This window comes from Muscardinus avellanarius (assembly GCF_963383645.1).
Source record: "Muscardinus avellanarius genome assembly, chromosome: 11".
In the NCBI taxonomy this organism is placed as follows: Eukaryota; Metazoa; Chordata; class Mammalia; order Rodentia; family Gliridae; genus Muscardinus; species Muscardinus avellanarius.
The window spans coordinates 91,978,452-92,264,715 of NC_137797.1; the positions used below are offsets into that span (position 1 = coordinate 91,978,452).

At 48.2% G+C, this 286,264-nt stretch overlaps 2 protein-coding genes across 6 annotated transcripts; both read left to right on the plus strand.

Annotated features, from left to right (window-relative positions):
• Positions 1-65,054: 65,054 nt before the first annotated feature.
• Positions 65,055-192,721, plus strand: MICAL3 (microtubule associated monooxygenase, calponin and LIM domain containing 3; the record flags this gene model as incomplete). 5 transcript variants are annotated; one of them, XM_080705673.1, is made up of 40 exons in its annotated part: positions 65,055-65,318; positions 65,961-66,168; positions 68,090-68,206; positions 68,604-68,705; positions 69,189-69,344; positions 70,571-70,671; positions 72,770-73,027; positions 74,052-74,167; positions 75,555-75,681; positions 77,050-77,146; positions 79,592-79,739; positions 82,287-82,483; positions 84,674-84,786; positions 84,882-84,944; positions 85,388-85,561; positions 87,070-87,153; positions 90,875-90,973; positions 92,740-92,796; positions 95,488-95,595; positions 98,080-98,187; positions 98,720-98,906; positions 103,949-104,037; positions 105,268-105,355; positions 131,968-132,163; positions 147,229-147,479; positions 149,250-149,339; positions 151,231-151,365; positions 152,585-152,647; positions 156,427-156,540; positions 158,161-158,304; positions 158,747-158,829; positions 161,089-162,925; positions 163,403-163,497; positions 167,916-167,966; positions 170,048-170,158; positions 171,333-171,426; positions 189,226-189,291; positions 192,160-192,259; positions 192,387-192,460; positions 192,537-192,721. In XM_080705673.1, 40 exons carry the CDS (start codon positions 65,055-65,057, stop codon positions 192,719-192,721), a joined length of 6,750 nt encoding a protein of 2,249 aa, XP_080561799.1. The 5 variants fall into 5 exon arrangements, with proteins under 5 accessions (XP_080561799.1, XP_080561800.1, XP_080561801.1 ...); XM_080705674.1 differs by lacking the exon at positions 167,916-167,966 and adding an exon at positions 177,511-177,561; XM_080705675.1 differs by lacking the exons at positions 95,488-95,595; positions 98,080-98,187; positions 149,250-149,339; positions 189,226-189,291 and adding an exon at positions 177,511-177,561.
• A 48,578-nt stretch (positions 192,722-241,299) lies between these two features.
• On the plus strand, positions 241,300-255,018 carry BID (BH3 interacting domain death agonist; the record flags this gene model as incomplete). The annotated part of the gene is made up of 6 exons (XM_080704946.1): positions 241,300-241,311; positions 245,553-245,766; positions 250,466-250,611; positions 252,097-252,335; positions 252,395-252,570; positions 254,933-255,018. 6 exons carry the CDS (start codon positions 241,300-241,302, stop codon positions 255,016-255,018), a joined length of 873 nt encoding a protein of 290 aa, XP_080561072.1.
• Between the last annotated feature and the right edge of the window lie 31,246 nt (positions 255,019-286,264).

Here is a 286,264-nt window from a genome sequence, read left to right on the forward strand (position 1 = left end):
GAGGGGTTAGGCCGGTGTTGGGGCCAGCGAGACCAGAATCGGGGCCTCCCATGAGGCAAGGCCGCTGCTTGAGCCAGTGAGGTCTGGATCAGTCCACCGGGTAGCCAGGCCACTACTGGGGCCGTCAAGAGTGGGCTCGGTACTTGCAACACGGCATGCACAGAGAAATATCGCAGAAAATAAAAATCAGATGCTTCCCCTAAGCAGCAAAAACTAGGAGGAAAGGGGCAACAGGAAGAGGTCGAGCTATAGAAAGGGCCCTATAGTGAAGCAACTAAGGTGACCAATCAGAGGGTATGGAATAGGGGAGGATGGAGCCTCTTTAAAAAACAGGAGGTACATAAACAAATGTATCAAAGTTAATCACCAAACAAGCATGGGATGGAGGGAGGGTGAGGGAATGGGATGGGGGCTGGATGAGGGCTAATTGGATGATGTGTGCTTGTATATCCTCTCAAGTCTTGTACTCCAATGTGATATATGATTACAATGCACCAATTAAAAAAAAAAAAAAGACATAGTCTCCCCATGTTGCCCAGGCTGATCTCAGATTCCTCTTCGCTAGTGATCTTCCTACCGTAGCCTTCTGGGTAGCTGGGACTATAGATGGTGCCACTGCCTGGCTCGTGTCTGTCTTCTTGATTCCAGCCATCTGAGTGGGCTTTTGTTTGTTTTTTTTGTGGAACTGGGAGTTGAACCCAGAGTGTTCTACCTCTGAACTAAACCCTAGCCCTATTTTATTTTTTGTTTTGAAAGAGAGTCTTGGTTAGTTGCTGACGGCCTCCTTAAATTACTGAGGGCTGGCCTGGAACCTGCAGTTCTCCTGTCTTGGCCTCCAAAAATACAGGAGTGCAGGCCTGCGCCACCACACTTGGCTCATCGTGGTTTTAAGCTGCATTTCCCTAATGATTGATGACGTTCACTATCTTTTCACGTGTTTATTGACCACCTAGGGATCTTTTCTAGAGAATATTCATATCCTTTGACCATTTAGGAAATCTGGCTACCTTTACCATTGAGTCGTTATATATTCCGGATAAAAATTCCTTGTCAGGTTTGCATATATTTCCTCCCTTTTGTGAGTTGCCCTTTTACTCTCTTGGTGGTGACCTTTATGCCTTGAAGCATATGAATTTTTAATTTTGGTGAACTCAGATTTGCCCTTGGAGCCGGGAGTGGTTATGCATGCTTATAATCCCAGCATTCGGGAGGCTGAGACTAGAGGATCTGTTTCAACAATAAAAAGACTAAAAAACAGGGCTGAGGGTGTAGTTTGGAGGTACAATGCCTTTCGGTTCCATCCCCAGTACTGCCCCCCCCAATAAATAAATAAATAAAATTGCCCTTGGTTCTTTAGTAAACACAGATTTACATGTCAGATTCTATGCTTTCAGTGTTTCTGTTATAGTCAGCAAATCTTGAGAACTGAGTAGCCTACAACAGTCTTATAACTCTTTAATACTTGGGACTTAATGTTTAGTGACTTTGTTTTAGCTTTCAAAACTTAAAATCCACTGGGCGTGATGGCGCATGCTTGTAATCCCCGCGCTTGGGAAGTGGAGACAGGAGGATTGCTCAGGTTCAGAGCCAGCCGTGCTGGCTTAAGATACCCTGTTTCCAAATAAAAATATAAAAAAATAGGTCTGGGAGTGTAGCCCAGAGGGCTCCCAGGAACCCCAGTACCACAAAGAAAGAAAGAAAGAAAGAAAGAAAGAAAGAAAGAAAGAAAGAAAGAAAGAAAGAAAGAACCCTTATAATCCTATGCAAGAAGAATTTAAATAACAATTTATTTTATTTTATTTTGCAGTACTGAGGATTGAACCCACGGGCATACTACCTTGGAGCTACACCCCAGCCCTATTTTTTATTCTTTATTTTAAAACAGGGTCTTACTAAGTTGCAGAGAACTTCACTAAGTAACTGAGGCTAGCCAGGAACCTGTGAGCCTCCTGTCTCAGCCTCCCAAGTACAAGCATTACAAGTGTGCACCACCATGTCCAGCTCAAGAGCTCTTTAAAACATTTTACTCACTGTACCTGATTATACAAAACAAAACAATATACCCAGGCATAAACAGATGCCTACTAAACACATTGAGTGGGGGCCAGACCTCTGGGAATTGCTGAGGCTGGATTCAAGGTATTTAGGTTGTTTATAAATACAGTGCAGGAAAATGAAGCTTTTACCATGAAGAAACTGTTTCAGTGAGGTGCAGCTGAGGTGCAGCTGCAGGTTCTTATTCTGAGCCATGTGTAGAAAACTATAGCCTGAACTCTTGCTGTAAGCTTAAACAATTTTATTATTACAAAGATGGAAAGATAGGACAGAGTTAACAAATCCCTATACCAGAGGTAGCATGGGGGGGGGTGACTTGAAAAGAAGTCACCCGGGGTTTTCTGGACCCAGGACATTTTATATCAAGTCTTCTGACCAGACTAGATCCGCCCTTTCTCCGGGGCAGGTATTTTGATGTGGGGATTCCTTCCTGTAGACCTGCCCTGTCTCCAGCACAGACCCCAAGTCTTTTGTTACCCCCCCCCCCCAAATGTGTTAGTTGATTATTGGAGTCTCAAATCTCTTGGAGGCTCTTGGCATTCCTCCACATCCTTGGGGAAGGTCGTTTATCTTTAAAATCTTCCTCTGTTCTCTTGCTAATTCCCCTCGGCCCCTGGAACTCTGCAGCCCTTTCCCTGAAGCTTCTGGCTTTCTGATACCTGTGTTATTGATACATTTTGAAACCATTTCCCAGTTACTGGTACAGAAACATTGCTGTGTCCCTTTGTAATCTTATCTCTCTCATGTTATCTAGTAGGATTTTCGGCCTAATTTACTTGAGTAAAACACATAGAATGTAATGGCAAGAAGAGCATCTGGATTATATGGACAGGTTTCCAGAATGAAAACCATAAACCATCCACTGTCCTAGTCCCTAGGAGCATGTTTTAGCCATCCGTGTAAACCATTGAACACACAGTAACGTTTGTTGTTGGCTGTTGTATTTGCGCCTCCTTTGAGCCAGGTAGCCTTTCAGTCCTGAGAGACCTCTGACCCACAGAGGAGGGATGAACCCAGGGCGTGCTCAAGGGAGGGAGTCTGTTTTTTGCATAGGATCCAGAATTCACGAGAAAGTGGGAATGTTTGTTTCTCCTTTTGGGGGACATACTTGGGATGATTCGTGAATGTGTTACTTTAGAGCCTCATTTGTTTTGTATCCAGAACTTTTAGCTCTTTATTAGGTATTTCCTTGTCTAAATTGGGGTACATGGATTGGTTGAATTTTTTTCTTTGTGTATAATGTGAACAGTGTATAAATCTGGGGAGTAGGGACAGTGGACCATGGAAACAAAAATACAGACGGGAAAGGAAACCCGAGTAAGGGAAAGTGGAAAATGTGAGTTGTCTTCCCAAATTTAAGAAAGTTGTGGCGACTTAGTAAACAAGAAGTGAAGCTTGGGCATGGTGGCGCATCCCTGTAATCACAGTACTTGGGAGGCTGAGACCGGAGGACCACAGGTGGGAGGCCAGCTTCAGCAACTTAGCAGGACCCTCTTTCAAAGAAAAAAGGGGAGAGGGCGGGCTAGGGGTGTAGCTCAGAGGCAGACTGCCTCTGAGTTCAGTCACCGGTACCACACGCACACACACACAAAACAAAAAACCACTACAAAAAAAAAAAAAATCCCAAAGTGGGTACTACTACTATCTCATGAGATTATTGTGAGGTTTAAATGAGATCTTACGTATAATGTACAAAAGAACATCTTACATAATAGTGCTCCTGAGCATAAGCACACAGGCAGCGTTAGCTCTGCTACTGTTGCTGTGGTAAAGCCACGAAGCGTTGTTATGACCAGGCTCTTAGAAAGGACGCGGTGATCAGGCGGGGCAGCGGTGCTGATGTAAAGCACAGGAGCAGTGCCCACAGCTGCCATGTATCGAGCACCTTCTGTGTTAGGCCCTGTGCCATAGGCTTTCCAGATGCTACTTCATTTAATTCTTGTAGCAGCATGCAGGGCATGTCTTGGCAGCCTTGAGGGATGTGCTCGAGGATGGCCTTCCTTGTTGGTTTTTACCTCAGGAGCCAAAGGAACAGAAAGTCATTTTTTGCCCTGAGCCCCTGAGTTCAGCTACCCTAAAAGCCAGGGTTCAGCGGGAGGTGCCATTTCCAGAACATGAGCCTTTTTCTGTGGGGTCTTTGGTGATGATCGGCTAGGAGGCGGCCCTCAGGGCCCAGGGTCCACACGGGGCAGATCCCACACTCATCGCCATCCTGGGGCGGGGCGTGAGGCTGGAGGCGGGGCTTGGGGCCACGAGCTTCACTCCCACCCAGCCTCGCTGTCACAGTGCAGGCTGTGTCTGGCCCCTCGGGATGGGTGCAGCCTGGGTGACCCGCCCGTGTCCTGGGGAAGGAGTGTGTGCCAGTTACATGTTCTCGAGACATAAGTCCCTTGTCAGAGATAGATGTGCAAGAATCGTGTCCCACCTGACGAGTTGTCTTTTCACCTTTTTGGCGGCATCCTTGGAAGCACAGCATTCCCTCTGGCACACCCTCCCTCACCTTATGGCGAGGCTTGGCAAGTGTTGGGATGCCGCAAGATGTGAGAGAAGAGGGCGCCAGCAAGCCCTCCCCACCCACACGCACACACTCCCTTTTCCTCCCTACGCTCAGCCAGTGGGCCAAGGGCGGTAACTCAGCCTGCAGTAGATTTAAGTAAAGACCCACACACTTGTCATCCCAATACTCGGGAGGCTAAAGCAGGAAGAGTGCAGGTTTGAGGCCAGCCTCAGCAACTTAGTGAGACCTTGTTTCAAAATAAAGAACGGCTAGGGGCATAGCTCGGAGGTAGAATAAGCCTGGTTCGATTCTTAGAAGGAAAAAGAAAAAAAAAAGATCAAAGACCCACAGTCAGTAGGTATGCAGTCAGGGCGACGCTCTGCCTGAAAGGACCTGGCTGTACAGCAGCCTGGCCTGGGCAGCCCAGGTGAGCCCGGGCACAGCGGGCTCAGGGCCCAGCATGGGGCTGCTGAGCAGCAGGTCTGTGGGCAGAGGCCTGAGCCGCCGAGCCAGCGCTGAGCGCACCGAGCCCTGTAGGTTGCTTTGGGTCAGGTTCTGCCAAAGACTACATATGCTGGCGGGTCAGGTTACAGTTGCTGTGGGAACTGTGACCTTTGAATTTCCTGGCTTATGCCTGGAATTTGGTTGCATAATACTACAACAACATGGATTTCTTCTCCCTCTTCTCTCTCCTTCCTGGCATTTAATTTTTTATCTCAGTGAATGAGAGCCATCGCTCTGCTGCTCCTCCTCTCATTGGGCAGGCAGTCTTACCTGCTTTCTTTCTGTTCTCCTAAAATGTGCCAGGCAGGAGACCTGCCCGGGGCCCTGGCTATGAAACTCTGGTCTCCAGGCCAGTTCCTGGGGTGGGGGGAAGCTGCTGTGGGGCTGCTTTAGTAGAGACTGCACTTTAGGGTGGAACCAGCTGTTCCCTGTTCTTCTCCAAGATACACCTTGCTGTTTCTATGTCTACACTTTTCTTTGCCCTGTTCTGCTGGTGGGAGCATCCTCCCGAGGTGGCTTCTAATTCTCCTCAGATTCGGTGTCCATTTGGAGGTCTACCGTCCCTGGAAAGCCTCTTGTTACCATCTCACCCTGAAATTATTTTCCTTTCTAATGACTTTGAACATTTCTTTTGGCATTAGATAGTATAATGTTTTTTTTCTTGTTGTTTCAGGCTTGCTTTTTTTTTTCTTAAGGATGGGATCGGGTGGTCTGTTTTTTCTTTTCCACAAACCATATTGGGTTTATAGTTGATGTGCCAAATTAAGCATGTATTTTGTTCCTTCCTAGAGATGGTCTTGCTGTATTGCCTAGACTGATCTTGAACTCTTGGGCACAGACTGTCCGCTGGCCTCAGCCTCCTGAGTAGCTGGAGGCTACTCCATGGTGCCTGGCAAATGTATGTTTTCTTAGTGTGTTTTGAGGAAGGCACTGGGTTTTGGAGATGTGAAGGAAAAAACAAGGTCCTTAACTCCAGCCCTTAAGATGCCTCACCTGCCTGCCAGTCTTCAGGGCTCTGGCCTTTGTTTCCAGGAGGGCCTGAGTCCCCTCTCACCTGGTGGTCTGTGCACACATGTGTTTCTTTCTGCCTCTAGCAAGCTCCTACTCACACTTGGCACCATCCTTCTGAGTCAGGCAGGATACATTTCCTTACCAAGGCCTTCCTCCCCACCTAAGCCAAGGGGGGCTTTCTGATGCTCTCCTGTTCTTCTTTTTAAGGCTCTTTTCACAGTATATAAGTATGGTCTTCCTCCCTCCCTCCTTCCCTCCCTCCCTCTCTCAGCCCCCTCTCCCTCCCTCCTCTCTCTCTCTCTCTCTCTCTCTCTCTCTCTCTCTCTCTCTCTCTCTCTCCTCTCTCTCTCTTTCTTTCTTTCTTTCTTTCTACTGGAGATTGAACCCAAAGCTGTTGGGGTGTTTTACCTCTGCGCTATATCTCCAGCCCTATTTTAGTTTTATTTTGAAACAGGGTCTTCCTAGGTTGCTGAAAACTTCCTCATGCTGCTGAGGCTGTCCTTGAACCTGAGATCCTCCTTTCTCAGCCTCCCAGGTGCTGGGATTGCAGGCTTGTGCCACCGTGCTCAGCTACGTGGACATTTTTATGCCAGTAGCTGTGTCTACCATTGTACTTCTATTTCTGGGACATGGGGCAGGGGCATTTTGTTTACATTCTGTGCTCTGACCCACCACAGTGCCTGGTCCCAGTGGACTCGAAGTGGGTGCTAAAGGAATGATCCTTACAGAAACATGGGTACTTTGCTCTAGGGGACAGGAAGAAGTGCAGAATTCAGTGACTCATCAAGATCAGGCAGATGTGGTTGGTGTGGAACATGTAGGCTTTGTGGGATCACCTGGTGTCCATCTTAAGATAAAACCTAGAAACTTATTGGATCTAGGTGAAGCATGCCATTCTCTTTTCTTTCCTTCCTTCTGACTTCTTCCCTCCCTTTTCTATTCCCTTTCTGGCTTGTCTCAGCAATGGTCTGAAGCAGCTTGGTCTGTGAGGAGGGCGAGGCCTCCTTTTCCTTCCGTGGAATTCTAGGCACTTGTTTTGGGACTTTTGGGATACTCACTTTTTCCTAAGCTCCCAGAGTCAGTTTCTGAGAAGCAGCCCATGCCAGGGCAGCGAGGAGTAGACAGCTGGTCTCCGCTTGGCCTCACGGCTAGTCGGCACAGGTTGTGTGCTTTTCCTAATCTTGTAAAGATGACTCAATATCTCAACCTTTCCTGTGTCCTGGGCATGCTATCTAGGACTTGCCTGCAAAAATGTGTCAGTAAAGAACCTGAGGGCCTAGTGAAATAATGTCTACGAAAGAGCCCTTTGAGCTGGTCAGAAAGAAAGAGGCTCTGTGTAGCCAGTGGCTAATTATTAATCAGACTTTCCTTTGGTCCACTCTGCCCTGGGTTTGCCTTCTGCTGCCTCTCGGCTGCCAGGATTCAACATACGGAAAGTAACTGGGCCCTCTCCCCCAGCCCGGCTGGCACAGTGGCGCAGACCATGGACAAACAGCATCCTGGCAGCTGCCCTAAGGGCTGGCGCTGGCCTCCTGGAGGGTGTGCGGTCCGGGCTCCTGGGCTCCTGAAGGACTCCTGACCCTGTCCTCCTCAGTCCACCTGTCTTCGCCACGCGGACGCCCGCTCTTCTCAGTCTGGCAAGATGGTGTTTGAGGTCATTTCTTCTCCTTCCCCCTCGTGTTGTTGGGTGGAGTTGACAGTGGATGCTAAGCTCCAAGTCCGTCTTTCTGTCTGTCCTCGAGTGAGTCCTTAGCTGTCCGTGGAGCCACACTTCCAGGGGTTTTCATCCCCACCCACTTCCCCTGGCCAAAGGTCCCTTGGGAGTTAATTCTGCAGTCAGAACTGTGTCCATTTTATTATGATGTCAGACCATCTTATTTGCTCTTAAATTTATTTTTCACTTTTTACAAAGCATCAGAGTTCAACATTAATGTCACATACCCTTTTTTTCAGTGCTGAGGATCAAACCAAGGGCCTTGTGCATGCTGGGCAAGCCAGTCTACCACTGAGCTGCCCCCAGCCCTATGCCTCTGTTTCACAGTAGGAAGATGTAGCCTCAGGAAGGCGAGGTGGTTGAGGATCCAGAGATAGGTCCCACATCTGCAGAAGCGTGGGACCTGAGTTCTTTGCAGAGTCGCACCTGGCTCTCATTCCCCTTGCTCCCTGAGAAGTGTGCCTGTTCAGTAGTGCTGGTCTAAACTTTGGGCCAGCGTCACGATCCTCTTGTCCCGTCCCCCCCCCCCCACACACACACACATAGTGTTTCCACAAAGGCAGGCCTCCATACTTGGGTTTGCTGCTCTGTTTCTCTTTTCTCATGTTAATTCTCTGTTCTCCTTCCTGTCCCCTTCTCTCTGCTGAACTTGGCTCTGCCCATCCTTAAGGATCTCTTCAGCTCTTCCTTCTGTGAAACTTTCTGGTTCTATTTACCTTTTTAAAATTTGTTTGTATGTATGTATATATGTATGTATGTATGTATATATGTATTTGTTTATTTTTGCAGTACTGGGGATGGAAGCCAGGAACATTGTACCTCCGAGCTACATCTCCAGCCCTATTTTTAGTCTTTTCATTTTTGAAACAGGGTCTCACTGAGTTGCGAAGGACCTCACTAAATAGCTGAGGCTGGCCGCGAACCTGGATCCTCCTGTCTCAGGCTGGGATTACAAGCGTGCGCCACCATACCTGGCTTCCAACAGGCATTCTGCTTTTCTTGCTATGTATGTAGATGCTGTTATGATTAATAGGAATTCATGAGAAAATGTTGAATTCATAGTAGCTTTTTGATTGTTAAGCATTATTTTCACCTAATGGGCTATAAGAAATAGCCTTCATTACATAAAAATAAGAAATTGCTGATGCAAAAAGGAGCCATGGCCATACCATTCACTTTGAATCTGTGTGCCATTCTGTCTTGACTGGCAGCCAGGCTGTGAGCCCTTGAATGTGGGATTTTTTATCTTGCCTTCCCTTTGCCTAAAAGAATGAAGTCTCTCGGAGTACTTGTACATGTCAGCACCCAGGAAATACTGCAGATTTGATTTAGCCCTTAGGTCTTATTTTCCCATTCTGCTCTAGTATTTTACCTTCTTCAAGTCTCTCTTGCCTTTCTTCCTTTGTGCCGTTTTTACAAATAGTCCCTAATCCCCAGGACTCCTCTCAGTGAGTTGCAGCCGGTTACTGAGTTCCAGCTGCACGGTCAGTGAGCATTGGGCTAGGCTGTGGGCAGATACATGATAATTGAAATAACTATTTACCAAGCATTTTCCCAGGCATTGTGGAGGGTGCTTATGCCAATAAATTCGACTGTAGACAAAATGAAAAAGAAAAGAAATGCATTTTTCATTACTTCTTGGAAACACCCTGTAAAGTGGTTACTGTGTTCATCGCCATTTACAGGTGAGTCAACCAAGATTGGACAGCTCGCTGTGAGGCAGAGCCAGGGTTCAGCCCACTTCTTCTTCCGAGCCGCACTCTCAATCAAGCCTTCTGGTGCCTGTACCTCCTGAGTACTGGCATGCCCCCTACCCCCCAGGGGAAATAGAAACAATGGCAAGCAATGCTGTTTGGATATGAATAAGTATTACATTGTTTGGAAGTGCAATGGAGCTCAGAGGTAGTGGGGTGTCCCGCTGGCTTCTGCAGTATGGCTGGAGACTAGGAAGAGCATTTGAATGTGGGAAGCAGCCTGCATGAGGCCCCGGGGAGAGAGTGCGTGTGGGCAGTGGGCTGGGATGGGGTGGGCGGCCAAGATGGGTACAAGGCTTCTCAGGGAAAGTGGAATGAGACTGGGTAACTAGAGTCAGAGGAGACCTACTGCAGCGGTGATGCGCAGATATGTGTGGTGTGGAAGCAGGACACCACAGGACAGGCCTTCTGCACGAGAGCAGATTCCTCATGGCAGAATGGTTGTCCCTCGCCCTCCTGTCTAGATCATACTTCTTAATTCCGCCCTTCCGTGTGCCCTTGGGACCCAGCGCCGCCTCCTTGGGTTCTGGTCCTGAGGTGGTTGATCACACCACCCTGGAGTGTGCTGAAGGGAACAATGTAGAATGAGGAGATAGGAAACCTGGATTTCACCCCTGGCTGGCGGCAGTGATCTAACCTTCAAACTGTTTTCTCTTCACCTGTAATTTGTAAACAGTTGTAACCACTCACAGAGTTGCTTATAGGTTAAGATGATAGCATATAGCAACACAGAGCTTGTTTAGTCTAGTGGTTCCAAACTTCCTGGGGTCGAGTATCAGCTGTATCACTTACTGTGTAACTTTGGGAAAATTACTTAACCTCTTGGTCTCCTTTTTGTTATCTGTTAAATCAGGGTGGTGTTTGCACCTCACAGTGAGAGTTGAGTAGACACATACACGCGCGCGCACATCTTGATGCTGGCACAGGGTGGTGACTGGTAGTTTATAGTTGGGGTTGTTACTGTCACTATCACAGTACTTGGTGTGGGGTACCACCGAGACCAGCCAGTTGTGTGGCAAGAACTGCCGGCATGTGGTAAGAAGCAGCTGCGCGGCCTGGCCCTTCGCTGTTGAACACAACTGCACCGTGAAAGCTCAGTGTGGCCAGTGGAGGTCTGGGATGGGAAGGCAAGCACCCCGAAACAAGTGGCACAGCTCACGGGCCTAAGGCGGGAGTGGGGCTCACCGCGAGGCAGGCGTATCCTGACCCTGGGCAGTCACTGTCTTCCCCCTCTCTGCCTTGCTGCAGGACACCATCTCCATGACGCCCCCACCTCCTCTGCCCCTTCCAAGCCCCGCCGCCTCTGAGTTTCGACACACTTCGAAACAGTGCAGTGCTGTTCTGTTTTTAAGAGATTTTAGATATATCAGAAATTCTTTAAAAAGTCAATCATTTTCTGATATAGAAGAACTTCTGCAGTTACATCCTTTCTCAGGCACATAAATAGTTATTTTATATATATATATATATACATATATATATATACATATATATACATATACATACATATATATATATATATATATATATATACACACACACACATACACAGGATGAGAGAGAGAACAGCTAGTATTTCTCCTGTGTCCAGGGACTCCCACTGCAATGGGTGGAGGGCTGCTGCCTGGGGACAGGTCAGCTGCTGAATCTGCCCAAGGACCCAGTTGCTAAGAGCCCCAACTCCCTGTTCTTGAACCAGCAGTGCTGTCTGTATCTTAGTTTATCTGTGCAGAGCAGTTCTTGTTTTTAGCAAAACTCCTATCACTGGACCGTGTCCTTTGTAGATGAAGTGAGAGCTGCTTTCTGAGGACTGGCTCATGCCAGAAGCCAGCTGGTTGTAAATTGCTACAGTCTTTTAAAGGAACAGCTTATTTGTGATCCTATTTGCATCACAGAACCTTGTTGTTGTGGGATCCTAGAGTGGCCCGTGACACAGGTGTGGGGGTGCGTGACGTGAGATTCAGGTCGTCTTTATGCTCACACAGGGTTAGAGTACTGTGGCGCTAATCCCTTGGACACCCCTCCCCCACAGACCTGTGCCACGTGCAGAGATGGCGGACAGACCCAGACACTCTCCTTAGTCTCAGAAGCAAACACTCATCATTGGGGGCCCTCTGGCGCCGGCAGGGGTGTCCTACATGGAGCAGTGTCCTCCACTAGCAGTTGCTTTGAAATGGCCCAAAGACTGGGCTTTGCGTATTTGGCCCCACCATTCACGATAAGAACGCCTCAGGAGGATGTGGTGGGGAGGGTGCCGAGGGACCAGTGACAGGAGGGTAGCAGCAGGCTGGCCCTCCTCCAGCTTGGCTCTTCTTGGATTTCCCACTGGAGCTGAGCAGGGAGGAGAGGCTGATGGTTTTGGCTATTGACCAGCTCCTTTCTTAATTCTCATAAGAACACTGAATCCCAGCTCCAGTAGTAATGCCATTTTGAGTACTCTGTTTATAATAGCCTGTGGTCCAGGGTTGGGGAGCAGGCAGGCCCCCCTCCCCTGCTGCTGGGAAAGACTTAGAAGGAAGCCTCTTGATACCTAGGTTGTTGCCATTGCATTAAGAAGCCCATGAAAGTCTCAGTATCATAAATGCAGTAGGGTGGGGACCGTGTTCTTAAATCTGTCCTTAGGACCTTGTGCCTCTTTGTGTCTGAGCTGGTTGCACAGTGGGTAAAGAGGGCACTTGTCTGAAGCCAGGGAGCATCTCGCCTGGAACCCCGGATCGTCTGGTGTTTTGTTTGGGTGTAGAATCGGGTGGGAGGTGGCAGAAGCCACTGTCCTGGCTCTCTGCGCCAGGGGCCGCAGTGGATGAAGGCTGGTGCACTCCCTTGCCAAAGCGTGTGTCAGAAGTTCTCCGCAGACCCCAGTCCCATCTCCTTGGTTCTCACGGAGAGGAGGCAGTGCCTGGTTTGGATCTTAAATGTCTTCCAAAGGCCCTATGTCGAAGGCTTGGTCAGCAGCTTGTGGCACCATGTGAGGTGGTAGAACGTTTAGAAGGCAGAACCTAATGGGGGAAAGTTAGGCCATTGGGGGCGCCCTAAGGGGATATCCAGACCCCAGCCCCTTCCTGCCTCTTTCTCTGCTTCCCTGCTGCTGTAATGGCCTCCTCTGCGCGTGCCCCTGAGGTTTGTTTTCTCAGGTGTTTGATCACAGTGACAGAAAGCTGACAAACACTCCGTGGCAGAGCAAGGAGTGGGCAGAGCAGGCGCATCACGTGTCAACAGCAGCCTGGCTGCTGCAGAGATGAGGAATGCCAGAGCCCCCCCCCCCCATTTGTGTAATACCCAGGAGAGCAAAATAATTGTCAGTAGGAATGGAGATGGCTGCCACCCTTAACAGTCCTGTTGTAAACAGAAAGGAGGGTTGTAAACAGAGGCAAGTCATTGATTATAGAAGTGTTTTTCTGCTTTTGTAGCACTGAGTAGAATATAAATAATAACTGAATCATGTTGACAGTTGATTTGTATATCCTGGATATCTAATCTGCTTTATAATGTCTTTGGAAATGGCTTATTCTCAGCAACTAAAACTACACCTGCCATAATTGGTGCTCGGAAGTTGTTACATGCTTTTCCCTTTTTAAATTACACTCCCCACCGCCGCAGTTCTAATCTGGCTTCCCTTCATCTCCAGTCCCAGTGATTGCCCAAGCTTCCAGGGCGTCGCCTGGCTGTAGTTCCATCTTCCTGGATAGCGTCCTCCTGGCTGTGTTCAGGCCGTACTGTTTGGAGGGCTCCTGTCCTCCTCCCTGGGTCGGCCTCCTCCTGCCTGAGAGAAGAGGCAACGCAGAGACGCCTGGCTGCCCAGCACCACTTCCCTGCCTCCTCCCTGCCCCTGCCTGTGCTGAGCTGAGCCCCGCGCCACCTGTGCTCTGTAGCTGTCCAGAGCGGGCTTCTTTTCTCTGCCTACTGGAATCCTGGCCCTGATGGTTTGGCAGACAATTTTAAGAAATGCTTACTTGTTTATTGTAGCATATACATTGTTTTTTTCCTTGACTGAGTCCTCAGTTTCTGCAGGAGGAACAGTGCCTTGCTTTTTGATTGCTTCTTTCAGCACTCGTCACAGTTTAAGCAGTCAGCAGACACTGGTTGACAGAGTGAGACCCACTCTGCTGTCTGCCTTACTGTGAATTCTTTCTTCTGTCGGTCCTATAAAAGCAGGTTGACTGGCTAGGAAAGGAACCCCCAAACTGTTTGCAAAGGTGATCTAGGGCGGTGTAGTTTCCTTTTGCTCTTTGGGGGAGGGGGATGAGGCAGGGAATGCTGGGTGCAGGCGGCTGCAGGGGTGAAGTGTGCGGATAACTCCGGCCTGGCTAGGGCAGGTGCAGCTGGCGGGCATGGGTCGGATGCAGGTCCTCCAGCCTGTCACTTGCCTCTTCCTGTCCCCCAGCGTCCCACCTCCACCCCGAGCCTGGGCCACCTCCTGCCTCACTGGAGGTGTTATCGCTTCTTCCAGGAGCACAGAGGCATCTGTGCCGGGAGGAAAGTGTGGGAGTTGGTGTGTATGTGCTGAGAATGTGGGCTTTGGCTTATCAGGAGCTCCACTGAGCTGTTCTGGCTTGGTGAGGACTGATAAGGAGCCCCAGTGGCAGACTCTGGGGGTCAGAGACCACATGCCCCAGAGTGCAGGAAGCAAAGCTGGGGTGAGAGGCGGGTGTGGAGACGGGAGTCTGGGTGTGGAAGAGGACCTGCGCCACTGACCTCCCGGCTCCCCAGGTGCCACCCCTCAGAGCGAGAATGGCCCTGGGTTATTTATTTCTTGCTTCTCGTAGGCCCCAGCAGAAAGGACATTTATGTGTTTGTGTTTGGGCTAACCTGATCTTCATTTTCCTTTTCAGTTCCTCAGATCAGAAGTTCTTGGATTATCCTCTTATACTCTCATACCTCCTACTTTATCCTGCTAACTTCCCCTCTACACTCTGGTTGTGACGAGACAACCCACACTGCCACGCCGCCGCCGCCTAGTCCCTGGATTCCTGCAGCACCCCTACTGGTTTCCCTGCTCCCGCCCTCCAACTCATGTAGAGGTACTGTCTCTGGTTACCCGGAGGGCCCCGTTGGCACTGGCTTGTGATATCATCCTTCCTGCTCCCCAGCACACTCCGACCAAAGCTGAAGCCCTCACGGGCCCTACGGTCTCACCCAATCTGAGCACACACTGTCTGCCCCCAGGCGATTGTGGAATGGACGGGATTTTTGTTTTGTTCCTTATTCTGTCCCCAGTGTCTGGCATCTAAGTAATGAACCAAAATGCTTGTTGACTTCATTAGTTTATTCTGCAACCATTACGTACTGGCTCTGGACACATGCGTGTACACCCACATGCACCCACATGCTTGTAAGACGGATTGCGCTGCCCCCCACCCCCTGAGGAGCAGCGATGGCTTGTGAGAGTCGCACCTCTGAGGGGGTGCCTGCAGTGGGGCGGGGGTGGGGGGAGAGCCAGCCGTGCTGTGCTGGAGCGCCCTCCTTCTCCACGTGGGGGAAGGGATGACTTAGCTGAAGCCATCCTGCCGTTCCTGTGCACCTCTTCTCTGCACTGTTCCCCACAAGGCCGAGGGGGAGCTACCAGCTTCCTTTGCTAAGTGGTCAGCAGGTATTAAATGCTTTCAGCAGACAGCGTACACTTGTGGGCAGGGAATGCTGCTGGATCTTGACTGCAGCGAACACATCCTAAGCATTTTCATCTTTGGGTTAGACGAATCCAGTTACTTTAACCTTGCCTTTTAAGGTTTGTTCCATCCAGTTAATCTTTTTTTTTTTTCTTCCCTCATACCCTTTCTAGGTTTTTCTCTTTTATTTATCTTGATTTCTTGACTTTTCTATCCCAGGATTCTGTCCCTGTGGGGGAGGGGATATTTATTTCCTTAAACTACCTATTTTTTTAAAATTTTTACTGTACTGGGGATGGAACCGTGAGTAGCATGCATGCCAGGCAATGCTTTATATTATCACTGAGCTATACTCTCAACATCAACCTACCCTGTTCTTTACTAGCAAAACAATTCCGCCCCCTCTCCAAACATAGGCAGTCATTACTGTCAATCACCCTGGTGTGACCTGCATTTAGAGCCATACCTAACAAGCCCCCATCTGGTGGTCCGTTCTGGCCCTGCTGGCAGCTGGGTGGTTCTGACTTGGTCCCTTCCACAAAAGGACAGCTGTACAGACGGTATAGATAACCCTGCCAAGGGTTGGGTTAAGAAGACAGTCTGTTCTAGCTTTAACAGGGAATGAGGATAAGGCTGAAGCCACTTAAGAAGGAAGACAACCAACCTGTGTCTCTCCTCCCTCCCCTCCCCTCCCCTCCCCTCCCCTCCCCTCCCCTCCCCCGATTTTAAGGAACAGAACACAACTAGCAATATGGCCTGAGAATCTTAAAGCGACCCTAGCAGGAGAGTGAGTCTTAGTTGGTGTTCCTTTTTTTTGGTCCCCAAATGCTAGGGGCCAGAAGTAGTTCAGATCTTGGATTTTCTGAGATTTTTGGAATATTTACACAGACTTTATATGCTCCAAAAGCTTTGAATTCTGGAACATTTCAATTTCAGGTTTTCAGAGTAGGGATGCTCAACCAGCATTAAATGATGAAGGAAATCTGTAGGTTTATGTCATCCAAGGTCTTCTCAGGAGTTTTTATCACCCTACCTTACCTGGATCAGTTTATCCTAAGGTTTTGGTTGTGGGTAATGTGGAATATTTAATGTCTTAGGACAAATCTTTCTTGTCCTGAACTCCCCCGGAATCACTCTGCTCCTTTCTAGTAGAAGGGCTTGCTCCTAAGAAAACTCTAGCCAAAGCTGTTTTCCCTAAGCAGGCACCATTTGATAAGCCGCTGCGTGGTCGTCTGTCCTGCCTCCACATGGACCATGTGCTGTTTGGAACCTCCCTTAGTAAATAAAGCTTTCTGCTGGGGCTGCTGCATGAGTTAGGATTCAGTTCGGTGAGACATTGCAAAATGTGGCTTAAACGTGGGAGAAACTTTTCTCTTTTATGTGAAAGAATCTAGAGAAGAAAAACCCAGTGTTATCTCCATGGTCATTCCTTCCTTCTAGAGAGGTGGGGATTCTGCCCTGGTTAGCCATAGCAGGGCAGTTGTGTGCACCACTCTACTGATTGACAGGTGAGAGCTTAACTTGACCTATCTCCTTGTTTCCAGTGTTAAAGTCTCCTCATGGTCAGACATGACTGCTAGAGCTTCTACCATCTTATTTCTGTCTCTAGGGAAAACACAATAGTCTGTTTTCTGTTGCAATAACAAAATATCAGACTGGGTAATTTATAAAGAAAAGAGGTTTATTTGGGCTATGATTCTGGAGGTTGGAAAGTTCAAGAGCATGGCGCGGGCATCTTTTCAGCATCTGGTGGGGGCCTTTTATGGTGGAAGATATTTTATGGCCAAAGTACTAGCTCTGGCCTCCTGCTCTTATGAAGCCACCAGTACCATCACGGAGGCCCCACCCTCATGACCTCATCAGCCTGACTGCTTCCCACAGGCCCTTCCTCCACATCCATTAGTATATGAATTTAGGGCTTTATGTTTCCAGTTTATAAGCTTGGGGTCACTAGTTGAAGCCATAGCAGGAAGCGACAAGGAGAAAGACAAAGGCTGCACTTCTGAGAGCTCCTCTTTAAAGGGGCCTTTCTGGAGGATTTGGCTGTAGAATGCCCCCCGACAAAGCTCAGATACTGGCAATAGAGAAATGTTTAGTTTAATCCTGAGGGTTCTGGTCTTGTGGATCAGTCCATAGATGGATTAATAGTCTGGGTGAATTTATTGGGTGGGGACATTGGCAGGTAGGCCCGACTGGAGGAGGTGGTCATGGGGGTGTGGTCGTGGCTGTGTCTGTCCATGGGCTCCCTCCCCTTCCTCCTGTTTCCGGCCTCTATGACCCAAGCGCAGCACCCCTCCATGTGACCTGCGCCAGTGCTGCCATTTTCGCTTTGGACCCAGCCCTATGGACTGAAGTCTGAGCCCCATTAAACCTTCCTTCCTCTAAATTTTGTGTGTTGGGTGTTTAGGTCATGGCAGTGAGGGTGCCAGTGGCACACCCACGTGCTTTTACTTACATCTCATTAGCCAGAACTTAGGAAACATGGTCACCACTAGCTTCCAGGAACGCCGGGAGATGTGCTTTTATAACTGAGCAAATGACTGGCTCTAATAAAATCTGGATGGTGTTGTTAAGAAAGAGCTCTTTGCTTAGTCAGTAAGCGCGTCTAACTTCTTCGCAGTAGTTGGTGTGTTTAACAAATACTTTCTGCTCCGTGGGAGTTGGCTTCTTCCCACCCTGGCTCTGTGGGTGTGGAGAGGGGCTGGGCGAATGCGTGGAGTGACAGCACAGGCCACTGGCCCCGCATCTCCATTTGCAGCTCGGTGGCAGGAGTCAGGTGGAAGCCCTGGCGAGGCCCTGTTGGTCCACAGGCAGCAGTGGTGGTTTGGACCTGGGGCCTGCCGTGCTGTGTCTCCAGGTCCTTGCCGTTCCTCTACATGCCGGAGCCGGTTCTCCTCAGTTGTCTTCATTCGTGGCACTCTTAGCTCCCTTGCTCAGTGGAGCGGTGAGGGCTGGGAGAGTGGGCTCTGTGTTGAGCACACAGCCTCCGAACACGGTGGGTTGAGCCAGTGCCAACAGTGCCAGCACAAGAAATCCGCGTGCGTGACGACGGCTCTCTTCTGTGCTTCTGTTTCAGCTGCACCTCCATTAGGATCGGGAAGTAGGAGGACACTCTCCAGAGTCCCTCTTCCTGCTCATTTCTTTCCTTTTGCACATAAACATCTACCGAAACATCATAAATGATCCAAGAGTTGGGTTTATAACTGAACATCTTAAATCCCTAAATTCTCCCTGGAACTCAGGCCCGAGGAAACCTTGTTCCTGTATTGGCTCAGTGAGGACCAGAGTCTCTCAGATCTCTTCCAGCTTGGGTCCTCTGTGACTCTGAGATATGACTGGGGGCTCCTTAGGTGTGATCTCTGCCTCCACCCCCACCCCCGCTCTGGGATTTGTCCAGGAAGCTGTCACTAACACACTGAGATGTGTAGCAAGCGGAGCATGCAGGAGGCTCACCAGAGGCAGCAGACGTTGCTTCCAGGAGCAGCTTGCAGAAGTGTTAATTTCTGAGAATTACATTAGCGTGTTATGGGGTGTTGGCAGTCGGGAGTCGGTGTGTGGGTGGGGGTGGGATTGGTTTGGGGGGCTGCACCCCCATCGTACAAGCTTTCTCAGGGCTGTGTCTGCCTAGGTTGCTTCAGTGCTGGTAGTCACGTCCTCCCCCAGCAGGAGGACAAAGGGAAGGTTCTCTGTAGAGACAGGGATGAGCAGGTGTGGATTTCACTGGAACAAAGGCTTAGAAAGGGTGTGGGGCGCAGTCTTCAGGCACCCGCCATGGAGAGTTTGGTGCTTTAATTCCTTGTGGCACCTGCTTTGCTTTCTTCCCCGAGTCAAGGAGAATTTGAAGGTGTGGGGCAGGGGAAAGGAGAAGGCAGAGATCATAGCTAATAACTACCATTTTTTGAGAACTTTCTGTGTGCTGGAGATTCCATGTGGATAGTCAGGTTGAGTGACATGATTAAAGTCACAGCTAATAAGTAGTTTAAAAGAAACATTTGAATCCAATCCATTTTTTCTTATCTCTCGCTCCCTCTTTCCCATCCTCCCTCCCACCCTCCCTCCTTTGCTTCCAGCTGGGGATAGAACCCAGGGCTTCAGACATGCCTGACTTAACCCCGTATTTCATATAAATATCATGCTCCTTCCCCAGAATGCTCCTTAAGTGACTCTTTTTCCCAAACACTGGATAGAGGATTTTCTAGTTTGTTCGATATTGTGATACTGAGATTCTCCACCCACACTTCCTTATATCCCTATGTTTCAGAGAACATTGCATCCAGATATCTGGCAGCTGAGATAGAGTACCTTCTGGGAGGTCTGGGGCTCAGAAGTCCCCCCACACCTGGCATCTGGGCTTTCCTGCTCGGTTGTTTCTGGTCTGTCCCAGGGAAGGGGACTCCCAGCTCACACAGAAGAAAGATTAAAAATGAAGAGGTCAGCCGGGTGTGGTGGCGCACGCTTGTAATCCCCACGCTTGGGAGGCGGAGACAGGAGGATCGCACAGGTCAAAGCCAGCCTCGCTGGCTTAAGAGACCCTGTTTCCAAATAAAAATATAAAATAGGTCTCGGAGCATAGCCTGGAGGTAGAAGGGTTTCCAGGAACCTCAGTACCACCAAAAAAAAAAAAAAGAAGAAGAAGAAGTAGTCAAGGATAACGTTAGTTCTTTGATATAAGCGAATCCTTAGGGTTGGTTTTGAGAGGTTCTTGGTGTTCAGTTTATTAGCTAGTTAATGCGTTTGTTTTTTTTCCTTCTGGTGTTTGGTTCAGTCCTTATGGATATAGAAGTTCAGGTCAACGCTTCTGTCTGCCTTTGGACCAGATCCAGGTGCCTAGAGACAGATGCCTTCCTTTGATTCCCAGAAACAGGAGGGAAGGCTTGCAGGGTTTGGAGTGAGCATGTTCACCTGCGGCTGAGGCTGCGAAACCTGTTGAATGAAGGTTTTGGATTTGATGTTGCCATTATTTCCTGATGGTAGGGGTCACAGGCAGAGGCCTCCTGGTCACTGTTGTCATTGACATTGTCTTTGCTGGTATCCACGGTGTGTCTGCCACCTGTCAGGCACTGCACACAGCGTTTTATAATCACTACCACTTTCCCCTGAGGTCATCTTTTGCCAGGAAAGGAAACTAAGAGAAGTTAAGAATTTTTCCAAAGTCAGAAAAAGACAGAGGAAAGAGACTTCCTCTGGCTAGGAAAGAGACAGAGTTGAAATTGAACTGTTTTTTGGGCCCAGGAGTTCTCTCTGCGACTTCACACACACATGGTTGTCTTGTACCTTGCATGGAAGTCCTTTAGTATGAGGTACGCTGCCTGGATTGTGCTCCTCGGCTCTCTGTGTGACACATCAACTTGCATGTGGATCTCTCTCCTCTGCTTCCTTGACTTAAGCAATAAGCCTTAAAAGCTCAAGATTCTGCACCCTCCCTCCCCGAGTGATGGTTGACGAGATTCTTCCTTATGCGTGAGTCTCCTCTTTCTGTTCTCACTCTTTCCTGTCCTCTCCATGGGATGTACCCAGTTTGGCTTATTAGTTCTGTCTCCTCAACTCCAAATGGAGAGCAAATTTTAAAAGATGAGGGAAATTCAAGGAGGAGGCCACCAGCTTACCTTGGGCCTTAGTTTGTTTTCTGCTGCTATAACAAAATGCCACCAGCGGTGTACTTTATGAACGCTTGATGTTTACCTGGCTTTGGTTCTGGAGGCAAGGGTCTCATGGTATGGCACCAGCATCCATGAGGGACGTTGTGCTGCAGTGTCATAGCAAGCTAGCACATGCCAGAGGGGAAATCAGCCCACACTTGTCCTCGGGAACCCACTCCTTCCGCCAGGGCATCAATCCATTCGTGAGGTGGCGCCCTCAAGGCACAGCCAGCTCTTGAAGGTCTTCCTTCTCAATACTTTAGAGTAGCAGTGAACTCTCAACCAAGGTTTTGCAGGTGACTTTCAGTCATAGCTCCTTGTTAATATATCCTGCTAGGCTGCCTCAGCACACCAGAGCGCCTCACATACTCCGGGGGTTGTAATCCGGATGCTGGGATTTCTTTGGTGATTTCTAAAGGAAATGAAGACAAGTTGTTGAAAGGGTTTGGAGAGAAGAGGATGGGGTGGGGGAGTCTGAGGGCACCTACCCCTACTCAGAGGAGCCTTCTAGGTGTTAGGGATTGGCCTGTAACAAAAGCTTCAGTCAAGTCCAATCCTGTCATTTTACGGAAAAGGAAGATGAATCTTTCCTCAAACCAGTGTCAGCTCCAGGGTTGTGTGACCCGTTAACCCACTGAGAGCCGGAACACGCTCCCATCCTCCATCAGCCCCCGGGGTTTCCATAGTCACGTAACACCTGGTTTCTAAGTGACTTCACTCCTGACGGGGCCTTAAGGAAACAGTAAAATTCAAATTTTCTAAAGGCAAGTCAACAAGTCTTTCTCTTTATCCCATAACAGAAAAGTGTTTGACTTCATGTCCCCTGTTAGCAATCCTTCATCCCCCACAGTCATGAATTTGGTCTTTGACCTTGAATACATCTGTGGCTTCTTTTTCAGCTTTAAGTTTTTTGTTTTCTTTTTTTCCAGTAGGGGCAATAAATCCTAGATGTATGTAATGGAGTATGACATGAGAGGAAGAGCATTGTAAAGGGGCCTCATCTCTCACACCCTTTAGGAACAAAGTGTTGTGTTTTTATAGTGCTCGTGGGCACTTTCCATTGCTGACCAACTCTACAGCAGTAAGGTTGACAGAGATCAGAGTATAATCTTTTCTTTTCTTTTCTTTTCTCTTTTTTTTGTGGAACTGGGGATGCAACCCAGGGTCCTTTTACCTCCGGACTGCACTCCCAGACCTATTTTTTAATATATATTTTATTTGGAAACAGGGTCTCTGAGCCAGCTTAGGCTGGCTTCGAACCTGCATGAACCTCCTGTTTCAGCCTCCTGAGCCCAGGGATTACAAGCGTGCGCCACCACGCCCGGCCTTATAGTCTTTGTTTTCTAAGAGTGAAAATGGATTGGGAGAGGTTACAAAGCTGATTAAGTGACAACACCCTGCTTCACGATCCCTGTCTCCTTATTCTGAGTCCAGCTCAGTGAAACATGATGTGTGTGCTGCTGGGTCGCTGGGGTGACCTTTCCCTACAGCCTGGGCATCGTCTCTTGTTGCTGAGGAGCTTGTTGGCAGTGCCGCTTTTCTGAGATATGGGGGAAGCAGTGCAGCCAGGAAGCTGGGCCACGTCACCACGTGGCCCAGTGGGAGTGACACTATCCTGGCCCTTCTCCTGGGAGACCTATCTTGGGAGCTGACCCAGGGTGGAGCTGACAGTGGGATTTCCTTTCTTGTTCCTTGTAGATGGTAAGGATTTAAAAATGTCTCTTGAAACATTCTTTGGCTTGTGGCTGGGTAAGTGCCAAAGTTCATGGCTTTCAACCTCTGAGCATTACCAAGTAGTGGAGTAGTTGGGGCTGGAAGACGTTCATCATAAGCAGTTCTCGTTTTGATCAACAAGCAAAAGCTCTTTCTTACCTTGAATTTATTCTCAGACCATCAGACTTTCTTCAAAGAGAGTTTAGGGCTCTTCGAAGAGAATGAAGTCTTACAATTCTTAGAATCTAAGTGGGGTGTTAGCTTTCTCTCACTGTGACAAAATACCTGAGGTAATCAACTCAAAGGAGGAAGGTGCATTTTGGCTCATGGTTTCAGAGGTTTGAGGCCATGGTCGCTTGGTCTTGTTGCTTTGGGCTTGTGGTAGAACAGTATATATCACAGCAGGAGCACGTGGCAGAGAGCCTGTTCCCTTCATGACAGCAAAAAAGCAGAGAAAAAGAGAGAGAGAGACAGACAGACAGCTGACTGGCTGCTGGGGGTTTAGTAGTCCCTTATAGGGCAGGCCCCAGTGACCTGACTTTTGCCCACTATTTCTCACCTCCTGAAAGTTCTTAGCGCCACCTGGAACACATGGGCCCTCGGGGACGTTCAAAGTCCAGACTCTAACAAGTGATGATACAGTGGAGCGGTGTTTGGATCTTAGAAGTAGACAGCTTGCCCTGAATGGTCTGTGCACCTGCACTTCTCCTTTGAGGGTCCAACCCCCTCCATCATGGATGCTGGTTCCTCCCTTCGGTGGCACCCCACACTGCACTTCTCCAAATTCCACTGAGTCCTCTAAAGACTCCGACTCACTCCGTCACCGTCTCTAGACCACCCTGTCCCAGGTTGACTTTTGAAGTACCTAGTGCCTCCCGCATCCTCGGAAGGCACATTGCCCAGGAGCTTGTTAGAAACGTAGCACGGCAGGCCCACCCTGATGGGCTGGGGCACCCATGGGTGTGCCGTGGAGCATTTGCTTGCACAGAAGTCTCAGGCTGTTTATCACCTTCTGTTATTGTCAACTCTTCCTGATACTGTCTTGGCACAGAGCAGGCATTAATCAATATCTGTATATTGACAGCTACCATTTACTAAAAAAAATTGCAAGAGCATCTGGAGAATTGAATGAGATGTGACAAGCATGCTTATGAAAGTGTGTTACAGAAGAGGCAAGACCGGGCATCAAGGGATAAGCCTGTAATCCTCGTACGTGGAGGACAGATAGGAGGATTGCAGGTTCGAGACTTAGCAAGACTTTCAGCAGGCTAGTGAGACCCTGCTTTAAAACAAAAATTCGAAAGGGCTGAGGAGTTCAGAGGTAGGCCCTTGGGTTCGATCCACAGTATCAAAAGGAAAAAAAGGAAAAAGAAAGGCAAGCCAAAGTCAGAGGATATACTTAAATAATTTGAGTCTACCAAACGAGGCAACAGTGCCTGGTAGTGAACACAGTCTGGCTGCTGTGAGGACCTGGAAGAGCTGGGGTGTGCCGGAAAGCGCACCATCGCCGCCACCTGCTACGGAACGCCCTGCCCCTCTCCCCTCAGTATCTATGCAGCACAAAACAAACTCCTGGAAGGTGAAATCCAGCTGAACAACCGTCCTGGCAGCTCTTGTGAGTTCAGCTAGAAAGTCAGCAAGGTTGTGGCCACGGAGTGGGAATGCTCTCCTCCTCTCTTTCAGTTCACCTCCAGGGACCTGCTTCCAGATGATGAGCAGGGGCGGGCAGAGCTAGGGCTGCTCTTGTGTGGCAGGGAGGGAGTGTGGACATGTCAGATTGCACAAAGGTTTCTTCCCAGTGGCAGGCAGTGGCGCCAGCATCTCGTAGATCTCGTGGAGCTCCTAAGTTGTTGTGCCTTTACTTTGGAGGACCAGAGGCTGAAGAACTTGGAGACCTTATAGTTGTTGTCTTAGATCTATACTGATGACTTTTTATGTGCCTTACTTTTTTTTTTTTTTATGCTAGGCATTAAATCCAGGGCCATTCCACCTCCTTGCTGTGCCCTGACCCCTTTTTATTTTGAAACAGGGGTCATTAAGTTGTCAAGGGCCTTGGAAAGTTACTGAGGCTGGCCTCAAACCTGTGATCTCTTGTTTCAGCCTCCCAAGTGCTGGTTTTAAAGGTGTGCCTCACCATGCTCAGCGTATGCTTTACTTTTCACTGTGTAACAACATGATGTCTGTCTGCAGAAGACATCTGTACGTGGCTGAACTCACAAGTGTATTTCAAGCTCTTTGAAGTTGAAAGTCGTTAAGTTAACCAGCTGTACGATCATTTCCTTTATCTTTATTTAAAAAAAATAGAGGGTATCCCATGTTTTATGCATGGGATCCAGTTTACTTACTGCATTTGATCTTGGTATAAGTCATGTTAAATCAGTCATGTTAACATTTTAACTTGAATGAATTGAGGCTTCCGGTTTTACAGTGACAGATCAGGCAGTGAAAAGCTAAGATATGAACAGAACTTAATGTCCAGTTCACAGTCTTGATTTCATGACAGCCATGTGTATAAACCCTGAGGTTTAGAGGAAAGAGGACCACATCTTGGAGTTTACAACAAGACAAGCACCTCAATCTTCCCCGAAGGGGCGTGAATTGCCCACACTTGTTTTTAACCCAAGGGTCTTCTACTGAGACCTCCAGGCCTCCTTTGCTTTGTATTTTATTTTGAGCCCGGGTCTTGCTAAGTTGCCCCAGCTGGCCTTGAACCTGTGATTCACCTGTCTTAGCCTTCTAAGTAGCTGGAATTACAGGTGTGTGTCGCCACGTCTGGTGATTTACCTGCTCTGTAAGGGCAGACGCTGTTCATCTTACTGGAGTAAGGCCAAGCTGGTTGGTGGGCCGCCTTGCTCCTTCAGGGTGAGTGGTGGCCTCAAGAACACAGGCTGCAGGATTTGCCTGAACAGTTTATGGGCCGGCTGGAGAGCAAAGAGGAGAAGCTGTGCCCATCCAGCCTCGCGGGGCAGCAGCTTTGCTCTGATCACAGCACATGGTTCATTTGCAGGATTTCTCGTCTGTAGTCATGCTCATATTTTCTCTGTGATTTTAAAATATCTCTTTCCTTCCAGTTCAAACTACTCAGTCCATTTCTCCCCTTCCTCCATACTGACTATTGAACCCAGGGTGCTCTACCCTGAACTATACTCCCAACCCTATTCTTTTATTTATTTTTATGTTTTTGGTGGTACTGGGGTTCCTGGAAACCCTTCTACCTCCGGGCTACACTCCCAGACCTATATTATATTTTTTATTTGGAAACAGGGTCTCTTAAGCCAGCAAGGCTGGCTTCAAATCAGCGCGATCCTCCTGTCTCTACCTCCCAAGTGTGGGGGATTACAAGCCTGCGCCACCACGCCCGGCCCTATTCTTTTATTTTGAAACAGGGTCTCATTAAGTTGCAGAGGTGCCACCACTGTGCCTGGCTAATCCATCCTCCATACTCTGTGTGTGTGTGTGTGTGTGTGTGTGTGTGTGTGTGTGTGTGTGTTGCTGGGGATTGAACCCAGGAGTTTTCTACTTCTGAGCTATACCCCCAGCCCTTTTTTATTTTTTGTGTTTTGAAACAGGGTCTTCCTAGGTTCCTGAGAGTCTCACTACTTTGCCGAGGCTGCCCTTGAACCTGTGATCTCTAGTCTTGGCCTCCAAGCCCTCAGATTCCAGGCATGCAGCACTGCAGTGCCCAGCTAGCCCATTCCATGCTCTTTAAAGTGTGAAGCAAAGCGAGTGTGAGCCTCGGGGAGGGGCTCACAGCCCTTAGCTCCTGCTCAGAGTCAGGATCCTGCCCCCAACCCGCAGCAGTGTGCTGAAGAGCAGAGGGAGGGGCCTTCCCTGGGGAAGAGGGCAGGAAAGACCAGAGGCTAAAAATAGACAGCTGGTAAGAACCTGCTCACTGCCCCCTCAGGTCACATGTGGTCCTCCTGTGATAACCGAGCTCAGAGTGGAGTGCATTTTGGAATGGAAAAGAGAAAAATAACTCCGACTTAATAAATATTACCACTAAGTATAAACTTTTACTAAATTTAGGTAAGAGGAGCTTTCCCCGAGCACCTCCTGGGTTTGGATGTGTGTCCCTGATCATTCTGGGGAGGCGTGTGTTTGTGAGTGTTGTGTGTCCACACGAGTGTGCAGTGTGTTTCTGCAGGTGTGTGGCACCTAAGGTGGTTCAGGTGTGCTACTTAGGACTCTGGGTAGGTATTCTCACAAAGGCTTTGCCTGAGAGATCTTCTGTACATATAAAGAAAGAAGTGTCCCGCTTCGCAGGCATGTCAATGGACGTGCACGGAATGGAAGCAGCTCCCGGGGTCATGTTTGCAGGACACAGAGCCTGGGTCAGGTCTTGCAGGGGAGGCAGAATGGTTGCAGAACAGAGGGTCAAGTGCAAGCCATCCCTGCTGTTCTGCTTAGGGCATGCTTGACAGGCAGCCTCATTCCCCTTCTTTTTGTTCTTTTAAGAAGCAGGAATGCTTCCGCACTGAGCCAAGGAAACTGAAGGTCTTCCATGCTTAAAGCAGAGGCAGGGGGACCTGCTCTGGTTAAAGGTAGCAAAAATCCCTTCTGTACTCCCTGGGAAGCCAGAGGGGACTCTAAGGAAGACTCCAGAAAGTACTTGAGATGCTACCTGCTTTAGGTGATTTGTACCTGTATGTCACATCTTTCTCCAAATATTTAATATCCTGTTTTTATTGGGGAGGGGTTCCTACCCTAATTTTCAGTGGTTTTGAATAACTTCATAAGATTATTGCTCTTCTGTCCCTCTGGTGTGCCTCCGCCTTTTCCTGTAACCTGAAAAAGTAGCTGTGCTCGCCAGCAGACTACCCCCAGCGCTGTTCCGCCTGCTGTGGCTTGCGGACGGACGATGGCCACTGTGCTGAGCCGTACTTACGCGCTCCTGCGGTGCTTGGCCTATGTGACTCATTCCATTCCTTTTATCTTGGTCAGCTAGCTAAATATAGCCCCTTCTTTCTCTCATCCCTTCTTTCTCCCATCTCTGGGCAGAAGAGATGCCTTGCCTGGGCTTTGATGTGGCGGGCTGGGCTGGCAGGGTTCTTGTTTGGGTGGGTGGGGAGAGCCTGGTGGAGGTGGAGGAGTACACTGTCACCAGTGATGTCCAAGTCTCAGGGAATAGCTTTCCAGAGAGGAGAAAGCAGTTCCTGGTGCCAGTCTTGCTGTTGTTTGGCTTGGAGGAAGCCTGTGTGTGGGTGAGCTGGGTCTTCTTAGTTTGGGCTCCTTTAGCAGGTGGCTGCCATCCTCACACAGATCCTGGGCAGGTGGGGGCTGGGTGCTCAGAGGGCCTGGAGCAGGTGTCAGCTCTGCCTGCTGCAGAACAAGCTGGCCAGGGGCCCGCCTTCATCCTGAGCCACAGTGAACTTCGCCCAAGATGCTCCCTTAGTCTGATTTTTATGTACATTAATGGAGGAGGGCAAAGCAAACAGGCGCTTGGATGGTTTTCAAACAGGCTGTTGGCTGGCCATCTTCCTACTCCGCTGTGGAGCTGAGCTGAGCAGAGCTGGGGAAGGAAACATGGAGACAGGTGGACCTTCCCTAACCGTAAAGATGCTCTTGGGAAAAGGTAAAAGCGCTGGGGAGAATCACAGTGTGAGAAGCAGTCAGCTCACAGGGTGTAGATTGAGTCTAGCCTGGAGTAAGTATTTGATCACATATTTATTGCCATAATCTTGATTTTGCACCCAAGTCTTGCCATTTGAAAAACAACAGGGTCCCAACTTGTAGCATGTTTGTCATTTATAGACAGTTAAGATCTTTGGTGTGGAGGAGTATTAGTGGAACAGCACAGTGATTTCTGAGTGACCATTAGGAGAACCTGCTCCTGCCCAAGCCTCTTCCGCCTGCACTGCTGAGGCAGGTCTTGTCCTGGGCCAACAATTTGAGGACTCAGCAGCCTGTGCTTCTCTTGACATGTTCAACTGCACTGTATTTACAGCTAAAATTGCAGCTTCTCGAGCCCTGCGGGTGTGGCTCAAGGCCCCGAGTTCCGTCCTATCACACGAGCCTGTGGCAGGCCTGTCTCTTGAAGCCTGGCCTCTTTGGCCTTTCGTGCCCAGCAGCTCGCTGCTCATTCTCAGGAGGGCTGTCCCACACTGTGGGGGCCCAACTGCGTGGAATGCTGCCCTTGTGCTGTTAGCAAGCGGAGGCTGGGTCGGCTCTGCTCTCCCTGCCTTTGACCTTATTGTTCGGGACTTAATGTAATAATATACTCCAACAGGCATTATGCTCCCACGTTAGCTTGGCTCTGCAGTTGTAAACAATATTTGCTCTGTAAGTTTTCTCCTTCACCCCTGTTCTCCTAGAACCCTGTGCCCTTAGCTGCTGCCACCCCCTCTCTCCTTGCATATTCTAACCTGGGCTAAACAGCTTCATTCATAGGATTGGCCAGTGTTTTCTGGGAGGAAAGTGCATAGAAAATAACTGAAACCCAAGACTCTCCAGCTATGGTGCATAAAGTAAAAATCGGTTGCTTCTGGTTAGACTTTAATGTCTGGATCAACCAGTCTTTCCCTTCTCTTCCCCACTGCTGTCTCTGCTTTGGAACCCTATTTGAAATTACACTGGCAGGCACATGCCTATGGGGACAAGTAACAACTTTCCTAAGACTGAATCTTTCCTTGGCTGGGAGCATGGGAAGATGCCTTGGTCACATCATGGGACAAAGACTTCCATTGTCAGTCGGGGTTGGGGGGAGGCCGCAGGTGTGGTCTGGATGGTCTGCTGCTTACACCAAAGGCAGTTCCGGTTCTCTCTCTCTCTCTCTCTCTCTCTCTCTCTCTCTCTCTCTCTCTCTCTCTCCCTCCCTCCCTCCCTCCCTCCCTCCCTCCCTCCCTCCCTCTCTCCCTCTCTCCCTCTCCCTCCCTCCCTCCCTCTGTGTGTGTGTGTGTGTGTGTGTATGTGTGTATGTGTGTTTTCCCCCAAAGAAAGGCTTTTCCCTCTGCTTTTCACAGTCTTCTATAGTTTAATACAAAACGAGGGTAAAAGGAGAACCATGCCTCACACCTGGCAGCCCTTTGTGATTCCACACACAGTGGTTGGTTTCAGAGACAGAACCTGCTCCACCTTCTCTGTGGTGATTGGTGGCTGATGATGTCACGGCATAAGATTCACACAGAATTTTTTTTCTCCACTTAAACAGGCCCCAGAGAGCAGCCGCAGAGCTCTTACTCTTGTTTCCTCTCCTTCACGCCATCAGCCGGGTTGGGGGAGGGGAGCCATTGCTTTGACTTATGCATGGAGCTGTCTCTGGCCCCTGGCCTGGGTGCTTCTCAGAGAAAGAGCCATTATATTTCAGGAAAATACATAGCACTTTTTTGCACTGAAGAGATTTTGGTCTGTCTGCTTTAGTTTCCTCCGTTAAGAGAGAGGCATTTTGAAGGAAGCCATATTCTGTTGGTCAAGAAAAGGTTAGGAAGAGGAGTTTACTTCAGGAGAATAAAGAATAATCAGAAACAGTTTACTTGGCTCCTTGCAGAATTTGGGGATTCTTTCTGCTGTTAGCCTTCTTCCACCATAGAGATAAACTTTAGCCACATAGTGAGAATTCTAGTGTGTGAATTAAAGAAATGGTACTGTTTCCCACTTACGGGCCTGAGGAGCAGAAGTTACTTGGGAGTTTACTATTGGGTGGACTCTGAGTTCTGCTTTCACTGTGGCATTTACCAGGCCTGCTATGGGGCAGAAGGACCAGTTGGGCTGCTGGTGACCTACAGGGCAGCCTGCCCTCAATCTCCCAGGTTGTGTTATGGTTGACATCAGGGGTTTGGATCATCTTCTACTGCCCAGCTGGATTGCTAGAATCATTAGACATTTGTCATCTGTATCTGCTCAGGTCATCTGCAAACCAATAGCACCACCCTAAACAAAGCTTTCTTTTTTATTAGAGGTCCGCTGGTCATTGTCTTCAGAAGCAGCAAGGTCTTGGAGCACCTGGAAACCTTTCTTCTTAGATTTTACACGTCGTCATTGCCAACTCACAGTCGTGAGTTGGCATTCAACCGTAACAGCCATTCCCAAGAGGCTTGGTGGGGAAAGCCACACCACTCTGATTAAGTGGAAGAGGCGAAGTATGGCTGACAGGCGACATCATTGGTGGGACAGAAGACTGGACAGGCGTCTCTCCCAACCCGCAGAGCAAACCTTGGTGGGACTGGGCTATATTTACTGCTCTGGGAGGACCCAGGACTTTGATTTGCTGGGCGAGAGGACGCTCTAAAGCTGGCCTGGCAACCACAGTCACTCAGTGCATGGCCTCCCATCGCCCACTTGGATTGAGCTTAATTCTGCCCTTCCCTGCAAGCGTGCAATCACTGGGCTATCTTTAGATATGTTGTGGTGTCGCTTCAACCCAGGAGAGACAGAACATTACAGTTGGTTTACATTTTCCTGCACAAAACACACATGCCCAAGATTAGACACATCTTTTTTTTTTTAATTCTGTGGACTCTTGCTCAGTTCTTTGGTTGAGAAACTCCTTTTGTTATTGTTGTTGCTGTAAGGTGGGGGAAGTGGAGATTTGCTGAATAGATGTGTCTGTAGGAGAGGAGGTCCATTTGAATGAAGAGAAGCCTCTGGTCACTCAGCTGATGGTGTCCTATGTCCCCACACTCGCCTTTTGCTTCCCCCATTCTCAGCCCTGGAGCTGCAGAGGGTCAGCAGGGTCAAGGGTTACAAACGCCTGCCCCTTGCCAGTGCTGAGATTCTGGTTTGATTGGTCTGGAGTGGAGCCTGATCAATGGCGTATTTTATTATTCTATGAAGGCCGATCAAATAGCTAATATCAGAGAATAGCAAAATGTAATTATTCCTCCTCCTCCTCCTCTTCCTCCTCCTCCTCCTTCTTCCCCTCCTCTTCCTCCTCCTCCTCCTTTGTGTGTATAGTAGTGAGGATTGAAAGCAGAGGCATTCTACCTCCAAACCACACCCCAGCCCTTTTGTTTTTGGGATGTTTGAAACAGGCTAGGTTGCTGGGAGTCTTGCTACCTTGCTGAGGCTGTCCTTAAACCCGTGGTCGTCCTGTCTCAGCCCTCCAAGTACTGGGATCACAAGTGTGCACCACCGTGCCTGGTTGGTACTGCCTGAATTTTATGAACAGTGACAACTGCTGCCTGATGCAGCATTTGAAGCTCAACTTGTCTTTACTTTTCCTCTTGTCATTTCCATCTTCTCCTGGGATCCCGTTTCCTGGGAAGAACCCCAAGTAGGATCTTCTGAGGGCTTTCCAGTCTGATGGGCTTCCTTCTAAGGTGCTTTTCTCCAGAAAAGCTCAAGATGATGGCCAGACACCACCATCATCTGCTGATTGGCAGGGTCCTTCTTCACCCCCAGGGATGACTGGGTTTCACCTTCGCAGACACTGGTACCTTTTGCTCACTTCTCTAATGAGAATGGCAGTTGATCTGTCTGTTGAAAAGATCATACCTTGGTACTTCCTTGCCCAGAGAGCTGGGCAGGAGCCGTCTGAGTCTATTAGGGCAAATACAGGCCAGAGAAAAGTGGTGTGGAGCAGCTTGAACTTCACTCAGTGCCCTCCAGGTAACCAAAACAAAGACTGGAATTGTAGGGTCCTTCAGCAACGATCAGGTACCTGCGGTAGGGGGAGATGTGCTCTACCTGGTCTGTTCATCCTGTGGCCTCTGAGAATAACTTGATGGCTTACTCATTTTTAGTAGGCAGGTGAAGGAGGAGCAGATTGACCCTTCTACCTGGGGTAGAAGGAATTTTAATTCCTCCCACCCTGACTGAATAGCTCTCAATGAACATTTGATGCCAGCCTGTCCTGCAAGGAAAGGCCTACAGCTATTCCTTTGAGAAAGTAATCTACAGGTCCAGATAATATTCTTTAACTGCCTTGGTTTTCTCTACCTAATTTCTGCTTGCTCCTTAGCCTAGATTCCCTTTCTGATCCCCTCTCAGTCTGCTATTGCTTCTGAGTTCACACATCCTCGGGCTTATGCTGCCTGTATGTCTTTCCTTGTGATTTTTTTTTCTCCCAGGCATGTCATATTCTTCCATAATTCCGCCACAAGACTTGACTGTTCCATGGAACCAGTCCTTCGCTGTCCTGTTGATTGTTGGGTTTGGTTTGGGTATCCTAAAGTTGGGTCCTGTGAATTTCACAACTTTAATCAGGTTCAGTTCTCTTTTTTATACTGCACAAATGCTTTTCACATACAAAAAGCCTTGTTTTTGGAGTTGTGTCCAATGCTCAGAAGGGGCAGATATTAAAGTGGCAGCTGATTGATACATTGAGAGTGCCAGGCCTTATCACTTCCCTGCCCAGCCTTGTGTCCTTGGCCTCAGAGTTATGAAGTCCAGAGCCTTCTCGGGCGATCTGCAGGCATGTTCTGACCCAGGAGAGTGCAGGACTTGCATGACTTACAGCGCTAGCTGGAGGAGGACCTGCAGTGAACACAGTACACACACGTGTGCCTGCTTGAGGAGGCTCAGACCACTAGTGTGTGCAGTGGTCCTGAGTGTCTGCTGTGCCCATCATGCCCTGAGTGGTGGCTCTTCTGGCTGTCTAGCAGAAGGTAGGCCATAGCGGATGGGACTGTTTGCTCAGGTGAGGAACCTGACAAGACAGGAGCCTGGCTTCCCAGGTTACTCTCCAGCCAGGAAAGGCTTTTCATTTCTAAGCTTGGAAAGAAATACCTGTCTCTTTGGGGATATGATCGAAGCCACCTCATAGAGTTGCCGAAAGTGACAGGTCTGCTCTTCATGTGACACACAGAGTTGAGTCCGAGCCCATGACCTGGCTGAATCCACTGTCTAGTGTATTCCAGTTCTCACGGGCGTCAGCCTGCCTCTGGCATCTGGCCTTCCCCAGGGGTGGCAGGAACGCATGGCCGCACCTCGTCCCATAGTGCCTGCGTGTGGCAGTCAGGGCACCCATTCTCCTGCGTGAGTGCTGCTCCTCGCAGGGATGGCCTGCTGGGTGGAGTGCAGGCTGGCTTTTAGACCCAGCCCCTACCACTAAGGCTTGCACTGCTGTGCATGATGGGAGGGGTGGGAACAAGGGCTCCACAGACGTGCTCCTCCTTTATTACTTTTGGCTAGAGGTGCTAAGTGTCCTTGCAGTTTCAGCTGGAGCCAGAAACACTCTTGGGTAGAAGAGTAGACTTACCTTCACAGTGAAAAGTACTTCAGCCACTGCCAAACGTCCATTTAGTCCTTTTAGATGTGGCTATCAAAACATCATCTTGGACCAAGGGACTCCTAATTCATCTCGACACTTAAATCTTTTGTCCGAAGTTGTATTTGACACCAGAGTACAGCACGGTTGCCTGCCAAGTTGAAGCTCTGTGAATACACAGAGGCCAGGCGCGGCCTCCCGCTCTGGTAAGGGCAGCTCGGCGAGGAGACACGCCAGCCCCACCAGGGCTCATCAGGCCTGTACTTGGAGCTGCGTTCCCAGCTGAGCCCTGCTGACCATGGCAGTGGTCAGACGGTGCCTGTCTGTTTGCATGAGCTCTCTGGGAAGGTACGCATTTGCATTTCATTTCTGACACTTTGGAGTTCTTTAGGAGAGAGTGGAATCATTTGAGTTTTAAAGTGAAGCACTCTTGGGTTTGAATGCTGTCCTCTTCAGTTTATTAACTGAACAAATCATTTACTTGTGACCTTTATTTTTCTCATTTCTGTAGTAAGAATCATGATAGTTCTTACAGGATCGTGTGGGGGTAACTTTATAAAGTGCTTGGCACATGCTCAACACAAAAGAAAGTTAAGTAGGCCGGGTGCGGTGGCGCACGCTTGTAATCCCGGCATTCAGGAGGATCGCGGTTCACGGCCAGCCTCAGCTACTTAGTGAGGCTCTTATCAACTCAGTGAGACCCTGTTTCAAAATAAAGAATAAAAAAGAGGGCAAGGGGTATAGCCCGGAGGTAGGATGTCCATGGGTCCCACCCCCAGTACCGCCAAAAAAAAAAAAAAAAAAAGAAAGAAAGTTAAGTAAATGGTACGAGCAACAAGTCAAGAACAGATCCCCTGTACCTCCTTCCAAAAAGCAGGAGTATTTGTGGAATCTTATACTGAGCTTGAAATACAGTTGCTACGAGCATTGGCAAGAGGAAGAAGAGAATGTGTGTGTGTTTGGTAAGTGATTTGTTGCTTCATTCAGATCTTGACTGTTTTAATGCTGGGAATGAGATAAAACAGAGTCCTGACTCCCAGGTACCCACACATCTGGGGAGACAACCATGTTAGCTGGCTACTAGAGAATAACTAAACTTTATAGGTGCTGTTATGGAAGTCAGTGTGGGATGCGGTGAGGTTAGCAATCTGTGGTAGCAATCTATCTTCATGTTTTTGGGGGAGGGTTGGTACTAGGAATTGAGGCCAGGGGCATTCTACTTCTGAGCTACACCCCTAGCCCTATTTTCTATTTTTATTTTGAAACAAAGTCTTGCTAGGTTGATGAGAATCTCACTACTTGCTAAGTCTGTCTGTCTTCCAACCCGCGATCCTCCTGCCTCAGCCTCTCAAATGCAAAGATTACAGGAGTGCGCCACCACGCCCAACTTGTTTGATTTTTTTTTTTTTTAATAAGTGTGGGACTGAAATAGGTGAGGGAAATCTAGAACTTTGACATTATCCAATTTAAAATTATGTCCTTGGAGGAAAGGACCTATATTAAAACAGTCAAGGAGTATATTTCGGGCGTACTTAAAAGAGATGACATAAAGAAGCAGAGGGGGGAAACACAGGGAATTTTTCATTTCATCAGATGCCATTGGTAGCTTGCTGCATGGCTTCGGGACAAGTGATTTCACTTCTCTCAGCTCCTGCATGCTCATCCTTCAAGAGGCCGCAGTAGCATCTGCCTCCCGTCTTCCTAGAATGATGGAGGAGCGAGTGGGATGATCTCCATGAAGGTACCTTGAGGAGCATGCGTTGTGGGGCGCATGCGGAGCCACCGGCACGGTGGACAGATGTCACTCTGCCCTTGTAGAGGGAGAGATGGCTTTAAGACGCAGCTAGAGAGCAAACCTGTGAAAGGACTCAGCCTGAATCCTTCCCATCCTTCACACTTCTGCGTTAGCTTACCTGCTCACAAAAGCTTCCCCGGCCAGCTTGTGTTAGGGCCTCTCCTGTTTTCCTGTCACCATGACCCGGCATATTTTGCAATTATAGTGTGATTCACTTATTTATTGTGTGGACTCAGTACCAGGAACAGGCACTCCGTTTTCATTCATCAATGTAAGTTTAATGCCAAGCACAGGGCCCAACAAAGACTGTGCACTGAATACGCAGTTCATGAACTGGAGGGCGGCAAGGCACGTTGGTCTTCTGTCGGAGGCACGTTTTGGAGATGCTGGGTGCACACGTCACTGGCGTGCCCCTGAGCAAAGGGTGCAGGGGAACGTGTGCGTCTGGGGACGGTGCTGCAGCACCAGAATACAAGTTCTAAATGCCACAGCTGGGATTCTTGGCACCTCTTTGGCCGCCCCCTCGTGCACCTTTGCAGACTCTACGCTCGGCTTGCGTTCAGGGCACACACTAAATTCATAACTCTGACCCTTCAAAAGGGGAGGCTCACTCCGGACAACAGAACTTGATTCCAGGGAGTTGTGAGCTGCCCAGGCAGGGAGCATGTATCATATTTGCTATTTATAAAGCACACAACCCTGGCTCTGGTCAGAAGCCGCACCCCATTGGGCTCCCAGCTGTCTGCCAGATCTTATGCCAAGCAGTGTGGTCCCGAGTTCTTCCTCTGTATGTGAGGCACAGGGTGGATTCCATCCACATGCCTCCTGGTGTCTCAGATTGCTGTACTCTCAGGACACAAAAGGTTCCCTTCCTCCCTCCCTCCCTCCCTTCCTCCCTTCTTCCCTTTCTTCCTTGTGCCGGGGATTCAACCCAGAGACATTTTACCTCCAAGCTACACCCCCAGCCCTCCCTTTTTGACATAGAGTCTCACTAAGCTGCTAAGGCTGACCTTGAACCTGCAGTCCTCTTGCCTCAGCCCCCCAAGTACTGGGAATTATAGACACATGCCACTACACCCAGTTTCTTTGCTTTCTATCTTTTTTTTCTTTTCTTTCTTTTTATTTCCTTTTACTGGAGATAGAGCCCAGGGACATTGTGAGCCACAGGTTGCTGAGAGTCTTGTAGCTTTCTAAGGCTGTCCTTGAACCTGTGATCCTTCTGTCCCAGCCTCCCAAGTATTGGGATTACAGGTGTGTGCCGCCATGCCTGGAGATCTTCCTGTCCTCTTTGAATTGGTAGTTTAACATATATTTTATAAATTGCACAAATCCTGGGTGCACAACTAGATTTTTTGCATATGTAACTACTAAGTGTGTCCAACAAGGTTCAGTCAGGGGATTGAGCCTGTGAATTTTGGGGGAAAGGAGGTACTATAGGAATTAGTTCTTACACAACTGTAGGATGAGTTGAGAAAGTGGGTCTCCAGAGGGGGAGGTTGGGAGGCCAGAGAGGAGTCCCTTTCTAGTCCCTGCAGCACCAGCATGGGTGGGCAAGTCAGGGTTTCCAGGGAAACCTGAGAAGCCAAGCACAGGTGTTGCTGAAGTAGAGACAGTGAAGGGAGCTCCCTAAGGGCTGCAGGGAGGGCTGCCTGGGGAGCTGTGGCCAGCAGATCCACAAGGCACGTTGTGGGGCAGCCGTGGGAAGGAACAGCTGCGTGCCCAGACGGGAGACAAGAAGGACAGGAGACGAGTGGATCCACACCTGTGTCTCTGTTCCTTCCCACACGCTCCCGCTCAGACCATCAGAGAGTAATGGCAGCTGCCTCAATTTCCCCTTCCAGACATGAGGGAAGTTCCCCTTTCTTGGCCAGTTCTAACTCAGAACTCCGTCTGGGGACCCTGGGAAACGGTGCCCAGCTTGATCAAATTGACATCTCGCCACTGTGTCCAGGTCGGGAACCGGAGTCCCCAGCCCTGCCGTGCCGACTGACGGCCTTCTCCTCCCCCAGCCCCAGTGCTGGGGATGGGACCGGGTTGTGTGCATGCTAGACATCGCCAGCACCTGACTGACTTCTGTACCATAGTTTTGAATTTTGTTTGTTCTTGATCTCCATATACCTGGAGTCGTGTGTGTGTGTGTGTGTGTGTGTGTGTGTGTGTGTGCGCGCGCGCGCACGCACACATCTCCCTCTCTCCCTCCCTTCTTTTGCTGTCCTTTAATCTGTGTGCCTGTATGTCACGGTACAGTGGGTCCTGTGTATCCGCGGTTTTGCCTGGGTTCTGCATGTGTCTGTACTGAAAACACACGGACTTTTTTTTCCTTGTTGTTGTTTACTAAACAATGAAGTACAAAAACTATTTGCATAGCATTTACACTGACTTGGGTTTTAGTAAGTTGGCTTTAAAGTACATGGGAGGATGTGTCTAAGTTATACGTAAATACTGTGCTGTTTGATATAAGGTACTTGAGCACCGTGGATTTTGGTATTGGAGGGAATCTCTGAGCCAGTTTCCTGTGGATATTGAGGGATGACTGTACATGTTTTGCTTTTTTGCTGCTGTATGATAGCAATCCATTTTACAACTATAACTGCAGCTTATTTATTGTTTGGCTTTGAGGGTCATTTGGGTTGTTTCGGTTTTGTAGTCTTAGGATAAAGCCAATTTGAACATTCTTGTGCTTGCCCTGTGGTCAGCGTAGACATTCATTTCTGTCAGATGTGTCCCTAAGAACGGACCTGCTGAGATTGTGGGGAGAAGTATGTTTAGTTTCAAGAAACACTGCCGAGGTCTTCCAGAGTAGCTGTCTAGCGGTGCTCTGGTGCCGCGGTCTCAGGTGTTCCCTCGCACTGCCTGCTCTGTTTGTCAGTCTGTAACTTCAGGCATTTTCATGAGGATTGACTTCCCTTTGTGGGTCTAACTGCCATTTTCCTGATGGCCCGTAAGTAGAACACCTGTCACTTTGCTTTTGGTTGTTTGAATGTGCTCTTGTGATGTGTCAGGTCAAATATTTTTGCCTGTTTTCCATTTAGTAACTTTTTTTTTCTTATTGGCTTGTGCAGTTTTCTAAATAAATGTTTATTACGTGAGACTTTTCTTGGTTACATTTAACACTTTAGTTTTAAAGAGCTATAGTCCTTCTGAAGCAGAGGGCAGATGAAGTTGCGAGCATATTATTAGAGGGAAACTTTGAAGAAAGTGTGATTATGTATTGTACCTTTTTCAGGGAATTAATACACTGGACATTGGAAGTTAACAAGCCAACTTACATACAGCTTTTAAAACACTCATGGACCAACTATTCCTGCTTTTAAAAAACACAATTTAGCCAGGTGTGGTGGCGCACGTTTATAATCCCAGTGGTTGGGAGGCTGAGACAGGAGGATCGCACAGGTTCAAAGCCAGCCTCAGCTGAGTGAGGCTCTCAGCTACATAGTGAGACCCTGTTTCCAAATAAAGTATAAAAAAGGTCTGGGAATATAGCCTGGAGGTAGAAAAGCCCCTGGCTTCCATCCCCAGTACCACAAGAAAAAAAAAAAAACCCACAATTTATCTAAAGAAATCCTAAGAGTACCAGTTACAGTTATTTGTTTTATCAGGATGGTGTTATTTCAGTGAATGAACATGTTTAGCAAAGGCTGGTGCATGTGCTGCATACGTAGCGTCACATTTGTAAAATGGTGTTTCTTAAATGCTGCTTGCACGTGTGAATCAGAACAGTCTTATTTCAGTGAATGAAGGCACTTACCATAGTAGGTACCCATAATGCACTGTGAATGTTCCAAAGCATGCCGACTGCTTTTCTCAAGGTAATCATTTCAGTAGATTAACACAATATGTGAAGGTACCTGTTAAAAAAAATACCCAGCCGGGTGTGCTGGCGCCACCACGCTTGTAATCCCCGCCCTTGGGAGGCAGAGACAGGAGGATTGTGCAGGTTCAAAGCCAGCCTCCCTGGCTTAAGAGACCCTTTTATTTATTTATTTATTTATTTATTTATTTATTTATTTATTTATTTGCAGTACTGGGGTTCCTGGATGCCCTTCTATCTCCGGGCTACACTCCCAGACCTATTTTATATATTTTTTATTTGGAAACAGAGTCTCTTAAACCAGCAAGGCTGGCTCTGAACCTGTGCGATCCTCCTGTCTCTGTCTCCCAAGCGCGAGGATTACAAGCGTGCGCCACCACGCCCAGCTAGAGATCCTGTTTTTAAATAAAAATATAAAATAGGTCTTGGAATGTAGCCCAGAGGTAGAAGGGCTTCCAGGAACCCTAATACCACCAAAAAAAAGGAAAAAAAAAAAAAGCACCATTTATCTTGAGTACTTCTAGTGTACACTCATAAACCACAGCTTCAGTAGCCGGGCATCAGTAGTACACAACTGTAATCTCAGATGCTTGGGAGGTTGATGCAAAAGATAAGTTTGATGATAGTTGTAAGATTTTTAAAGAGAAAGGCTGGGAATATAGCCCGGTGGTAGAATGCTTGCCTCGCATGCACTTGGCCCTGGGCTCAATCTCCAGTATTACAAGGAACAAAAAAACCCTTTAATTCATTCTGTAAAGATCTATGTGCCATGGGTCTGTCACACTGCTGCTGAAATAGCACCTCAACCAAAAGAAACTTCTCGTCGCCTAGGAATTTAAAATCTAGTGGTAGGTCCTGAGGGAGCAAAGAACCTATAGAGAGGGAAGAGAGAACTCATTTAGAGAAGGCCTTGGGGAGGTGGGCAGGGAAGCCCTGTTGGATGAGTGGGTGCATGTTTACCCTCTCTTGGCTCAGACAAGGTTTAAGGACGTTGACGGATGAGCAGAGGTTCCAAGATGTGCAGACATGGGCGGGGAAGGGTGTTGTGAGCTGTGACACCAAACGTGCAGGAGAGAGCGTGGTGTGGCCCAGGAGCAGCAGGCAGATGTGTCCATCCGGATCCCAGGGTGCGTCTAGCGATGCGGGGGTGGGGGGTAGAGGTGAGGTAGGGCTCATTTGTCCCGACTGGCAGCCAGGGAGCTTAGCCTGCAAGTAAAATTGTGTCCTTGGAAGTATGCAAACAAGGGGTGATATAGTTAAGAGATACAAATATGAATTGGAATTTCACTTGAGCAGGGTCTCCTTGTGACAGTCATGTGTCAACAGCCAGAGGTGGAAGCAGCCAGCTGTCAGCTGAGGGGTGAAAGGTGAGTGAACTGCAGTGTGTCGTACAAGGAATATTATAAAGCCATAAAGGAAGGGGTCACCAGCAAACACTATGCTGAGCGGAATGAACAGACACAGAAGCACAGATACTATACTCGACTTAGTAGGTACCTAGAAAAGGCAGATTCATAGGGACAGAAAGCAGAAGAGAGACTATCACGTGCCACAGGGACTGGGGAGATGCGACGCTGATGCTTAATGGGTAGGGAGTTGCTTCTGGGAATGAGGAAAAGCCCCGAAATGGTGATGGTCACACGGCATTGCAAATGGACTTGACGCCACTCAATGGCACACTTAAAATGATTAAAATGGTGACTTCTATGATGTGTGAGTGTTAACACAATGAGGAATCAAACCAAACACGCCTCGATGAGTTTACATTCAGGAGACTTGCAAGAATCCAGGAAGAAATAATAAAGCTGATGGCAGTGAGGTTAGAAAGGAGGGAAGTTACGAGTGAAGAAGCAGGAACGTGTCCCGTGCCGCCCGCTTCCCCGCAGGGTAGCATGGGACATGTCCCTCGCCGCTTCCCTTATGTCCGCAGGAAGCACAGAGGCAGGGCGGCCACACCTGGAGCTCTGGCCTGGGCGGGCGGGCGGAGCACCAGGGTTGCTTTAACATTCGCCAGAGTGACTCCGGCTGCTTCTCAGGATATTCATTCCCCATCAGGTCGAGCACTGGAGGCCCTGCGTCCTGGAGTGCCGGCAGCCGCTGTGCTGCGCAGGGGCTTTCTCGGGGAAGGGACTGGTTGTGTATTGGGAGATCAGCCTTTCGTCTTCCAGCCATTTCTTTCTTTCTTTCTTTTTTAAATTCTCCTGTCCCTTCTATTGCCTTTTCTGCTTGCTTGCTACATACAAAGACAAATTCAGAGCCAAGATAAGTCTCAGGACGACGTGAGACATCTGTGAAGCCCTCCAGCCTGTGGCCACATTCCGCTGTCAGGGGGAAGATGGCGCCTCTTTCGGGTTGAACTGACATGGGTTTGACCCCTTGGCTCTGGTGCCAAAGGTCAGTCATGGAGAGAGATCTGCGCAAGCGCTCAGACGTCGCTGGAGGAGCGCTGCCGGGAACACAGACGCGGGCTGAGGGGTGCCGCGTTTGCATCTGGGAAGCACTGTTCTTACCAGTAATTATTTTACAGAGCGGCAAGCCGGGCATGGTGACACATGTCTGTAGTCCCGGTGCTTGGGAGACCGAGACAGAAGGATTGCAGGTTTGAAGCCAACCTCAGCAACCTATAGTGAGGCCCTCTGCAATTTAGTGAGACCCTGTTTCAAAATAAAAAATAAAATAGGGCGGGGATATAGCACAGAGGTAAAATACCCGTGTTGGACCCTCGGTTCCCAAAAAAAAAAAGTAATAAAGTGTAAGTTTTCCAGGTCCCCAAGCCATGTTTAGTTAAGTGCTTTTCACGCAGAATCAAGATGGCTGTGGCTTCCTTTTTTTAATTTTTATTTATTTATTTTTTTTAAATCTGCACTGAGTTACCTTCATGTCGCTGAATTGGCAGCAGCAAGTGGATACTAACACCTATCTTCATGTCCATCAGCCTCTTCTGTTTTTCTTCTTTCTTTTCTTGGTGCTGGGGATTGAATCCAGGGGTACTCTGAGCTACTTTATTTTTCATTTTGAAACAGGGTCGCACTCTATTGCTGACGGCCTCTCTAACTTGCTGAGGCTGGCCTCCAATTTGTGATCCTCTTGTCTCAGCCTCCCAAGTACTGGTATCACAGGCATGTGCCGCCACACCTGGCTACCCATCAGCTTCTTAAGCCTTACTGTGAACTGTCATAGTTTTTAGATTTGAATTTATTAATTTCCTTGGGGTGATCACAGAAATGTTCTAAAACCAGGCTGTGGTGACTATTACAAAACTTGGTAGGTTTATGAAAATAACTGATTTGCACACTTAAGATGGTTGAATGGAATTATAAGTGACACCATTTATTACTTATTGGTGCCGAGGAGCAAACCCAGGGCCTCCCAGGTGCTAGGCAAGCACTCTATCAATGAACTACATTCCCCAACCCTTAAGTTATACTTTAGTAGAGTCCTGCCACGTGACACTCCTGGGGCAGCCAGAAGCCCTGCGCTTGGTCTTTAACAGCCTCTCGGCCACATCCTTCAGGAGTTCTGATGTCAGGAACTGGATGGCGCCTGTGGGCCCTCTCCCCTGGCATTGCCTAAGATGTTTGGCATTGAGCATGGTTGGAAAATTTACGAGGAATAAGTCAAGCTCATTTTTGTTCCTAGCCAGAGGGGATGAAGTGCAAAGCTCAGGCACTCTCTGATCCAGAGACCAGTGACCTAGTTTGCAGTTATTTGGACCCCATGGCATTCTCCCCCTTGCTGTTTGGCCAGATTTATTGCACTGTTAACACCCAGGTTACAGGTAAGCAGGGAATTTCAGTGAAACTAAAATCTCACAGTCAGGCCTTTCTCTAAGCAGGAGACGAGGCTTCACCCTGTGGTTGAGCAGTAATTGAGTCATCTGGGCACTCTTCAGCTTCTTTATACTCATTGGGCTGTTTCCCTAAATGACCGAGGTTATTGAAAACGACGTAACATTTTTTCTGCCTTTACCCCACTGCCCGTCTGTCCAGCTGGCACAAGTTCATGTCACTGTTCAATTGTTACAGACTTTTCTCAGAGAGCCATGGGCTCCTTGCTCCCCTGCCTTCACTCTGCGTTTCGCCTTGTCACACGGTGACATTGTCACTGTGGTAGTAGCGGGATCTGCGGCCCAAGAGGAGCAAGTGTGTTAGGTTTGCCCTGCAGGATGAAGGCGGGCAAGGCGGAGGGGCTAGCCTTCCACGCGCAAACTAGTCATTAGTATTTACTAAATCCTTGCTGCCTTCACACGGTGGTGGAGACGCTCTGAGGCTTCTGGTCAGATGTTTTGTGATATGTAGGGTCACTTAGTTAAGGCCCTGTGACAGCATCTGTGCTTATCATGTTTAGTATCTGGATCAAATATTTGAGTTGAACACAACGCCTTCACTATTTCTCTTTCTTTCTTTCTTTCTTTCTTTCTTTCTTTCTTTCTCTCTTTCTTTCTTTATTTTTTGGTGGTACAGGGGTTCCTGGAAGCCCTTCTACCTCCGGGCTACACTCCCAGACCTATTTTATATTTTGGAAACAGGGTGTCTTACGCCAGCACGGCTGGCTTCGAACCTGCGCGATCCTCCTGTCTCTGCCTCCCAAGCGCGGGGATTACAAGTGTGCGCCACCACGCCCGGCCTGCCTTCACTATTTCTAAAGGCGGTATATTTAATCTGTGCCTCAAAAGAGGCACGAGGGGAAGACATGCCCAGATCAGCTTGTTCATGCTTGGCATGTTGCGCTCCTGAGTTGTAGAACTGGGCCCCAGTGCAGAAGCTGTCAGGAGCTCACAAGGCAGTGGCATCCTTCGGTTGCCCTCCCTGGAGTGAGACTTGCCTAAACCACAGCTGGCGAGATGGTCACAGCCGTAAGTAACACTTTCTAATCTCCCCTAGGGAGCACTTGGGTTCTCTCAGATTTTAGATTTCAGTCCATGGAGCAAGCCAAAGCATTTACCTTCTGTGTACCAGAGCCAGCAGGTCAATTAGCAGTACTTCTATGCCTGTGGTAAATTAGACAAGGGTTTTGGAAAATCAAATGGTGGGCAAAGGACAACTTGTAACCCGAGACCGTGGCTGGAACATGAAGGGCACCTGAGGGCCCCTGGGCCCCTTAGCCTTCAGGTGTTGGCGTTTCAGGATGAGGTAGATGTGGATATACCCTCAGACCCTTTTGGTTCTATGCTGGCCAATCTTATTGGTGCCAAATTGAGTGGAGATTAATAAGTCTTCTGTAGCAAAACTTTGGTAGGTTGCTGGCCTTGAGCCCAGAAAACTTGGAATTTTGGAGGCCTAAGAGCCCATGTCAGTTGGTTTTTTGTAATTGATCTTTGAGAGAAAAGAAATTAGTCTGGCTGTACTTCACTACCCCTGTGGGCAAGGCAGGGGGTCATCTTTAGGGCCAGGAGGAGGTATAAGAAGGAAGAATTTGTGGGCCTTGGGCTTTCAAGACCTCACCAGAATGTAGTTTGGGGAATTTGCAGTATTTCCTTAGCGCAAGAAGAAGAGCTTGCCATCATTTTCTTAATGTTTCATTTCCAGACAGCTGGGTCTGTTTCCCACATAAGGAGTCAGGGGCACAGCCATGGGCGTGATCATTGTACTCCCAGTGCTACAGGAGTTAAGTGAGAGGGGAGGCCTCCAGAAGCCCCCTATCCAAAGGAGACTTCTGTTTCCCTGATCACGTTTTGCCTAAGTCTCGTAACCTTTCTTTTTTCTTTTTGGTACTGGGGATTGAACTCAGAGGTGTCTACCTTCAAACTATACCCCAGCCCTGTTTTATTCTTTATTTTGAAACAGGGTCTCACTAAGTCACTGAGGCTCACCTCAAACCTGTGATCTTCCTGTCTCAGCCTCCCAGGTGCACTGGAATTGCAGGTGTGTGCCACCACGGCCCATTCCCATAGCCTTTTTAGCTAATTTGGAAGGAAAGATGCGATCCCCTGAGTTTCATTAGGGTCAGTCGTCTAGCTAAATGATGTCTGCGAGAACAACTGAGATTTTTTTTCATGAAAATTTCTGAAACTGGCCAACTCCCTTTCCCTGCAGTAGCCAAGGAACCAAGACACACTCAGACAGTTTGCTGGTACATATGGGGTGGAGTTGGAGGGCGCACGTCTGCCTCCAGAGAACAATGGCCCTTTCTCTTCGTTAGCTGCCAGCCTCCCAAGCTGGCTTTGGTCTCGCCTTCCCCGAGTGTCACTCGGACTTGTCTTCTCTCCTTTCTTTACTGTATCCTTCTCCGAGAAGCCCGGGGGCTCTCTGGTAACCTGCCTCACCCTTTGGAGTTCAGAATCACAAAGTGAAAAAGGTAAATACCACCCTGGAATGTGGATTGAAGACAGTAGACCTTTAGATAACTAGGAACCATCCAAAGTTGCTGTGGGGACCTCAGCTCCGGCCGCCCCTCATCCTCTCACCCCTCAGTCAACAAGTTAGTGACCAGCTGTGATGCAGATGCCATGCCTCCTCTGTGGCATTAGATGTCCCGGCCCAGGTGGGCCCTGCATTTTCTTTGTCCTGGCACCTGCTATACTTAGTACCATCTTTTCTAACAGCATCAGTATCACGGGTAAGCATGAACATCAGCTCTTCCTGTTGACTAGAGCCCACGGAGCCAGCAGCTACAGGGGCCCGGACTCGGGTCCAGAGCATGTGGCCAGTGTGGAGAGAACACTGGCGGAGGGAGGGGTGACTAGCTCGCCCGGTGGTGAGGTGGAGTCATCTGGGTGGAGTCTGGGGTGGTGAGCCAGAGTCTCCAGTGTGCAGGGGAGGAGTGTGTGTGACTGGAAACACGGTTTGTGTTTGGAAGTGTAGGAAATAGGGCTGCTGCTGGATCTTGATGGACCTGTTGAATCTTGCTGAGGATTTGGATTATTGCTTTTCTTTTCTTTCTTTTCTTGGCACTAGGGGATTGAATCCAGGGACATTCTACCTCTAAGCTACATCTCCAGCCCTATTTTATCTTTATTTTGGAATAAAGTCCCACTAGGTTGATTAGAGTCTCACTATTTGCTAAAGCTGTCCCCAACCCTCTGGTCCTCCTGTATCAGTCTCCCAAGTACTGGGGTTACAAGCATGTGCCACCATGCCCAGCTTGGACTATTTCTTGAAGTCAGTAGAGGACTGAAATGAGGAATCAAAGTTGCTCTCAAAACAGAACAGTCTTGCCGGGCGTGGTGGCGCACGCTTGTAATCCCCGCGCTTGGGAGGCAGAGACAGGAGGATCGCGCTGGTTCGGAGCCAGCCTCGCTGGCTTAAGAGACTCTGTTTCCACATAAAAATGTTAAAAAATAGGTCTGGGAGTGTAGCCCGTGGGAGTGTATACCGGAGGTAGAAGGGCTTCCAGGAACCCCAGTACCACCAAAAACAAACAAACAAACAAACAAACAAACAAAAAAATAACAGAACAGTCTGAATCTAGAGGGGTGGAGCATGCATGAGATCCCAGTGCTTGGGAGGCTGAGACAAGGAAGACTTCAAGTTTGAGGCCAATGTATGGCAACTTAGACCCTGTTTCAAAATTTAAAATAGGGCTCGAGGTGTAGCTTAGAGGTAAAACATGCCCCTGGGTCAGTCCCCAGTACTAGGGAGGGAAGGAGGGAGGGCGGATGAGCTGATGGAGTCTCTGGCGTTCCCGTGGGTGATGGGTTGAAGGGATTAAGATTAGGGGCTGTTCTGAAAGTACAAGGTAGGAATCCTGGATGCTGTCACCAAAGTGATGGTGGGAGATGAACTTTATGAAGTAGAGATCCTAGAACGTTAGAGCCAGCAGATTAGAGAGGAGAGGAGAAAACTGAGAAGGGTCTGAGATGCCTGCTCATTTCTACTTGGTGGGTGGGTGGTGGTGGCCTTTGGCTGTGTGAAGGAGTATGAACTGGGGGAGAACAGAAGTGTTCACTTTGGGACTTTGTCAGTTTGGGGTGCCTGTGGGATGTCCAGATGGAGATGTTCAGTAGCATTGGTGTCTCAGGAGCAAGTCAGGGACATAAAATTTAGGGCCATCCAGTTTTATAAAAGAGAGCAGAGGAGGAAAGAACTGGAGGCATGTGGGAGGCGTGGGTATCGAGGAGGACGGGGCAGGTTCAGGAGGCTCTCAGAGCCCAGGAGGGAGTTTCCAGAAAGAGTTAAAGAGAAGAAAGAGATGAGGGCAGACTGAGCCAGTCTCAGAAAGCCGTCATTGGCCCCAGTGCAGTCATGGTGGAGACAGAGCCAGAGTGGAGAGGGAGTGAAGAGAGGGTCACAGCAGGGTCACCAGGTGAGAAGTGGCGCCAGCAAAAGAGACTTGGTAGAGGGCAGGTTCAAAAGCCCCGTGGTGGAAGCAGGAGGGAGCAGACAGAAGACCCAGGGGTGCCGGGTAAGAGCTATTACGCACACGTGTGTGTCTGCGGGGAGGGAGACTCACGTAAGAGGCTGGGGCAGGCGAGAGAAGCTGTTAGTGAGAAGAGGTTTCGAATACATGATGGGCCAGGGGTGGTGGCTCACACCAGTACGTGGGAGGCTGAGACGGGAGGATCACAGGCTGGAGTCTAGCCTCAGCCCTCAGCAACTTAGTGAGATCCTGCTTCAAAATAAAAAGGGCTGGGGGTGTATCTCAGAGGTGGATCCTCCTAGGTTCAACCACCAGTACTACAAAAACATGACATAAGCCAGGCGTGGTGGCGCACGCTTGTAATCCCAGCATTCGGGAGGCTGAGACTGGAGGATCGCAGTTCACGGCCAGCCTCAGCTACTTAGTGAGGCCCTCTGCAACTTAGTGAGACCCTGTTTCAAAATAAAGAATAAAAAATAGGGCAGGGGTTGTAGCTCGGAGGTTGAATGTCCCTGGGTTCCATCTCCAAGCCCAGAAAAAAAAAAGACGGACTTCCGGGAAGATGGCGACCGAGAAAAGTGGGGCTTAAGAGTCCCGCTAACAACCAATCTCCATTACCACAAAAAGAGCGCCTTTCATAGCCAGAAAACACCATCACCAGAAAAACAAAAAAACCACCAGGCTCCAGAGAGAAAGCGGACTGAGAACAGAGCTCAGGGCCACAGAGGAGACACACGCGCCCGAGGACGCGGCAGCAGCGCCATACTGCCGGCGGCAGCGGCGAACTCAGTGGACGGCTACAGCAAGCCGAGGTGAGCCGATGGGGAACAGCCAGGCGGGATCTTTCGGCGCAGACAGCATTTAAAGCTCCCAGTGGCTGAGCTCAGCACACGCTGCAGGGATTCAGAGTGGAAATCAAAACCAGAGAAGAAAAAATACGCCAGCCTCATGGCCGAGGGCGTGGCAGAGGCGCCATATTGCCACCGGCGGCGGCAGCAGCAGTGATTTCAACGAGTCCAGTACAGCTACATCTACGTACTCAAGAACAGTGAGTCAAATTGCGGGCCACAGAGGAGAAATCCCAGTATTGTGCCTCCTGGGACTTGACCCAGTGAGGGAGTGGTGGTGGCAGAGATATCACACCATAGGAGAGCGTGCAACCTGGCACCCCCCATAGGTTAAAGCAGCCTCTATCGACTCCCTGGGTCGGAGACTCTGTGATACAACCCAGTAAAGGAGTAGTAGGGTCTGAGATAATACAGACTCGAGATCCAGAGCACCTTAAGTGAAGCCATAGTGACCCAAGGGAAGAACCCAGAGAAGGCACAAACCTCCGAAATCATGGGAAAGAGGAATAACACTGAAGTAATGAATGTGCACAACCCCACAACATCAGAACCTGATAAAACAGAAAATCAGAGATTTCTAGAAGATCAAATCAGGAAAATAACTGTAGAAATAATAGAGGTGCTTCGAAAAGAACTCAGAGAGAGCCAAAAAGAGATAAAGGATGCAATTAATGAAGTAAAGGCCTCAATTCAAAGCACAAACAACCGATTAGACCACATGGAGAACAGAATCTCGCTCTTAGAAGATGATCATTCCAAAAATGAATGCATAGTTTCTAATCTAGAAAAAGATATCCAACAGCAGGAATCTGACATTGAAGAAATATGGGCCCATCTTAAGAGAGCTAACCTAAGAATAATTGGAATAGAGGAAGGAAAAGAAAGTGATACCAAAGGGATCAACAATCTCTTCAAGGAAGTAATAGCAGAAAATTTTCCAAATATAGAGCAAGAGGTTGATACACAGATCCAGGAAACTTATAGAACTCCCTTTAGACAGGATCCGAGAAGAGGATCCCCACGCCACATAATTGTCAAAATGACCAATGTGGAAGCCAAGCAGAGAATCTTAAAGGCAACAAAAACAAAGGGCCAAGTGACATTCAGAGGCAAGCCAATTAGAATCACTCCAGACTTCCCAAACCAAGTCATGAGAGCCAGAAGGGCTTGGAGTAACATATTCCAAACTCTGAAAGAAAACAACTTCCAGCCAAAAATTTCCTATCCAGCAAAACTTTCTATCAAATTAGATGGAAAAATAAGAAGCTTCCATGACAAACAGAAACTGAAGGAATTTATGTCTTCAAAACCAGCGCTAGAGAAAATACTCAAAGAGATTAAGTACAAAGAAGAAATAGGTAACACTCACCAGAACCAGAGAAACAAGAGTTTCCATCCAACAGACAACTAAGATTGGTTATCTGTGGAGATTCATTATTTATGTTAGTCTTTTACCTATCTCTAAATTGTATTGTTTGCCTTTATTGTTGTTAATTTTTAGGATTTCTAGTTGGAATATTAATATACCTTCAGATATAGCATTTGGAAATATTTTATCCAATTCTATTAGTAACTTTTAACTCTGTTCACATTGTCTTTGGATATACAATATTTTCTTTTATTTTTTAGGGAGTTTGTATATTCTTCTGTTGCCTGTGCCATTGAAATCATATCCAAGAAATCACTGCCAATTTCAATGTTGTGAGGTTTTATGACCCAGATTTTCTCCTAAAAGTTTATAGTCTTAAGATTTATATTTAGGTCTTTTATCTAGTTTGAGTTAATACTTGTATGTGGGATTAGGTAAGGTTCCAATTTTATTCTTTTCCATGTAATTATTATTTTTCAACAATATTTAGTTAAAAGATTATTATTTCCACCACCAAATCTTCATGGAAACCTTGTCAAAAATAACTTGACAATATAGGGAAGAAGTTAGCTCTAGGCTTGTATTTAACTCCAATGGTCTATATATCTGCCTTTAGAACAGTACTACACTGTTTCAATTATTGTAGCTTTATATGGTTTGAAATCAGAAAATATACATCTTCTAGCTTTGTTTTTGCTTCGAGATTGTTTTGGGTATCTAGAGTCCATATTCCATATCAGGATAGATTTTTTTCTGAAAAATAAATATATGATAGTTTCACCTAAAAAAAAGAAAAAAATATTCTCTGGTAAGAAAGAAAGCAAAAAGAAATATTGAAATGTTATCTTTAAGTCATCAAAAGCTTGGTATCAGACAAATGAAACTGTTATGTGAGATTATCATTTTTAATTTTGGATAAATTGCTATAATACTAGATGTCAACCACTAAGCCAAGCATGGGAGGGAGGGATGGGGAGAGAATGGGGTGGGGATCGGGTGGGGGCTGACTGGGCGATATGTGCATGTATGTCTACAAAAGTTTGTATCCCACTATGATGTATGAATACAGTGCACCAATAAAATAAAATTAAAAAAAAAAAGACACAAAACATGTATGATGGTTAGTGGTGATAGTTACACAAAATGTGTGTGTACTTACTGCCACTGAATTGTACATGAAAAAGTGATTACAATGTGGAAAAATATATGATTATAGATGGAGCCAGATGCCAAGGAGAGCAAAGGGGATGGGTGGTACATCCTCTGGCAGGTGGAGCCTTCTCTGAGGCAGCGGGAGAAGTAGGTGTGGAACCCGGAGAGCAGGAAGCCCCAGCCAACTTCCCCAGAAAGCGAAGGACCCATAATACTTCTCCACCATGCAGGAGGCAAGGACGTTTGCGAGGGCTGGTTGGGAATGGAGCAGGCGGTGGGAGCACGGGGCCAGCTTGGAGGAACCAGTAGGGATTCCGTGAAAGGACTGCTGGGCGAATGGAGGCCCCAGGTGTGGTTGGGGTGCAGGGGAGCCCTGTCAACGGGCACAGCTGTGACTTTCTCCAGCAGTGCAGAGAAGTCGTTTTAGTCCCATCCCCAGCCCACTTGGGAAGCTGGTGTTTCAAGCATCTGGCTTCCCCTTCCCCAGCCTCTAGGTGGCCTTATCGGAAGCTGGTGGATTGTGTGGGGCGCAGTAACCCTTTAGGTCCTTTTGTAATTCTACCTTGAGTGACCAAGTGTTGCTTGTTCAGACACCTGCGTTTATGACAGCTTCCAGGTTTTCTGACGCAGATTTTAAAAACACACACACAACAAAACCTGGAATTAGACACGTTATGGGTCCTTAACTTATCTCTCTGGAGAAGTGGGCCGGAGGCTGTCGTGTAGCATTTCATGACACTGATACCACCATTCTTTTCTAGAAACCAGTTTCTTTTTATAGGGGACAGTTATTCTGAAACTATTTGGCTGTTGAAACAAAGCTGCCTCCAGGTCTGGATCCTGTCCTGCCCCCCCCCCCTTTCCTGCAGGCAGAAATAGGGCCGAGCTGGTGTGGGGCCTGCTGGGCTGAGCCTGCACTAATCAGGGCCAGGGCAGGTAGTGGTCACGGGCAAAGGAAAGGTCTCTAGAGGACCGGAGGAACACCCTCCGCTCTGTGGACTCCCTCTCTCAGCCTGGCGGCACTTGCCCAAAGCACTCCATACCATTTCATTTGATATGACACTTGTTTCGTTGCCTCTTCGAATCCTGTCTGAATTCAGAGACCTGGGTAAGTTGCTAGTTACTGTGCACCTGCTGTGGGCCAGAAACTGTTCTAGGTGTATTATGATTCAACAGCAAACCAAATGGCAAAATCCTTAGCTGTGTTTTAGAGGGGAAGGCAGACAATAAAGTAATATGTATAGGATGTCAGTTTGCTGGAAGTACTTTGAAAAAGCGGAAAGAGAATAGGAGTTGTTTTTGTTGTTTGGTTTTGGGGATTGAACGCGGGGCCTCCCACGTGCCAGACACATCCTCTATGGCTGCGCTTTAACATCCACTCTAGAATAAGAAGTGCTCACATTTAGGCCCACACACCTCTTTGGATGGGGGAGGGTTTACCGGAGATTGTTCCCAGTGATATTCTGCCACTGAGCTACACCTGCAGCCCTTTTTGTTTTTTATTTTGAGACAGTGTCTCACTAAGTTGCCCAAGATGACCCCAAACTTGGGATCCTACTGCCTCAGCCTCCCAAGTAGCTAGGATTACAGGAATGCACCACTGTACATGGTTTTACGCCTTGTTTTTAACCTTTCCTTTCTCTGTGGCCACTACCTGCCCTGGACCTGGCTTATGCAGGTCGCCCCGCGGCCCGACACTGGCGCAGGCCCGTTCTGCCTGCAGGAAGGAGCTCGAGGTCGGCGCAGGAGGGGCCGGCTCCCAGTGGTACTAGAAGGCTTGCATCCCAGGAGGCAGCGTCTTTTTCTCTCTTCACTGCTGTATTATTTCTAGAGCCTAGGAGAATGCTGGGCACATAATAGATGCTCAGTGATATTTTTTAGAGTGATTGGTTCTGAGAAAGAGTGTTTTTAGACAAAAGGCACAGCAAAGGCCAAGGCGGGGTGTGTATGAGGAACAGTGGGGAGTGTGCTGGAGACGAGGGTTGGGCAGCAGTGGGCCCAGAGGAGAGTGTGAGGGTGTGGATCCCCGAGGGGCTCCCCGGAGTCCTGTGGGATGCTCAAAGTCAGAACTATTTTCATAGTGATACTGAGGTGCTGTTAGGTGCTCTTTGCACGCCTGTTTGCCCCGGGCATGTAATGGTGCTTTCTACGTGGTGTTTGGTGTGCAGAGGCAGAGGGAGAATCCAGCTGGTATCTTAAGCCGGCATTAAAGGATTTGCAAAAGTGTGAAGCAGTGCCACTCTTCTCACCAAGTTTCTGTTTTAGAAAATAATGGGTGGGAGGTTTTTTTTTTCATAAAAATATATGAATTATGTTAATATAGATTTTTTTTTGTGGTACTGGGTATGGAACCCAGGGGGATGCTACCTTCAAGCTACACCCCCAGCCCTAATTTTTTATTCTTTTATTTTGAAATAGGGTCTCACTGAATTGCAGAGGGCCTCACTAAGTAGTTGAGGCTGTTCGGAAACCGCAATGCTCCTGTCTCAGCCTCCCAAATGCTGGGATTGCAAGTGTGTACCACCATGTCCGGCTATTCTTTATTTTGAAACGAGGTCTCACTAAGTTGCAGAAGGCCTCACTAAGTAGCTGAGGCTGTCAGTGAACCACAATCCTCTAGTCTCAGCCTCCCAAGTACTGGGATTTCAAGCGTGTGCCACCACGCCTGGCTAGATTGTTATTTTTTTTTAAGTGAGTTAATAAGTACTGAAATTGTTTCCTCAGTTTTTAGTTTTACATATAATAAATGTTCATTGCTCTGTGAGCCCTCCATAACTTTTAAGTATGTGAAGGAGCCTGGAAAGCAACAAGTTTGTGAAACACCATTTTAGGTCTTTGTCTGCACTGAGGAAGTGTTTGCTTTGTCATTGACTGGGATGGAAAGTCCTGGATGAATCCCAGAACAACCTTGTGCTGCAGACAGGTTGAAGGAAATGAGATTGACTGGATTTGGTGATGAGGAGATCATCTGGAACCTGATGGATGTTTCTGTGAAGTAGTGGGGAGGAGCTGTAACAGTTGTGGATTCAAAAGAGAGTGAGAGGCAGCAAGGCATGGTGGTGTGCACCCGTAACCCCAGTACTTGGGAGGCTGAGACGGGAGGATTACAGATTTGAAACCAGCCTCAGCAATTTAGAGAGACCCTGGTTTAAAATAGGGCAAGGGGTGTAGTGTAGCCTGGAGGTTGAATGCCCCTGGGTTCTATCCCTAGACCCACCAAAAAAAAAAAAAAAAAAAAAATAGGATTAGAGGTCTGTATTTGGGCCAGCTGTGGTAGCTCAGATCCGCCTGTAATCTCAGTATGGGAGAATGGGGCCAGCTTCAGTGATCTAGACCCACCTTTCCTCCTTCCTTCCTTTTTTTTTTGGTTTTGTTTTGTTTTGTTATTGCACTGAGGATTGAACCCATGGGAGGTGTATCTCTGATCTACACCCCAGCCCTTCTCTCTCTCTCTCTCTCTCTCTCTCTCTCTCTCTCTCTCCTCTCACTAGGTTACTGAGAGTCTTGCTACTTACTGAAGCTGGCCTCAAACCTGCAATTCTTGTGTCTCAGCCTCCCAAGCACTGGAATTACAGGCATGTGCCATTACACCTAGCAAGACCCTGTTTCAAAATTTAAAAAGGGAAAGGAAAGGGATGGGGGTGTATATTGGAGGTAGAATGACTCTGGTCTTAATCCCAGGAAAGAAGAAACGAGGGGGAAAGGAAGGAAGGAAGGAAGGAGTGTGGTTGAGTATGAGGGGTGGGCTGGGGTACATAGGTCGAGGATGGCTTCAGGTTTTGGCACACAACGGTTGTTTGTTGTTCTAGGAAGAAGGCAGATGAGGTGAGCTTAAGCATAGCCACAGATTAACGATAGGAGTTTGTGAAAGAATGCCAAGAAAACGAAGAACTTAAGATGTCAAAAGAGAAATGGTAGAACAGAGGAAAATACAAAGGTAGCAAACATCTGGACAACTGTTGCATGAGAGTGGAACTGAGTTTGTTCTGGCTGCCATGAAGAGGCAAATTTTTCTTGGGGGCAAAAATCTATGAGCAGAAGATTTTAGTCTTCTACACAGAAATTCTAATATTTCAAGCTGCTCAAAACCGGGAAATACTACTTTGTAAGGTAGAGAGTTGCTAGTCATGGGGGCCGTTGCATGGGTGGTTGGAAGAGTCAACTGTGGGTGGCTGTTAAATGAGATAACTTTCGTGTGCTGCCTAGCCTTGACTGTGCTGTGTTTTGTGATAGTAGGCAGACGAGACAGAGAGAGAGAGAGAGAGAGAGAGAGAGCAGAGAGAGAGAGAGAGAAACCCCAGATTCTGTTCCGTGTCAGTCTCTTGCCAGTTGTGTGTTGGAAAGTATTCTGAAGCCTTAGCTGCAGGTTCTGTCTTGGGAAAGGGAGGTAATTAAGATGTTGCATCGTGACTCTATGAGACCTCGCATTTCTTCCAAAAGCTCTACAGTCATCTCTGTGGGTGTTGCTATCTCTTGGGACTGCTGGAGCCTCCGTGTCCTCTGAGCACCTCAGCTACAGCGGCCCTCCAGGTCTCCCTGCCAGCCAGCCAGCTTCCCGAGCCTGCGCACGTGAGGGGCCTTGGCAGCCTTTCATTAAGGAGGACTTCTTAGAGCACCTTCTGTGTGCCTGGAACTGAGTACGTAATGCCGAGCGCGACTGGAGCCTGGCCCTGCCCAGAACAGCTTTTGTTGGATTCTCCTTTGGTTGTGTTTGCCCACATCCTCGGTGAGATTTTTCTCCAGTCAGAGGCCTCTTCACAGCCGCGGAGCCTGATGGAAGCATACAGCTGCTCTGTCCGTCTGCAAGCTTGGAGTCAGGAAGGCTGAGGTTCACCTCCTGCCCTGCCTGGAGTGCCTACAGTGAGTGCAGGAGCACTAGGTGATTAGAAAGCGCTCTGTAATTGAACGTCACCTATGGGTGTTGCTGACGGCTGGGGTGCTAGAGCCTGCTAAGAATGCAGGTTGATAAGTCCTGTGTTAGTACTGTTTTAGTTGCTTAGGCTTTCACCAGCCAATGAGAAAGTCCTGTGAAAACAGACTGCTCTTACTTGCATTTGTGAGAGGGCTCCATTTCAAAGGAGCAGATGCAGTGATAAGTTGTGAGAAGAGAAAGAATCCTCTAGTGCCCGTCCTTGATAAATTTTCTTGGAACCGCCTATCCACTGAGCGAGGTGGCTCTTCCTCGCAGAGTGGTGGGCTCAGTACCTGCCCGTTTGCTCTTGGACCAGAAGACGCTGGGAGCGTGCACTCTGATGGGCTCTCATCTCCCAAGCTGTGTTCTCAAGTGGTGTTTCACAACGGCTAGAGTCTTGGGCTCCAAAGTAGGCAGATGTGGATCTCAAATGTGGCTTTGCTACCGCCTTTCGGCTTTGTGATCTTTCAACTACTTTAAGCTGCAGTTTCCCAGCTGCAAAGTGGAGCGGCTTCTCCTCTCGGCCTCGGTGAAGTTCACATAGGTATAGAGCTGAGACCGAGTAACTATCCAGTATCATCTTACCATCATGGAGGAGCCCTGTCTCCGCCACTCCAGTACTAGGGATTGAGCTCAGGGGTATTCTACCTCTGACCTAAGCCCCCAGCCCTTTTTTTTTTTTTTTTTTTTGAGCAGGGTCTTCCTAAGTTGGCGAGTCTGGCCTTGAACCTGCGATTTCCCTGTCTCAGCCTTCCAAGTGCTGAGATTATAGTCATGTGCCACCACACCGGGCTTTTATTTTAACACTTAAGTGTGACAGGGACTCACACAGATCTTATTCCTTTAGCTCCCCCTTCCCAGTGCCACCATATCACACCTTCTAGAACAGATAGAGGGGAGAGGAACAAAGAAAGTTATGGAATCTTTTTCTTTCCCTGGGAAAACCAAAACTGAGATCTACATCTGTTATGTAGAGTAGTTGTGTATTCACACAGAGGAGCACCTTTTGTTGCTGAGGTTTATTTATGGTTTTGTGGTTCTGAGGATTAGAACCAGGGGTATTCTACCTTTGAGCTATATCCCCCAGGCCTAGTTTGAAACAGAATCTCACTAAGTTGCTCAAACTCAGGGCAGTTTCATGTTTGCAGCCCTCCTGTGCTGAGCTCACGCCACGTACCACGTGGGTACTGAAATTGACTTACAAACTGTGAGAGGTAAATAGCAGTTCTGTGGTTACTCCGTGCATGGGACACTAAACATTTGATATCCACTACTAATTCCTGCAAAATCCTATGACTTGGTGGGTATTCTTTTTATTTTACAGGCAAGGAAACTGACCTTAATTACCTTATTCCTCCTGCCTCTGTATTCAGGGATTAAATCTAGGGCTTCACAGGTACTAAGCAAGCACTGTTCCACTGAACTAATTCCTAGCCCTTCTTATTTTATCTTGAGAACAGGGTCTGGCTAGATTACCCAGGCTGTTTTTGAACTTGCTACCCTCTGGCCTCAGCCTCCCTAGTGGCTGGGATCACAGGCGTGCGTGGTCTGGCTCTCCCGGGCCCTCGGGCCCTCGTGGCTAGCGCAGGCAGGCCACGGCCCCAGCCTCATGGCTGTGTGTTGGAGGCCGGCTTATGGCTCGGCCGTGTTGACGTGTTCTTGGGCACCAGAACCACAGCCGAGGGCAGTTCTGACCTACTTCATGTCTCAGTTGATTTTATGAAGAGATAGGTTGTTGACAGAGTAAAATAAAAACTTAGAAAAAATATAACCTGCCAGGTGTGGTGGCGCACGCTTGTAATCCCCCATGCTTGGGAGGCGGAGAAGGGAGGATCACGCAGGTTCGAAGCCAGCCGTGCTGGCTTAAGAGACCCTGTTTCCAAATAAAATAATATAAAATAGGTCTGGGAGTGTAGCCTGGAGGTAGAAGGGCTTCCAGGAACCCCAGCACCACGAGAGAGAGAGAGAGAGAGAGAGAGAGAGAGAGAGAGAGGGAGAGAGAGAGAGATAGATATATACTGGGGTTGAATCCAGGGAATTCTACCTCTGAGCTACATCTTCAGCCCTGTTTCCTTATATTTTGAAACATGGTCTCAGGCCCTTGCTGAAGCTAATCGTGAACCTGTGATCCTTCTGCCTCACTGTTCCAAGTACTGGAATTATAGTTGTACACCACCACACCTGGTGAAAGTATTACGTGTGTGTGTGTGTGTGTGTGTGTGTGTGTGTGTGTGTGTGTTACTGGGAATTGAAGCATGGGCATTTGCCTCTGAGCTACACCTCCAGCCCTGTGTTGTTGGGTTTTTTTTTGTTTTTGTTTTTTTTTGGTTTTTTTGTTTGTTTTTAGTTTTTGCAGTACTGGGAATGGAACCCAGGGGCATTCTACCTCTGAGCTACACCCCAGCCCTATTTTTTATTCTTTATTTTGAAACAGGGTCTCACTGAGTTGCATAGGGCCTCACTAAGTAGCTGAGGCTGTCCGTGAATCGCAATCCTCCTGTGTCAGCCTCCCAAATGTTGGGATTACAAGTGTGTGCCACCACGCCAGCTTCCAGACCTGTTTTTATTTTTATTTTTTATTTATTTATTTTTTTGGTGGTACTGGGGTTCCTGGAAGCCCTTCTACCTCCGGGCTACACTCCCAGACCTATTTTTACATTTTTATTTGGAAACAGGATCTCCTAAGCCAGCGCGCGCGGCTGGCTTCGAACCTGCGCGATCCTCCTGTCTCTGCCTCCCAAGCGGGGGGATTACAAGCATGCGCCACCACGCCCAGCCCTGTTTTTTATTTTGATAGGATCTTGCTAAATTGCCGAGACTGCCCCCTACGATACCCCTGTCTCAGCTTCCCACGTACTGGGGTTATAGGCATGGGCCACCATGTCTAGCTAAAGTATTTTTTTCTTGCTTAATTGCTTCTCACAGAACATCACCAACTACACAGGCAACTGTAGAGCTCTTAGGTAGCACATTAGAAATCTTCTCAATAACATCCGTTCAGTGCTCCTTCCCCTCTCCCTGGCCTCCCAGGCTCAGGCCGTGGGTTTCCACAGCACCATTCCTTCAAGGAGCTGCTGCGCTCATTCTTCCCTCATGGACTCCACAGAAACAGAATAGGTCTCCTGCAAGTAAGACTGTAACTACAGAGACCTGGTTCCTGCCCTAACGAGGCTCATAGCTAGTGAAGAGAGAGTCATTTAAGTAATGTCCTTGCAGAGTGGCAGGTGTGGATGAAGACTGCCACGGTGTGACTAAAGAGCAGATCATGTGGAAGTAGGGATGCAGGGCAGGGCCAGGGCGGGTTTTCATCTTTCTTCATGCTGCGTGGAAGTTTGATGCAGTAGCGTGGGAAGTCAAAAGATTGAGGGTGGGACATATACAGAAGCAAGAATACATGTGGATTCAGCACCCTTTCATAGACACACTGTGCACCAGGAAAGAAGGAAATGACCTCAATGTAATAAAAGCTCTCTATAAAAAACCCATAGCAAAGTCATACTCAACAGTGAAGACTGAAAGCTTTTCCTCCAGGGTCAGTAACATGGCAAGGCCACTTTGCCGCTCCTGGTCAACACACTGGAATTTTAGGCAGAGTAATTCCACAAGAAAAATATGTGACATCCACTTTAAAAATGGAAAAATGGCCGGGTGTGGTGGTGCACACTTGTAATCCCAGCATTTGGGAAGCTGAGACCGGAGGACTGCGGTTCGCAGAAAGCCCCAGCTACTTAGTGAGGCCCTCCGCAGCTTAGTGAGACCCTGTTTCAAAATAAAGAGTAAAAAAAAAAAAAAAAAAAATAGGACAGGGGGCAAGGGGTGTAACTCAGAGGTTAAATGCCCTGGGTTCTACCCCAAGACCCGCAAAAAACAAAACAATAAATAAATATATAAAGAAAAATGAAAAATGAAATTATCTCTGATGACATACTTTTTACTGCAGAAAATTCTAGAGATTTCTTCCCCCAAAAGCATTAGTGATAATACACGAATTAAGCAAAGTAGCAGGATACAAAGCTAACATACAAAAAATCAGTTGCGTTCCTATGCACTAACAGTGAACAGTCTAAAAACATTGCTAAAATAGTTTATCTACAGTAGCATCAAAATCAACAAAATACTTGGAAATTAATCAAGTAGGTGAGATGGTTTTACAATAAAAACTATGAAACATTACTGAAAGAATTTAAACACAAATAAATGAGGATATATTTGATGTTCATGGTTTAGAAGACTTAAGATGTCACTATTATCCAAAATAATCTAGAGATTCAGTGAAGTTCTTATCAAAATCCCAGTGAAGCTGTGCACAGTAGTGCACAACTGTAATCCCGGTACTTGGGAGGCTGAGACAAGAGGACTGCAGATTTGAGGCCATTCTCAGCAATTTAGTGAGACCTTGTTTCAAAACAAAAAGTAAAAAAGACTAGAGGTGTAGCTCAAAGGTAGAATGCCCCTGGGTTCTATCCTTAGCATTAAAAAAAAAAAATAGTGAAATTTTTTTCTAGAAATAGAAAAACCCATTTTATAATTCACATGGAATCTCAAGTGACCCTGGGAAGCCAAAACAATCTTTAAAACAGAGAGCTAAGCTGGAGGGTTCATGCATCCTGATTTCAAGACTAACTACAAAAATGTAGTAATCCAGACAGCATAGCACTGGTGTAAAGACAGAAAAATTAACAGATGGAATAGAATGGAGAGCCCAGAGCTATGCCCTCGCATATGCTCTCAAATGATTTTTCGACCAGGGTGCCAAGACCATTCAATGGGGAAAGGGCCTTTCAGCAAATGGTACTGGGAATACTGGATAGCCACATGTGAAATTTAATATACAAACATTAACTCAAGATGGATCAAAGGCCTAAATGTACTTAAACTATAAAACTTTCGAAGAACACACTGAACAAAAGTTTCCCAACATTTGAGTTTGGCAGTGATTTCTTGGATATGACATGAAAGACACCAGCAACAGAAGAAAAACTAGGCAAATTAGATTTAATGAAAAATTTCCATTTTTATGCGTCAAAAGACTGTCAGAAGCCGGGTGTGGTGGCGCACACTTGTAATCCCAGCATTCGGGAGGCTGAGACAGGAGGACCACAGTTCAAGGACAGCCTCGCTACTTAGTGAGGCCCTTTGCAACTTAGATGGAATAGACTCTGTTTCAAAATAAAGAATTAAAAAAAAAAAATAGGGCTGGTGGTGTAGCCTGGAGGTAGAGTGCCCTTGGGTTCCATCCCCAGGACCACTAAAGACTGCCAGAGACAAGGCAACCCATAGAATGTGAGAAAGTGGTTGCGAGTTATGCGTCAGTAAGGGGTTAATATCCAGAATTTATAGAGAACTTCTAAAGCTTTACAAGAACAGAAACAAGTCAGTTAAAAAAAATGGGTAAATGCTTGAGTAGACACTTCTCAGAAGAAGACATACAGATGTCCAATAAGCCCATGAAAGGCTGCTGAACAGACCTAATCTCTGTGGAAACGTGAATCATAAGCACAGTGGCACGCGCACGCTTGTCATGGCCAGTATGACCCACCTTGTGATGTGAGACTATAATGTACCAGGAAAAGCACAAAGAAAGGACAGTCAGAAACCACCTGACACCCTTCTGGCTAGCCACTATCAAGAAATAACACTAAAAATACAGAAAATAAGTACGGTGAAGATACAAGGCAGTTGGAAACTTTGTGCACTGTTGATGTGAATGTGAAATGGAACGGCCGATGTGGGAAAAATACACTTGGGGGTGTCCTCCCCAAATTAAAAAGAGAACGCTTTTATGATCCAAGCCATCTCCACCAAGCAAAATGGTTGGAATAGGAATTTTGTAGCATATGTATCTTATCACAGCATGGGGCGGGGGTTGTTTGGGGAAAGGCTATCCTTCTGTTCCTAGCGCGCTTCCTCGGCACAGAGACCCGTACCTGAGGTCTGTGCAAGCTACAGAGGAGGCCGGAGCCCGAGGCGGCAAGGGAGCCCAGCCTCCGGTGTCTCTGGTCAGTCAGCTCACTGCCCTGTGAAGCCAGTGTCCTCCCCCGCAGACAGTGGCAGCCCACTTGCCCATGTTGCAGAAGAATAGGTCAAGAGCTCTGGGCATTTGGGTGATTTTGGTCCTTGTTTCTGTGGCGAAACACGATGGAATCTCAGTCATCCAAAATGCAATTTTCATCTAAGTTTCCTCCTATCCGCATTCCAAAGCAAGCATGCTGATACACCTACTTCCAGGACCTATTTAGACGAGTCGCACCTCTCACTGAGTGGGCCAGGAAGAAGAGGCTTTGTGGAATCCTCTTGAAAGTTCAGAAATTTATATATTTACTTGCGTATTAATGGTGCAGGCAGGAGAGAAAATTAACTAAGCCTCACTCTGCTGTTTTATTCTTGAAGAATAATTCTTAATTTGTTCTTTTGTTTCTCTTTTCTTTTTCTATTTTTAAACACAGTTCTCTTCCCTAGCCCCACAAACAACCACCCACCTATTCTAAGAGCTAGAGATTGAGTGTTCTCATCACCAGCCATGAGTCAGGGCCGACCTCTCATTCTCATCGTAAATAGAAACATGAACCCTGTTCTTGCACGTTCTCCATCGGCCATCTGTCTCCCCGCCACTTCCCTCCACCGCCAAGGAATTTGCAGGGTGTCTGAGTCAGCAGTCAGCTGCCACGAGACAGAACATGCAGGGTACCGTCAGCCAGCCAGCAGGGATGCGTGGATGCGCTGAAGCTGGGCGTCGCCCGGGCACCTCCGGTTCCTCCTCTCCGCAGGCTCCTCGCTTCCTTGCCCCTTTATTTCCACACCTTGGCTTTTCTGCCGGAGGGATTTTTGGCACCTTCCTGAGGTTTCCTGGCTCCTAGGTTCCTGTGATTAGGAATGTTGATTTCCCAGGATACTGGGATGTGTGGCACACGGGTGGTCCAGGAGAGGCCAGGAGGAGCATGAGGTGGCTTTGACCTTCAGGAGTGAGGGAAACGGGATTGTAACAGGAATGGCCCTTCCCTGCCATTCTTCTCGGCTGTGAGTCAGAAGGCTGGGTAAGTCCTCTTGCAAATCAGACAGTCCCATTGTGGCAGAGCCACCGAATAGTGCGCTGTCTCTCAAGACTTGCCTTCCTCTGCGGCCATCTGGCTCACAGAGGAGGAAAAGCGAAGCAGCCCAGGGGAATCGGTCTCGTGTAGTCTTACGTCAGGTGCCTGTCGCATTGTTCCAGCAACCAACCTGCTGGTTTATCTGCTGTCATTAGCAGCCTGCAGGTCCTGCTCTTTAGCCTGGGCACCTAATATTGCTGGCCCCTTGGAAGAGGGTGCGCTGCAGGGCTCTGGGGGCTGGTGCTGAAACCTGTTCATTTGAAAGTGCTTCACACTTGCAGGGGGATTGGGAAAGTTATTAATGAAGTGTTTGTGCATGGAGAAATTGGATTTGGAGCTTCTCTGTCGTGGTGAGCAGTTGTTGGGAAGTGAATATTTATTCCAGAATGATCTATATCCAGTGATGGGAACGTCAGCCCACGGACGTAGAACTCTTCTTTGGAAAAAAAAAAAAATGCCCAAGATGCACTTTGAAGGAATCTATGAGCGTGAAGCCGGTGAAAGGATTTTAGAAATATGTGGTATGAACTGGGTGTGGTTTGCATACCTATAATCCCAGTACGTGGGATTACAGACAGGAGGGCCACAGGTTTGAGGCCAGCCTCAGCAAGACCCTGTTTCAAAATTAAAAATAAAATAGGGCTGTGGATGTAGCTCAGAGGTAGAATGCCCCTGGGTTTAATCCTAGTACCACCAAAAAAAAAAAAAAAAAAAAAAAAGGGAGGGAGGGAGGGAGGTGAGAGACCTTCAGTGTTAGACTCAGCAAAAATAGTTCTGAGAGCTCCAACTCCTGGCAAGAAGTAGAAGGTAGCTGCTATTCAGGAAGAAAAAAAAAAATCATTATTTTTCCTTGACCCAAGGTAGATCAGGCCAGGTGTGTTTAAAGCTTGCCAAAGGTTTCATTGTAACTCTGGTGGAGTTAAGGTTGATTGTGAACACCGGTAGGGTGTGCAGGGTCAGGATTGCACAATGCTCTCTGCTGGCCAAAGAGCAAGTAAAGATGCAGAGGTCTCCACGCAGAGCACGAGCTGAGGCCAGTGTAGTAAATGCTCTCTGGGCCTTTGTTTCCAGTGCATGGTTGTTACCTGCCACCTTTCTGCCTTTACATAAGCACAGGTGGAGTTTTCTACTCCAGCAAACCATCTTTGACTATCCGCCACTTTTTAAGATTAGTCTTGAGCTGGGTGTGGTGCATGCTTGTAATCCCAGTACTTTTAATCTCGGAAACTGAGACTGGAGGATTGAAGGCTCAAGGACAGCCTCAGCAATTAGTGAGACTCATCAACCTAGGACCCTGATTCAAAATTAAATTAAATTTAAAAAAGGCTAGGGCTATAGCTCGAGGTAGAATGCCTCTGAATTCAGTTTCATGTGTGTGTGTGTGTGTGTGTGTGTGTGTGTGTGTGTGTGTATAAAGATTAGTCTTGACTTGTTGAGAAGATAATGGATTGTTTTTAGTAACTGTAAAACATTTCTCTTACTACTTACTGCTACTTAAACCCTTGGATTGTTCCAATTCTCTGTATTTCTTTTATTTTCTTCCTTGCTTGTCACTGGGGATTGAACCCAGGGCCTCATGTGTGCTGGGCTGGTGCTTTACCACTGAGCTACCCCAGCCTCCTAGTTTCGTTTCTGGCTGGACTCTAGGCCACACAGATAGTGGGACAAGCATGTTTATTAGCAGTGTACTTCTTAATATCCAAAGCTGGATGGATGGGCTGCTGAGTAACACTTTTGAGGTGAGAGGCTGAGTCAGCATGTTATCCTCCGCCTCAGCCTCCCAGTCACTTGGGATTATAGGCTTACACCACCATGCCTGGCTTCCTGTGGCGCTTCATATAGCACATTGCAGTGCTGCGCTCTGGTGTCTGCCATGCACTGGGCGGCAAGATCCTTGAAAGCCAAAGCCGCCTCACTCATCTTTCTACCCCGATGTCATGGTCAGTGCCTGGAGCATTTCAGTGTACGCATGTTGAATGAATGTGTCATCACTTGGGGGCTGTTTCAGGAAGGAGTGAATTTATTGGAAAATGTAAATAAAGAAATACTGACCATTTCTTTCTCCTCTTTTTAGGTTAAGGTGACAGTGCCAGGTGGATCTGTAGTCATCCCACTGCCCCCTGTTTGGGGTGCCCAGAGTGGGGGAGCATGGAGGAGAGTAAGCATGAGACTGTGAACCAAGCTCATGCCCTCTTTGACCGGTTTGTTCAGGCCACCACCTGCAAAGGAACCCTCAAGTCCTTCCAAGAGCTCTGTGACCACTTGGAACTGAAGCCTAAGGACTACCGGTCCTTCTATCACAAGCTCAAATCCAAGCTGAACTATTGGAAAGCCAAAGCCCTCTGGGCAAAGTTGGACAAACGGGGCAGTCACAAAGACTACAAAAAGGGAAAAGCGTGCACGAACACCAAGGTAAGGGCCTTACTGCTCCCGGGCCTTGAGGTCCTGACATGAGGCTTTAACCAGGTGCCAATGAGAAGCATTGAGTAGAGATGGGCTGTCTGAGAACCAGGCAGATTCTAGCATTAGCCTATCCTAGGAAATTAAGATTATACCCTGTTAAAATTTTGTAGGTCCATTAACTATGTTCGTTTGACTATTCTTTAAAAATTTCCATTGGTGCATTGTAGTCATACATCTTAATAGGGTTAAGATGGTAGAGGCATACATGCACACATCACTCATTTAGCCCTTCCCCAATTTCCACCCCATCCCCCCCCTTCATGTTTGGCTTAGTGATTGACTTTGATGTGTTTGTGAATGTACATCATGTACATTAGAGAATAGCCTTACAGGCTTCCCCAGATGAAGATGTGCTGTGTTCACATGTTGCCCTGACAGTTCAGCCTTCCCCATCCACAGCAATACAAACTCTTTGGTTAAGCCATTGCAGGGTTATAGTATGATTCATATGAGTTCAAAGGTGTCTGGGTGGTGGGGGGGATAGGCCTTATTGGGGTCTTCCAGGAATAGTGGTTATGAAATCATGAAACTTTTTCTAGAAATGTGTTTCTCGAGGTGCAGCCCTTCCCCTAAAGCAGCTGTGTTTTCCAGTGTCTCATCATCGGAGCTGGGCCCTGTGGTCTCCGCACAGCCATTGACTTATCCTTATTGGGAGCCAAGGTGGTGGTTATTGAGAAGCGAGATGCCTTCTCCCGCAACAATGTCTTGCATCTCTGGCCTTTCACCATACATGATCTACGAGGTCTGGGTGCCAAGAAGTTCTATGGCAAGTTCTGTGCTGGAGCCATCGACCATATCAGTGAGTAAAACCATCTCTCCTGTAGGATTTTAGTCCTACTCCCGTACACTCATTTAGCAGACAGACAAGTAGATTAGCTGAGGAATTCCTGTTCGACAGCCCCCCTTGGTCCTAATCTGCCATGTAGCCAGCACACTCTGCTTGGAGGCAAAACCTGCCAGCAGTGGTTCTGTAACCTGGACTCTGAATTACAAACATGCCCTGTATGCAGGAGGAGTCCGGCTTGAGGATGTGTGAGTTGGGCCTTGTGGTATGTGGGCCAGGCGGCAGGAAACAGGTGCCATTTGGGGCCTCAGTCTTCTGGTGGGTTTGGTCTAGTGGGAAGAAATACACAGGCTGTGGCCCACTGCGGTGCGGTCTTCCATATGCTGTACTGATGTAAGAAGAAAGTGCTGTGGTGGGGTGCAGTCTACACTTAGGAAGCGGAGCCGTGGCTTGGCCATTATTGGCAAGTTGATAGTGGGTGATGCTCTTGACATCTGCGGCCAGACCAGCTCTTGCCATTTCTTGCATCTCTAAGCTCATTCTGGGGCTGTGCTCTTCTAAGGTAAATAAATATGTTATTGCAGTCAGTGGTTTGTTTTTATGACTGTAAAGGGCATATCTGAAAACCCAACTCAGAAAAGATAGTGTCTGCATTATGACATTGAAGTCTTTTTTAATTTTATTGATTATCATTAGTGATTCCAGGGAAACTTTATCAAAGAATCTTTGTTCTGAGCTCCTCCAGGTGTGTCCTGTAAATACATTTGAACCACTGGACCTTTTGTTCTTTGAAATGGTTGTGCCAGTTTATCAAACACAGGCTGAAATCTGCCACTTTCTCTGGCGGAGACAGGCAGAGGAAGTGCTCTGCCCATCTCCCAGGCCATAATTGCAAAGTATCTTGGAACCACATCTGTCTGCAAAATTAAAATGTATCCTAGCACGGGATTTCGGGAGTCTTTGGGGATGTGACTCAGAAGGGTGGTAGTTGTGGTAAGCTGAGGAAAATAACCATGACGACTTAGAGGAGGATTTGCAAGTCCTCTTAGAAGATTAGTCACCAGCTACAGGTAAATTTGACCTTGAGAGAAGACTGAGGGTCATCCATTCACTGGATTTGTCTCCCGGCTGGTATGTGTGGCAGGATTTTGAGGGGGGCTAAGATCAGGGCTTTCTGTCTTTGAAGGGGTCTGTGTGCCTAGTATTGCTGCAATGCTTGGACTAGATAGGGACTTGTTAGACATTAAATAAATGTGTAAATCTCTCCATGACAATGTGCAAGGTTTTTAATCATTTTAGGCCTTAGTTTCTACAACTGTAGACCAGTGGGGGATTAACTGATTTCTCTTACTTACCTGGTAAGAGTGTGTGAAGATCAGTGAGGTGACGAGGTGGAAAGGAGATGGTAGGGACTCCTGTGAAGTGACACGGCAGCTTTGCATCAAGCTTGGAAAGTGCACCCATGGGCGCACCTCGCCATGTCCTGTGGTAGGTGCTGTGTTCTATTGGGACTGTGGGTAATGCTGGAAAAGGTGCCTCTGGCTAGATCAGAGGAAGATAGAAAAGAGAGTCATCGGTTGGCCACAGTCCCATGCTGTCTTTGAGCTTTCAGCTGTCTGCACCCAAAGGTACAGATGGCTTTGAAAGTCTCCAGAGCATCTCCTCCACTGCTTTGTATTGCTCCTTAAGAAGGGAAGAAGAAAGGCTGGGGATGCAGCTCACTGGTAGAGCGCTGCTTAGCATACATGAGGTTCACTTCCCAGTACCGGGGGTGGGGGTCAGAGAACATTGTTTGGAAAATGTCTCCTACCACTCAGGCTTTGACAGCCTGATTTGACTGTGTATAGTTGGATGGGTGGAACCTGAGGAGCAACCACCGATGGATTCTCTCTTCTCTTTGTGATCTTGCAAACGCATAGTCTTTGTATTCACCCAGGTATCCGTCAACTCCAACTAATACTTTTGAAAGTAGCCTTGATCCTAGGCATCGAAATACATGTCAATGTAGAATTCCAAGGACTTGTCCAGCCTCCTGAGGACCAAGAAAATGAGCGTAAGTTGAATTGGGCAAATGAAGAAAGCATGAAGGGCACTGAATGGATAACAACAGATGAGATAAAAGGAGAAAACTAGAGGAATCTGCAAGTAGTTTTTATATTTAGTTAAAGGAACTTCTTTCTTTAGCCTTTGAGGACTTTTGGCTTAATAAGAAGGCCTTGATAAAGTATTATGGTATGTAGAATTATATCATCAGGCATTTGTATTATGGAAAACTATACGGTGGAGAAAGACCCTCTGTTAAGCCCTCTTTGTAGCTTATTTCTATCTGGTGTTTGTGCCCCATTCTTTTATACTGCTGTGTGTAGACTATATGCCTGGGTATCTAGTGATGGTCTTGGAGACAAAAATGTGGTCTTTGTGATTACCTTGTTTTTGCTTTTGTTCCACAGGGATAGGTTGGCGGGCACTGGTACACCCCAAAACTCATCCCGTGTCAGAGTATGAATTTGAAGTGATCATCGGTGGGGATGGCCGTAGGAACACCTTAGAAGGTACTGGCTTGTGCTCCTTTGCCTGGTTCACAGCAGAGTAGAGGCTGACCGTGTTCCCTGAGAATTTGTACATATGCTGCCTATTTTAATTGGGTGGCACCCCAGTCGTCCTAATAGGGCACTCTTGTAGGGTTATAAGAGATACTTAGAGGGCTTGGACTACAGGATTTAATCTACATACTGATAAACCAACACATCTACCCTTTTTTAAAATAGAGTCCCCAATACCAAGCAGTATTCTGATCAGTCAGATTTCAAGTTGTTAATGATGTGAGAGATTTTGACTTCACTCCTGAATTGTTGTATTCTTTGGTAGGTAAATAGCTTATTTTCAGAAGAAGCAGAGCTGCCTCGAAATTTCTCCATTGATTCTCATCACCCACATTTGCTAATGTCTTTATCAACACCTTCCTCCCAATCTGATGCGATTTTCCTCCTTCTGTAGCCAACTGTTGCCTCCTCTGAAAATGTGTTTCCCTCCAGGATTTCGTCGGAAAGAATTTCGTGGCAAATTGGCCATTGCCATTACAGCAAATTTTATTAACCGAAATACAACAGCAGAAGCCAAAGTGGAGGAGATCAGTGGTGTGGCTTTTATATTCAACCAAAAATTTTTCCAGGAACTACGAGAAGCCACAGGTTTGTGAAGATGCCTCCAAAGCCAAAAGGATAAAGCCTGAATAATACTCGTTACTGTGTTCCTGGGGCTCCGGGAAGGCAGGGCGGGTGGTCCTCAGTGCAGCTGCCATGCCACTGGACTCTCTGCTCTTTCTTTACTCTCATATTTTGTTCTCAACATGATCCTTCCATGCCATTGGTCTCCTGTGCTAGTATTAATCCCCAGCACAGTGACGTGGCTGCTCCGGGTTTCGGTTTTATTTATTTGCTTTAAAAATATTTATTTTACCTTCTACCAGCTTATCCCCAACCCCTCACCCCTATGTTGTGATGCAGAGTTACAGTGCTGGATGAGGCAAATTGCCAGTTGGTCGCTCTCTGGTCTTATCGAGAACATAACTTTAGGTATTAAGAATGTAGTCTTTTTTCTGAGTTCCAGTTTGAGCTTGAAAGCAAACCATGACCTAGATAGAAATAACATTATTGTATAATAGCTTTTGAATAAATTAACTTAGATATTCTGCTGTAACAAAAATACATCTTCATTCTCTGCTTTTTAGACTCGATTGCTTTTCATGACATCTTTTCATTTAGATGAATTAAATTCAAAAGTCAGTAGTTTATTCTCTGCTTCCAGACATTGATCCTTTTTTTTTTAAGTATCTAGGAGATTCCTCTAGCTTCTTTGATGACTATCAAAGAGGTTTAACCCATTAACTAACCCATACTCACTCATAGAGTTAGCTTCTTTTTTTGTTTTTGTTTTTCCCATCCTTAGATCTGTGTTTGCGGGGTACCGGAGATTGAAATCTGGGGCATTCTGCCTATGAGCTGTACCCCAACCCTTTTTTAAAGTGTTTTTTTTTTTGTTTTTTTTTTTTGAAACAGGGTCTCACTAAGTTGCCAAAGGCCTCATTAAGTTGCTGTGGCTGGCCTCAAATTTATGATTCTCCTGTCTCAGTCTCCCAAGAAATGGGATTATTGGGGTTCACCAACATACCCGGTTTTGTGTTTAGTTTTGATTTTTGTTCTCAGGATAACTTGATATTGAGTGAATTATAGAGTAATACAAAGGGAAATGATACTCTTATTTTCATGAACTTGACTGTGTAGGACATGAGAATGTGGGTCTGAACATCTTCCTGCCTGGAGTTTGACGACCTCGTCTCACAGACACAAGCACAGTCTTTCTGGCTGTCCTAATCTCAGCCAGCTTGTTTATTTACATATTTGTTTTCTGGGCACAGGTATTGATCTGGAGAACATTGTCTACTACAAAGATGACACGCACTATTTCGTTATGACAGCCAAAAAGCAGAGTCTACTGGACAAAGGGGTCATACTGCACGTGAGCATTGGATTCTTTCAAACCACCTTTAATTGTTGTTGTTGTTGTTGTCGTTGAACTACGTAATATGGTCACCAAGAGAAAAGAACTGTGTTAGCTAATGGGCTTTTCTTGCAAGGGAGTCAGAGCACTGAATGTATCTTCTGAAACCACTGATGTTTATTTTTTTTTTTTCCAAGTTTGTGAAAAAGCTTTTTCTTATAGAAAATTGTAAACATAAACCGAAGTAGGTGATAGTAAAATGAACTTGTGTGCCCCTCATCTGGCTTTAGCCATTCTCAACATGGTCAGTATTGTTTCAGTAAAACCCCAGTCCACGCCCCTCTCCTGCCATTGGATTCTTTCCGAGCGAGTGTTAGGCATTATTCTATGCAGACGGGTTTAGGCAACTTTATTTGTGGTTATAGTGAATTCCACATATGACTGTTATTGGTTGGTCAGTAGGTCTTCTTTTGGAAGGTGGATGATAGAGGGACAAGAGTTTGACCAGGAAGCAGCACTTGCTCTTTATGACAGCCTGACTGTGGCTCTGGTTTTACTGAAGACGTGGTTATCAGAGGTCCAGGCAGCAGTGACTGGGTCAGGGGTATTTAAGCCTCTTTCTGGCTGAACAAGGGCCTAATGTGTGTCCTTAGCTAGGCACAGCACAGTCTTTTTCCCATGTAGGCTTAGTCGGGCTCATTGGTCTGAATATGTGAATTATTGTTTCTGTGTGATGAGGGAGCTAGAAGCCAAGAGACACCAGAGGTGTTGATTCAGGCCCGTCCAGTTTCTACCAGCCTCACAACTGACTCTCAGGGAGGCCTTTGTTTTTGCAGGATGGTAATGAGTCAAGTCTCTTTAGCCTGAGTCACACTCTTGCCGTATCTGAGAGCAGCGTGGGGAGCAGGCTGATGGGCACGTGCTTCTGCACAGAGTCTCCTTTCCACCCGTGAACCTCATGTCTGTTTCTCAGCAAAGCCGTCTCGTTTGTATGCAGGGAGAGATGAGACAGAGCACTTTGTACAGTGCATTCTGTGAAAACAAAAGCAAGACGTATTTAGCTAGATGCTTTATAAAGTGGGTTTGTTCATTATCTGGGGCTGTTACATTGCTGTCAGTAAGAACTAGCCAGTCAAGCAGTTGGGATGCCTTGGGACCAAGACTTAAATCTTCCATCTGGGCAGCGCTGTGGCGATTAGTTGAAATTAGATAAGAACAATCTACAATGCCAAGACCTGGTTTACTTTTCCTCTTTATTTATTCTTTTAGAGGGCAAGGGCCATGCCTTCGGTGTGTGCTGCTTGTACTAAACCGATTGTGGCCACTTAAGGTTGAACAAACAGTATTCCAGGGCCAACCTGAGTGTTTGTGTTTTGGCCTCTGAAGGCTTGTAGCTGCAGCTGAAAGTGCCATCAGGGGCCCTTAGGAACTGTAGGCCCCACTTTAGGAGAGTAGAGACATACATGGCTCAGACACCGGAACCTCAGAAACCGGGAGCTTTGCAGAAGGTCCCTTCTTTGGGAACCCTTTTCTCCTTACCATTGTTTTTCTTGGTTCATTGGTTTCTATCAGAGCCTCACAGGCCCTTCTGTATGATTTTGAAAACCTCTTTGATTTCCAGTGTACTCCCTCCCTTCCTCCCGGGCTACTGTTGCTCCTACCGTCACACCTCTTTGGCTGTAAAGTTTTCAGGTTCTTCCTCTGGGTGTGATGAAGCTATACAAGGCTGAGGGTTTCATGTGGTCCCAGCTACCCAAAAGCTGCCCGCTATCCAGAAAAGAACATAAACTATAAAATGCTTTTTCGGTTTATAGTAATTTTTTTTTTTTTTTTTTTTGTTACTCTGAACAACTCCATGAGGTCAATTGGCCAGGAACAGAGGAGTCATGTCTTGCGCCAAGTAAATGGAAAGGCTGGGACTGTCTTAGGTAGTGATGCCTGTGCACTCTCAAACACCACTCCCAACCTTTTATTAGAAATCTCTATAAAAGACTTGGTTTTAGAATATGAAATCACTTCGGGGGTAGGAAAAGCTGTGAAGCTGGGCTACGTCTGGCACGTATCTGACGCTCATCCCTGCCTGGCCCTTTGCATCCTGTGCCTTCTCTCTGCACAGGACTATGCTGACACAGAACTCCTGCTTTCCCGGGAGAACGTGGACCAGGAGGCCCTGCTGAACTACGCCCGGGAGGCGGCCGACTTTTCCACCCAGCAGCAGCTTCCCTCTCTGGACTTCGCCATCAATCACTACGGGCAGCCCGACGTGGCCATGTTTGACTTCACTTGTATGTACGCCTCAGAGAACGCGGCCTTGGTACGGGAACAGAACGGACACCAGTTATTAGTGGCTCTGGTTGGGGACAGCCTCCTGGAGGTGAGTACTAGGGTGGCAGCACTTCGTAGTAGAGGCAGTAGTGAAGAGGCACCAGGAAGGAGGAGCAGGCCAGGATAGAACGGTTGAGGAGGAAACATCTATAGCGCAGGAAACGCCCTGCAAGAGTTAAACCAACAGAGAGAAAGCCAGGCCCCTGGGAATCCAGGCTTGCCAAGCATGGGTAGAAGTTCTGTAACTTGTGACGTGCCCTTCTACTAGTTAGAGAAATCCTGAGGCCAGAGAGTTGCCAGTACTACTGTCAACAGCAGACTTTATTTGTCCCTTAATGATTTCTTTTCTTTTCTTTTTTCTTTTTTTTTCTTCCTTTTTTTTTTTCCTGTACTGAGGATGGAACCTAGGAGCATTCTACCTCCGAGCTACACCTACAGCCCTATTTTTTATTCTTTATTTTGAAACAGGGTCTCACTGAGTTGCAAAGGGCCTCCCTATGTAGCTGAGGCTGGTTGTGAACCACAATCCTTATGTCTCAGCCTCCCAAATGCTGGAATTACAAATTTGCACCACCACGCCCAGCTTAGCTTTCCTCTATTAAAAGATAATTCATGCTGGGTGTGGTGGTGGCACATGCTTGTAATACTAATATTTGGGAGGCCGAGACAGGAGGATCACAGGTTCAAGGGCTGCCTCAGCAAGTAATAAGACTATCATCAACCTAGTGAGACCCTGTTTCTAGATAAAAACAAATGGGTCCAGGAACATAGCTTGGTGGTTGGATGATCCTGGGCTCAATCCCCAGTACTACAAAAAGAAAAAGAAAAAAAATTCATTAACCAGATGAGGGACTCATACCTGTAATTACCACTACTGGGGAGATGGAAGCAGGACAAGTTTGAGACCAGCCTGGGCAAGACCCTATCTCAAAGTAGAAAGATAGTGGAAAGGGCCACAGATTGTAACTCAGTAGTAGAGCATTTGCCTAGGCTATAAAAGGCCCAGGTTTCAATCTCCGCTATCCCTCTTTTCCCCAATTGTTTTAACTCTTTGTTTTATGTCTCCTTCCTAGCCTTTCTGGCCAATGGGAACAGGAATAGCCCGGGGCTTTCTAGCTGCTATGGACTCTGCCTGGATGGTACGAAGTTGGTCTCTAGGAACCAGCCCCTTGGAAGTCTTGGCAGAGAGGTAATGGGAAGAAATCATGGGTTTCTTCTAGGAGAAAAAGGGAAGAAGTAGCTTACCCCCCAGGCCCAGTACAAGGTCTTCCTTCTTTTCTCTTGCTTCTTTCCTTTTATTAAAGGTATTTTCGTGCTGTAATGCACCAATAAAAGTATTTTAAAAAGATATTTTCATTTTTAAGAGAGGAAAGACAACATATTTTATAAGTATCTGATTCTTTTATGACCATTACATAAATAAGGAAAATACCAAATTACTTTTAAAGGTTTCTCAAACTCCTAAGTGTACCGGGCATGATGGGTGAATGTTTGTAATCTCAGTACTTGGGAGGCTGGGACAGGAGGATCACAGTTTCAAGGCCAGCCTCAGCTACTTAGTGTGGCCCTCTGCAACTTAGTGAGACCTTGTTTCAAAATAAAGAATAAAAAATAGGGCTGAGGGTGTAGCTCAGAGCTAGAATGCCCCTGGGTTCAATCCCCTGTACCAAAAAAATATCTGAAACTTAGGGTTTTTTTTGCCCTATTTTTTATTCTTTATTTTGAAACAAGGTCTCACTAAGTTGCAGAGGGCCTCACTAAGTAGCTGAGGCTGGCTGTGAACCTATGATCATCCTTCTTGTCTCAGTTTCCCAAGTACTGGGATTACAAATGTGTGCCATCATACCTGACTTGAAGCAGATTTTTTTACAAATGAGCTCAAATATTTAGGATTTCCTTGCTGATAAAGAACCAGCACCTTAAGCCAGGTGTGATGGTACACACCTCTAATCATAGTACTTGGGAGACTGAGACAGAAGACTACAGATTCAAGGCCAGCTACAGCAAGACCTGGTATCAGAGTGAAAAATAATATAGGACCGGGCAGGGAGAGGCTCAGAGGTAGAGCGTGCTTGGGTCCAATCCCCAGGATCCCCCTCACCCGGCCACCACACATACAGAATCAGTGTCTTGACAAAGAGAGCTAGACAAAATTTCCTTGATGTAATTGGTAGTTGATGTCACTTTAATTCTGTTTCTTAAGACATTTTGGCAAAAATGATGGCAAGTTCTGTTCTCATCTGTTTTTCCTAAAGATTAGATATTGATGTGTGGAAAACAAAAACAAAACAGTAAGTTAGTTGCCTTTTAAATTGCACCAGACATTTGTCACTGCCCCACCACCATCCCTGCCCTTCTCCTTAGCTCTTAACTAGCCCAGTGCTGTGGAGTCAGAGGGTGGTGGCCTGGCAGGCTGGGGACAACATAGAGTTGGAGGAAACTTTGTCAATGATGAAGATGTATTGTATACATCAGATAATTTTGTTTACTGTCAAAACATTACACAGTATTACAGAAGGGTAGGGAGATTATGGTGCTTGGCAGTGCTCTGAGTACACAGTTGTATGTTATTGCAGGGAAAGCATTTACAGATTGCTGCCTCAGACCACCCCCGAGAATGTGAGCAAAAACTTCAGCCAGTACAGCATCGACCCTGTCACCAGGTATCCCAACATTAACGTCAACTTCCTCCGACCAAGCCAGGTAAGAGCCTTCTAGTCAGTTATTAACATGGGGGCCCCTGCCCAGGACCGATGAGAACTCTGATAGATCTAAATAGATGTAACTATGTTTGTTATCAATACCCTACACACTCTTAGTAATCTCATACCTATATACACTTTCAGTAATCCAGTCTACCAGAATTGGTGAGAATGAGTAGGATGCTTCATCAACATACTGGGCAGGGAGGCATAGAGTTGATGATTTACAGGAGATCACAAGTGACGGATCATGGTGGACCCAGGACTTCATCCTGAGCCTCCTAACTCAGATCACATACTGTCGAGGAGCGAGCACTGGTCCAGTGGTCAGTGTGAGTTCCACTTGAGTATTTGCCACTTAACACCTGTAACTCTCCTGGGCCATTTCACTGTCTCTGAGCCTCAAGTTTTCATGTGAGAAATGGAGAGAATAATCCCTCCCTACTCACAGGATCGTTGTGAAGGCAAATGAGATTGTTCACCTGGAAGAACTTCGAAAGGTAACATGCACTCTTTAAGTAGAAGCTATTGTTATTGTTAGCTAGTTGTTTTTTTTTTTTCCTGCGTGTGGTACTATTGAGTTGTTTCTCAGAATCACTAAACTGAGAATGACATCGTACAAGCATAGCAATCCCAAACAGTACAACTATTTTTAGAAAACAGCCTGTTTAACATTTTTGCCTCTGTTCTAGGGAAATTTCTTGCTCTTCTTCTATCTGAAATTTAGATGTTTGGGACTTCTGTGTGTGTGTAGTAAAGTGTCCTTAATTCTTCCATTAATGGACAGCTTTAATGGTCCAACAGAGACTACCAGGTGGACCTCAGTGGCTGAGTAGATAACTTTTAGCAAAACTTCTTACAGTTAACGATTAAAGGTTTTTTTTTGGTGGTACTGGGGTGGAACCCAGAGGCTTTCTACCTCCGGGCTATACTCCCAGACCTATTTTATATTTTATTTGGAAACAGGGTCTCACTAAGTTGCTGAGAGCCTCACTAAGTAGCTGAGGCTGGCTTCGAACCTGTGCCATCCTCCTGTCTCAGCCTCCCAAGTGCCGGGATTACAAGCATGCGCCACCACGCCCAGCAAAGATTAAAGATTTAAAGATTTAAAGTTCACTGTTATAATTTGTGTCTAAACTTTACCATGGGTTGGAGGTAATGCTCCCAGTGGTAGAGTGCATGCTTAGCATACACAAGGCGCTGGGTTCAACTCCCCCAGACCTCCTCCCCAAATAAGTAAGTAAATAAATAAATAAACTAACTAACTTTATCCAACCCACTTTCCCAGGTTTTGATCTAAGTCATTCTACTTCTGGGTAGAAGTTTGTTATGTGGAATTTGATTTTTCTTCTTAACTTTTTTCTGCCAGGTCCGCCATTTATATGATACTGGAGAAACAAAGGATATTCATCTGGAAATGGAGAACCTAGTCAATGCTCGAACTACCCCAAAGTTGACCCGCAATGGTGAGTTCTGCTAACGGCTCTTTGAAAGACAGGTAGCCCATTCAGAGAAGTCTGTATTCATCCACTGAGCCACAGCGTGTGCACAGTACTGTAAAAGGCAGTGGTTCTCAACCAAGGGTGGTTTGCCCTCCAGAGGACATTTGGTGGTATTTGGGGACATTTCTTGATTGTCATACTTGGGGGGAGGGGAGAAATTGCTACTAGCATCTATAGGATATAACTCGAGAATGTGCACAAAACCGGTCCCCAGAACAAAAATCACCTTGGTCCAAGGTGGTGTGAGAGTAGAGGAAGATTGGATATAGATGTCGGAGGAAGAGAGCGCGCGCGTGTGGGCCCAAGAGGGAGTATGCCTCCATACATACACTTCAGATTTGGGTGATAAACTTCAGAGAACATGTAACGACACTTTAGCGAAGGCCTGCAACATTGCCATTATACAGTGGTAAAGGGAAAGGTCATTCCGTATTTTATGTGTATTGCGGTCCCCTAAAGTTTTTTTTTTTTAAAGACACCTGATCAACTCTTCGTAAGATAGACTGGAGAAGGGAAAGCACCAGAAGCAGGGAGACGAGTTAGAAATATGTTACACAGAAGTACCTGTGGTACTTGCCACCTGTGGTAAATGCCAAACTCTGGTACTGGGCTGGGGATGGAGATGGGAGAAGGCAGTGGACCACAGTTAGAAGAGCTTAGGCTTTGGGCCAGATGCAGCTGGGTCCCAGGCCCAGCCTTGCTGTTTGCAGAGTGTGTGCATTGGGTGGATTAATTAGCATCTCTTAACCTCAGTTTCCTTGTACTGGAAATGAGTTACAATACTTCCCTCGGATTTTTGATCATGAGGATTCTGTGACATCTGTAGGGTGTTTACTGCAGTGCCTGGCAGTAGTGGGTAGTCAGAAACAGCAGCAACTTTATCGTTGCCATTATTAATTATGTGAGAGAGACTAAGGAAGCAAAATCAAAAGACATTGGCAGTTGATTGTCCTTAGGGACAAGAGATAGCTATTTGTGTTTAGTGCTATATCAGTCTAAAGAAGGAATTGGGAGATGAGAAGGTTTGAGTTCTTTTTTGGATATTTTTAGTTTGATGTGCTTTGGGGATATCAAGGTGGATATGTGGTCCAAGAGGCAATTAGAAACATTTTCATCTTTTTCCACTGAGATGTTATATTTGTCAGCTTTCTGTTGCTACGACAAAATACCTGAGATAAATAGACTTAAAAGAGGAAAGATTTATTTCAGCTCATGGTTTCAGAGGTTTCATCCATGGTCCTTGGGCTCCATTGTTTTGGGCCTGTGGCAAGGGGGAGCATGTTTTAGAGCGGTGCTGCTCACAGCCTGGTGGCCAGGAAGCAGAAATACTGAAGTAGTTGCCCAGTATGTATTGGATGGATGGATCTACACACTTAAGAAACAGCCGAATAATGTCTATAAGCCAAGAGATGGTACTGGGAGCATTTCTGTGTGTAAATCTCAGAACATTTCCACCGTGAAAGACTTAACCGGGATTTTTATAACACACAGTTTTTATCTTATGTTCACAAATCACTAAATGACTTAGTGCAAAGCTAAATATTTTCAGCAGCCTTAGGGAAGAGAACAGACTTTTTCTTGGACACAAGCAGGAATTCACAGATTCTCTTAAAAGGTGTGTCACCAGAGCTCTTCTAGGATAAGGCTGATCAGATTTTAGAAGAGATGTCAAAGAATGGGAAAACATCCAAGTTCGTGTTTTCCTCTTCAGTCTCTCAGGATGTAATCACCTGTTGAGTAGGCTGCCAAGCTGGGACTGGGGATTGTTGTGGTCTGGGGTCCGCAGCCCTATAACCGTGTCTTTCTCTAGAGAGTGCCTTCATGTGACAAATTGCTCGGTGCCTAGAGAGTGTGAGAGCAAAGCTTTGTTTGCTTTCAGTTTAATGTACTACTGGATACAATGGAACCTTTTCTAATCTAATCTTCCCAGTGGGGCTTTGGAGGAAAAGGCTTCCTTAGCCAAGCTACTCTCCAGGGAAACCCTAGCACTGTTGTAGGTGAAGTGACAGTTCAGTAGATGGCATTCTTCCCTCTGAGTCAGGATCTGGAGTGCTGAAGGGACACTGGGCTTTAGCATGAGCAGGTCATGTCATCAGTTGTGAGTTATCAGTGTGGTTAGGGGATGGACACTATCGCTTCTCGACCCTTTGGCTAAGATCAAGTGTAGGGGATGGACACTGACCTTGGAGTCTAGATAAGTTGGTACCTAGAATTCCACTATTATGACACGAGTTGCATATCCCTGCATACCAGTTGAGGGACCTTGTTCTTCATTGTTTTCTTTTAAAACATAGTACTGACTGTTACTTTGGTAATTTTTCCAACTGTGTATGTGTACTGTAAAGGGAACCCTGTATTAATGCTGCTAGGTAACCACATTTCCAATCGTAATTGTTTTTGTTGTTTTAGAGTCTGTAGCTCGTTCAAGCAAACTGCTGGGTTGGTGCCAAAGGCAGACAGATGGCTACGCAGGAGTAAATGTGACAGATCTCACCATGTCTTGGAAAAGTGGCCTGGCCCTGTGTGCAATTATTCACAGATATCGCCCTGATTTGATGTAAGTCTGACCAGCTCTTATATTTTATATCCACCCAGGGTCTCAGAGCACCCTGCTCTCAAGTACTCACGTTTTGTGCTTTTTCTTAGAATAAGGTACAAGTAAAATGCTTTCTCCAGAAGGCTGGGATTTAAATTTAGTTATATTTAAAACTCCATGTGTCAAGTATTATATTGCTCAACCCAGGAATGATTAGCTTAAGTTTTAAAAATCACAATACTCATAAGGTCAAAAACTGTTTTAACACCCACCTGGGCCTTTTAACTTCACACAAAGGAAAACTGTTTATTGGCCCTGAGTTGAACTCTTCGTTTTGGCCAGCTGTCTCTCAGATGCGATTGGTCACAAGGGAAACCTGGCTAGAGTACTTGGCTAGCTCAAGACAGATATGTCACTGCCAGAGAAACAGAAAACAATGAATACTTACCCGACTTGTGATGGTTCACTAGTATTCTCTTTGTTAAAAACTATATTTTTTTTGCAAACATACTATGTCAGGCTTATGAATCGCATATTGAGCTAACAAGTAAGTCACATCACCCCTTTTATCCATTCCTTACTCACCTGTATGCTGAATCGGTGCACAGGATGACCCCAGCTCAGCTGCAGTGACCAGCGCACTCAGGTTCCCTCCATAGGCACCTGTTACCATGGAAGCCAAACAAGATTCAGAAACAGAAGCAGAGCGTGTTGAGGTGTTCTTACTGCCCTTTCTCTTTTCTTTTCTTTCTTTTCTTTCTTTCTTTCTTTCTTTCTTTCTTTCTTTCTTTCTTTCTTTCTTTCTTTTTTTTTTATTGGTAATACTAGAGATTGAGCCCAGGGGAATTCTACCCCTAGACCTTTTTTATTTTGAAACAGTCTTACTAGGTTGCAGAGAGTCTTGATGTGTTGCTGAGGCTGGCCTCAAACCTGCAATTCTTCTTTCTTAGCCTCCAAAGTACTGGGATTAGAGGCGTGTCACCATGCTTGGCCTGCTTATGCTTTTTGTCATTAAGTCCACCTAAGGACCTGCTTTTTGTTTATTTTGTTTTAATGGTTGTTTAAGGAATCCTAAATGATATAGCCCTTATTTACATGATGGTTATAGGCTAATGAGGTAAGAGTAGTAAAAACAGCACAATGCAGATTTCGTAAGTGTGGGGGTGTGGAAAGCGTGGCTCATCAGCAGAGCACTTGCCACGCATGCAGCAGCCTTGGGCTCCGTCCCAGCACCAGAGACACCCTGGTCACTTAGCCGGAAATTGGTAAGGGTGAATGAAGATAGTGCGATTCACTCCCACTTACAAAAGGCAGTGGGGAAGGAGAGGAGAACATGACAAATGGCACACATATGCCCTAGAGAAAGGAGCAGGTGCCTTGTGCGGTGGCGCATGCCTGCAGCCCCAGCAGCTTGGGAGGCTGAGTCAGGAGGATTGCAAGTTCAAGGCCAGGCTAGACAACTTAGCGAGATCTTGTCTCAAAATCAAAATAAAAAGAGCTGGATGTAACTCAGTGGTAGAGTACTCTTGGATTCAATCCCCAGTACCACAAGAAGGAAGGAAGGAAGGAAGGAAGGAAGGAAGGAAGGAAGGAAATCAATGGGGCAGCCAACCACTTCTATTCCAAGGGGAGAGAACTTCTAAGAAAGGGAAGGATAAGGACAGGATTAGTTGAGGGATCTAACAGATAGGGTGGAGGGGCAAGTGTGGGCCCGAGGGCATACGTTACTGTCAGATCACACCAGAACCTGCCTGAGGGAGTTGCAGCAAACACAAAAGCAGAAAGTAGCTAATTTGGCACTCTCTGGACTACAGTGACTTCATTCAGGATGAGTGTCATAGTTTAACAGGCTTAATCTGCAGAGAAAAGGAATTGTTTAAAAATGGAAAAATTCCATGGGGTCAGTAGGTTAACATGAAATAAGGCCTGCCAGGTTAACCAAAAGCTAGTTAGAGAAGAACACTATCAGTCATTGTACTGAACAGTAAGACGCTTAAAACCCAGTGGGAAATGTTAATCAAATGCTTAGGACAACTCAGGAAATTTAGCAATGGGAAAATCTTTGTAGGAAAGTTTTGTTATTTCCCCACAGGAGAAAGCTAAATAGGATTTACTAGAGCTCATTTAGGACATTAGCAGCGGGTCAAGGACTAAAGGGCTTGGTGGGTGATGTCCCTGGCTATTAAGGAAATGTGATCCAGATAGGATTCTTATCACTGTTTGACTTTCGTTTAAGATGTATGGACACCGAGGTACAAGAGAATACATATTAAAGATAGTTCCTGTCCTGAGCTTACATTTTAGTAAATTTGTGTACTGGAAAAATGAGAGAAGTCTTTTCAACTGTATCCCTTTATTGGGTAGTTCTTCAGTCATTTTTTTTTTTTTTTCATGAGGATGCCTTGTATTTCCTTGGTCCAAGGAAGGAGAAGAGGCGAGGAAAACAGACCTGATCCTAGTGACGCCCTGCGGCCTCGGCTGTAGTCAGAGGACTGAGATACTTACTGTTCACTCCGGTTTGAGGACTCTTAGTCCGACTTGACCTCATCTTCCTTGTTCTATTCTCAGAGATTTTGATTCTTTGGACGAGCAGAATGTGGAGAAGAATAACCAGCTGGCCTTTGATATTGCTGAGAAGGAACTGGGCATCTCTCCCATCATGACAGGCAAAGACATGGCCTCGGTGGGGGAGCCTGACAAGCTGTCCATGGTGATGTACCTGACTCAGTTCTACGAGATGTTCAAGGACTCCCTCTCCTCCAGTGGTAAGGCCCTGGTGCGCGTGGCAGAGGGTCCTCCGTTCATCTTGCGGAACCGTTGCCCGGCATTGTCTTTCTTTCCTTCCAGCTGTGTCCTTTGCCAGGACAACACAGTGTCACCAAGCTCAGGCTTACTGTTTTTGCTGCTTGGCCATCAGCAAAAATCTGCGAAAGCTTGCTTTATTATTTTTCCCTTTTCTAGTAGTATATTCTTAGGCCCCTCCCCCTGCCCCAAACCGTTCTCAGTTAACCACGAAGTATGCAAAAACTCATTCCTGTCTGAACATTTTTTCCCTGAAAAATTTCTCCTGGCCTTCTCCTTTTTTTTTTTTTTTTTTTTAAACCAGTTTTTCGGAAGAAGCGGTTGATCTGCCAGGCATGGAGGCGCATGCCTGTAATCCCAGCACTTGGGAAGCTGACACAGTAGGATCACGGGTTTGCAACCAGCCTTAGCAACTTAGTGAGGCTGTCAGCAACTTAGAAATAAGACCCTGTTTCAAAGTAAAAATAAATATGACTGGGGGTGTAGCCTAGAAGAAGAATGCTCCTGGGTTCAATCCCCAATACTGCAAAAAAAGGAGGGGTGGGGTCCTGCTTTTGGCCTCTCTGTATAAGCTTCGTGACTCTTTGTGATTCCGCTTCCCTTTGTTCTGCTCTCCCAAGACTGTTCCCAGTGTCAGGAAGAACCACCGGATCCATATTCTTCTCTCATGTCTTGTGCACTCGGCTCCTCCGCATCATTCAGTGCTGTGGAATAACGTCCTCTTCCTTGAATTCTTCCTGCTCAGCTGCTGTGACCCTGTGTCTTACTAGGCCCATTCTTCTTCTCTAACTAGTCCCTCTCTGGCTCCTCTTTTTATTCCTACCTCTTGGGGTTTCCCCCAAATTTTTCCTTGGTCCTTAGCTTGCTGTCTCTGTCATGGTGCTACACAAAAATTCCTGTTGTCATTTTATTGTCCTATGGAGTAAATGTGGTATAATGCTGAAGAGTGTTGACCATGATGCCTGACCTGGTTTTATGGCCCAGAACTTTCACTTGCTTGGATTTGGGCAAGTTATGAAATTTCCCTATGCCTCCATTACCCCATAGGTAAGATGGGGATAATATACATAATTACAGTGTGATGTGCTACAAGGAACGTTTGGCAAATTGGAACTCTTAGTAAGTGCTAACAGTTTATCATTAGTTTTAATTACTAGTGGTACTAATAAAACATTTGTAGCTGGGCGTGGTGGTGCACACCTGTAATCCCAGTACTTGGGAGGCTGAGATAGTAGGATTGCAGGTTCAAGGACAGCCTCAGCAAGTAGTGAGACTCATTAACCTAGCAAGACCCTGTTTCAAAATTTAAAAAAAATTAATAAAATAGGGCTGAGGGTGTGGCTCAGAGGTAGAATGCCCATGGGTTCAATCCTCAGTACCACAATCAGTCAGTAAATTAAAAATATAAAGAAAATGTTGGAATCTACACTGTTTATGATACCCCTCCCAGTGTCTTTTAACCCATAATCCTTATAGAGAACTGTGGCTTTTCCTAATTATGTATGCAGTTCTTAAAAGAGAACTGTAACATGAGCACACCCGTTCAGGGGGAGCCCTTGTTAAGACTATGGCCCTGGTCACACAGTGTTCTGCCTCCCTCCCTCCCCTCCCCTTGGCCTGAAACTTCTGTCACAGAGGGGGAGCGTCAGCGCTTTGCCATAACTACCACAGACAGGTTCCGACTCTTTGTTTGTTTGTTTTTTGGTGGTACTGGGATTCCTGGAAGCCCTTCTACCTCCAGGCTACACTCCCAGACCTATTTTATAGTTTTATTTGGAAACAGGGTCTCTTAAGCCAGCGAGGCTGGCTTAGACCTGCGCGATCCTCCTGTCTCCGCCTCCCAAGCCGGGCGTGCGCCACTACGCCTGGCAGGTTCTGACTTTTGAGAAGCAAACGTGCAGGTTTTTGTAACTAAAAGTCTACTGGAAGAAAGAGACACTATTGTCTATGTGGGTGGAGGAGAAAGGGCTCAACATCTCGGCCCAAGTATGAGCTTCCTTTATGGTGTTTCCTTCCAAGTTCTGCCGGCTACATCCTCGCCGATGAGCTTCCAGAGGTTCTTTTCCACAGTCCCCTGCAGGAGAGAGTGCTTCTGCTCAGGACTTTGGGGCCCTTCAGGGCTCTCCTTGAACATTGCCGATTTCTGTCCCCAGACACTGTGGACCTGAATGCTGAGGAGAAAGCAGTCCTGATAGCCAGCACCAAGTCTCCCATTTCCTTCCTGAGCAAACTCGGGCAGACCATCTCTCGGAAGCGTTCTCCCAAGGTGCGTGCACGCGAGCTTCATTTTACTGACAGCTGGAGAGCTAATGGTACATGTGGTGACCAGAATAACACAGCGCCCCTCCTCTCTTGGTACAGGATAAAAAGGAAAAGGACTTGGATGGGGCTGGGAAGAGGAGAAAGACCAGTCAGTCGGAGGAGGTGAGGTTGGTTTATCTGAGGATTTGCTAGAATTATTACACTGAATTGCGCTTTTTTGGGTTAAATTCCTGGTTCCCAGGTGGATTTTGCTAGATCTCTGCATACTTATCCTTCATGAGAATTTCTGTGTGCAGATGCCCTTAGTTTTCTGGAAAGCAACCAGGAAACGAATATGCACGTGTGTGCTGAGGCCTTCTTACCACTCTGGAGTCACATAGGTGGCAGAGCACAGCAGCTTTTCTGGAATATGGAGACGCCAGCACAAGTCTGTGTACCCTCATAGTGCCCTTGTGCAGGGTCCTGCTGGCTGTTTGGAGATTTGTGCCTTGAAGAGAGCTGCTAAGCTCAACCCAAAGCTGCTGTGCACATCCTGACACACATTGAGGGAAGCGTGTCCGGAGGCTCCTGTAACAGTCTGCTTCTCGGTGATTTCTGTTGGGCAGGATGAAGCTCCTCGGGGCTACAGGGGCGAAAGGCCCACACTGGTGAGCACCCTGACAGACCGGAGGATGGATGTTGCCGTCGGGAACCAAAACAAAGTGAAGTACATGGCAACCCAGCTGCTGGCCAAATTTGAAGAGAACGCACCTGCACAGTCCACTGGTGTAAGGAGACAGGTAAGCCCATCTCCCACCTCGCTGTCCCAGACTGCCAAGTAGGACAGAAAGGAGCACTTTTCAGTCTTAGCAGGTAGCCTTGTCACAGAACCCAGGACTCATGGGCTCAACTAGGGTCTGGTTTTCCCATGACTAACCATGGCAGAGACAAGTGTCTCCTAAGCTCATTGTTGATGTTCAGGGCTGCGTTATAAACCTCAGCTCAGGTTTGAGGCAGCTGCGACCAACTCTAGCAGAGGGATCTAAAAATAAGTAAATAACTAAGTAAATATATACACATACGTATTTATATTCAGACAAGTTTATGCAGATACATACTTAAATTATAAAATAACTTCATGCTTATTAATGAAAGTGCTGAAAAGTAGAGTAAAGGTAATGAAAGTACCTATACTTCTGTTGATATTTTACAACATTTCTTTCTGGCTCTTTTTTCAGTGCATTCTTGTTTTCATAGTGGAGGTCATTTTTTAATATACATTTTTCCATTCTTCTGTTTTTCATTTAACCTTAAACACATTCCCACGTTGTTCAAAACACTCAGCAAGCACCTGCCAAATGTGTAGATACCATGCTCTTTGTAGCTGTCACTCTAGTATGTGATGTTTCCGTTATTTCCCATCTTTCATGATGAAAGAGAAGTGCACATTCTTGCAGTAAAGCTGCTTTTGTATGTTGCAGGTTCTCTTCCCTGATATTGCTGGGAACGTGAGCGCTTGGACACTAGGTGCACTCCCCTGAGTCATGCATTAGAGTGCTAAGCAGTATTTCCCTTGAGATATCCTTGTTGGGCTCATCTCCCTTGCTCATGTAAAAGTCAAGAGGAGGTGTGCTGAGATCTTGATGTTCTCACTGAAGATTTACTAGAAAACTCTCTGATGACCTTAAAGAGCGTCCGGAAGACGGCGTCCATCCTCCTTGTTCTCTTTTCACTCTTTCTTCATCTTCTCTGTACTCAGAAGCCATTGACCCAGTGGGCCAGGCCCTTGGCACTCATTTTGCTTGGACTCTGACCACAGCTAACTTCTCATCTTTGGTTATTAGTGCTTACCCTCCAACCTGTTTGTACTGTGGCTCACAGGAAGGATGGTAGTATTTGCTGGGAAACATTAGAGGTTGCCTGGAGGCGCTGGCATTCCTCTTCCCTCAGAAAGGATGGAGCACTCTCCCTGGCAGGAAGTTTGCCTTTAAGAGAAGGTTCTTTTCCTCATTTTGATGGGGGGGCAAAGATTTATTTTTCAAATCAGGATAAGTAGTTTAGACAGACAGCACTGAGTTTGGGAAGAGGATAATGAGACTCACAGCTTTTATTTCCCAGTTCTGCACTTTGCTTTGTAAGTGTAACTTTCTAAGAACTTTCTAAGAATTAGTTCTGCTGCCTCCCCCACTTACGATTGTGTGTCTTTTCCCCATGGGCACTCATTCTCTCTCTTCTCCTACCTTAATGGATGTTATTTTGTTTTGTCTCCATGTCCTGTCCCCACCCACCCTTGGCCTGTGTGTCACAGCCAACACAAGAGCGTGGGGTCAGCCAGCCGTCCTGCTGCCTGCCTGAGCAGGGTCGCCCTGCTTCCATCCCCCAGTGGAAACAGGTAAAGGAACTTCCAGGGACCAGACAGGGTCTGCTGCCCCAAGCCTTCCACCCTGTCCCGCTTCTGGGCCGGCCCATGGTCAGGCCTGCCCTGGGGAACCCTGGCTACAAGGGCACGAAGGCTCTTGCTCCTTCCAGCCAGACTCTGGGAAAACGTGTCACAGACAATGCTGATTTGATTCCATAATTAACTCCTTAGGATTTGCAAAACCAGTTGGAAGGGCAGACTGTTAGTTTGGCCTTAAAAGTAGCTGAAGTGATATGGTACTTTGTTAAGGTACCTTATTAACCTTTTGGCTTTTGCTATTATAACATTTGTTCAAGTTGGCTTTTCCTAGTGTGCCTTCTCGTCTCCACTGGAGGGAGAATTCTGCCTTCAACAAGCCTGAGAATTGAGGAAGTAGAGCCTTTCCCGTGAAATGGGGAAACATTACCCATAAAATTTGTCTTGAACAAATTTGTTTTATTTCAAACCCTGGGCAAATGTGTTCATGAATTTTGTTTACATTTGAAATAATTTTATAGGGTGTGGTGATTGATATACACCTGTAGTCCCAGCTACTGGAGAGGCTGAGGCAAGGGATCATTCAAACCCAGGAATTAAAGGCCTGCCTAGGCAATATCATAATGAAGCCTCTCAGTACAGAAAGGGAGTAAGTCACAACACCGGGTCTATAATAGAAAGCCTGTCAGAGGGATTGGAAGCTCTACTGCATTTTCTTCCATGTCACAGTTTAGCAGGTTCTTTTGAAAAGCCTGGATTAGCATTCTCGTAGTTTGATATCATGTAGGACTGGTACCATGTTGAGAGGTCAGATGTGCTGACCCTGGATTCCACTAGCATTGCCCACAGTTGGCCTCACTCGCCCCTTATCCTGTAGGGTAGCCTCTGTTGCTGGGAGGCACTGAGAAATGGTGAGCTGGACTTCATTTAATTTGTGTTCTGCTGGGAGTCGTGATGCACGCTTCTAATCCCAGTACTTGGGAAGCTGAGATGGGAAGATTGCAAGTTCACGGCCAGCCTCAGCTACTTAGTGAGGCCCTCTGCAACTTAGTGAGACTGTTTCAAAATAAAGAATCAAATAGGGCTGGGGGCCAAGTGTTGTTGCACACACTTGTAATCCCAGCATTTGGGAGGCTAAGACAGGAGGATCACGGTTCTCGCACAGCCTCAGCTACTTAGTGAGGTCCTCTGCAACTCAGTGAGACCCTATTTCAAAATAAAGAGTAAAATATTGGGCTTGGAGTGTAGCTCAGAAGTAGAATGCCCCTGGGTTCCATCCCCAGTACTGAGGGGAAAAAAATAGGGCTGGGGATGCATTTTAAAGGTAGAATACCTTTTGGATTCAACGAGTACACCATACACACACACACACACACACACACACACACACAAATTGTGTTCAGGGTTTGGATGTGATGGAACACATCTGTAATCTAGTATTTGGGATACTTAGAAGAGGATTGCATATTCAAATCTGTAAGTTGCTAAAGCTTAGCAGCTTAGGGTCTAAGACCCTATTTCAAAATAAATAAAAGGGCTAGGGGTATAACTTAGAAGGAAATCAATCACCCCTGGGTTTAATCCCCAGTTCTCTCCCCACAAATTACATTCATTCAGGGAAAATGTTCCCTTTCTAACCTTATAGTAGTATTCTACATGAAAGGTGTGGCCCATGAAGCTAAGATGGAATCTTGAGAGCAATGTCCAAACTCACAGCAGAAGTCAAACCTCTTTTTCTATGCCTAGAGGAGATCTTCTGAAAAAAATTCATCCAGAATTTATTTGTGTTTTATTTTTTATCCTTTTCCTTGAAGTCTCAATGGAAGGTAGGACTTGAAAGATAATCTTCAGTTGAGGATCTGTTGAGGGAGGACGTGAACTCTACGCTAGATTGTAACGGGAGGGAGGTCAGGAGTCACCTGCGCAAGTGTGGGTAGGCTGGGGCCTGCATGGTGCGTGCCTCCGTGGCCTTGGTAGGCTTCCTGGGAAGTGTGGGGCAGTGAGTGTGGCTGGAGGCGCCCAGCGGAGCCTCTGTCCTAACAGAGACCAGAGACGGATGCACTGAAGAGGCACCAGGAGCTTGGTTTTGTGGGGCTGCTTATGAGTTGCCAAGGAAGCCTGTAGCATTGTGCAGGGCTCTGCCTGGAGGCTGCTCTTCATCCAGCCTGTGCAGCTTGTCACTGGATTATTTATGGTCATGGTCAGTAAAGTAGAATGGTACTGGCAGGCCTTCTGGGCAGCAAGTTAGAACCCTTAAAGCCAAACATAAATCTTATGAGGTGAGCATCAGAGATTACAGTTAGAAAGAGCAGCTGGGTAGTGGTTAAGTGAGAAACCATAAGCACAGAGCACCCTGTCAGATTCTTGGGTGCTGCTGGCTGTGAGGAGGTGAGGACTGTGACCTTCCACAATGGTGGAGTACCACACCTCACAGCTTAATATGTGAAAATCATAATGGTCACTTGCAGTCTTCTCTCAATGCTAATTCACGAGTCTTGGCCCTCTTATCTCCCGAAAGCTAGAGGTGGTTGTGTGTCAGGTGCTACAGAGACCCAGGGACAGAGGAACTCAAGGCGCCGGGCACTGCTTCCGCCCTGCCCTGGTGGTCACCCTCTCTTCTGCCTTCAGGAACAGGGCTGACTGGCAGGAGCTCATTGAGACTCACTGTGTGTTTCTTTGGAAGTGGCTCCCACTGAGGTGGGAGGGTGTGGCAGGCATGGCGGCCATGGCTGAGTTGGCACGAGGACCAGTTTAGCTTAGGTCATGGTTTGGAAGAAGGGAAATGAACAGCTCTGCCTGCCAGTGACTTCTCGCCTCACCCTCCTGTGTAAACAGCATGGCTCTTTCCTCTCCACCCTTTCGCCTTCTGATCTCGGGCGCATCCCACAGGCAGACTCCCACACGAACAGGACTTGGTTTGGAAGTGGATTCTCCCGTGAGATGGGAACAGACGCTGAGGCTGTTTCCCCGCCTCCCGACTTCACAGCCTTCTACCCAGGTGCGCCCTTCTGAGGCCCCACGCAGCCCTCTGGGCAGAGGAAACGGAGTTACCTGGCAGGAATCAGAGAAGCTAAGGATAAAGTGTGAATGTTTCTCAAATACAGACGAGCTTTCTGAATCATTCTTTTACAAAGGAATTAATGGAGGGAGCAGGATGACGAAAAAGCCAGGAACGTACATATGGTCTTCAGTTAGTGAAATGCGCTCAGTTATTATACCTCGTTTCTTGTGCTGTCTTGGAGTTTCCCATAACTTTTGAGTGAGGCTTGAGGAGGGAGACACCGCTGGCATACGGTCACAGGCTGCTTTGTTGTTGGGGGGTGACCAAGCCTTTGAGAGGTAGTGTTAAATCCCCTGTCCGTCTGGACCCATCTGCCTTACTTCTATACTTATATATACCCCCCCCACACACACACACGCACACACACACAAGCACACAACTGCCCCCTGTAAAGCCGTTGACCCCTGGCATTCAGAAAGTGCTACACTGCAACTTCTAGCTGCATAGGTTACCTGCACCACCCGTGCCTCCCTGAAGGTGCCAGTCCCACCTGGAGGCCAAACAGACTGCATCAGCCACCCACTGGTTTGCTTCGAGGTTGGAGGCAGTAAGGTGCTCTTGGGATGCTTTGGCTACGCCCTCAGCCCTTCTGGGACCAGCCTTCCTGTGCCACTGTTTCAACAGTGTTCTCTCTGTTTCTGTCGGTTGATGTAAAAGCGACGGGGAAAGGAGCGTTCTCGGACCTGCCCAAAAAAAGTGATCACACTGTCTCCTCCCCCCACTCCTCCTGCCCGCCGGGCGCGGGGCAGCCAGAAGGTGATCATCTCTGCATGCTCGTGTTCTGTCCTCCTGCCTGCCCGTATAGAGAACCCACTCTTTTGCCCACTTTTTAAAGAGCAACTTGTGTTGATGCAGACTGCTACAAATGAGTCCTGACTGGACCTAGACAATGTGCTATACTTTCAAATCCAGAGCAATTTGATCACCATGGGAACGCAAATATGCAACCATGAACTAAAACGTAACCCAAATTTGTCAGAGACGTGAGGCCCAGAAGCCCTGACCACAGCAGCCATTTTTCTCTTGCTGTCCAATGCAGTATGGTTAAGATGGGGGTTCGGAAGCGTTATAGAGCCTCGGGTCATGAGTTTGCTTCCTTCTGGTTCTGAGAGCCTGCCTCTTGCTTGTTCAACTCCTTGTGACAAGCGGGTACCTTTCCCCATCCGCCCCACTCCCTCCAGGAAGGTCACTCGAGAACTGAGGCTTTATGGAAGAGTTAACCACAGACGTGGCCAGTAAAGATGCCAGCAAGTGTTTGTGGTGCGCACCCTTAGGTGAAGTGTATTCATAGAATGGCTTTGTCGACCTCTGTGGTTTATTCCCATAAAAAGAGGTGCTAATTTTTAAGTGCAGGATCTGTGGGAAGACATACTTTCAATTAAGGTGACCTGTTTAAAAGTGACCACTAGCCGAGCGTGGTGGCTCACGCTTGTAATCCCAGCATTCGGGAGGCTGAGACCAGAGGATCGCGGTTCGCGGATAGCCTCAGGTACTTAGTGAGGCTCTCCACAACTTAGTGAGACCCTGTTTCCAAATAAAGAATAAAAAAATTGGGTAGGGAGTATAGCTTGGAGGTCAAATTCCTCTGGGTTCCATCTCCAGACCCGCAAAAAAAAAAAAAAGTGACCACTAGTAATAGTCTGATTTTATAGACCTGACTTGCACCCATGGGTCTAAAAATGAGCTGTGCTGGGTTTAGCTGCTCAGTGCTTTACCTCTAAGTATGAGCTAACAGTTTTGAGTATTTACTCTGACCTGGCAGTATTCTACTTTCCTTTCATGTATTACCTCAGTCCTCACATTAACACTAGGAGTCAGGGACTGTTATTTATTTCTATTTTATAGATGGGGAGACGGAGGCCTTAGGGTAGAGAAGCCAAGTAATTTGCACAAAGCCACACAGCAAGTAATGTGTGCAGAATTGAATCCGGATTACATGATGAAAATCCTTAGTGACCGAGGGTGGTCTTTCCTGTTATCACCATTGCTCTGCTGCTGGTGTCCTCAGTTCAGCGGGGCAGGCCTGTGCCCGTCTCACGGGTTTCCAGGCCTCTCACGTACATGCTCCTGTCTCTGGGTTGAAATTCCTGTAGTCTTCATCCACTTCTCCCCGCAGTGAGTTGTGCCTCCTTCCGTGTTTCTGTTCAGGAGCATTCCCCCCTGCAGTCTCCTGGGCTGCTCCAGTCATCCTTGGCTCCAGCCAGTGTCCCTCTCCCTTACCAACCTGCTCTCCTTCTGAACCTTGCATCGAATGCCTCTGACCTCATGCCACCGTGTGAAAGAAGCGTTTGTTCACCTTTGTACTAACCGTAGTTCTCGATTTGTCCATGTCGCCAGCCTCGTGGGAGGACAGGTGGCGGAATGACTGGGATCTGACTAGATGGGATTGCGGGTGGGACCCGTAGGGACACAGGATGTGTGTTGGAATGAGTGTGGATTTCTACACTGAATTTCCCACTGCACCTAGTAGGTCCAAATAGAGTATTTGAATGCAGTTTAAGTTTCTACTTTGTTGTCAACAGACATACAGGGATCTTGATGCCGGCAGCCGTGGCAAGCAGAGCCCCCGCCATGAGAGGGTAAAAGAGCATGAACCCGTGGCATGGGATGCCGAGAGCCAACCGAATGGGGCACGCTGTGTGGTGGGGCAGGGGCATGGAGATAGTTCCTTCTCTCGCTTTTTGCACATTTGTCACTCAGCCAAGGCCCAGATTTTTTTTTTTTTTTTTTTTTTTTTTTGCTAACACTGTTGACCCATACAAAGAACATTCACTGCCGAGCAGTCGTCTGCCCAGCATTCAGACTGGATGCTAGTCCTAAGGGTTTGTGTTACTGTAAACGCCTCGGTGACTTCTCTGTCCACCTGTCTCCTTCTAAGACCATAGTACCTCTGCCTCCAACATAGATGCTAGTATTAGGAAGGCATCGAGTAACAGGGATAGCACCTCAGGAGAAGGGCTAGGGCAATAAGCCAGTGGCGTTGTCCAGTCATGGATCTCGAGTAGAAATACCAAGGGAGCCAGTGCTCTTTATCAGGGGGGAATTACTAAGTGTCAGGAGGATCAAGGGAGAAGGAAAGAAGCTTCAGCTAAGGGGAGCAGCGGTTGCAAATGGCCATCATACGGTTCACTCAGTAGTAGAGATGCCCAGTTGAAGAAGCCTGCTTGGAGTATTAAACTTTTTTTGTTCTTATTTCTACCCTCGGAGAAGATCTCTAAGCCAGGTGTGGTGACATATACCTGTAATCCCCGTACCCGGGAGGCTGAGACAGGATTGCAGGTTCACAGCCAGCCTCAGCAACTTAGTGAGGCTTTTTACATTTTAGTGAGAAACTATTTCAAAATAAAAAATAAAATAGGGTTGGGGGTTTAACTCAGAGTTATGCCCCTGGGTTCAATCCCCGATATCACCAAAAAGAGAAAGAGAGTATCTCCGGATAGGGATAATATCCAGTTCGAGTGCATCGTCTGTAGTTGTTAATTTTGTATATGCCCTTTCTATTATTTTTACCTCCTCTTCTGCCTTTGGTCTCTGATAAATGCAGATATGGCCAAGCAGGAAATCAGGTCGCTTCTCTGATGCAGTAGGAACCTAGCCATGGCGTTGTCTCGCTCTGCCCTCCCGCCAGCCTGCCAGCCAGCAGCCCTGTGCTGCCAAGGTGGGGTGCTGGACTAGGGAGCGGAGGTGGGGTGGAGGCGGAGGGCTGGCCGTGCTTTGCTCGGGCTTGTTGGGGCTGCCTTCTTCCACAGGCACGTGCATGCCCAACCTCTTCCTTCTTCCTGGACTGTCCTGCACTCCTCTCCAAAAGAGAAGTAGGCATTTTCACGGAGCAGGGCAGTGCCCTACATTTGGAAGAATACATATTTAATGAGGTTCTGATGGTTTTTAATAAAACAGCACCTAAAAGAAGAGGAAGAGAGGAAAGTATGTAAAGTAAAGAGAGAAAGAAGGTTGACCAGAGAAAGAATTTGGGGTCTGGGGCTGCAGTGGGGCATAGAGTTCCGGAGGCATTAGGAGTGTGGGATGTGGAGGTCGTTCTGGACTCCTCAGTGCGGGCCCCGTCTAGATGCTTGGGAGGGACACCGCCTGTGTCCTTTTCCCAGACTTCCCTCGACTGCTCACAGTCCTGCATGTGCGCTGCCCGCCTTCTACTTTGCTCCTCCACCAGCTCTGCCTGCTCCACCCCAGGGGCTGCTTGGCCCTCTTGTTCCCTTTGGTGGGTGGTACTCTTCCCCAGAGACCACCCCCACCTGGCTTCCCCTCATACATGTAGCCGACTCCACACTGAGTGCTGAGCTCGGGGCAGGGAGCTGGCTGAGCATCTGGAGCAGAGGCTAGTGAGACACCAGGTAACCGCCACGTTGTCAGTTACCCCCAGGATGCTGGGAAGTGGGAGCCCCTGGAGTAGGGGGTGCAGTAGAGCCTCCTGGAGCTGGGGGAGCAGAGGGCTTTTCCTTACCCTGACAGCACCTCTGTTCCTCCTTCTCTATAAGTACTTTCCCAAAACCTGCCGGGGAACTAGGCAGTTATTGTTGCTGAAGGTTTCAGCTCTCTCACTCTCTGTGGACTGGAATCCCCAGCAATCGGCCCATGTGACCTGGGCCCACTTTTGCACACATGTCGTGCATAGTCTGCAGAGGCCGTGGGGGGCATTGAGTCTCGTCTCCTGATCATTTCTTGGGGTTTGGCCAGCTCCTTGGCAAGCAGAGCTTCTCAAAGCATTAGCCACAGGAGGAAGAGATGCCCCGTTCTGCTCCTCATATTGAAGAAGTGAGCTGAGCCCGAGGTTGGCCGTCTCTCTTTCACTGTTTGTAAAGCCAAGGAGAGATGGGGTGGTGGCGGGACTTCTTTTTGCCTGGGAAAAATCACAACTCAAGCCAGCAAGAGGGCTCTCTCCAGGGGCCGAGGAGCATGCATGTTTGCAGTAGCACCTTGCCCACCGCCTCCTGCTGGCCGTGTTACCAGCATGGGACTGGTGGAGTGATGTTACCAACCCAAGAGAGAAGATGAGGCTTCCCCAGGTGGATGATAGCTCCGGGAGTGTATTCCAAAGTGAGCACCACTGTAAGCATTGTTGAAGTTCAAGTAGCAGGCACAGTGGGAGCAGATAGCAAGCCACGTGTGCTTCTGGGAGCAAAAACTGCTTCTTCACACGTGTTCTGTAGGTGCAGGTCTAGCATAGAAGGGTCTAAAACTGTCTTTCTTAACGTTTGAGGTGTGACTTTTAACATTTTCTTTGGTTTTTTTTTTTTTTTTTCTCCATCCTGTAGCCAGAGCCTGAACCTTCTCGTCGATTTTTTGTCGACCAATGGGAGCTTTCTCTTAGTCTCCGCTCCTCCAACCGCCCCGCCTCTCCCTCCTCAGACTCCCTCCGACAGGTAGCATGGCCTGGGATTGGCAAACTGTGTCCTCCGCAGCCTCTGCTCACTTCACGCGCACACGTGTGCCTGCCCAAGGGAGGGGCCGCCGTCTTAGCCCCAGCCTCCTTTGGAAGCTAAATGTGTGTTTATGTGGGAGGGCGGTAGCAGACACCTCGGTTACGGAGGCTGCTGCTTTCGCTGAGCTGTGCTTAACATGCCAAAGGCTGTCAGAGTAAGCCTACTTTGATCATATTTTAAGTGTATCCAGTAATGATGGAGCATTTTCGGCCATTAGCTTTTTCTTACTCCATGTTTTTGTAATCCTATGCACTATAAAATATGAACCATGTTGTAACCGACCCTCTCAAGTAGAGAATTGAGTGTGCGGTGTCCCGGGTGATTCCTGACATATGGTCATATGAGGAGCAAGCACCGCTCTTTCCGACAGTGGCACTGATCCAGCTAGAGAGGAATTTTTAGAGATTAGAGGGTCTTTTTTTGCCCTTTCTATTTTTGTTTCCTGTTCTTGAGCCGGGACCAGACTCCGCAGCGTACGTGTGGGAGCATATGCATGTGTGTGGCGTGCCGTGGTGTGAACCGAGTGATTGCTACACTTTGACTAGCTTTTAAGAGCAGAGAGAGGGAAACCATCTGCTTTCATGCCAGAAACAAACACAACTTGGGTCTTCACCTCTCTTGGGGGATGCTTATCACGGCTACCATGTCGCCGAGACTGAACGTGGCAAACGCCTTGCCCCACAGCATCCCCGACTGTAGCCGCTGAGGGTGATGGTTTCCGGTCAGGAGAGAGGGGCTTTGGCTGTGCAGACTGGGCCAGAGGCTGTGCAGCATCCTGGCCTCATGCTGGACATCTGGTCCACATTCTCACTTGTCTGCTGCATTATGAAAGCAACGCAACTTTGTAGACCCGCTCTGCTCTGCCTGGTGTCTGCCTGTTCCAGACCTAAGCTTCTCCAGTGCCCTTAATCTAAAGAAGGTTTAGATCTAAGAGCCACTTGTTTTCTCTTGAACACTAATAGACATAAACTGTGAAGTTATGGGCAGATGGCACCAATCTTTGGAAACCTCCTTATTTTTGAGTTGGAAAAGGTATAATTGATTCCTCAGTTCCAGTTAAGCCTCAGGCAAAGCCAAGGAGAAATAATTTTCTCATTTGTGCCTCTGTTGTTCCCGGATTTACACAGAGTTGGTTTGCTCCCCATCCTCAGCACACTTCTCTTTGTTCCTGCCCACTCCAGGACACGCCATGGCTCAGCCTGTGATTTTCTTACACATGACTTTATTGTTTGTCCATTCCAACCACTTCCTGAGAGGCTTGTTGACTTGTCCGCAGTAAGCGCTCCTGCCGTGTTCCCCCTCAGAGTTGGGCTCAGCCCCTTGATCTTTGTAGGGAGCCCCACATGGTTCACTAACGGAGCTCACACACCACGTGCCATGGCCATCTCCATGTGCGAGGTGACTTGAACGTCAAATCCTGGAGAACTGCCAGCAGCTCTCTGACTACGTTCCCAGGGCCAGGCTCCCAAGCCGAGCTGCCCTTGGTGTCAGCAGTGGTGTGAACAGTATGGCTTACGATGCAGACACAGTAGTTTTTTCCTGCCATTTCTTCAACATTGCCAGAAAAAAAGGACTGAATTTTCTTTTTCATTTACCTTTTTCAACCTAAAAATAATCCCTCCTGGTTCAAAACATGCCCTGACTTCCTGAGACTAATTGAGAAACTTGTCTGCACAGCTGTCGTATATGGTTAAGATGCCCCACCCAGTCTAGGAGGCTTCGGCCTCAACGCGCCTGGCTGGCTCACATGGGCCTCATTATGCTGCTCTCAACCCCCACCTGATATCAACAAGTGAAGTGGGCAGAGAAGGCTTCTTCAGGAATGTCTCCTGCACATAACGGGTACTATGGGTCAAGTGCTAATCCAGAGGAAAAAGATTATCACCAGTAACACCAGCGCTCTTGACATCTGTTACCCAAGTGGAGAGTCATTTGCAAGAATGAGCTTGACTTTTTTTCTAAATGAGGAAGCAGTCTGCCAGGCCTTCTTCCATACCTTGAAACCCTGGTCAGCCTGGCGCCCCCTGCCAGTGTGGCAATTCCTCTTGAATTCTTTGTATGTAATTTGAGTCACCAGGATATAGGCCCATCTTACTGTCATCGGTGTTTGTATCCCTCCTGCTTTTTACTTCTTCATCCCTTATGAACCGTATATCCCAAAAGACACAAAATACCAAGCTTTTCTCTGTGGAAGATCTTCTCTCCTGTGGCCACCGTTCCTGCCTCTGCTGCCCCGCCCTCTGGAGATGCTGACAGTGTTTTGCTCACCACCCAGTTTCCCTGCTTGTGGGCACTGTGTTGGCATGGTTTGTTGCTGCACCATGTAATCATTTTATACCTTTCAAATTTTTTTTGTCTTCTTACTTAATTTTTTCCCTTCTCATTTTCCCTCATTCTGGTCATTCTGTAATCTCCAACCAATAGAAGTATATAAAGATGTACACAGGCGGAGTGAGCTCATTGGCTGAGCAGATAGCCAATCAGCTTCAAAGGAAAGAGCAGCCCAAAACCCTTCTAGACAAGAAGGAGCTGGTAAGAGATACCCCAAGGGCACTGTTTCTAGTCATGACACCGATATGCCAAACAAACCTGGTTTGTTCTAAGGAGCTTAGTTAATTTGTATGTCTGAATTTTGATAACTTAATTTTTAGGCCTGCAATAGGTATTTAGTATGTTGTGTGGAAAAGTACCTGGTATCTCTAACAGCAGTCACTCTAGAGTTTAGGGGATGCATGCATATTTAACACTGAAAATGTATATGTTTATGCTGCTCAAACAGAATTCTGTCAGGATAATTTGGTGTGATTGTTATAAAATTCTGTAAATTTGATCCCTCATCAGAAGCAAATCTTGGTTGTTGGTGAGCACCAATTCAGACCCACCTGTCCCGAGGGCTCGGGAGGGGCTCGTGTGGACAGCCACTGTGAGAGGGCCACTGCTCTCTGGGAGAGCCCAAAGCAGAGCAGACATAGCCATTTACTAGGGTCAGCTTCACCTGGTGAGAGCTGTGCAGCTCCAGGAGGGGGCTGAGAGGCCCCACCCTGATGTGCTCCCCCACCCACAGGGCTCCATCAAGAAGGAGTTCCCACAGAACTTGGGGGGCAGCGACACCTGCTATTTCTGCCAGAAGCGGGTCTATGTGATGGAGAGGCTGAGTGCCGAGGGCAAGTTCTTCCACCGGAGCTGCTTCAAATGTGACTACTGCGCCACCACCCTGCGCCTCTCAGCCTACGCCTACGACATCGAGGACGGTGAGTCTGCGCCTCGGCCTGCGCCTAGACACAGAGCCCTGGCACCTCTGTCTGTTCGAGCTGGGAACACTAGGGCCCTCGCTACATTCTTCGTGTGTACAGTGTTCTTGTGCCTCTACTGTTTCCATCCACTTCCTTCCATTCCTTGTTTCTTCTCTGAGGACCCTTCTTATAATTTCCTGATGTCTCCAGGCCATCACAGCATTTCCCAGTGATGGTGGTAATGAAAATAGCATGCCTTTCCCTAAATCACGCCCTGACCTCACACCCGCCCACTCGCTTGCTTGCTTCAAGGTGGGCTTTTGAGATGGAGCCACTATAAGGACACACCTGCTGTCTTTTTGATAGAGGAGCCACAAGTCGGTAGAAGTCACGTGTCGTGTCGAAGGTTGGTGACAACAAATACAAACTACTCAGGAGGGGCTCCTGAGTCTAGGAGGCTAGGCCCCAGGGTTCTCAGGTTTCTGCGTCCTGAAGCTGACTGAGTGTGTCTGTTGAGGCCACCTACCTCTGGCAGCATTCTCTTCCCGCCCTGTGCCTGAGTGTGCAGAGCTGGTTCCCAGCGCCTGCTCTGATTTACTGTGTGTGCAAGGGCCAGCCTTCCGTGGCATTGGCTGTTTTTACGATAGGAAGACCCAGATCAAGTGGAAGGTAGAGAGTGTGCAGATCATGGAGTCTGACAGAGGTGGGCTCGCCACCTGCTGTCTCAAGACCCTGAAGATTAATGGACATAGGGGACCGAGGCTGCCTGAGCTCAGTGGGAGCAGATTTATTGGTTCAAAGTACTGAGGAGACCTAGATTAATAGGAGAGGAAGGTTGATCCTCATAAGGATGGCCAAAGTCATTGTTTCTTAACTAAAGAGATTACAAGTTGATGTCATTATGAGAGGGGGACCCATGTGATTATGCCAGTCACTCCAGTCATCCAGGCTGTCCTAATCATTAGTGAATAAGCAGGCAGCTGTGTCAGAAAGAGCAAGAAAGGAGCCCAGGTGATAGACAAGAGGGGCTGACTTATCATCATAGCGCTGCCCCTCGTTACATCAGTAAAGACCACTACCCAGTGGGGGAAGATTAAGACAGTTGTTAAAGGTAAGGAAAGTAAATGGCTGGGAATCAATTTTTCTATTCTACTTTTTCTATGTCCCTGCTTTCTGGATAACACCTTTGACTCCAAGGGTAGTGGTTGGCAGATGGAGCTCACCCAGCCTCTTGGAACTGTCCTTAGGTTGCCTTGGGATCTACCTGGAAAGAAGGTCCCTCAAGGCCCAGCCCACTGGTCTGTAGATAGTTTTGCCTGTGAATATGTGCTTACACTTGCTGCATTCTTTCGAGGAAACAGATGAAACGTAAAGGTACTTCCAGGAGCTTACAGTCACTTTTCTGTTGCTATAACAAAATACCTGAAATAATCAACTTATAAAAAGAAGAGATTTGTCTTATAATATTGGCGCTCCAGATGGTGACCAGTTGGCCCTCTTGCTTTGGGCCTATCACAGCAAGAGCACACAGTGAAGCAGAATTGCTCCCGTCATCAGCAAGAAGCCGAAACAGGAAACACTAAGAGGGATGGGCGTTCCACGATCCCTTTTAGGATCTCCCCACGGGCCCCACTTGGTAGAGCCTCCACCACCTCCCAGAAGCGCCACGCTTCTGGGAATCCAGGAAGGCCTCTGGGGACATTGAATCCAAACTGTAGGACATCGTGATAGGGACAGACATGGGTGAGCGTGAAGCAAGCAGACAGTGTAGTGTGACCAAGGCCGAGTCACGTGGCAGGCGGGAACCACAACTTTAAGTGAAGTTCAGAGCAGGGGGAAACGATGGTGTTGGAGAGTAGTTTGGAATGACTTAACCCACCTCGGTTGAGGCTCGAGAGAAGAGACCTGGATGTTGAGAGGCAAGAGACGGCCTTCCAGGCAAAAGGCCGGCAGGCCCCTATGGCAATGCGTGAGGCCAGCCCGCCGAGCACACTGCTCCAGACATGGAAGCAGGAGGACGGACGGTGAGTCTGCACTTGCTCCCCAAATCCTAACCCAGGTAGAATTTTCATTAGCATTGCCCCTCCAAAGTTACCTTTATCTGTCAGGGGACAAAAACTTCAGAGATACTAAAATTTTAGCCTGTTCTTCATACAAGTTATTGAGTGATTCAGAAATCTGAGGAAAAAATAAAGCCAGAGTAGAGGTAGGGCAGCCAGAGAAAAGAAATAATCCAGACATTGTGCAGGCCCTTTAACACAAAACACGGCATCCTGTCCGTGCATGACAGCCCATAAGGTAGCTGGTGTCTGTGTGTGTGTGTGTGTGTGTGTGTGTGTGTGTGTGTGTGTGTGTGTGTGTATAGTACTGAGGATCGAACCCAGGAGCATTCTACCTCCTGGCTACACCCCCAGCCCTATTTTTTACTCTTTATTTTTGAAATGGGATCACACTAAGTTACAGGGGGCCTCATAAAGTATCTGAAGCTGGCCCTGAACGTGTGATCCTCCTGCCTCAGCTTCCCAAGTACTGGGATTACAAGCATGGGCCACCATGCCCAGCATGCTGTTTTTATTGTAATTTTGCAAATTGAAAACCAAGTTCAGAGAAGTTATAGGTGGCTTGCTTATAGAGCCCTGGTTTGTACTAAATGACCTCTGAGTGTGTATTCCAGGTTGGAGATTCAGGGATTGGTTACCATGGGCCCTTTGTCAATTCCAACAAGATAAGCTGAGATTCATATACTTCAAAGAGATATCTGTGATTTGCCCTCCTTGATGTGGAATCCTTTTTAAAGCATACACTCTGCCCCCAAACAAGTTACTCTTTCCCCTACCAAACACTCATTTTTGATTGCTGCCAACTCCTAAGACCAGGACCCTAAAGTATGCCGAGTTTTTCCTTGTCACTGCGATGAGAGAAGTGAGGTTTGGGTCATACCTGTCCTGTAACGGCACCTGCTGAATCGTTAGTGAATGGGTAGATGCTCCGTTTACCTTGGTCCTGCCCCTAGGACCTGTGTGCTCCAGGGCCTTTTTTCTGTCGCTCCCCTATTTAATTATCAAGATTGCTTAATTTAGACCATTGACAATCAGCCGCTTGATTGAGTCAACCATAATCTGTAGTTGACTTTTAACATTAACCTGGCTGCCTTGGCCATTGAGGCACCATTGTAGTATAGTGGCTCCAAGTGCAGGTTCTGCAGCCTCTTCTGAGATGTGGAGCCTGCCTCTGAGGCTCACTGAGTGAGTCTGGAGCACAGCCTTTCTGTGCCTCAGCTGGGAAATGTGGATGGTAACCCTAATTACCTCATTGGGTTGTTTGGGGATTCAATGAGTTGATAGATATAAAGCGGTTAAAATAGTTTTTATTTTAACAACTGGGCATAGTGGCATATGCTTATATTATAGTCCCTGCTACTTGGGAGCCTTAGGCAGGAGGATCACAAGTTTGAAGCCAGCCTGAGCAATTTATCAAGTCCCTGTCTCAGAATGAAAACGTAAAAAGGGCTGAGGGTGTGGCTCAGTGGTAGAGTTCCCCTTGGTTCAATCTCCAATACCCAAAATAAAATGATCAAGGGAGAGTATTAAATTAAACTGGTTGGCAGCTAGAGGGGATTTCCCCACATCAGGAACCACCATCCAGACAGGCGGAGGAGCCTGCACAACCCCACCCTGTGGCCCCAAGACAGGTACCTCTGAGGTCAGGGAGTGACCAGGGGCAGCAGGGGTAACAGGAAAGGCTCAGGCTCTGTGCCCTGATCTCACAGCTGTGGGCCCTGTGCTCCACGCTAGCTTTGCAGTCAGAGGCACGTTACTCAGCAAGCCTTAGGTTTGATTTTCCTTTCTGTAAAACAGGATAATGGTGTCTCCCTTTTAGGACCCTAGTAAGAATTAAATGAGATGGCCAAGGGATGGGTATCATTAAACAGCAGCCCCATCTCCCTCTGGTTAAATGCCAGAAGCTGACCAAAATTTTGTTTGGGAAAACATAAAATACTATGAATATTGAAATCTGTAAGATTCCGTAAGAGATTTATTCAGCATTGCGTGGGGAATAGCCAGGGAAAGAAAAACAAGTCAGCTACTTTGAAGAAAAAGAAGAAAGATATGATCAGATGACCATGGAAAAAAGAACGCCAATTCACGTTTGTTTAACTCATACGTCCTCTTTAACTCTGGGCTCAGAAGAGGAGTGCTGTCTGCAAACGAGAACATGAAATGGGATGAGTCCTGTTCCCAGTTTCTGTAATAAGGAAGGCCAGCTGTCTAACACTCACAAGCTTTCTCTAAGTGAGAATAAAGGAAAAGGAAAGAATGGCCTGGAGTTTATTTCTAGCATCACTGTACTGGAAAAGACATGATCAGTGTTCTTCAAACTCTTTTAACCACACCCTTAGAAGGAAATACATGTTTTGTTAGGACCTAGTAAAGACACGTAGACATGGCTGAAAACTCTTAAGTAACATTTAACTCTGTGCCACGGTGCACTCTGGTTTTTACCCTATTCTCCTCTCTGTCCTCAGTCACTGCAGGATTTTGCTTGTTTACCGCTGATTCGTCCCCTGGCCAGTGGGCGGTGGAGAGGGCGGGGTCGAGTTGGGCAGAGGTGTCCGCTGCAGCATGAGCCTCAGCGCAGCCGCCCTGCAGCCCTCGCACCTCCTCCCTGCACTTGTATTCAGCTTTCCCAGAAATGCTGCTCCGGGCTTTCATGTGACCACGTCTTTGTTCTTCACACACTGCCACTTTGTTGCCGGCCCTGCCATGCAAGCCTCACTCTCTTGCTGTGGGCACTGATTGGGCACTGGCTCGATGGCCGTCACATAGCCAAAGGGAAGGACACACACACACACACACACACACACACACACACACACACACACTTCATGCACAGGGTAAGGAAGGTTGGGACCAAAGTTTAGGCCTGCAAGGGCTGGGATGAGAAGACAACGCATCCTGAGGCTGCAGGAGATGGACAGGAGCGTGCCGTGGCCAGCGTGTCGAGCTCAGAACTGCAGCGTCGCGCTCACCCCCTTTAACCCTGCTTCTTGCTGTCCACAGGTAAATTCTACTGTAAACCACACTACTGTTATCGACTCTCTGGTTACGCACAAAGGAAGAGGCCGGCAGTGGCTCCTCTGTCTGGAAAGGTAATGGCAGTCTTCTGTCAGTGGGAGAGAAGCAGCGGGTGCCACAGGGTGATTGAGGGTTGGGGTGGGGCTGCGGGGCCTGCCAGAAGGTGACTAGCCCCCGGAGGCTCGAGCGGCTGCTTGGGGGAGGGGAGCAGCCTTCAGGCAGTCTTGGGTTGCCACCTGTGCAAGACTTGAAGGATTATACTGATCCTCCCTCCTGCTCACTTCGCCTCTGTAAATAAGCTGCTTTCTGAGAGGAGGCTGTCCTGCCCTGCACTAAGAACAGCGTGTCTCTGACACAGGGGCCATGACGGGAAGAGGCACCTTAAGGAGTCCTTCCCGTTTCTTTAGCCCTGCCTTTGGGTGTTCAGGAGCAAGTGGAAGCCAGCCAGTCTGTCCTCCATACCAGAAAGGAACTCGGCCGTGAACTCTGCTCTGCCGCCCAGTCCCGTTAATGCCCTTGTTCTGCGAGTTACTTGTCTGGAGATCTCTCTTCTCTCCTCTCTCCCCTTCCCTCTCCTCCTCACCCTTCCCCTTCTTTTCATTCCCCTTCCCTTCTCTTCGCTTCCTTTTCTTTCCTGGCATGGCCCCTTAGTCCCCCGCTCGTGGACAGTGCCTGTCAGCACGCAGGCCGCTTCCTGCCCTTTGAGAGACCCTGTTGACCACAGGGGACCCATAGGGAAGGGTGCAGAGTTGGCCTTTGCATCCACAGGCTCCACATCCGTGAATTTAACCAACCATGGATGGAAACTAATCTGGGGGGGGGTGCTTTTGTTCTGACACAGGCAGACTCTTACTTTTTGTCACCAGTCCCTAAAAAATACAACTATTTACATCGTATTTGCATTGTATTCCGTACTGTATGTCATCTAGGGATGGTTCAAAGTGCATGGGAAGATTGTATAGGTTATATGCAAATAAGACATCCTTTCATATAAGAGGCTTTATTAGTCACAGATTTTATCGAAGACAGTCCTGGGACCGGTCCCCCAGGATGCCAAAGCATAGCCCGCAGAGCGCTGCTTGACCTATGAGGGTTGAGCTGGGGTCGCTGGCAGTGTGGGGGGGAAAGCTGCCTTTCAAGGAGTTTTGACCATGCAAAAGATGTCCTTGTTCCATCCAAGAGCGACTCACTGTGTGAGGACCACAGCTCTGGGTTGACAGAGGACGAGCTGATTGGTCATCATTGCCTCCTGAGGTTTGAGGGCTTTACTCAGTCACTCTTCTTTTTTCTTGTGGACTCTCCAGGAAGCCAAGGGACCCCTGCAGGATGGCCCCCCTGCCGACACAAACGGACGGGCCAGCACCGTTGCCAGCTCGGCGGAGAGAACCCCAGGTAGCCTCACTCCCTTGTTGGGCTGGGTGGTGCGTCACTCTCTCGGCCTCTGTGACAAGGCCAGGGGCATGAGCCAGCACCTCCAAGACAACATCTCTTCATTTGGGCACCAAGTGGCCCAAAACCCCTTGGACTCCTTTTTCATGTGCCAGCTGCTTGCATTCGGAGTCCCCTTTCTCTATGGCCTGTCGGAGGTGCTGGTGCAGATCCGAGGGGAGTTTCACTGGCAGGCTGTGAGCCAGTAGGGGCGCCGCCCAGCGAGCCACGCCACCCAGGTGCCGTATGTTGACTCAGGCTCAGAGCATGGTCACTGTAACCCATCCCACGTCCCTTCGACACGCCGGGGCACCAGCCCTCTCTAGGTGAGCAGGACTCCAGAAAGGGCCGCTGTGGCCACCGACCCAGGTGAGAGGCCAGAGCTGCCAGCCTCTGCGGAGGTCCCTTCTAGGTCTCCTTTGACAGAGCACGGAGTTGGGAGAACGGGGGCCCGTGGTCTGATTCTGCGTTCACTGAAACTTGAAATGTTTGCATCCTGTTCCCTAGTTCAATGTCTGGATAAGCTGTCATTGCTCCTCTGTTTTACCTGTAACCGTCACAGGACGTGCCCTGCCCTAACCTCTTTGGGGGGGCATTCGGGTTCCCAGTGAGGGTCCGGTCCTATGTGTTCCATTCTCGTTACACTTGCTACGTCAGTAGTTGACAGCACCATTCTACCTCTAAAAACATACCTGTTCTGGCCATTGAGGGGCAGGGCTGAGAGGGCTTGGTGCCAGGCCTGTGAGGAAGAGTTTTGCCTTTTTCCTTAAAGTGGCTCCCCTTAGCTCCTTTAAAACTGGCCTATGAGATGTGTCCATAATTCCAACTACTGAGAGGTCCTGAGGCCCAAGGCACAGCCCCAGCTTGTTGACATTGCAGGGGAGCCATATAGCTGAGTGGAGTCGGCAGGGCCCTGTTTGGTCTCAAGCAACCACTTACAAACTCATATACAAATCAAATATCATCAGCCAGTGCCAGAAACCATGTAAGAAGGAGGCAGTAGAATTTCCATGATGGCAAAGGAAGAATTATTATCTTAGCCTTCAAAAGAGAGGTCCCTAGAGTTGCTACTTTCTCATAGTAAAGAACTACTGTGAGCCTTGGGGTGCTTATTCTGGCCAAGGGGGAGCGTGCCCAGCGTCTGGGGCAACGTTTGGAGCCTGAGACACAGCCAACCCATCCAAGCCAGCTGAAGCGGGTTCCTGCCATGGCACGTGCTCTTATGCTCTGAGATGTTTGCCAAGTGCCTGCAGGTGGGACCAACATTTGATAGCCATATTTAAGCCAGGTAGGACTTCGAAACCTTGTATGGCTTTCAAATGCTTTGTGGTCTTCCTCCTGAGGTTCTGACAGCCCTGCGCCATCGGCACCCTCAGAGCACAGGAGGAGCTCCACTGGAATGCGCCTTTTGTCGAGTTGAGGGACCCACTTTTTTAGTCCAGGCCTTATTATAGCAGAGATGGGTTTTCCAAGGAATCTGTTTTGTTAAGCACTGTAAGAAACTAACCTTTCCCTGTGGGTACCAGAGACATTGGTTAGGAAGGATGAAACGCCATGAAGTTTGTCCTTCCTGAACAAGCTCATTGGCCTGCTTTCCCATCTTGTTCTGGTTCCCTTTCTGACTAATTGAAGGCATAATGGATTTCAGGTTTTTAGGAGTTCTAAAGAATTAAGGATTCTGCAGAAAAGGAAAGAATGTTCTACAAAACAAGGAGAAAAGATGAAAGTTGGCATTGTGGTTAGAGAACCAGAACAGCAAGAAAGAATGAGCCTCCAGGACATCTGAGGACCTGTGGTTCTTGGTCCTGAGCTAGGATGTGACTCGTCAGTTAGATGTAGTGTCCCAGAGGTACCCAGCCTGAACCCCTGCAGGGGGTGAGGCAGGCGCTGTCCCTGGTTAAGCTGACCTCAGGCAAGTGGAAGGCCGGACAGCTGAGGGTTGGCGGGCTTTGCTCTCTGCTGCTGGAGCCCAGGCTTTGGAAGCTTGAGCTCTGAGTCCTGAAGATGCTCCAAAAACCGCCGCTTTCCCTGGGACCCAGCTTCTCCTGGCTGCTACAGAAAAGGAGCACAGTCATGGACGGTATTTTGTAGTTATCATGAAATAGATTTCTTTTTCTCCTTTGATAGAGATTTCTTTGTTTAAATCCCAAACCAAAGCTTTGAGTACATAACTAGAATTTCTTTGGGAAAAGCTTCAGAAAAGCTCAGGTGTGCATCCCGGAGGGTGTGTCATATAGAGCGAGTGGTCACTGGCCCAGATCCCAGTGCGTCTCCTCTCCGCACCCTCAGCCCAAACTGGTGCTGAGTGAGTGCAGACTGACCTGTCATGACTGAACCGTCCTCCCCTGCACCTCGGCCCCAGGAGGGCAGCCTGCTGGGCAACGTTTGGCCCAGCTGCGCCTTTGCCCTGAGCCTCTTTTTGTTGTATTTCTTTCTTCTCCCTTGTGTCCTTTTCCCTTCTTCCAAAACAACTGCTGTTGCCAAAAAACAAAACCCCAACGTACCCCACCAGTTAAAAGAACCCGCTACAGGCCTGGTTTGAAGTGCTGTCTCTCTCTGGTAACCTAATCTGTAACTGCTGGTGTAATCTAGCATGCGGGGACACTGTTTACAGTATTTCTGTTTGTAATGTGCTTTTAATATAGTAATCCTTGTTCCTGTTTTCAAACCTGTAAATGCTTTATCTCCAACCTCCTAGACTCACTGCTATGGATTAGTGAACCTGGCACAGATTTTCTTGCCCTGGCTTCGTAGCACCTGCCCTGGCCTTAGGGAAAGCTTGGACAACGATAGGTAGAGAAAGAAAAACCTCGCATGGGCTTCCTTTCCCCTGGGACAGGAGGCCCTTAGGTACAAGTGTTTGGGATTCTTATTACCTAGAGAAAAGCCCATTTTATCTCCTATAGTGGACAGCCAGCAATCAAGTCAGGGGGCCATGGTGGCAGAGAGGGCAGAGAAGCATGTCTTTGTCTCTCAGGGTCTCCTGTCTGGGAACATTTGCACAGCTGACAGCAGAGAGCACACCAGCCGTGTCGGGCTGTGAAGAAGATTGTCCTACCTAGAGAAGCTCAGGTGCACAGGTGGCAGTGCCCGCTTCCTGTCCCCGACACCCCTGGCGCAGTAACCTTTGGGTTCCACAGTTTGGATCCTGAACGGTCCATTAGAACTGCAGGCATTGCCCACACCAGCCAGAAGAATATAGCAAGCTATACAGAAAATAAAATTCAACTCTGGGGCTAGGAAATCTTACAGCTTCCCAGGTCCTTTCCTTAGGCATTTTTGGAAAACCGAGCAGAGAATTCTGCAATACAGCCTTTGTCCCCCATCCTACTCCAAGTTATAGTTGAGCTGATGGTAATGTGTGAATGTTTATATATACATACATATCTATGCACACATATATATATGCAAATGTATATAGGTTTAGTTTCAATACATGGATAGATATTTATTTATATATTGTAACCTAAATAATAACAAAGCCACTACTGGAGCTTCTCATTCCTTGGTTCTGGAAACCACGGGACCTTTTACACTGGGAACCTCGACCCTTGTCAGGATTTGAGGGACCACAGCGGCCCGAGAGCAGAACACCTGTGGAGGCGGAGATTGGTGGGGTTGGGAGCTTCAGAAAATGAACACCACACTCCCCCCCCTCCCCCGATAATTGAATTAGGAGCAAATTAATAAGGCAGGAGTCCGTTGCCGGAGGGGGCCACAGAGAAACTAGGGCCCCCTCACCTCGTTTCCTGAGGGCCTTGACTGCTGGCTCCGAGGGGTAAGCTACTTCTGCCTTCTGCCATCTGTCCGTGTCGCCTGCACCTCCGGCTGCTCCTGCGGGACAGTGGAGCTCTGAGGCATCCTAAAAGGCCCACCCTGCCCTTGTGGCCTGGCAGGCGATTAAAGGGCCCATCCTGTTTCCCACAAGCCATTCACTTGGGCGGGGCAGGAAAAGAGGGCAGTGAGCAGGTTCCCGGCCAGGGCTCGAAGCAGCCGGAGCAGGGCGGATCCACTGTGCCACGGAACACGCCACCTGTCCACCCGCACCTCCCCTAAAGCTTTTATTTTTGCCCTTGTTTTTAACCTGTGCTGTTGTGAGTTTTTGGTGTGTTTCTTTGTGAGTTTTTTATTTAATTGTGTAACTTTGTTTTTGCTGTTACTGTGAAACCAAGGTGTTGTGCTTTTAAGTTTTTTTTTTTAACAAATGTTACATTCTTATTTAAGAGAATAAATTCCAAACAATCTTCAGGTTTCTGAGTTTTTCTTTTCCTTCCCTTTTTCCTGACTGGAGGGTGGGGAAGGGGAAACCCAGGCAGCGGGAGGGGGTCAGTGAAAGGACACAGAGGGCCGTGAGGACCAGGTTGTCGTCTACAAATAATCTAACAGTCCATTAACTCAAGGGCCCTGTTTAGGGAGTTGGTGTGTTGCAAGGTGTTTTTCTTTGCAGCAGCTGTCAGTAGAAGAGAGCGAGAAAGTGTCACCTGTGTCCCAGCTCAGCCAGCCAGATGAGGGCTCTGTAGGCCAGGCAGATGGAGGGCTAGACGTCCCACCGGCAGCCTGAGCTGCCATGGCAATGTCGAGCCGCCCACCTTCCTCCTGTTTCTGACTGTAGCTGGCCCCTGAGGGGAGCCAGGACCCGTTAGGCGCCCCTCTGCATCTCGAGGCTCTCTCCCGGCTGCCCTCAGGTGCAGTGACATGCTCCTGAAAACCCTGCAGCCCCTTGCTCTTTCCTCAGCTGGCATCTCTTCCACACTGTCTGCCGGGACCCGGACGCTGAGCTAGGATTCGTAGTTCTGTGTGGCCACTCTCTACCCTGGAGGGATGGCCTACATTAAGAAACAGCTTGTCGCCTTTTCCTGGCCTCAGCGGTGGCTGCTTCTGCCACGGCGGCATTCTCACCACCAAGAGCGCTGACCCAGCTAAGAGGCCTCGGTGGACAAAGCCATTCCCAGCCGATTCCAGCCCCACAGGGCTGTGGGAAACAGGGGTGTCCTGCTATTAAAAAGACCTCTCTTGCCAGGCGTGGTGGTTCACGCTTGTAATCCCAGTACTTGGGAGGCTGAGACAGGAGGAGGATCGCAGCTTCACAGCCTCATCAACATAGTGAGGCTCTCAGAAACTTTCCAAATAAATAAGATTGGGCTGGGCTTAGCTTAGAGGTAGAATGCCTCTAGGTTGAATCCCCAGTACCAAAAAAATTAAAAGGCCTCTCTGGCTTCTGTCTGTCTACCTTAGAGCAGCCCTGTGGGAACTGGAGGTGCATGGGGCCTCCCCCTGGAGTGGCGCAGCCTCTGGGCCTCCCAGATGTGCTGAATACTGCTCCCTGTTGTGGCACTGTCTGGGCTTCCATTTTAACTTCAGAGGGTTCTGATCAGATTCACCCCGGCAGAGCCCGAGGGCCTCTCTTGGTTCTCATTTCTGCTCCTCCGTGGGTCTGTAATCCTGTTCTCCTTTCTCTGAAATGGTCAGTGTCCTGGCGCCTGCAATAGAGAGAGGAGGGACGGGGTGGGGGATGCATCGGAAACAGTAAATGGGCCCAGAGGCAGGGATGAGGCTGGAGGCCCACATGTGCGTGGTCTTCTGAGCCTTTCTCCTGTGGCCGTCCCATCTCCCAGTCATAGCGAAGGAGGGCCAATGAACCCCTGCTGGTGCAGTTCCGTGCAGCCTGTGAAGAGTGTGGGAAAATATCCTGAGGAACTCAGGTGCTCTCTGAAACTTCTTGAAATCCTTTCCTTTTTCTCACCAATTCCCTGGCAATTTTCCTAATTAAGATGTTCCTAAGTAGGGGTGCTGTGGCTCAGACACAGGAGGACAAGCCGTGAAAATGGGCCACTCTATTTTCACACTGAAATGTAGGACAGGCGGATGCTGTGTAGGACCCAGGCCCCCAAGTGTCCCCGCCCCCCGGGGGTACAAATGGAGGAGAAAGGCCTGGGAAGGGCTTTTTAAAACATAATAGCTAGAGAGATTTCAGGCAGAATCCTCCTAAATTTCAGCCCCTTTCACAAAGCTCTGAAACCTTGTCAGGATTCCAGAACCTGGCCTCACCTTGCAGCTTATGCAGCCAGCAAGTGCCAACAAGTAGATCGTACACACCGTCCTAACGAACGAGGGGGAGGGCGTCCTGTCGGCCCTCCCGCCTAGGTGAGGTCATGGGGCGGCCGCTGCCTCGCTCCACCCCTTGGTGTTCCGCGTGTGTGTCGGCTGCCCACACCTCTTCCTTTACAATCGCTCCTGTCTCTTGGCTGCTTACGTTCTGGAGGGAGTAGGCTTGCACAGAAACACCTTCCATGCGCCTGGGAAGAGAGGCCAGCCTCCAGGCATCTGGCTCTGCAATTACTTCCGGGTTTCAGGAGGCGCACAAACACCGTCTCCCTTTTACTTCCTGTGGGCCAGCTTCCTCGCGGCTTTGCACAAGCAGTCTATAAACATCTTCTAGATGTGTCTTAGGTACTTTAATGGATCTCCAAGAGGGACATTGGCCAAGAGGTTGAGTCACTACCAACACTCCAACCCTAAGTCAAGGTGGCTGAACTCAGTCTTGCTGTCGGTTTCTCCCAACAGTGCGGTGTATGCACAGGTGTTCCCCAAATGTGAAGAAGGCTCACACCTGTCACAGAGGCCCATTATTGATACACAAGGGAAAGTTTTGGGGAAACTAACGCAGAAAGGGGGCATGCAGCCCCAGCTTTGTCTTGCTCCAGACTCTTTTGGGACTATGTTAGGATAATTACTTGAAGAATTTTACAGGTGGAGTTGGAATTTCTCTTGTCTGTTTGTTTTCTTCACCCCTGCTTTCTTCTATACTTAGCTGACTGTGCGTGTATATTAATCACATGAAACTGCCCCAAGTGTGACGACTAAGTCACTGACTTCCTTATTCTGTAATTCTCTAAATCCCAGAATTATTCCCACTTTATCAGTAATGTTTAGGAAGCCTCATCTGATCTCTTCTACATTCTCATGGGAATTGTTTGTCTCTAGTAATTATGTTAAGTCATCACTGTCACCAAAAGAACTTGAGGCCCTCATGCCCAGTGCCGCCCACTCCTCAGGCTCTGAAGCCCGTCATCTGCTAGGCTTGGACCATCCCCGCACCTTGTGCTACCGTGGCCCTAGCAGAACCCAGCTAAAAGGGTAAGGGCCCTGAGTTCTGGTGACAAGTGCGACTTAACACAAAAACAATGAGGGAAGAGGCGGGCGTGGTGGCGCACGCTTGTAATCCCAGCATTCGGGAGGCTGAGACCGGAGGATCACCGTTCATGGCCAGCCTCAGCTACTTAGGCCCTCTGCAACTTAGTGAGACCTTGTTTCAAAATAAAGTATAAAAAATAGGGGAGGGGTTGTAGCTTGGAGGTTGAATGTCCCTGGTTCCATCCCCAGACCCGCAAAAAAAAATGATGTAAGGACAGAGCCACCAGGCAAGAACAGGGCACCGGGGCTTTAGTGGGTCTTGGTCTTTCTCTGCAGACACATATCAAAGATGGTCTGTTTTCCCGGCAGAGGCAACTAAGTGTGTTCTCAGGCCTTCTCCTGCTCTTTCAAGGGTAAGAGAGCAGAATGCTGCAGCAGTGAATTCCACAGACAGGATCCTCTTGGCACTCGGCACCTGCTTAGAATTCAAACCTGAAAAGGGCAAGTATGATTAGGAAGGCTGTTACGGGGAACCTTAGAGAAAAGAGTTTGTCTAAGAAGCTGAACCATCGCAGTTCACAGACCAGGCTCAACCTGATAACCAAGGAGCAGCTGGCATCAATTATAACAGGATTATCATGGCTTATTTATTCTTGTTTTCCTGTTGTCTGGGACTAAGTCAGGATCTAGAAAGACCAGGTTAGAGACCAGCTCCGCGATTATTTTCCCACCATTTACCAACTTGTAACTAACATGACAGGTTCTTTTTTTAAAAGCAAACATTCTCTCCTAGAGTTTAGTCTGATGTGAATAATTAAACCATCTACTCGCCTTCCTCTTAGCTGGGCCCGCCTTTCTTGGGGAATTGGCACTGGCAGGGACACAGGAACGTTGGGATTCAGGGAGGAAGAAAGGTGCCCTGGGGTGATCCTGGCAAAAGTCTTCAGAGGCTCAAAGAAGCAGCCGGCACCAGGCACCTGGGGTGAGGGGATATTAATGTGGATATTAATCTTCCTGGTTTTGCTGTTGCCAAGAACCAACAGCCACCCCACCCCCATGCTGCAGCAAATACCCTGGCGAGGGGCTGTTTCCATGTGCATCCAAAGGAGCCCTTATTCCTTCTGAAGTATTAGCCTCAAAGATAAAACAGTGTGCCGAGCCCTGTTGTCTGGCCTGTGGTTAATGTTAGTTAGCATGCCACAGTAGCCCTTGTCATATTAATGCATAGAAAACCACATAGGATGCCAGGCATGGTGGCACATGCTTATACTTGGAAGGCTGAGACAGGAGGATCACACAGGTTCAAAGCCAGCCTCAGCTACTTAGGCTCTCAGCAAATTAGACCCTGTTTCAAAATAAAAATATAAAATAGGTCGGGGGTGTAGCCCAGAGGGAGGGAGGTTCCATCCCCAGGACCACAAAAAAGAAAAAAGAAAACCATGAAGGAAGGAAAAGGACAGCCATGGCAGCAGCAATAACTGATACACAGCACTTGGTGTATACCAGACGCCGTCTGCAAGCTTTATGTATACTGCTCATTTAGCCCTCGTGCTTCTGGAGATGGGGAAACAGAAGGTCACGATCAAAGCTACCTAACTAATAAAGGTAGAGTGGGGTGAGTCTGTGCCAAAGACAGTGCTGGTCACCCACTGTGCCGTACAGCTGTGCCATACAGCTGCCTTCATGCACTCTCTGAGGACACTCGGAGAGAGGAAGAACGCTATTTGTTTAGTGTTCCCTATTTAGGTTTCCGTAAATATGCATGGATGTCTGTATAAACCAGCAAGTGTGTGTTTAATTATGCCTAGAAAAGACATGTCTCCCAGTTTCTCTGGTGATGATCCCCAAGGCTAAGAACATGGTTTTGGAAATACAGGAGGGAAAGAGCAAAGGTCTGTAAAAGAGGAGGAAATAAAAGAGATTAATGAGGAGAATAGCCATGTGAACTTAGTATAAGTAATATGAAATGGACTGTCTCCATCTTCTCCACAGCAGCCCTCTTTGATCATCTCAAATAAAATCGAGCCGAAGTCCATATTATTAAGAGTAAGCCTGAGCCAGGTGCAGTGGTGCATACCTGTAATCCTAGCATCTCTGGAGGCTGAGAACAGGAAGATCACAAGTTCAAGGCCAGCCTGGGCAACTTAGTGAGACTTATGTCTCAAAATAAAATAAAGGCCGGATGTAGTTCGTGTAGTGTGTGCCTAGCATGTGTGAAGCCCTGAGTTTAGTCTGCCATGCTATCGCCCCTCCCCCCAAGCCAAAAAAGATAAGAGAACAGCTGGTGAGATTCATCTTTGGGTCTCCTTTAGTTCCTACTTTGGCCTCCCACACAGGACGGACCTGGACAGCACGAGGGGTGTGTAGGTTGCCACACGTGGCCTTGAAGGGGATGAGCAGATTCGCCTGTTGTAAGTGGGGTTGCGCCGGAGGTGGTGAGAAGTTCACATGTCTGATGTAGCCACATGCACTCATCAGCCAAACATCTCTGGGTGTCCTCTCCCTGAACAAGCCAAGAGCTGTCTGATCAGCATGGCAGTATTTCATTGGTCCTTCACAGTTTTCCTTACCATTATTCAGGGCATCCCATGTTGACAACAAAGGTGAGGATCTGAGAGCTCACTGCTCTGTGTTCTTAAAACACCCAGTCCCATCAAGCCACATTCAGAGTGTGATGGGTTGGTTGGCTGTAATGTAGTGTGCAGGCCTATAATCCCAGTACTTGGGAGGCTAAGACAGAAGAATCGAAGGTTCAGGGCCAGGCTTAGTGACTTAGCAATGTACCATTTCAAAATAAAAAATCAAGGCAGGCCTGGAGGCTGAGACAGGAGGATTGCAGGTTCATGGCCAGCCTCAGCAACTTAGTGAGACCCTCTGCAACTTAGTGAGACCCGTTCCAAAATAAAAGAATAAAATAAGGGGTGGGGGATAGCTTAGAGGTACAATGTCCCTGGCTTTTATCACCCGTACCACACACACACACACACAAAAAAAAACAAATAAAAGGGGATGTAGCTCAAAGGTTGACTGTCCCTGGGTTCAGTCCCCAGTAACAAAAAGAAAAAAAGACCAGAATCCAGCCAGGCAGGGCAACACATGCCTATAATCCCAAAGCTTGGGAGACTGAGGCAAGAGGATCGAGGCCAGTGTGCAGTAACTTAGCAAGACCGTGATGGGGAGTATAGCTCAGTGGTGAAGCGCCCTGGGTTCAGTCCCTAGTACCACACAAACAAAGGAACAGAATTCCTGGTGTTCTGTTCTTGTATCCCAGCGAGTTGTTCTGCATGTATAGAACATGCTCGCATTCTGTGTGACCACAGCCTCAGAGCGCTGAGCTGGATCTGAGCAGAACCAGCAGGGAGCTTGAAAACAGAGAGCACCAAAACTTCAGTTCTGCGCCTTGCCATCTTTGGTCAGGAGCTTTCTGAGCCATTTTCTCTATCTATAAAATTATAAAAGGAAGGTGAAATGGTACCTGGTCCTCTCTACCTGGTCAGATTAAGCTAAAATGTATGAAGCTTGTACTTAAAAGAATGACAGGAATATCAAATAGATTGTTATTGGTAAGGATTCCAGAAAATGGTGGATACTTGGAGACAGTAAATAAGTAGTTTCTACTGCCTGGCCCATGGTCTCCCTCACAGGTCTATGCCAGGTTCTGTGGGGTTAGGCAGGATGACCCAGGGGGATATATTCCTAACCAGCTAAGATCTGGGGAAACAGACCCGGCCAGAGAGTTGACCTGCAGTGCCTGCCAGCTCTTTTAAAGCACTATTAAATCGCTGCAAGCGCTTGGCTAAATTTGGCATTGCTTTTTCTTTGGCCTGCATGGATGAGATGTGAAGTCATCTATTAATTCCTTGACACCCTGGGGGCTTTTCACTATAGTAATGAAAGCATAAATAATCCTACATCGAGTTTACATTTGGCTAGATTTCCAGCCCCTGACCTGCAAGACCATGGTCGGCGTAAAAGTCTTAGGTAGAGTGAGGGTTACACAGGGTCCTAGTACCAGCCTGGTCTGTGCTGGCTGGATCCACAGCTCCACCCCACCCCTACCCCCAGAAGCCTGATGCTACCTCATGGCCCATTTGCAGGGGGGGGAGCCTGATTTCCACTTTGGGATGAACGGAGCAGAGAGCAGCAGTCACCTAGCTGCTGCTCATTCTGCAGCATTTTTCTTGGAAAAAGGAGCTCCAATCCCAGGCTGGCCCATCAGCCTGTATTCCCAGTGTCTGTCCTCTCACCCAGAGCCTCTCAGTCTCTAGGCACTAACAGTCCTTTTCCAGGCCAGTCTCGAATGACCAAACAGATGAGAAGTGTAACTGAGAGACATGTGTATCGGGTGATAGTTGTGGGTATTACTGGAGGCAGTTTTAGTCCCTTTCCAAAAATGTTTCAGAATGCTATTACATATGAGATGTTATATCTTTAAAGGGAAAAGAAAGGCATCAGAACTAACTTTCATTTAGAATGTGGGCTTGCTCTCCATTGACCCAAGATGTTGAAAATCACTTTCCTGGATCAGAGACTAAGCCCACGCTGGGTCCGTGCCGCTGGCCACGTGCGGGCTGCTGTGGAGTCAGCATTGGGCAGTCTGGACTGGCAGTACCAGAGGCCCTCTGCTCTAGGAGATGGGGGATTGGGATTTAAGTCTGGCCTCAGTTGCAGAGCGCTTGTTAGCATGCACGAGGCTTGAGCGTGTTGCCCTGCACTGACAAAAATAAAAATAAGCCCAACATCTTGGGAAAAGATTATCAGCTCAGGACCTCTTCTGCAGTTTGTGGTCCTTCTCTGCCCTCCTCCTCTTTTTTTTTTCTTTTCCCTTTTTCGTGTGTGTGTGTGCGTGCGTGCGTGTGTAGGTGTGGTACTGGGGGCTGAACCTAGGGGCACTTTAACATCGATTTACACCCCCAGCTTTACAGGCATGCACCGCCACACTTAGCTTTTCCTCCTCTTGTCCTTACTGGGTCAGGTCCTCCAGTATACAAACTCTCCCGGGAACCAGCCTGCTCTCCACCATGAAGTGAAGTAATGATTTAAGGGATTCGGTTCATTTGAGGACCTTGATGTTGAAGGTCTCTTAAGCTATTGGCATACTCGGAGTTTCTCCCTGGGCACTAAAGGAAGGTTGAGTGTCATGTTAGACCTGCCCTTTTCATTGGGCTGGTATTTCCCATTTGTTCCTGGGTCCCTGTACAGTGTCGAGCTATCTGCTTGAGAGATGGGATAGTCTTATAGATTGTGTTAAGATGAAGAAATATGAGAAGACTATGAGCATAAGGTGAAGAATGTAAGCATATTCTGAGTCCAAAATAGTTTCTTAAAATTATACTGAAGTAAGCTGAGTATGGCAGCACACACCTGTAATCTCAGTAATCTCAGCACTTGGAAAGCTGAGACAGGAGAATCACAGGTTCCAGGCCAGGCACAGCAAGTTAGTGAGACCCTCTGCAACTTAGCAAGACCGTGTTTCAAAATAAAGTAGAGTTGAGGTATAGCTCGGAAGTAGAATGCCCCTGGGTTCAATCCCCAGTACCAAAAAAAAAAAAAAAAATTATTAAAGCTGGGCGTGGTGGTGCACACTTGTAATCAATCCCAGCATTTGGGAGGCTGAGACAGAAGGATCACACAGGTTCAAAGCCAGCCTCAGCTACTTAGTGAGGCTCTCAGCAACTTAGTGAGACCCTGTTTCCAAATAAAATACAAAATAGGTCTGGGAGTATAGCCCGGAGGTAGAAAGCCCCTGAGTTCCACCCCCAGTACCCCCCCACACACACACACACAATTGTACTGAAGTATTCTTCTCCCTTAGACACAGGATTAGAACTTTTATCCTGATGACTTATTCAAAACATTTTCATGAATATCTATCCCGCTGCTCCCCTTAATACTGGGGAGCAGTATCAAAGATGACTGAGGAATTTCCTTCCACAGCAGAACCTCTGCTTGGGAGGTCATTCAGCCTCTGAGCAGGAGAGAGGCGCTGTAATAAAGCATGTGGCACCGTGAGCAGTGTGGATGGCACTAGACAAAGTAGGAGAGAAGGGCCTCAGAGCCGTCACCCCATGTAGCCATCCTTCCTGCCCCTCGGGATTCCGGAGGCCAGCCCACGGCTGCCTATGCGAGGGACCCGCCATTTAACTGTATAACCTACATTAGCTAGTAACAGTCCAGACGCCTTGCGTAACAGTTGTCCTTTCTGACATCCCCTTGCTCTGTGACGTGTTCCAGGTGTACCCACACTTCCCAGCAACAAAGAAATATCTTTTGGGTGGGATGACCCAGCTGATGGATAAGGATCAAGCTGACTTTTTTTTTTTTTTTTTTTTTTTTTTGGCGGTACTGGGGTTCCTGGAAACTCTTCTACCTCCAGGCTACACACTCCCAGACCTATTTTATATTTTTATTTGGAAACAGGGTCTCTTAAGCCAGTGTGGCTGGCTTTGAACCTGCGTGATCCTCCTGTCTCCGCCTCCCAAGCACGGAGATTACAAGCGCGCGCCACCACGCCCGGCTCAAGCTGACTTTTATCTGTAAGATACTATAACCCATGAAGAAAATATTTCCAAGAGCCTTACATGAAGCCAGGTGCAGAGGCACAAGCCTATAATCTCAGGACGTGGAAGGCTGAAGCCTGAGGCAGAAGGATCGCAGGTTGAAGACTGGCCTCAGCAACCTTGTGAGGCCCTGTTTCAAAATAAATAGGGCTGGGGGTGTAGCTCAGAGGTAGAATGCCCCTGCATTCAATCCCCAGTACCAAAAAAAAAAAAAAAAAAAAGGAGTGCTACATATATTCTGGCAATATTGTTTTAAATGAAGAGTAGGGTGTATACCTTAAAAGAAAGTTGCCCCTCTGCCATGTCCAGATACATTAATGTTTGTGAAAGGGAACCTTGGGGAGATACTGTAGTAATAACGGAAAAAATAACATTAAATCTGATGAGGCCAATACTAGCGCCTTCCTCAAAGCACTGGTGGGAGCACTCCCTGCTGGTGGTTTTTCCTGGTATAGTATAGACTTATTCCCTGATGGGTTTTCTGCTCCTTAGCCCATCATGTACTATTTCACTCAGACTTTCCCAATTCTTCTGGTAATTAAACCGCTCCAGTACAACTGAGCTGAGCTTCCCCCCTTGAACTCATGAGACCCGCCTGCTTTTCTCGGTACCCCTACATAAAAAGTTACCCCCAAGTGAAAAATGTCTCACGCACAGGGGCAATCAGAAATTTCATTCTGGGCTAGAAGTGTAGCTCAGAGGTGGAGCACTTGCTGAGCCTGGGTGAGGCCCTGGGTTTCCTTCCCAGCACCAATTAAAAACAAAACAAAACAAAAAACTATCCTGCATGGATGAGAGGAAGGAATGCCAGCTTTGCAATACTAACCTAAGGTTTCGTCTTGGCTCTGCCCATTTGAGCCTTTGGATGTGTTACTTAGTATCGCTGAGACTCAGAACACTTGATATCATACAGGTTGAGTCTCCCTAATCTAAAATCCCAAACACTTTAAAATATGAAACTTTTTGAGCACCCACATGCAACCACAAGTGGAAAACTCTGCAGTATGACACTTTGTTTCATGAACAAAATTATTAAAACTAATGTATAAACCAGGCATGGTAGCTCATGCCAGCAATCCCAGTACTTGGAAGTCTAAGAAAGGAGGATTGCAGGTTTGAGGACAGCCTCAGCAAGTAGAGAGACTTTTATCACCCTAGTGAGACCTTGTTTCAAAATAAAAGTAAAATAGGACAGGGAGTGTAGCTCAATGGTAGAATGACCTTTAGTTCAGTCCCCAATAATAAGCATGTGGGTACACACATACACACACAAATAATAATAATAATAATAATAATAATAATAATAATAATACATAAAATTACCTGTATATAGGGTATATATGAGACATAAATGAATGTTGTGTTTTGGGTTTTATCTCCAAGATACCTCATTATGTATATACAAATTTTCCAAAATCCAAAAAAGTCCTTAAATCTAAAGTACTCCGGATGCATCAATAAAAAATTTTTAAAAAGCCAGGCGTGGTGGCGCATGCTTGTAATCCCAGCATTCGGGAGGCTGAGACCGGAGGATCACGGTTCGCGGACAGCCTCAGCCTCAGTGAGGCCCTCTGCAACTCAGTGAGACCCGGTTTCAAAATAAAGAATAAAAAAAATAGGGCAGAGGGTGTAGCTCAGAGGTAGAATGTTTCTGGATTCCATCCCCAGACCCGCAAAAAAAAAAAAAAAAAAAAAATTAAAAATTAAAAAAAAAAACAACAGAGTACTCCGGTCTCAAGCATCTCATATAAGGGACACTCAGTTTGTAATAGCAATAATAGGGTTTACAGGAGCGTCGTGACAGTTCAGTGTCCAGCCTAGGTAACACACCTGTCATCGAGCATGACAGGAAGCTCCTCAATAAATGGTGCTTACTCCCTCGCCTCTTCAAAAGGAAAGACCTCATGCCATATGATCTTAGAAACGTTTTGTAAACAGATTCCCTGCCAGTAGGGAACCACAGAAGAAGTCTGTTGGAGGAAAGAGGCCAGGCCCGCTGTGGCTGGGTGCTGAGGTTGCATGCCTGTAATCCCAGCCAAGACAGGAGGATCACAGGTTTGACACCAACCTTCACAATTTAGTGAGACCTTGTTTCAAAACAAAAACTAGGGCTGGGCGTGGTGGCGCACGCTTGTAATCCCCGCGCTTGGGAGGCAGAGACAGGAGGATCGCGCAGGTTCAAAGCCAGCCACGCGCGCTGGCTTAGGAGACCCTGTTTCCAAAAAAAAAAAAAAAAAAGTTAAAATAGGTCTGGGAGTGGAGCGCGGAGGTAGAAGGGCTTCCAGGAACCCCAGTACCAAAAAACAAAACAAAACAAAAAATAGGCTGAAGGCCTAGCTCAGAGGTAGAACACTGCTGGCTTCAATCCCCAGGATGCCCCTTCTCCCCTAAAAATAAAATAAAAAATAAAATAAAATAAAAAGAGCTGGGATTATAGCCCAGGGTTCAAGGCCCAGTACAAAGGAAAAGTAATCAGCCTGCTGTGGCAGTGACTTGGAAACGTCCATTTCACTCGCAACTCCAACATGGCACTGTGCTCGGTGTCCTCTTAGAATGAGAAAATAGCTGTCAAAGGGACATCAGTGAGAGCCCAGTCAAGCGGAGTTGGCTAAGGCAAGTGAGCCCAAGACGAAGGAAGAGCCTAACCAGGTGTCCTATGACAAGAAAGGAGGGCTCTGCAGGGCCCAAGTCTGTCCTCCCTGGGTGGGGTTTTAAGCTGCACGTGTTCCTCTGCTAAAAATAGGCCAAAGCCCTCTTCCTGCAGATACCAGGTGCACTGTGCAGCCCACTCCAGTAGTGACGAGGTTCCCAAGGCAGAGGGTGACCCGCGCCATCAACTTAGATACCTCAAGATGGCCCCCAAGCTGAATGGTGTTTACCCTGCCCACTTTTCAGATAAGCAAGAACTATGAGAACCAAAGCCCAAAGCAAGATAGGGGAGTCATTCTGCACTATACTGTGACCGTCCCAAATCACTAGGGCCCACTTGGCTTCATGCGCGCCAAAGGGAAGCAGATGCTAGGAAGCCGGCTATTCAGTGGGAAAGTGTCTCTGGACGACGTAACTGTCCTGTTGTAGAACAGCTACGTCTCAGATGGCTTTGTCCATGTATCTCCGTACACAGAAGCTTGGTAGGATGTAAAGATACCATTTCCAGCTCGCTCAGGGAGAAAGCAATATTGAGGCACAGATGCCCTTGCAGCAGCCCTGCAATGCTTAGTTCTCTGGGCAATGAGAGGCACCCCAACTTCTCGGGGTGATTTTGTGGATGTGGCTGAGGCCAGCTTATCAGGCAGTGTCAAAGTAAGTCACTTTGACAATCTCTGCTGCGGGTCCAGGGATTTTATGCTGCTAACCTCATAACTGTCTTCAGGGGTTTCATCTTCCTTATCATCTCCCTGAGACCTTGTGGTTCAGACTTGGCATGGATGTGTGGGGAAGGCATCCAAAATGACTAGCTAATCTTTCTTAGAAGTCACAGCAAAAACATCCGTATTTATTTATTTATTGTGGAATTGGGTATTTAACCTAGAGGCATTCTACCTTCTATCCACAACCGCAGCCTGATTTTGGGGAGGGAGGTCTGGGGATGGAACCCAGGGGCATTAAACCTCCGAGCTATACATCCTGCCCTATTTTTTATTGTTTATTTTTTCAAACAGGGTCTCACTAAGTAGCTGCGGCTGGCCGCAAACCGCAATCCTCCGGTCTTAGCCTCCCCAATGCTGGGATTACAGGCATGTGCCACCATGCCCAGTGATTGACTGATTGGTTGATTGATGCTGGAGATTGACGCCAGGGGCTTCACGTGCTTCAACTGAGTACGTCTCCAGCGCCTCCAGTGATCTTTGTTTGAGTATGTGTAGGTACTAGGGATTGAACCCAAGAATGTTCTACCCTGAGCTTCAGTCCTTCCCCTATTTTATTTTTATTTTGAAACAGGGTCTCACTAAGTTGCAGAGGCCTCACTAAGCCATCTAGTAACTTTCGATAAAATAAACAAATGTAAAGAAGCAACCTGAAGGAAGAACCTCTGTTGCAAAGTGGCAGCAGCAGGCATGTGCTGCTCCCCAGATGGACCATCCATTTAAAATCACGGGGCCATTTTTTTGATGGAACATGTTCTTGACACCTTTTACCCACCCTGGGTCATTAGTCCCTCCTAGCAGGTCTGTGACACCCATACTTCATCAGAATATCGGCTCCCCCAGGGCAGCGGTCTTGTCTGTTTTGTCACTGGGGTGTCTGAGCACCTGGCACAGTCCCTGGCTGGAAGTAGGTGTGTCTATATTTGCTGAATCAATGGTACAATGGATGGGTTCCTGCAACATCCTACTTACAGAGAGGGAAAATACGATGATCAATCTCAGTTCACTTTACCTTTCCTAAGACCTTGTCAGGTTTCATTCAAGCTTTTCCAAGCTAAAAAAAAAAAAAAAAAAAAAAGTTGATCTGAACCAGGTATGATGCACGACTCTAATCTCAGTACTTGAGAGGCTGAGACAGGAGGATTGCGGGTTTGAGGCCAGCCGTCACAACTTAGTGATTGAATTACTTAGTGTTTCAGTTACCAAAAAGGGCGGATGGCGTACTTAGAGGTAGAATTGCCCTTGGGTTCAATCCCCAGTAACAAAACAAAACATAAAGTTGATCTGATTGAAGTAGGGGGTGGAATAGTCACTAGAGGACAGGAAGAGGAGCCGGGAGGAAAGATGGAGTCAGATAATAGGAGCCCCAGAACGGCGAGACAGGAGGAGTCAGCCCAGGCTTCCACAGCACCACAGGGTCACTGTAGTCTACAACAATTTATTTTCTGTTCTGAGTAACCAGAAGAGTCCAGAGGTTCTCAACACATGGAAATGATAAATGTGTGAGGAGATGTAAAAGCTAATTACTGAGTGGGGCGTGGTGGCGCACGCTTGTAATCCCAGTACTTGGGAGGCTGAGACAGGAGGATCATGAGTTCGCGGCCAGCCTCAGCTACTTAGTGAGACCTTTGGCAACTTAATAAGACCTTGTTTCAAAATAAAGAATGAAAAAATATGGCTGGGGCTATAGCTCGGAGGGAGGATGCCTCTGGGTTCAAACCCCAGCACCGCGACCCCCAAAATGAAAGAAGCACTAATTACTCCAGTTTGATTATTACACACTGTTGACAGGTTTATAACTATCATACTGTAACCCATTAATATGTACAACTCTTCTGTATTGATTTGAATTTTTGTGGTATCAGGGATTGAACTCAGGGGCATTCTACCTCTGAGTGACACCTCCAGCCCTATTTTATCTATATTTTGAAACAGGGTCTCACTAGGTCAGTGAAAGTCTCACTACTTGCTGAGGCTGTCCTAGAACCTGTGATTTTCCTGTCTAAGCCTCAAGTACTAGAATTACAAATGTGTACCCCCATGTCTAGCTGGTTTGAAATTTAAAAAAAAAAATTTTTTTTTTTTTTTTAAAGAGGAATGGAAGCCAGGCATGGTGGCGTACGCTTGTAATCCCAGCATTTGGGAGGCTGAAACCAGAAGGTCGCAGTTTACCAATAGCCTCAGCTACTTAGACCCTCCACAACTTAGTGAGACCCTGTTTCAAAATAAAGAATAAAGCCGGGCTTGGTGGCGCACGCTTGCAATCCCCGCGCTTGGGAGGCGGACCAGGAGGATCACGCAGGTTCGAAGCCAGCCTCGCTGGCTTAAGAGACCCTGTTTCCAAATAAAAATATAAAAATAGGTCTGGGATTGTAGCCCGGAGGTAGAAGGGTTTCCAGGAACCCCAGTACCGCCAAAAGTAAATAAATAAAAATAAAGAATTAAAAATAGGGCAGGGGGTGTAGCTCAGAGGTCAAATGTCCCTGGATTCCATTCCCAGGCCTGCAAAAATAAATAAATAAATAAATAAATAAATAAATAGCCAGGCGTGGTGGCGCACGCTTGTAATCTCAGCATTCAGGTGGCTGAGACCGGGGATGGCGGTTCGCGGACAGCCTCAGCTACTTAGTGAGGCCTCTGCAACTCAGTGAGACCTGGTTTCAAAATAAAGAATGAAAAAAAATAGGGCAGGAGGTGTAGCTCAGAGGTCGAATCTTCTTGGGTTCCACCCCCAGACCCATAAATAAATAAATAAATAAATAAATAAATAAATAAATAAATAAATGGAATGGAGAAACAGGCCAGCTATGAGTTTGGAGCAAAGGGAGATAAAGCCCTGGAGCGTTCCGATTCTCCTGTGATGCCCACAGTGTTTGAAGCTCTAGTGTGCTCAGCACTGGGATTTTGTTGCCACTGCAGGGGGAGGGGGAGAAAAGCTGCCCGCCAAGGCCCTGGGCAGTACCATCTCCATCCCTCACGTCTCTCCAGGAATCAGACAGATGTAAATAAAGGCTCCTGGCAGCCCTTGCACATCAGCTGAGAGCGGGTTGTCTGGTTAGGAAAAATGTTTCTTCCCGGATGATGTACGGAGCTCGTTCAGGCAGTGACTATTCCAAAACAGAGCCTCGGGTCAGGCCCAGAGCCCTTTTCCTATTTAGGATGCGGCCCTGATCCTGGGAGCTATTTCCTTTTGGTATGTGCAAGGCTTTTATTGGCCTCCTCGTGACCTGAGAGCGGCCTGCCCCGACTTCGCGACGTTTCAGCCCTGGAAATTATGCCACATCTTCCATCCCACTTTTAGCTGGAAAGCGCCGGGAGGCTGCTGGTGCTCCTCATCATGGGAACGGAGGGCCCGGGTGGGTCTTGACCAGCCGCCCGGACCCCTTTGACTTTCTACACCAGCTTCGTCTTTGAGAGACAGCGTCTCAACTGTGTTGCCCAGGCTGCCTAGCTGGGCTCAGCCATCCTCCTACCTCAGCCTCTCAAGTAGCTGAGACTACAGGTGTGTGCCACCACACCCTGCAATATTTCAACCTGCTTTCCTGCAGTCTCTTCTGAGTTTTTGTTTTGTTTTGTTTTGTTTTGTTTTGTTTTTGTTTTGTTTTCTTTTGCGGTACTGGGTATGGAACTCAGGAGCACTCTACCTCCCAGCTACACCCAAGCCCTATTATTTCTTCTTTATTTTAAAACAGAGTCCCACTGAATTGCAAAGGGCCTCACTAAGTAGCTGAGGCTGTCCTCGAACTGCAGTCCTCCTGTCTCAGCCTCCCAAATGCTGGGATTACAAGCGTGTGCCACCACGCCCGGCTTTTGAGTTCTTCCTTTAGCTGATGGGTGTTACGTGCTTGTCCCAGTGTTCAGGACGCTGCCTGGGCCCCCTATTCTCGTTTCGTTGCTCCCGAGTCTGTCTTCACTGTCTGGCTAATGTGACATAGTCCCTTGCCCAGGATGGAACCAAGAACGCTCGTCTCATTGATTTATTTAATTTTTAATATTTCCCATGGCACTCTGAGGTTATGGGCTAGGAATATTAGGCATATCTGACAGTTGGTGAATTTCGAGTACTTGCCAAGTCCCCTCTGAGTTCCACCTTCCCTTGGAAAAGCAACAGAGCCCTCGGGGGCGCCTGCCAAGGCACTCCCTCGTCCCTGAGCGCCGGGGGAGAGCTGGCGCTTGTGCGGACCGCCTGTGGGATTGAACAGCAGAAGTGGCTGTGCTTCCCACCTTAATTTTTACAAAATCTCCAGCAAGCCACTTCTTAAAGTCGGTGTGGCCCAGAGCCTCCTTTCCCTAGGGCCTGATGTGTGGATGATCTGAGTGCTTCTGGTTTCATTTTTTGGTGGTTGTAGCCAAGCCCAGAATTAGATCAGTGTTTTGCCTCTTGGCCTCGGGCTTTCGGCCTGGACTGCCAAGTTCTGATGCTTGATGATCCATTTGTCTACAGAGCTTGTAGACTCTCCAGAGAAATAACACCAGGAGAAAGGCAGAATTGCCTGTAGTTTCAGATGCCGGGTTCTCTGCGCCAAGACACTTGGTGAAATTCCAAATCCTTCATATCGAAAGTCATAGTGGGTGCAGATGACAGCACAGAAGAGGGCCCTGTGTGGACATGTACCTTTCCTCTCCTCTCTCTGTGTCCTAAGTCTGGGGGCAGCATGTTAATATCTGGAATTACTGCCTTTCTCCTCGGAGTCCACTCGGCTCCATTGCTCACAAGCTGTGTGACCCAGTCAGCTTACTTAATGCCTCTGACCTTCAGCTCTTTATTTGTGAAATGATGATGCCTACTTCACAGAATTTAAAAATAAAAAAAAACTAGCGAGGGCATGGTGGCACATGCTTGTATTCCTAGTACTTGGGAGGCTGAGACAGGAGGATCGAAGGTTTGTGGCCAGCCTCAGCTTAATTACAACTTAATGAGACCCTATTTCAAAATAAATAATAAAAATTAGGACTGGGGATGGGGCTCGGAGGTAGAATGCCCCTGGGCATTGAATGAGGCAGTGGTATTAAATTACTTTTGATTTTAATGCTGGGAATTGAACCCAGGACCTCTGAGTTATGCCCTGAGCCCTATTTTATTATTATATTTTTTAAAATTTTGAAACAGGGTCTCACTAAGTTGCTGAGGCTGGCCTCAAACCTGTGATCCTCCTGTCTCAGTCTCCCAGGTACAGGGATTCCAGATGTGCACCACCACACCTGGTTTACATTTTTTATTATCATTACTATTTTTTGTTTGTTTGTTTTTTGTGTTTTGTTTTTTGGGGGTTTTTTGGTGGTGGTACTGGGGTTCCTGGAAGCCCTTCTACCTCCAGGCTACACTCCCAGACCTATTTTATATTTTTATTTGGAAACAGGGTCTCCTAAGCCAGCGCGCGCGGCTGGCTTCAAACCTGCACGATCCTCCTGCCTCTGCCTCCCAAGCATGGGGATTACAAGCGTGCGCCACCACGCCTGGCTCATTACTATTTTTATTGTGTGTGTGTGTGTGTGTGTGTGTGTGTGTGTGTGTGTGTGTGTTACTAGGGATTGAACCCAGGGGCACACTACCTCTGAGTTACCCCCCCAGCCCAATTTTATTGTGAACTTTGAAATAGGGTCTTGCAGTGATGCTGAAAGTCTCCCTATTTGCTGAGGCTGGCCTCAAACCTTGGACCTTCTGCTTTAGCTTTCCAAGAACTAGATTAAGGGCATTCTCCACTGTACTTGGCATCAGTGCCCTTTTCTGTATTTCCGTGGTACCACCTGCGTGCCTCGGCCATGCCCCGGATGAAAAGCCACCTACAGCGCTCTCCCCGGAACAGCCAGGCTCTTTAAGAGTCACCTCTCTATCTGTGTTTCGCAGGGCTCTAGGGAAATTCCTGGCCACAGTATGCGTCACCCGCTAAGACAGACTTCCCCAGCGTCCTCCTGAGGAGCGTTAGGTATATGTTTTCCCTGAAGCGATATTTCTTACTCCATTTTTCCCCCCATCTTTTCTTTGTCCATCTTAAAAGAAATACCAATTTTTATTTCATTTTCGTGGAGTTCCCAGGAAGCTTAGACCTGGGTAGTTGTTTTACACTTTTTTCCTTTCTGATCTACTTTCTGCTCAAGAGTGGTGGTCAGCAGTACGAGATCAGGAGGAAAGAGTCAGTGTGTTGAGGGGGTGGCTCCTTGGCCATCTCCTCTTTATTCTGTGAGGACCCTGGGTTTGGGGGAGAGCCCAGAAGACCGGTGTGGGGTGTCACGCCGCACAGTTGGGGCCTTTCCTCTCCACAATGGGCAGGTTGGCAGAATGCTGGGATGTGTTTCGGCCACGTGGCTCCCTGCCTTTTTTGTTGTTGTTGTTGTTGTTGTTGTTGTTACCTGCGGTGCACGAATTTCTTAATCTTACACATGCCCTCCTCCACCATCGTAGGTTATGCTTTGGGGACCCTGAGCTCAGTACTGAAACTGAAGCAAGGATGTTTAAAGTAATACTCGCAGCATGGCGTAGCGATACACACTTGTAATTCCAGTACTTGGGAGGCTGAGACAGGAAGGTTGCAGGTTTAAGACCAGTCTCAGCTACTTAGCGAAGTTATGTTTCCTAATAAAAATAAAAAGGGCTGGGGTTGTGGCTTGGAGGTAGAACATCCCTGGGTTCAATCCCCAGTACCAAAATAAATAATCAACCCCTAAGATAGAGTGAGTGTGTGTGTGTGTGTGTGTGTGTGTGTGTGTGTGTGTGTGCACGCGCACACACGCACGCAGGGTACAGGGGGACCTAAGCATTGTGTTCAGACCCATTGTTAGACAGTTACCTAGATTCATAAATGAGTGTGCCACCAGAGCTTGCTTTTTAGTGAAGAGTCGAGTAAACTTGCAAACCAAAGATCCCAATTATTCTGGCAGATGCACTAAGTTAAGACTTTACCTGTGCCTCTCTGGATTCATGAAAAGACTCTAAATACCACTAGAGAGGAATTCAAAATACTGTATACAAAAAAAAAAGAGAAAGAAAGTGCCACACATACAGGTCATTTCTGTATAACCTGCCATGACACAAAAATTACTAAACCAATAAATTCCTTATCCCTTTCCTTTAGTCAGATTTCACCTGAGCAACCACCCGTCACACACAGCCGTGTTGGTAGGACATCGCATGCCAGAGCGCAGCATTATCCCTTAGTGCTTGGAGTGTCGTGGAAACCAGGGACGTGCCCTGGCCAGGACACAAGGACGTTCATGACACTCCCCAGTGTTCCTGCCTCGTCCCCTCCACCTCACGACCGCCCTCCTTGAACGCCTAGTGAAAACTAGACGCAGGCACACATCACTGCAGTAGCTGATGTGCCTGATCCCACCTGCCCTTGTCAGGTGGCTGTTGTCTGTAGTCCAGAGCAAATGGGTACCACATTCCCACGCAGAAACACACGTGGGGACACTGTTACAACATCAGATGGATTGCTTAACTCTTATTTGCTGAATCTTGCCTGTGTGCTAGGCTGAAGTAGCAGAGGAAGAAGGTAACTGATACGCCTGCAGCACAGAGTCAGCCTACATGCACCCCTATAATTTTATTTACTATTTATAATTTTATTCACTATTCACCATAGCCCTGGAAGGGGGAGAGGATTGTCCTTGTAGACCAAGACACAAGCTCTGAGTAGTTACATAATTTTTCTAAGAACTTCCAGCTGGTCACTGGTGGAGTCAGGGTCTGACTTGGGTTGATCTGGCTCTGTACCTCTGTGCTGCGTTGTGTTGCAGGGATACACCACAGAGTACATGGTGGCCTCCTCTGACCGCACCAGGATAGTAAGGAATACTGAGAAAGAGTAATGAGCCCAGTGTGGTGGTGCACACTTGTAATCCCAGTACTTGGGAGGCTGAGATAGGAGGATCACAGGTTCAAGACCAGCCTCTGCAATTTAGCAAGACCCTGTTTCAGAATAAAACATAGAGCCGGGCATGGTGGCGCATGCTTGTAATCCCCGCGCTTGGGAGGCAGAGACAGGAGGATCGCGCAGGTTTGAAGCCAGTCGCGCGCGCACTGGCTTAGAAGACCCTGTTTCCAAATAAAAAAATGTAAAAATAGGTCTGGGAGTGTAGCCCGGAGGTAGAAGGGCTTCCAGGAACCCCAGTACCACCAAAAAAAAAAAAGAATAAAACATAGAAAGGGCTGAGGTGTAGCTCAGAGAGAATGTCCCTGGATTCGATTCCCAGTAAATACCTCCATGAAAGCCACTTAGCTCATGGCAGAGAGAAGAGCTACCCGAAGGGCCCGGCCACGTCGCTTCACCCCGCCAAGGCACTGTGGCTGGTAGTGTTGTCTCTTCCCTCCACCTGACCCTGAGTTTGGGAGGGAGGGAGCAAGTGTGGACGGGCAGCCATTGTTTCTCCCTCTTAGGGTGGTTCCAGCCTCCACCAGACCTGTGACTTTTGTTTTTTGTTGTTGTTGTTGTTGCAGTACTGGGGATGGAACCCAGGGGCATTCTACCTCCGAGCTACACCCCCAGCCCTCTTTTTTATTCTTTAGTTTGAAACAGGGTCTCACTGAGTTGTAAAGGGCTTCACTAAGTAGCTGAGGCTGGCCACAAGCCGTGATCCTCCTGTCTCAGTCCCCCAAATGCTGGGATTACACCACGCCCAGCTTGACCTTTTGACATTTTTGACTTTCAGTCCACCTCATGTTGTGACTTTGCAAGAAGGCTATCTGTTCATTCTTTCTTATTTATTTTTGTGGTACTGGGGGTGGAACCCAGGGGCATTGTACCTCCAAGCTGCACCCCTAGCCCTGTTTTTTTTGTTTTGTTTTGTTTTTAATTTTTGAAACAGGGTCTCGCTAAGTTGTGAAGGGCCTCGCTAAGTAGCAGAGGCTGCCCGTGAACCATGATCCTCCTGTCTCAGCCTCCCGAAAGCTGGGATTACAAGTGTGTGCCACCACGCCTGGCCTTTCTTTCTTTTTTAAAATGTATTTGTGGGGGTGAGTACTGGGGATGGAACCCAGGGGCATTCTACCACTGAGCTACATCTCCAGCCCTTTTTTTTTATTTATTTATTTATTTATTTATTTATTGCGGGTCTGGAGGTGGAACCCAGGGGCATTTGACCTCCAAGCTACACCCCCTGCCGTATTTTTTATTCTTTATTTTGAAACCAGGTCTCACTGAGTTGCAGAGGGCCTCACTAAGTAGCTGAGGCTGTCCGTGAACCACGATCCTATGGTCTCAGCCTCCCGAATGCTGGGATTACAAGCGTGCGCCACCACGCCCGGCTTATTTATTTTTATTTTGAGATAGGGTCTTCATAAGTTGCTGAGGCTGGCCTCAAACTTGTGATTCTCCTGCCTCAACCCCCTGAGCATCTAGGATTACTGGCATGTGCCCCCACACCTGGCTGTTGTCCGTCCTTCCACAGAAATGAGTACTGGCCACCTTGGCTGTCTGATGCCCTCTCCCTCCTCCACCCACCTCCTCCATCTCCCCGCAGCTTGTGTTCAGGTTCTACATGTCTTCATGGCTGTGCGTCTCTGCTCGCCTTGCAGGTTCCAGCGTGAATGGCCTGGAGGAGCCCAGCATCGCCAAGAGGCTGAGGGGCACCCCTGAGAGGATTGAGCTGGAGAACTACCACCGCTCTGTGAAGCGGGAGGAGGAGCTGGAGGAGGTGCCCGAGGAGACGCAGGCCGAGCACAACCTGAGCAGCGTGCTGGACAAGGGCACTGAAGAGGACGTGGCCAGCAGGTCAGCAGGCACCCACGGCTTAGCCGCCACGCTTCCCCGGGCAGTGGCCGCCCCACAGCTCCCACCCTCTCAGGGAGGGCCGCGTGGAACCTGAGTCGGGGTTGCCTGGATCGGAATCTTGGCTTTTCCTCTTTGCCGCTACAGAAGCATCGGCAGCCCAGCCCTGTGTGCCTCAGTTTCCTCCTCTGTAAAGCAAGGCTATTATTAGGGCCTTCCTCATAGAATTCTCAGGAGGGGTAAAGGGAGACAGCCAGGTGTGGTGGTGCACATTCTTAATCCCAGGACTCGGGAGGCTGAGACAAAAGGATCACAGGTTCAAGGCCAGTGCATGGTAACTTAGCAAGACCCAACTGAAAAGTAATAGCTGGGCGCAATGGCAAATGCCTCTAATACCAGTATTTGGGAAGTTGAGACAGGAGGACAGGTTTGAGGCCAGCCTCAGTAACCTAGTGAACACCTCAGCAGCTTAGCACAAGCCAGTTTCCAAGTAAGACCTACAAAGGGCTGGCAGTGTAGCCAAGAGGTTGAATGCCCCTGGGTTTAATCCTCAGTACCACAAAATAAATAAGTGATGGGATAGGTAAGTATAATGTGATGAGAACAGTACTTGAATGCATTTAGCTGAGTAGACAAGAACATGTGTTTTGTTACTATTTATTTATGTATGTATGTATTGTAGTTCTCAGGATGGAACCCAGGAGCTTTTGACCTCTGAGCTATACCCCCAGCCCTATTTTATTCTACTTCTGAGCTACACCCCCACCCCTTTTCATTTTTATTTTGAAACAGGGTCTCACTAAGTTGTGGAGGCTGGCTGCAAACTTGGAATCCTCTTCTCTCTTTTATTTTTTTACTTTTAAAACAGGGTCTCACTGAGTTGCAAAGGGCCTTGCTAAGTAACTGAGGCTGTCCGCGAACCACAATCCTCTGGTCTCAGCCTCTCGAATGCTGAGATTACAAGCGTGCGCCACCACACCCAGCTTGGATTCCTCTTCTCTGAGCCTTCCAAGTATATAAGTGTGTGCCACCATGCCCAACTGTTTTTTGATGCCATTTAGATAAAGAAACTGATGGGGACTAAGCCTGGAGCTGAGATTCCAACTCAGGTTTTCTGGGTCCAAGCCATGGATTCTTCCTCTTTTCCTTACTGCCCTGGGATCCATTCTCTGCTGCGGTCCCTCCCATCCAGGTTCTCATCTCTGAACCAGTGTCAGCAGTGTCCGTTACTGATAATCTGTCACCTGTAGCTCTGTGCGCAGTGCGGGTGTCTCTCAGTGCGTAGGGCAGGGCGTGTCGGAGCACACCCATAAGATTCACTGAACACCCCCCAGCACTTTGTTAATCATTGAGAGTGGGGGGAGGGGTTCCAAGTTGTTGCCCCTCAGGTGGTTGTTTATAAACATTGAAGAGAAAGACTCCTGCACAGGGACAAAAGCAAGCCTGAAGCGGTGCACCGCTGAGGGGCAGGCAGTCCCCAGAGGAGCACCCCTGATGGATTGGGGGCCTCGGCCAGCAGGTCACTGTGTAGGGTTGGGAAGCCACGTCCCCGCTCTGGGGTTCTTTTTGTCTCCTGTGGGTAAAGAGAAAGCCAGAAACATCGTCTGCCCGGGAGCCCACATGCGAGTGGCGCTGCGCTGAGCCCATCCCAGTGGTTACTTGTTTGAGTGAGGCCGCTGGGGGCCGTTTGTGTTCCAGCCCCCACAGGGGTCTCTGCATCTGCTGTCTGCTCCCCAGGCTTCGGGTGTCACTGGAGAAGGTTGGTGCTGAGAGACAAGAGGAGATAGAGAAGGTGGAGCAAAATCAATACTGGCCAGACAGCCCTGCGGGGCTCCGGGGCCAGCACGAGCTGCGACCTCCCGAGGGGGGCTTTGGGTTGGCCTTTGAGGACACTTGAATCACACGCTGCTCACTTCTGTTTTGTATTAGGAATTGAACCAGAGGCATTCTACCTCTGAGCTAGACCCCAGCTCTGTTTCATTTTCTTTCATTTCATTTTGTCGGTGCTAGGATTTACCCAGGGGCATTCTACCTCTGAGCTTACATCCTCAGCCCTTTTTTTTTTTATTTTTATTTTTTATTTGGAAACAGGATCTTGCTAAGTTGCTGAGGCTGGCCTCAAACCTGCAGTCTTCCTGTCTCAGCCTCCCAATTACTTGGAATGCATCACCACACCCGGTTTCTGCTGAACATTTTATCTAGCCATGATGAAGGGGTGTGTGGGGATAAAGCAGTGCCTTTTTGCTTTTTTGGTTTAGTGTTCAAGAATGTTTCACACTGTATTGGGCAAAGCAGCCTCCTGCTGCCTCTCACTCCCAGGCGTGCTGCACACATGTTCAAGGTGGACTGCGCTGTGGCTGCCCCTGCCCTGCAGACAGCCTTTCTGAGCCTCCTCCTTGGTACCTGCGGTCCTAAAGCCATCAGTAATTGCACATCATCGTCACATAGCTCTGCTTCTCATCCAGAGTGGCCAGAAGGAGAGCCACATGCTGTCAGGGCCAGCCCCACAGTGGGGGAGGAAGAGCTCGTATGTCTAAGCTCACTGATGAAGCCCTAGGCGGAGCAGATGGCTTGACCTTGGGCCAGACATGAAATCAGGTAGCATCTGGACAGTGCAACAAATGTCTCCTCTTACTTAAATTCAGCTTGGTTGGTTGGTTGGTTTGTACTAGAGATTGAACCCAGGGCCATTCTGCCTCCAAGCTACACTCCCCCAGCCCTATTTTATTCTTTTTATTTTGAAACAGGGTCCCAGTAAGTTGCATAGGGCATCACTAAGTTGTTGAGGATAGCCTCAAACCTACAAACCTTCTGTCTCAGCCCCCCCCCAAGTACTGGGATTTACAGGCATGTGCTACTGTGTCCGGCTTTAAATTCAGATTTTTTTTAAAAAAGGAACAAAGGCTGTGGTAGAGTACTTGCCTCGCGTATATGCAAGGCTCATTCCTCAGCAACACAAAAATAGCCAAAAAAATTAAAAATATTATCCTTTTAGAAAGAGGAAGAAAGTAATAATAGGAATAAACTAGCGTCAAATGCCACCTAGAATGAAAACCAGTCTCTTAAAAGTAAGCCCAGAGAAAGGAGCAGTAGACTGCCGTACTTCCATAGGGCAGCAATAAGATAGAGGGAACAGACCATGTTCTTCACCCTTTTGGATGAGATGTTAGGCCTGAAGATGAGAAAGGACTTGGTTTTAAGGAATTGTTTGGTACTGGGATACCAGTGGTCACTAAGTCAACAGCAGCAGTTACTGTAATCGTTGTATTTATTACCTCGCGGGCCCACGCACACCACAGGTATCCCTCTCTGGCTGAGGCAGGACCCGGGATTCTTGTATTGGTTTTCTTACGTAGGTAGTTTAAGTGCCACAAACTGAGGCTGGCTCAAATTCTCCCTGCCCTGCATTAGTGACCAGACTTTGGACACATCAGAACCACCCAGAGGCTTGCTAAGGCAGGGCTGAGGCGCCGACTCCATCAGCGTGCGGAAAGCCTGAAAACTTTTCATTTCTAAACAGTTCCCAGGTGGCACTGTTGGTCAGGAGACCATGCTTTGAGAATTGTCCCTTTGAGGGTTCCTAATTTCCTGTATGATAAACACCACCTGGGGTATTTGGTGAAAAAATAATTCCTGGGGTACTGGAGCAGGGCCAAGAATGCCTGTTTCCCAGGTGACTCATGGCTTAATTCTCAAGTGCCAGAAGCCTAAACCTTGCCAGACTCTACAGCCAGGCCTAGCAGCCGTCTGGCCCTTCATTGCAGGCCAGGGAGGAATCTGTCTTATGGAGAAGGGTCTGGAGAGAGCACTTGCGTGTTCTGTGGTAAGACCAGGTGGCCAAAGAGAACTGGCGCTGTGAGTTGAGTATCGCTGTCCCCTCGGGGCCTTCAGGGAGAACTGACCCCAGGCCAGGAAGCAGTGCCCATCTGGGACAGCCTCACTGTTTGCAGGTCTGTGGCTCTAAAGAATGGTCAGCGCGGGAGCAGTCAGGAGGGCTTGGGGTGGGGCAGCCAAGGTCACCGAGGACTCCCCAGAAGTCCAAGTGGTCCAGCCCCCCAACAGCATAACACCACTCAGAAAAGCCACTCTCTTACGGCTGACATGAATGAACGGGAATTCCTGGCCGTCCCTCTACAGTCTCACGCCCTTTTCCAGCAGAGTAGTGAGCCACTGTGCTGTGAGCGCGCCTTAGATGAACACCCTGTGAGGATTACTGGGTGATGTCCATCTGCTCCAGCTATCTCCCACAGGGGAGTCTTCACACTGTGGTCGGGCAGGTGGGACCTAGATCATGGTTGATCAGGACAGCAAATTATCGAGGCTCTGATTAGGAGGGGCTTGACTTAGAGTGCATATGCCATAGCTGGTGTGGTGGCACACACCTATAATCCCAGCGCTTGGGAGGCTGAGACAAGAAGATCGCAGATTCAAGGCTAGCCTCAGCAATTTAGCGTGACCCTCAGCAACTTAATGAAATAATTTCAAAATAAAAATAAAAAGGGCTGAGGGCTGTAGCTTGGAGGTACAATACCTTGGGTTCAATTACCAGTACCCAAAAAAAAAATTTTTTTTAAGAGTGAATGCTGTGATACCTTGTTTCCTTTGCAAACTTCCCCAGAGCTTCAGGTGGTGCCCTGTGCAGGGCCTGCTTCAGTTCCAATCCTGCCCTCTCAGGGGAGATCCAGGCCCCAGGAACTGGATCAAGATTCCATCTCCTGGGTTTACCACCCTGACAGCTGCTAGTACGGAAGCACTCGGGTTCTAGAGACCCACGGGTGAGGGCACAGGGCTGGGGGTGGATGCTGCTGGGAATCTTGGTCCCTCTCCCTAGGTCACAGGGAGATATATAGTTGGTCACAGTGGTGCACACCTGTAATCCCCTCGCTACTGGGAGGCAATCCCCAGTACAAAAAAGGGGGGGATTCAAGACGAGTATCCCTCATCTGAAACATTAGGGACCAGAACGTCTTCAGATTTGAAGTTTTAGAAATGTTTTGATATTTGGCTGGGCGTGGTGGCGCACGCTTGTAATCCCCGTGCTTGGGAGGCGGAGACAGGAGGATCGCGCAGGTTCGAAGCCAGCCGCGCTGGCGTAAGAGACCCTGTTTCAAAAATATAAAATAGGACTGGGAGTGTAGCCCGGAGGTAGAAGGGCTTCCAGGAACCCCAGTACCACCAAAAAAAAAAGAAAGAAAAAAATGTTTTGATATTTGCATAGACATTACCAGTGGGGTATCCCTAATCTGAAAATCTGAACTCTAAAATGCTTCAATGGCAGGCAGTCCCCCAACCACAAAAATCAACCAATAGAATATCAGTAGCCAAGACTGTTCTGTTTTGAGGGGATTGAACCCAGTGGCTTTCTATCTTTGAGCTTATACCCTCCGCCCTTACCATTTTCTGTTTTAAACGTCTCACTAAAAGTTGCTATGGGTCTCCCTAAATTGCCGAGACTGACCTTGAACCTGCAATCTTCCTGGCTCAGCCTCCCACGTACTGGGATTACAGGCGTGCACCACTATGGCCAGCCCGAAGCTTTTTAAGTTTGGATTTTGCAGTTTTAAGTTAGTCTGTAATAGTAGGTGTGTCCTACAGAACTCTTGTAGCTAAGTGCAGGAATTTTAAAAAAAAAAAAATCCCTTAAAGGGAGAAAGGGAAAAAGAAAATGAACCAAAAACCAAAACAAATGAACAGGGACGTGCTGTGGTAGCAATCCTCAGGGCCCAGTCAGCCTTCGCCGTGATTGTGGAACTTTCTTCCCTGACACAGCAGAATCTCTGCTGAGCTAAATCAGGCTGAGCAGACCTTGTCTTTTCAGAATCTGGTGTGTGTGTTCGTCGGTTTTTGTAGCCTCCTGCCAGACAGTCAGAGCTTCGAGGCAGAGATGCCTAGTAGGAAACTGAGGGGAGGTGCTTTGAGTTGCTAATCAGATAGAAGCTGTAGTAGGGAAGAGATTTAGTAAATATTCTAACTGCAAGGGGCAGCTATTTCGTTACCAGGGGTCTCTCGGAGTATCATCTCTGACACTTCTGAAGTCAGGGGGTGCCTGCCCTGGTCTTCCTGCTGTGGTCCCCGGTACATCTGGCCACTCCTGGCTTTGCCCAGCCCTGTGATGGGCACTCCAGCAAACAAGAGAAGCCCTGTCCACCTGCAGAGAGTGGGCTCCAGGGAGTGGCGGCCATGAGAATCACGCAGGACACTCTGTTGTTACAGGGCTCAAACGGGTATCTGCTGTGAGGGAAAGGTAACGTTTTTCTCTTAAATGCTAGTCTAATTTTATTCTTTAAGCTATGCCTGACACATTCATTATTATTTTTTTTATTATTATTATTATTTGTGGTACTGGGGATTGAACCCAGGGGCATTCTACCTCCGAGCTACACCGCCAGCCCTATCTATTTTTTATTCTCTACTTTGAAACAGGGTCTCACTGAGTTGCAAAGGGCCTCACTAAGTACCCGAGGCTGGCCGTGAACCACGATCCTCCTGTCTCAGCCTCCCAAATGCTGGAATTATAAGTGTGTGCCGCCACGCCCACGCCCAATTTATTCACTCTTTATGACTAGATTTTCTGGCCCGACCTTTCCTGGGAGGCTTGTATCTTTAGAAGACACCCTGTCCCCCCAAGGAAGAAATTAGTTGTCCATGTTGTACCCCCCACTCCTGTATATAAGGATCCTCTCCACTGGAGAAGCTAACAGACGGTAGTCAGGGATGGGGCCTACTTCGCTTCCCGTTCCTCCTTCCCCTGCACCTTCCTCCCGCCTCAGCAGGCCCAGGGATTCAGGAACAGGACTTAGGTCGCGAGTCATGTGTGAGGCCAGGGGCCTGGGCAGCCCAGAGACTGCTCCAAGGCGCCGGGGACAGAGCAGCGGGTGCCTTCAGGTTTCCTTCTGCTTCCCACAGAGGGAGGCGGGCCTGCTTGTCTGGGACCTTCAGGGGCAGGTAGCACAGCCCCCTGGGAGTGGGCTGAGCACGTGGCTTATGGCGAGAGGCAAGGTTGACCTTTCCTCTCCCCTTTCTCGCTCCCACATCACTTGCCGCGCCCCCACGGTCCCTGAGCGAGCATAAACTAGCCAGAGTGGCATGAAAGCTCTCCATGGTGCCTCGTGCCATCTCAGGGAGGGAGGTATTCATCGCCACATTCTGCACAGCGCCGCGGCCTGGGTGCTCTCAGCCATGAGGGAGGGCCCGGGAGGCCTTCCCTCTGCCCACGGGAAGCTTAAGACGAGCACAGAAGCCCCCTCACCATTTTTTCATCTTTGAATGTCGGGCAGTGATGTGCACTGGGTCACACTCGTTAATAAGAAAGTCAAGTAAAAACACACAGGTGAGGGAAACAGTACTGAAGAATAATAAAACCCAGACACGACCTTTACACAGTCCAAGTTCTTTTTTTTTTTAATTTCTTTTATTCTTTATTGGTGCATGTTAGTGATACATCTTTTTTTTAATTAATTTATTTATGTTTATTGGTGCACTGTATTCATACATCATAGTGGGATACAAACTTTTGTAGACATACATGCACACATCGCCCAGTCAGCCCCCACCCGATCCCCACCCCATTCTCTCCCCATCCCTCCCTTCCATGCTTGGCTTAGTGGTTGACATCTAGTATTATAGCAATTTATCCAAAATTAAAAATGATAATCTTACCTAACAGTTTCATTTGTATGATACCAAACTTTTGATGAATTAAAGATAACATTTCAATATTTCTTTTTGCTTTCTTTCTTACCAGAGAATATTTTTTTCTATTTTTTTAGGTGAAACTATCATATATTTATATATTTATTTTTCAGAAAAAAATCTATCCTAATATGGAATATGGACTCTAGATACCCACAACGATCTTGAAAAAGAACAAAGCTAGAAGATATATATTTTCTGATTTCAAACCATATAAAGCTACGATAATTGAAACAGTGTAGTACTGTTCTAAAGGCAGATATATAAACCATTGGAGTTAAGTAAAAGCCTAGAGCTAAATTCTTCCCTATATTGTCAAGTTATTTTTGACAAGGTTTCCACGAACATTTGGTGGTGGAAATAATAATCTTTTAACTAAATATTATTGAAAAATAATAATTACATGGAAAAGAATAAAATTGGACCCTTACCTAATCCCATATACAAATATTAACTCAAAATAGATAAAAGACCTAAATATAAATCTTAAGACTATAAACTTTTAGGAGAAAATCTGGGTCATAAAACCTCACAACATTGAAATTGGCAGTGATTTCTTGGATATGATTTCAATGGCACAGGCAACAGAAGAGTATACAGTCTCCCTAAAAAATAAATTATTGTATATCCAAAGACAATGTAAACAGAGTTAAAAGTTACTGATAGAATGGGATAAAATATTTCCAAATGCTATATCTGAAGGTATATTAATATTCCAACTAGACATCCTAAAAATTAACAACAATAAAGGCAAACAATACAATTTAGAGATAGGTAAAAGACTAACATAAATAATGAATCTCCACAGATAACCAATCTTAGTTGTCTGTTGGATGGAAAATCTTGTTTCTCTGGTTCTGGTGTATGTTACCTATTTCTTCTTTGTAGTTAATCTCTTTGAGTATTTTCTCTAGTGCTGGTTTTGAAGACATAAATTCCTTCAGTTTCTGTTTGTCATGGAAGCTTCTTATTTCTCCATCTAATTTGATAGAAAGTTTTGCTGGGTAGAAAATTTTTGGCTGGAAGTTGTTTTCTTTCAGAGTTTGGAATATGTTACTCCAAGCCCTTCTGGCTCTCATGACTTGGTTTGGGAAGTCTGGAGTGATTCTAATTGGTTTGCCTCTGAATGTCACTTGGCCCTTTGTTTTTGTTGCCTTTAAGATTCTCTGCTTGGCTTCCACATTGGTCATTTTGACAATTATGTGGCATGGGGATCCTCTTCTCTGATCCTGTCTAAAGGGAATTCTATAAGTTTCCTGGACCTGTGTATCGACCTCTTGCTCTATGTTTGGAAAATTTTCTGCTATTACTTCCTTGAAGAGATTGTTGATCCCTTTGGTTTCACTTTCTTTTCCCTTCTCTATTCCAGTTATTCTTAGGTTAGCTCTCTTAAAATGGGCCCATATTTCTTCAATATCAGATTCCTGCTGTTGGATATTTTTTTCTAAATTAGAAACTATGCGTTCATTTTTTGAATGATCATCTTCTAAGAGCGAGATTCTGTTCTCCATGTGGTCTAATCGGTTGTTTGTGCTTTGAATTGAGGCCTTTACTTCATTAATTGCATCCTTTATCTCTTTTTGGCTCTCTCTGAGTTCTTTTCGAAGCACCTCTATTATTTCTACAGTTATTTTCCTGATTTGATCTTCTAGAAATCTCTTATTTTCTGTTTTATCAGGTTCTGATGTTGTGGGGTTGTGCACATTCATTACTCCAGTGTTATTCCTCTTTCCCATGATTTCGGAGGTTTGTGCCTTCTCTGGGTTCTTCCCTTGGGTCACTATGGCTTCACTTAAGGTGCTCTGGATCTCGAGTCTGTATTATCTCAGACCCCACTACTCCTTTACTGGGTTGTATCACAGAGTCTCCGACCCAGGGAGTCGATAGAGGCTGCTTTAAACTATGGGGGGTGCCAGGTTGCACGTTCTCCTATGGTGTGATATCTCTGCCACCACCACTCCCTCACTGGGTCAAGTCCCAGGAGGCCCAATACTGCGATTTCTCCTCTGTGGCCCGCAATTTGACTCACTGTTCTTGAGTACGCAGATGTAGCTGTACTGGACTCGGTGAATTCACTGCTGCTGCCGCCGCCGGTGGCAATATGGCGCCTCTGCCATGCCCTCAGCCATGAGGCTGGCATATTTTTTCTTCTCTGGTTTTGATTTCCACTCTGAATCCCTGCAGCGTGTGCTGAGCTCAGCCACTGGGAGCTTTAAATGCTGTCTGCGCCGAAAGATCCCGCCTGGCTGTTCCGCAGCGGCTCACCTGGCTTGCTGTAGCCGTCCGTTGAGTTCGCCGCTGCCGCCGGCAGTATGGCGCTGCTGCCGCGTCCTCGGGCGCGTGTGTCTCCTCTGTGGCCCTGAGCTCTGTTCTCAGTCCGCTTTTTCTCTGGAGCCTGGTGGTTTTTTTTGTTTTTCTGGTGATGGTGTTTTCTGGCTATGAAAGGCGCTCTTTTTGTGGTAATGGAGATTGGTTGTTAGCGGGACTCTTAAGCCCCGCTTTTCTCAGTCGCCATCTTCCCGGAAGTCCTATTTCTTTTTAACATCTGCATATGACAGAGAACGTGCAGTATTTGTCTTTCTTTGTATGATTTCACTTAATATACTGTCCTCTAGTTACTCCATTTTGCTGCAAGTAAAATAGGATCTCTTTCTTTTTATGGCTAATAGTATGTACTCTGTATATAGTACCCCATTTTTGTTATCCACTGACAGGTCAATTACAGATCTTGGCTATGGTGAATAGTGCAGCAAGAAACATGGGCAAGCAGATAGCTCTTTGATATGTTGATTTCATTCCCTTGCTCATGTACCCAGAAGTGGGATAGCTAGATAATATGGTAGTGCTGTGTTTAGTATTTCGAGTGGCATCCTTATTGTTTTCCATAGTGTCTGTACTGATCCCACCAATGGTGTGTAAGAGTTATATGAAATTTATATGAAGTTATATGAACTCTCTGAGTTCTTTTCGAAGCACCTCTTTTATTTTTACAGTTATTTTCCTGATTTGATCTTCTAGAAATCTCTGATTTTCTATTTTATCGGGTTCTGATGTTGTGGGGTTGTGGGCATTCATTGCTCCAGTGTTATTCCTCTTTCCCATGATTTTGGAAGTTTGTGCCTTCTCTGGGTTCCTCCCTTGGGTCTCTATGACTTCACTTATGGTGCTCTGGATCTCGAGTCTGTGGTATCTCAGGCCCCACTACTCCTTTACTGGGTTGTATCACAGAGTCTCCGACCCAGGGAGTCGATAGAGGCTGCTTTAGATTGTGGGGGGTGCCAGGTTGGGCGTTCTCCTATGGTGTGATATCTCTGCCACCACCCCTCCCCCACTGGGTCAAGTCCCAGGGAGTACAGTACTGGGATTTCTCCTCTGTGGCCCGCAATTTGACTCACTGTTCTTGAGTTCACAGATGTAGCTGTACTGGACTTGGTGAATTCGCTGCTGCTGCCACCGGTGGCAATATGGCGCCACTGCTACGCCCTCGGCCGTAAGGCTGTCTTATTTCTTCTTGGTTTTGAGTTCCACTCTGAGTCCCTGCAGCGTGTGCTGAGCTCAGCCACTGGGAGCTTTAGATGCTCCCTGCGCTGAGAAATCCCGCCTGGCTGTTTCGCAGTGGCTCACCTCAGCTTGCTGTAGCCGTCCGGTGAACTCGCCGCTGCCGCCGGCAGTATGGCGCTGCTGCCGCGTCCTCGGGCGTGAGGCCGGTGTATCTCCTCTGTGGCTCTGAGCTCTGTTCTCAGTCCGCTTTCTCTCTGGAGCCTGGTGATTTTTTTGTTTCTCTGGTGATGGTGTTTTCTGGCTATGAAAGGCGCTGATTTTGTGGTAATGGAGACTGGTTGTTAGTGGGGCTCTTAAGCCCCACTTTTCTCGGTCGCCATCTTCCTGGAAGTCCTTCCACACTCCAAGTTCTTAAGTTTATATACTAAAATTAATTTATTTATTTGGTACTGGGGATTGAACACCTGGCATTCTCTCTCTGAGCTGCAACACCAACCCATTTTCATTTTGAAATAGGATCTCACTATGTTCCTGAGGCTGGCCTTGAAACTATGGCCTCCTGTCTCAGCCTGCTATGTACTGGAATTACAGGTGTGTGCCACTATACCCAGCTTCATTTTTTCTTTTTCTTTTTTTTTTTTTTTTTTTTTTTTTAGTGGTACTGGGGTTCCAGGAAACCCTTCTCCGGGCTACACTCCCAGACCTTATATATATATATATATATATATATATATATATATATATATATATATTTTTTTTTTTTTTTTTTTTTTTTTTTTTTGGTGGTACTGGGGGTGGAACCCAGGGGCTTTCTACCTCCGGGCTATACTCCCAGACCTATTTTATATCTTATTTGGAAACAGGGTCTCATTAAGTTGCTGAGAGCCTCACTAAGTAGCTGAGGCTGGCTTCAAACCTGTGCAATCCTCTTGTCTCAACCTCCCAAGCGCAGGGATTACAAGCGTGCGCCACCACGCCCGGCCCTATTTTATATTTTTATTTGGAAACAGGGTCTCTTAAGCCAGCGTGGCTGGCTTCGAACCTGTGTGATCCTCCTGTCTCCGCCTCCCAAGCGCGGGGATTACAAGTATGCGCCACCACACCTGGCCTCATTTTTTCTTTTGAAACATGGTCTCACCAAGTTTACCGCATGTTGGCCTCAAACCCACCATCCTCCTGTGTCAGCCTCCCACATGTAGGGATTGCATGTGCTCCACAACTTCCACTCTGCCTTACTTTAGCATCATGTGTTTGCACTGCTCTCCTTTTGAGAACAAGGATCTTTTCTAAGTCACTTTTATATTCCTACAATGTGTATTAGCTACATTACAAGTAGAAGACATTCAGTAAATTTTAGTTGGGTAAATAAAAGAAGAGTTTCCCTAAGCTGAGCTTGCAGAAAGGAGCCAGCTCTTTTTTATTTTTGCATCCACTGGCTTAGCTTACCTGGTGCTCAGAAACACTCCTTGAGCCAGACGTGGTAGCGCACACCTGTAATCTCAGTACTTGGGAGGCTGAGACAGGAGGATCACAGGTTTCAGGACAGCCTCAGCAACTCAGTGAGACTTTCAGCAACCTAGCAAGACCCTGTTTCAAAACAAAAAGAAATTTGCCGGGCATGGTGGCGCACGCTTGTAATCCCCGCGCTTGGGAGGCGGAGACAGGAGGATCGCGCTGGTTCGGAGCCAGCCTCGCTGGCTTAAAAGACCCTGTTTCTAAATTAAAAAAATATAAAATATGTCTGGGAGTGTAGCCCGGAGGTAGAAGGGCTTCCAGGAACCCCAGTACCACCACCAAAAAAAAAAAAAGAAATTTTTAAAGGGCTAGGGGTATAGCCTGGAGGTAGAACACCTCTGGGTTCAATCTCCAGTACCACTAGAGAGAGAGAGGGAGAGGGAGAGGGAGAGGGAGAGAGAAAGGGAAAGGGAAGGGGAGGTAGATCTTGTTCAATAAGTGAAAGATTGTGTGGGCTAGTAAGCAAGTAGATGAATAGCTAGAGCCTTAGAGTCTAATAACAGGCACGATGAAGGTTGGTGATCCTGACCCATAAAGCATGTGTGCGGGTGGGCTGACCTGACTTATGTGGAAACTGCAGCTCGGGGAGTGTGGTGAATGGCCTGGCGGTCACACAGCCGGTAACAGCAGAGCCAGTGCAGCATCGTGAGGGTCTCCAGCGGAGAAGAAAGGGGAGGTCTGAGTGACCAGCCTTACTTCTGACACCAATAACAAGTCAAGAGTTTCCCATAACCACCCTCAGGCTCAAAAATTTGCTAGCAAGATACACAGAACTCTCTGGTTGCCAACATACTCTCAGTTGGCTTCAATGCAGGGAAAGGATACAGATTTTTACAAATTAGCCAGGTAAATATACATGTGTGGTAGAGTGCAGGGACCTAAGGCTCCCAGCTTCCATTGTCTCTGCCCGGCGCTCAGGAGAGCCTGGCTTTCTTGGCATCAATGTGTGACAATAAACACTAAATCTCACCACCAAGCCAGGATGATTGAACTTTTTATTGGGATTTTAGTATGTGGACAGTGACTATCAAGTCCACGTCTTGATCTCAGCCTCCAGGTCTACCTAAGTCACACTGCTGGTCTCTGGTGTGACCAGCTCCCTTGCCAAGCTTATGGGGTGTGGCCAGCCCTCACCCTAGATCCCATCATTAAACTGGCTGCCCAAGGCTACAGGCAGACACAGTCCCCTCAGGCAGAGCAGAACAGTGATCAGAGTTTACCTCCCCAAAGCCTGACCTGTCCACGCAGGGCTGGACGCCCCCCTGCAAGGCGCCAGCAGCGCCATAGTAGCCTCCTCATTGTTCTCATCCGGTACACTCGCGCTCACACGCCCATGGGCAGTGGGGGGTCTGCCCTGCATGGAGAGAAGCCCGCCTTCGCAGGGAGACTGGACGCCCATCCCTGCCTGGTGCCTCTGGGGCTCCATCGTCCAGAGCCAGCCTTAAGTACACGCTACTCACCAGGGTTCCTGAAAAAGATGCTTCAGGAATCAGCAGACCTTGTGAAGCATGTCTGGCCACTTCTCTGTCGGAGCCCACCACACTGTAGGGGATGGAGCACTAATCTCGTCCTGCCTGTGGCATCGCTTCCCTCTGCAGGGTAGCCTAGAGGCCGGAGGGCAGGTTTGCGGCTTGCCTAAGCTCACCCACATAGCGCTGCTTCCTCTCCAAGCTGCGCTGGCCGCATGCTGTGGAGGGAACAGAGGTGGAGAATGTGGCTGGTTGTCGGGTGTGACGATGACCCCGGGGTCAGGCCCTTCTCCATGGTCTCCGCTATAGCTGTGTGGTGGGCAGGGCCTTTGCTGCCACATTACCTGTGTTTCCCATGGGATGTGGCTCAGGGACTCTCAAGGAATACCATAAAATTGGGTCTGTGGCTCCTCCCCAGCACGCACCCCTGGCCCCGATCGCCAGGCACCCTGCTCAGTTTAGGCTCTTGATACTTCTCCACCCACCCGAGGTTCTCAAGAGAAGCTGCTGACTGAGGGTTCCTGGAGCCAGCCAGGGTGAAAGGGGACTTTCTCTCCACTCCCAATACCAAGGGTCACAAGTTTATAGCAGAATGAGCCCACCCCCACCGTGTTGTCAGGGCCCTCTGTGGACCCCGACTCGGAGCTCATGGGAATGGTGGGCTGGGTTGTTCACCCGTCCGTGAGTCATCCTGCCGCACTCGTCGCCCTCTTTCCATTCCTTCCTGTCCACGTGTCCCAGCAAAGCACCCACCAAGCAGGAAGGGGCCAGGGCAGCGGGAGGAGTGCTTTGCTGGGACACGTGGCCTCCGACTGTGACACTGAACATTTGCCTTCCCTTCTCAGTTCACTGACTTTCTCTCACTTGGCTTGTGTGGTTACTTCCTCACAGCAGTTCCGAGTCAGAGATGGAGGAGGAGGAAGAGGAGGAGGAGGAGGAGGAGGACCAGCTGCCCACCTCTGACCTGGGCGGTGTTCCTTGGAAGGAGGCTGTGAGGATCCATGCTCTCCTGAAAGGAAGAAGTGAAGAAGAACTAGAGGCCTCCAAGAGCTTTGAGCCTGGGGAAGAGGAGGAGGAGGAAGAGGAGGAATATGAAGAGGAGGAGGAGGAAGAATATGAAGAGGAGGAGGAGTCCAGTGAAGGTCAGAAAAAAGTCTCTTCTCCTGACGCTGACCCTGTCTTCCTGAAGCGATCGGTCCCACAGCCGGGTTTGGCAGCTGGAGTCACACGGATGGCTCCCCCAGAGCCCCAAAGCCATCCCTCCTTCGGCTCCCTGACCTTTTGTACTCGAGCAAAGGAAGGACCCCATGTATCTAGTGGATCATCTGCGTTGAAAATAGTGTCCCTCATACAAATTCACAGTTTTAATTGGAAGTGGAAAACCCTGGGTCTCTCCAAGATTTCTGTCCAAATTAGGTTACTCATTCCTTTCTCATTTTCTCCCCCCCCCCTTTTAGTTTCAGTTAAAGACATTTATTTTAGTGAAGCAAGGGAATTTTGCTTTCTGAAGGAATCCCTGATTCCGGTCTCAGGTGATGGAGGCTGCTGTGAGCGCAGGTGCCCTCCGCACAGGACTGTCAGTGATAGAGTAACCTGTGGGGGCAGCAGTCCCGACAAGGAGCACCCCCAGTTTCAAGGCTTCAGTCATTCTGGTTGAGTGACTTGAGTCACTCTCTTGCCTTGGCCTCAGGGTTTTGTGAGTCTGCCTCTCCCTCTGGCTCTGTGACCTCGAGTGACGATGAAGAGCCTGCCGGGCCCCCCTTGCCCGTGTAGGGGGAGAGTCATTCTTCCCTGGGCTGGCTGCACAGAGGTTCCTGGTGGTGAAGAAGGGAGCAGGGCAGCTCCTGCCTCCCCCAAGGAGGGCGTGCTCTCTCCTGGGCTGGGAGCCAAGGCAGGGAAAGACCCGGCCTTCTAATCTCTAAGCTCAGTTCTGCATGGGCCTGAGGAGAAGATTAAATTCTGAACAGAGCAGGGCCAGCGAAATTGGCACGTGATTCCTCTGCTGCTCCTGGACTTATCTCTGCTTTTCCTGGAATTTGATGTTCTCACTACCCAGGCCTTTTCCAGAGGCTGTTTCCTCTGGCACCGCAGAGCTCAAAGCCCTTCCCAGACAGGGCTCCCGTTCCCAAGCCAAAGCCCGGCAGCTCTGCGGCTCTAGACAGCCCTGACAGGCGGGTATGGACTAGCGCCCCTGGGCTTAAGGGGACAGAGCCACGAGCTTGCTCAGCTTCTTGCTGGAGCTTCTCTCCCCTCCAAAGGCTGAGGCTGAGGCAGGACCCACAGGCAGCACTCCCCACCTGGTTGATTTTATGAGACCTGAGTAAGGTTGTACAAGAAAACCAGGGCCTGGCTGGAGCCTGAGCTCTCTCCCTTCTGCCATGTCTACAGAGCCTCGCTGGCCCAGAGCTGCCTCCAGCAGCCTCGGGTCAGAGGGAGGCGCCCCATTCACAGCTCAGGCAGGGCAGGTATTTTGTGCATGCCATTCTAGATATCATTATCTCTACATGATGATTAATGCTGAATACCTTTTAGCTCTGACACAGCTTAGGGTCAACGCTTGTTTTCTTGTTGGGAGAGTTTGGTCCGGCTTCCCCTCGTGAAGACTTCTTGGGCCTGGACCTAAGAGTCAAGACCAGACAAGTAGGGAATGCACTTTAACTGGGGAAACACACCCACACATACCATCCAACTCTGGACGTTCAAGGTGGGAGCCGTGTGCGCCTAGCCTGCAGTGACTTCTGGGCAGCGGACTTGGACTCCTGTGTAGGCTGTGATAGGACACTTCCTCCTTGCAGATCGAGATAACTCTGCTTTCTATTCTCTTTCCCCCCACCCTCCATTCCCTTTTCTCTCCTTTGTCCCCTGTGGGATTCTTGATGCTGTTTGTGGGTGTCTGGCTCCCCCTGCTGTAGAAGGGGAGTATTGCCCCTGGGACAGAGAACTCCTGCAAGGCCAGTGGCTCCAGCATCTCTCAAAGGAAGAAGAAACGGGTACATGTAAAGGTACCCACTCTGCCCCTTGCCACCTTCTACCCTGGCTCCCTGGCAGCCTTCCAAAACTCGCCTCCAAGAGCAGGTCCCACATGAAAAGGTCTGTGTTTTATAGACGTGCACTCACAGGCTGTGCATCTATCTAGCTGGGCACCTGTTCCTGAGCCCAGCCTTCCTGGGCAAAGTACAGAGGAGCATGTGAGCCAACAGAGAATGGAGAGGAAGCCAGAAAGGCCTCCAGAAATGGGACGTGGCCCCATCTCTGTCCCTGGGGCAGTTGCTGCAATGTCCCCTTACCCGGTTAAAATTCAGCTTCTTCTTTAATGAAGAAAGTCTCAGAGTGGCCACAGCTCTTCCCACACCACCACTGCTGTCTTTAATGTTTCTTTGAGAAAGGAAGAAGCGCTGGCTTCATGTGTTGATAAGTCCCCAAGGCTGCGTGTTAACAGGAAGCTGAACAGGACTCAGGGAGATGACTCGCTCTCCTCTCGTTGCTTAGAAGGTAAAAAAGGTCCTGCCTCTTTCTCTTTGGTTTGCCTTCCCCGGGCCTAAGACATCCAGGCTGTTTGGTGGTTTTGCTATAATTCAGCCCCATCCAGCACCATAAAGCAAATTAATCGGCCTTGGAAATGACCCATGAATCTGTAGACCAGCAGCTCCAGTAAAGGAGCACATGAGGGGCTGATGCCCCACAGATAACAGAGCAGCAGCCAGCCAGTGCCGCTGATCACACCCGTCCTTTCTTCCCATATCAGAGCTCGTCATTGTAGAGCCTGAAGCCAAGGCCAGGTTGTCCAGTTAGACTGTTGGGAGAAGGGGTGACTTACACTCTCAGGTAGACGCTGGCTCCTGTCAGGACCCTGAGAGTCCTTCAGTTCGGTGGCACCTGCTCTTCCTGCCATCTCCCCTCCATAGCCTACCCTCTCCTCAAATTGCTAGCTGTCCCTTTATCTTAACCCAACTGTGTGGCATGATCCAAGCACTAATGATAGCGCCCCACAGGGCAGGGGCTGCATGCGGATTCTGAGGGTTCTGGCAGCAGAAATAACCTGAAGGGACCACTGGAGAGATTTCATTTAGCTGAGAATCTAGGTCTCCTGTCCAGGAGGTTAGCGGGGCACCACATGGAGTTTTAAGGAAAAGGACTTGGGCTGCAGAAGGAGCAGAGAGCTAGGATCCCACCCCTGCTCCTGAACTCTGAGAGTTCGCTGCCTCCCCTGACTCTATCCTACCCCCATCTGTGTCCCTGCCACAGACCTGGCACGCAGCATGAGCAAAACCTCTGACAGTAAAGGGGCTTTTTTTCTCCAGTAGCAGCTCTCACTGCAGAAGACCAAAACTACGGTACCCACAGAATACGTTCCTTGCTGCGTGAGTTGGCTGGCTGGTGGCAGAAGGCACTGTCCCACTCGCCTCTCCCGTCGCTTGGCTTAGGTCTCAAAAGTGGAGTGCTTGGCAGGTGGTGGTAAGCACCTTGTCATGTGACCAGAGGCGGGGCCACGAGGGGTGTATCCTTGGGGGGCTCACGCCTTGCTGGCTAACAGAGCCGAGTCCCCATGGCCCCTCAGAGGCCGGGTGTCATCTGCTCTTTTTCTCCACCTTGGCCCTTGGGTCCCTCAGATGCAGTTTAGGTGGAAAGGAGTTGGAATGAGTGAGTCTGTTTACTGGGACCCGTGGGACTCGGGAGCGCTCGGCGACTTGTTTGGGCTGACCGTGTAGCAGTGCGTGTGAGCCTGAGCACGCATGCCCTCGGTGTTTGCTTCTCTCTCAGTCAGACTGTCCTGGCAAGTGCTGTAACTTTTCTTTCTGTTTCCTTCCTGTGGTGTTTCATCCTCTCCTTCCCTTGACTGTTTTCTCCTTCTGTCCTCCCCTTCCTCTCCATCCCTCCAACCTGGTTCACTAGCTGGGAACCACAGGCTCCAGCAGATCGTAAACCCAGCAGATCCCTTGGCCATCCAGGCTGATGTGCACTGGACACACATTCGTGAAAAACAGGAGGAGAGAATGGTCCCAGCCTCTGAGTCCTCCGCCTCTAGAGGTAACTGCTTCGAGACCCGAGGTCCCCGTCCTGCCTCAGTCTTTCTGTCCCTGTGTCCCCTCCTGTCGCTGCTAGGGCCACGGCCACCATTCTGATCAGAAGTAGGAGTCGGTCGAACACGGCATTCTCCTGCTGTTAACCAGACGGGTGCCCTTGACACTCAGATATTCGGGGTATGTAAAGTTCTCTGTGGAGTAAGAGGTGCCGGGCCCTTTCTCCATTGATGCAAAATAATAAAATGAAGCTGACCTGGGCAAAATGGGGGATTTGTTTCTCCCCACACCCCATTTCTCGGCAGGGGTGCTGTCCACTCCACCTGTGGAGTATGCTGCTGCCCTCTTCGTGGCGTGTGTCTGGGCGTGACTGTGCGTGGCAGGAGGGTGAGGGGAGTGTGTTTGGACAGAAAGTCAAGAAGAGGCGCACTCAGGGAGGCCTCTAAGGTCAAGCTCAAAACGACTCAAAATTATTTCCAATGGCAGGTTTTAGGTGGCGTGGTCTGTTTCCCCATAAGATGAAAATGTACCTTATTCTGAGTGTTTGGGGGGTTTTCTGTTGGGGAAGGTGGAGGCTCACTGTACTATACAGGCTGGCCTTGAACTCCTGGACTCGAGCAATCCTTTTGCCTCTGCCTCCTGAGTAGCTGGGGTGACAGGCACATCGCCCATGCCTGGCTTCTTCTAAGGACTAACAATAAAAGAAAACAGAGGAGCCCGCAGAGAGAGGCCGTGGCCGCGCGCCAGCGTCCTCTGCTGCCCCCCTCCCAGACACAGGCTCCTGGTGGTCTCGCCTTCTCTGTCTGGCTCACGGCTTCACGTGTTCATCCAGTGGCTGATAGAAGCCACACATCCCCAAGGCTCCGGGCACCCAGAGGGCTGCTTCCTGCTCTCAGGAAACAGCCTCGGACGGGACATTCCATCCTCCCAGCCCCGTTTCTTCACCTGTAGACAAGACCACCCTCTTTGTGCTTTCACAGCAGGCGTTTGACCGACATGCAGGGTCAGGATCGGGACCGCCCCGCAGCCCCCCGTGGGGTCTCTCTCCTTTTCTTAAGCACCCATCACACAGGCTAACGGTGGATCCTTACCACAGGCAGGCAGGCCTCTGTCCTGTGACGTCTCTGGGTTTCTTTTGTTTCAGACTTTAGGGACGACCTCGGCTCTCCTCGCCGGGAACGCTTACTGCTGTGTAACTCCGTATTTATCATCTGTTTTAAATTCAGTGCCCGGCCTTCCCTCCGTACGCCGCGCAGCAGTGCAGGCCTGGCTGGAGACGGTCTCCCGAGGTAGTCCGGTGATGTTTGATCTCCCCCCACTCACCATAACTTCTCTCTCTAGGCGGCTGTGCTGGCGCCTTAACACTAGACCTCTGGTCCTGTCGCTGGTGCATGCGAGGGCGCAGCCGGAGGCGGGCGGGGCACTGCATGCCTTACTCAGGCGGCCATCCTTGCATGGACCAGGAGTGCACCCCACACTCTTCAGGGCACATTGAAGGAAAGCAGTGATGGAGACAGACAGACAGACACACTTTTTTTTTTTTTTTTTTTTTTTTTGTAGCCGGTAGACACCGGGTATAATGGCCAGAGCTGAAAGAACTTTACTTTTGCACTGTGGCTTAAAGTCCATAAAAATTAGGTCAGATAGCAAATGAGTGTAGAAGCAGAGGAATCAGGCAATATTCTACAAAACCCACCAGACTAACAGAGGACACAGACAAAACTCAGAGTTGGGGGAGCATTTGTGGAAAAATTACCAGAGAAAGAAGGCAGAGGACTGGTGGGTATTACTGAGCAAAGGTAGGACAGGCTGAGTACAACCAGGAGACCAGGTAGATTCCTCAAGCTCAGCTACAGATGTTTCTTTAAGTACGTAGGCCAAGATCACTGAGAAACCTTAGTCGTCTTTCCTAAGTTGATCTGGAAACGTGTTTCTCAGTGAGGGGGAGATTGCACGTTGGGAAGGACAGCTGGCCAGTTCATTTCATTGCAGGGTATTTAACATCCTTAGTCCCCACCCTGTAAGTGCTGTCTCCACCCCCACCCCAGTCACTCTAACACCCAAAGACCCCTCCTCCACATGTTCTTCAACGCTGCTGGAAGGAGCGCGGAGAATCATGGTCCTAGCCTTCGCTTCTGAGACAAGCAGGGCTGTCACTCTTAAGCTTTTACCAACCCATTCCATTGTCCTCACCAGCAGCAGGGAAAATAGACATGCATGCAGGCGGAGGCTTCCCAGGAGGAGGCTATAGGAGAGAGGACACCGTTGGGTGCCCAGCTCAGCTGGACACGAGCCATCAGCCCTGAGCCTCGAGCCCGGGAGCAGGAGCTGCTGGGTGTTCCTGGTTAGAGTGCGTCCCTAGGGTAGTGGGACAGGGCGAGGAGGGGGCACTTCCCAGCTGGCAACTGAAAGAAACAGCGATTCCTGGCTTTTGTAGTGTGTGGCTCAACAATTCTGTGGCCGTTTCCATCACCCCGCGCTCCATCTTAACCTAGATTCGATCCCCCGGGGCCATTTCCATCGCTCAGGCTGCGTCTCGGCATCCACTGCTGCTGCGCTGGTAGTTCTCACGTGTTTGTGTTCTGGTATATGTGATAATCGTTTCTTTCAAGGTTCTCCAAGAAGCGTACTCTCGCCCTTGCGGCTCCACAGCAGAGGTTTCTTAGTAGAAACGAGAAGTGGGAGAACTACCTGGGAGGGACCAGGGCTGGACAGGCCGATCCTGGATGGGCGAGGCGGGGGCGGGGTGGGGGGAGTCTTGCAGAGCAGTGGCGTGTGCTCGCGTCCAGCAAAAGCATAAGATGACCACCAGCCACTCACAGATTGATCAAAGCAAACGCCTCAGGCATAAAGGGCCCTCCTCTCCACAGGCCTGGTCCAGGTTCTGTTCCCATCACACCTTTTGTTCTCAGACATGGTGTAGCGCAGTGATTAACTCATTGCCCAAGTGCAAAGCACAAGTGTTTGCTTTGCTTTGCTTCTGTGGTACTAAGGATTGACCCAGGGGCTTTCTACTGAACTATACTCCCATCCCTTTTTATTTTTTCTTTTTATTTTATTTTGATTTTGAAATAGGGTCTCACTAAGTTGCTGAGGACCTTGAACCTGCAATCCTCCTGTCTCAGCCTTCCAAGTACTGGGATTACAGGCTTGTGCCACCACGCTGTTCCACACAGTTCTCCAAAAGCTAGATTTGAACCATCCACCCTCTTACAATGTGCATAAAAGCTAAGTATACAGTTTAAGGAATTCTTAAGGAAATAGAAACTCATGCGACTACCTCCTAGGCCAAAAATAAAACATTCCCAGCATCTTCCAAGCGTCCCTTCCCCCTAAACCCACCCCCTATAACCTGGCCTCAGTGGCTGCTCACAGTTTTTGCTTAGGCTCCTGACGTTCTGAGGTTCTGGACTGCAGAGGGGCATTGGGCTGCTCTACAGAGAGGAAACCTTCTCTAGAGCATCTGGCCATTTTGTGGCAGGCTTTGTTTCACTGTCAGCTCAACTTTTTAAGACATTTACCCTGAGTTACAGGGTGTGGTAACCCCAGTACCACACTGAGACAGGGGGGTTGCAGATTTGAGGCCAGCCTGCAGAAACTTAATGAGACAGTGTAAATAAAGGAAGAAGGGAAGGAGGCTGAGGGTATGGCCCAGTGGTTAGAACACTCCTAAGTTCAATACTCAGTACCACAAAGACAAAAAAGAAATTCATCCTGAATGTAATACTCCCGTACATTGGGCGGGCATGTAATGAATTTTGTGTCCTTTTCCTTGTGAAAAGGAGGAGGAGGAGGAGGAGGAGGAAGAGGAGGAGGAGGGGGAGGAGGAGGAGGGGGAGGAGGAGGAAGAGGAAGAGGAGGAGGGGGGAGGAGGAGGAGGAAGAGGAGGAGGAGGAGGAGGAGGAAGAGGAGGAGGGGGGAGGGGGGAGGAGGAGGGGGAGGAGGAGGAGGAGGAGGAGGAGGGGAGGGAAGACTTCTCCCAGCTGCGCCACTGCCAGCCCCTCCGCTCCCTCCTGCCTTGGGCCTTGGGCTCTCGCATTGATATCAGAACCTAACCCTGTTTCCTGAAGTGAAGCCTCTGGGGAATTCTTGGAGGGTGGCTGTGCTTGGAACCCTAAGAGAAGCCCTGGGGCCCCCGGATGGATGCTGCTGGTCTTGAGTGACGGATCCGAGAAGGGGGTGGGTGGTGTGTGTGCGTTGAGGCGCTGGGTCCTCCTCAGGAAGATGGAGTGCCTCACCTGATTTTGCAACCCCAGAGGGCCGCGTTTGCCTCCGAAAAGGAACTTTACATATTCCCTCAGTCCCTCCCCTTGAACTGTAAAATAGGTATTTCTCTAAACTGTCCCACAGACAGCTGCAGCCTCTTTTACTGAGAAAGATGGGGTCCTCAGGGGTCCTGAAATTATTCCTGCGTCACCTGCACATACCACTGTGACTCTAGATTGAGCAGCACGAATGCGCCCCAGTCCCTAAACCCTATGGGCTTTAGTCTTCCCGCCCCAAACGCAGGCATTAGATACGGTTCCTCCAGGACGGTGCGATGGCACACACCTGTAAGGCTGAGACAGGAGGATCGCAGGTTTGAAGCCGGCCTCAGCAACTTAGCAAGACCGTTTCAAAAATAAAAAGACCTGGAGTCTAGCTCAGTGATAGAATGTCCTTGGGTTCAATTCCCAGTACGAAAGGAAAGAAGGGAGGGGGGGAGGGAGGAAGGAAAGAATCCCTCTAATTGTATCACTATCAGGATTAAAGGGCCATGTGTGAGAGGTGGTCAGAAAAGTAGCTGGCACACGAGCACCGGTGACCAGCACCTATCAAGTGGGTGCCTGCTGGGTCTGGACCTGAAGAGCAGTTCCTTGTCTGGCCGTCTCAGACGTGAGGTTCTCCTTCCACCTGGCCCTACTTTGCATTGAGAATGTCCTGGGCCTTTCTCAGCACCCACACTGCTTTTAAGAGTGCTCCCCATACTTCCCCTTCTCCTGTGGCCATCACACCCCTCTCCCGTCGTGCCGGCACCCTCCCCTCTGCCCCCTTTTTATTTCTTTCCTTGAAAATCTCTGCTTTACAGCCCCACTGGATGGGAGTGGCCTGGAGGAAGATGTGGACTCGGAGCCGGCAGAGATAGAAGGGGAAGCAGCGGAGGACGGGGACCCAGGGGACACTGGTGCCGAGCTGGACGACGGTACGGGGTGACCCCTGTGCCATACAGGGGGCAGGGTCAGAGTGGTTAGAACTCAGCAAATAAAGATCAAAGCAGCTTACTTGCAAGCAAAAGCTCAGGAGAGGCAGCCGCTTGGCCTCCCGGCCATCCTTATTCCACGGGCAACTTGAACGTGTCATTTCTTCCTCGCAGCAGGCGAGCGTTGAGCTGTGGTTGAGAAATGAGTAAACTTCAGGCTTCACGCAGAGCTTCTAGTCCAGTAGATGCCTCTGACGGCTAAGAGACAATACACTTAAGAATTTAACAAGAGAAAGCCGAGTGTGGTGACGCACGCTTGTAATCCCCGCGCTTGGGAGGCTGAGACAGGAGGATCGCACAGGTTCGAAGCCAGCCTCAGCTACTTAGGCTTTCAGCAACTTAGTGAGACCCTGTTTTCAATAAAGTATAAAACAGGTCTGGGAGTATAGCCCAGAGGTAGAAAAGAACCTGGGTTCCATCCCCAGTACAATAAAAAAAAAAAAAAAGAAAAGGTATTTAACAGGAGAATCACAGGTTTGAGGCCAGCCTCAGCAACTTGGTGAGACCCTGTTTCAAGAGAAAAAGTAAAAAAGGCCTGGAAGTGTGGCTCAGAGGTAGAACACACTTGTGTTCACTCCCTAGGACCACCAAAAAAAAAAAAAAAAAAGAGTTTAAGTACTACAGTCTCATTTGGGAGAAAAGAGGCAGGGACTAGGCTGGAGAGAAATAAGAACAAAGTTGAGGCTAGACTGTGAGGGAGTACAGACCTGGGCTGGGAACTGGTGAAAGGAGAAGGCAAGGCCCACCCTCCGCCGGTGCACCCAGAGTTTCTCTTCTTTCATGACCTGTCGCATACCATGGTCTATGTGTTTAAAAAGTAAGTGGAAGCCGGGCGTGGTGGCGCACGCTTGTAATCCCCATGCTTGGGAGGCTGAGACAGGAGGATCGCACAGGTTCGAAGCCAGCCTCAGTTACTTAGTGAGGCTCTCAGCAACTTAGTGAGACCCTGTTTCCAAGTAAAATATAAAAAAGGTTTGGGAGTATAGCCCGCAGGTAGAAAGCCTCTGGGTTCCACCCCCAGTACCACCAAAAAAAAAAAAAAAAAAAGTAAGTGGAAAGCGGGGCATGGTGTCGCACACTTGTAATCCCAGCATTCTGGAGTTGCGGTTCACAAACAACCTCAGCTACTTAGGCCTTCTGCAACTTAGTGAGACCCTGCATTAGTCCATTGACCCACTGGGCTGTTCTCTGAGGAAGAAGGAGGTACAAAATTACAGTCTGGCCGGGCATGGTGGCGCACGCTTGTAATCCCAGCACTTGGGAGGCTGAGACAGGAGGATCACACAGGTTCAAAGCCAGCCTCAGCTACTTAGTGAGGCTCTCAGCAACTTAGACCCTGTTTCCAAATAAAATATAAAATAGGTCTGGGAGTGTAGCCTGGAGGTAGAAAGCCTCTGGGTTCCACCCCAGTACCACAAAAAGAAAGAAAGAAAGAAAGAAAGAAAGAAAGAAAGAAAGAAAGAAAGAAAGAAAGAAAGAAAGAAAGAAAGAAAGAAGAAAAGAAAAGAAAAGCACAGTCTGGCTCAAGACACACACCTACTTGTGACCTCCTCTCTCCACCAGATCAGCACTGGTCTGACGATATCCCATCGGATGCCGAAACAGAGCTGCGCTTGCGGCGCCAGGCCGAGGTGGAAGCAGAGCTGGAGCTGAGGGTATCGGAAAACGAGGAGGAACCACCTGTTTCACCAACACGACAACGGAGAGGTAGGTCCGCTGCTCCTGGAGGGAGACAGAGCTTCCAGAATGCCTTCGAGGGCCGCAAGTGTGTGGGTGGCGCAGGGTTGGGACCTTGAGCGCAGAGCTGGTGCTGCAAGACAGCGCTGCAAGTGGCCAGGGTTCCTCCTCTCCCCCTTCTGCTGTGGCTCCGGTGTCATCTGGGACCATGAAATGGTAGAAGGCACTTCTCCAAGCTTGGGGCCCAGATTGTACCCAGCTGAGGGAGGGACCGGTGGCGCTTGGAGAAGCGCATTTCAGAACCACCTCGCTTCTAAGGAGGGTTCTTTCTAGAACAGCCTGAGGGCAGACCCAGCGAGAATTGGCTCTGCCACACCTCCAGCCTCTGCAGAGCTGCCTGCAGGTCCCGTAGCATTCCTTGGGCTGGCAGGGCTGGTTTCCTCTTGAAAATCCCTGTGTTCCTTCTTTTCAGATCCCTCCCAGGTCTCCAGCCCCATTCGGTCTCCTCAGGAACAAGCTGTTCTTTTCACCCCAGCACACAGCCCAGTGGCAGAGGTAAGGATATGGGGCTCAGCATGGGAGAAGAGGAGCCAGCGGGGCCCTGAGAGGACGTAGTAACTCCTGCCATATGCCCTCTGAGGACTGGAGGAGTGGCCGACTGGACCCCGTTCAGGAAAGTTAAGCATTTTTTCACTCCTCGTGCTAAGTACAGTAGTTAAGTATTACAGTAGGAACCACCACAGGGTTCCAGCTCAGTCCTCCTGGTAGATGGGCAAATTTATTTTTTTTTTATTTACTTATTTATTGTGGTGCTGAGGATTGAACCCAGGGACATTTACCTCTGAGCTATAGCCCGAGTCCGGTTTTTTATTCTTTGTTTGGGGGGAGGGGCAGTACTGGGGATAGAACCCAGGGGCATTCTGCCTCCAAGTGACACCGCCAACCCTGTTTTTTATTCTTTATTTTGAAACAGAGTCTCACTGAGTTGCAAGGGCCTCACTAAGTAGCTGAGGTTAGCCGCGAACCACGATCCTCCTGTCTCAGCCTCCCGAATGCTGGGATTACAAGTGTGTGCCATTACACCCGGCTTTATTCTTTATTTTGAAACAGGGTCTTACTAAGTTGTGGAGGGCCTCACTAAGTAGCTGAGGCTGTCTGCGATCCTGGATCCTCCTCTCTCAGCTTCCCAAGTACTGGGATTACAAGCGTGTGCCTGGCTGAAAATTTGTTTTTATTTATTTATTTATTTATTTATTTATTTATTTATTTGTGGGTCTGGGAATGGAACCCAGGGGCATTTGGCCTCCAAGCTACACCCCCAGCCCTATTTTTTATTCTTTATTTTGAAACAGGGTCTCACTAAGTTGCAAAGGGCCTCACGAAGTAGCTGAGGCTGTCCACGAACCGCGATCCTCCGGTCTCAGCCTCCCAAATGCTGGGATTACAAGCGTGCACCACCACACCCGGCTCTGAAAATTTGTTTTTAAATTAAAGCAATATTTGTGGGATTGTGAGTCTATTATGATGGATACATTTTACTTCATGCATAACTATTTAAATTAAAAATATGTTGGGGCTGGGAGTAGCTCAGTGGTAGAGCAGATGCCTAGCACATTTGAGACCCCCCTGAATTTAATCCTAAGCACTTCAGAAGTCACTAAATGAAAAATCTGCTCCAAGTCAGGGTGGTGCATGCATATAATTCCAGTACTTGGGAACCTAGAGCTGGAGGATCGTCGGTTTGAGGCCAGCCTCAGCAACTTAGCAATTAGTGAGGCTCTGTTTCAAAATAAAATAAAAAGATTTGGGGTGTATCTCAGAGGTAGAATGCCCCTGGGTTCAATTCCAGGTACAAGGGGAAAGGATGGAGAGAGAAGAGAGAAAAAGAGAGAGACAGAGAGACTTTTTCTCTCTCCAAATTCCCACTGGTATGTGAATTTTGTCAGAGAACGCTACCTAAATAAATGATAACCTTGCCCCATGAACCATGGTTTGGGAAATACCATGTGGAGGACAGAACAGGGAATGAGGCTTAGGACATGAAACTTGATTGCATGGTTCATTGATTTTATTTATTTGTTTGTTTATTTGTTTTTGGTGCTGGAGATGGAACCTACGGCTTGGCACATGCCCTGAACTCTACACTCTCTTTTGTTTGTTTCTTTGGTTGGTTGGTTTGGTTTTTTTGAGACAGGGTCTCTCTAAGTTGCCTAGGCTGGCCTCCAACTTATGATTTTCCTGCCTCAGCCCCTCCAGTATCTGGGATCACAGACTTGCACTACCAGCAGTTCAGTGATTTTTTAATCTGTGAAATGGGAGGGCTTTATTTGCTGAGAATGCTGGAATAAGCCACGGAAGGATCTGTGTGCATCCTTGAGCACACAGATGTATCCTGGGAAGGACAGTATGATTGTAAAACAGGCTCCACTAAGTATTTTAAACCTCACTGTCCTGGGCCCCGTGTTGGTATGTCAGGGACTACAGAGCTTTGGAGATGGCTAGTTGGGGTAAAAGCCAAATTCATCAGTGTCTTTTGGCCAGTGTTTGTTTCAGCGAACAAAGGACATAGGATGTATTTGAGATGAACCAAACCCTGAAAGCTTAGTCTACTCAAACTAAGAGTGCTTCTAAAAACTGAACAGGTAGAGCAGAAAATGAAAGGGTTCTCTTGGAGCCACCGGAATCATAGCTAAAACCACGGAGAGAGAAATTTATTTTGACACACACAGGCCCTTTGAGAAGAATCTCCCCGAGGGATGTCGCTGGCCGTGGAAACGCTTGCTTTGTAAGCAGCTCTGTCTTCCCTCTCTCTAGGGGGCTCGAGTCTCGCCTGCCTCTGTTGCCATCAAGGTGAAATCCCCTGAGGAGCGCCTTTTCCCTGAGCTTCTGCTCCCCAAAGAGAAACCTAAAGCCGAAGCCCCCCCAGATCAGAAGCCCGTACACTCTCCCATCCGATCGCAGCCGGTGGCTCTGCCGGAACCCAGGACGCCTACCTCGCCAGTGGGCTCCCCACTCGGGGCACCCGTGGCCCCCTCCATGCCCCCTTCCACCCAGCTCCCCATTTGCTCCCAGCCTCAGCCCTGCGCAGAGGCCACCATCCCGTCCCCCACTGAGTCCCCCATACGGTTCCAGCCTGTTCCAGCCAAAGCTTCCACCCCTCTGACACCCCTCCCCATGAAGAGCCAAGGTGACCCCAAGGACAAACTGGGCAGCCCCCTTGCTGTGGACGAGGCCCTGAAGCGGAGCGACCTGGTGGAGGAGTTCTGGATGAAGAGCGCCGAGATCCGCCGCAGCCTCGGGCTCACGCCTGTGGAGCGCAGCAAGGGGCCCGAGCCCAGCTTCCCCTCGCCTGCCTTCAAGCCAGTGTCCCTGAAGTCCTACTCGGTTGAAAAGTCCCCTCAGGACGAGGGGCTGCGTCTCCTGAAGCCTCCACCTGTTCCTAAAAGGCTGGGCCTGCCAAAGGCAGATGGTGACCAGCCCTCCCTGCTAACTCCCAAGTCGCCGTCCGACAGAGAGCTGAGGAGCTCCCACGAGGAACGGCGGGATCTGTCCAGCAGCTCCGGCCTGGGCCTCCACGGCAGCTCCTCCAACATGAAGACCTTGGGCAGCCAGAGCTTCAACACCTCCGACTCCACCATGCTCACCCCACCGTCCAGCCCACCCCCACCACCACCCCCGGACGAGGAGCCCGCCACCCTCCGAAGGAAGCCCTGCCAGGTGTCTGAGCTCAGGGACGCCCAGCCCAAGGCCTCCATCGTCCCGCCTCCCCCGCCTGCCTCGTTCATCCGGCCCCCGCGGGAGCCTGCCCAGCCCCCCAGGGAGGAGGTGCGGAAGTCATTTGTGGAGAGCGTGGATGAGATCCCCTTTGCCGATGACGTGGAGGACACCTACGATGACAAGACCGAGGACTCGAGCCTTCAGGAGAAGTTCTTCACGCCCCCTTCCTGCTGGCCCCGCACAGAGAGGCCCCCACAGCCCCCCCTGGCCAAAGAGAACGGGCGGCTGCCTTCTCTGGAGGGCAGTGTTCAGCCACAGAAAAGGGGGCTGCCCTTGGTCTCTCCGGAAGCCAAGGAGCTGGCCGAGGAGCGCATGCGAGCCCGGGAGAAGTCCGTGAAGAGCCAGGCACTGAGAGACGCCATGGCCAAGCAGCTGAGTAGGATGCAGGCGATGGAGATGGCCGCGGGGGCCTCCAGGTCCCGCAAGGCATCCTCAGCACCCTCCCAGGGCAGAGAACTTGCATCTGGCTCCCCCAGGCGCCCAGGTCTCAGAGGCTCCGAGGAGCCCACCCTGAAGCATGAAGCCACAAGTGAGGAGGTCTTCTCCGCTCCGTCAGACTCGGGGGGCCCAGATGGCTCCGTCACCTCATCTGAGAGCTCCAGTGGGAAGAGCAAGAAAAGGTCTTCCCTCTTCTCCCCCCGCAGGAACAAGAAAGAGAAGAAGTCCAAAGGGGAGGGCCGGCCCCTCGAGAAACCCAGCGCCAATCTCCTGGAGGAGGCGGCCACCAAGCCCAAGTCCTTGTGGAAGTCTGTCTTCTCTGGGTACAAGAAGGACAAGAAGAAGAAAAGCGATGAGAAGTCCTGCTCCAGCACCCCGTCCAGCGGTGCCACCGTGGACTCCGGCAAGCACAGGGCGTCTCCTATCGTGAGAGCAGGTAGGTCAGCAGCCAAGGGGCCCTCGAGGGACAGAGGCTGAGGAACGCAGTCTCTTGTAGTTAGTTCTCAAAAAGATCCAGTTTCACATGCCCGTTCCCCAAGGACTCTTAGGAGAGGAGGGAACTGAACCACGGCTTCCTGGAGCGGAGTCCCACTTTATAAAATAGCTCTAAAGTCAGCTTGAAACCGGGCAGGGAAGGCTTGGAGGTTGGTTCTCTTCCCGAGTCACCAAAGGTACAAAGGTGGGCCTGGTTTTGAGTAGGGCAGAGGGCAGTCCTGCCGGGGTCGGGGGGCAGGGTCTGTCTAGTGTTGGCTGTGCCCCTGCAGGGACACTGTCAGTACCCATGTCCATGGGTCCCCAAAATGGGAGGAAAATCACAAACTGGGAAGCAGACCCCCAACTACCTGACTGTGCCCATGAGCATGGAAGTTGGGGTGTCAGCGATGTTCTCACTGGGCCTCTTTTCACCCCACAGAGCTGCAGCTCCGGCGCCAGCTGAGTTTCTCAGAGGACTCAGACCTCTCCAGCGACGACATCCTTGAGAGGTCCTCTCAGAAGTCCAAACGAGAGGTAGGTGGGTCCAGTCGCCAGAGGTGCTTCAGGAGAGCGGGTGACCTTGGCTCTGTGGTAAGGTCGGAGACAGGGAAAGCCAGTCTAGCGCCCTCCTCTGATCTCCCAGCAGACAGGTAGTGGACTGCTGAGCCCAGACCAGGGTCAGGGAAAAGTAACAAAAGGCCGTCTCTTTTCATTGAGCGGCCAGGGATGCACTTCATGGTAAGAGTTCTCAGGCCTGGTTTCTGCAAAGGCCGGAGGCGCTCCCAGCAGAAAGCTTCCCATTGCCTTTTGGAAGCAGCCTGGCCCCACCCATCCGCCGTCCTTTCCCAGCAATCCCACATAAAGCAGTATCTGCCAGGGCCCAAGCAACAGAGAAAGGCTGCTCATAGACCTGGTCATGGAGACTGGGATGGGGCACAGGGCTGTGGGACAGGAAGTGGGACTGAGTCACCTGCTCAGGAATAGGCCTGGTGCATCCTGTCTGCTTGGTAGATTTGTTCATTAGAAAGGATTTATTTGAGCTGGGCATGGTGGTGTATGCCTATAATCCCAGTACTTGAGAGGCTGAGACAGACAGGAAGATCACAGGTTCAAAGCCAGCCTGGGCAACTTAGGGAGGCTCTCAGCAACCTAGTGAAACCCTGTTTCCAAATAAATAGAATTGGGCTGGGGCTGTAGCTCGGGGGTAGAATGTCTCCGGGTTCAATCCCCAGTAAGACACACACATATGCACCCCCCCAAAAAATGGAGGGAGAAAGGGAAGGAGGGAGAGAGGGAAGGAGAGAGGAAAGAAGGAAGGAAGGAAGGAAGGAAGGAAGGAAGGAAGGAAGGTTGGTTGGTGGAAAAGAACTGATCCTGGACTGACCTGAGTGCATGCTAGGTCTGATGTGGGCCCTCGCCGCTCCAGAGCTCAGGAGGCATGAGCACTCAGCTCTCCTGAGAAGCTGAGCTCCCCGGGTGGAGGGTTCCTTCATCGATGGCTTCCCTTGGGTGCTTGTCCAGTCTTTTGAATTTCACGGACTCTTGTAGCTCTGTCTAGATACGCTGAACTAGAGTGTTCTGGTGGGCCACCTGTAGCAGCAGCAGTAATGGGCTGGGAACTGGGATCCAGGAAGGCATCAGCAGAGTGCCGGGCAGCCATGGTCTGTGTGAGCTGTCCTGTTCCTCCTCTCCGCCTGCCTGCAGCGTGCACCCCCTCCTGCCTAGGGTGAGGGCTGCCTGCCAGCTACCTCCCCTTTTAAGTGAAAAGCTCCCCTCACATCATTTGCCTTTCTGATAATGCCTCCGGGGCTTAGACCTGGTCTGCCATCTCCATTGACAGCCTTGGGCCAGTAGACCATCCAGGGAAGGCTGTGGTGGCTCTGCGCCCCCCCACGGGCCTGTTTGCAGCTCCCTTCTCCCAGCTTGATTCAGCTCCTCTCCTAATAACGTAGCAGATGTGAGAAGCTGGTCATCCTGCATCTTCTACCATTCTTGAAGTGTTCGTCTCCCAGGGCTGCGCCAGCCCTTTCTCACTTCCTAGAGGGATGCCCAGAATGGCAGGCCTGTCCTCCTGCTTACCGTGTGCAGAGCCAGGCCTCGTGTCACACCAGCTCAGCTGTGCATGACCATCTGGGAGTTCTCCCTCGGCTGAGTTCAGTCTGCACCCTGTTGTGTGCTCCCACAGAGGTCTCCCAAGCTGTAGGGTTAGTCCCGAGCCAAGGATTGCTTCTGGGTTTCCCTGTGTGTCTAAATACATCCCCTCACTGCGGAGTAGGAGCTGCCTTAAGGAGTCCCGTGGGCTCTGAAGAAAGGAGAACGTGGTCCTAGTTCAGTATGCACATGTTCAGACGGTTCCTGTCACGAATGGTCAAAAGCTTTCAGCTGTGGTCGCTGTTGTGGTCTCATCTCTCCACTGCTTCTCAGTGAATTAATGAAACACCTTGCCAGAGTGCAGAGCAGCGGGTTTCCCACACTGCTGTGCCCAGGCCAACATCTCAGCACAGCCTCCACTGACCACAGGCTCTCCAGGGCCTCCCGGGCACCCAGGGAGGGCAGGCACCGGTGTGTTTAAGACATGGAGGCTGAAGTGGAACAAAAACCAGAAAGAGGGCTTCTGGAACAGTTAAGGGCATCTAATCATGAGTGATGAGTGCACTGTATAAATTGATCAGTGCCAGTGCCTCACGAGTGACAGAGGCACTGTAACTATGTAGGAGAATGCCTGTGGCCTTAGGAGGAAGCACAGTACTCAGGGGTGAAGGTTTATGATGCCTACAAACAGTTCAGAAAACCAAAAGGCTGTGCGTCAAGATTGCACAGACATGAACTCTGCCAGAGAGTATGAACACCGGGGAACTCTAAGTGATGAGTGTTCAGGCACGCATTGCCTTCTTTCAACATTTCTTTAGGTTTCAAATTTGTCAATAAGAAGTATGGGGAACAGGGAGACCAAAAGTGAAAATGAGATTCAAGAGGGAAGCCATACTGAGCATGGTGGCACATACCTACAATCCCAGTACTTGGGAGGCTGAGACGGGATCACAGGATCGAGACCAACCTCAGCAATTTAGTGAGACCCTATTTCGACATAAAATATAGAAAGGGCTCTGAGGGTGTAGCCCTGGGTTCTGCCCCGTGTACCAAAAAAAAGAGGAATACCTCCAGGCACTTGTACCAGGCCACAGAGCCACTGTGGAGTAGAAATGGCTCCTCCTGCGTCACAGACAGAAGCTCCAAGTCAAGCACTAGTAATAGCAATTAAAAATCACTTTTATTTTTGTTTAAGATCTTTATTACCAGGCATGGTGGCACACACCTGCAATCTCAGGACTTAGGGGCTGAGAGGAAAATTGCAAGTTCGAGGCCAGCCTCAGAAACTTTGTGAGACTCTCAACAACTTAGCAAGACCCTATTTCAAACACATAAAAAAAAAAAAAAAGGCCTAGGAATGTAGCTCAGAGATAGAATACTCTGAGTTCGGCCCAGAGTCTTCCCCCCAAAAAAAATTGTTACACAAAAAAATTAAGATAATGCAGGTATTTTGCAACCACCCACAGCCCTGCCAAGAGCACATAACTCACATTGCCCCTTTTTATTTGCTTCCATCTGACTTAAATTACAACCAACACAGCTGCTTCTTGGTCGCTGTGGCCCATTGGAGAGCACTGGGCCTGTGCTGCTCACGGCTGCAGCCCGGCCTCACTCAGGCACACCGAAGGCCTCTCCTGGCTTTATTCCTCTGGTTGCCACCGCTACCAAGTTAGTACCAGCCCCAGACATCAGTAAATTATGGAAGCGATTACTCGCTGCCCCACCCACCTAACGTGTACAGCCGGCAGGTACAGACGGCAGCCCGTTCCTCAGGTTGCAGTTACCTAGACCTGTGAGGTTTTTTTCCCTGCTGTTTGGGTGTATCATCTGACCTTTTTCTTGTTAAAACGGGCCCATTTCTAAGATTGGAATTCTTCCCCTCGCTCTGCTTTGTCAGAGATGAGCCAGCCTGAGGTAGGATGTCCGTGCTCAGATAAAGGAGGCAAATCGATTCTTCCCCAGGCCAGCACAGGTATGACATGTGGGCCCTTACTATGTCGTGCCCACGATGGACAGAGAAGGGCAAGGGGGCAAGGCATTGCAGCTGCTCTTAGAACCTCCCCATCCTGTGAGCCACCAGACCAGAGCCACCTCCCTCCCTGGCCCCTCATGGCCTCTGAGCTACTTAATGTGGCTGGTGAGAAGACCGGAAGAACAAGTGGAACTGACCACAGCGCTCTGAGCAGCTTCCATTCAGTGTTTAGTAGAGTGAAGAGAGGTTGCCTAGCATTGCTGCCTGAGATGCTTCTGGGAGTACGGGTGGCTTGTGCGGTGTCAGTTCTCTCCAGCAGCTGTAATGGAGCAGTGGCCCTCGTCCCCCGTCCCGGGGCAACTGGGTGGCACTGTGAACGCACACTGCGAGGAGGGCACAGCCGTTGAGGAAGGATGTGAGGGTCAGTGCCCCATTTCCCTCTGTCAGCCATCAGGAATCTTCCCCCTCACCCTGTTCCATGACCACTCAGCAGCAGGAAGTGCAATAAATTTCCACATAGGAATGGGTTACTGAAGGAGAGCTGGCACCACGGTCATGCATGTCAGCAGCTTTGACCTCGGCTCAAGGGATACTGAGACAAGAGAAAATGGGGAAATGGTGAGGAAGAAGCCGTTTCTACTCAGTTAAAATAAGTGAATCTCGGTCTTACCCAAAACTGGGATTCTCCACGAGCGACTGGTCAGTTTTGTACACCCGGGATCCTCCTCGTGCAGTCCTGTGTGACACTGTGGAAAATAACCGTGTGTTTTAATCTCATGTGTTTGTTTTAAACTTCCAAGTTTATTCCATTCCTGTGTTCTGTTTTAATTTTTTAATCATCATTATCATTACTATTCTGTTTTGTTTTCCGTTGCCATCTCCTTAAAAGTCGGTCTATGTACCACACGCCTTGGCATTCAGGAGATCCTATTCATCAAAGGTAGTGTCTCGTTCCCACTAGCCGCTCCTCGCTGCATGCCTGTCTGTGATTAACCACCCAGAACAGCCCCTGCCAGCCTGCGGCCCCGTCCTCACTAACCGTCCACACGTGCATGTGGCTGCAGCAGCCGGGCTTCCTCTAGCTGTGTCACGAGGGAGAAGGAGGGTGAGATGCCCACTCTTCACGGGCTGGAGTGCATGTGGTCATTTTGCTCCAGGTGCCAGGGTGGGGGGGCAGAGCTGCCCCTGCAGGTCTGGGCACCGAGTGAGGGGCAGTCCCCCTCTGCTCTGGACTGCAGGGTGAGCGGCTGGGGCACTGGCACACCGCCATGGTCCTTGAGGATGACCGTTGCCTCTTCACTAGACCTCCCCATTATCATTTGAGCCTTACAGGAAAGAGGACGAGTCTGGACCCTGAGATGAACTTGAAAGTCTCTTCACCCCCTTAATTAAAAAAAAATTTTTTTGACTGCTTTGACAAGTTAAATTTTATGCATTAACAATGGACATCATGATATTCTGAAGTACATACACATGGTGAAATGTATAATGAAGCTTTATAATTATATAAAATTATGCATGTGTTTATTAGCTAATAAAATTATGCATGTGTTTATTAGCTCGATTTAGTAATCTAGCTAGATTTAGCTAATAAACACACGCATAATTTTGTATAACTATCATTTTTGTACCTAGAACATTTATCAAGGATACAGTATATTGCACTCGCCATGTTGTACCGCACAACTCTTGATTTCTTGTGCCCGTCAAAATAAAGTTCCGCTGTCTTTGACCAGCATCCTCCCAAAGCACAGTCCACGGAAACTGCTACTTTACTCTACAGTTGATTCAACTTTTTCAGATTTCACATGTGAATCAGATGCTGCAGTAACTGACTTATCAACCTTAATTTACTTGATGTAAAGTCTGCACGTGTACCCATGTTGCTTTAAATGACAAGATTCACTACGGACGTCTCCTTTAAAGTCCATAAAAGTCTCCTTGTCTGGTGTTCTTAGGAGCAATAAAGAGGGGTTCATGAAGGCAGCCCCACAACACGTGCCTCTCGGTGGTCACCCCGTGTCTATTGAAAGCATGGGGCGCCCCCCGGAGCCCTCGCTGCCACGTTGGCACTGGGTTTGCCCAGTCGCCTCCCCCATTCTTGACGGCCCCAGCCACAGCCACCCTGACAGGGCCACCTCCTCTTGGTATAACTGCTGCCTCTGCAGACCCCGCAGGCTGTTCCTTCTTCAGCCTGTATTAGTTTAGAGTTTACTCCGATTTAAAATAGAAGCATCTCTGTTTTCACTACTTCAGATGTTTTTAAAAGAACTATATGAATTCCACTCATCATATATGAAGAAAGTAGCTTTTGATACTAATAAAATAAAAAGATCCTGATTTTTCTCTTTTCCCCTTTCATGTATGCCTCAGAAGCAGGAGGCTTGGGGAAGCATTTTCTGATATTATTACTCCCATGAGGTCTTAAAAGTACAGACAGTGCCAGGCATAGTGGCACACAGCTGTAATCCCAATACTTGGGAAGGCTTAGACAGGAATATCACAGGTTCGAGGCCAGCCTCAGCAACTTGGGCCTTCTGCAACTTAATGAGACCTTGTTTCAACATAAAAAATGAAGTAGGGCTGGGGGTGTATTGTAGCTCAGAGAAAGAATGTCCCGGGGTTCAATCCCCAGTGCCAATTAATTAATTAAGCGCCAACAGCCTTAAATAGGAACCAAGTGATCTTGATGATAAAGGAAAATGTGTCCCTTGGTTGTTCTGACTCCTATCACTCAGTCCCCGCACAGCCTCTTTTTTTTCTTTGTCACAGAGGGGAAATGTCTCATTTCGTGGGTCTTCAGGTGTGCCTTGTGGCATTTGGGACTCCAGCAGGCACAGGTGCCAGGGAATTCTCTGTCTGAACTGCAGCTGCAGGGTCTGCACATCTGTGCCCAGCTGTTTGCCAGGCGGCAGCGTCCACTCAGGAGATAGCCTTCTCCATGCCACTGCCAGCCTGCCACCCAAACAGATCGCCAGCCTGCGTGCACCTGGCTAAGTAGGTCTCTCTTATTCTCTCCAGCCAAGAACCTACACAGAGGAAGAGCTGAATGCCAAGCTGACCCGGCGTGTGCAGAAGGCGGCTCGGAGACAGGCCAAGCAGGAGGAGCTCAAGCGGCTGCACCGAGCCCAGGTAGGAGCACAGGCAGAGGGACGCAGCCTCACCTCCCTGTGCGCCCAATGCCCTTGTCCACAGGAGGAAGGGTGAAGAAGACGGAGCAGAGGCAGACAGGCGTCCCTGTCTTCCAAGATACCAGCCCCAAAGGGCCTTCCGCTCTGTGCAGCTGCGGGGGCCCCGTCTTTGTGGAGCTATCGGCAGAAAGGGAAGAGCCACACTCTTGACTTTTCTAAATTCCTTGGTCTAGGATTGTCATTATAAAATCAATTAGTAGCCGGGCATGATGGTGCACATCTGTAATCCCAGTACTTGGGAGACTGAGACAGGAGGATTGCAGATTCAAGGCCCGGAGTACAGTAACTTATTGAGATCCTGTTTTAAAATTTAAAAAAAGCCAGGCGTGGTGGCGCACACTTGTAATCCCAGTGCTTGGGAGGCGGAGACAGGAGGATCGTGCAGGTTCGAAGCCAGCCGAGCTGGCTTAGGAGACCCTGTTTCCAAATAAAAATAAATAGGTCTGGGAGTGTAGCCCGGAGGTAGACAGGCTTCCAGGAACCCCAGTACCACCAAAAATAAAAAAAATAAAATTAATTTAAAAAAAAAACTAAAAAGGGCTGAGGGTGTAACTCAGAGTAGGATGCCCCTGGATCCAATCCCCAGTACTACAAAAAAAATTGAAAAAGACAAAAATGAGTAAAGTCATCTAGTCCACTTTACTTGTAAGCAGTAGTGTCAAGACTGAGTTGTGGCCAGCCAGTCTTTTAGGGGCCTGGAACTTCACAGGAGAGGTCAGAAATGACCCGAGGATCGGCCTCCATTTTCAGGCTCCATATCCTAGACAATTCTAGGTTTTTAAAAATAGGATTTCTAAGTGTTGTAACAGAAAAGTCTGAAGTAGTAGTAGTAGGTAAGTGCTTCCTGCAGGAGTTGACCTCCACCTCCTGCCTTTGAACTGTTCCGGGTGGGGAGCTGGTGCCTGCTTCAGCTACATCTGCACACCATGGGCAGAGAACAGCCGCCAGGCAGTGCCTGGCAACAAGGCTCCGAGGATTCAGATACAGGCAAATGTCTGCACTCAGTGCCCTTTCCAACACCCTGACGTCATCTTTCTCCCTTCTTGGGCCTGTACAGTTTACTTTTCCTCTTGAAAGCTAGAGACCAGAGTGCTCATACTGCTGTTGTCTGACAGATCATCCAGCGGCAGCTGGAGCAGGTGGAGGAGAAGCAGAGGCAGCTGGAGGAGAGAGGGGTTGCAGTGGAGAAGGCGCTCCGAGGCGAAGCAGGTACCGTCTGGGCCCTTGTGAGCAGGCTTGTTCTGGAGGAGAGCTCACCTTCCAGACCGTGGGGGCCAGTTTCGCATCACCTTGCCTGGATTCAGCTCCTTCTCCAGCAGGGTTTTTTGGGTCCCTGAATCACTGAGGTCTGGGGCTTCCTGTTAAACGGAAGGAAAGCACCTTTGTTTAGGGCAGCCCTGCGGCTGGCGCCTGCTCTCCAGCCCGTCTTTCAACTTGCCATTTCCATGTAGAACAAAACCTCAGGCCCCATCATCTCTTGATGGCAAGCTCGGGGACTCCTCCTCCTCCTCCTCCTCCTCCTCCTCCTCCTCCTTCTCCTCCTCCTCTCCCACCCATCACTTCCCTAGGAGAACTGCCTGGGAACAAGGGAGGTTGTACCACAAGGAACCATCACAGAACTGCACCGAGCAGGCCCCCAGCCTGCTCCCTACATGCTCCTCCTGTCCTTAGTTCCCTGGGCTCCCTCCTGCCCATGCCATTCATCCTCGGAGCCCATACCATCTCCTGAGGTGGGGTTTATGGCTCCTCTCGGTTCTCACTCATTCAAGGTAGAGTTGGAGGAGCTCTGGGGCTGGGGGACTGAGGCACACCAGGGCGGAGTAGACGCTGGAATGCGACACGGGGAGCCATGTAGTTGGTGCCTGCCATCCTGGCGGGGAAGCACCGGAGAGTGTGGTGCCCTCCTGCCACTGCTCCCAGAAGTCTGTGTGTTTGGGCTCTGACCTGGTGGGCACGGAGAAGGCGAGGGAATGCCTGAGTCATCTCTGAGCCACCGCCCAGGAAGCCCTGCTGGCTCAGGACTTGCATCCACCCAGCCCCAGCCTCAGGCTTGGAGCAACTGATCTCTGCTTTCTTAGGCATCCAGAGCCTCATTCAGGCTCTGAATGGGGAACCTTCATCTCTTTACAGACAATACCAGGTGGTGACCTCTCTCCCCTTCCTTATTCTATCACGGCAGAGGGCTGTGTGGTACCACATCTCTTGGCAGGCAGGCTGTGTGTGGGACTTAAAAGAACCAGTGAAGGAGCCGGGTGCAGTGGTGCATGCCTGTAATCCCAGTACTTGAGAGGCTGAGACAGGAGGATCGCAGGCTCTGAGCCAGCCACAGCAACCTAGCGAGGCCCTCAGCAATTTAGTGAGACACTGTTTCCAAGAAAATAGTTCTGGAGTGTATCTCAAAGGTAGAATGCCCCTGGTTTCAGCCTCCAGTACCAAAGTAAGTAAATAAACAAAAACTGGTAAAGGTCAGCCAAGAGCAGGGACCGCCATGTGATCGTGCTGGAGCCCTGACCGATGGCTGTCTTCATGGGATGTGCCTGGTGTCGAGATGGATTTATCTAGTCCTGGAGGAATGAAGTTCTTGTGGGGAGAGTAGGGGGCAGGCAGAGAAGTAGGTCTCCTTTTTCAGGACCTTTACAGCCTCCAAATGACAGCTTATCCATCGGCTCAGTGATGACCTTCAAAGGAAGAGATGGGCTGGGCGAGGAAGAGGAGGATGTGGGTGTTCTTGGTTTTGTTCCTCACCTGATGTGGACTTAATGCATGAAGCCCGGCCCACCAAAGAAAATGCAAAACCTTGTATCCAGCCAGCTGAGAAGACTGGGATGTGTTACTTCGAGCCAAGCACTGGCTTCCACACCAAGGAGTGGAGATCCAGGTTCATGTAGCAGGGTCCCAGGCTTTCCAGTAGACGGTGATGTCCCACCAGCCTGCAGGCCTCCTTCTCCTGCTCGGCATGCTCCGGCTCGTCCTCCTCAGTTCAGCCCGGGGCCCTGGGCAGGGATCACTCTCCAGAGAAGCCCCCAGAGACCTGGTCTCCTTGCTTTCCTCTTCTTGCCGCAGAGGAACCCTGGACCTAGTGTGGTCCATAAATCAGTTCTGCCAGGATGGAGAGTCATGGATAGATCTCACAACACAGTAAAAATAACTCCACAGTGTGTGCCCACGTCAGAGTCAGGAGTCTCCCGGGATGAAGAGGACTCTGCTCCTCCTTACGCACAAGAGTCTGATACTCAGGGACGTCTCTATCTCAATTGATAATTTTGGTAAAGAATTCAAGTGCTCATTAGCATCCATGCAGCTGGAGTCTACAACAGTACTCATAAATAACTTCTGTAGCATGTGTGTTATTCCAGCTGTAGCCAGAAATAACACCATTAAAGATTGGCAGAGGACAGCCAGGTATGGTGGCACATACCTGTAATCCCAATACTTGGGTGGCTGAGACAGGAGAATTGCAAATTCAAGATCAGTCTCAACAACTTAGACCCTCAGCAGCTTAGTGAGACCCTGTTTCAAAATAAAATAGGACTGAGGGTGTAGCTCAGAGATAGTTTGCCCCTGGATTCAATCCCTAGTAACCCCCCAAAATAAAATTGGCACAGGGGACTGTGACCCTAGACTATGCCTGACCGTGTATTCCATCTCCAACACCAAAAAAGAAGAAGAAAACATATTGGCAGAGGACTTTTGTCAAAAGTGTTCTTCCTAATTGTTTGGGTAATTTCACTTTGATAAGCAAGGACCCCAATCTGAATTTCATCTATATCAGTGGTTTTCAAACTAGCTTTTAGCAGAGCCCTTTTTGCAGGTTTATAAGTTCAAGTTTAAAATAAAAAAGAATTACTCTAAATATTCACACCAGCTTGAAAACCCCAGTTACAGTGGAGAGCTGCAGATGTCAGTGAACCCAGCATGCAGCTTACTCCTAGGCACAGGGATGAGAGCGTCTTGATACATACCTCCTTGCTGTGAATGATAACTATTTTTTAACAACTCACCTGAAGATCTCAGGATATCTGCAATTTAATTGATACAGATACTAGAAAATTAAAGGTATAACAGTGGCATTTTTCTACAGTTGAATCAGGAGCCTAACAGCAATTCATATTCCATATAAAGAACCAATCTTAGTGGTGGGTGTGGCGGCACATGCCTAGAAACCCAGTACTTGGGAGGCTGAGACCAGAGGATCCACGGATCACAGCCAGTCACAGCAATTTAGCAAAGTCCTGTTTCAAAATAAAAAATAAAACGGTAGCAGTGGTGTAGCTCAGAGGTAGAACACCCCTGGGTTCAATCCCCAGTACCAAAACAAAGGCAAAAAACAAAATAGTCTTGGACAAGAAGCTTCCGGAAAACAGCAAACAGCCCAGTGGCACTATGACATCAGAACACTCTGTCACTCCCGAGGCGCCACACTGGCCAGCCGGCGCATCTTCAGAGAGATGTGGCTTCTCTCTGATCACTGGTGTTCTCCGTGCTGGGCAGCTGCAGGAGCCAAAAGGCCAGGGGTGCCTGCAGCCAGCAGAACTGCAGGAGCCTTGGGGCAAATAGTCGCAGGGTAAGAACTCTGCATAAGTCCCAGCTCATTTCCTGTATTTAAAGAGAAGGCTGGCTAAAGTCGGGGCGTAGGCCTCAGAAGGTACAGGACCTCCATCCTAAGCCCATCCAGCAAAGTGGTTCTGCAAGAAATGTGCCAGTCACCAGTGGGGCTGCACACACAGAGTTCTTGGGAGCCTTGCGACTGCGTGAAAGGCCAAGGACTGGGACTCTGTTTACAGAGTTTTCTTGGGATGTCTGCATCTGGGGCAAATAGCCCCTAATCTGCCCTTGAACTCCAGCACTGTACTTGTAGGCAGGGATTTTAATTAATTACATGGTTTCTTCTTTACCAACACATTTGCAAGCAATTCAGATGCTTGTATACAAGAAGCAGAAGAAACTTGGTCCTGAGACCCCACAAAAGCAGGTTTACTTTGAGGCCGGCCTCAGCAACTCAGTGAGACTGTTTCGAAATAAAAGGGCCAGGTGTAACTTGAAGGTAGATGGCCCCTTGGTTCAATCCCCAGTACCAAAAAAAAAAAAGGCGAGCTCACCCGGCAGCGCAAGTTAACGTGTTGCTGGTCTTCAGTGAGTTGAGCGCTTACAAAGCACTGGGTGGTTGGCCTTTTTAAAGTTTTTAAGAGTTAAAAGCATCTGAGGTATCTGGGAGACTCCTGGAAGCCCGAGGGCCCAACAGAAGTTGTTCATTTTTTTTTTTTTTCATTTGGTGTTTTATTTTCGTTGTTTTTTGTTTTGGGGTTTGGGGTTTGGGGCAGCACTGGGGATTGAACCCATGGGCATTCTACCACCTAAGTAGCTGAGGGTGGCTGCACATCTGCGATCCTCCTGAGATTACAAGCATGTGCCGCCACACCTGGCTTCCGCAGAACTTTGAAAACCACTGTTCCAGTCCAACTCCTTCTTGTAGGCCAGGCTCTGCCGAAACATCTCTACCCAATGGTGAGAGTGTTCTGTTTCTAAAGATGCACCTCAACAGGGCCTGGTGACACTTGCCAGTACTTGGGAGGCTAAGACAGAAGGGTGGATCATAGGTTCAAAGCCAGCATCAGCATCTTAATGAGGCTGTCAGCAACCTAGCTCATATCTGTTTCCAAGTAAAAAAAAATTAAAAATTAAAAAAATAACCAAAATTGGATTAGGGGTGTATCTCAGAGGTAAATGCCCTGGATTCAATCCCCAGCACCAGGCACAAACAAACAAAAAAAGGTGTACCTCAGTAGCTCTGTTGGGATATTTCCCAGTGATACATTTGGGGAATTCTCAGGATATAATGCCTTCGACCATACAAATTAATTCCAAACATACCTATCTTTTTCTTACTTTACTACACCACTGCCAGGGCTGAGCTATGTCAGTTCCCAGTAGCCCTGTTCCTATTTGGCAGATACCATCTTGGAGGCTAAATGCACATTGGCTGCTCCTCTCTCCTGCTTCTTCATTCCATTCCCCTATTGGTCTCCTTGCACCTGGCTGAAGCCAGAAGAATGTAGTCTCGGCTGCGCGTGGGACCTGGAGTCTTCCAACGCTAGTCAGCCCCTTCCCTGAGGGCTGTGCCAAGCCAGCCACACCTGCCTTGGCCTCACTTGATGGTCTCAAGCTTCCATCACTGGCCACACTGTCCTCCCAGAGAAGAGATCTCTATTTGCCAAAGGCCTCTGTGTATCCAAAACCCAAGGATTAGCCTCAGAACCTTCCAGCCCAGGGAAGACCAGGATGTACGTGATTTCTGATCCTGGGATATCTAGGGAACTTTTATTGTTCCTGGAACCCTGATTCAAACTTAAAACCACTGGACCGGCTTGGGTACAAGCTGGAACTACATTGCAGGATCACACTCAGTTTTCTGATAGTTTCTTCTTGAAGGAGAATCCTACTGTGAAACAGAAGGCACTGAGAGCAATGTTCAGATTGTGAGGCTCAGAGAAGGGTGGCACTGAATTACTGTGAATTACTGTGCTCCGCACCATAAAGATTCTAGGGAGATGAGGACTGCCTGCTCAAGCCCAGCCCTCAGCCCAGGCTCTGCATCGTCTACAGCCTATGAAGCACCAAACAACCCTTGCTGGGCAGCTGCAGGAGCCAAAAGGCCAGGGGTGCCTGCAGCCAGCAGAACTGCAGGAGCCTTGGGGCAAATAGTCGCAGGGTAAGAACTCTGCATAAGCCCCAGCTCATTTCCTGTATTTAAAGAGAAGGCTGGCTAAAGTCGGGGCGTAGACCTCAGAAGGTACAGGACCTCCATCCTAAGCCCATCCAGCAAAGTGGTTCTGCAAGAAATGTACCAGTCACCAGTGGGGCTGCCCACACAGAGTTCTTGGGAGCCTTGCGACTGCGTGAAAGGCCAAGGACTGGGACTCTGTTTACAGAGTTTTCTTGGGATGTCCGCATCTGGGGCAAATAGCCCCTAATCTGCCCTTGAACTTTATTAAATCTTAGATAAGTTTGAGGCCCAGCAGTGTTGGAGTTCCCAACAGAGACAAACCTTCTGCCCTCACTGAGCCGAGGCAGGAGCAGGAATCACAGAGCCAGGCCCCCAGGAGTTCCCGTTACCCCCACCACCACAGTAGCCAGAGCTGGCCTGCATGTGTGCATGCATCCGGCCACCCCTCTTTCCCTCTTGCTGTACAGCTGCATGTTTCTTATCCTTCGTGTCATGGATGGTCTTGGGCATGGGGGCACAGCAGGGCCATCTGATGGAATAACTCTCTCTTCACCAATTCCTTGTTGTAGACTATTGGGGAGAGTCTTATTACAGTGACCTCATCGACTTGCATCTGGGTGGTATGTATAGCAGCAACTGTTGCTGCCACTAACCCCGCTGACACCCTTCCCTTCCCCCTCCCCTCCCAGTCCCTCCTCACAAACAGCGAGGGGAAACCAACCTGATAACCAATGGCAAAAGCACAAACCCTTTTCCAGGCTCAGTGGTAGAGCACTTGCCCAGCGTGTGCAAGGCCCTGGCTTCCATCCCCAGCACCACAGCTAATTACATAATTCCAGTAGGAATGGATCAGTGTGTCATATCCCCTCCACTGCCTGTATATACTCCAGAGGAAGATTTAAGAGAACTTTTGCTGCCCAAGGTTTTTCTAGTTTCTTATAATAAAACCTGACTCACCCCCACCCCATCAACCTTTTATCTGTGTCTGGTCCCCTTAATATTATTTGGTTATTTGGCAGCAATATATATGTACTCAAGTCCAATGTGACTTTTGTTCTGAATCTCATCCTTCACAGCCTGTAGGTAGCCCATCCACTGGGAAGCTCACTGCCGACCACCCTTAAGAAGCAAAAGTGGGCCAGGTGTGATGGCACACACCCGTAGTTCCAGTACTTGGGAGGATGAGGCAAGAGGATAGCGAGTTCAAGACCAGCCTCAGCAATTTAGCAAGATTCTCAGCAACTTAGTGAGACCCTGTTTCAAAATTAAAAAAAAAAAAAAGGCTAAGGGTATAGCTCAGAGGTAGAATGCTCCTGGATTCAATTTCAGTACAAAAACAAAACAAAACAAAATAAAAACCCAAGCAAACATAGGAGCTAGGGGTGTAGCTCAGAGGTAGAGCTCTTGCCTAGCATGCCCAAGGCCCTGGGTTCCATCCCAACACCATAAAAAGAAGAAGCAGATAAGGAATTCAGCTTCATCTGTTTTCATTAGGATGCACTCACATTTCCTCCAGAAGATCCATAGGCAAGTACCCAGGCCAGACTCACCAGGCTCGAGGCTGGGTTGAGAGGTCCCAGTGCCGTCCCTCCCTCCTTGTTATGTTCAGGACTTGCTTTGCACTTGTTCTCAGTAAGGGCCCGAGAAGCCCAAGGCAGTGATGCTCAAAGTGTGGTTCCTGGACCAGCAGCAGCTGCAGCACCTGGGCGCTTGTAAACATGCAGATTCTCAGGCTCTACCCCAGACCTTCTGCATCAGAAACTCTTTCCGGTGATGCCAGGAGGGTATCCATGTTTTAACACGTCTTACAGCCCTCCCTCTAAAACCAGAGAACCACTAGCCGGCAGGAATTCCTTGTTTGCTGCCTGGTTATACAAAGCGCACCTGCCGTATGGGCTTAGCGAAGTAACCAATCCATGAGTCTCAGTTCTAGATGCTGAGTGGTTTTTCTCCTGGAAAGCTTCCCTGTGGCAGGAGGAGGACCACGCCCAGGGTCTGTGCCCTCCACCAGGCAGTACCGTCTCTTCCTCTCCCCTTGAGGCTCCATGCCGAGGAATAGTCTAAAAACAGAAGGGCTGATGAAGATAATTCTCTCATTTTTACCCTAAAAACACCCTTTTGAGAGAATCACTTCTTGGTCCATTCATTTTCAAACCACAGCCAGGGCTGGGGCTGTAGCTTAGTAGCGGAACAGTTGCCGAGTGTGGGGTTCCATCCCCAGCACCACCAGAAACAAAACAAAAAACAACAAAGCCTAATTCCTACTATAGGACAGTGCATACTATTAGAGTGCCTCCAGAACAGCAGGTGGAGCCTTCTGCACCTTGCTAGGGGGACCTGTGGGGTCTGCTCTCTGTGTTCCCGACCCCACACTCCTAGGATCCCAAGCCCTCTGCAGGTCCCTTTAGTATCCCAGGGCTTTTGGAGTGTTGAGGGACTTTTCACATTTGTGGCCATTGATGCTGAAAAAGGGCTGATGCTTACACCCCAATTAACAGACCCCATTCCCTGTCTAATGCCCTGACTCCCCTTCCCACACCTCCTCCTAACACTTCCCAGAGAATCTTACTGTAAAGTCTAAGTTGATCTCAATGTGTGAAAAGACATTTTTGCATTCAGAACCTAGCCGGAGGCGCTCTCACGGCATGTAGCCCCAGTACTCGGGAGTACCGCCTTTGCTCATCTTTGCCCCTCCTCCTAGTTGGAGGCGCAGCTGTGGCCACGCTGATGGTCTGTGTATGTCTTTTCTGTTATTTGTGTGTGTGTATGTGTGGTACTGGGGATGGAACCCAGGGGCATTCGACCTCCGAGCTACACCCCCAGCCCTGTTTTTTTATTCTTTATTTTGAAACAGGGTCTCACTGAGTTAAAAAGGGCCTAAGTAGCTGAGGCTGTCTGCGAACCACCATCCTCCTATCTCAGCCCCCCGAATGCTGGGATCACAAATGTGCACCACCACGCCCGGCTTCCTCTGTTCTTTTCCCCCTCCTGCTCAAGTAAGAAAATGCCATGAGCTGTTTTCACTTCTGTGGCCCTGGACCACAGCTTCTAGCTTTTTGGGATATAGAATCCCAACAAATTCCAGGATGAAATCAGATAAATAGAACCCAGTGTGTGTTTGAGATTAATAGAGTACTCCACCATCAGACACCTCCTGTCCCCTGCCACTTGGTTCCTAGCCCCTTGTCACTCTCCTTCAGGCAGCCTGCTCTGATGTGTATGTAGCAGGCAGACTCCTCTCCTGGGTCCTGCTCACCACAGAAACAGCCGCTGCTGCCACCCTGCTAATAAAGCATAGGAGAGCCAGGCGTGCTGGCACACACCTGTAATCCCAGTACTTGGGAGGCCGAGACAGGAGGATCATGGGTTCATGGCCAGCCTCAGCAATTCAGCCAGACCCTGTTTCAAAATAAAAAATGAAGCTGGGCGTGGTGGCGCACGCTTGTAATCCCAGTGCTTAGGAGGCTGAGACAGGAGGATCGCACAGGTTCGAAGCCAGCCTCAGCTACTAAGGGAGGCTCTCAGCAACTTAGTGAGACCCTGTTTCCAAATAAGTATAAAATAGGTCTGGGAGTATAGCCTGGAAGTAGATAAGCCCCTGGGTTCCACACCTAGTGCCACAAAAAAAAAAAAGTGTCAAAATAAAAAATGAAAAAGGGCTGGGGAGTAGCTCAGAGGTAGAATGCCCCTGGGTTCAATCCTCAGCCACCTTCTGCCCCCAAAAGAAAATGAAGCATGGGTGAAGCATTCCTGTCCTGTCTGGAGAAAGTCACTTACATAAAATGTCAGGCACAGAGCAAGGGTTACCAGGCCCTCTTCTTGTTGAGCCCCAGGAGGAAGGCTTAAATGCCATAATTACGTCTCTTTAAAAGTGTCTGCTAATATTTCATTCTCAGGGGTCTTGGTAATATTCATTATCTGCAGGGGAGTGGGATAAAAATCTTTTAAAGTGGGCACCATGGGGAAATACTTGTAATCGCTGCATGTTGGGAGACTGATGCGGGATTGCAAGTCTGAGGCCAACCTGAGCAACTTAGTGAGACTTGGTCTCAGAATAAAAGGTAAAAAGGTCTGGGATGGAGCTCAGTGGCAGAGTGCCCCTGGGTTCACACTCCAGTGCCGCCCTCCCCCACCCAAGAAAAAAATATTTCATTTCCTCAAACAGCTGGACCTTGTGATTTAAAAAGAAACCACTTAACGAGCACATAGGGGCCCTTGGGCCAGAGAAGCACCCCCAGTGGCTACTGCCCCTCCCGTTCTCCTGGGAGGACACTCAATAGGTACAGCCCAGCCCGCCATGTTTTGTTGTGCTTGAGCAAATGGAAGACTGGCCATCTAGAAAGAAAAACCACATCTCTTCTGAAAAACTTAGATTAAAAATACACACACCTCATTTCTAGCTTTATAGGATCTCACCTCTTGATTTGTATGTCTCCAAGGGAAATGAAAGGTTTAGAGATATAACACGAAACCCTGGAAAGTAAACTTTCCTTGTTGCCAGGGGTTGGGGAGAAGCCTACCTTCTGAGTGACTATTGCTTCCCTTAATTTGACATTGGTGGATTTTTACTTGTCTGCGCAGGCTAAACATTAACCTGGCTATTTTTACTTAGGAACTGTGAAATGCATTCGTGTGTGTGTGTGTGTGTGTGTGTGTGTGTGTGTGTGTGTGTTGGAGCTCAATTGATACATGCATTTGCCTTTAACTTTCACCCTCCACTCCCACCCTGTCATAATATGTGACCTGGGCCTGCTGGGCCGACGTGGACTGGCATCTTCCACTCTCCTGATACCTGCTCACCACTCTGCAGCACTGCAAGCCAGCTATCTTGATGCCCTGTTCCAGCCTGAGTGTCTGTCGTCACCCCTGGGTTTGGGACTGGACCTCAGCCTTGGAACACAAAGGCTTTCTCATGCCAGAGGGATGGCACTGGTGCTGGACGAATAGGTTTCTTGGGTTGGAGAGAACAGTTGAGCATAATCTTAGTGAACAAAGATTTTTGCAAATTATTTTTCACATCAGACTATATAACCTGAACAGGGCAGTCAGGCACGGTGATGCATGCCTATAATCTCAGCACCTCTGAAGGCTGGCGCAAGGTGGATCACAAAATTTGAGGCCAGTCTCAGGAACTTTGCAAGACCCTGTCTCAAACTAAGAAATAAAAAGGGCTGGGAGTGTAGTGGTAGAGTGCTCCTGGGCTCAATCCCCAGTACCGGGAGGAAAATAGGAAGGATGGAAGAAAGGGAGGGAGGGAGAAAGGATAAAATCAGTGAAATTCTCATTTCTTACATCAGAACCACCAAGAAGTTCTTCTGAGCTGAGCCGGGCATGTAGCTGAACAGTAGAGTACTTAAGTCGCATGTGTAAAGCTCTGGGTTCCTTCCCACAAAAAAAGAAAGAGATTCTTCCAACCCTGGGCAAATGGTCCTCTGCAGGTTTAATCTGGGAGACTGATCATGGTGATGACTGAATGCCTCTGGGGTCTTTTAGGAACAGGTAGGCAAAACCCCTGTATTATCTTGCGAGAAGAGTTGGATAAAAAGACATTGTTCCAACACGACGTCGTTGTTAGTAAATGCAGTGGGATCCTATGGAGCAAGGGAGGATCAGCCAGGCGAGATGGGGGCTGCACAGGCTGGCTACAGAGCAGGTGGCCAGAAAGTGGAACCTCATTATGCGGCTGAGAAATAACTGTGCCTCCTTCCTATCCCCGACACCTTGAAGCGTGCCATTCAGAGGCCAAGAGGAAGTCAAAACCAAAAAGAATCCCTTGGTAGACTGAGGATTTTCAGAAAGTATAACCGAAAAGGGAATAACATGACCCTGGGACTTAACAGGCTTCTGTGCATAAAATTAGCTGTGGTGTGTCAGAAGGGAAAGTATGTGGAGCCAATTTTCAGCCTCTAAGTGGATAATGTTCTACAAAATATTGGCAAGCGGGTTATTTGAAATTCTTTATTTCCAAGGGGAAATGTGTCATAATTGGTGGCTCAGCTCAAAAAAAGGTCCATTTTCCTTTTAATGACCTTGTGGACGGTACAAGGCTAGAGACACTTCAGGTCCCAGCCAGTGAGAAAACATGACATTCCAGGCTGGGGCTTCTGTGATCTAGATGTCTCTCCCTAGCAGCCCCTCACCATGGTCTATGAGGTCCTGGCTGCAGAGACCCCTCTGGCTTTAAGCCTGTGGTGATGGCTCCTTTGTGGAACGAGGCGGCCTGGGGGCCTAGGTAATGGCCAAGATGGACTCTGAGATGAGGCACAAAGCTAGCTCTCAGCCTCAGACCAGCTCCCTGGTTGCCCCTCCAACACCCTCTTCTTCTCAGGAATCCTCAAGACTGGCCCACCAACTTGCTTTCCTGCTGCCACTACTCTCATTATTGCTTCCAACCAGAAATTCTCACCTGGTCTGGCTCTTAAAGAAAATGGGATTGCCAGGCACAGTGGTGCATGCCTGTAATCCCAGTCCTTGGGAGGCTGAGACAGGAGGATCATAGGTTCACAGCCAGCCTCAGCGACTTAGTGAGGTCCTCCACAATTTAGTGAAACCCTGTTTCAAATAAATAAATATAAGCAGGGCACGGGGGCACATGCCTGTCACCCCAGTACTTAGGAGGCTAAAACGAGAGGATTGTGGATTTGAGGATATCCTTGACAGTTGAGTGAGACTCAGCAACCTAATGAGACCCTGTTAAGAAGGAGTGTAGCTCAGAGGTAAAATGTCCCTGGGTTCAGTCCCTAGTATGATAGGTAGGTAGGTAGGTAGGTAGATAGATGATAGATAGATAGATAGATAGATAGATAGATAGATAGATAGAGATAAGATAGATAGAGTCAAGGTGTAGCTGAGAGGTAGAAAGCCCCTGAGTTCAATCACCAGTACCAAAAAAAGAAAAGGGGGTTCGTGGATGGTCAGCACCATGCCTGGTAAGTCAGAAGTACTGTAAACATTTCTTACCCAAATTATTAGTCTCTCACCTTATCCTCAAAATAAGCCTGTGAGCTTTGTAAGACATCTCTAGCTGTTTCAGATACTAGCCCCAGTGTAGAGGCCAGTGGGCTAAATATAACCAGGCAGAATTAAATGACTGAATTTGGGACACAGCCTCAAGCTCTACCTGTCACAACACGTGCTATGCCTGGTTCTCTGGCCTCCGTCTCGCCTCCTCCACGCTTCACTGCCACATTCTCACTTCCCACCAGAAAGACACTATACTGTTCTCTACCTCTGAGCCTGAGGGTGAGGACTCAGGATTCTGAGTACAAGAAAGATAAGTAGGCCAGAGTTCTGGCACATGCCTGTAATCCCCGTACCTGGAAGGCCGAGACAGGACAGAGTAAGAGGCTGAGGGTGTGGCTCAAAGGTAGGGATCACAGGTTCAAGACAGCCTCAGCAAGTAGCAAGACTCTCACCAGCCTAGTGAGACCTCGTTTCAGAACAAAAATTTTAAAAAAGGCAAGGGGTGTACCTTGAAGGTAGAATGCCCCTCGGTTCAATCCCCAGCAACGTACACACGCACACACACACACACACACACACACACACACACACACAACGAGTAGACTTTGTAGGATGAGCATTCATATTAGTCAGCTTTACCGCTGTGTGACCAGAGTACCTGACAGGCACAGCTTAGAAGAGGAAAGGTTGTTTGGGTCACGTTAGAGGGTCAGTCCATGGACAGCCTGCTGCAAGCCAGAAGGCACAGTGGAAGGCCCTATGTCAGAAAGACTGCTCTCAGACATGGTAGCAGTGAGGGAGTTAGGGGACCAGGGCCATCCCCCAGGGGCCCACCCCTCTAGCCATGCCCCACCTCTGAACTGAGGCCCATGCGTTCAACACAGGAGCTTTATTTTTTTGGGGGGGGGGCATTCCAAACCCAAATCATAATAGCATCTAAGCTCAGTATCTTGAGAGTTGGTTGCTTTGCTTGCTTTTTGAAGCTGTCCAGATGTTTTATTTAATTAGCTGTAGGAAGCTGGGAATGGTGGAGCACACTTGTAATCCCTGCATTTGGGAGGCTGAGACGGAAGATTGTGGTTCAAGGAAAGCCTCCACTACTTAATGAGGCCCTTTGCAACTCAGTGAGACCCTGTTTCAAAATAAAGAATAAAAATAGGGCTGGGTTGTCACTCAGATGTAGAATGTTTCCATCCCCAGTGCTGCCAAAAAAAAAAAAAATTAGCTGATAGGAGGGGAGGATGCACTGTGTTGGAGTGAAGTATCTTAGATACTTCCCTTATTTAAAAAAAAAAAAAAAGGCAAAGGGAAGAGCTGGATGTGGTGATGCACATTTGTAACCCCAGGACTTGAGAGGCTGAGATAAGAGGATCACAGATTCTTGATCCACCTCAGCTACTTAGGCCCTCTGCAACTTGGTGAGACCCTGTTTCAAAATAAAGGATAAAAAAAATAGGGTTGGGAATGTAGCTCGGAGGTAGAACACCCCTGAGTCTCATCCCCAGTACCACAAAAAATAATAATAATAATAATAATAAGGGTAGGGATGTAGCTCTGAGGTAGACTGTTCCTGGGTTCTATACCCAGTACTGCGAAGAAAGAAGGGGGTGGGGGATAGAATAAGAGGCTGAGGGTGTGGCTGGGCAGAGCAATTGGTTAGCACTCATAAGGCTCTGGGTTCCAGCCCAGCACGAAAAGGAGGGAGGGAGGGGGAAGTGGGGGCTGCCTGCCCTGAGACTGTCATTTTCTCCCTCCCTGCCAACCACTGCTGGGTCTGGGGCCAGCCCTGGAAGATGTGAGAGGCGGAGCCTAGAGTGAGGCATACCAGCAGGTCATGGGCACATCCTGCCTTCACTTTGGCCCCAGCCAAGTGTCCTTTTTTTTTTTTTTTTTTTTTTTTGGTGGGGGGGGGCTTTTCTTTTTTAACATCACTGTCCTCTCTTGGCCTCTATGAAACACTGGGAAGGAGTTCGTGCACACTTCCCTTCCAGGTCTGACATTCTTATTAGTGTCTTTGAGATGCTTCAAGTAGCCAAAGGCTTCAGGTAGGCAAAAGTTCGATTTTGCCTAGAGCCTGTGTGGACCTTTAAAGAAGGCAAGTTTGTTGGGCACGGTGACACATACCTGGAATCCCAGCAACTCAGGGGCGGAGGCAGCAGGACCACAAGTTCAAGGCCAGTCTGGTCAAGTGAGCAAGACCCTGTGTCTTAATGAGCTGGGAATGTAGCCCAGTGGTAGAGTACTTGCCTAGCATCCACAAGGCCCTGGGTTCAATTCCCAGTAAAACACACACACGCACATCCTTAGTTCATAGTAGGAAAGGAAGAGTTGATGTTTTGTCCGGGCTCTGCAGAATTTCACTTTTAAAGCTTCAGACCTCTCATTTGAACGTGGGGACACAGTTGCCTGACAAGGTTGTCGTTCTGGGCCAGTGAGCCATATGCCTTGAGAATGCTTTGAGTGTAGAAAGCAGTGTCCATTCTTAGACTTCATGCATCGTACTTTATCATGATATTCAACTGCTTTCCAAACTGCGGTGGTATCAGTACTTGGGAGGCTGACACAGGAGGATCACAAGTTCAAGGCCAGTGCATGGTAAGTTAGTGTTCTTCCATTTCAAAATAAAAGAAATAAAAATGCTTGAGAGTGTATCTCAGAGGTAATGTGCCAGGTTCAATCCCCACCACCACCAAAAAAAAAAAAAAAAACCAGGAATGGTGGTGCACTGTAATACCAGTACTTGGGAGACTGAGACATAAGGATCACAGGTTCACGGCCAGCCTCAGCAACTTAGTGAGATCCTCCACAACTTTCGAAACACAACCTGTTTCAAAATAAAAAAATAAAATAGGACTGAGGGTAGAGCTCACAGGTAGAATGCCCCTGAGACTCTGGATTCAATCCCCAGTATAGCAAAAAAGGGGAAAGAAGGAAGGAAGGGGGGGGGGGAGAAAAGCACTTCTGTTTGGTGCCACCTGTACTCTAAGCCCCAGCAATCCCACATCATCTGCTTCTCATATTTCTGTAGGAGGCAGAGAAATTACCATCAGCCAGCATCTCTGTGCCTCAGCCTGTGGTGATGTGGAACTCCCTGTTTGGTCAAGTTTTTGCTGCTGTGCTTTTTTAATTTTATTTATTATTTATTTATTTATTGGTACTGGGGATGAAATCCAGGGGCATTCTACCTCCGAGCGACATCTCCAGCCCTATTTTTTTTATTCTTTATTTTGAAACAGGGTCTCACTGAGTTGCAAAGGGCCTAAGTAACTGAGGGTGGCCTCAAATCATGATCCTCCTGTCTCAGCCTCCCGAATGCTGGGATTACAAGCCTGCGCCACCATGCTCAAATTTGCTGTACTTCCTTTAAGATAACATCTATTGGGTATTCTGATTATCAGAGTAGTGCAGAATCATTATGGAAGTCCTGGTGCCTAAAGAAGAGTTCTTGCCCCATGATGTCATCCCACCTGCCTCCTCCTGAGAGACAGCCCTTCCAGCCTTCCATTCCCTTCCTTTTGCCTGTTACGACAGCACTCTTCCCCTTTCCTTTTGGATAAAAACATGCCTTACCTGATGCCCCATTTTTTCTAATTTTATGACCTGATTTCTGTTCTCAATATTGGTATCTCAAGTTGTGTATACAAGGAATGTGGTCTTCATAAGAGGAGTTAAAGCTATGTTCTGTGGTGTCTGGGAAGTAGTAACTCCTCTGTCCACCGGCACCTGCTTGTTCTGGGTGTGTCGGCTATGTATCATGTCACTGTCCCTTGCTGATGAATGTGGACGCTGTTTACTCCGCCCCAAGGCCTTTCCACGTGCAACGTCCATCCCAGGAAGCAGCAGAGATTGTTTCTCGACATTTTATTTAAGGGATTATCTCAGTATTCTGAGCCTCAGCAGACTCTACGCATTGAAACCAAGAAGACTGAACGTAGGTCAGCCATAAGGCAGGGATTTTTTTGGAAAGAAACTCTTCTTCCCCGTTCCCAGGTGTCAGCCGGTCATGGTCACGTCTGCTGAGAACACTGGATGTGGTTAGCATTGCACACACACTGGCTTTAATCTTGAAGTTGTATGCAGTGTCAGTTTCACAGTACACAGTGCTGTGCAAAACAGCAAAGGGGTCAGAAGACAAAGTGGTCCCGGCACTAATTCCACTGCGAACAGAATGAGCTCTCCACCAGTGGTCTGTCTGGCCCTCCTGTCGACCTAAGCCCCATTCTCGTCCTGCGCCCCAGTCAGCCCTTCCCCTGCTGTCCCGAGGCCTGTCTGTCCCTGGGCTTTGCTGTCTCCCATGTGTGCTCCTGTGGTTCTGTGATGGTCCCTTGCTCAGCTTCTCTCCCTCTTCCTTGAGTGCACAGTCTCCTCTCAGTCGCCCCGTCACCAGCATCACTACTGCGAGTTGGCACGTCCTGTCTGCTCGCCCCTTTCGAGTCCCCCAGGTGTGACCCCTCCAAGACGGAAGGTCCAGGAGAAAAGGGGGTGGCTGGCTTCCCAGGAAGAGTGCTACAGACTGGCAAAATCCCCTGTGTGGTTTCCTCAAATTGTCCTGGTTGAGAATTGGCCGCAGCTGGCAGAGCCCTGCACATCCTTCCTGAGGTTCAGGTGCTGCCCCGCAGGTGCAGTTCCTCTATATGGGCACAGCACTGAGGGTACAGACCCCACCCTGCCCCTTAGACTTGCTAGGGTTAGTTTAACCTCAAGCACGTGTCTGTGGCAACACCTTAGGCAGTCTCGCTTAGGATTGGTTGGTGACCTGCCCATCTTGAAGCAGTAGTAGCTTCATGTGTGGTCCAATCTGGTCCACAGAGGTTGGCCGACCTGCCCAGGGGCTGTGGGCATTTTTGAGGAGGGAATTCAACACCCAAGACCCTAAGGGCTGCCAAATGGATGATAATACCAAATGTCATTTGCTACCAGTGAGGATTAGAGGAGGAAGGCGCAGCCCATCAGCCATGAGGGGACAGGCGTATCTTTGGGAGGAATCCAACGGTTCCTTGTCAAGCTGCCTCGGTGCCTGCGCCGTGCCCAATGCCTGGGCCTGCCCTTGTTCACTTTCCCTGCTGAAAAAAAGGACTTAATTCATTTGTAGACTTTGTTTCCCCTGTTTCTGCTTCTCCATTTCTTGTATTTTTTTTCCTTCTCCTCCCGTTGTTCCTCTCTCACTTTTTATGCCTTTTGTCCTCTGCTTGTTTTTTTTTTTTTTATTTCACCTTCTCCCTGTCCCTCTCCACTTCCAAATTCCTCCTCCTCTTTTTCCTCTTCCTTTTTTTGTCTTTCTCCGTTTCCTCCTCCTCCTCCTTGTTTGGTCCTTTTTGAAGTTGAGCCCAGTGGCGGGACTCCACGGCGTAGACCTCTCTCCTTCTGCCCTTGCTGTGTCCAGGAAGGTAACGTAAACCTCCTCCCCGCTTCATCCCCCTGCCTCAGAGGGTCGGGGCCATGTTAGTTCCACAGGCAATACAGCCCCACTAGTTATCTCCTCTTCCGACACGTGACAGCCCTATTTCAGAATGTCATGAGTATGTGGCAGTTTCTTACAAGGCACAGTATCCCTTTGACTGTGGAGGGGAGGCCTGGGTACAGAGGGAAGCCGAGAGCCTCCGGGCCGGTGGTGGGGGCCGCAGACCTGTATCGCCATCGCGTGGGGCCCTGAAGCCTCGAGTCTGCTGGATAGAGGGGCCGGGTACGTGGGAGAGGGACCTCGCACCGTGGCTGCGTTTTATATTGGTGGAGTCAAGGAATACTGTCCTTCCAAAGACTGGTTTATACAAATGCCCCCGAGTTCTTTACCAAAACAACCACTAAAAGCAAACTTCTCTACCTTGTGTCTTGCCGAGTGTGTTTTGTTTTGTTTTTTTAAGTTTGTCTGATTTGCAGTCTGTCGTGGTGATAAGATTGTCATTGACAAGGCATGTGGGGCGGGGAAGGGGAGTGTGGCCATGACTAACCCTTGCTAACCTCTTCCTCTGCTCTCCATGGCTCTCACATGTGACCTTCCCCCACCCCACCACATCCCCCTGCTCATCTGCTGTGAACCAGCTCCACCGTGGCTCACGAGCAGTGTTCTAATGTCCCCTGGTGGAATTTTTTGGTCTTTGCACACGGGGAGGTGGGAAGGAGCCGCACTGGACAGCTTGCATGCCTCAGGCTCCATCGTCATGGCCATTGGGCTCACTGTGCAGAGACGCTCTGGAGGAATGCATGGAAAGACCCAAGTCTATTGGATCGGGTGAGGAGAGCTCGGGCCCCAGACCCGCAGGCGACACTGCACCAGAGCCAGCCTGCCATCCTTGGAAGTAGCACAGGGCAGGATGACGCCACCACGGGAGCAAAGCTCTGTGTGCACTGGGTCACGGTGCAGATGCTAACCTCTGCTTGTGCGAATGTGACTTGTTTCCGAGCGGAGCCACTGGCTAAACACTAACCGGCTTAGCCCCTATGTGCCAAGTAAACACCACCGCAGGAGTTTTGTGTTTGACTAGAGTGCCAGGAAGTCAGGTGGCAGAGCGCAGGTGGGCCTGAGCTAATGCATGAGAGGCTCCCTACCTGAGGATACAGTCCCCATGCCTGACTCTGCTGGGACATCCAGCCAAGCAGCTCAGGAAAATAAAAGGGACTTGAGAGATTTCCCAGTCTGTTGCCTCTTAACCTAAGGATTGTGGATGGACTTTAGGAAGCCCATGCCCATCCTGAAATTCTGCATAAGATTATTTGATGTTGGGGTACATCTCTGTGGTAGAGCACTTGCCTAGCTTGTGTAAGGCCTTGGGTTCTAACACAAATAATAACAACAACAACAATAATACATACACGTAATCATCTTTCTATGAATAGTCCTTGCCTTGTGTGAGATTCTCAAAATGGTTTGTAATCCAAAACTATGAAAAAGCCATTGACGTAGTTTGTCTCAGGCAGGACCACACTTTTGCCATGACCAGATTTGTGCTCCAAGGAAATCAGGTTCGTTCCCTCCTTGGATGGTTTGATTCCTTGGAAAGCGCTTCCTCCAGCCTCCTGCTGCAGTTAAGCCCAGCGGGTCCACGTGCTCCTGATGGAGGCTCGGGCTCCCGTCTTGCGTCCGCATGAGTTAGCAGGTCCAAACACTGGCGCTGGGATTGGATCAGAACAGGGCGTGGCCACTTTCCACAGTCTCTAGAGTCTGTTGATGAGAAAGCTGACGGTCACCTGGGTGCCCTGCATTTGCCACACAGGGCTTATGGGAGTGTTTGTCAGGAAGCTTGGCAGGCCACACGGTAAGAAGTGTGGTCTTAGCCAGATGTGATGTTGCATGCCTGGAATCCCAGTTCTTGGGAGGCTGAGACAAGAGGATCACAGGTTTGAGCCCAGGCTTGGCAATCTAGCAAGATCATGTTTCAAAGTAAAAAAAAAAAAAAAAAAAAAAAAAAAAAGTGCTGGGAGTGGAGCGTAAAGGTAGAATGCCCCTGGGTTCAACCCCTAGTACCAAAAACAAAGTAAAGAAAAAAGTGGTGTCTTCCTGATGAGATATAAGGCAATGTTGAGGTGTCGGTATTAGTAGCCCCAGAGAACGGCAACAACGTAGGGAAGAACTGGACCAAATGGGCATAACTCAAAAGAGCAAAGTACAGTTTATAAGTTTATATTTGAAGCCCAGCGTGGTGGTACATCCCTGTAATCCCAGTATTTAAGAGGCTGAGACCGGAGGATAGCAGGTTCGCGGCCAACCTCAGCAACTTACAAGGCCCCCTGCAACTTAGACCTTGTTTCCAAGTTTAAAAATAAAAATAAAATAGGGCTGGGGGTGTAGCTCCCCACAAAAAAAAAAAAATGAAAATTACATTTGCCATATTCATTAGACTGGCTTTCTCCAAGGAGACTTAGCACAGAGCAAGTGCCAAATAGATATTGAATGAATCCAAAAATGTTAAAAGGAGAGCAAAGCAATTGAAGGCATACCAAAAGGAAACTTCTGAACAGGAGAGGCATCAACAAGCCTGTGAGGAGAGAAGAGACAGTCGCCGCCAGGCAGGGTGACCGGTGGAGGGGAGCACAGATGGAAGGCATCGGCCCCGTTAGACCCGGGGGCCAGTGTGGTGCAGGGGCCTGTCATTCTCTGCCCCCCAAAGGCTGTAGGCAAACTTTAGACCTGGCTTGGGAGTGTTCCGGCAGCATCTTGCTTGGCTCTCTTTGCACATTTGCCCCAGTGTGATGGTTCCTATGGGCCTGGGAAGGCGAGAGCCCCTCCCAGCCGTCCCACACACTCTCTCTCTTGGCAGGGATGGGCAAGAAGGATGACCCCAAGCTGATGCAGGAATGGTTCAAGCTGGTGCAAGAGAAAAACGCCATGGTGCGCTATGAGTCGGAGCTGATGATTTTGTGAGTAGCCTGAGATTTGGGGGCCCAGCCACAGGGGACATCAGCATCAGACCTGTCACTGCAGGCAGGTACATCCATTGTAGCTTGGTGGGCTGAGTCACTGTCTCTGTCCTCCATCTCCTCGCAGTGCCCGGGAGCTAGAGCTGGAAGATCGGCAGAGCCGGCTGCAGCAGGAGCTGCGGGAGCGGATGGCGGTGGAAGGTAAGCGGGCAGGGAGTTACACACGTGGGAAGGTGGCACGGCCCCGGGTATACTGACTCCTTCATCTACTCCCCAGATCACCTGAAAACCGAGGAGGAGTTGTCGGAGGAGAAGAAGATCTTGAACGAGATGCTGGAGGTTGTGGAGCAGAGAGACTCTCTGGTGGCTTTGCTGGAGGAGCAGCGGCTCCGGGAGAAGGAGGAGGACAAAGACCTGGAGGCGGCCATGCTGTCAAAGGGCTTCAGCCTGAACTGGTCCTGAACCTCCTGACTTGGCCTGGAGTGTCAAGCACTCTCCCAACTGGGCTGCATTCTCCCGACCACCCGGACCCATGTCAAGGTGGCCTGGCACCTTCTGGGAGTTGCGCTCAGCTGCCCACTGGCTCCTGTGCCGTGGGGAACCCCAGGTGATGATTACCTGGGGGGCTCCGCCTCCTGGGAAGAGGCCCGCCTGGACTTCGGGGAAAGCCCCGCACAGTCCCTGAGGGCGCGCTGCTGGTGCCTCTTCCTTCCGCTGGCATGTTGATTGGTGAGAGGTCACGGCCACCACAGAGCACCCCGCGGAGCAGGGCCAGCCGTCTTCTCGTGCTCCCTGAAGCACCACCAAAGAAAGGAAAAGAAAACCTATAAGCAAGACGTGCCTGGGCCCCAGAAGAGAGCGATGCCGGTCGGGGCGGCGCCCACCGCAGCCCTGCAGGGGAAGCCGAGAGATGGGCTGCCTCCGAATTCATTATGCAAGTTTGGAGGATGCAGAGGGGTCTGTCCCAGCCCCCACACCACACACTGGACCCTAGGTGGCCAAATGCCCCAGGCCTCCCTCTGGCTGTGGCCAGAGGCCTGTGGATTGCTGCATTTTGCTTTTAGTTCACAACCATTTTGACACTGGAAAGGACTGACTTCGGGGGACCTAAGGGGACCTACACATCAAGGCCCCGCTGACAGACGGGCGCTGTCACCATGCAGCGCTGCGCCTCGGGCAGGGTTCCCCTTTCCCTTGGTGTTTTTCCTGTGTTTGCACACTGAAATGAAGCTGACGACCTGGCAGGACGCTCAGCCACTTCGGACCCTTTTTGTCGGTTAACTTATTTTTTTAATACTTGAAAAGAAGCAACTTCATTTTTATATCTTTACTAGAGACACTGCTCACGTGGCACCTGCGTCTAGGAGCAACAGAGAGGTCTCTGCTGCATCTGACGCAGCGGCTTCAAAACTGACTGAACGCTTGTTACATGCATCTATTTATTAGCCTTCTTCATAGTGTTACTGACCGGGTTGGCATCAGGGAGCCGCGTAAGGCCCTCTGGGTCCTTGCTCGCTGTTCTGTATCCCACAATGCACCTGGCCCTCGCCTCCACCTGCCACCCTGCTCTCGCAGTGATGCTAGACTTCTTGCATCTGAACCATCCACTCGTCAAGGACACATTTCAGCACTGTCAGAGGCCAAGCCAAAAGCAAAGGTGCCACGCGGCCTCACTCTGTTGGAATCTTAACTCCGTAGGACCCAGTTCGCCCTCCGTTTTGGTGCCAGGGTTCCCTTCTCCCCGCACTTACGTTGAAGTTTGGGAGTGAGCCCTCTTACAGCTGGCCGAGACAGGGCAGGAGGCTCCTTGTGATCGGTGTGGCTGATGGGAATCCCCTCCGGCCAGCCGAAGGTCCCGCCACCGAGGAATACGTGCTGCCACCAGTGTTGGTGTTCAGGCGGTCCTCTCATGGACAGGTGACTCCAGCCCTCTTACCCCACCCGTACTAGAACCTTTTGGGGCAGCAAGGGCTAATAAGCAGGATGTGACAAGGTCCATAAACCAAATGATTCATTTCTCATGGTTCAGTGAGAGACCAGGTGTGCACAGTTCACCAAGCCGCAGACTGAGACTTTTGGGGAGGGGGAGGTTCTCTATCAAAATTTTCAGCACATGGCCATCACAGGGATGGTTCCATCAGCACCAGGCCAGTCCAGAAGGGGCTCTCCAGCCAGCTCCCAGCAGGGCGGGGCCGGTGCAGGGAACAGGCCTGGCGGCTCTCCAAGGCGTCCTGAGGGCAGGCCGGGCCAGGCGTCCTTGCTGACCTTGGACTTCCCACAGGAACCACTGTGCCTCAACTTGAACCTCCATTCTGACGACAGAGGAGAAGGAACCTGTCTCACTCTCCACTTTGTCTAAAAGCTGCCATTTCTCCTGTGGACGTCCAGATGTGCTGCTAGCAACTGTCACAGCTCTGACTTTTTTACTTCCTCTTTTCCAGGGAGGCAGTGTCTCCATTTCTAGTCTCTGTTCCTCAAGGGGGAGAGAAAGGAGGTTGTTCCAAATTCCATCTTCATACCCCAAATTATCCAGTAAAATTGGACATGAGACAGGACCGTCCCTGCCCGCGCGAGCTTTTTCCTGACCCTCTCCTCCAGCGCCCCTGGCAGAGCTGCCTCTGTCCTGTTCTTCCTGCTAGCCCCAGACCAGGAAGGGGTTTCCCAAGTGACTCGTAAGGGACGTGGCAGTAGTGCTGTGCCTCAGGTGGCCTCACCCTGCCCCGGACCGGTTGGCCTGTTCATCACACCCTTCCAGAGCACACACTGCTGCCTACGGTCACTCGAGAGGGGGCTGGAGACCGCAGAGAGGCCTCGAGACTCCACCAGCCTGCAAGACGTCCCCGTTCTCCACTCCGGACAGTGTTAGGGCTTCAGGTTCTCACTGAGCACTTTTTTTTTTTTTTTTTTTAAGTTTGTAACCACTAGTTTGCAGTTGACTTTAGTGCTCTGGTACATGAAATGTTTTCCAGCTCTGGAAATGCATGCAGCTCCATGCAAATTTTCTTCCCAAGAATTAAGTCTTCCCTTGAAGACAGGGAAGTAGGTATGCATACACACAGATGTACACATGTAAGATGCCAGAGCGTTTGCGTGTGCCCAAGCACAAAGTGAAGGCCTTGGGGACCCCCCACCCTTGGCATCCCTGGAGGGCAGGCAGAAGATGCCCCCCACTCTGAGGTTGAGGCTGGCCAGCAGCTCTGTGGTCTAACCCTGCTCAGTTGATGTCTTTGGGCCTTTGTCCCCAGAAGCCATCCTCAAACTGATTTTAACCAGCAATGATAGACTATTCTTAACCCTTTCAAAGGAGAAGAATTTCTCCCCCCCCCCCAGTGGGGCAGGAAAGAGGAAGGAAAAAAGAAAAACTAGGGGCTGGGCGTGTGTACCTTGGTGGTAGAGTGTGTGCTCAGAACACAAGAGGCCCTGAGTTCATCCCCAGCACTGCAAAAGAAAAGAAAAAAAATGTGGTAACATCTGACCCACAAAAGGGAATGGTCATTTTATGCGCAATAAAAGTTTTTGAAAGAAATACAGTTATTTCTTCAGTCAGTGATTTCTCCAACTTATTGTACTTGGCCGTTTCCAGGATGCATTTCCACTTCACTACCTGCTTTTCTATGCAAATCATATGTATAGTGTATGTGTGTGTGACTGTGTAGAGCTGTTTGAAAAATACAACCTTAGCCAGGCCTGGTGGCACACGCTTGTAATCCTAGCATTCAGAAGGCTGAGACAGGAGAATCGCGGTTCGCAGACAGCCTCAGCTATTTAAGCCCTCTGCAACTCAGTGAGACCCTGTTTCAAAATGAATAAAAAGAGGGCTGGGGGTGTAGCTTGGAGGTAGAATGCCCCTGGGTTCCATCCCCAGTGCCGCAAAAAAAAAAAAAAAAAAAAAAAGAATACAACCTTATTTTTAGGTTATTTTTCTGAATCTTCCATATTATCCTTCAGCCATCAACTGCTGTCACTTTAGAAACTATCATCCTGTTTGGTAAGAAACTACCCTTCAGAACTGAGCCTCAGTCGTGTCTTGTAGAGTGTCTGCTTGAGGTGGACATTCTCCAAGCCAGTGATCCCGGAGTCCTGGCAACTTTCCTTCCTGCCGATCCGGGCACCCAGTGGCTTAGGGTCTGCAGGCTCCAGGCTCCCATTGCTCAGATGTTTCGGTGTCCCCAAGCTCATTCAGTGCATAGGGTCCTGGAGGGAGTGGACCTCACCCTTCTTTAGAACCATCCCTAGAGACTAAAGGGAGGAGCTCTGGCCGGCTGTGCTCCCCAAGAAGCCTCCAAGGCAAACTGCCTGTGCTCACTCGCGCTCTGTCCCTCTCCTGCAGTGCACTGACACATCAGTTATCAGGAATATTGTGTAGTAACAGAGCAGCAGGGAGGGACAGGCTAACAGCTAAAGCAAAGAGCTATGCCTCACCGGCCCAAAGCCAGCAAGTTACTATCATGGAACTGGAACCAGAGCCTTTGGCTACATGACCAGCTACTCCAGAAAGAAGAAAGGCCTGGCCAGGGCAAAGAGAAAGAAAAGGACAAGGTTATATTGCTTGTTTCCCCCACCATCACCACCACCAAGTACTGTAGATTGAACCCAGGGCTGCTCTACCACTAAGCGATACCCCCCCCCAGCCTTTTTTACTTTTTTTTTTTTTTAATGTGGAACATATTGAAAATTGCATACATTCAGACTGTGCTTGGTGCCCCCACTTCCCCTTCCCCCTCCCAAAAATGAGTGTCCTGGTTGGCCATGCTATATTTATACTTTTACACATATTTGGATGTAGCTCCTCCATTAATCAACCTTCTTCCTCTCCTACCCTTCCATTCTAGCTTTGCTGAGGTTTCCCCTCCATTATCTGGAGTCCCTCTGGTATTCCTAATACTCCCTAGTTTGGGCATATTAGAGAAAACATATGTCCCTCTCTTTCTGTGCTTGGCTGATCTCAATGCTCTCCAGGTCTTTCCATCTTCTTGCAAGTGACATGATTTTGTTCTTCTTTATAGCTGAGTAGAATTCCATTGTGTGTATTTCCCATAATTTTGTAATCCATCTGTTGATGGAGACCTAGGTTGGTTCCATATTTTGGCTATTACGAATTATTTTTATTTTAGTAGACAGGGTCCTACTAAGTTGCCCAGGCTGGCCTTGAACTTGCAATCCTCTTCCCTCAGCCTCCCGAGTAGCTGGTGCTACAGGCATGTTTCATCACATCTGGTAGACAAAGTACTATAACCAGCTGAAAAGGGAATATGTCATGGTCCTAGACTTCTGAAAGGAAAGATAGATCATGGCCCATGTCTTTTGGAAAAGTGGCACTGGGTAACCACCTGGCCCTAGAGTCACCCTTTATTCCAGAACAAAGCTCTCGACAGAGCTCCCAACATCAGGGTTTGGCTGCAGTTCGTGGTAACCGTAGGTGGCAGGAAGCAGTGATTGCTGTTTGAAGCAGGCAACCAGAAAGGAAGGCTTTGGGGGCTGTCTCAGAAACTCCCTTTTCAGTAAGCTACCATAGCTAATGGCTCAAAGTCCCTCCTGAACCCTGAGTCTTCTGAGTCCCTTCCTGGGAGTCCCATTCGAAAGTGGAGAAGAGATTGTGCCCTCGTACCCCGTAAGCTGGCCAGGCTGGCCCACTTAATGACAGCCTCTTGGATCACCTGCTCTGATAGCCCTCCCCAGTAATGCCCAAGAGGACAGGACGAAACCATCATCTTAGCTGAGCACAGTGGCACATGCCTGTGCTCCCAGCACTTGGGAGACTGAGGCAGGATGATCACCTCAGCAACTTTGCATACCCTGTTTCAAAATCAAAAGGGCAGCTGGGTGTGGTGGCGCACGCTTATAATCCCAGCATTCAGGAAGCTGAGACTTGAGGATCGTGGTTTGCGGACAGCCTCAGCCACTTAGGCCCTCCGCAACTCAGTGAGACCCTGTTTCAAAATAAAGAATAAAAAATATGGCAGGGGTTGTAGCTTGGAGGTCAAATGCCACTGGGTTCCATCCCCAGACCCGCAAAAAAATAAAAATAAAAATAAATAAATCCAAAGGGCTGGGGCATAGCTCGGAGGTAAAATGCCCCTGGGTTCCATTGCAGTACCAAAAGTAAGAAGGAAGGCGAGCAGGTTCCTCTTAAGCACCAGCCAGTGTGGTCGGGCCTCAGCCTTTCCAATAACACTCCCAAGCAGCCTGCATACTTTTTGGCAACCCCTCCTTGTGTTTTCTACACTGAGGTGTTTGGTGTGTGTGTGTGTGTGTGTGTGTGTGTGTGTGTTTTTTTTTACCACTGAGGCTCAAATGGAAAATTGGAGTACCACATGCCGTGATGTGAGTGGGGCACCCAGGCCACTTCCTCTGCCTGATTGGCCACTTGTTACCCAACCAGCATGGGAGGGGGACTGTCTGTCTGTCTGAGGTGCATGCACGCACACCACCCTTCCCTTTCATTGCTAACCAGTCTTTATTTCTTTTCTTTTTTTAGTGTGTGTGTGCGCGCGTGTGTGTGTGTGTGTGTGTTACTGGGGATGAACCCAGGGGCATTCTACCACTGAGATAAACCCCCAACCCCATTTTTTATTCATTATTTTTTAACAGGTCTCACTGAGTTGCAAAGGCCCTCACTAAATATTAGCTGAGGCTGTCCAGGAGCCATGTCTCAGCCTCCCGAATTCTGGGATTACAAGCGCGCCCCAAGGCCTTTCGGAATCAAAGTGGACAACTGGTTCTAAAGTGTGGTTTCTACCCATGACACCAGCGGACTGGCGATGGAACTGGCCCAGGCCCCAGGACTCAGCAGGACATATTTTGCTTTGAGTGGTCTCCAAAATAGGCAGACGTGCCACCTCTAAACCCAGCGTGATCTGGGGCTGCCACGCGCAGCTGTTATGAGATGGATGAGAAGGTTGCTGGTGTCCATGCTCACCAAGGAGAGCGTAGTAGGGCAGCACTCAGACATGACGCTTGTCCCCGCCTCTTCCTTGTCTTCAGGCATACACATCACTTAATCTGTTGGTCAGCACCTCCCTTTCCAAGTTGGGGCTGAACTCACCCTGCAGGATCCATGGAAGGACTGTGTCAAAGAGTTTGAATCAGAGGCTGTGTAGACGCACAGGCCTCACACTGGTGACTGGTGTTCAACTTAATGAAGGTGTCATAAACCCCAGAAGGACTCCCAATAGCCCAAGGTCATTTCCTTACCATGGCTGAGCCAACAAAATTCAGTTAGATACAGGTCAGTATAAGTAGGCTGTTCTTCCAGAACATTTGGACTGGCACCAGCTACCACCCAGCGCCACCCTGAAGCCAGCTGAGACTTACCTTCCCAGCAAGACCACTCCAGCGGTCTGTAGTGGTGTATCCCTGTAATATCAGTACTTGGGAGACTGAGACAAGCACAGATTTAAAACCAGCCTCAGAAACTTAGACTCTCAGCAATTTAGCAAGATCCTCTTTCAAAATAAAATGAGGGTTGGGGGCTATAGCTTAGAGGTGGAATGCCCCTAAATTCAATTCCTAATATAAAAAAAAAAAAAGCTGGACATGGTGGCACACACTGGTAATCCCAGTACCTGGAAGGCTGAAACAGGAGGATTGAAGGTTTGAGGCCAGCCTCAGCTACTTAAGCCCTCTGCAACTTAGTGAAACCCTGTTTCAAAATAAAGAATAAGAAATAGGGCTGGGGATGTAGCTCAGAGATAGAATGTCCCCTGGGTTCAATCCTCAGTACCGCAAAAGGAAAAGAAAAGAAAAAAAAACTCAACAACAAAAGAAAGAAGATGACTACAGAGCACGCCACAGACAGTCCTCCACAGAGCTACTGTTAAGAATAAAGGATCCAGCCGGGCGTGGTGGCGCACGCTTGTAATCCCCGCGCTTGGGAGGCAGAGACAGGAGGATCGTGCTGGTTCGGAGCCAGCCGCGCTGGCTTAAGAGACCCTGTTTCCAAATAAAAAAATATAAAATAGGTCTGGGAGTGTAGCCCAGAGGTAGAAGGGCTTCCAGGAACCCCAGTAACACACACACACACACACACACACACACACACACACACACAAAGAATAAAGGATCCAGCCAGGCCTAGTGGCAGGCGTCTGTAATCTCAGTACTTGGGAGGCTGAGATAGGACCAAAGGTTCAAAGCCAGCCTCAGAAACGTAGCGGGACCCTCTGCAACTTAGACCTTGTTTCAAAATAAAACAGGGCTGGGAGTGTAGCTCAGAGGGAGAACATATCCCCAATATGGCACACACAAAGAATCAAGGATCTTTCAGATGAAGGCTAGAGTGGGAGGGTACTGAGCAAAAGGTGAGGGAACAAGGGCTGGGGCACACAGTGACCACTGCCGCAGGTGACTGGAGGAGAGAGCCCTTCAAGCCCAAGCTGCAGCTCCCCAGCGGGCCTTTCGCCTGTCCCCCATGAATGAATGAAAATAGAGTTAGGGAATTTAGGAGGGAGGTAAAAACACCAACTGGATTATCAGAGACCGCTGCTTTATTTTGACCCAACCCGACACCCTCTGGGGAGTCAGCCAACCATGAAGGAAGGGACCGACTGATCAGCCGGCTGAGTTAATGCGGTGGACCGGAGACACCAGTGTTTTATAGGCTGATTGTCTTGCGACATCTGTAGTCTGGCGATCTCAAGTATGTCTCACGGCACCTGAAGTCTCGCGATATCTCTGCTTCTAGCTTCCGGGGTTCCGCTTCCTGTTCCCACTGTGAAATCATGTGGGGGAGGGGAGGGACCCGACTTATCACCCACACTCTGGAAAGAAGGAAGCAACATTAGCGACGACCAGTAGCTCCCTTCCAGCTGCATTGTGTATAAATTTATTTATGTATTGTAGTGCTGGGGATTAGACTCAGGGGCCTACTATCTCTGAGCTACACCCACAACCGTACTTTTATTCTTTTTTTTGAAACAGGATCTCACTAAATTGCAGAGGGCCTCACACAGTGCTGAGGCTGGTCGTGAGCCTGCAAAAATGCCATGTTGTGATGGCTTTATGCCCATTGACATAGATAATAGGTCCCTGCCTGTGGATGTGAGCTCCAGTTCTAGGGAAGAAACTCACTTCCCACTCCCCTGGAGCAGGAGGATCCTGCCCACCCAGCTCATGACCTTTGGAGTCGTTTTGTGGGGAGGGAAGAGGGAAACCAATAGAAAGTACTTTTGCTTCCCTTTGCATTTGCCCTCTGACTGTGTTCCAGCAATCAAAATAAAGTCAGTTGTTACCTTTTTCCTTCTTTTCTTCCCTCATCAGTCATCCTCAGGGGGCTGGGATGCGCCCATGAAACCAAGGCACTCCACTACGTCCCTCTGATGTCATGCTTTATTATTCTGTCCCTTGTTTCTACCTTTGTAATAAAAATTGCTTATGCTTACAGCAGTATAGTTCTGGCTATTTTTCCTAAACTAGCTAAGAACAAGAACCTACATCAACATCTCACACTGTTACAAAAGGACTGTAGCTCAGAGGTAGAATGCCCTGCGCACGTGCACACACACACACACACACACACACACACACACACACAATCCAGTGAGTCTTCTCCTCACCTCTCCAGGAAGAAAATCCTTTTGGTGGTGGGGGGTTGGATATGAGGCTTAACTCGGGGGTGTTCTACCTCCAAGCTATACCCCAACCCTATTTTATTCTTTTTTTGAAACAGGGTCTTACTAAGTCACTGAGAGCCTTGCTAAGTTGCTGAGGTTGGACTCAAACCTACAATTCTTTCTCAGCTTCCTGAGTGCTGAGATTACAGGTGTGCACCACCACACCTGGCTCAGGAAAAAAAATTCTTTGTCAGAGGTCACTTGGTGGTGAAACAAAATGAGCACTAGCCCAGGAATCCGACCTAGGATCTGGCCCAGTTTGGCCAGTAATGAGACATGGCTCTTCAAACCTTGAGGCGGAAAAATAAGCTCCATTTCTCTGCCCTGAAGAGTGTCTCAGGGCTGAAAAGAGACCACCAGGGCGGTGTGCTTTGAGTTCTAAGGGGCGGTGTGCCTGTCCCTCTGTGGCTGCTGAGTCACTGTCACGAGCCAGCCACCAGAGCCAAGCAGGGCATCCCCTCCCTGCAGCTGAAGGTGGCCCTGCCCTTGCCAGGAGCCTGAGACAGGAACAGGCTCAAGTTGGGTTTCCAGGAAATTTGAGATCTCTGTGCATTTGAAGCAAAGGAAGAAAGCTATGGGGCTGGGTGCAAGGATGTACGAGAAGTCCAGCAGAGAAACAGCGATGACACACTTATTGTTGGTAAATATCATATGTTGGCAAGTATATGATTGCACAGCTCAACAGCAGAAACAGGTTTATTTGGGGATAAATCTCGAAGGAAGCACCTGACCAGGAGAGTCAGGGGCCCCTACCTTACAGACTAGGGGCTTTTTATGGGGATTGCTAGGCAGTTGTGGCTTTTCCCCACTGGTTGTCTTGACAGGGAGCCAGGACAGGTAGATTTATGAGGCTGGGGGTAGGGGGTGATTAGGGCCACTTTCCCGCCACTGCTAGAGTTCTTTTGTTCTCCACCTCCTCCAGCCAGGCCTCACAGCCGGACCTCACAGTGCCCACACTTATGACAATAACTCGTCACCTGGCCTTGACTCAAACCCTGCCACACGTCCAGATCTGCTGTGCTTGAAGCTATGGCGGCAGAATACAGCCTGCCCCTGTCCCTGGAGGGACATCTGTCATCTGTGCACCTTTGAACGCAATCCTGGACATAGTGGCTTATCCCGTCTGTCTCACCATCCCGCCCTCTAACACATCCAAGCCAGTCAGAGCCCCCCACGCCAGGGCCCCCACCCCCTTCCCTTGGCCAGTAGAAGCCAATAGCCAAAGGGCTGACTTAAGAAAGAGCAAGGACTCAGGGAGCCGGTGACCGCGCCAGCCCAGGGGCCAGATGCTGAGGGCCCTGCTCTCTGGCAGTCGATCCCCCTTCCCCCTGGGAAATTATGGCCAGCCCTGTCTCCTGGAGCCCATCTGAGTCATGGCCAGACTCTGGAAGGGGACATTTCCAAAGTTGGCTTGCTCCTTCGGTCCTTAAGGAGTTAACCCCCTAAAAGTTGCTCTGCTTGACTTCCCTGACAGTGGCCTCACTACCAGTTGTTGGTTGGTGGTGCAGACAGAATAGCTCAAAGGTGCCAGGCATGGTGTGCATGCCTGTAATCCCAATACTTGGGAGGCTGAGACAGGAAAATTGCAAGATGGTGGCCAGGCTCAGTCATTTAGAGAGGCCCTCAGCAACCTAGTAAGACTCTGTTTCAAAATAAAAAGAGCTGGAGGTGTAGCTCAGAGGGCTCAATCCTCAGTATCAAAAACAAATAACCCGCTGGGCATGGTGGAGCACGCTTGTAAACCCAGCGTTCGGGAGACTGAGACAGGAGGATCGTGATTCGCAGACAGCCTCAGCTACTTAGTTAGGACCTTTGCAACTCAGTGAGACCCTGTTTCTAAATAAAGAATAAAAAAAATAGGGCTGGGAGTGTAGTTCGGAGGTAGAATGCCCCTGGGTTCCATCCTCAGTACCACAAAAAATATGAAACAAAACAAAAAACAACCCAAGAGGAAGGGCTACTGAGGTAATGTGGGAAATTCCAGCTTGGTGCCTGGCTCAGCACAGATGCTGAGTCACGACTGGGCAGGACCAGCTTGGCAGTTCCCAGGGCCTTCCCCTTCTGCAGCTCATGCGCAGGAATGGGAGGACCCCAGCCCCTGAGAGCATGGTGACATGGTGGCCCACAGGTCTTGGTCCTGGACCCCACCCCTCCTCCCCTCTCCATCAGGATCTGCTTGTGTTTCCTCTCCTAATAGTACTGCCCTCCAAAACCCACCTGTCCTTCAAAGCCCAGAGCCAGAGAGCATGGTGGAAAGTACCTTGGAGGTGGGGGAGCTGGCCCAACCAGCCAGTCAGGCAGGGACCCTGCCTTCCAGCTGTGCTCAGCTTCCACCCCTTCCCAACTCAGTGAGACCCTGTTTCAAAATAAAAAGACTGGCCAGGCGTGGTAGGGCATGCTTGTAATCCCAGTGTTTGGGAGGCTGAAACAAAAGGATTGCACAGGTTCAAAGCCAGCCTCAGCTACTTAGTGAGACCCTTTTTCCAAATAAAATATAAAATAGGTCTGGGAGTATAGCCTAGAGGTGGAAAAGGCCCTGGGTTCCACTCCCAGTACCACAATAAATAAAATAAATAACTAAAAAGAAGGACTGGGGGTGTAGCTTGGAGGTAGAACGCCCCTGGGTTATGTCCCCAATTATAGGTTAGGCCCCTCCCTTCCCCATGGGATCCCGCAGTGGGACAGGAGGCAGAACCCCGGAAGCCAGAGTGGAGATGCCTTGAGACTCCAGGTGTCTCAAGACTCCAAACATCGCGAGACAGACTCCAGACACTGTGATACTCGGGATGTCGTGAGAGAATAGGCATTCCCACACTGCTAGCCCCAACCAAACCCCACCTTCTGTGCTTAAACATCGGTACTTCCGCTCTGCTGCGCGACTCTGCGAACCACACAGCTCATCTGTTCCTTCCCCCACGGTCCATAGACTTCATCCAAAGGGGCCAGGTTTGATTAAAGCAGCTTTTCTTGATAGCTTGGCTGGTGTTTACCTCCTTTGTGACTCCCCAGCTCAATTTCAACATTACACCCAGTACCACAAAAAAGAAGATAAGAAGAAAAGAAGAAGAAGAAGAAGAAGAAGAAGAAGAAGAAGAAGAAGAAGAAGAAGAAGAAGAAGAAGAAGAAGAAGAAGAATCCTTTCCTTTCTTACATTCTCCTGCCCCAAGCACATTCCTTCAGTCCTCCTTGGACCTTCCAGGATGGCCTTCTTGGACAGTGGACACTGTTCCTTCCCTGTTTCCTGCCAATCCACTGTCCACCAGATGGTGACCCTTCCTCTGGGTCCCAGGGCAGTGCTGTGTCCAGGACACAGAGTGGGAGCTCTGGGGTGCTTGCTCTGGGGTTTGAGTCTTGAGACATGTGCTGCTACCTGCTCCCTGCTGGCTTGGTGTTGGCTGAGTGAGCCTGGGGACCGGTCCGCAGACCCAAGCCCAGGTGACAGAGAGTAACAATGCAGAACCAAGTGCAGGCAGAGCTCTGAGCAGGGCCAGCCTCTCTCCTGCCCCCACCAGATGGCACATATTCATCTCTGTTTGCCACCCTGGGCCTCGGGCAGGGATTTGCCAGAAGTGAGGGGGTCGGTGGCCAGGGTAGAGACCTGGACCCCACAGATCAGGGGTCAGCTGAATATTTCCACTAGTCAGCTCTCAAGAGCCCAAGCAGGGCAAGGCGGGCATGGTGGCACCCGCTTGTAATCCCAGCAATTTGGGAGGCTGAGATCAAAGGATCACAGTTTGGGGACAGCCTCAGCTACTTAGTAAGGCCCTCCGCAACTTAGTGAGACTCTGTTTCAAAATAAAGAATAAAAAATAGGGCAGGGGGTGTAGCTCAGGGGTCAAATGCCCCTAGGTTCCATCCCCAGACACCCCCCCCCAAAAAAAAAAGCCCAAACAGGGGCCAGGAATAGGCCTTGGGGGCTGTGGAGATACCAACTAGTGCCCTGGAAAGGCAGAGGGTATGGGGCTATGGGTGCTGGAAATGAGCCACCACCTTCCAGAGCCCTACTCCCACCCCATCTGGTGGATTTTTCTGTGGGGAGGTCAGGGGCCCGCAGCAGGCCTCACCACCTGCAGTTTGAGGAGGCAAGATGCCTGCAAAAGCAAGAGATGATGGCCCGCGAGCCTCCTGTCTCAGCCTCCCAAGTACTGAGTCTACCAGCATGCACAGCCATGCCTAGCTGGTTTTTATTTTTAAATCAAGGTCTCATAGCCAGGTGTGGTGGCCAAGCTTGTAATCCCAGTACTTGAGAAGCTGAGACAGGAGGGTCACAAGTTTGCGGCCAGCCTTAGCAAATAGTGAGATTCTTATCAACCTAGCGAGACCTTGCTTCAAAATAAAAATAAAAATAGGGTTGGGGGTGTAGCTCAGATGTAGAATGCCCCGGGGAAGGGGGTGTGAGTGCTCCGAGGGGACCAGGGGCTGGGGTGTGGCTCAGGGCTAGAACACTTGTGCGTGAGGCCCTGGGTTCCCTCTGCAATGTTACACACACACACACACACACACACACACACACACACACACACACACACACACGGGGCACTGAGTGGGCAGCTCCTCTCTCCTGCTCTCCTCTCCTCTCCTCTCCTCCCCTCCCCTCCCCTCCCCTCTCCTTTTCCCCGCCAGCCCTTCGGAAGCCCAGCTATTGGGTCCTTACTCTCTGAACCTCCTCTTGGCACAACCATCCTGGCCTCATATGCAGCTGCCAGTCTTGGAATAGACCTCCACGTAACAGGAACAGCCCATGTGCAGACACCACGGCTGAGGCCCTTGCAGGCTTCACTTATTGACAGGATGTGGCTGAGGCATACATTGCCATCTCCTGTCATGGGTAGGAAACGGGGCTTGAGACCTACCTTGCTCTAGGTCTCATGATGGAGCCAATGGCCAACTTCCCTGGGGGTTGTCACTGACTCCTCTTTGGTTGCAAACCCAAGAATGCCAAGGCCCTCACATCCGGTGCTTGTCAGTCGGCTTTTCATCTGCTCCTGAGAATTCTCCCTGCTCGTTCTGACTCTGCCTTAACACATGTCGTTCCCCTCCTTTCCATGAAATTGGTGATCATTGAATGAACTCTGTCCCAAACACTACATTCAAAGATATGATTATTACCTCGCTTTGATAATCCCCATGTGTGTGTGTGTGTGTGTGTGTGTGTGTGTGTGTGTGTGTGTAGTACTGGGTGTTCTATCTCTGAGCTCCATCCCCAATCCTATTTTATGTTACCTTGAAGCAGGATCTCACTAAGTTGCCAAGGGCCTTGGTACATTGCTGCGGCTGGCCTCAAACTTGTACTCCTCCTATCTCAGCCTGCCAAGTAGAGGGATCACAGGCGTGTGCCACCACGCCTGGCTGATAATCCCTGAGAAAATAGAGCCTCAGACATGAGGTATTGAGTCCAGGGCCACACAGTTGCAAGGAATAAAGCCAGGAAAACAAACTTCAAAGGCTGAGTGAGCGCCTGCCCCGAGAGCTAGAGGTCTCTGACCTCCATGGCAGCCTGCCCAGACCCTATGACCATATGTCCCTTGTCCCTACTTACCAGATGCTCCTGGTCTAAACACTCGCTCTTCAGCGCATTGCCCCCTCACGGGGGTCACTGTTGTTCTGTAATTTGTGCCGTCCCCACTCAGCAGGCTGAGCCATGGTCCCCCGCCCGCAGGCCCCCCTCCAGCCACGCACTCCTTCTCGCTGTCCATCAGGGCCCCCTAGGAGGGATCGGAAGCTCCTTCAGTTTTTATTGTTGTGTGTTTATTTTGGTACTGGCCATTGAACTTGAGCTCATTCTACCTCCAAGCTACACCTCCTTAGAAATTTTATTTTTTAATTTTTTGAAAGGTTGTGCAAAATGACTGTATTTACAAAAATGGCACAAAAGTGAATTCAAGAGTGATGCACAGGCCGGGCATGGTGGCGCACGCTTGTGATCCCCGCCCGTGGAAGGCGGAGACAGGAGGGTCGCACGGGTTCGAAGCCAGCCTCGGCTACTCAGTGAGGCTTCCAGCAACTTAGCGAGACCCTGTTTCCAAACAAAATATAAAAAAAAACTCCAAAAAAAACCTAATGCACATGCGCACTCCATTCACATCTTCATCCACTGAAGGTCTTAACACTACAGAAGTGGATGAGAACAGCAGCGTCAATGCAGTGAAGTCACATAATTTGTGACTAAGCACGGAAGTCACATAAGTTACACCAGAGTGGGCAAATATTGCCACGTAGAATTCTATTGTTAAAAGCCGGGCGTGGTGGCGCACGCTTGTAATCCCTGCGCTTGGGAGGCAGAGACAGGAGGATCGCGCAGGTTCGAAGCCAGCCGCGTATGCTGGCTTAGGAGACCCTGTTTCCAAATAAAAATGTAAAAATAGGTCTGGGAGTGTAGCCCGAAGGGCTTCCAGGAACCCCAGTACCACCAAAAAAAAAGAAAAAAAACGAATTCTACTGTTAAAGCCGAAACAGGCTTAAGGCCATTCACGTCCAAGCATAGTTATACGCATCTTCTGGAGCCCATCTACTCGTGTTTGAATCATGTGACCTTTCTTCCAACTGTGGTCTTAAACTTCTGTTTTACAAAACCCAAAAGGAAAATACAGAAGAAATCGATACAACAGGTTGTATTAAATCAGAGTAACATACCAAGCTACTTAAGAGGAAGGAAGGAAAGTCAAAACACTAAAACTGTGAAACTTGCTCATTACTTGTTGGAACCAAGTAACAAGTAACTCCAACTACACTAGGAGTTAGGGAATATATACAGTTATATCCAAGTAGATTACTACTGTTGCTCTAATATGTCCTTTTGAAACTAATCAAACTTCTACAAGTGTATGTTCCCTCACAATAGCAGCACACACTGTTGCTACCTGCAAAGCTGTCAGTCTCAAATGACTTCCTGAATGAAACGAAAAGTGGATAAGTAACCTATAAAGGAGAAATGATGGAATTAGAAAATCCATGCAGTTCAGCTCTTTCTGATCAGCCAGCCAGCTTGCTGGCAACAAGGGATGGTTTCCGCTGAGGAAGGCCTGTGACCTCGGTCTTGTCTGCAGAGGAAATGCCGGGAGAGATGCAGTTACCACGACTCAGGCCGCCCGCCCCGCGGGCTTTATTTTTTATTTTTATTTATTTTTTATTTATTTTTTATTTATTTTTTATTTATATTTATTTATTTATTTATTTATTTATTTATTTATTTATTTATTTATTTGGTGGTACTGGGGTTCCTGGAAGCCCTTCTACCTCCGGGCTATGCTCCCAGAGACCTATTTTTTATATTTTGATTTGGAAACAGGGTCTCTTAAGCCAGCGCGGCTGGCTTCGAACCTACAATCCTCCTGTCTCCGCCTCCCAAGCACAGGGCAAGCGTGCGCCACCATGCCCAGCTATTTTTTAATTTTGAAACAGGGTCTTGCTAAGTTGCAGAAGTCTTCGCTAAATTACTGAGGCTGGCCACAAGCTGTGATCTTCCTGTCTCAGCCTCCCAAGTACTGGAATTATAGTTGTGAGCCACTATGCCTAGCTAACAGTATACTTTTTTTTTTTTTAACCAGACTACATACAAACATGACCTGTGATGTGCAGGGTGGTTTATCTTTCCTCTCTGATTTCACATGAGATGGAGCCAGGGGTTTTATCTGAAGTATCTTCTCAAGCCAGTTTTAGCCCTGAGCTGTCCTAACATAGGTCGCCTCAGGCACCCAGATGCCAGAAGTCCACATCCTCCGCTCTCCACACTCAGCCTTGAACATGAAACAGCTCAAACTCTAAGCAGAGCTGTCTCAGGCCCCTACTCTGTCTCCCCACCACCCATGCCCACGTGCAGGTGTCTGAGGCTGGGGGAGGCCAGCCTGTGTTCTCTTTTCCTGGGAGCGGGGTCTGTGATGAGAACTGGACTGGAGGCCCCAGGCCACAGTCTGGAAAGGCTACCTCATAACAGGGGTTTGCGCCCCTAAAGTTGGCTATGATCTTGTCCTGTCAGAAACAGCCTGTGAGGAGGGTCATGACGGACCCTGACGAGGACGAGAAAGATTTGAATTTTACTAATAAAGAATAACTTTTAGAAAAGCCGGGAACACTTTTAATCCCAGCATTTGGGAGGCTGAAACAGGAGGATCGCAGGTCCCAGGCCAGCCTCAGCTACTTAGACTCTGTTTCAAAAAAAGAAGTGAAGCCGGGCGTGGTGGCCCATGCTTGTAATCCCTGCGCTTGGGAGGCAGAGACAGAAGGATCGCACAGGTTCAAAGCCAGCCGCGCTGGCTTAAGAGACCCTGTTTCCAAATAAAAATATAAAAAATAGGTGTCTGGGAGTGTAGCCCGGAGGTAGAAGGGCTTCCAGGAACCCCAGTACCACCAAAAAAAAAAAAAAAAAAAAGACTGAAGGTGTAGCTTGGAGGTAGAATGCCCCTGGGTTCAATCCCTAGCACCAAAAAAAAAAAAAAAAAAAAAAGGAATAACTTTGCCCTTGAGCATGAAGGAGAAGGAGGACAGGGTAGGTGTGAGGTCCAGGAGAGGAAGGTCACCTGGCAAGGAACCTCGCAGGGCATGGCTGTGAAAGGAAAAGAAACCCAGTCTCTAGAGCTGGGTACTGCGCCAGGAAGCAGTGTCTGCCTGCACTGAGTAGCTGAGGCTGTCAGCACACAGCAGCATGGCTTCAACACAAAAAGTGATATTCTCACAATTACAGAGATACTATTTTGTATCCAAAGAAGCCAGAAGTCCAAGATAAATGCATCAGCCAGGTGGTTCCCTCTGAGCCTCTCTCCTTGGCTTACCGATGGTCACCTTCCAGCTGTGTGTGTGTCGCTGGGGATTGAACCCAGGGCCTTTCTACATCTGAGCTACACCCTTATCCCTATTTTATTTTTTTGCCTTGAAACAGGGTCTTGCTAGGTTGCTGAGAATCTTGCTATATTATTGAGGCTGTCCTTGAACCTGCAATCCTCCTGTCTCTACTTCCTGAATACTGGAGTTCCAGGCACACGTACACGCTTGGCTCCTGGCTGTGTCTTCACACTGTCTTCTCTCTGCACACGTCTGTGTCCTGATCTCCTCTTCTTGCAATCCAAGATGGCAATGGCAATGGAGGCGGCAGTGGCAGCCAGTACTCAGGAGCAGCAGACAGATCCAATCCACCTTGAATTTTTGAAAAAATCTTCCAGAAAGTAGACTGCTCCTGCTGCGCATGCTCAGGAATTCTGGACAACATACTATGTAAGAAAAATGTTCCAGGCGCGATGGAGGGAGCCCAGCAGAGCAGCAGATCCCGCTCTCCGTGGTGAAGCTGTGGGCCTCCACTTTCAGTGGGGAAATAAAATCCATTGCTGCTAAGTACTCGGGCTCCCAGATTCTGCAAAAGACACGTACTGTTTTCTTTTACTAAAAAAAAAATTTGAAGAAAAATGGGACCCTTTGTAGACGTCCTGCTCACAGTGTCAGGGACCAGGGCCTGCTCCGCAGCGAGGCCGGGACCAGGGCCTTCTCCGCAGCGAGGCCGGGACCAGGGCCTGCTCCGCAGCGAGGCCGGGACCAGGGCCTGCTCCACAGCGAGGCTGGGACCAGGGCCTGCTCCGAAGCAAAGGGCCAGCGGGCCCCTGCAACCGTGCAGTCAGGAAGCACTTGAAGCTGCTGTTGCTTCACCTCATCTCTCAGCAGGTTCCCAGATCCAAGTGGACTCTATTAAAAAACATTGGTTGTGAGTGGATCATCTTGTCAAAGTTACTCACCTTCTGGCTTTCAGGATTTCAGTAAGTGGGAATCAGTGCTGAAAATAAAAGAAGGACTTCTAAGGCAGAAAGAAATCGTAAGTGATTGGATGTGAAGTAGAAACTCTAATACACTGTTGGTGGGAGTGCAAATTAGTGCAACCACTTTGGAAAACAGTATGGAGGATCCTCAGAAGAACGAATATGAACTTGCCATATGATCCAGCAATACCACCTCTTGGTATCTACCCAAAAGAGTGAAAACCAACTACCAAACTAATGCATGCGTATCTATGTTCATAGCTGCACAATTCACCATAGCCAAACTATGGAACCAGCCAAGATCTCCTTCAACAGACAAAACTATGGGATATGTACACAATGGAATTTTACTCAGCCATAAAAAAAGAACAAAATCATGTCATTTACAGGGAAATGTATGGAACTGGAAAACATTATGCTAAGTGAGATTAGTCAGTCACAAAAAGAAAGAAATTGGATGCTCTCCCTAATGTGCGGAAGCTAGGGAGAAAATGGGTCATAGGAGGAACTCTAGACGAAGAAGGAGAAAACATAAATGAGCAAATAAGCCGACCTAACTGAGGAGGGTGGGGGGAAAGAAAACCCCCTAATGTACATGTTGTACATTAACAAACATATCAACGTTAATCACTAAGCCATGGGAAGGAGGGCGGAGGGAGGGAGTGGGGTGGGAATTGGGGAAGGGCTAAATGAGTGATGTGTGCATGTACGCCTCTACCATCTTGTACTCCATTAAGATGCATGACTACAATGCACCGATAAAAAAATATTTTAAAAAATCTAATCGCCTCTTCTCATAAGGACAGCAGTCCTGTTGGATTAGGGTGCACCCTCATAACCACACCTAAGCTTAATCAGCTCATTAAATGTCCTATTTTCAAATACATCCACATTCTGAGACCCTGGGCTGGGGCTTCAACATATAAAATTGAGGTAACACAATTCACTCCCTAATAGTCTTGTAGACACTTGGCTTCTCGCACAGTGAGGGATGCCTACAATCCCAGCAACTTGGGAGGCTGAGGCAAAGTGGATCGCAAATTTGAGGCCAACCTGGACAATTTGCCACAGGGTCCTAGCAAGACCCTAATTCAAAATAGAAAATAAAAAGAAGTGGAGGTGTGGGTCAATGGTTGGATGCCCCTGGGTTCAATCGTAAGTACCGCAAAAATAAGAGAAAACTTAAAACAGGGCTCCTTAAAGGTATTTTTGGAAATGCTGGCCTCTCTGCTGCAGTAAGGTAACTGAGAAGGGGGTTGGAGCTTCATGGGAAGAGGAGTCCAGAGCCAGAAATATCAGTGAGAAGCCTCGTGGAGAAGGGAGACTGGCCGCAGAGGCCAGTTCGCTCAGCCAGCCGCACCCTCTGCCACGGCCCCTCTGGCTTTTGTGTTTATTTCCTTATGAAGAGTATCATTCTCTCTCATCTATGTATGTATGTGTTATTTCATGTTTGCATGAAGGTATAATTTTACCTGCAGTAAAACTCAGCCTTTTAAATGTGGAATTCTGAGTTTTCACAAAAGCATGTGGTCATTAACAACCACCTCAAACAAAATACAGAAGAATTTTATCACCTCCTACATTTCCTCTGTAACCCCCCCCCTGCTTTTTGGTACTGGGGATTGAACCCAGGGGAATTCTAACTCCGAACTATACCCCCAGCCTATTTATTTTTTATTTTGAAAGAAGGTCCCACTAAGATGCTAAGGCTGGCCTCCAACCTGCCGTCCTCCTGTCTCAGCCTCCCAAGTCCTGGGATTACAGGCTCCTCTGTTCCCTTGTATAGTCAACTGATTCCTACCTTTCCTGAAAACTGCTTCTCTGCTTTTTGACCCTGTAGTCAGTTGGCTTTTTGCAAGAAATGGCATCCTTTTTCTTTTTCTAAATTTTTCTTTTTTCTTTTCTGTGTGTATGTGTGTAGGGGTGCGCGGGGTGGGTGTGTTACTAGGGATTGAACCCAGGAACATTCTACCTCTGAGCTATACTCTCAGCCCTATTTTATTTTTATTTTGAAACAGGCACTCGCTAGGTTGAGAGGCTGTTCTAGAACCTGCAAGCCTCCTGTCTCAGCCTCCCAAATACAGGGATTACAGGTGTGTGCCGCTACACCTGGCTCCAGGTCTCTTCAGCACTTCTTGTATCAGAACAGCCTTGCCTTACTCCAGTCCCCCCACAATTCACCCCCACACAGAGATAGTCCTAATTTTTGCCTTTAAAATCCTTAGGGTTTCAAATTCTGTCAGCAATGTTTGTAAGATAAGAAAGGATGCCATTTTGCCAGGTGTCGTGGCACCTGTTCTTAGGAGGCTGAGACAGGAGGGCTGCAGATCCAAACCCAGGCTCAGCAAGTTAGAGAGACTCTGAGCAATTTAACAAGACCCTGCAATAAAATAGGATTGGAGGTAGGATGCCCTGGGTTCAATCCCCACCCAAAGGAAATGCAAAAAACTTGGAGTCCTGACTGGTACAGGTCTTGCCCTGCATAACAAGGCCAGTGTTCCCTCCCCCAATCCTTAGGATAAAATCCTAGCTGTTCAGCCAGGCTCCCCACACCTTCAGCCTTGCTGCTCCGTGCCCTCCCTTTGCCCTTCACATACCAGTTTCATCAAGCTCCTTCTGTCTCAGGCCCCTTTTGACTTTCAGACATCAAAACATATATATATATATATATATATATATATATATATATATATATATATATATATATATATACCAATTTATATATAACACACATATATGTACATATATGTATGTGTATATATATTGTATATGCATATATATGTGTATTATATATTTTATTTTGGTATTAGGGATGGAACCCAGGGACATTCTATCTGAGTTACACCCCCAGCCCTATTTTATTCTTTATTTTGAAACAGGGTCTCACTAAGTCGTGGAGAGCCTCCAGAGGTTGCTGAGGCTGGTGGCGAACCTGTGATCTTCCTGCCTCAGCCTCCTAAGTCCTGGGATTACAGGCCCAGGCTACCACATCCGGCTTTTTGTTTGTTTGTTTCTGAGACCAAGTGTCACTGTATTGCAGAGGCTCGTCTGGAACTGCTGAGCTCGGCAATCCTCCCATCTCAGTCTCCTGAGCGCCGAGAAGGCAGGCTCCACACCGCGCCCAGCGTGAGCTAGCGGTGTTTAAGCACCACCTCAGCAGAGGACCCAGCATCAGCCACTCGGCCACTCCCACGTGCAGCATCCCACTTGGTCTTTATTTGTGTATTTGTGGTGCTGGACATGGAGCCCAGGCGCTCGTGCATGCTAAACACGGGCTCTACCGCTGAGCTGTGCCTTCAGCCCCGGTTTAGTCTTGCGCCAGCACTTACTGTCTGCTGGCTTTCTTGTCCACACACCTGCTCGGTGGTGTTCTGTTCTCTCCATTCTGTTCTGTTCTGTTTCTACTCGTTCTGTCGTCTCTTAGTGTCTGATGACTTTCTTGTTCACCTTCCTTCTAGTGCCAAGGCAGGAAGAAAAGTCCTGCCCTCGAGGAGCTGGCTCTCCAGTGAGGGGAGGCAGGCCAAGTGCAGCTAAGTGAGCCAGGCGTGGTGCCACATGCCTACATCCTAGTACCTGGGAGTCTGAGACAGGAGGATTGCAAGTTCCAGGACAGCCTCAGCGACACAGGGAGACTCTCACCCACCTAGTGAGACTGTTTCCAAACAAAAACAAATAAATAAATAGGGCTGGGGCATAGCTCAGAGGCAGCATGCCCCTGGGTTTAATTCCCAGTACCCCCCCCACAGCAGATAAATAATTGGATAATATTTCTGGTTGTGATATATACCATGGAAGAAAATGAGGTGATGAAGCCCAGTGAAAGGCAGAGGCCCCTGGGGCTCCCACTCTACAGGAAACCAAACATGAATCAGTCTCTCCTATCGTCACAGAGCTGGTGCATGACACCAGGCATCGGGAGGGTTCCTCGGCCGCCCAGCAGGCAGCCGGCTGCAGCAGCAGACACCAGCCTGGCGTTCTTTACTTCAGTTTGGCTCCAGCCTCGCTACCTGGAAATAGCATCAGATCCACGGATTAAGGGCTACCCCAAAGCCCTCACACTCCCCTTTAGGTTACAGGCCCCGGGTGGGGTTTTTTGTTTGTTTGTTTGTTTGTTTGTTTGTTTGGTGTGTGTGTGTGGTGTGCTGGAGATTAAACCCCTGGAGGATTCTACCAGTGAGCTACACTTTCAGCCCTATTTTTTTTAAAAATTTTAAACAGGGTCCCACTAACTTGCAGAGGGTCTTGCTAAGTTGCTAAGAGGCTGGCTATGAACCTGCGATCCTCCTGTCTCAGCCTCTCAAGTCCTGGGATTACAAGCGTGTGCCACCATACCCGGCTCATATGCTGGGTTATCAGAAAGAAAATTACATAGGATACCGATGAACAGCCGATGAAGAGATACATAGGGCCAGGTGTGGAGGAGGGACAGAGCCCTCTCCGGGCCCCCTCCAGGTGAGCCGACCTGCGGGAACCTCCACGCGCTCGGCTCTCTGAATGCTGGCCATTGGCTTCTTATGGGGCACTCATTACATAGGCAGGCTTGACGAAATCACCGACCACTGGTGGTCAGCACCCTTCAGACCCAGGGTTGGGGGTGAGACTGAAAGTCCTAACCCTCTAATTCGCCCTCAGTTTCTTTCTAGTGACCAGCTCTCATCCTGAAGCTGCCTACCAGCGGCCAGGCAGTTGCAACTCCTTAGCATACGAAACAGTTATCACTTTGGAAGTTCCTAGGATTTTAGGAGTTGAATGCCAGGAGACTGACAAACATTAAATATGTACAGTCTTTCCCGATACCATAGGGCACAGGGGTAAAGTTTGACCCTAGGAAAGGTACTTATCCATAGGACTTTGCAGGCGACTGAAAAGACCTTCCTAAAATAGGAGATTTAACCCAGGGGCATTCTGCCTCTTAGCTATACCCTGAGACATTTTTTATTTTTTATTTTGAAACACAGTCTCATTCGGATGTTGAAGATATTGCTAAGTTGTTGAGGCTGGCCTCGATCCTACCAATCCTCAGGTCTCGGCCTCCCAGGTACTTGGATTACCGGTGTTCATCACCACACCCAGCTAGATGGAGGATTTACAGTGGAGTGAGGCCGGGCGCGGTGGCGCACGCTTGTAATCCCCGCGCTGGGGAGGCGGAGACAGGAGGATCGCAGGTTCGAAGCCAGCCGCGCGCGCTGGCTTAGGAGACCCTGTTTCCAAATAAAAATGTAAAAATAGGTCTGGGAGTGTAGCCCAGAGGTAGAAGGGCTTCCAGGAACCCCAGTACCACCACCAACAACAACAACAACAAAAAAAGAGTGGAGTGAGGCTGAGGCAGGAGGATCACAAGTTCAAGGCCAGCTCAGGCAACTTAAGGAGAGGCTTTTTCAAAATAAAAAGTGCTGGGGATGTGGCTCAGTGAAAGAGTGCTTAGGTAGCATGTGTGAGGACCTGGGTTCAACCCCCAGCACCACAAAAACAAAAACAAACAAACAAAAAAAGTGAAATGACAGGGCTGGGGTGGAGCAATGGTCCTGCTCCTCCCCAGCTTATGCAAGACCCAGACTAGACTCTCAGCACTGCAAAACAAAGAAACAAAAACATAAACAGAGCAACATAATCTGATCTTTTATAGAAAGAGAAAGAATAAACCAAGTGTGACACCATACACCTAGAACTCTAGTACCTGGGAGGCTGAGATAGGAGGATTGCAGCTTTGAGGCCAGCCTCAGCCACTTAGTGAGGCCCTCAGCAACTTAGATAGATTCAGTTTCAAAGTAAAAAATAAAATAGGTCTGGGGGAGCTGGGCATGGTGGCACATGCCTGTAATCCCAGCATATGAGAGACCGAGAGAGGAGGATTGCGGGTTTGCAGCCAGCCTTAGCAATTTGGTGAGACCCTGTTTCAAAATAAGAAATCAAATAGGGCTGTGAGTGTAACTCAAAGGTAGATAGAATGCCTCTGGATTTAATCCCCAGTAACACACACACACACACACACACACACACACACACACACACACACACACACACATCATATAGGGCACCAAGATATAAGTGAGAGGACCTGTTAGGAGATTATGGCGGTATTCCAGGAGGGAGAGGCTGGCGTCTGAAGGTGGGAGCGTAGGATGTGGGCCAATAGGAAGATGTGGAGTAACTGAAACCTTCACATATTGCTGGCAGGAGAGCAAAATGGGAAACCACTACTTTCTAATAAAATTAAACATCCCCCCAAACCTATGACCCCACGGTTCCATTCTTCGGTATTGTACTCAAGAGACGCAAAAGCGTATGTCCACACCATGGATTTAAGAGTGTCTGCGGCAGCACTGTTTATCCCAGCTGCATCTGGGGATGTGAGGGCTGTTGGCAAGTGCCAGCGCTCTTAGGGAGATTGGGAAACACAGTAACCTGCAGCCGTAACTGCCTGTCACCACACAGGAAGTTACGTTTGTATTGGTGGCCCCAATTCAAAGTCATCACCAAAAGAGAAATGTCAGTTAGAGTCCTGTTTAAGAAGTCAGGGGAGAGCCGGGCGTGGGGGCGCACGCTTGTAATCCCAGCATTTGGGAGGCAGAGACAGGAGGATCGCGGTTCACGGACAGCCTCAGCTACTTCATGAGGCTTTTTGCAACTCAGTGAGACCTTGTTTCAAAATAAAGAATAAAAAGCCGGGCGTGGTGGCGCACGCTTGTAATCCCCGCGCTGGGGAGGCGGAGACAGGAGGATCGCAGGTTCGAAGCCAGCCGCGCGCGCTGGCTTAGGAGACCCTGTTTCCAAAAATGAAAATGTAAAAATAGGTCTGGGAGTGTAGCCCGGAGGTAGAAGGGCTTCCAGGAACCCCAGTACCACCCAAAAAAAAAAAAAAAAGAATAAAAAATAGGGCTGGGGGTGTAGCTTGGAGGTAGAATGTCCCCGGGTTCCATCCCCAGTACTGGGGGGAAAAAAAAAAGAGGGCAGAGGAGAGGAGCCGGGAGTGGTGGGGTACACCTGCAAACCCAGTACTTGGGCGGCTGAGACAGAAGGATCACAGGTTTAAGACCAGCCCCAGAAACTTAGCAGGACTCTCAGTAACCCAGTGAGACCTTGTTTTAAAACAAAACAAAACAAAACAAAAAAAGATTAAAAAAATCAAAAGAGCTGGAGTGTATCTTGGAGATACACTACCTCTGCATTAAATCCCTAGTGCTTACCAACCCCAACACACACAGCTTAAGAATCAAAAGTAATGAGAGGAAGAGGAGAATTGAGTGATGTTGCGATTGGAAGGATTACTGTTTATACACATTTGTTGGCTGTCTCAAAAAAAAAAGAAAGAAAAGAAAGTATAAAAAGAGGGTGAGGGTCACAGCTCAGTGTAGAGCGCCCAGATTCAAGCCCTAAGATGCAAGTGTGGGGAGGGAGACGGAGGGAGAGACTGGAAACAACTGAGCATAATTCAGTCTGGATGACCCACAACTGATGGTGAAATGTGCGTACAGAGCCAGTTGTGGTGGCACTTGCCTATAATCCTAGTACTTGGGAGGCTGAGACAGGAGGATCGCAGGTTCGCAGCCAGCCTCAGCAAGTAGTGAGACTCTCATTAGCCTAGTGAGACCCTTTTTTTTTTTTTTTTTTTTTTGGTGGTACTGGAGGTGGAACCCAGAGGCTTTCTACTTTCGAGCTATACTCCCAGACCTATTTTACATATTTTTTTGGAAACAGGGTCTCACTAAGTTGCTGAGAGCCTCCCTAAGTAGCTGAGGCTGGCTTCGAACCTGTGCGATCCTCCTGTCTCAGCCTCCCAAGCGCAGGGATTACAAGCATGTGCCACGATGCCCGGCTGAGACCCTGTCTCTAAAATAAAAATAAAAAAATAAAAAATAGGAAGCCGGGCGCTGTGGCGCACACTTGTAATCTCAGCATTTGGGGAGGCGGAGACTGGAGGATTGCGGTTTGTGGACAGCCTGCTATTACTTAGTGAGACTCTCTGCAACTCAGTGAGACCCTGTTTCAAAAATTAAAGAATAAAAAATAGGGCTGGGGGTGTAGCTTGGAGGCAGAATGCCCTGGATTCCATCCCCAGTACCAAAAAAAAAAAAAATATATATATATATATATATATATATATACATATACATATATGGCTGGGGGTATAGCTCAGAGGTAGAATGCCCCAGGGCTAAATCCTCAGTACTGAAAAATATATATATACAATTATTGTCCTAGAAATGTACCTATGGCCCTAGAGGTTTGGACAGAAGCAGGCTTCTGCTGGCCCAGGAGCGTGTGTAGTGAGTGCGGCTCACGCCCCCACCCCTCAGCCTTCCACCTGCCCTGCCATCCCATGGCCTTTCTTCCATGGGGACAGTGTTGAAATGGAACCAATGATGAGATAATTTGTTCTGTGAGCTCAGACATCCAAAATAGCATTGGCCTCTTCACATCAATCACCTAGGGACGAAATATGTTTATTTGAATGAATCTGCTTTTGTTCAGCATTTCTAGATTGTTCCTGGACACCACCTGCAGAGTCAATTTAAAGTGCAAATAAAGGCCGGGCGTGGTGGCGCACGCTTGTAATCCCCGCGCTTGGGAGGCAGAGACAGGAGGATCGCGCAGGTTCGAAGGAAGCCGCGCGCGCTGGCTTAGGAGACCCTGTTTCCAAATAAAAATGTAAAAATAGGTCTGGGAGTGTAGCCCGGAGGTAGAAGGGCTTCCAGGAACCCCAGTACCACCAAAAAATAAAAATAAAAAAATAAATAAAATAATAATAATAAATAAATTTAAAAAAATAAAAAAAATAAAGTACAAATAGAAACAAGACATTTCATTTAAAGTAAAACCATGAAGTCAGACTCTTTTTAGTTGACAACTGAGGCACGCCTCTAATCCCAGTACTTGGGAGGCTGAGGTAGGAGTATTGCAGGTTTGAAGTTAGCCTCAGTAACTTAGCGAGGCTGTCATTAGCTTAGGAAGGTTCTGTTTCTAAAGAAGAAATAAAATAGGGCAGGGGTTCAGAGGTAGAACAACCCTGGGTTCAATCCTCAGTAACACACACACACACACACACACACACACACACTCACACACACACGTGAAAATTAGTATGCTTTAACTTTTTTTTAGGACTGTAAAATTAATTTTTCTTTTTTGCTTTAGCTGCCAGGAACCTCAGAGAAAAAAAATCCTATTTATTTATTTATTTATTTATTTATTTATTTACTTACTTACTTACTTATTTACTTAGTGGTACTGGAGATTGAATCCAGGGGCATTCTACCTTCAAACTACATCCCCAGTCCTATTTCATTTTTATTTTGAAACAGCGTCCCTTTAGGTTGATGAGAATCTCACTACTTGCTGAGGCTGTCCTCAAACCTTCAATCCACCTATCTCAGCCTCCCAAATACTGGGATTACAAGCGTGATCAAAAATCCCATTTAAGTCAGGCATGGTGGCGCACACTTGTAATTCCAGCATTCAGGAGGATAAGCCAGGAGGATGGCAGTTCTCTGACAGCCTCAGCTACTTAGTGAAGCCTTTTGCAACTCAGTGAGAGCCTATTTCAAAATAAAGAATAATAATTAAAAAAAAAAAACCAGGGCTAGGGGTATAGCTTAGAGGTAGAATGCCCCTGGGTTCCATCCCCAGTACCAAAAAAAAAAAAAAAAAAAAATTAAGATACTACTTAGCAGCGGGGCATGGTGGTACACACTTGTGATCCCAGCATTCAGGAGGCAGAGATTGGAGGATCACAGTTCAGGTACAGTCTCAGCTTCCTAGCAAGGTACTTCACAACTCAGTAAGACCCCGTTTCATAAATAAAAGGACTAAAACATAGGGCTGGGTGTGTAGCTCGGAGATAGAATGCCCCTGGTTTCCATCCCCAGGCCCGCACACACACAAAAAATAAATAAATAAAATAAAATATGTTACTTAGCTTGGCAAAGTGGTGCATGCTTGTAATCCCAGTATTTGGGATGCTGAGACAGGAAGATCACAGGTTTTCTGCCAGACTTAGCAACTTAGATTCTGCTTCAAAAATTCAAAAAATAAAACAAAAATAAAAAGTAATAAAATGCTGAGAGTGTAGCTCACAGATAGAATGCCCCTGGATTCAATCTCCAGTACCCTACACACATAGAGGAAAAAAAGTCTTTTGTTTTTTATGTAGATATGCAACTCTAATAACCAGTTTGAAGTATAGATAATGTTGCCTAAATATAACTACTTAATTTCATAATACTTATCAAAGAGTTTGTTTTTGTTTTTGCGGTACTAGGGACCAAACCCAGGGGCATTCTACATCTGAGTTACATCTCTAGCCCTATTTTTTATTCTTTATTTTGAAACAGGGTCTCATTGAGTTGCAAAGGGCCTAAGTAGCCGAGGCTGCCCCCGAACCACAATCCTCCTATCTCAGCCTCCCAAATGCTGGGATTACAAGTGTGGGCCACCACGCCCGGCCTATAAGAGGTGGTGTCACTGTCTTTTTCCTTTCTTTCTTTCTTTCTTTCTTTCTTTTTTTCTTTCTTTCTTTCTTTTTTTTTTTTTTTTTGGTACTGGGGATGGAACTCAGAGGCATTCTACCTCTAAGCTACACCATTAGCTCTACTTTTTATTCTTTATTTTGAAACAGTCTCACTGAGTTGCAAAGGGCCTAAGTAGCTGAGGCTGTTCATAACCGCCATCCTCGGCCTCCCGAATGCTGGGATAACAAGGGGGTGCCACCATGCCCTGTGTTTCACTATCCTTTAAGTTGGAAAGCACAAGCTGGTGCAGCACGCCTGTAATCCCAGTACTTGGGAAGCTAAGACTCCAGGATCGATTTTTTTCAGGAGAAAAAAATAAAAGGGAAACACCCCTAGGTTCAATTCTCAGCACCTCTTCCCCCCTAAAAAAAAGTTGGAAAACACAAAGAAGAAAGCGTGATTTTATTGTCCTTGAGGTATTATGTAACCACGTGATTTTTTTGGGTTATATTTCCTTTCAGTCTTGTTTTCATTTTCGTTTTTCAAATTCAGTTTCTATTCCTCCATTAGGGTGTTTCAACTTTCTCGATTCCAGTACCTCCTCATCATTTCCAGAATCTAACTTTTCCTGTTTCTCCTTCTCTTTTGTTGGCCTCACGCACTGTTGGTCTTTGGGGTGCGCTGCCCCCACCAGAGGGGCCTCCCTGGGCCCGGGGATTGGGGAAGAGCCCGATGGATGATCTACGATCCACACGGCTTGGCCCTCATTTTCCATCCTTCCAGGGTCCTTGAGGACCGAGAACTGCCACCCCGATGCTATCCCGAAACAGCCCGAAGGGATTCTGAAATTAGCTCCCTTCGAGAAGAGAGGAATTGTAGCTGAAGTGACTAGCTCTGAAGTCATTTTCGCGTTGCCGGTTTCAGTGCCCGCCAGAACCAGGTCCCTTCCAGCCCGGGTAGCCCGCAGTGCTTCGTTTCGAGTACTGGAGGGCGCCGCGGGGTTCTCCACCGCGTCCTGCTCACAGCTACAGCAGCGATCTCCCCGCTCAGCACGCAGGAGCGGGCGTGGCCGAGGCGGGTGGGCGTGTCGGGGCGTGGCTAAGATGATTGGCGTGTCGGGAGCGTATAGAAAGCGGACCCGTGCGCCGGGGGGCGTGTCTGAAGGCGTGTCGAAGGCGGATGGGCATGTCAGGGGCGTGGCCAAGGCGGGTCGGCGGGTCGGGGCGTGGCTAAGGAGATTGGCGCGTCGGGGGCGTGTCTGGAGGCGTGGCGAAGGCGGGTGGGCGTGGCGAAGGCGGTGGGCGTGGCGGGCGTGGCGGAGGAGGGCGCGGCGGGCGGGAGCGCGGCGCGGAAGCTGCGAGCTGGCCCCTCGGGGACTTTGCCTCTGTTCAGAGGCTCAGGGTGCCTGGCCTTCCGCGCGGCGTCCAGTGGTGAGTACGCTTCCCCTCCTGCACCCCGGGGCCTGCGCTCCCGCTCCGGCGTTCTCTCGGGGTCTGCGCCGAGGTCTGGGGTCGCCGGCCGTCCAACCCGCGGCCGGTCCCCGACGGTCGGCGCCTCGGGTCGGGGGCAGAGGAGGGCTGGGGTGACGCGGTCCGCAAGCGGCTGCCCCACCGCTGGGCCCGGTGAGAGCCCCGGGCGGGGACGAGGGGCCGCCCCTCACCCCGATTCACGCCTGCCCTTCTCCCCGGGGGCGGCCCGCACCGCCGACGGCGCCCCCCTCGGCCGCCGGCCCCTGGAGAGCCCGCGTGCGGCCCCCCGGCTGTTTTCTGTGGCGGGACAGTCCTCCCCCATCCCCGCGGCGGAAAGGGCTTTGTGGCGGCCTCCTCTCCACGTGGGCGTCGGGCTGGCGACCCGGCGGGCGGCGCCTCTCGCGGGCAGGTGCGCGGGGCGGGGGTGGGGAAGGGTCGGACACCCTCACCCGTGGACGCTTCCGCGAAAGCCACCCCAGGGATGAGAAAGCTCTAGGGAAAGCCGGACGTGGCGCTCTCAGTATTGGGGAGGCTGATACAAGGAGGATCGCAGGTTCGACGCCAGCGTGTGAGGGTAATTTAGCGACCCTGTTTCAAAATCAAAAATAAAAAGGGCTGGGCGTGGTGGCGCATGTCTGGAATCCCAGTACTTGGGAGGGTGAGATAGGAGGATCGTAGGTTCGAAGCCAGCCTCAGCAACTTGGCGAGGCCCTTCTCAACTTAGTGAGACCCAGTTTCCAAATAAAAAAGAGTACTGTAGTGTGGCTCCAAGGTAGAATGCCTCTGGGTTCTATCCCTAGCACCTCAAAAATAAAAAGGGGGCTGGGCTGTAACTCAGGTAGTACCCCTTCCACACACATACACAAAAGGAAAGCCCAGGGAAGGGATAGGTGCAGGTCACACACCTGTTTCCTGTTTTTGTTGCAGATCCTGAATCCCAAGGCATACTCAGACCTTAAACTCCGTATCTTGCCCTTCCCCTTCACCTGTCTGTTTCTTGGAGTTCTGAGCTCAAGGCTCTTAAGTGTGGCCAGGTGGTTTGAAATTATATGTAGGGCCGGTCGTGGTGGCCCACGCTTGTAATCCCCACACTTGGGAGGCTGAGACAGGAGGATCGAGCAGGTTCGAAGCCAGCCTCAGCTACATAGTGAGGCTCTCAGCAACTTAGCGAGACGCTGTTTCCAAATAAAATATAAAATAGGTCTGGGAGTATAGCCTGGAGGTAGAAAGCCTCTGGGTTCCATCCCCAGTACCACCAAAAAAAAAAAAAAGGAAAAAAAGAAATTATATGTAGGTACTTGCTGCTGGTAGAAAAGTTTGTTGAGAGGCAGAATGACCCCATGGAACCCTGGAGAGTCCTGAAAATCTCACCCTTGAAGAAGGATGGGTTGGTAATGGTTCATTCATTCAACAAATATAAGTATGCAGCTGGTACCTGGGTCAGGATGAAGATGGAGGAACAGGAGTTGTGTGTGTTCTGAGCCTTTTGGGATGACAATTGGTTTTCATCTGACAAGCTGGGCCTAAGAGGGGTGATGAACTGATTGGAGACCCAGCCAAGAGCTCCCTAATTTTCCCAGGCAGCTGCCTAATCCGGTTGCCAGGCTTGCCTGCCCTTCCTCCAAGTTTCTGCTTCTTCAGTTAGTGGCTCAGCTGACCTGCTAGAGAAGAGAACTGGGGGAGTTGCAGGAAGTATGTTGCCTTTCCACATTCCATCCTCACCCTACCTGGGCGTTCCTGGGGCTCTGTGATGCGGAGTCCTTCCTGGGCTGGGGGCTGGCTGTGCCCCTCTCCCCTGGGAGTTAGTGATGACTGGAAGAGAATGTGGTCTGGAAGATGGGGAGAGAGGGTTTGGTATGTGGAACAGGAGGCCTTGGCTTCAGAAGTTGAGTGGGAGCTGGGCATGGTGGCACACACTTGTAATCCTGGTACTTAGGAGGCTGAGACAGGAGGATCACAGGTTCACGCCTAGCCTCAGCTACTTAGGCCCTGCAACTTAGACCCTGTTTCAAAATGAAGAATAATTTTAAAAAAAAATAGGGCTGGGTGTGTGGCTCAGAGGTAGAATGCCCTTGGAATCAATCCCCAGTACCTAAAAAAAAAAAAAAAAAAAAAAAAAAAAAAGTTGAGTGAGCCCCCAGCTCTAGTAAAGGGGCTTCATTGGGAAGAGGACACATGCCAAGCCTTGCCTCAAGCCCAGAGTATGTGTCCTCACCTTGCCTGTCCCTCCTGCCCAGGGAGGGATTGGGAGCCGGGTCGGCACTTTAAGGCTAAGGATAAAGTGTAGGCGTCTCACAGGTTCCTAAGGAATAATAAGCTGGTGTCTCATGGGACCGGAGACATCAGACTGCCTGCTGTGATACATGGACTTGTGGGCTTTGGTGGTGGTTGGTGCAGAAAAGGAACTGCAGGGTGTTGAGTGCATTGCTGCTAGTTGGTCTGAGGAGGTTGGATAGGATGAGCAGAAGAAGCCAGGCCATGAGTGCTCTGAAGAACGAGTAGGAGCATGCCAGATAGAAAAGATGGGAGTCAGGGCAGTGGGGAGAATGCTGGGGAGGGAGAGGGGCAGGGATGGTCACCCAGGGATACTCACAGCCTTGGGTGACCAGGAGGCAAAGTGGAGAAGCTGAAAGTTCCACTTATTTACAAATGAGTGCAAAAGAGCTTTACCAGGAGCCTCAGCAGTGCCCAGATACCCTGAGCTCTGAGGGAAGGATCAGGGCTGAGAGAGGAGAGTGGACGTTTGATGATGGAGCCTTCCAGGCCAGGAGTCTTGACCTTACAGGGGCAGTGACTGAGAGTCCTGCATCCTTTTTCTAGTGTAAGATAGAGGGCTGGGGACTGAACAGGATGCTGTGACCATCATTTTAATTTTTTTGATTGTTTTTTGTGGTACTGGGGGTAGAACCCAAGGGGCCTTCTACCTACAGGCTATACCCCGTCCGTATTTTAATTTTTGTTTGGAAACAGGATCTGGCTAAGTTGCCAAGAGCCTTATTAAGTTGCTGAGGCTGGCCTTGAACCTGCGATCCTCCTGTCTCAGCTTCCCAAGTACCATGAGTATAGGTGTGTGCCACCACTCTGGGTGGACCATTAGTTTTTAAAGCCAAGCAACTGCCCTCATCAGGGACTTGAGTGAGTTTTAATGGCAAAACCCAGGATAGTGGCTCTGGGTTGCTTTCCACAAGGAGCCCAGTGTAGGCCTCTGGTTACTGGAAGTGTGCCCTCTGGCAGCACCCAAGGCCAGCTGGTGTGTCTGCCCCTGCATCCATGGTCAATACCCAATAAGCAGCTCTTTGGCTGCCAGACCTGGCTTGCCACAGCTAAGAAGACAGCTAGTTAAGGTTGAGGAGGAGAGGTGTGATCAGCCGTAACATACAGAGCTCACACATAGAACACGTGTGTGGTTTGGGTTGTGAGGCAGGGTCTCACAGTGTTACCCGGGCTGGCCTCGAACTCCTGGGCTCAAGTGATTCTCTTGCTTCAGCCTCTGAGTAGCTGGGCCTATAGGTTGGTGCTGCCAAACCCTGCTGTGTTTGCGTATTCATTAGCTCATTTGGACATTACAGTAATCAGGTTAGGTTAGCATCCCATTCTTCAAGTGGGGAAACCAAGGCAAGGAAGAGTTAATTTGCCCAAGGTTACAACTGAGGGATTCACAATCGAGGGCCACAGTTAGGACCATTGCACTCTGTGCATTTCCTGGCCTCTCTCTGCTCCACTTCCCAAATACAACCCATCTCGCTGCACACCTCCATGGGCAGAACGACCAGGGCCTCGTTTTCTTTTTTCTGTATGCGTGTGTGTTTACGGGGATTGAATCCAGAGGCGTTCTACCTCAGCTGTGCCCCCAGCCCATCTATTTATTTATTTTATTTTGTTTTGTTTTGAAACAGGGTCTCTCTCGGTTGCTGATAGTCTTGCTAGGTTGCTGGAGCTAGTCTTGAACCTGCGATCCTCCTGTCTCAGCCTCCCAAGTACTGAGGCACGCATCCCATGCTTGGCTCTTTTTGAGCTACATCCCCAGCTACCATGGCCTTTCTGTGAACTCTTTATCCCTCGCTTGTAACTCCCCCGGTTACAAGGCAGCTGGAGATGTGCATGGGTGAGGATGAAGCTTTATGGGCACTCCCTTGGTCGGGCTTTCCCCCAAGAATCATGCCGGCAAGCTCCCACCACCTTCTCACCCCTGATTCTTTTTTTCTCCTTTGTTTCCTCTTCTTTGCCTCTGTTGGTCCAAATCAGGGCATTTAAATTTTTTTATTTTTTTAATTGGTGTATAATGTAAATTATTAATGATAGTGAAATGCATGCACAAAGCACTTGGTGGGCTTTCCCCTGGCTCCCTCAAATGGGGACATTTTAAAAGATAGACCAATGTAATCATCTGAACCAACCAAAAAGCAACCATTTGCTGCCTTGAGTATTGATTTTGTGTGTGTGATGCTGGGAATTGGACCCAGGGGCATTCTACCTCCCAGCTACACCCCCAACTTTATTTTATTTTTTGTTTGAAAATAGTCTTGTTAGGTTGCTGTGTCTCACTGAATTGCTGAGGCTGGTCTCAAACCTGCTATCCTCCTGTCTCCAGCCTTCCACATACTGGGATTATAGGCATTGCCATCATGCCCAGTTTATTACAAAGTTTTATTTTTTTATTTTATCTTTTTTTTTATGTGGTACTGGAGGTGGAACCCAGGGGCTTTTCTACCTCTGGGCTACACTCCCAGACCTATTTTCTATTTTATTTGGAAACAGGGTCTCACTAAGTTGCTGAGAGCCTCACTAAGTAGCAGCGGCTGGCTTCCAACCTGTGAGATCCTCCTGTCTCAGCCTCCCAAGCACGGGGATTACAAGCGTGCGCCAACACGCCCTGCTTATTACCAAGTTTTAGATGAACATTTCTTAGATGATTAACATGCTTACATGCAGAAGTGAGCAAGTCACAGAGCTTAAAGATATAAAGGAGACAGATACCAAATTGAAGGTAGACTTGCTATACTTTGCATTGCTAAAAGCAGGATTCCCATGGATAATCCGCAGGCCTAGAATCACTGCCTTTAGCAGAGGCAGCCTGAGTCCCTGTTAGGATCTTGGCCAGCTGCGAGCCAGTTCATTATTATCTATGGATTGGTCAGGCAGGGCCTTGTCAGCATCAAGAAAGTTGCAGCTGTCTGGGAAGATCCATCAGTCCTATAGTTCCTGAAATCCAAAATGGCTCCGAGAAAAGGAGACAAAAGCAAACGGAGGCTGGGAGGCCAAGCTTTTAAGCCTGCTTTTAGTTACCCGTTGGAGATTTGCAGTCAGAGGCGAAGACTCTTGAGTGTGGTGGTGCGTGCCTGTAATCCCAGTACCCAAGAGGCTGAGACAGGAGGACCACAGGTTCGCCACCAGCCTCAGCAACTTAGACCTTCAGCAACTCGGAGAGACCATTTCAAAATAAGAAATGAAAAGGGGTGGGGATTTAGCTCTGAGGTAATACATTCTGGGTTCTATCACCAGTACCAAAAATAAGTGGAGTCTTAAGACAAGGCCAGCAATAATATTCTTATATTTCTGTTATCAGGTATTTCTGCATCCATATTTGTTTTAATTTGCATAAATATATAGAGATGCTCTGTGTCTCACAATAGGGTTCTGTCCCATTAAACCCATGGGGGCAGAAGTGGGTAGAGAAAAACAGGTTTATTCAAAAGCCATCCTTGAGGAATATAAAGGAAACCTTTCTGGGCTGACCCTGTTTCAAAAGCCTGGGCCACCTCCTGGGCTTCTTGGAGTCTGCCACCTCCTTATCACATCTGTACTTAATTGTCAGGAAAACTGTTACCTTTTGAGCAGAGGGCTTTTTTTTTTTTTTTTTTTTTAAGAATTTAGACCGGGTGTGTTGCCGGCGGCGCACGCTTTTAATCCCTGCACTTGGGAGGCTGAGACAGGAGGATCGCGCAGGTTCAAAGCCAGCCTCGCTGGCTTAAGAGACCCTGTTTCCAAATAAAATATAAAATAGGTCTGGGAGTGTAGCCTGGAGGTAAGGGTTCTATCCCCAGTACCACCAAAAAATAAAAATAGAGTTTAGAATACCATATTAAAGGAGAGGAAAGGTTGGGAGAGGGGGAGAAGGAAGTAATTTTAAGGAAACCATCTCCCCGAATACCACAAAAAAAAAAAAAGTCATCTTCCTAAGGAAATTGGAGGAAATAATTTGTTTATAAACCTACCTGCTGGACTGCAGCAGGCCTGTAAATCCCTGGGTTCAATCCCTACTATCAGTACTTGGGAAACTGATACTGAAGGATCGCTGGTCAAGGCCAGCGTGTGGACTGAGGAGGCCCTATTTCAAAATAAGTAGAAAGGGCTGGGGGTGTAGCTCAGTGGTAGAACACCCCTCTGTTCAATCTCTAATAACACTCTCTCTCTCTCTCTCTCTGCCTCTCTGAATTGCTCTGTTGTACCATTGTAAGTTTTAAAATATTATAAGTTGAAATGTACCTAACCTAGCAAACATTCTGCCTCAGCCTAGCACATGTTTAGAATACTCATATTAGGCTACTGTTGGGCAAGACCACCTAACACAAAGCCTGTTATTTCTGTTTGTTTGTTTGTTTGTGTGTTTGTTTGTTTATTGTGGTACTGGGAGTGGAACCCAGGGGCTTTCCTACCTCTAGGCTATACTCCCAGACCTGTTTTATACTGTATTTGGAAACAGGGTCTCACTAAGTTGTTGAGAGCCTCACTAAGTAGCAGAGGCTGGCTTTGAACCTGTGTGATCCTCCTATCTCAGCCTCCCAAGTGCGGGGATTACAAGTGTGCGCCACCACGCCCGGCTAAAGCCTTTTTATAATGAACTTTTGGCTCTCATTTAACTTATTGACTATTGTATAGAAATGAAAAATGGAATAGTTGTATAGGCATGCTTTCACACCAGCCATGAGAAAGTGGAAAGAGTTGGGACCATCTGTATTTTATTTCCTTACCCTGATTCTGGGATGTTCTGCAGGTGTGACACATGACACATTGACGGTGAAGCTTCTCACATATGTGTTGTGTCTGGACCCATGTTGGGCAGCTGCAGCCCTGGGGCCAGGACGTGTCCCAGGAGCTCCCCGTTGGGCCTCTTTCCCCCAAAGTCAACGTGAAAGGGAATACCTTTCTTTGGGATTATCTGTTGGGCACCCTTCCGTGTGCCATTTGGTCCCCACAAAGCAGAACACATTAATTTTTACAAATGAAGAAAATTAGGTCATGTTTCAGGTTCAAAGTCAAATAGGACCTGGTCACCTTCAGAGGTTCCAGTCTGGGCTGGGAAGGCAGGGACAAATTAACATGCAAATGAATTTCAGTGGCTTCTCTGAGGTTCCACTCTGCTGCAGGGGGAGGCGGAGGAGGTCAGAGCTGGAGGACTGAAGATGCATCAGGTTTGGGGCAGCAGGAGTACAGGGCAGGCGCAGGGACTCTGCGGGGGAGAGCAGGGATGGGATGGGATGGATGCGACTGTGACACAAAAGCCCCTGGGAAAAAGTCCCGGAGAGTGGCCTATTGCCAAGGCACTCTGGTCCTGTGATCATAGATGTCTCAAGAATTTGCCTCAGTTCAGCAGCAGGCCATCTGGGCCAATGAGTCACACCCCAGATGCAGCCTCACTCAGCTAGTGTGTTATTAACACAAGAGCTGCCATCTGCAGAGTCAGATTTGGCAGCAGAGGGGGCTGGCAGAGGCTCCTCCCGGGCAGACATCTCCTTGGAGACAAGGAGCAGAGGAGCAGGAGGCTGGTGGGCGGCAGGGGTGGGGGGGGCACTGAGCTTTGAGTGCTGGGGTTACTGCATATAGGACTGCCCCCTTCCAGATCCAGCTGCGTGCATGCGTGCGCATGTGTGTGTGTGTGTGTGTGTGTGTTGGGAGGCGGGTAGAATGACCAAAGCCTGCCCTGTTCTCCCCAGTGTGGGTTATTGTCCCCTTTCACAGAGGAGGAAAAGGTATTTCCTGCCAGAGCTTGGGAGGCAGGAGGACTGCTCCTGGGAGCGCAGGTCCTTCCACCCATGCTGGCTGGGCTCCAGGTCTGCCTGGGCTTAGCCGTGAGTAAGTGCCAAGAAGAGGGTAGAGAAGAGCCAGGCACTGTGGCGGTAATTCCAGTACTTGGGAGGCTGAGAAAGGAAGATGGCAGGTTTGAGGTCAGCCTCAGCAATTCAGCAAGATCCTCAACAACTTAAGAAGCCCCTGTTCTAAAATAAAAAGTAGATCTGGGGTGCAGCTTAGCGGTAGAGTGCCCTGGGCTTAGGGGAGAGGCAGTGGGATCTTGCTGATGTAAACGTTTTGCAGTAGACCCTGGAATGCCTGGCTCTCTGTGGCTAGTCCATCCCACCCCACCATTGTGCACAGAGCTTTCAGAACGCTAGGGCCTGGGCTGGCAAAAGGAAGCAGGTGAGACCCCGGAGGCCTTGAGCATCCAGGCTGACTTCTATGGGCCTGGGAGAGCCACAGAACAGGAGGAGGGGACAGCCCCGGTGACTGGTGAAGAGGCCCTCCCTCCTCATGCTGCCTGCCCTCAGCTGCTGGTTATTTTTTGTTGTTGTTATTTTGGTAATACTGGGGATTGAACCCAGGGCCTGACACATGCTATGCAAGTGCTCTGTTCTTGAGCTCTACCCCCCCCCTTTTTTTTTTGATAGTAGGGATTGAACCCAGGGATATCCTACCTCCAGTCTACCTCAGCCCTATTTTATTTTTTATTTTAAAACAGGGTCTCACTAAGATGTGGAGGTTGCTGAGGTTGGCCTTGAACCTGTGACTCTCCTGTCTCAGCTTCCCAGGTACTAGAATTACAGGTGTGTACCACCATCTATCTCCCTTTAGCCCTTTTTAAAATTTAATTTTTAGACAGGGTCTCACTAAGTTGCCTACAGCACCCTTGAACTTGTGACCCTCTTGCCTCTGCCTCCTGAGTGGCTGGGAAAATAGATGCACCGCCATGCCCTTCCCAGCTGCTGTTTTTAAGACTGTTGTATTGAGATATCTTTTCCATACCTGAGCATTGTAAAGTATACAGTAAAGTGGTTTTAGTGTATTCAGAGTTGTGCAACTATTGGTACAATCAGACTGTAGAACATTTTGGCACCCCAAAATAAAACTATTTACACCATCAGTCACAGAGCATACCTCTGTCTCCTAGCCAGGGGCATCCTTAATCTACCTTCTAGCTCTTAAGAGTGTACCCATTCTTGCCGGGCATGGTGGCGCACGCTTGTAATCCCCGCGCTTGGGAGGCAGAGACAGGAGGATCGCACAGGTTCGAAGCCAGCTGCGCACGCTGGCTTAGGAGACCCTATTTCCAAATAAAAATGTAAAAATAGGTCTGGGAGTGTAGCCCAGAGGTAGAAGGGCTTCCAGGAACCCCAGTACCACCAAAAAAAAAAAGAGTGTACCCATTCTGGACATTTCAAGTAAATGGAACCACATGCTGTGTGATCTTTTGTGACTGCTGTGTTCACTTAGCAGAAGGTCACCCAGGTTGTAGCAGGTGTCAGTGTTTCTTTTTTTTTTTTTTTTTTGTGGTATTGGGGATGGAACCCAGGGGCATTCTACCTCCTCAGCCCTATTTTTTAATTCTTTATTTTTTGAAACACGGTCTCACTGAGTTGCAGAGGGCTTCACTAAGTAGTAGCTGAGGCTGTCTGTGAACCGCGATCCTCCGGTCTCAGCCTCCCAAATGCTGGGATTACAAGTGTGCGCCACCACCACGCCCAGCTCATTCTTTTTTTTCTTCTTCTTCTTCTTGGTTTTTTTTTTTTTTGTGTGTGTGTGTGTGTGTGTGTGTGTGTGTGTGTGTGTGTGTGTTACTGGGGGTGGAACCCAGAGGCTTTCTACCTCTGGGCTATACTCCCAGACCTATTTTATTTTATTTGGAAACAGGATCTCACTAAGTTACTAAGAGCCTCAGTAAGTAGCTGAGGCTGGCTTCAAACCTGTACGATCCTCCTGTCTCAGCCTCCCAACCAAGTGCGGGGATTACAAGCGTGCGCTGCCACACCCGGCTTTTTTTTTTTTTTTTTAATGGCCAAGCCATAAATTAGTAAGCCATGAATGGAGATCAGTATAGAGGTTCTTCAAAAGATTAGGTATGAGGCCACCATATGACTCAGCTCCACCACTCCTCAGGACAAAGAATTAAGGAAGAATTAAGGTTAGAATGTTATAGTGATATATGCATACCCATGCTTACAGAAGCACAGTTCATAATAGTTAAATAATGAAATCAACCCAGATGTCCATCAGCAGATGAATGGCAAAAAGTCCTATATGCAGAATTGTGGTGGCGCACACTTGTAATCCCAGCATTTGGGAGGCTGAAACAGGAAGCTACTTAGTGAGGCCCTCTGCAACTTAGTGAGACCCTGTTTCAAAATAAAGAATAAAAAGTAGGGCTGAGAGTGTACCTCGGAGGTAGAATGCCCCTGGGTTTCATCCCCAGTACTGCAAAATAAATAAGTAAATAAATAATGCAGTATATACATACAGGGGAGTTTTACTCATATAAAGAAGAACAAAATTATTTCACTTGCAGGACAATGGGTGGAGCTAGAGAATATTATCCTAGGTGAAACTAGCCAGTCTTAGAAAGTCAAGGGTCAGCTGGGTGTGGTGGTGCACACCTGTAATCCCAGTACTTGGGAGGCTGAGACAGCTGGGTCACAGCTTTGAGGACAGCCTCAGCCGTTTAGTGAGGTTCTCATCAACTTAGTCTGTTTGAAAAATAAAGTAGGTCTGGGAGTATAGCTCGGAGGTTGAATACCCCTGGGTTCAATCACTAGTACCATACACACACACGCACGCGCGCACACACACACACACACACAAGAAAGCAAGGGTCATATGGTTTCTCTCATATCTGGAAGCTAGAGAGAAAATAAGAAAGGAGGAACTTCGTGAAAATTAGTAGAATAGTAGAAGGGGCCTGGAGGAGGAAGGAAAAAGGGGGCTTGAGGAAGGAAACCGACTAAATAATATTATGTTCAGATATGAAGGTGTCACGGATAACCTTACTGGTGTGCATGGGGCCGCAGGAGAGGGGTAGTGGAATGTGGTCTGAAGGAACCACACCAAGAGATGTCCTGTGCATGTAAGAATGTATCACTTTGATTTTCACTCTGATGTTGTACCAATAAAATTCTAAAAAAGAAGTAACAGTAAAAAAAAAAAAAAAGAAGAAAGAAAGAAAGAAAGAAAGACTGGTGGCGCATGCTTGTAATCCTAACATTCGGGAGGCTGAGACCAGAGGATTGCAGTTCGCGGACAGCCTCAGCTACATAGTGAGGCTCTCTGCAACTTAGTGAGACCCGGTTTCAAAATAAATAATAAAAAATAGGGCAGGGGGTGTAGCTTGGAGGTCAAATGCCCCTGGGTTCCATCCCCAAACCCGCAAAAAAAAAAAAAAAAAAAAAAAGAGAAAAGAAAACAAAGGGCAAGTGAACAGAGCAGTCAGAGAGAATAGAATATTTGCATTTCTCAGGACCTCCCCAGTGTCTGTGGAGAAGAGCAAGGGGGCTGGGAGCTCACAGTAGCCTTAGTTCAGAGGAGTTGAGGGTTCTGAGGGTGGAAAGGAAGGGGCAGGCAGGGAGTGTGGCCTGCCTCCTGTGTGTTCTTGTGGTGAGAGTGTCAGTAAAAGCCCATTGGTAAGTCAAAACCCAGCAGAAGGAGTCACGGATTAGGGGAGCCTATGTGGTCTTAGGGACCGGGAAAAGGATGAAGTCCATCTCTGTGAGCAACCCCAAGGGCTTGGGGGCCGACCTATTGGCCCTGTTTTGACCCTGTTCACCCAGGTAGCCGGACTGTGCCCCCCTTTAGGGCAGACATTGTCTTGTAACCCTGTACTATTGGTTTTACGTTCATAGAAGTAGGTACTAGAACTGGCAGGCACCTAGCAATCCAGTCTAGAAACTGGTTGTGTGATCTCTGTGGCTCTTTAATTAGCTAGATGGATCTGACACAAATTCATTTTATCATTTCCTTTTTGTAAGAGAGTCATGGTTTCACTTTTTTTGATTACCCTTCACCAGCTTTGGCGCTCATCTGCTGGAGAGTGCGCCTTGGGGGCTCACATGGTCTTTCTTACCTGCCAGAGAATGCCAAGCAGCAATGGGACTTTGAAGTTTGTTGACTCAGTTTCTCTGTGCGCCACCCCCAGTTTTATGTTTCATCTTGGTGTTTGATTTGCAGCCAGCACATGGCAGATAAATTACATGGCAGATGTGTGCATGTGTATCACCCCCTTTGGTGCAAATGAGGATTTGGATTTATGGTCTGACATTTTTTTATCTTTATAGACAAATGACAGAAACCCATTTTCTGTTGAGAGAAACGACAGAGAATCTGATTGCTGGACCGTTTCTTTGTGTCCTTAGTCTTTTTTTTTTTTTTTTTTTTTTGTACTGGGAATTGGACCTAGAGGTACCTGAACTCTGTACCACAAGTCCTATTTTACTTTTTTATTTTGGAACGAGGTCTTGCTAAATTGCTCTCACTGGCCTCAAACTTGCAGTCTTACTAGTTAGCCTTCCAAGTACTGGGATTACAGGTGTGTGCCACTGTGCCTCGCTTGTCCCTATTCTCCTTTGAGCTCAATTAAAAACTTTGTGCCCAGAGGAAGAACAGCTCTTTAGCATCTGGGCCTATGAGTTTCTGTTTTCCTTGTTTATTTTTAACTTAAGCTGAAGTTGTTGAACTGGTGCTTCAAACTCTCCATGTATGTGTGTTTATTTATGAAAACTATTAAAGGGGCCCTTTAACAGTCTCCCCCTGCCACTCGGTGAGTCCGGGACTGGAGCCAGCAAGGACGGGCCAGGAGCCTGCCACTCGGTGAGGCCGGAACTAGAGCCAGCGAGGATGGGCCTGAAGCCTGCTGTGGGGTGAGACCAGGTCTGGAGCCAGCAAGGCTGGGCCCGGAGCCTGTCTGGGACCGGGGCCTCTTCCGCAGCAAAGGGCCAGTGGGTCCTGCAACCATGCAGCCAAGAAACACTAGAAGCTGCTGCTGCCTCACCTCATTTCTGAGCAGATTCCCAGATCCAAGTGACCTCTATTTAAAAAAATTGTGAGTGGATCATGTTGTCAAAGTTACTCACCTTCTGGCTTTTAGGATTTCAGTAAGTGGGAATAAGTGTGGAAATTAAAAGAAGGACTTCCAAGGAAGAAATAAACTAATTAATTGGATGTGGAGAAATAGAAGCTCTAATACATTGTTGGTGGGATTGCAGGTTGGTGCAACCACTTTGGAAAACAGTATGGAAGATCCTCAGAAGAAGGAAAACGAACTTCCCATATGATCCAGCAATACCACCTCTGGGTATCTACCAGAAAGAATAAAAACCAAAATACCAAACTAATGCATGAGCAACCATGTTCATAGCTGCACAGTTCACCATTGCCAAACTGTGAAACCAGCCAAGATGTCCTTCAACGGATGAGTGGATTTCAAAACTATGGGGATGTGTACACGTGGAATTTTACCCAGCCATAAGGGAGAACAAAATGATGGCATTTACAGTGAAATGTCACAAAAAAGAAATCAAATGCTTACCCTAATGTGCGAAAACTAGGGAGAAATGGGTAACAAGGAACTCTAGATGAAGAAGGGACCCTATAGAGGAGCAATGAAGGCGACCTCTCTGAGGGGATGGGGGGGGGGACTCTGTAAAGCACACGATGTACTTAAACATATCAAAGTCACTCAGGAAGCCCAGCATGGGTAGGAGGGAGGGGGAGGGCAGGGGCTAGGGATTAGTAAGGGCTGATTGGGTGATGTGTGCATGTGTATCTCCACAAGCTTTTGATACCATTAAGATGTATGACTACAATGCACCAATAAAAATTTATTTAAAAAATAAAATGTAAAAGACCCTGGGCTTCCTCTGTTTACTTGTTAATGACCCTTGGTGCCTGAACTCCGTAGGGTCTCTTCCCTGTCTGAATGCCTGCCCTGTCTCCAAGCCCTGGCTTTCTAATACCAAAGTTATTTTCAAATAAATTGTGAAGCCATTTTCCAATACAGCCACATTAATATCAAAGCTATTTTTAAATACATTTTGAAGCCCTTTCCCAATACTGGTATACCCCTTAGCCCTTTTTATTTTTATTCCTTTTGAAATAGGGTCTTGCTGAATTACTGAGGCTAGTCTTAATTTACAGTCTCCCTGTCTAAGCCTCTAAAGTATTGAGATTACAGATTTTTCTTAAGGGGTGGGGGTGGGAGGGACAATGAACCAAAGGTTCACTTGTGTAAGAGCAAGCTTCGCAGATTTCATTAATGAATAACCGAGTTTCCTCTCTGCCCTGTCTTAATCGAGTGTCTTGCCACCTCTGACCACACTTTGACCTTGCTTTCCAAAGATAATACCCTAAATTTATAGAACAGTTTTTGTCAGGATTTTTTTTTCTTCTGTTTTGGAGAACCCAGGGCCTCACAAATGTTTGGCAAGGACTCTACCACTGGGCTTATACCCTCAGCCCTTTCAGGATATTTTAAATCTAAAATTGTCACTGAGTGCCCCTGGAAAAGCTCAAAGATTTGGTCATTTCTTTTTAAGACTCAGTTTGTCTTTTTTCTTTCTATCCTCATGTTCGTTCTATCTCATGTTCATCTGTTGATAGACACTTGCATTCCTTTCTCCTCGTTTCTCCTGGTTAGTGTGAACATACTGGGAACTTAAATCTACTCAAGACTCTGTGTTTGTCTGTTTTTCTGGAAGTAGAGGTTGAACCCAGAGGCATTCTACCTCCATGCTACACCTCCAACCCTATTATTATTTTGAAACAAAGTCTCACTAGTTGTGGAGGGCCTCACTGAGTAGCTGAAGCTGTCTGTGAACCTGTGATCCTCCTGTCTCAGCCTTGAATCTGTCAAGTTCAAATTTTTAAAATTTTTTTTAGCCGGGCGTGGTGGCGCACGCCTGTAATCCCCGCGCTTGGGAGGCAGAGACAGGAGGATCGCGCAGGTTCGAAGCCAGCCGCGCGCGCTGGCTTAGGAGACCCTGTTTCCAAATAAAAAATGTAAAAATAGGTTTGGGAGTGTAGCCCGGAGGTAGAAGGGCTTCCAGGAACCCCAGTACCACCAAAAAAAAAAAAAAAAAAAAAAATTTTTTTTTTTTACTTTATTTATTTATTTATTTATTTATTTTTGGTGGTACTGGGGGTAGAACCCAGAGGCCTTTTACCTCTGGGCTATACTCCAAGACCTATTTTATATTTTTATTTGGAAACAGGGTCTCACTAAGTTGCTGAGAGCCTCACTAAGTAGCTGAGACTGGCTTCGAACCCATTCGATCCTCCCGTCTCAGCCTCCCAAGTGCGGGGATTACAAGTGTGCGCCACCACGCCCGGCTTTTACTTTATTTTGATCTCAGGGCCTCGAGTATGTTTATCACCACTCTACCACTGAGCTACAACCCCAGGGCCTCCATGGGGTATTCCATCACACCCCTCAAGGTTTTCCTTTTATTGTTTTGGAGCTGTTTTATAACTGTAAGTTGTAGAAGACTGACACTAATAATCCCTATGAACTATACCCCCCACACACACACAGTCCTGTGGAACATTGGGACTTATTTCTTCTGTTTTATTGTGTTTTGGTTCCTGTTATCTAGCCTCCCTCTATCCCTTCCCCACCCTGTCTAGCATGTAGTAATCACTATTTTACATTCAGGGCTTCCCTCCCTCCCTCCCTCCCTCCCTTCCTTTTTTTTTTTTTTTTTTTTTTTGTACTGGGGATGCAACCCAGGGCATTGTACCTCCAAGGTACACTCCCAGCCCTATTTATTAGTCTTTCTTTTAAAACAGTCTCACTGAGTTGTGAAGGGTCTCGCTAAGTAGCTGGGGCTGTCCACATAGTGCCGGGATTACAAGTGCGTGCACCACCACACCCAGCTATTTCTTTTTAACATCTGCATATGACAGAGAACGTGCAGTATTTGTCTTTCTTTCTTTGTATGATTTCACTTAATATACTGTCCTCTAGTTACTCCATTTTGCTGCAAGTAAAATAGGATCTCTTTATGGCTAATAGTATGTACTCTGTATATAGTACCACATTTTTGTTATCCACTGACAGGTCAATTACAGATCTTGGCTATGGTGAATAGTGCAGCAAGAAACATGGGTAAGCAGATAGCTCTTTGATATGTTGATTTCATTCCCTTGCTCATGTACCCAGAAGTGGGATAGCTAGATAATATGGTAGTGCTGTGTTTAGTATTTCGAGTGGCATCCTTATTGTTTTCCATAGTGTCTGTACTGATCCCACCAATGGTGTGTAAGAGTTATATGAAATTTTTTTTAACTCATCTCCAGTTGACTTTTGTCAGGGTGGTTGTTGAGTATACATGTCATATGAAATATATACTCTGTATGATTGTTAAATACACTCTTCACCAGGCGTGGTAGCTCACGCTTGTAATCCCCACACTTGGGAGGCAGAGACAGGAGGATTGTGCTGGCTTAAGAAACACTGTTTCCAAATAAAAATATAAAAAATAGGTCTGGGAGTGTAGCTTGGAGGTAGAAGGGCTTCCAGGAACCCCAGTATCACCAAAAAAAGTTTTTTTTTTATGATACTGGGGTTTGAACCCAGAGATATTCTACCTTTGAGCTATACCTGTAGCCCTATTTTATTTTTATTTTGACAGGATCTCCTTAAGTTGCTAAGGCTGATCTTGAACCTCTGATTCTCCTGTCTCAGACTGCCAAGTACTGGAATTACAGGCTTGCACCACCACACCCAGTCTTTTTAATCATTTTACAGGTCCTTTCTTTATATATGAACAATTTCTCTTACTTGCCCATTGAAGCCATATGGATTGGTAGAGAAAACTGACCCGCCCCCTCCTGGCTGTCACCAATTCTGTGGTCCCTTCAAAATTACCCCCTCAAACTATATTTTTTTTCTCCATTAAATTAGGATCAACATTGTTTGCTCAGCAACAATGAAATGAAATGACTTAGTGAAATGAATTGATTTAGTGCAATGAAAGAAATCATAAAGCTCACTGAAAAAATTAGTTGGTATCTTTGTTATTGGAAGGAATGGTTGCAGTAATGGTCACTGTGATAAGGCAGATCCCTGAAAACTCCTGGGTATACTTGCAGCTGAGTATATTCTTGTAGGAAACTGACTAATAGAAATATTTACTTCAAAATTAAGTTGGGTGTGCTGCTGCGTGCTTCAATCCTTGTTGTTGGGAGGCTGAGATAGGAGGATCGAAGGTTCAAGCACAGCCTCAGCAAGTAGTGAGGCAATATCGTTAACCTAGTAAAACCCTGTTTCAAAATAAAATAGGGCTGGGGGTGTATCTCAGAGGTAGAATGCCTCTAGGTTTCCTACCCAGTACAACAACAACAATAATAATAATATAATATAAAAAGAAAGTGATTTGTAAGCCTGGTCTGCGGGGTCTTCCTGAGTGAGGAGTAGGAGAGTTGTAGTTTTGGCTGGAGGGTAGCCTGGCGAGTGCCGAGGAGCGACTTGGCAAGTGTCTGGAGGGAGGAAAACTCCATTTTGCTGACTGGGTTGCTGCCCACAGTCTGTGCCAAAGGGAAAGAAAGAAGCGTGGGCTGCCCGCCGGCTGGTGGTGACATGACCTCATTCAGGCCAGCCGCCCCCTTCCCATAGGGGCTTCCACAGGAGGCGTCCCTGTGGGGAGCAGCTGCTCACCCTGTGTGTTTGTGTATCCTCTTCCAGACTGTGCACCAGGAAGCGCATGAGCCAGAAGTGAGTTGGAGCCACCCAGCGCCACCATGGATTCTGAGGTCAGACTCTCGCTCTTCTGGAAGAGTGCCTTGGGAAGGGGGAGGAAGGTGGCCGAGGGTCTGGGCTTGCTCTTCATGTAAGCGCCTATCCATGTCGATCCAGCCAACCCCTCATCTGACAGCTTTGCAAAGAGGAACTGCAAATCTACAACAGAATTACAGCTTCTGAATCCCTGAGCCGGCAGCACTAATGGTGCCTGAAAGGTCTTGTGTTGGTGTCCCATCACTGTGACAAAATGCCTGAGAAAAACAGCTAGAGGAGGGAGGATCTTGGCGCACGGTGTTGCAGGCTCTGGTCCCTGGGCAGCTGGCTCCATTGCAGTTGGCTGTGGTGAGGCAGAGCTGCCCAGGAAGCTGAGAGAGGCGGAGGGCCAGGGACAAATACATGTCCTAGGCACACCTCCCAGTGACCTGCTTCTCCCAAGCAGGCCCCACCTCCCTCCTCAAGTTTCCATACCTCCCAGTATCCGTTCCCACCCATTCATCCACACACGGTGGAGTCCTCATCATCCAGTCACTTCCCAAAGGCCCCACCTCTGCTCTGCTGCACTAGGGACCAAGCCCTCAACACACATGTTTTGGGGATGTTCCAGATCCGAGGCCTAACAGGTCTCCACATGTACTTGTTGAATGTCCTTTCAGGAGGATGGGAACGATGTGACTTTCCGCTGGATAGCTGGGGGGCTTAAGACATAGTAGGCTCTCGACAGGTGCTAGTCTCATAGAAGAGGTCTTGGGAGCTCCTACTTGTCCCATTATCAATGTGGACAACAGTATTCTCTCTGGTGCTGTGGGAACCTGCCAATTGTCCCTTCCAGCCACAATTGTTTCTTGTGTGTGTGTGTGTGTGTGTGTGTGTGTGTGTGTGTGTGTGTGTGTGTGTGTGTGTGTCTGTCTGTCTGTCTGTCTGTCTGTCCATCTAGTGATTGAACCCACAGACATTTTACCTCTAAGCTATACCCCCAGCCCTATTTTATTTTTTATTTGGAAATAGGGCCTCACTAAGTTGCTGACTCTGGCTTCAAACCTGTGATCCTCCTGTCTCAGCCTCCCAAGTATTGGGATAACAGGCATGCGCCACCATGCCCAGCTCTGATTTCATTTTTGTTCTTATTTGGTGCCATTTCTGCCAGGTTTGGGTACCAGGATCATTCCAGTTTAATCAGGCACATTGGAGTAGATTCCATCTTTCTGTGTTGGAACTGATTTTATTTCATGCAAATTATTTTTCTCTCCTTGATATTTCAGTTTTGTAATATCCATCAGGGTTTCCTAAGTCTTTTTTTCTCTCAACATGTTTTTTCCCTAGGATCTAAAAAGATATATAACTCAAATCTTCCTTATTTGGAGACATACATTTCAACTTTTACCACTAGAAGATTAAAAGAAAGGGCATGGCTCCATGCGTGGTATGTCAGGAGCTCTGCTTGTTTGTGGAATGGTTATCTATCTTCTGAGTCCACTTCCTGTTTCATGGTACATGCCCATCTACACAGGTGCCCGCCTCCTCTGCTCGCCAGCTGATCATTAGTAAACATTTCTGGACCCTCTTTTTCTAACATGAGATTCTTCTTCCCTTTCCTTGCTGGTCAACACTCTCACATTCATTCATGCATTCCCATTCATACTCATTCTCCCCCTCCCTCTCTCCCCCTCACTTTCTCTCCTCCTCCTCCTCCTCTTCTTTCTTCCTCCTCCTCCTCCTCCTCCTCCTCCTCCTCCTCCTCCTCCTCCTCCTCCTCCTCCTCCTCCTTCTTCTTCTTCTTCTTCTTCTTCTTCTTCCTCTCTCTCTCTCTCTCTCTCTCTCTCTCTCTCCCCTTTTTTGGTACTGGGGATTGAACCCAGGAATTCTACTTCCAAGCTATACCCCAGCACTGTTTTATTTTTTATGTTAAAACAGAATCTTGCTAAGCCGGGCGAGGTGGCACACGCTTGTAATCCCAGCATTTGGGAGGGTGAAACCGGAGGATCACAGTTCACAGACAGCCTCAGCTACTTAGTGAGGCCCTTTGCAACTCAGTGAGACCCTGTTTCAAAAATAAAAAGGACTGCCGGGCATGGTGGCACATACTTGTAATTCCAGTGCCTGGGAGGCTGAGATAGGAGGATCATACAGGTTCAAAGCCAGCCTCAGCTACTTAGTGAGGCTCTCAGCAACTTAGTGAGACCCTGTTTCCAAATAAAATATAAAATAGATATGGGAGTATATGGAGGTAGAAAAGCCCTTGGGTTCCACCCCCAGTACCACACACACACAAACACACACACACACAAACAAATAAATAAATAGGACTAAAAAATAGGGCTGGGGGTGTAGCTCGGAGGTACAGTGCCCCTGAGTTCCATCCCCAGTACTGCTAAATAAATAAATAAATAAATAAATAAATAAATAAATAAATAGGGCTAGGTTAGAGCTCAGAGGCAGAATGCCTCTGGGTTCAAACCCCAGTACTACAAAAATAAAAAATAAAAAAATAAAGTACAGTTTGTGCCATCTTGTTTCAGCAGCCCCAGGAAACTAACATAGAGGTCTTCACCTGAACACTTCCTTTTGATCCAGGGTTGGTAAACAGGAAGCTGAAGCCTGGATGCGGAGGCACAGTGATCTAGGGAACCACAGTCCTCCCCCTCCACCTCCCAAATGCTGGGATTACAAGCGTGCGCCACCACACCCAGCCTTTATTACTTATTTTGGAACAGGGTCTCACTAAGTTACAGAGGGCCTCACTAAGTAGCTGAGGCTGGCATCAAACCTGTGACCCTTCTATCTCAGCCTCCCTAGTGCTGAGATTACAAGCATGCGCCATCACACCGGCTCAAATTTGGTACTTTAAATAATGGGTTTATTCCATTACAGTTCCAGAGCCAGAAGTGTGAAATTTGGGCGTCATCTGTATATGTTCCCTGCACCTCTCCTCACTTCTGGTAGCTGCCAGCAACCCTTAGTGATTTTTAGCTTGGAGATATGTCACTATTTGGGGACTCTGTTTTCGGGTGGGACTGTCCCTGTGTATCCCCTACATAAATCTCTCTCTTCTTTTATAAAGACACCAGTCATTTGATTGAGGGTTCAGTCTAATGATGTTAAATTTCTTGACTTTATTAGATCTGCAAAGACCTTGTTTTCCAAATTAGATCCCACTTAGAAGTACTTGGGGTTCAGACTTGGAACACTTATTTTGGACAGACATACTCAAGCACAACATTGCCCTGGTCCCCTTTTCTCTTCTAACCAGGACATCTTCTTGAGGTAGAAATGAAGCATGTATTTTGAATATCTGAGCTATCTTGTGAGGATTGAATACAGTAGAACCTTTACATAAAGTTTTTCCTTTTTTTGGAAGTAATTTTAAAGAAGAGCTGAAGAACAATACATAAGTACCATATTATAAGCCTTTTATTCTGTGTATGTGTGTTGTGTGTTGCTGGGCATTGAACTCAAGGCCACTGATGCTAGTACTTGCCTTTATTTCAGAGAAGCCAACCCCAGACGCAGTCACACACCAGAGTTGCCCCTCCCGGTTTCCTCAGCAAAGATCCTAGGCTGAGCTATGGCTGCAGGGGCTGCTGGCGCAGACAGAGTGGAAGGGCCTGGCGCTCCAGCCCTTTCTGGTCAAGGCAGAACGGTCCTGATGGCTCTCTGTAGGGTTTTGATTAAGCCACTGGAAGGAGACCACGTTAGGCCAAAGGCAGGGATTGAGCTGTGTCATCCCTCCCCAGTGTTTATTGAGAATCTTGTTTGCCCAGTACCATCCTGGGTCCCCAAAGAAGACCATGGGAAAGAAAGAGCTAACTTCCTAGAAGCACAGCCATAAGGGCTGGCTTGAGTTGGTAAAGGAGCTCTGGGGCGTGGAGAAAAGCATGTAAATACACAGATGGCATCTAACTGAAGTTAATCGCCTGGTTTCCTTGAACCAGCCCGTGGGCCCTCTCACCTAGTAGGAAGTTCATCCCAGCACATGTTTTCAGGCAAAACAAATGGAAGATGCGTCTTCTGCGGAATTGGAGCACTCTCGTTGGCACCTACCGGTAGCATTGCTTAACACAGCTGCTGCAGACCAAGCCTCTGCCCACTCAGCCCCTCTTCAGAGCTATTGTATCCACGGGGTTGTCCAGCTCTCTGGGCCCCTTGAGGTCTTCAGGATTGACTGCACACAGGAACCCTCTGCTGCTCAGATGTGGGAAGGTCTTTGGCCCCGCCCAGGATTCCACAAGCCTTCCTAACTCCCCTTTCATCTTAGGTCAGCAATGGCTCAGGCCTCAAGGATGAGCACATCACAAACCTGCTGGTGTTTGGCTTCCTCCAAAGCTGCTCCAACCATAATTTCTACCCAGAACTGGAGACACTGAGCCAGGAACTCCCCGTGAAAGCTCTCCTGCAGGCGGAACTTGAGGACGAACTGCAGACAGATGGCAACCGGGCCAGCTACCTCTCTATGGAAAGAATAGTAGCAGGTAGGCATCTGGCCCTGGCTCCCTGCCCCACATCTGGGGTTAGTGCCCCAGGAACATCCTGGGAGCTCAAGGCTGGAAAGGAGGCTTGCGCTCAGTGTCCAGCCCTGTGGTTTCAGGCCACCGTACATTCTCACGTCATATGGTTTCTCCGAACTTGAGGCCTCCAGTGGTGCCAAATTCATTATCTACCTATTAGGGATGACGTAGAAAGTTCTGAGTAGCTGAAATCTCCCTTCGTGTGTGGTCCTGATCCTCCTGGATGAACCAGTATAGAAGAGTGATTTGGGGGTGATCGTAGTAGTGGTGTGTGGGTGTGTGCTGGGGTCCACCCCAGGCCCTTGTGCATGTTAGGCAAGCACTGTACCACTGAGGCACATCCCTACACCCAGAATACTGTTTTTACTAAAATTTCCAAGTAATTCTGATACAGCCAAAGATTGGAAACCACTGGTCTGTAGTATATGACCTGAAAGAGTCTCTCCTTTGGGTTTATGAATTTTCAAGAACCTAGGGAGCTTTAAAGTATATAGTGGTACCTGAGTTCCACCTCCAGGCATTCTGATTTGATAGTTCTGAGATAGTGTGGATTTGAGCAAGGCCCTGTAGGTGACTCCATCACAGCCCCACACAACCTTGGGAGTTCAGGCTCAGCTGAACTCCCAACCCAGTAGAATCCATGCTTCTATAGAAATTTTAGCATCTTGTATAAAACCTTACGTTTTTCTATCCCCTTACCCTCCCCTCTCCCCTCCCCTCCCCTTCTCTTCTTTTTTCCCTTGCTTCCTCCTGGTACTGGGATTGAATTATTTAGAAACAGGGTCTTGCTAAATTACTATGTGTTGGCCTCAACCCTATGATTTCTCTTGTCCCCGCCCGCCTCCCAAGTATCCCAAGTACTGGGATTACAGGCATACCATCACACCTGTTTTTTTTTTTTTTTTTTTTCCTTTCCTTTTTTAGGGGGGTGTACTGGGAATTGAACTCAGGGGCATTCTACCTCCAAGCTTACACTCCTTTTTTTTTTTTTTTTTTTTTTTTGGTGGGTCTGGGGATGGAACCCAGAGGCATTTGACCTCTGAGCTACAGCCCCTGCCCAAATTTTTATTCTTTATTTTGAAACAGGGTCTCACTAAATTGCGGAGGGCCTCACTAAGTAGTTGAGGCTGTTCGCAAATCACGATCCTCTGGTCTCAGCCTCCCAAATGCTGGGATTATAAGCGCACCACCAAGCCCGGCTTTACACTCCTTTTTTACTTTGAAACAAGTTTTTGCTAAGTTGCTGAGGTTGGCCTTGAACCAGTGATCTTCCTGTCTCAGCTTCCCAAGTATATGTGCCATCACACCTGGCTTTGTACTTTCTTATAAGTGAGAAAATTGGACTAGGGGTGTACCTCAGATGTAGAACTTGCCTAGCACCCATGAGTTCCTGGGCTCCATCCCCAGGAGTGAGAAGGCTGGGAGAAAGGGAGGAGACGGAGTATTCTGAACCTCATTTCCAGATGAGGACTTAGATGGCCAGGTGACTGGCCCCAGATCAGAAGCTGGCAGGTCTGAGGCAGGTCTTGGGCTCCACCCCTCATGAGCTGGCTCAGCTCCCTCTCCCCACACCGGGGTGCCTCATCCCGAGCCCTGACCCCGTGTGCTCTTCCCCCTTGCCACCTGTGCTGCAGCCTGGCGCTGCCCTGGAATGAGGCTGGGAAGTGCATTGAGGCTCAGCCCAGAACCGCGTTCTCGCTGGCATTTCATGAGGAGTTCTTCAGCATGCACAGCCCCAGGCTTCTTCTCCAGCCACCCAAATCAGCATGTTTTCAGGTGGGACACTTCCAAAGTGATTCTGACCAGCCAGGTATAGTGGTGCACGCTTGTAATCCCAGCATTTGGGAGGCTGATACAGGAGGATCCAGGTTCGCAGCCAGCCTCAGCCACTTAGTGAGGCCCTTTGCAACTCAGTGAGACCCTGTTTCCAAATAAAAAGTAAAAAATAAGGCTGGGGGTATAGCTCTGAGGTATTAAGCTCCTGGGTTCCATCCCCAGTGCTGCAAAAAACAAAACAAAAATAAAAAACCAAAGTGATTCTGACCTTGGTTAGAATAAGTTGGCTAGAAAAATCTCTGCTGTGAAAACCCTTAGTGACTTGGAGGAGCTACACGCAGGCCTTCCCACCTCCTTAGCCCCTGGTGAGTCAGTCAGCCCGGAAATCCAGGTGTCTCCTGGCACAGACTGTACTGCCCTCTGGTGGCCATGGCCGTAGGTGAGACCAACAGCTGTGCAGCCTTCTGCCCCTCAGCCCAGCTTAGATGTGGTGAGTGGGGGGCGGCAACATTTGTTTCCCCGTGCAGTGATAGTTGTTTCCCCTTAATCAGGGTGTGCCAAAGACTCTGTCTTCAAACCCAGCCCTTGGCCCTACATTGAGTAAAAGCAGCGGGAAGGTCTAGGAAGGACAGGAGTGGGCAGGAACAGCCTTACTGTCAGAAGCTGCTGCAGCAGTACCCAAGCCCACGCCCTGAGTTTTTCTCCTGTTGCTCTCTACATACTTTCTTGCCTTTAGACTTCCAAACCTCCTAGTTTGACCCACATGGCATTTGCAATTTGAGTTTTTGTTTTGTTTGTGGTGCTAGAGATTGAACCTAGGGCCTTGCTCATGCTAAGCACATACTCCACCACTGAGAACACCCCCGTGGCCTCATACATTTATTTGCTGAGCACCTACTGTGTGCTCAGTATTTTTAGGAGCTGGGTATTTGACAATAAACCATACAGATTAAAAACTTATAGTTTAGCCTGGCACAGTGGCACATACCTGTGATCTCAGAGACTCAGGCAGCTGAGGTATGGGGACTAAAGGTTTGAGGCCAGACTGAGCAACTTAGCAAGATCCTGTCTTCAAATAAAATTTGGAGCCAGGTGTGACGGTTTTGTGCCTGTAAACCTAGTACTCAGGAGGCTGAGACAGGAGGATCACAGGTTTGAGACCAGCCTCAGCAACTTAACAGGCCCTTTGCAATGCAGTGAGACCCTATTTCAAAATAAAAAATAAAATAGAGTTGGGCAGCTTAGAGGTAGAATGCCCTTGAGTCAAATCCCCAATACTACAAAAACAAAACAAAATAAGTTGGGTGTGGTGGCCCACACTTGTAATTCCAGTATTTGGGAGGCTGACACAGGAGGATTGCAGGTTCACGGCCATCCTTAGCAACGTAGTAAGGCTTTCAGCAACTTAGTGAGACCTTGTTTCCCAATAAAAAATAAAATAGACCTGGGGGTGTATCTCAGAGGTAGAAGGCCCCTGGTTTCTGTCTCCAGTACCACACAATGAAATAAATAAATGAATAAATAAATAAATAAATAAATAAATAAAAATAGTGGTGAAAGTGTAGCTCAGAGGTAGCATGCTCCTGGGTTCAATCCTCAGTACCACAAAATAATACTTTCATAAAGGGCTGGGGATGTAACTTAGGGCTAGAGTGCTTGCCTAGCATGTGTGAGTCTCTGGGCTTCTAATACTGGAAAAGAAAATTATGGTTTTTAGGAATTTTATATTCTTGTTGGGGAGTCAGACAAATAACTACAATGGGTAAAAGGTATAGTAAGTGTTAAGAAAGAAGAAAAAGGAGTGAAGACTAGGGCAGAGTGCCGGGGTCCAGCCCTAGCAGAGTCAGGGTTCGTGTGTTGATGAGGGGGAAACCGAGGCCGATGAGAGAAGACGCCACACGATTCAGATTCAATCTTCATTTTATTCAGGATTTGTTACAGTTTTTATACTTTATTTTTTGGCAGAAAAGCAGGAGTATAGTCATGCAAGCAGGATTGCCAAGGACAGTAAAAATTATTATTTTCTATAAAGTTTAGGGCAAGGGTGCTGGACATAGTATATTTTGTCTCACTTCACAAGGCTGTCTCAAACTTAATCGTATACAGTGGCTCTAACTAAGGTCAGCTTGAACTTAATATTTGGCCCAATATTTTTATCCTTTGGAAGATATCTTTGCCCCCTGAGTCTCTCACAAGCTGCTCCTCATCAGTTTTAGTTATAATGTTTATACATAAAATTCCAATTATACATATTAATCCAAATAATCCTAAAATAATTTTATGAAGAAAGGAATGCCAGACATACTTCATGGGGGATCTACGCCATTGCGGATCCCCTGATCGAGCTTTCTCAAGATCTGCATGGTATGCGGTAGCAGCAGAGTAAGAGAGGAGGAAGGCGCTGTGCTCTTTGCAGGTGGGCGGCATCCAGGCAGCAGGGACGCTGTGGCTGGGGGCCTGAGGCAGGCGGGCAAGCAGGTCCCAGTCAGTGGAGAAGCAGATCGTAGGGCCTAGGTGATGCCATAGAGATTTGGTTTTCCCCAAATGAGCTGGGATGGGGAGAGGAGGCAGCCCCACCCTGGCCTATGAGGAGGGTCAAGCGTAGGTGGGACTCAGTGCAGTCAGAGCCTCGTCCCTCAGGCACGCCGCAGCCTTGTCCTTCCTCTGGGCAGCTGCTGAGTCTGGGCTGAAGCAGAGGCTGGTCTCCGACTCTGCACATCGCTGACTGGTGGAGTGGCGCCAGGGCAGGGACCACGGGGTGCACTGTGGAGCCGGCTCGGGCATGCTCCACGCAGGACCCTCCTGTCTCCAGGGTGGGCTGAAGGGCAAAGGGTGTTGAGCAGGGCGTTGCCTGACTGCTCTGATGTTGCTGCCCTCGCCTACACAGATTCTGAAAGTCAGGAAGAAGTCATCCAGAATATCGCCAGACATCTTGCCCACGTGGGGGATGAGATGGATCGTAACATCCGCATTCAGCCAGGACTGGTGAACAACCTGGTGGAGCGGTTCAGGGATGCCAACCTGTCAGAGGAGGTGAGTGAGGGGGCACGTTGGCACCTCTTCTGGGCAACCTGGGAAGTGCAGGCGCTCTTCTGATTGTCAAAACAAGGGCCTCTGCTTCTCATTGGACATGAAGTGCCGCCATTCCTGATTATCCATCAGGAGCATTGACGAGAAAACTGGAGATGGAGCGAGAGCACAGTTACCGCCCAGAAGAGCGTGGTTGGAATTTAGGAAAATTGAATCCTGCCGGGCGCGGTGGCGCACGCTTGTAATCCCAGCATTCGGGAGGCTGAGACCCGGAGGATCGCGGTTCGCGGACAGCCTCAGCTACTCAGTGAGGCCCTCTGCAGCTCAGTGAGACCTGGTTTCAAAATAAAGAATAAAAAATAGGGCAAGGGGTGTAGCTCGGAGGTCGAATGCCCCTGGGTTCCATCCCAAAACCTACAATAAATAAATAAATAAATAAATAGTAATTTATTTAAAAAAAAAAAAAGAAAACTGAATCCCAAGTTGGGGTCCCAAGCTTAGGAATACCTCCAGAAAGATGTACAGAGTGTGTCTGACTTCCAAAATAACTTGTTCTTCCTTCTGTTTGGGAGAGTAAGTAAAGATGCCAATGGAGCACTTTGAGTCAATTTTCTAGGTGTGACCAGAAAAGCGCCCATTCGGCCTTGGCTTTGTGGTTTTCATAGTTATACAGATGCTAACTGAACTTCTACCCTCTGCTCAGTCCTGTGGGGCATCCAGAACTGGTCCACAGTGCGGTACTCTCAAAGAAAAATAGATGGAGAGAGGATGCTGTGCCCTTAGACCATCAGATAAATGCTATAGTCACGGGAGGTGAGGAAGAGCGCATCCTCCGACTTCTCTGCGCCCTCACCACCTCCTGTCTCCGGTTGAGCGGGTAGAGTCCCCGGCTTCCGGGGCAGCTGGCTTTCATTCTGACACCCTCCTTGGCTGCCCTTCCCCAGCTGCTGTCATAGAGCAGTGCTGCCCAGGGCCCTTCCAGGGTGAATTTTGCACGTGAGTCACGGAACATACGGCCCCTCAAGTGCAGTGGAGTAGGTGTGCACCCATAAGGTGAGCCTGCACCTCCTGAGGTGGAGGCTAATTCTGTAAGTACTTTGGGGGAAGGAGATGACGTTGGCTCCTTGGATTCCACTTAGTAGCTGGTGAGACACAGCCCTCTGAAAGCACTTGTATTCAATACTGAATTGTCTCCGGGCACGGTGGAGGCTGAGACAGGAGAGTTGTAGGTTCGAGGACAGCCTCAGCAACTTAGTGAGACCCTAGCTATTCAGTGAGAACCTATTTAAAGATGAAAAGTGCCGGGGGTGTGGCTTGGAAGCCGAATGCCCCTGAGTTCCATCCCCAGCACCAAAACAAATAAAAAAAACAAAAAACCAGAATCATCTGTCACTCTCTCCTCCCAAGAGCCTTAGCTATTTAATTATTGGGGACTTGTCTTTCCTCTAAGAGAGAAGATAATTAGTAAGCCGTCTTTCTCCTGTGCAGGACAGAAGGAACTGCCTGGAGGCCACTCTGAAAGAAATGATACAGGCTTGCCCTAACGACCTCCAGACTGAGAAGAATATGCTGGTTATGGCCATGCTGCTGGCCAGGAAGGTGGCCGACCACACACCGTCCTTGCTCCGCGACGTGTTTCATGTGACCGTGAATTTTATTAACCAGAACCTCTTCACCTATGTGAGGAACTTACTCAGAAACGTAAGAACCAGGGATGCCAGCTCCTTGTCAGTTTTTTGGGGTTCCCTGGTTTCTGCTGCCACCTGTACCCACTTTTTCCTCGAAGGTCCAGAAACCTAGCAGAACCCTCCACTGCTGCCCCTCTCACCTTGTCTCTCCCTGGTCTCCCCCATGACCACAGCGCAGGGAAGGCTGGACAGCGCTGCTGTGAGGAGGCCGTGCAGACCGTCTCACACAGTGATGGGCGGAGCAGCACTGTGCACCATGAGGGCGTGGAGGAAGGTGGCCAGAGGTGCCCACTCATCTGTCTCAGGCTGCCTCGGCTTCCCCTTACCACAAACCGAAGAGAAAATTCCTTTAAAATATGCTTATCAAGCCGGATGTGGTGGTACAGGCTTGTAATCCCAGTACTTGGGAGGCTGAGACAGGAGGATCACAGGTTCGTAGTCAGCCTCAGCTACTTAGTGAGGCCTTCTGCAACTTAGTGAGACCCTGTTTAAAAATAAAGAATAATAAGGCCGGGCATGGTGGCGCACGCTTGTAATCCCAGCGCTTGGGAGGTTGAGATAGGAGGATTGCACGGGTTTGAAGCCAGCCTCAGCTACTTAGTGAGGCTTTCATCAACTTAGTGAGACCCTGTTTCCAAATAAAATATAAAATAGGTCTGGGAGTATAGCCCAGAGGTAGAAAAGAAATTTAATTAATTAATTAAAGAAAGAAAAAAAGGTGGTCTGGGAGTGTAGCTCAGAGGTAGAATGCCCCTGGGGTTCAACCCCCAGCACACAAAAGAAAAAAAGAAAGAAAATGCTTACCAAGGATGATGGGGAGAGAGAACAAAAGAAATCGTCAAAAAAGGGAGAAGCCGGGCGTGGTGGCGCACGCTTGTAATCCCTGCGCTTGGGAGGCAGAGACAGGAGGATCGCGCAGGTTCATAGCCAGCCGCGCTGGTTTAAGAGACCCTGTTTCAAAATATAAAATGGGTCTGGGAGTGTAGCCCGGAGGTAGAAGGGCTTCCAGGAACCCCAGTACCACCAAAAAAAAAAAAAAAAGAAAAAAAAAAGGGAGGAGATGATTTAAAAGTCTCCCCTCACTAGGAAGCATGTCTACCCTGTAACCAGGATACTAACAATCCAAGTCTTCATGACTACCCAGGAAGGACCAGACATTTTTAGTCTGATGCTCAGTTTCATAAGCCCTAGTGGAAGACAAGTGGATGTATCTTACTGTAAATTTTCAAATATTGGAGAATGTTTAGGATTTTCTGATGTGTCAGAAGCATTACTCAGATTTCCTTAACTTTTTTTTTCAATGTTGTGCTGGCTATTGAGTCTAGAGACATTCTACCTCTGAGCTACACTCCCAGCCATATTTTATTCTTTTATTTTGGAACAGGATCTTAAATTGCCAGGTCCCTTAGTTGTTGAGGCTGGTCTTGAACCTGCGGTCCTCCTGTTTCAGCTTCCCAAGTACTGAGATTACAGCTTATTCTTTATTTTTAAACAGGGTCTCACTAAGTAGCTTATTTTTATTTTGAAACAGGGTTTTGCTAAGTTGTTGAGTGAGGACCTCACTGAGTTAATGTAGCTGGCTTTGAACAGTCAATCCTCCCATCTCAGCCTCCCAAGTACTGGGATTACAGGTATCTGCCATGACTCCTGGCAGGTTTCCTTAAATTTTTAAGTAAAATGGCATCTAATGCTCTTAATAGTTAACTGATAGGCTTTATGAAGCATCCTAGATGTGCCGTGGTCTTCAGTTATAAGAGGAAGTTTAATAGGAATCTTTGTGTATGTGGTACTGAGGATTGAACTCAGGGGCATTCTACTTCTGAACTATATCCCCAGCCCTTTTTATTTTGAAACTGGGTTTCACTAAGTTGCTGAGGGTCTTGCTAAATTGCTGAGGCTGGTCTCGAACATGTGATCCAGCCTCCCAAGTACTGAGATTATGGCTATGTACCACCATGCTTGGCTGAATATGAGGTTTGTTTTTTTTGTGTGTGTGTGTGGTGGTACTGGGGTTCCTGGAAGCCCTTCTACCTCTGGGCTACACTCCCAGACCTATTTTTACATTTTTATTTGGAAACAGGGTCTCCTAAGCCAGCGCGCGCGGCTGGCTTCGAACCTGCGCGATCCTCCTGTCTCTGCCTCCCAAGCGCGGGGATTACAAGCGTGCGCCACCACACCCGGCCTTGAATATGAATTTTAAATCAGGGTTTAAACCAAGCTGAACTGTCGGAAGGAAGCCTGAGAAAGTTCCTGGAAAGCTTTTACCAACAGCCATTTCAAGGGGAGGCTGAGGAGGCAGAATGTCAGCAGCCGTGCTCCTGGCAGCTCACAACACTGCTGCTGAAACAGCCGCCATTCCTCTACATTCTAACCTGTCCCCTGACATCTTGAATGATCAGGAGAAGAGAATATCCAGCTCCAGGTCCCTGTGTTTGCAGTTACCTCCATGTAGCTAAAGGGAGGCCTTCTCACAGGATGATAGGGCTTTGAGGGGAGTTTCTGAACGTACCCCGCCTCATGCTCTTGACTGTGGCACTAGTGTCCTGGTTTGCGAAGTGGACCGGCTAATTCTGGCTTTGCTTTTCTGTTTAGGAGATGGACTGACAGGATGACCGCAGAAGCGTGACTGGCTAAAGTGCAGTACAGCGGCAGCAGTGCGGCTGCCTCCGGTGGAGGAGGACCCACAGCCACATCAGCAGACATCCTGGAAAAGAAGGGCTGAACAAAGCCATTTCTCCCTATCTTTAGATGATGTTTTAAGCTGTAGAAACTTAGAAATTTCAAAATTTCTTTGTTGATATATTGGAATGGATATATCAACTTACACATGCTTGAGTGGGTTTTCTGCCTTCTCCTACATTGGCACTTTGTGCCTTTATGTTGTTTCAGCTGTACACATTCCAACTTAAAAATTAAATTGAAAAGTAGGTTGTAAGTAAGAAAAATACAAATTTCTTGTTAAAAAAGTCACTGCCAGGCATGGTGGCACACGCTTGTGATCCCAGTACTTTGGAGGCTGAGACAGGAGGATAGAAAGTTTGCAACAGCCTTAGCTACTTAGTGAGACACTCAACAACGTAGCAAGACCTTGTTTTAAAATAAATAAAATAGGTATGAGGATATAGTTCAGAGGTAGAATGCCCCTGGGTTATATCCCCAGTACCAAAAAAAAAAAAGTAGTTACTAGCCAGGCATAGTGGTGCATGCCTGTATTACCAGTACTTTGGATACTGAGACAGGATTTCAGGTTTGAGGACAGTTTCAGCAACCTAGAGAGATCCTGTTTCAAAAGCAAAAAATAAAAAGGGCTGGGTTATATCTCAGAGGTACAATGCCCCTGGGTTCAGTCTATACCAAAAAAAAAGAAAAAAGAAAAGTCACTGCTTATTGACATGTGCCCTTGGGCCTGGCCCTAACAGCGGGAAGAATCCTGTTGGAGGAGAGCGAGGCTGGCAGGAGGAACGCACAGCCCCAAACAAGTGAAAACGTCCACTCCAAGCAGGAAGCGTCTTCAGGCCAAGGAGGTAACACTCCTCCTGGTCAAAATCAAATGCACGAGGGTCTACACCAGGTGCTGCCCTCGGACCGAAGTGAACTGCGGCCTCTCTACAGAGGCATCCAGCTGTTTCAGTGCGATCTCCTTGTGTGTGAGTCAGAGAATCATAGGCAATTAAAAGATGTGACAATTATGTAAGAGTCAGAGTCATCTCTCTTCCAAATCGGTCAGCTAACTTCACTTTTCCTCTTTCCAAGAAGTCAAGGCTTTGATGAAAATTTTACGCTGATTTGAGTGCGGGAAGCCACTGCACGTGTCCTGTTAATAGCCTCGTAGCTTCTGTTTTCCGTTCCCCCTGAGCTCATCCATGCCTGGAAGCTGCCTGTGGAGAACAATGGCTTCTAGAAATAACATCCAGTAGCCAATGGCTTCCTTTTCTAAGGGACACATGAAAATAAAAGTTACGAACACTAACTCCTGTGGACAGGGCCAAAAGAAACAAGGAAAAGCTTCAGTTTTGAAACAGTACCGTCCTGGCCAGTTCCTACCTGGACTCCATTTCCTAGGACTCAGCTGGGGGAGGTGTGGGTGTGGGTGTTGGGTCCAGGTCACATGGGTTACTTTGGCTGCAAACCACATAGTTTCCATCATTCAGGTTTGGGTGGGGTCTGGTGATGTGGGCCTGTAATCTCAGTGACTCAGGCTGAGTCAGGTGGTCCCAGGCCAGTCTCAGCAATGTAGTGAGGCCTTCAGCAACCTTGCTAGACCGGTTTAAGATAAAAGATAAGCTGGGTGTGGTGGCGCACTTGTAATCCTAGTATTTGGGAGGCTGAGACAGGAGGATTGCAGGTTCTTGGCCAGCCTCAGCTACTTAGTGAGACCCTGTCCAAAAAAAAAAAAAAAAAAAGTAGGGCTAGGAGTGTAGCTCAGAGGCAAAAGGCCCCTGGGTTCAATCTCAGTACCTAAAAAAGATCTGGAGATGCAGCTCAGTGGTAGAGTGCCCTGGACTTAGTCCCCATTGCCATAAAAAATAAAAATGTGACGTTTGGGGAAAGCCCAGGAACAGGAGTAATGAAGCACTAATAAGTACTAATAAATTCTTTGTTACCAAAACCACTTCTATTCCTTAAGAGTTTAAGTTCATCAGAAAAGAAAACCCACTGTAGATGGTCAGTACCATGGTTCATACCACACTAAGCTAGGTATCCATCTGATGTGGGCAAAAGGTTGCAAACACTAAAAACAAGCAGATATTGCCTGCAGTATCAAGGCCATCATGTGAAATCAGTGTTCCAGTGACACTAGTATTTGGAATATTTTATAGTGGAATTACTTTATAAGGATTCCCATCACAGTGGAAAGTTGACTCATACATCTTAAGGACATACTCATACAAGTATCATACTGTCATTATAATCAGATTCTCACTGGGGGAGACAGTTTCTCTATAACGCTTATAGTCAGCTGGGCATGGTGGAGCAGGCCCGTAGCCCCAGTACTTGGAAGGTTGAGACTGGAGGATTGTGGGCTTGAGGCCAGCCTTGACAAATTAAACCCCAATTTAAAAAAAAAGGGCTGTATAGCTCAGTGGTAGAATGCTTCTGAGTTTAGTCTCCAGTACCAATTAGCAGATGGTCAAATCTAAATTAATAGTAAAAACAGCAAATTGTCCCAGACTCTTATAATCAAACAGCATCTTTACCTTCCACTGTTTCCCATAAATACAGTTGGTTAGTATATTAGTACAGTTTATAACAGGTTTTGGTGGAAATGTTTTCAGACCACTGGCCCTTTTTTGGCTTTAAAGATTAGCTCCAGTTGGGTGTGGTGATACATGCCTGTAATCCTAGTACTTGGGAGGCTGAGACAGGTAGATTGAAGGTTTGAAGCCAGCCTCAGTGGCTCAGAAGAAGGGAACCCTGGGTTCAATCCCCAGTATCAAAGCAAAAAGAAAACTCCCCTTTCCCAAGGCTTCCCTAAGCTAACAGATTCTACTACATCAAAAATGTGCCAGTCAGGCCAGTGCTGGGGCCAACGGCCGGCATCGGAGCCTTCCATGAGGCAAGGCCTCCGAGGCCTATTGAGGCCTCCGAGGCCGGGATCAGAGCCTGCCGTGAGGCAAGGTCATTGCTGGGGCCTCCGAGGCCGGGATCAGAGCCTGCTGAGAGGTTAGGCCGGTGCCGGGGCCACTGGCCGGCATCGGAGCCTTCCATGAGGCAAGGCCTCTATTGAGGCCTCCGAGGCCGGGATCGGAGCTTGCTGAGGGGTTAGGCCAGTGCTGGGGCCAGCGAGGCCGGGATCTGAGCCTGCCGTGAGGCAAGGGCAGTGCTAGGGCTTCCGAGGCCAGGATTGGAGCCTGCCGAGGGGTTAGGCCGGTACTGGGGCCAGCGAGGCCAGGATCTGAGCCTGCCATGAGGCAAGGCTGGTGCTAGGGCCTTTGAGGCCGGGATCGGAGCCTGCCGAGGGGTTAGGCCAATGCCGGGGCCATCGGCTAACATTGGAGCCTGCTGTGAGGAAGGCCAGTGCTAGGGCCTCTGAGGCCGGAATCGGAGCCAGCTGAGGGGTTAGGCCAGTGTCCAGGCCAGCGAGGCCAGAACTGGGGCCTCCCATGAGGCAAGGCCACTGCTTGAGCCAGCGAGGTCTGGATCAGTCCACCGGGTAGCCAGGCCACAACTGGGGCCATCAAGAGTGGGATCGGTATTTGCAACGTGACATGCACAGAGAAATATCGCAGAAAATTAAAACCAGATGCTTCCGCAAATCAGCAATAACTAGGAGGAAAGGGGCAACAAGAAGTGGTTGAGCTATAGAAAGGGCCCTATAGTGAAGCAATTAAGGTGACCAATCAGAGGGTATGGAATAGGGGAGGATGGAGCCTCTTTAAAAAGCAGGAGGTACATAAACATATGTATCAAACAAGCATGGGATCTAGGGAGGGGGAGGGAATGGGATGGGGACTGATGAGGGCTAATTGGATGATGTGTGCTTGTATATCCTCTCAAGTCTTATATTCCAGTGTGATGTATGATTACAATACATCAATAAAAATAAATTTAAAAAATATATATAGGCTGGGCGTGGTGGTGCACGCTTGTAATCCCCAGGCTTGGGAGGCAGAGACAGGAGGATCGCACAGGTTCGAAGCCAGCCGCACGTGCTGGCTTAGGAGACCCTGTTTCCAAATAAAAATGTAAAAATAGGTCTGGGAGTGTAGCCCGGAGGTAGAAGGGCTTCCAGGAACCCCAGTACCACTAAAAAAAATATATATATATATATATATATCCCAGTCTTGAGCATATTCCAGCCATGATATCTTGGGTGTATCCTGAAAGGTGGTGAATTTTGCTCTGATAATGTAACCCTAGTGTAGATGCAATTGAAATTAATTTAGAGAGTTTATCATTAGTTTAAAAACATGTTTTAGTGATAGAAACTGTGTGTGTGTGTGTGTGTGTGTGTGTGTGTGTGTGTGTGTGTTACTGCAGATTGACCCCATGGGCACTCTACTTCCAAGCTATACCCTCAGTCCTATTTTTTATTTTTCATTTTTTTAAAATTTTTTTAATTTTTTATTGGTGCACTATATTCATACATCATAGTGGGATACAAACTTTTGTAGACATACATGCACACATCACCCAGTCAGCCCCCACCCGATCCCCACCCCATAATTGGATGATGTGTGCTTGTATATCCTCTCAAGTCTTATATTCCAGTGTGATGTATGATTACAATACATCAATAAAAATAAATTTAAAAAATATATATAGGCTGGGCATGGTGGTGCACGCTTGTAATCCCCAGGCTTGGGAGGCAGAGACAGGAGGATCGCACAGGTTTGAAGCCAGCCGCACGTGCTGGCTTAGGAGACCCTGTTTCCAAATAAAAATGTAAAAATAGGTCTGGGAGTGTAGCCCGGAGGTAGAAGGGCTTCCAGGAACCCCAGTACCACTAAAAAAAAAAAAAAAAAAAAAATATATATATATATATATATATATATATATATATATATATATATATATATATATCCCAGTCTTGAGCATATTCCAGCCATGATATCTTGGGTGTATCCTGAAAGGTGGTGAATTTTGCTCTGATAATGTAACCCTAGTGTAGATGCAATTGAAATTAATTTAGAGAGTTTATCATTAGTTTAAAAACATGTTTTAGTGATAGAAACTGTGTTTGTGTGTGTGTGTGTGTGTGTGTGTGTGTGTGTGTGTGTGTGTGTGTGTGTTACTGCAGATTGACCCCATGGGCACTCTACTTCCAAGCTATACCCTCAGTCCTATTTTTTATTTTTCATTTTTTTAAAATTTTTTTAATTTTTTATTGGTGCACTATATTCATACATCATAGTGGGATACAAACTTTTGTAGACATACATGCACACATCACCCAGTCAGCCCCCACCCGATCCCCACCCCATTCCCTCCCCATCCCTCCTTCCCATGCTTGGCTTAGTGGTTGACATCTAGTATTATAGCAATTTATCCAAAATTAAAAATGATAATCTTACCTAACAGTTTCATTTGTCTGATACCAAGCTTTTGATGACTTGAAGATAACATTTCAATATTTCTTTTTGCTTTCTTTTTTACCAGAGAATATTTTTTTTCTATTTTTTTAGGTGAAACTATCATATATTTATATATTTATTTTTCAGAAAAAAATCTATCCTAATATGGAATATGGATTCTAGATACCCCAAACGATCTTGAAAAAGAACAAAGCTAGAAGATATATATTTTCTGATTTCAAACCATATAAAGCTACAATAATTGAACAGTGTAGTACTGTTCTAAAGGCAGATATATAAACCATTGGAGTTAAATAAAAGCCTAGAGCTAAATTCTTCCCTATATTATCAAGTTATTTTTGACAAGGTTTCCACGAACATTAGGTGGTGGAAATAATAATCTTTTAACTAAATATTGTTGAAAAATAATAATTACATGGAAAAGAATAAAATTCGACCCTTACCTAATCCCATATACAAGTATTAACTCAAAATAGATAAAAGACCTAAATATAAATCTTAAGACTATAAACTTTTAGGAGAAAATCTGGGTCATAAAACCTCACAACATTGAAATTGGCAGTGATTTCTTGGATATGATTTCAATGGCACAGGCAACAGAAGAGTATACAAACTCCCTAAAAAAAAAAAAAAAATCGTATATCCAAAGACAATGTAAACAGAGTTAAAAGTTACTGATAGAATGGGATAAAATATTTCCAAATGCTATATCTGAAGGTATATTAATAGTCCAACTAGAAATCCTAAAAATTAGCAACAATAAAAGCAAACAATACAATTTAGAGATAGGTAAAAGACTAACATAAATAATGAATCTCCACAGATAACCAATCTTAGTTGTCTGTTGGATGGAAAATCTTGTTTCTCTGGTTCTGGTGTATGTTACCTATTTCTTCTTTGTAGTTAATCTCTTTGAGTATTTTCTCTAGTGCTGGTTTTGAAGACATAAATTTCTTCGGTTTCTGTTTGTCGTGGAAGCTTCTTATTTTTCCATCTAATTTGATAGAAAGTTTTGCTGGGTAGAAAATGTTTGGCTGGAAGTTGTTTTCTTTCAGAGTTTGGAATATGTTACTCCAAGCTCTTCTGGCTCTCATGACTTGGTTTGGGAAGTCTGGAGTGATTCTAATTGGTTTGCCTCTGAATGTCACTTGGCCCTTTGTTTTTGTTGCCTTTAAGATTCTCTGCTTGGCTTCCACATTGGTCATTTTGACAATTATGTGGCGTGGGGATCCTCTTCTCCGATCCTGTCTAAATGGAGTTCTATAAGTTTCCTGGATCTGTGTATCGACCTTTTGCTCTATGTTTGGAAAATTTTCTGCTATTACTTCCTTGAAGAGATTGTTGATCCCTTTGGTTTCACTTTCTTTTCCCTCCTCTATTCCAATTATTCTTAGGTTAGCTCTCTTAAAATGGGCCCATATTTCTTCAATGTCAGATTTCTGCTGTTGGATATTTTTTTCTAAATTAGAAACTATGCGTTCATTTTTGGAATGATCATCTTCTTTTTTTTTTTTTTATGTGGTACTGGGGTTTCTGGAAGCCCTTCTACCTCCGGGCTACACTCCCAGACCTATTTTTACATTTTTATTTGGAAACAGGGTCTCCTAAGCCAGCGCGCGACTGGCTTCGAACCTGCGCGATCCTCCTGTTTCTGCCTCCCAAGCGCGGGGATTACAAGCGTGTGCCACCACGCCCGGCCGGAATGATCATCTTCTAAGAGCAAGATTCTGTTCTCCATGTGGTCTAATCGGTTGTTTGTGCTTTGAATAGAGGCCTTTACTTCATTAATTGCATCCTTTATCTCTTTTTGGCTCTCTCTGAGTTCTTTTCGAAGCACCTCTATTATTTCTACAGTTATTTTCCTGATTTGATCTTCTAGAAATCTCTGATTTACTGTTTTATTGGGTTCTGATGTTGTGGGGTTGTGGGCATTCATTGTTCCAGTGTTATTCCTCTTTCCCATGATTTTGGAAGTTTGTGCCTTCTCTGAGTTCTTCCCTTGGGTCACTATGACTTCACTTAAGGTGCTCTGGATCTCGAGTCTGTAGTATCTCAGACCCCACTACCTCTTTACTGGGTTGTATCAAAGAGTCTCCGACCCATGGAGTTGATAGAGGCTGCTTTAAACTATGGGGGGTGCCAGGTTGCACGTTCTCCTATGGTGTGATATCTCTGCCACCGCCACTCCCCCACTGGGTCAAGTCCCAGGGAGTACAGTACTGGGATTTCTCCTCTATGGCCCACAGTTTGACTCACTGTTCTTGAGTTCGCAGATGTAGCTGTACTGGACTCGGTGAATTCGTTGCTGCTGCCGCCGGTGGCAATATGGCACTGCTGCTACACCCTCGGCTATGAGGCTGGCTTATTTCTTCTTGGCTTTGAGTTCCACTCTGAGTCCCTGCAGCGTGTGCTGAGCTCAGCCACTGGGAGCTTTAGATGCTCCCTGTGCTGAAAAATCCCTCCTGGCTGTTCCTCAATGGCTCACCTCAGCTTGCTGTAGCCATCCGGTGAAGTCGCCACTGCCGCCGGCAGTATGGTGCTGCTGCCGCGTCCTTGGGCGTGAAGCTGGTGTATCTCCTCTGTGGCTCTGAGCTCTGTTCTCAGTCTGCTTTCTCTCTGGAGCCTGGTGATTTTTTTGTTTCTCTGGTGATGGTGTTTTCTGGCTATGAAAGGCGCTGATTTTGTGGTAATGGAGATTGGTTGTTAGCAGGGCTCTTAAGCCCCGCTTTTCTCGGTCACCATCTTCCCGGAAGTCTTTTTTTAACTTTTCTCTTCATTTTGAAACAGGGTCTCAATACCTTGTGGAGGACCTCACTAAGTAGCCGAGGCTGGCTGCAAATCTGCAGTCCTATCTCAGCCTCCCAAGTACTGGGATTATAAACCTGCACTACCACGCCCGGCTAGAAACAACTTTGTAAGGATAAAAATCTTTCTCCTCTAAAAGACACCTGGCAGATGTAAGTCATGTGGAATGCTTGGGGTTCAGCAGGTCAGGCCCCTTGGGGCTCAGAGACTCACTCAGTTGAGGGATTCTGAGCTTCCTGCAGTCCTGGCATTGGCCACAAGGGCAGCAGTGCCGCCATGCTCCATGCAGCCTGTGGAGCCAGGAAGAGCCCCAGGTCACACTGTGTGCCGTGTCCACAGAGAGGGCTCTCCCCTCAGCAGCAAACATGTGCACAGTATGAGGTGCTCATGACGGGCAGGAGCTCTGATATCCTCTCCTCATTCAGCACTGTGCCAAGCACCAGCCTGCGCAGGGGCCACATGGGCCTGGGTGCCATTCTGCAGGTCCAGCAGCTGCCAGTCTGCAGGTGGAGACGCACAGAAGCTGTGAATAGAAGAGAGGCCCAAGCGCAGGGTGAAGTAGTCCTGGTGCCGATGGGAGTGCCGGGTCACTAGGTGGAGGTCCGAGAGTCTCACTGAGGTGACATTCTGCAGAAGGCAGAATGGCAAGAGAGGCCAGCCTGCTGGATTCTGGAGCAGCATGTGGGGCAGGCTCGGCAGTGCAGAGCCTGGGAGGCAGAGTGAGTGTGACCAGGGAGGAGGTTGGAAGGAGGCCAGTGTGGCTGCAGAGAGCTGGGTGTGGGTAGGGGAAGGGCACAGCCAGGGCCTGGAGACCACACAGGTAGCCTACCACTGTGGGCGGCATCCCCCAACTCACTGCTGACAGCCCCAGACATTGACGACAACACCGCCCCCTGACCAGCCGACTCAGGAGGTGCCTCTGCCTCCAGGTCCCAGGAGGCCCTGGCTGTGGCCTCCGCTAAAGTCAGCTGGGAGGATGTGCCTCCGAGCTCACCCTGTGTTATCAGCTGGGCCTTGGTGCTTTTCTGTTCTGTTGGCCAGGACACTGTAGGATCTTTGCTCCTGTCCATGGGCAGCTGGTAAAAGCTCAGCTGAATTCCCTACAGGAAGGATGGGGTGGGGAGCCAGACAGGAGTCAGACTTCTCTAAGATCAGTCTTGGGAGTGGCGGCCATCACTCTTGCCAGTCTCTGTCCCTTAGAGGCCTGATGCTGAGTCTGCTGCAGCAGAGGGGAGGGGGCTGCAGGCGCAGGGCACCAGGAGGCTGCGGTCACTAGGAGCCACTGGGAGGTGCACACCTCAGAGGCTGAGAGGAGACCCTCGGGCCAGTCTATGAGGCTCAGTCCTTCAGCCCTCCTGTGGTGCAGGGTCGGTGAAGCAAACCAAAAGGAGAAGTGACTTTGCCTAGATGCCCCTGGGCCCGGATCTGGCTGAGCTTCCTGCCGTTGTCCCACCCCTTCTTGTGACTGCCCACCTCTAAGTGTGTGCTTTATCAACATGTGGCTCCAGCCTTAGGTTCCCAACGTAAATCTCCTTATCGCGCTGTGCGGCCTAAGCTCTGCTTGTCTCACTGCAGACTTCCAGTGAGCCCCAGGCAGAGTAGGAGGGTCCTTGGGGAGGACACTGGCAGGCCTAGAGAGTGGTGAGGATTCCTGGCACAAGAGGGTGCTGCCCCTGTGCGCCCCAGTGCAGGGCAGGCTGGCTCTACTCAGGATGGCAAGCGTCTTCCTGGGAAGCTCCTCCCAGCAGGAGCTTTCTGATCTTGGGGAGGGGCAGAGCAGCGGTGGTCTCAGTCTCTGACACTCTTCTGAGGCTTGCTTGGTCCTCTTACAGTGTGGCTGGCTCAGCTGCCAGGAGAAGGTGAAGGATGGTACCGAAGCATGTCTCCACAGATGCCTAATGCTTACACCACCCAGATGGGCTTGGCTCTCAGACCACGGCAGGTGCCCAGTGCCAGTGCATTCGTTTTCTACTGCCCTGTGTTTTAGTCAGGTTCTAACTGCTGTTACCCAACACCCAACATGCAAAACTTAGAGGAAAAGGCTTTTTTTTTTTTTTTTTTTTTTTTTTTGGTGGTAATGCGGGTGGAACCCAGAGGCTTTCTACTTCTGGGTTATACTCCCAGACCCATTTTATATTTTATTTGGAAACAGGGTCTCACTAAGTTGCTGAAAGGCTCACTAAGTAGCCTCCCAAGCGTGGGGATTACAAGCGTGTGTCACCACGCCCGGCTGGAAAAGGCATTTTATTTGCAAAAAGTTCTGGAGATTTTAGTCCATTTTTACTTACTTCCAAGCAGAAACCTGAGCTACAGATCCTCAGAGACAGAGGGTGAGAGCTGTGTCAGCTCCTGGAGGCAGGGGTGAGAAAGGAGCCAGAACCTGCAAAAGTCAGCCCAGGAAAGCAGCCTCTGGCCACGCTCCAGGGACCTTCCCCAGCAAGCAGGTCCTGTCTCCATGGGCAACATGGCTGCCCTGTCTAGACGTGAGGATTGAGGGAATTTTTTTTTTTCCGGTACTGAAAATGGAACCCAGGGGCTACACCCCCAGGCCTAATTTATCTTTATTTTGAAACAGGGTCTCAGTAGGTTGATGAGAGTCTACTTGCTGAGGTCCTCAAACCTGTGAACCTCCTGCCTCAGCCTCTCCAGTACTGGGATTACAGGCCTGAGCCAGCACACTGAGCTCTGGGATGCAGTTGCAACCCTTCACATCCGGTGGGATGAGCGCGTCTCCATCTCCCTTTGACAATCCCCATGCTTGTGTTAAGCAAAGAGAACGATTCATTCGCTGTTTTTTTGTTTGTTTTGCCAGAAATCTCAGCGATACATGTTCAATTAGAGCAATTCCATCAGACTAGCTTCATGGTATAATTATTTTCCTTTCCCAATATTCTAAATTTTAATTTCACGGTTTGAAACCATAAACCATCTTGGAAGCTACCAAAAATTCTTTGGAGTTACATTTCAAAATAAAAAAGAAAAGGAACACTGGCTTGATTTGTATTTAATTCAAATAGCAATTCCAAAGGAATGATTGTATAGATCACGGTTCCAAATGTGAAGAATCTGCATGTAGTTGTTTAGCTCCGAATCCTCGAAGATGGGCGTAAAGAAGACTTTGTGTTAGTCGAGCTTGTGAATGAATGCTACAGAGCTAAGGAGGGGAAACTGACATTGCATGTACTTGATAAACAGCGCTCAGCTCTGTGTGATGCAGAGACTGGCGTGCTGTGCATCACGCTGAAAGTAAATGAAGCGCTGGAGTGATAGAGTGGTTTATTTTTACTTACATAATAGTATTACAGTGTGTAAAAACTGGAGGGGGATTACTATAGCTTTCTGCAATACAATCATATACTCTGTGTTTAATTTGGTAAGTGTAGTTTAGTTATCAGTATTTTCAAATCAAAACATTCCCAGGCCGGGCGTGGTGGCGCACCCTTGTAATCCCTGTGCTTGGGAGGCAGAGACAGGAGGATCGCGCAGGTTCGTAGCCTGGCTCGCTGGCTTAGGAGACCCTGTTTCCAAATAAAAATATAAAATAATAGATCTGGGAGTGTAGCCCGGAGGTAGAGGGTTTCCAGGAACCCCAGTACCACCAAATAATAATAATAATAATAATAATAATAATAATAATAATAATAATAAATAATAATAATAACATTCCCAAACTTAGCAACTTGAAACAGCATCAGTGCTTTCTTTTTTTGTTTGTTTGTTTTGTTTTGTTTTGTTTTGGAGGTACTGGGGTTCCTGGAAACCCTTCTGCCTCTGGGTTACACTCCCAGACCTATTTTATACTTTTTATTTTGGAAACAGGGTCTCTTAAGCCTCGAACCTGCGCGACCCTCCTGTCTCCGCCTCCCAAGCACGGGGATTACAAGCATGCGCCACCACGCCTGGCGCATTATTTCTAATGAGTCTTTGGTTGAGAAGTTTGACCATTACCTAAATGGCCTGTTCTCTTCCCTCTAGTGTCAGCCTGAGTGCTATAGTATGAATCTTATTTAGCAGACACCTAAGAAAATGATGGGTATTTACTAAACAATAATTAATCTAAGCATAATTAATAATTAATTTAAGTATAAATTACGGTATAGAAAAATATTGTTGATACAAAGTGAAGATGTAGTGTTAATGTTCTGTCCTTCTTCACTGAGGATCTGGGGACATCTGCATCTTGCTCTTCCCAGACTTGTGTCAGCATGGTTCTCGGCACCTTACTTCATCTCTTCCATGACCCATATCAAAAGAGCTACTACTAGGCCAGGCGTGGTGGCGCACGCTTGTAATCCCCGCGCTTGGGAGGCGGAGACAGGAGGATCGCACAGGTTCGAAGCCAGCCTTGCTGGCTTCAGAGAGACCCTGTTTCCAAATAATATATATATATATATTAGGTCTGGGAGTGTAGCCTGGAGGTAGAAGGGCTCCAGGAACCCCAGTACCACCCAATAGAAAAAATAAAAAAAAAAACTACTACTTCCAGGGCACAATCAATGTCCTTCAGTCCTCAAAATAGTCTGTTATGGGTTGAACTGTGCCCCTCAAATTTATCTATTGGATTCCAACTTGATATATGAGCATTTGAAGATAGAGCCTGTAGGGAGATAAGAAAGATTAAATGAGGCCTTATGGGTGTAGCCTTAATCTGAGAGAATTATTGTCCTTATTAAGGGGAACAGACACCAGAGATTTCTTTCTCCTGTGGGCATATGATAGGGAGTTAAGCAGAAATGAGCAACAGCTGAGGATAAGGATCCTCCCCTGGGCCTGATGACAGCACCCTAGGTGCTAGAGAACGTCATCCACCAACTGCCTCCTCCATCACCAGATACTGTCTTCAGAAATCTAGATGGATTAAATAAAATTGGTCTAAGGCTTATTCCAACTCTGCAGCAGCATAGGTGCCTTAAATTCTAATGTGAAAATAGCAGTAACTTCCCCTAATGCATAACGTATAAGGAGAAGTTTTCAGACCAGATATAAAAACGCACCAGGTGGAAAACATCATTCTGTTTCCATTCTTGGGTCAGATTACTCCATGACCCTCTTTCTGGAGTGTATTTCCTCCTTTATCATGGCCTTATCTTCAAAACTGATCTCTAACTTTGCTAAATAAATCTTTTATGCTTAGCCTATCTGTGCCACTCGAAGGAAATGTTCCAGGAAGACTAGGACCAAGGATATCTGCCACCCAGTAACATTTTTTGGTGCTGTAACTCAGATTTTATCAACAAGAGATCAGCACAAGATATACTTACGTTAACCCCTCACCTACCTCAGGGTGAGAGCACCAACTTTCAAATGTGCTGTTTATGATGTCACTTTTTTCCTTCCTTATTTGATGTCCCTGAAATTGAGCACCATTATTTTTCTGCCTCTTAAACTGGTAATGGAGCTTCTAAACTCTAACTATATAAATGTCCCCAAAACTAAAATGGAAAATGTCTCATTTAAAATACCAGCTGCAACAGTCGGGGCCTGGGTCGCGGGACTCTGGGCCCCGGACCGGACCGTGCATAGCACGCCAGACCCCTGGAGAAACCGGGCCCAGTAGGACCCTGGGTCCCAGGCAGGGGTCGCGCGGGACACGCTGGACCCTGGAACAGCTGGGGCCCGAGTCGCAGGACTCTGGGCCCCAGGCAGAGTAATATGGAGCACGCTGGACCCATGGGGAAACCAGGCCGGGTCACAGTGCTACTGAGTGCCTGATCCCACTACCTCCTCAAACCACACATACTGTCTTCTCTTATTTAAAAAAAAAAAAAGGAAGAGAAAAAGAAAAAAGAAAAATATCGGAGAGGGGTTAAGAAGGCCGTGGCGGATGCCAGGATACTGGAGATGCAGACAAAACTTATCCAAATGAACTGGAACTTTTGGAAAAATTCCCCGTGAAGGAGGACTGCTGTTTCTCTATATTGTTAAGAATCTTGGACATCACCTGTAAGGAGAGTGTTTAGCGGAGACCAAGGAGAAAGGCGGTGTTGAAAGAGGTCTCTGCGATGGCGGTGGAGACTTGTATTCGGGAGAAGCAGAAATCGGATCCTACCTGATAAGTTGGGTCCTGCACTCATGTGACTTTGTGTCACATGACCTCTGCAGGGCAAGGGAGGGGCTGAAACCCCCACGAGAATTGGGCGTTCCTGCGAGTAAACCCTCATCTCGCGAGATGCATACCTTGAAAAGGAGAGCCCGCATCCTCAAGTTTCGGACAGGCACGCGGGCCCCACGGTGCCTCGCCCTGATCCCCGGGAGAGCCGTGCCATTAAAACTTTACATGCCATGTGTACCGGACCTCTCTCGTGTTTTTCACACTCCGCCGTACTCACTTATTTTTTATTTTACTCGCATTAATTTTTTATTTTACTTATCACTACCAACCTTATTTTTTTGGAGAAATTACACCAAAGGTCGAATGCTACAGTCGAGCATGCTTAGGAACACTGGACAACATTCAGAGTGGAAAAAGAGCTTGGGAAGGATTTGAAATGGTCGAGGCAGTGGCAATAGCAGTGGCCAGTACTCAGGGGAGGCAGAGATCTGATGCATTACACCTGGAACCTTTGAAGTAATGACCCCAGAGGCAGAATGCTACCACCACACACCCTCGAGAACATGGGACAAATGGTTGGGCGAAGAGGGTGCTAGGATTAGAGCCTGCCGAGGGGTGAGGCCGGCGACGGACACAGCAAAGCTGGGATTGGAGCCTGCCGTAAGGCAAGGCCAGTGCTAGGGCCTTTGAGGCCAGGTTTGGAGCCTGCCAAGGGGTTAGGCCGGTGCCACGGCCAGCAAGGCCGGGATCAGAGCCTGCTGTGAGGCAAGGCCGGTGCTGGGGCCTTTGAGGCAGGGACCGGAGCCTGCCGAGGGGTTAGGCTGATGCTGAGGCCAGTGAGGCCGGGATCAGAGACTTCCATGAGGCAAGGCTGCTACTGAGGCCTCCAAGGCCGGGATTGGAGACTGCCAAGGGGTTAGGCTGATGCCGGGGCCAGCGAGGCCAGGATCAGAGCCTGCCGAGGGGTTAGGCCGGTGCCGGGGCCAGCGGCCGTCATCGGAGCCTTCCATGAGGCAAGGCCGCTACTGAGGCCTCCGAGGCCGGTATCGGAGCCTGCCTTGAGGCTAGGCCGGTGCTGGGGCCAGCGAGACCAGAATTGGGGCCTCCCATGAGGCAAGGCTGCTTCTTGAGCCCGCGAGGTCTGGATCAGTCCACCGGGTAGCCAGGCCACTACTGGGGCCGTCAAGAGTGGGATCGGTACTTGCAACGCAGCATGCACAGAGAAATATTGCAGAAAATAAAAATCAGATGTTTCCCCTAATCAGCAAAAACTAGGAGGAAAGGGGCAACAGGAAGAGGTCGAGCTATAGAAAGGGCCCTATAGTGAAGCAATTAAGGTGACCAATCAGAGGGTATGGAATAGGGGAGGATGGAGCCTCTTTAAAATGGAGGAGGTACATAAACAAATGTATCAAAGTTAATCACCAAACAAGCATGGGATCGAGGGAGGGTGAGGAAATGGAATGGGGGCTGGATGAGGGCTAATTGGATGATGTGTGCTTGTATATCCTCTCAAGTCTTGTATTAAAATGTGATATATTATTACAATGTACCAATAAAAAAATATTAAACAAATAAATAAAATAAAATACCAGCTGCAGCTGGGCGTGGTGGCACACGCTTGTAATCCCCGCGCTTGGGAGGCTGAGACAGGAGGATCGCATGGGTTCAAAGCCAGCCCCGCTGGCTTAAGAGACCCTGTTTCCAAAAATAAAAAAGTATAAAATAGGTCTGGGAGTATAGCCCAGAGGTAGAAGGGCTTCCAGGAACCCCAGTACCACCAGAAATAAATAAATAAATAAATAAATAAATAAATAAATAAATAATAAAATGCCAGTAGTTCTGGTACATGTCCTGTTTCTGACCAATCTCATTCCCAAGACCACAAGTCTAATTTCTATTCTTGAAACCTATAAAAGTGGAAACTACAAAATTGACTTAAGCACACTTGGCGTCTCTTTCTCTAGTCCTCAAGCTCATTGTCTTCCTGTTCTGTTCCCTTGTTGATACTCAGTGGTTTTTGAAAGATTTGATTCAAATGGCTGGATAAAATGTGTTTTGAATATTTTTGGTAAACACCTATGATTCAATTCCTATACTGCAATTACAAGGTTAACTGCAGAAATCTTTGCCTGTTTCTCTCTCTCTCTCTCTCTCTCTCTCTCTCTCTCTCTCTCTCTCTCTCTTTCTCCTGTTGCAGAAACCAAAATAATTTATTACCCATCATTTGTTATCTGAAGGGGTTAGCTGGAATGTAGGCATCTATGAATTAACTCTCAGACTCTGAGACCCCCCCCAAAAAAAAGTGTCTCTTAAAATTTAAGCTGTTGCAAGTGTTAAACTGATTACCTTAATTTTTATCAGTTGGTTGGGAAATTGTGTGTGTGTGTGTGTGTGTGTGTGTGTGTGTGTGTGTGTGTGAGAGAGAGAGAGAGCCTAGTATTGAACTCAAGGGCATTGTATCTCCAAGCTACACACCCCGGCCCTCCCCCCCCCCCATTTTTTGTTTTGAAACAGTGCTGTGCTTGGTTGCTGAGTCTCACTACATTGCTAAGGTGGTCCTAGAATCTGCAATCCTGCTGTCTCAGTTTCCCAAGTCCCGGGGTTACAGGAATGCACTTCCACATCTAGCTAAACATATTTTTGTTCTAACTTGTTTTGCCTAAGAAGAGAGTTTCTGGTTCTCTATCTATCTGCTTTTTTCCTCCTATTATGTTTACTTGAAAACCAGCTATTTAAGGGCTTTCAAATTTGCTGAAGACTAAAAGAAAAAAATCTTCTTTAGGGTATCCTAAAAAGAGAATAAACAGTGGAGACGGATGATGCAGATCTCCCTCAAAAAAATCTTCCTCATGAGGACAAATGGCCACCGGAACCAAGTGACGCAACATCTACCATAATTGGTAGAGCCTCTCCCGGACATTTCCAACTGTATATGCCTCCATATTTCTCCTCTATTTTATTTATTTATTTATTTATTTATTTATTTATTTATTGCAGGTCTAAGGATGGAACCCAGGGGCATTCAACCTCCAAGCTACACCCCCTGCCCTATTTTTTATTCTTTATTTTGAAACCGGGTCTCACTGAGTTGCAGAGGGCCTCACTAAGTAGCTGAGGGTATGCGCGAACCATGATCCTCCGGTCTCAGCCTCCCAAATGCTGGGATTACAAGCGTGCGCCACCACGCCCGGCTTTCTCCTCTATTTTATAACTTATTACTCACTGCGTCAAATGACAAAATCTGTGACAGGATCTTTTTGGTTTCTGAAACTCTTAAGTCTGGCAGGCACTCTGTGTAATAAACATCTGTTTACTAAACCCTCTTGTCTCCTACCTGTGGAGACTCAATACTTGGAAAATGAAGGCTGAAAAAAATCTTTGCCTTCTGCCTGTTTTTAATGTATCTTTGTGTATGCTTGCATTGTTTGTTGTGTTACGGGTGTGCTTGTGTCTATAGATGGTTTACATGGGACCACATTGGCTTATAGATAAGTGAGCATTCGTAAATTAGGAAAATTGGGCTGGGCGCACGCTTTAATACCAGTACTTGGGAGGCTGAGACAGGAAGATTGTAGGTTCATGGCCAGTCTCAGCAACTTGTGAGGCCCTCTGCAACTTAGTGAGACCCTGTTTCAAAATAAAGAACAAGCCGGGCATGGTGGTGCATACTTGTAATCCCCGCGCTTGGGAGGCTGAGACAGGAGGATCACACAGGTTCGAAGCCAGCCTCAGCTACTTGGTGAGGCTCTCAGCAACTTAGTGAGACCTTGTTTCCAAATAAAATATAAAATAGGTCTGGGAGTATAACCTGGAGGTAGAAAGCCTCTGGGTTCCACCCCCAGTACCACACACACACACACACACACAAAAGAACAAAACAGGGCTGAGGGTATAGCTTGGAAGTAGAATGCTTCTGGGTTCAATCCCCAGTACCTCAAAAAATAAAGATAAAAATAAATTAATTAGGAAAATTAAACCCAATACCTATTAGTTCATGTGCCAATTAAATCTTTGGCAAATAAGTTAAATTTGTTGGAAAGATAAAAGATGTTTAAAAAATTCATTAAAGCCAAAGATGGTAGTGAACACTGGTGATCCCAGTATTTAGGAGGCTGAGACAGGAGGCTTGATCATAGGTTTATGGCTAGATTCAGCAACTTAGCAAGGCCTTTTACAACTTCGTGAGACCCTGTTTCAAAATAAAAAATAAAATAAGGCTAGAAGTGTGGATCAGAGGTAGAGCGCCTCTGGGTTCCATCCCCAGTACCACACACACAAGAAAAAATGATTAGCTTAGACTTTTTTCCTAGGTGGCAAGTAAATCAATAGTATATTTATATCTGTAAGATGTTTTAAGCATTTAAAATATTTAAAGCATTTACATTGCTTTGGGGGTGTTGGGTTTTTTTTTTTTTTGGTGGTATTGGGGTTCCTGGAAACCCTTCTACCTCTGGGCTACACTCCCAGACCTATTTTTATACTTTTTAAATTTAGAGCCGGGTGTGGTGGCGCACACTTGTAATCCCCATGCTTGGGAGGCAGACACAGGAGGATCGCGCAGGTTCGAAGCTAGCCGCGCTGGCTTAAGAGACCCTGTTTCCAAATAAAATAACAGCGCTTAAGGCCAGAACTACCTGGGATGAGGGGCACCACTCAATCATTTGTGCTTCTCGAGCGAGGGGAGATGCCTCGTTCTTACACACGCTGTCTTCTCTTCCACAGGAGTAACCACTTGTCCATGCTCTGAGACTCGCCCTTCAGGTACATCCTAAGGAACTGGGGTAGGTTTGGTACCAAATCCCTTAAAAGAACGAGGCTTGGCCCTAATATAAGTTGAATTTGGAATGGCCAGAATCTGGAAGTATAAACTTTAATACCGTGTGCGTGCGTGTGTGTGTGCGTGTGCGTGTGCGTGTGTGTGTGTGTGTGTGTGTGTGTGTTATGAGGAACTGGACCCAGGAGTATTCTACCTCTGAGCTATCCTCCCAGCCCTATTTTATTTTTATTTTGAAACAGGGTTTCATTAAGTCATCATGCACTGCTGGTCCCAAACCTATGATCCTACTGTCTCAGTTTCCCAAGGGAAATGACAGGTACGTGCTAGCATTTCCAGCTAAGCTTTAATACCATCTTACATCTAGATCTTTTTTGTCACAATCATGAAAAATGGACACAATTTTCATACATCCAGATCTTTATGACCCTCAGGAAGAGCCCTAATCTTTTTAAACACTGCAAAAAGATCTGGCTGTTATGGCGGTATGAAAACCTCCCATCTCCCCCTTTGGGCTCCAGTGAAGGTAACAGAACAAAGCTCCCAGTGGAGCCTCTGTAGGAATCCACTAGCACCCAGGCCCCTGACTCAAAGCCCTCTGCCCTTCTATCAGGAAACCCTGGAGTCTAACAAGTACCCTCCCTGCTATATTCAGGATTCCCTTTACTTCTCAGATCTGTCCTCTTCTACAGGAATGTCATGATGTTTATAGAATGTCCCCTGAAGACCTCATGTATTAATGTTCATAGCTGATATGATTAAGGCATGAGTTGTAGTCTCATCAGTGGATAAATCCAGTGTAATGAATTTACTTAGTAACCTAGACAAGTGGGGTGTGGCTAAAAGAGGTGGGTCCCTGGGCGTGTGACTTTGAAGATTGTGCTCATGTCTTTGAATACCCTTGTGAAAGCATCCTCTCTCTCTCTCTCTCTCTCTCTCTCTCTCTCTCTCTCTCACACACACACACACACACACACACACACACACACACACACAGGCACACATGATGTGAGAGCAGAGGGCTTGCTCTCTCCCTCTTTGTGTCTCTCACTGACATACCCTAGGCTCTGCTGATGTAACTGGCCTAACCTGGACTGAACCCTTGAAATCTCCAGAACTGTGAGCAAATAAGTTTTGTGGTCAGTTATTTGGGGGTATCAGCAGTGAGAGTGCTGGCTGACAAAAGGAGGTAATAGCCCAGTGGGCCAACCCATCAGAATTCAAGCTCCCCTTATATTTGATCTCAGACAAGTAAATTGGATCTAGGTAAATTCTCAGATGATTCCGAGTGATATATGGAAGGATTTCAGAGGTTTGACTACTATAGTCAGCATCTCCTGGAAAGAGATACTGTTTTATTCATTTTGTATACTTTTGTTGGGGCATTATAGTCTCCCATCATAGTGCAGCTCATAGTGATGGTGACATACATGTACACAACACTTGGTGGGCTTTCCCCCAGCTCCCTCTCCACCCTCTCCATTCCTTGCTTTCCCCATACAGGTTATTGAGATTGACATTGGTATTCTCACATATGTAGATGTCAATGGAAATGGTTCCTTTATTGATCCTCCCTCTTCCCCCTCCCCTAGACCACCCCCCCGGCTCCACTGGAGTTTCTCCTCCATTATCTGGAGTCCCTCTGGTATCCCGATGACTACTTAGCTTCCACATATGAGACAAAACATATGGCTTTACCTTCTCTGACTGGATAATCTCACTTGTTTCTGTTTTGTTTCTTGCAGTGCTAGAGATGGAGCCCAGGGCCTCATGTATGCTAGGCAAGCATACATGGAGCACTGGCTCTTGCTCCTCTTTCCAGTCTAACCTGCAGACCCACAGAATGATAAAACTTCAGGACAGCCTATGAAAAATGTCCCAGATCCCATGGCATCTCAGGGGAAAAGATTTTCTCTACTCTTCTAGCTTACAGCAACATTGAGAAGGATTATTAGGTTGGCTCTGAACTACTCAGGGAAAGACCAACCTTATAGGTCTTATTCAGGGTTGAGAATGCCTACCTCTTAAGACTGCATATTAGTTTGCTCTGGCTTCTGTAATAAAACACCATAAATGGGTACTTAAGCAACCCCAGCCCTATTTTATTTATTTTATTTTATTTTTGGTGGTACTGGGGTTCCTGGAAGCCCTTCTACCTCTGGGCTACACTCCCAGACCTATTTTTACATTTTTATTTGGAAACAGGGTCTCCTAAGCCAGCGCGTGTGGCTGGCTTCGAACCTGCGCGATCCTCCTGTCTCAGCCTCCCAAGTGCGGGGATTACAAGTGCCTATGTTTTATTCTTTATTTTGAAACAGGTCTCACTAAGTTGCAGAGAGCCTAAGTAGCTAAGGCTGTCTGTGAACCACGATCCTCCGGTCTCAGCCTCCTGAATGCTGGGATTACAAGCATGCGCCACCACACCCAGCTCCCAACTTGAACTTTTTAAACCAAAGAAAACCAATTTTCCTGTTTTAAGTCAACGCTATCTGGGGTCTCTTTTGCCTTCAACCAAATGTACCTGTCCTGAGGATGGGCAGCCAGGCAGAGTCAGGTGATTCAGAGAATCCAGAGAAGAAGGAGTGGGCAGCAGAGAAAGTTCAAGGACCACAGAAATGGCCAGCTAGCAATTAAGTTGCTACCAGGAGAGCAAGAATGCTGTCCCTACACACTGTGATAAATACTGCCCTGAGAACCAGCGTCAGGGAGGAGGGAGAAGGTCCTGTCCTGGGCTGTGCTATCCTGGAGATAACCTTGCTGTGAGTGTCCTGAGGCAGGCAGGCACCACAGGGAGCTTAGGAGCCGTCAGAGCATGACTGGGTGAGCCCTGCTCCATGAGGCTCGTCCAGGAACACCCACTGCCTGCAGATAGACAAAAACAGTGCCCAGGACACTCCAAGAAAATCATCAGATACAGAAAAACAAGCCAAATAGCCAGAACACAGCCATATGGCGCCACCTTCTGGAAATCTGGAGAATGACCTGCATCAGGCTGCAAATGGCATGGAGGTCACAGCGCTAAGAAGTCGGCCCTCTAAAGACTTGTGCCAAGTGGAAGGTTCTGGGTTCCTAGAGTTTGTCAAACTAAAACAGTATTTTATTTTATTTTATTTTATTTTATTTTATTTTATTTTATTTTATTTTGTGGGTCTGGGGATGGAACCCAGGGACATTCGACCTCTGAGCTATACCCCCTGCCCTATTTTTCTTTATTTTGAAACCAGGTCTCACTGAGTTGCAGAGGACCTCACTAATTAGCTGAGGCTGTCCGCGAACCACGATCCTCTGGTCTCAGCCTCCCAAATGCTGGGATTACAAGTGTGCGCCACCTCGCCCGGCTCTAAAACAGTATTTTAAAAAATCAGATCTTTGCTTCTGGGGACCCTGGCCTGGAAAATGTCTCACTCTGTGCAGGTGGCTGAGTATAATGTTTTCAAGCATGTTGTTATAAGGACTAGAATGTACCAGATAGCCTTGACTTGTTTTACCTTTCTTTGCTAGTCCTTTCTTCACCATATTTGTAAGTTCCATGCTAAAAACAAACAAACAAACAAACAACAAAAATAAAAACAAGAAAAGGAGTAAGGTAGAGCAGGAAGGAGAAATCTTAACTGGGGCATTTGGGAGGCGGAGATCAGAGGACTGTGGTTCACAGACAGCCTCAGCTACTCAGTGAGGCCCCTGGCAACTCAGTGAGACCCTGTTTTAAATAAAGAATAGGCCAGGCGTGGTGGCGCACGCTTGTAATCCCCGCGCTTGGGAGGCAGAGACAGGAGGATCGCGCAGGTTCGAAGCCAGCCATGCTGGTGTAAGAGACCCTGTTTCCAAAAATAAAAAAATAGGTCTGGGAGTGTAGCCCGGAGGTAGAAGGGCTTCCAGGAACCCCAGTACCACCAAAAAGAAAGAAGGAAAGAAAGAAAGAAAGAAAGAAAGAAAGAAAGAAAGAAAGAAAGGAAGAAAGAAAGAAAGAAAGAAAGAAAGAAAAGAAAGAGTGAATTAGGGTTGGGGGTATCACTCAGAGGTAGAATGCCCCTGGGCTCCATCTCCAGTACAAAAAAAAAAGAAGAGGAGGAGGAGGAAGAAAAGAAGAAAAGAAGAAGGAGGAGGAGGAGGAAGAGGAGGAGGAGGAGGAGGAAGAGGAGAAAAGAAAGAGAAAGAAATCTCAACTCTAGCCTCACCTCCAGGCGCTTAGGCTGTGCGCTTTGCTTCACAACACCAGGAGGCGCCATTTGCACGGGTGACCATATTGGAATCCAGCACTGTGAAGACCTAGCCCTCAAGACCATCCAAGTGACACCCACTGCAGATTGTCGGCCTTATTCAGTACTGGTGAGGCTCCATGCAACGAACCTCCGATCTGGGCTGGGTAGAGATGGAAAAGAGATCAAAAAGGTGCCTGAGGACTGGAACCTAAAACAGGGAGCTAAAACTGGAGAGCTCCAGGAGGTCCAAGAATAAGACCACTGAAAGTGTAAGGAGCAGGAAGAACGTGGCCATTTTTCTCAAAACTCATATGTGGACTTAATTCTTGTGCACACAAAATCCCTGCTCTGTGACCTTGGGTAAATCACCTAATCTCTGCAGACTTGTTTACTTTTCTATAAAATACCCATCTCACCAGGTGGTTGTGAGAATTAAATAATATAACCCGGGTAAGCCTTGGCCAGGCTCCTGCTCTGGCTGGCGCTCTGTGAATTGTGGTTTCTTCCCTCTGCGCTCAGAGGAAGTTAAGCTCCGTGGGCTTCAGATTCCCTGTGTTACCTGTAAGACTGCTCTGACTGGGCTGCAGCCTGAGGGGCCAGAAGAAAGGAAGAGGTTGGAAGAGAGAGCAAGGACCTGGGCAGATGGAGGGCAGAGAGAAGGGCCACGGCTGCCCAGGATTGCACCTGGAATTGCAGCGCACACTCTGGTCCCCCTGCAGGCCACGGCCTGGGCCTCGCTTTGCGGTGACCTCCAAGGCTTCATAAGCTGCTCCTTGGGAACTGACTTCTGTCCCCAAGGCCCCACTGTGGCTGCCCTCTCACGTCTGACATTATGCCTGTTCCATCCTTTACATCTATCCCCTGCCCTGGTTCCTTCAACTCTCAGTGTATCTTTAAACACACATACATACATATATACATACACACAGAGAGTCACTGTTCCTGGATATAATGGTTCCCCGCCTGGCTTCATGTAACAGGAAGTTCCAGCTTACAAATCAGTGGCTTTTCCTCCCCTAACAAGCACACCAACCTGCTCTTTCTGCTCTGGGCTCTGCCACTGACTGTGTGACTTCAGAAAAATAGTTGCTGCCGGGCGTGGTGGCGCACGCTTGTAATCCCAGAATTTGGGAGGCTGAAACAGGAGGATAGCGCAGGTTCGAAGCCAGCCTCAGTTACTTAGTGAGGCTCTCAGCAACTTAGTGAGACCCTGTTTCCAAATAAAATATAAAATATGTCTGGGTGTATAGCCTGAAGGTAGAAAGCCCCTGGGTTCCAAACCAGTATCACCACCACACACAAAAAAGAACAATAGTTGCTTATTGGAGCCTCAGTTAATTATCACTAAGTGAAAAAATGAGACTAAATCATTACTGTGGCTTATCTGTGCTGGTGGTAGTTTTGTTTTGCTTTGTTAATGCCCAAACTCAAGAAATGTATGGACTTTCTTTCAGGGAAAAGCACATCCACATTGTCATTTTGTAAATTATTTCCAAGTGTTTAAAAACTTCTTAGAGCCCATCCAAGGATCTGTTTAACACTCCTTGCACTGGACACCAACCCTATCACCACACCCTTTTGAAATAACTCTCCGTCCAATAATGGTGGGGCATGGCTATAATCCCAGTAAATCCAGAGACTAAGGGTAGGAGGATTGCAAGTTTTGAGGCCAGGCTGGACAACTTATTGAGACCCTGTCTTAAAACAAGAGTGGGAGCTGGGCATGTAAATAGCATAGTGATAGAACATTTGCCTAGCTTGCATTAAACCCTGGGCTCAATCCCTAGGACCGCAATCAGTCTGTTGTGGCTTGACCCCGCGAGACAGGAGCTCCAGAGCCAATCGATTTCGTATGGGTCACTTTATTACAGGTTCGAACCTGGACCCAAGCGCGTCTGGCACAGCAGAGTCAGCGAGGGCCCCGGTTCTAGCAAGGGGGCTTTCTTATATAGTACTATTTTGCAAAGGCATTTTTATTACATCAGCCTAAACACTTTTACATTTACAACCTTTAAACTACAAAGCAACTACACAGGCACACAGATGTTTGGGGAGATAGAGAGGGTATGTGAGCGGGGGTCTCTTATCTAGGATACCAGGGTGTGCCTGGGTCCTGAGTAACCGCTTTCTTCTTTTTTTTTTTTTTTTTTTTTGACGGGTCTGGTGATGGAATCCAGGAGCATTCAACCTCCGAGCTACACCCCCTGCCCTATTTTTTATTCTTTATTTTGAAACCGGGTCTCACTGAGTTGCACAGGGCCTCACTAAGTAGCTGAGGCTGTCCGCGAACCGCAATCCTCTGGTCTCAGCCTCCCAACTGAATGCTGGGATTACAAACTTGCGCCACCACGCCTGGCAACTGCCTTCTACTAATCTCTCACAGAAACGGCTGCAGTTTCCTGTCTGAGTTGTCTTTTAACTTCTTGAAGGTTTACTAAGAGAGGCAAATAATTTTTAACTAACTTATACTATTAGTAAACTATTTTAATCAAAATATCTTATTTTATTGATCACACCATTTCAATTTATAACCACACAGCACACCCACTATTATTATAACTAATGCCTAAATACTTAATAAAAATTATGAAACACAAAAATACATCATGACAAGTCAATAAATAAATAATAAATAAATAATTTTTGTGGTATTGGGGGTTGAACCCAGAAGCATTCTACCTCCAAGCTATACCCTCAGCCAGATTTTATTTCCTCTTTGGAAACAGTGTCTCATTAGGTTGCTGAAAGCCTTGCTAAGTTGCCAAGGTTGGCTTTAAACCTGCAATCCTCCTGTCTCAGCCTCCCTAATACTAGGATTACAACTCTGTGTCACCAAACCCAGCTTATACATTTTTCCAAAATTAATAAAATAGAGCCAGGCATGATGGTGCATGCTTGCAATCCTAGAACTTGGTAGGCTGAGACAGGAGGATCGCACAGGTTCGAAGCCAGCCTCAGCTACTTAAAGTGAGGCTCTCAGCAACTTAGTGAGACCCTGTTTCCAAATAAAATACAAAATAAGTCTGGGAGTAAAGCCCAAAGGTAGAAAGCCTTGGGTTCTATCCCCAGCACCGCACATACAAAAAAAAAAAAATTAATAAAATAAAGTAGATCTCTGGCTCAAATTCTCTCAGAATTAGAAATTAAAAAGTAGCAATTTCTATCTCTACTAAGAACATATTTCTGAGAAAAATGATGCTGACATCCCCCAGCCACATTCTGATGACCATGACTTCGGAAAGTCCCTTTGCTAAAGAGATAAGTGGTTTAGGAAAGAACTACTTACCTGCTATTGAGTGTCAGTCACCTCTCAGGGAATATTTCCCCATCCTTTGATCTGTTCCACAAAACGTGACTGATATGTTTAGAAACACAGAGCTTCATTTCTGCTAAATTTGGTGGAAGATATTGTATTGAATTTAAGTGGGTATATTATTAGTCCGGCATGGTAGCGTATGCTTGCAAATCAGTACTTGGGAGGTTAAGATAGGAGGATCTCAGGTTCAAGGACAGCCTCAGCAACTTAGTGAGGGGAGATCCTGCTTCAAAATTAAAAAAATAATGCCGGGCGTGGTGGCGCACGCTTGTAATCCCCGCGCTTGGGAGGCAGAGACAGGAGGATCGCGCAGGTTCGAAGCCAGCCGAGCGCGCTGGCTTAGGAAACCCTGTTTCCAAATAAAAATGTAAAATAAGTCTGGGAGTGTAGCCTGGAGGTAGCAGGGTTTCCAGGAACCCCAGTACCACCAAAAAATAAATAAATAAATAATAAGAAGAAGAAGCCGGGCATGGTGGTGCACACTTGTAATCCCAGTACTTGGGAGGCTGAGACTGGAGGATCGCAGGTTTGTGGCCAGCCTCAGCTACTTAGTGAGACCCTGTTTCCAAATAAAATATAAAATAGAGTAAAAAAAAAAAAAAAGCCCCTGGTTCCACCCTCAGTATCACAAAATAAATAAATAAATAAATAAATATTTTATATGAGAACAACAATTAAGAATTGTGTGAAGTGAAAATTATATTTAAAGCTAGGTGTAGTGGCACATGCTTGTAATCCCAGTACTTAGGAGGCTGAGACAGGAGGATCGCAGGTTCACGGCCAGACTCAGGTACTTACGCCCTCTATAATTTAGTGAGACTAGCCAGCCTTGGCTGGTTTGCAGCCAGCCTTAGCTACTTAGTGAGGCCCTTCACAACTTAGTGAGACCCTGTTCCAAAATAAAAAATAAGTCCAGGTGTAGTGGTGCACACCTGTAATCCCAGTACTTGGAAGGCTGAGAGAGGAGTTTGTCAGGTTTGAGGACAGCCTCAGCAAGTAGTGAGACTCTCATCAACCTAGTGAGACCCTATTTCCAAATAAGAAATAAAAATCAGGCTGGGGGTGTAGCTGGAAGGTAGAATGCCCCAGTACAATAATAAATAAATAACTGATAGATAGATTGGTAGATAGATAGGTAGATAGGGCTGAGAGTATAGTTCAGAGGTAGAATGGCCCTGGGTTTAATCCTTAGTACAATAAACAAACAATAAAAAAATTTTTTTTTGTTGCACCATGAGAACAGTTTACCTTATTTATTTATTTATTTATTTATTTTTTGTAATCCTGGGGATTAAACCATACCCAACCATTACAGTCTAATTCCGCTGATGCTGAGTGGTCACAGCTGAATGGCCGGTGTCTGGTGGTCGTTAAAAGGTATCCTGAGCTAAGGAGCCTCACCTGGGATGGCCCATCCCTGCTCCACTATCTTTCATCGTCTCTAGGTTAGTTCAGTCTTCTTCCCGTGGAAGCCTAAGGAATCTAAAATTCAGGAAGAGAAAAGCCCCAGGGTGTCACCTTTGGTATTGTTTTGGCTTTTACCAAAATAATTCTAATGACAAGCCCAAAGTTAGTGTGAGAAAGGATTACTCATGCAAATGTGACCAACTGGTGAGCGTGATTCCAATAACCAATTGCACTGTATAAATGGTAATTTTTTAGCTTTTCAAGTATCATTAATATGATTAGAAATATGTTGCTTGTTAAAATTTAAGTCTACTAGTCAATATCTGAAATGTTTCTGTTTTGTGTGGCACTGGGAATTGAACCTAGGAGCATTCTACATACAAGCTACACCCCAAGTCTTATTTTTCTTTTTAAACAGGGCCTTTCTAGGTTGATAAGAGGTTCACTACTTGCTGAGTTGTCCTCAAACCTGCAGTCCTACTGTCTCAGCCTCCCAGTGTTATACTTAAAGTCCGGGACCCCAGGGTGACAGACACCACCACCACACACAATATTGCAAACAACAGGAAGGGGTTTATTGGGGAACTAGCTCGAGCTAGGGTCCAAGTCCCTCCAACGCAGTGGAGTCTTGACAAGGACCCCGAGTCTTTGTTCCAAGGCAGTTTTATCCATTTCAGTCACCCGGGCTGTGATTTACAAAGGAGTTATCTTTAGACCAAAAGGAATTTTTACTGCTGTTATCACAAGCCACGGACAGGATACTGGTGTCTCCCATGTGGTTCGTGTCTCCCAGGGTTGGTTGGGAGTTTTTCATCCTGACCCAGGTGCCAAAACTGGCACTTAACTCTTAGTTGTATTCCTGGGAAACTGAGACTTAGGCCTAGCGTGTTTGCTGTATGGATGAAGCCTGTTATGGCCCCATTTCGGTCCTATACCAACTACTAGGAATACAGGCAATGATCACCACACCCAGCTGACATTTGAAATGTTTAAGAGCAGACACAGAAAGCTGTGATGTGGTTTGAACTGTCAAAAGAAGTTTAACTCATCAAGTTTTAATTTATTAAATGTGGATTTAAATATAAAGAGGATTTAATCTGATACATTTATCAGTTCATAGCACATGAATCAAAGAACAAGTAGAAGTGATTGTTCTTATTTTATTATTAGATTAATAAATGAAGTAGCAAGCTTTGTAAATTGAATCTAAAGCCTCAAGATAAACCAAGAGCCAAGTATGGTGGTGAACGCCTGTAAACCAAGCAACTCGGAAGGAGTGTGGTGGCACACGCTTGTAATTCCAGCATTTGGGAGGCTGAGACCAGAGGATCGCGGTTCATGGGCAGCCTCAGCTACTACTTAGTGAGGCCCTTTGCAACTCAGTGAGACCCACTTTCAAAACATAGAATAAAATATAGGGCTGGGGGTGTAGCTCGGAGGTCAAATGCCCCTAAGTTCCATCCCCACATCTGAGAGAGAGAGAGAGAGAGAGAGAGAGAGAGAGAGAGAGAGAGAGAGAGAGAGAGAGAGAAGGAAGGAGAGAGAAGCAGAGAGATGGGGAGGAAGAGGAGATAAAGGGGAAAGTAAAGGGGAGGGCTGCATTAGAATCACCTGGGATATCCGGGCGTGGTGGCGCACGCTTGTAATCCCCACGCTTGGGAGACGGAAACAGGAGGATCGCACAGGTTCAAAGTCAGCCGCGCTGGCTTAAGAGACCCCGTTTCCCAATAGAAAGTATAAAAGTAGGTCTGGGAGTGTAGCCTGGAGGTAGAAGGGTTTCCAGAAACCCCAGTAACACCAAAAAAAAAAAAAAAAAAAATCTCCTGGGAAACATTTTAAAAATACTTCTGCCCAGATCCCACCCCAGGCCAGCTGACTCAGTCTGGAAGAGTAGGAGTATTTAGTAAAGTCCCCGGGGTTACTCTGATGTGCAGCAGGGGTTGAGAGCTAGAAGGGCAATTTCACCTTACAGGATGCTGTCCCTGGAGGTGTCCTTGGGGCTTCCCAAGGCTGTGCCTACACAGACACAAAGGTCAAGAGTTAGCAACTTATGCTTCCTGTCTCTTACCTGTTTTTTGTACTTCCAGGGAGCACAGATGGTTTTTTATACTCTTAAATTGTGGGGAGAAGAAATGAAAAAGGAATCGGACATGGTGGCGCACGCTTGTAATCCCAACATTCAGGAGGCTGAGACGGGAGGACCGCAGTTTGCAGACAGCCTCAGCTACTTAGTGAGGCTCTTTGCAACTCAGTGAGACCCTGTTTCAAATAAGGAATAAAAAATAGGGCAGGGGGTGTAGCTCGAAGGTAGAATGCCCCTGGGTTCCATCCCCAGACCCGCAAAAAAAGAAAAAGAAAGAAAGAAAGAAAGAAAGAAAGAAAGAAAGAAAGGGGGGAATAATATTTTGAGACAGGTGGAAATAATAAAACCTTCAAATGTAAGTGTCCAGAAAGCTTTATTGAAACACAGCCACACTCCTTTGTCTATAGCTGCTGCAAGGGTAGAGTGAAATAATCGGGACAGGATCGTGGCTGGCAAAGCCTAAAATATTTACTATCTGACCCTTGACAGAAAAAGAGTGCTCACCCTGGCTTGAAGGGAGTGGGCTTGCGGATCTCAGCGTCCCCAAGTCCTCCCTCAGGAAGGTGCACACCTGCCTGGGAAGGTGCCAGCTGTCATGGTGGCAGGTGTGCGTGGAGACGCCCTCCCTCCTACCCTTGTTTTCATTCTTGTCCTGAGCCCACTTTCAGAAGAAAAAGAGGCCTCTCACCAGCCTGGCTTCCAAAATTACCCTGCACACTTAGCCAGGCATAGTGGCTCATGCCTGTAATTCAGTACTTGGGAGGCTGAGACAGGAGAATGGCAGGTTTTAAAGCAGTCTCAGCCACTTAGCATGACTCTCAGCAACCTAGAGAGACTCTCCTTTAAAATAAAAAATTAAAAAGGGCTAGGGGTGTAGCTGGGAAGTAAAATGCCTCTGAATTCAATCTTAAGCACCAAAAATAGACATAAACAAAAAGAAGTCTACCTGATTTTTGGCATATAACTCAGAAGGACTCTGCTTCAGTCAACATTCTCACCACCGTGACAAAAACACCAAATCAGAACAACCTAGAAGAGGGTTTACTGCGGCTCAGGGTTCAGTCCACAGGGCTGACTCCAAAGCACGGGTGATGGCAGCGGCCGAGTGACAAGCTACACAAAGGGTGCTGCGCTCTCTCAAAAAGGCAAGAAACAGAGGAGAGGGAGAGGGAGATGGGGAGGGAGGAAAGGGGAGAGAGATGAGGGAGGGAGAAAGAGGGAGGGGGATAGAGAGAAAGAGGAGAGTCCCTCACAGTGCCCAGGACCACACCCCCAGTGAACCCCTCCTCC